We start from the raw sequence: 288,358 nt of genomic DNA, 5'->3' as shown, positions 1-288,358 counted from the left end.
TTGTTGAACAGTGTTGAATGTCCGAAGGTTCAGGTCTCGCATTTCTGCCATCATGGTGTTGATGGCTTGGAATTGGGCCTCCGTCCCCGGTGCTTGGTCTTCCATTTGGTCTCCTGCTATCACAGGTTCTTCTTCCTCAGGTTCCTCATCCCTATGCTGTGGTGGAATTCGTGCTCTTTTCCGTCCCCCTCTGCTAGAGCTTGCTCCTTCGGTTGGGTTCCTGTTTAAGACTTCACGAAAAGTAGATCTCCCCAAAAACTTGGAGTTAAGCAAAGTAGGGTAAAAAGCAACTTCTTGAATGTCCAAATTTTTGAATTGGCTATCAAGTACATTGGTAACTAAGTGTCCAAGGCCAAGGGAACCGCGTTTTCTACTCGTTTGGCTTGAGAAGCCCTCAAAGATGGTCTTGACATTATCCACGTGTTTGTGGTTGGCCACACACCACAGTATGAGCAATTCTGTCTTTGAGACTTTATTGCTCTCGTTTTTGCCCAACAAGTTGTGAGCCATAAACTTGTGAACAAGGTTGAGGAGTGGGTCCAAGAGAGCGACTGGGCTAGCAGTCTGGGAGTCAAATTCCGATATGCCTGTTAATTGTTCCCAGGCCATATCTTTTGTCATGGGTTTCTCAAAATCTGAGATTGCCTCTGGATTGTTATAGACTCCCATCAGGGCTACTAGTGTGGTATCACTGAGACGGTAAGGTTTACCATTTAGTCTAAAAGAATGCTTACCACAGCCCAAGGGTAGCTCTTTTTTCCAAGTAGTCAAAAATTCCATAGTGAAGTTGTGATAAACTGGGGTCGGTTTTGTGGCTAGTCTAAACCAGCCGTGGAATTTAAGGATTTCATTGAAATCCTTTTTCAGGCTTATAGACACTAAATATGTTTGATCAACAACTATATGGGTGGCAAGTTCTTGCTTAGAAAATCTATCATACAATACCCCCTCACGTTCATTAACGAGCCCAAAAGGTGGGTCATACTTAGCTTGGAGTGTATCGCTGAACTCGACGTCAGACTCGGCTTCATTCTCAACTACGACCTTGGCTTTGCCCTTCTTACCCATAGTTCCTGAGGAATAGACCAAAAAAATGGACAAGTTAGGACATATTTACAATTTTGAACATAAACCCCCAAATAAGCCATTCATAGGCATAAACCATAGTTTAGGAATTTAGGGACTAAAACCATAAGTATTCGGTCCCTAAGTGTTTTACCCGTAATTCACAAATTCATGCAAAATTAGAGATGCCCAATGACTAAAACATGGTAAGAATGCAATTCATAACTCTATTGGCAAGTTTTTAACTATAAATTGAATAGTTGAACTTGAGCTAAAATGGAGATTTTACACAAATTGAGCAATTTCTCCAAATATTCACAAATTAAGAACAGAAATCACACCCAAACCACAAATTAATCATGATGTTAACATATATTGCAAGGAAATCAAGAATTAAAGGCAAACAAGAGATTTATTTGAGAAAAGAGAGAAAAACCTAAAACTTAGGGTTTTCCTTAAATCTTAAAAATTATCACCCTAAGCTAAAATCTAAGCCTAGAAACATGTTAGAAATCAAAAATGGGTAAAGATTCATACCTTATATCTTGAATTCGGGTTAGTATGGTGGATTTGGGGGGTTAGGTTTTGAAAGGGAAAGAGAGGAAGAAAGGAAGAAAGAATGAATGAAATAAGAAAAAGAAAGAAAGAGAGAAGGGAAGAAGAAGGTGGGGAAGGGGATGATGAGTCATCCCCCCCTTTTCTTATTTCTTTCTTCCTTCTTTTTTTTGGTTCGGGATTTTAAAATCCCGAACAGCCCGTGTCGGCCGAGCTGACTGGCTCGGCCGACCAGCCCGGCGAGCTGGGCAGTGCCTAACTCGTCCGGGTTGGGCGAAATTCGTTTTTTTTTAAGAGAGTATGGGGGAAGGCAAAACTTGACAATGTAAATAAAAAGGAAAAAATGAGATTAAAATTCAACAACCAAAATCAACAAAAAAATAAAAGGAAAGGAAATGCAGAAGTAAATTGTTCAAGCTTTGAATTTAAACCGAGGAGAACTCGATTTCTCTCCCTTACTCAATCCTTTCTCAGGATCTTTGGATTCTTCTCTGTTGTGCTTGGGAGAGAACCCTGTGGCCTTTCCTGCCTGTCCCTATTGATCTGAGCTACCTGATTGCTCAAATCTTTGCAGAAGACTTCATTGTTGGCAAGCCTAGCCGAGATCTCCTTCAAAAGAGTGACCACCTCGTCAGATTCCTTAGGAGGTTGCATTGGCCCTTGATTCTGCTGTTGATATGGGGGCATGCCAAGCCCCTGATCTCTATGCTCCTGAACAAAACCGCTAGGAGGTCGAAGCACATTCTGATTTGAATTCCCGTAAGATAAGTTCGGGTGCTGAGGCCTCCTGTAGTTGTTGCTGTTGTTGTAGGAGTTGTGGTTGTTGGGGTTGTAGTTGTTATAGTTCTGGTTGTACCTCGGCTGTCCCCCAACGTAATTGACCATCTCCATCCCGTCTCCAGCGAAAGGGCTACCTGCTTGACATTCCTTTCCATGGTGGTCGCCGCCATAGTGCACACAGGTGGGAGGTTGGCTGAATTGAGCCAACAGGACGTCCATCTTCCTACTTATATCCGCAACACTCGAATTTTGTTCTTGTTCTTCCACGGTAAATACCCGCTGCCTTGTGGGGCCATCGAGCTTCTGTTCTTGCCACTGCACACTCTTTCTGGCCAGCTCATTAATCATGTCATATGCCTCTGTTGCTGTCTTCCTAAATAAATCTCCACCCGCTGCGGAGTCTACAATAGCTCTGTTGGTGGGTGTCAGTCCGTGATAGAAGACGCTTACCAATTGATGCTTGGGTATGTCATGATGAGGGCACATGCGCATCATTTTTCTGAATCGGGTCCAAGATGTGTGGAGCGCTTCGTGCTAGGGTTGGTGGAAGGATGTGATCTCACCCCTGAGCATTGCTGTCTTCGAGGGAGGAAAGTAGGAGGACAAGAATTCCTTCTCCAACCCTGCCCAAGTCGTGATTGATCCGGGCTCCAGTGTTCTCAGCCATTCCAAAGCTTGCCCAGTCAGAGAAAACGAGAACAATTTCAGCCTAGCAGCATCTTGGGGAACCCCATTTGTTCTTGCGGTGTCTGCGCATATTAGGAAGCGATCCAGATGATCATTCAGGCTCTCATGTGCTTCTCCTCCAAACAGTCCGGTCTGTTGGATCAAGTGAATTATACCGGACTTGATTTCGTATGTATTAGCCGGAATATTTGGAGCGGTAATGCCGGACAAATGTTGGTGCCGGTGTGGTGCCAGGATCTCACTCATCAGACGAGTGTCATTTTCTGGCTCGGTGTTCTCAGTATTCCGTTCATTGTTCCGTTCATTGTCAGTCATCTTGATAGGCTCAATGATCTTGTCTTGCTTCAGCTTTCCGATTTGTTTGCTCCTGCGAAGAGTACGTTCAAGTTCAGGGTTAAGAGGGACACACGGTATTTTCACTGATCTCGTAGGCATACGCTGAGAAGAGATAAATACAAGAAATAAATGAAAGCGGAAGGAAAATCATACACATCATACAAGGTTGCACAGTTTTGTACAAGTATTGGTTTATATTGATATTGACAAATATGGGTTGATGTACATGGCATAGTTTATTAGAGATAAACAAGTATGCATATGAACAAATATAAATGTAAGAGTGTACTAGTATAAAAATGGTATAAACAAACACATATAGACACGTATAGATGAAGTTGTCAAGTATAAATACACATTCGTACAAACGAATATAAACAAGTGTAAGTATAAACAAGTATGACTATTATAAACAAGTATATATGAACAAGTATATGAAAATAAGTATAAACGATATAGATACGTATAAACAAGTATCATGATTATAAACAAGTATATAAACAGACAATGATATGAACAAGTATAAGTATGAATAAGTATAGTTATTATTGACAAGTATATGCTATAGGCAAGTATGAATGATATAAACAAAGATATATTCACAAAGAATGCCTAAACTAACAAATCGACCTTTGGTTCGATATTGCAGAAGAAATAAATCCCCGGCAACAGCGCCAAAAACTTGACGCGGCCTCGCGTGGTTGTGGAGCGAGGCCGATCTTAGGGATAAGTGTACCCCGTCGTTATCAAGTAATAAATTTCTGGTTTAGTCCAGGTTATCGTCCACAGGATTTATTTCTGCAAGTATCGAGTTACTTGGTTTCAGGTGTTATCTAGGCTTAGGGGGTTTTGAGTTGGTTTTTCTAAGTTAATCTACTCCTAGGTTGAATTATACTATTCCTAGCTAAGTTATCTAATTCTAACTAAGTTATTCTACGCCTAATTAAGTTACTCTACCCCTAATTAAGTTAAACTACTCCTAAGTGATCTTTTACCAATGCAATTATCCGAAGGAACATGAAGGGATACGATGATAATGAAAATAGATTGTTTAAGCAATTGAATTAAAACCTAAGTCACTTGTGTCCGAGGCGATTAACCCGACCTATCCTCCTAAAGTCCCTAGTTCGTGATTCCCTTGTAAGGCCGAAACTAGCTCTAAGGCTCAGAAATTTGGGCTTAATCTTCTATAGGGTCGTCAATCCTATAGGCACTGACTAGGTCAGATTCAGCTCGCAATATGTGCCAACTTGATTTTGGGATTATCGAATGAGTTAAACCAATCAGACAAAGTGTAAGACAAAGATTAAAGCATTAAAACAATTGAATGAACAAAAACTATAATATATATCAAAGATGAAAGTATTGTCACGAAGTTACAATGAGCCTAGGATTCATAACATGTATCAGAGGCTAGACAGAATATAAAAGAAGAAAAATCCCTTTCAGGGAACCTGTCTACCAATGCAGGCATCTTCCTAGGACTTAAGGATGGAGCTTAAGCAATCCTCGGTGAACGGAGCTTCGGAGGTGTCTTCAATGGAGGTTTGAAGGATATGGAGGAGGTGGAGAGGATTTCTCAAGATGAAAAGCTAAGAAAATTACAAAGATAAAAGATACCAATTTACATTGGACAAACTCTATTTATAGGCGTGGCTCGGCCCTCTTTTTGACCTATTTTTGTGTCCTTATGCAGGTAGGAAGTCGTGGGATCCGTCGTGGCATCGTGGGGGCGGAATTGGTCTTTTTGACCAATTCCCGCAGGTCTGCTCGCCGAGCAGGGCGAGCTGCTCGGCGAGCAGGCGCTGCTCGCGGCAAGCAACGCCCTGCTCGGCGAGCAGGCCTCTAGTGGCCTGCTCGGCAGGCCTACGGAGGCCCACTCGTCGAGCATTCTTGCCCGGTATGCCTCCGCGTGCTTGCCGACTGCCGTCGATGCCTTTTTCGTCCGAACTTATACCTGCGCATGTACAGAAACTCCAGATAACATTAGTCCAAAGGCTAAATTGACCCGCCAATCGCTTATTTTGAGCAAACGCTTCGTTTGGTGCGACTTTTGACGGACCAATTAGCTTCAAAAGATAACGGAATTATACTATGCATGCTATTTTGGCCGTAATTGCCTAAATTGTTCATAAAACGAGCCTAAACAACGAAAAATAAATAAAACGTTTCCAATTCCTAGCTAACTCACACAAAAGCATTTAAATGCGAGAAATGCTCGCTTATTAACTAAATAATGCTAAAACCCGTCCTAAAACTGTACCCAAAGATAGGGGTTTTTGACCCCTATCAGGATCCTGGATAAACTTATGGTATGCTGAAATTCCACACAAGGTCCGGTATTTTGGCTGGCAACTAACACGCAATTGTCTTCCAACGCGTGTGAATCTTCAATTACACGGGTTACATGTATGTAGTACTTGTGTGATATGTAACAAACCTTGGAAGGATGGATGACATCTTTTTTATTGAATGTGCAGGAGCTATAAGAGTGTGGCAGAAGGCGGAACTTCTGGATCGAATTAATATGGAGGCGGCGATGGCTGAGAACTTGACATCATGGTTTCATAATATGATTAGAGCAACACCGAAACAGATTGTGAAAGCATTTTCGATGCACCTCTGGAGTTTATGGCAGGCTAGAAATACCCGTCTTTGTTGGTCCCGTGTGATTAGTTCCAAGGGGGGGTTAGGAACTAATATAACTTTTTTCGTTTAATTAATGTGCTGACTTAGTTATTTGATGAGTTTGTCAACTCAGCTTTTGGTCAGCTTGGCCGGATATGTTACAAGACAACTTTGGCCAGATATTGACTAAGGCAGTTTTACTTGTAAGTTAGATATTGACACTCTTGGAGGTCAGTTTCTAACTCAGCACTTGAAATTACTCAGAGTCAACTTTAGACAATTTTATATGCTGAGTAAACTTCTCACACAACACATGCAAATATATATATTGAGAGAGGGTTAGAGATTACTCAATATCACTTATCCTGGTTCGGCCTCTCCGCCTACGTCCAGTCCCCAGAGTCCTCCGGGCTTTTAGAATTCAATACTGAGCTCTTTAAAGGTATAGCACAAACCGATTACAAGGCAGTTGAATATGCAAGAGTACATTCCTCTATCCGTCTACTCAACTCCTACTAAGTGCTACAACCCAGCACCTAGATTTTTCTACCACTGAATGTTTACAACCAAACACTCAGCACAACGCTCTCAATGTTACAATTGATAAACACTTGTTCCTTTTCAACTAAAGAACACTTTAGAAGATTACAAGTTATCACTCTAGCATTTACACAAAGAATGGAAGATGGGTGTAAGATCTCTTTTTGTATCTAAGTGATTTTGTATCTTTTCTCTCTTGTAATTTTTGTTTTTGTCAATCGGCAATGATCCAGGGATTTTGATTGTCCTTATATAAAGGAAAATCTGGAATCGGATCATTTTGAAATGATGTAGTCGTTAATGTTAAAACGGCTCTTTTAGGAGACAGCCTCTAGTCAGCTTCAGAATTCTCAGGCCAATCCTTTTCCTCTGATTTCTTCAGATGCCAGGTTTGTCATTATCTTGCAGACTTGTCTTTTTGTGCCAGTTGTCCTTTACCAGTAATCCATTGACCCATACATCTCGGAATGTGTCCTTTGCGTTATTCCAAGGTTTTAATTATTGACGCAGAGGGTCGGCAATCTTTGTCGTCTTGCAAGCAACTCTTTCATGTTGTCCTGAGGATTCACTCAGGCAACTTCCATGCTGAGTTATGTTTTAGTTCGCTCATCTTCGTAAGACAGTTGTTAAGACGGCTTCTCATGCTGAGTTCTATCTCACTAAGCTCTGTTGGATTTTAAGCCTCAATCTTTTGATGCTGGGTTCGTTTCCACTCAGCTTGATCATGAGACTTCTATACTGAGTTTTATTCCGCTTAGCTTGTTCTGTTGTCTCATGCTGACTTGTCCTGTTTTACTTTTATATCTATTTATATTTATATTTATACTCAACATTGAACAACCGGATTAGTACAATTAAAATAAAGCACTTAAATTTAATTGTCTCTTAATCATGGATGATTTTGTCAAATCAAAATCTTGTGGAAAGGTGTTTCAACAGTCTTTGCCAGTATGAGATTCGCACAATAGATCAAATAATGGCTCGAGCTTGCACAGTACTTAATGATTGGTCAGAAGCAAATGCCTTGAGGAATCAGACTGGTACGAGAGAACAACAGATTGGAAATACAGTAGCAGGAAATATTTCATCTGCTGGTTGCACGGCTTCGCACCTGCCATCAAAAGGTTTTCTCTCGTGTTGTGTTGATGCCGCATGTTTTAACGTTGATGGTCATGCAGGGATGGGAGCAACAATACGAGATGCACATGAGCAGTTTGTAATGGGGAGATGTGCGGGTCAGTTATGTTGTCCGACAACACGAGAATGTGAGGCTGAAGCTATATTACAGGCTATGCAATGGCTAGAAGCTGATGGAATATGGAATGTGGTTTTCGAATCTGATGCTAAACAAGTGATTGATGCAATAAATTATAGTTCTGTTGATGATTCTGAATTTAGGGATAGAATTATTCAGATACGATCGATTCTAACATCAAATGACTCTTACTCAGTCAAATGGATACGACAACAAGCGAATGGGATGACACATATGTTAGCACAGTCTTCTCGTTTATCCACTTGCCCTTCATTTTTTAATTTATTACCGAGTTCTGTTTCTGATTCATTGTTACAATTTTTCCATGATCTGGCTCATTAATGCATTGTTTTTTTATTCAAAAAAAAATTATATATATATATATATATATATATATTTAGGTAGGCTTATATAGGCTGGACTTGGGATTTGATTTTTGAGCCCGAGCCCACCTAAATTAGCAGCCGACAAGGCTGGGCTTGGGCTGAGCATTTTTAGACAAAAGCCCGCTGGACCCAACCCATGAACATGTCTACTTGGACCTCTAGAAGCTAAAAAATATGGCCTTGTTCAACTCAATATGGAAGTCATGAGAAATCTTAGCAAAAGCAAGCAACTCTACCCACAAGTTCGAGACATATAGGAAGGGGCAAAGCGTGAATTCCGCCAAAATATCCTCCACAATTCTCATACGGGGAAATCACAGTCCTGTCTCCACATGTTAAATATAAATACCTAAATAATCTCGGCGACCAGACCTTACTCGACAGGTTGGGAAAGGGGTACGAACGTCCATCCTTTGCATACCAGGATAGCCTTCAACAAATGACTTAATCTTCATCGCGGCCAAAGTAGATGGATGTTGTTTAGCATGTAGATAAACCTTTTTCTCCCCAGCGGACCTGTCGGCTTCATAGGCTTTCTTAGAGTTTTATTTTTTAGGAACCATAACCAGAAAAGGAAAACAGAAAAAAAGAAAAAAGACAGAATAAACACTTAGACTTAAAAGCCGAAATCACCAAAGAAAGTTCATGCAAAAAGACGAGGCAAGAAAGAGATGAAGGAGTAAAAAGAAACCCTCAACAAAACTCTACCCTTTTGATATTATTGGGAAAACAGTAGAAGCCACATGTGTTATCATTATTTATTAGTAATGATTAATGAAGCATTAAATGCCTCTGACACGCACCCTTAAAAATCGTAATACTACAACACATGGCACGCAAGGAGAAATTGTTGTCAACTCGAAAGACGTCTAGAATTGCAAGAAAATGTGTTATGGCATTTGCATTTATGAGAACAGGATGAAGGGAAAATTAACTGCCAGGAACGTCCATAACCTCCTTATCAGTCTACAATTTCTAAAAAAACTTCCAAAAAGGTGTACCAAAATTTAAACCATCTCTATCAACTTATCAGGAAATAATAAATTAGACCAGAGGACATCTCATATCAGGCAGATGTAACTTTTTCATGTAGGACTGTAGAAGCCCGAACCTATGACTGTAAATGAGTCGAGCCGCTCATGAGCGGCTCGGTGGTCGGGTCGAAAAAAGCTGGGCTCGACTCAGCTCGATTTGTAAACGAGCCGCTCGTAAGCACGACTTACTGGCTCGGTTCGTAAACGAGCCGAGGTTGAGCAGGCCAAAGCTCACGAGCAGGCTCGATTAGAACATTTATAAACAAATTTTAGTTTCGTAGAAAACTATATAGTTTTGTGTTAGTTCATAAATATCTAAACTTAATAGTATTTCATTTGCTATTAGATGAGTTCGTTCACAAACATAATAAATGAGTAATAGACGAACTATTTGTAAACATCTTGTTTATTTATTTACGAACTTTGCTTGTGAGCTTGTTTATGTACACAATTAAAGAGTTATTTACGAGCAAACTTCACAAATATAATTAACGATTTACTCACAAACAATTCATAGTTAGATAATTTTCTTAATGAACTAAGTCCAAAGAGGATTTTTGGACTCGAAGCTCGGCTCGAGCTCGTTGAGCAAGCCAAAGCTCGGTTCGGGCTCGAGCTCGTTAATTTTATAGCAAGCTCGGCTTGGCTCGGCTCGGCGCGATTACAGTCCTACCCGAACCCACTCTCAAAAGATAGAATATGTAGCGTCTTTTTAGACAAGTATAAGAAAACGATTACATACTAAAAGCTTGACTCGGAAAGCCTCTTTAGACCAAGTCAAGGATCCAGTCTTTGCCATAATCACATCCGATCCCCGGGATCATGGGCCAAGCTGCGTTGAGGAATATCAGGCCCTAATATCTAGACTCACTCCCTCATATCAATAAGAAACACATGGTCCGTCATACTCCACAATCTGTAACCGTCTTCTACAACTCAACATCGGTCTAAATAGAGTAAGCTCAACTCGAGGTAAACATATTCATTCATTTTTACATTAAGCTCACATTACAACTTTATTTAATGACCTTAATCATCCTCCAGTCCTTTTCTCAAACTGAATTAGACATTGGAACGAGTTCCCCATACAAACCCCCCTTTAACTTTGCTTTTCTGTAGTTGCAGGTTGATACTGGACTTTCATGATTCAACCACATCAACTTGTATGTAGTAGGCTTCGTTGTTAGCAATTTGATTGTTTTTTTATAACTGTGTTTGTGACATATTAAATATCTCAGACGTAATTGACGTTTGAAAGGTCCAATTTAACAATTAAATAACAGTCAAATTAGTATTTTTAAAAACTTTAGAATTAAATTTAGACCATTTCACAGCGTTTCAAAAACTTTTTAAATTGCTTCCAAAAAAAAAAAAAAAAAACTTTTTAAATTAATCCCTCCAACTTAAACAAATCTCCTTTTACCCTTTTGGACCAAGTTTAGGACAATTTCCCTATTCACGTGCTCATAGTCAGCTTGTCATGTGACCATCGTCACTCTCCCTGAGCTTCCTCTTCCTGAACTGAACCTGAAAGTACTGTTGCAGAGCAGACAATAGAAAGAACTATAGAAACCCCCAAACTAAACACACTCCTTCTCCTTCCTTCATTTCCTTCCTCCCCCCTATTTGCCGACTCTTCTTTTCCTCTATTTCCCGATTCCACAATGAGTCAACGCTGATTCCCGAGCTTCAACCATTCTCCCCTTTTCCTCCATTGAAACCGCTCACCAAAACAGCGATCATTACCTTCAAAAACGGGAGGGAATGGGCTGTTTTCAGTCCAAAACTACTCATTTAGCTTCTCCTGATCAAAACCCCCTTCCTCCTCAAGAACCTTCCTCAGATCTACCTGATAATGGAAATCATGATCATTCCCTAGATAAAGTCCCTCAGTTTACTGAGTTCACCTTCGCTGAACTTCGTTCTGCTACTAACGGATTCACTCCCGATTTTATTGTTTCCGAGAGCGGCGACAAAGCTCCCAATGTTGTTTACAGAGGGAAGCTCAGTAACAATCGTCTCGTCGCTGTCAAACGCTTTTCCAGACTCTCCTGGCCTGATCCTCACCAGTTTGTGGTAATGTAATGTAATGTTTAACCTAATTTTTTCTAAATTCATCCCAATTTCTTCACGGATTTCTCGTTTTTTCATCTAGACGGAGGCTTCTGGAGTTGGAAAAGTTCGGCATAAGAGACTGGTTAATTTAATTGGGTGTTGCGCTGAGGGAGATGAGCGGTTATTGGTTGCGGAATATATGCCTAATGATACTCTTTCAAAGCATCTATTTCACTGTAGGTTTGCTCTTCCTTTTTTTTTCTCTTCTCTTTGCTTCTGCTGATGATTGTTTAAATTGTTTGAAATTAGGGGAAAAGCAACCATTGCCCTGGGATATGCGTGTCAGAATTGCTCATTATATTGCACAAGTACTTGATCATTGCAATGCCCAAAACCGCAATATTTATCATGATTTGAATGCCTACAGAGTTCTTTTTGATGAGGTATATATATATCTATATATCTATATATATATATCATATTCTAAACATCCACTTTTGTCACTCATTTACTTTTTGTCTCTCTCATTTGGTTCACTTTTAAAGCAATACCTTTATTCTTTATGCTTTTGGTCTAAGTTTAACCCTGAATTTGAACTATTTTTTTTTTCATTTGATTAGTGTGCTGATTAAAAGCTGGATTGTATAAGATACTCGCACTGTTATTAGAATCTTACTATTCCATTCGATTCAGCTCTATTTCGAGCCAGATCTATAGGGCGAGTGTAAATTATAACAGAATCTTACTATTCGTGATTCAAATCATTCGATTCGATTAGCTATATTTTGAGCTGGATCTTCATCACCGTTCATCAAAAACTTCAACAACACTAATTAGTGAACTCACTCTCCTCTAGTAGGATTGTTATTTATCAAGTTATCAACTCAAACTAGTTCCGTTCCATCATTATGAAGTTGATAACAAGGCAACAAAACAGAGTCAGAAACTCAAACTCTCCATCTCCACTAAGTTATTAATTGCATTTGCATTAGATATGAATTTTAAGTACTTGGTTGATATGGTTTCTTTTGTGACATTAAAATTGCATTTCTAGACTAATATTTGGTAATATTTTGAGTTCAACATGGTAAATATTTTTTATTTTTTTTATAATATTATGAATTTGAAGTGATCTTTCAATTCGATTAACGAGTCACGATTCACAAAATGAGGATCTTGATTCACGAGTCGAATCTGGATTTGACAACTATGGATACTCGTATTAAGTAAAAGTTGAAGTTTATTTGGTTGTGGTTGAATTGCTATTGGAAGATTGCAGCATGAGTAGTTGAGTCACGGCAAGAAAATTAAGCAACTAGGAAAGAGCTATAATCTATGTTACACGGACACTACTCTTTAGTAGCGTTCATACGTTTTGTGTCCATGTTTGTATCTCTTTCTGTTTCCTTTTTGTGTTTATGTTTGAAGGCGGCTATGATGAAGGCTATATTTTAGAGATAAAGTTTCCTGGTCCTTGTGGTTGGCCTCAACCCCTCTTTGCGAAGTTCCGATTGTGGGGAGTTGGTTAGAAGTCTCAACATAGGCTATAGTGCCCCTACTTGCCATTGCATGCCTTGTGGCTGACATGATAATATCCAGTGCAATCTATTTGTGGTTTGTAAGAGGTTTCACCGTCAAGATTGCATACAATAAAAATCTACATAATAACTTGCCAAGCCTAGAAACTTAAGTGCCCAATTGTTTTTTTATGGGTGACTGTGAATCTGTTGTATCAACAAAGATGCCCCTTTTTCTCTGCCTATCTATTCTGTTTCATCTTTTATCAGGAGGTTCACACTGTTGAAAGAGTTGATAGAGGACTTGTTTGGTTTTTTCTTGCACTTTAATCCCTTTTAATGATAGGATGGTGATCCTCGATTATCTAGTTTTGGACTTATGAAGAATAGCCGGGATGGGAAAAGCTACAGCACAAACTTGGCTTATACTCCGCCAGAATTTTTGCGAACAGGTGAAGTTTCTTAATATTCTCTTATCTATCTATCTATCTATTAAGGCTCCAATTCAAACCAAATAACTACAGTACTAAATTCAACAACGAACTAATTTTATGCATTTACGCCACCCCATTGTCTCTTAAGAAAGCAGATTTTTTTTTTTTTTTTTATAAAGAGCATTTTTGACAAATTGACGCGTTGATCTATAACACAAATATATATTAGATGATCGTTTAGGCATTTGACATAGAAATATGATTAAGCATTCTACTAGTGCTAGCCTTTTGATAATAATATTAAAAGACTGAGATTGGGTGCTTAAATGTTGCCAGGTAGAGTCATCCCTGAGAGTGTTATCTACAGTTATGGAACTGTTCTTCTGGATCTTCTGAGTGGGAAACATATCCCTCCAAGCCATGTATGTTACGTTTTCTCATGTATTACACGTGTTTTATTATGCTTACTGTCAGCAAATTGTAATGCCAACTTTCTAGCTTAAATTAGACCATTCGCAAGTTTGTCTTTTTGTATTTCTAAGCAATTATTCTACTGCAAATGGTATTTTAATCTGGTTCTCACACTGTTTTAGCTTTCTGGTTTAGGGCTGTAATCGAGCCGAGCGAGCTTTGGCCTGCTCATTAAAATTGACAAGCTCGAGCTTACATCCTATTTGCGAGTTGCTCGCAAACTTGTTTACGAGCTTTGCTTGCAAGAGCTCGTTAATTCTGTTCATAAACTTCGCTCGCGATTGGCTCATTAATTATGTTCATTTGAAATTTCTTTAACGCAAAAACTATATAGTTTTGAAAACTACAAAAATAAAATTTACACAAAGCTACATTGTTTTACATTTCTCCCTTTATAGAAATACTATTATTAAAAAAAATCGAACCAAGCTTGCTCATGAGAGTGTGCATGTCCATGAACATTACAATTGAGCTTGTTCATGAAGTTCGAGCTTTTGAGCCTAGTTTCGCCATGCTCAAGCTCGGCTCGTTTCTAAATTGAGCCAAACATGGTCTAGCTTTTATCGAGCTGAACGAGCGGCTCGGCTCATTTACAGCCCTATTCTGGTTTAAATGGGCATGTTGACAAATATTATCTGTTAACCAGATGATATATCTTGACTCCACACATCTAAACTTATAATGCAACATAAACTTATTGACGTGTCACTTCTAGTCGTTGCTTATTTGTGGCAAGATTGTATCTTTATTGACTATATTGGTTGGCGAGTTTTAATAATCATGTTTCATAATTTTCTTCTCCAGGCATTAGACCTGATAAGGGGGAAGAATTTATTATTATTAATGGATTCATCCTTGGAAGGACAATATGCAAATGAAGATGCAACGGAATTGGTCGAACTCGCCTCAAAGTGCTTACAGTATGAGGCCAAAGATCGACCTGATATCAAGTTTCTTCTCTCAGCAGTAGCACCCCTTCAGAAGCAGAAAGAGGTTTGCAGATACCTTTTTCTTCCTGAAAGATTCGTTGTTTTGCTGTTTGTTATGGGATGCGTCGAGCCTAGTGGCATAATGACACTGCTGGTCTTAAGGTTTATTTTAAAATTGGTTTACTTAGGTTTCATCACATGTGCTAATGGGTCTATCAAAAACGCCTGTTGTGCTGCCAACCATGCTTTCCCCGCTTGGAAAGGCTTGTGCTCGGATGGATCTTACTGCGGTGCATGATATCTTGCTTAAAACAGGCTATAAAGATGAAGAAGGTGCAGAGAATGAGGTGGGTTAAAAGAGCTATTTCGTTTTTTTTATGTATTGATTCTCCTTTTGGCCAGAACCACGAAAAGAAAGAAGCAGAAAGACAACCGACCAAATGGCATAATCTTATTCACTAATTTCTGCTGTCAATACGTTTTCTCTGAAGCTGTCATTTCAAGAGTGGACTCAACAAGTGCAAGATATGCTGAATACAAAAAAATTTGGTGATATTGCTTTCAGAGACAAGGATTTCAAAAACGCTGTCGATTATTATATAAAGGTACGTGTCTTCCTACCAAATTTAAAAAATCATGAAATTTTATACTCTAATATATCTGCATGACTGTAGCAATAGGAGTCTCATGCATGGTTTTATGTTCGTCGATGAAATCTCCTGCTCTTCTTGACTTCGGGAATCTGCTCTAAACTCATATTACAACGCCTAGGAATCACAGACCAAGCTTGATTGTTCACGGAACAAGCAAAAAACGGATGTTGGATAGTTTCATCCTCAACGTTACAAAACAAACACTTCTTATCAGCAACGATCTTCGATCTAAACAGATGCTTTTGGGAAGCTAGTCTGTTATGCAAAGCCAAGCACAAAACGAAACTAAATCTAGGAACATGTTGATGACTCTAGTCTATTTTCTTCCTACTCACTTTAGGTGATCTAACTTTCAGCGCTTTTCAAGCCGAAGAAACAATGTACAAACTGGAATTATTCCTATTCCAATTGATAGATTCTGCACATTATCCCTGATACGAAATTGTCTAACCTTAGTCCAAACTCCATCAGTAAGCTAAGAATCAGCCACTTTTTCCCATTTACTAATATCAGTATCCTTAATATGAATAGAGGGAACGAACCCGCCAAACTGGCTTCATCTAACCAAAGATCATGCCAGAAAGAAAAATGCTTACCGTCCTCAAGCTTATATTCTAACAGACCTGTTCTCAACTTCAGCACATTCCTCGAACACTAACTAGCCTCCAAAGGCTTAGTTATTTCCCAAAAACTAAGTTTCTCGAGTTTGTTTTTAATAACCCAAGAAGCTAATAGAGTCTGCTTCGGTTTCGAAGACACTGCATAATCCATTTGATAAACTGGTTAGGGAATTTCATACTACAGAACTTTCTCAATCAAATCCCAGTCCATAGTGTCATAAGCCTTCCTAATATCTACTTTTGTGGCACAATTGTTGCCATTGGATAATTCATGTGCAAGGAGTATATCGTCAACAATCCTTCCGCCAGGCATAAAAGCATATTGATTGAGACTAATTAATCGAATTAAGGATCAATTTAGCCCTTCAAGTTGCCTAGTAGGACCAATTTAGTCAGTTTGGGTATCAATTTCACCTTTCAACTTGGCATCTAGGATCAAATCAGTCCAAAATGACACATGTCAGCATATATTTGTAGTTATTTGACACGTGTGACGTCATTTTGGACTAATTTGATCTCAAACGTCAAGTTCAAGGGCCAGGTTGATACCCAAACTTGATTTTGGATTAAACTGACCCTATTACACACACACTAACTCATTTCTATCAACAATCTGAGAAACAATTTTATCCTGCAAAGCAAAGCTACCTTCAATCCATCCTGATCACTCATAGCTCGTTGTTTCCTCCCTCTGTTCCTCATTTCTGGAAACGGCGCAAGTCAACACGTAACCACTTGCTATTATGTGCAGGGGCGGAGACAGGGGGGCCCCTCCGGCCGCCGGAACCACCATGGCCACGAGTAGTTTCGGCCCCCCTTGTCTCCACAAAATTTAAGGTTGTGGTGATTCCGGCGGCCCCTCTATTTCCAAGAAATTTAGCTCGGGTGCTATATTAGTACCCCAAAATTGGCCCAGGTCTCATTAAGTCCTCTCTAAATCCAAAATTTCAATTTGTTTGGGCCTGTTAGGCCCTCTAAGTCCAAATTTCTAATTTTTTTGGCCTGTTAGGCCCTTATTAAATCCAAATTTCTAATTTTTTTCACCTATTAGGTCCTCTCTAAATCCGAATTTTTTCTATTAGACACCGATTTAGCAATTTTTTTTTTACACACCACGTGTAAAATCGCCCCCCCCCCCCAACCGAGCAATTATGTATTCGCCACTGATTATGTGCCTAGAGATAAAAGAGGAAAACACTTTAATAAACTTCTAATGTTTTTTAAAATTTGTCACTATATTCAGTTAGTTTGCTTTTACGAGCTAAAAAACCGAGAAGTAATATCTTTTTATGAGATTTAAAGCTGCATAAGAAAGCTGCCTATTAAGTTGATAGGTTTTTCGGCCTGTTGCTTGACTAAAAGAAATCAATTGATCTAAGCATCTAGGCCAAAAATTATTGACATTTGCTTCTGTGCTACATATGCCTCTATTTTTGCACTGCCATCTCCTTGAAACTCATGTTATATGACATTTGCTCTTTAGAAAGAAGATCTTTGAATTTTATCTCGTATATATATCGTCATTGCGAAGGGTGTATATCCTCTGTTTCTGACTATTTTTTGTGAGACCAGCACTTGTTTACTTGATGCTATTCAGAGCATAGTTACTGATTTTGGTTCCTTAGTTTAGATAAATCTGTATTTTAAGCTTCACAATCTTTACGATTACAGTTGGGATCGATGATGCCTGTTCCGTCGAGCACTGTTTTCGTAAGGCGAGCGTTCTCATATTTGATGATTGGGCAAGCAGAACTTGCTTTGAGAGATGCAATGCAAGCTCAGGTATGCTTACCTGAATGGCCTACTGCTTTCTACATGCAAGCTCTTGCACTTTCCAAGCTCGGGATGGAAACGGATGCCCAAGACATGCTTAACGACGGAGCCTCCTTCGAGGCAAAGAAGCAAGGCAGCTGGCGTATTTGAACATGCTGTTTGGATGCAAGTATAATGTAGAAACTAGATTTGTTTATCTCCCGATAAGGAGATTGCAAAACGGGAGCAGATTTCATATGGTTGCGAGGTTTTATTTCCCCTTTCTGTTTGTTGATTGGGGAAAAAAGTCATACAGGAAATGTAAAAAAAATAAAAACTTTGATAGCTAGAATAAGTAGAGAGGCAGCAAGTTAAGTAGCTAACTAATTTCCTTAACTTATAGTCTAATGCTAGCAGTTATTTTGGCAGGACAGACTGTTGTTTAGTTTACTCTAGGAGGTCGGAGTCTGTTTGGTTCCATTGTTGTTATTTGTAGGGTTGCGAATGATGCGGAAATTATCCATCCGAGATGCGGATACGCCCCCAACCGTTAAAAGTTTGATTGACCTTGAACTTTCAAGTTGTCCCGATAGCCCCCTTAACTTGTATAAAATATTCAGTTAGCCCTCTAAACTTACATAAAATGTAATCAATTGATCATTCTGTTAGAAAAAAGTAAGTTAAATGCGGAAGATGTATTTCATTTTTAATCTATTTTTAAATTATTTAATAACATTCTAAGATGCGTGGAATACATTTTCTGCATTTAATTTATTTTTTTTGCAACTGAGTGGTCAACTCATTTTACTCAAGTTCATGGTGCTAACTAAACATTTTATACAAGTTTAGGGGGCAAATGATGTATTAAGTCTAATAAGTAGCTTAATGCATCATTTGTTTTTAAAATGTCTCGATATCCCCTTCAATTTGTATAAGATGTCGGATAGTCTTCTCAACTTGTGTAAAATTGAATCAATTAACCATCCGGTTGTAAAAAGTAAGTTAAATGCAGAAGACGTGTTGTACGCACCTCGGAAAAGTAAAGCGATCAAGGTTCGGGTATGATGTTCTAATATTAGAGAGAACAAACTTCACAGTTGAGTAATTAAGAACATTTTTAATGTGATTTAATCTATTTTATGAACTATGTAATAACATTGTAAGGTGCGTGCAACATACCTTCTGCATGTGGTTTACTTTTTTCCAACCTACGGATTGATTAATTACATTTTAAGCAAGTTGAGGGACTTTCAGAACATCTCAACCAAGTTGAAGAGACTATTAGAACACTTTGAAAGTTGAGGGAGCTAATCAAACTTTTTAGACAAGTTTAACCCTTTAGACAAGTTTAAGGGTTAAACTTGATGTATTAAGCCCAATAATAATAATAAAATTATTTTTTCTAATAAGATTTTTATATTTGTTAGAACTCTCACGTGAGAGTAAAGTATAAAAAGGTAATTGTGGTTTGCAATGATTTGTAAACGTAGTCTTGTGGTTTAAAAACTTAGAGCATCTCTAAGAGACTTTTAGTGCACTCTCTAAAAATAATGATTTAAGAGTGACTAAGACATTTCATCTCCAACAATACTCTTTATATTCACTCCTTATTTATTATTTTATCATTAAAATTATTAATTGTTGTTATATTTACCAATAGTGTGAGAAGAGAGACTCTTCAATAATAAATTATTAATAAAAAATGAATTAAGAGGTGGAGAGAAGCTCTCTATTAATAGAGATGATGGAAAAGCTCTTAATGATTTGAGGAGCCACTAAGAGGCTGTTGGAGCTGATTTTTCATTCTCCCTCCTCAAATTTTAACTTAAGAATCAACTTAAGAGGCTGTTGGAGATGCTCTTATAAACATGAGTTTGAGATTTGAAAAGTTCGGAGTTAAAGGATTTACGAGTCAATTTTTTTGTACAATAGTTCTTGTGATATAGTTAATTTGTAAAGTCGGACCTTACATATATGAGGTAATTTACAAAGTTAGTCTTTTTAATTACTTCAAATCGTTTATTTTTGGAGTAAATAGTTGTTACAACAATTTTTTGACGGAATATCTAATTTGCGAACTAAACAAATCACACTTCTTTTTGTAAACTTTTAAATTACGAGACTGTCTTTGTAAATTGGCTAAACCACAAGATTTATTTTTGTATTTTCCTATATAGTACTCATGAATGTTTTTTTTTGTTAAATATACAAATCTTTTATATATTATATTTAAGCTCATCCAAAAAAAGTGGATTACTATACTCAGTCCCAATTTCACACTTCCAGTCCCGACAAAAGACGTAACCGCCCTTTAGCCAAAAATTGAAAATTTCAAACCCTCCCAAACTCTCTCAAACTCTCCCAAATACATTTTGTTCCGAAATCAAAGACAACATGTTTGATGGAGAGCGATTCGTTATCACCGCGAAGAGACGAGAATGACGCTGTCCGTGAAGTCGAGGTATTTTTCCGATTGAACTTTCATTGATTTGTGTCAATTTTTTGAAAAAAAATCGTTGGTTCAACTCTCGGGCGTGTGAGCATCACGCCTCACCATGTGGTGGGGCGTTTGAATATTACGCCCCACCACATGGTGGGGCGTAATGCTCACACGCCCGGGCATATTTGTGGCTGTTTTTTCGGGTTTAGACACTGAAACGTTGTACAAATATCGCGTGTTGGAATGTAATGTTCGTTATTTATCATTTGCAGGAGGTTTCGTTTGAAGATTTTAGCGGAAACGACATTGGTTACAGTTCGCAGTTTTTTCCCAAACAAACGTTTCAAACATATCATGAAGCTGTTAACTGGGCAAAACAGACGGCAATTGGGATTGGCTTCGAGTTAACCACAACGTCGCACAAGACAGGGGGCAAGTCAAAATGGATATTGGTTAAATGTGCTCGTGGTATTAAGAATTATAGAAGGAAAAAGGACATGGATATGGATATGGAGGAAGTAGTACGGAGGGATACAAAAACATAGTACTGTGGTTGCAAATTCCAGATAAAGGTTCTGGAAATCGCTGAATTAGGCGGTTGGGTGGTGAATGGGATTGCTGGAGATAGAGGACAACATTGTCATCAGTTGGCTGTATATCGTCAGGGCTACAGGCAGATGAGCGGACTAAGCCCGGGTTCCAAAAAACTTTTTCGTGAAATGAGTTCAACTCAAGCTAAGCCTTGTGCTATTTTTGCTGCAATCAAAGAAAAACATCCGGGGGATTGCCCGACACAAAGACATATTTATAACTACAGGGAGAAAATCAGGACTGAGAGCTTTGAGGGTCGGGATGTAATCGGTCAGTTTTATCAGCTTGCTATAGATAAGGAATACGTACATTGGACGCAAGCGGTGCCGGACAGCAATGTTGTGACTCACTTATTTATGGCACATCCTACATTGATCACACTGTTCCGATCTTATTACTTGTTTGTTGGTATGGACTCAACATATAAAACAAACAAGTATAAGATGTCATTCTTTGAGATCATTGGAATGACGCCTTCAAACAAAAACTTCTTGATCGCCTATGCAATCATGAAGGATGAAACTGAGGGAAGTTATATGTGGGTGTTACAAAAATTGAAGCTTTTGCTCCAACCTGATGTGCATCCGACAACCATTGCTACGGACCGAGAGTTAGGACTGCTGAGACCGGTTCATGAGGTATTTCCTCATAGTCATCATTTATTGTGCACATGGCATATTAATAAAGATGTGGAGGATGGAGTAGGCAAGTTGTGTGGAATGAAGAGTTTTGGTGAAATTTTTAAGAATTCCAAATGGAACGTATAATTGAAGCCCCGATAGTAGCCGAATATGAGGCGGCAGTGGTAGCCATGAAGAATACTACTGCCAACTGGCCTCGTGTGATAGAGTACGTGGAGACCACATGGCTAGTGCATAAAGAGAAGTTTTATCGAGCATGGACGAACAAGGTGTTGCACTTAGGAAACACCACAACCTGTCGAGTGGAGAGTTCATATGCACAGTTGAAACAGTGGTTGAATTCATCTACTGGTGCACTCGATACAGTGTGGGCGAAGGTGCACAAGGACATTGAGGCTCAGATCGAGGCGATCAAGTAAGACATTTATTATGTTATTTAATTTAATCTTTTAAATTGTAATACATTAGTTTTGTAATCCTTTACTATATATAATCAGATACTCACTCGAGGACTCGAGAAGAAGATCTGCGGTGGCTCACTGTAAAGAACCTTTCTAGTATCTCGACTTGCACGTTTCACATTACTGCTTGCGTGTACTAAATGATGAGCTCAAGCGTATGCGCGGATTGAGTATGGATGTGGTAAGTGAATGCGGATGTGTGTTGCCCATGACACATGGCATTCCGTGTGCATGTGAGCTTAAAACGTATATTGACACGGACACATCGGTCCGTGCTGACCGCATCCATCCTTTTTGGAGATCTCATGCATTTGAAGGTTTGAGTGACATACCAGTTACTGCTCCTGAATATGCTGACGGTTCTGAGGATCACCGATTTTTTCACTCTATTGTGGAAAAGGTTGAAAAATTAGATCCTTCAATGGTGCATAGCATATCGATGATGATTCATGATCAGATAAACCTGGAACAAAGTGGCTTCAAAGAACCCGAGGTCAAAGACACTGTTAGGGGTAGACCAAAGGGGAATTCATCAACGAAACGAAATTCGAGTGCATGGAAGTACAGTTAGGCACCATGAGGTCGAGCACGGTCCTCAGGTTCGAGGAGTAGTCGTAGTCGAGCCCGATCCTCATCCTCATCTGTGCATAACAACGAGATGTCGGGTATATTTTATTTTAGTGATATATATGTTGAAGTTAAAGTAAATATATTTTTTTTGATGAATTTCATATATTAATATTTTCAGCCGGATTTGATGCGGATATCGCCGGTTACCACCATTTACATCGGGTTCAAGGTCTCATCGTACCATTTATTACTGGATACCATGATGTTGTAGCAGATGGTAACTGTGGATAGTGCTCATAGAGAATGAGATGCGGGCAAACCGTGATCTATATGCGCCAGTGTTCGGGAATGGATTCGATGCTGCCGGATGACTTATATGCTGCTGCATCTGTTTTGAATGCAGTAATATTCCTTTTTACTACATCACAGTTAGGATGTTGCACTATACTGCCGATACGTTCGGACGATGGAAGACCACCAGAGCGAGAGATTGTGATTTGTCATTTGGGGAGTTATCAACACTACATACGTCTTTATTTAAGACCTGAATTTCCAGTGCCTCCCATTACCACCCAATGGCGTATATTTCCTGATCCGAGTGTTCGTCATTTGTGTTGGTCCCGTGTAACGTAGTAGGATTAGTTCCAAGGGGGGGTTAGGAACTAATGTAACTTTTTCGCTTAATAATGCTGACTTAATTAAATGTTTGACGATTTAACTCAGCTTTAGGTCAGCAAGGCTGAGTGAGGTGTGAGACAGCTTTAATCAGATACTGACTAGAGCTGTTTCAATTGTGAGTTGGGAATTAACACTTTAGGTCAGCTTCCAACTCAGCACTCTGATTACTCAGTATCGGCTTGTACAAATTATTTACTGAGCAATTTAAGCAAGCAACACATACATATACATATATATATTAAGAAAAAGGGTTAGAGATTACTCAATAGACTTATCCTGGTTCGGCCTCACCGCCTACGTCCAGTCCCCAGAATCCCTCCGGGCTTTTTCAATCCACTACTGAGCTCTTTAAAGGTAGAGCACAAACCGTTTACAATAGCAACTGAGTATGCAAGAGTATCGTCCTCTATTCGTCTACTCAATCCTATCTACCACTGAACACTATAACCGAGTATTCAGGTTTTCTCTACCACTGAGTACTATAACCGAGTACTCAGCTTCACTCTGTTAGTCCCGTGTAATGTAATAGGATTAGTTCCAAGGGGGGTTAGGAACTAATATAATTTTTTCGCTTAATAAGGTTGACTTAATTTAATTGTCTTAATCATGGGATTAACTTAAATAATTTTGTCAAATCAAAATCATGTGAAAAGGTGTTTCAACACACTCTTCTAACCTTTACAATCGATACAAGATTGTTCTCACAGAACGAAGAACACTTTAGATGAATAAAATTCACTCTAGACTTTTACACAATGATTGGAATTGGGTGTAAGAACTTGCTTTTTCTATTCAGACAGCTTCTCTTTTGGATTTTTGACTTAGTGAAGATTTTGCTTGTTTGTATCTCTCTTGTATGTGTTCGGCAATGATCCAAGTGATGAACTTGTCCATTTATAGTGAATTCTGAAGCTTCAATGATTTGAATTCAGACATATCCGTTGAGAGTAAACGGTCTTCTTTCGTCATTGATTGATCAGCTTCCAGAATTGCAGGCCAATCCTGTCGTCTGTTTTTAGTAGGAGCCAGATTGCCAGTTTCGTCTTCTTGCGCCAGGTTCGTCTTCTAGCGCCAGATTTGTCTTCTTGCCAAACGTCAGATGGTCCATGCGTCTCGAAAAGGTCCTTGAAACGGATTTCCGAGGCTTCTGAAATGTGTCAGACTTTGTCTCACAAGTTGACGGATAATTGGACACTGACTTGATTATCACTCAGCTTGACTTAGCGGTGACTTGAATATTGCTCAGCTTGAGTCTGCAGCTTCGCCTTCAAGCTTTTCTGAAGAAGACGTTTCTTTCGTAAAGCTGAGTTGCATTCTACTCAGCTCTGCTATGTGACTTGCTCATGCTGACTTTGCTCTGTCTTTCTTTTATAGACTTTACTGTTCTAGTTAGTTAACTTACTCAACATTGAACAAACACATTAGTACAATTAAATCAAAGCACTTAAATTTAATTGTTTTAATCATGGTATTAACTTAAATAATTTTGTCAAATCAAAATCATGTGGAAAGGTGTTTCAACAATTTGGACAATCTATACGCTGAAAGGAGAGCGGCTTGGACTAGATTATATTAGTTTTATGTGTTGTAATTAATAATATTTATTCATGAACTTATATTATTGTTACTGATTTTAGTTAAAATTGTATGGTATTTTTAGGTTTTAAGTACAATTATGTAGGTACGGGTTTAACGGCCTATTTACGGGTTTAATGGCCTATTTTTTTTCCCTTTCCTTCACGCGGGCGTGTGGCTATCACGCCTCACCGCATGGTTGGGCGTGTGGCTATCACGCCTCACCGTGTGGTCGGGCGTGATAGCCACACGCCCGACCATGTGGCTATCACGCCCGACCATACGGTGAGGCGTGTGGCTATCACGCCCGACCACGCGGTGAGGCGTGATAGCCACACGCCCGCGTGACGGAAAGGTAAAAAAAAAAACTTTTTCACCCTATAACCTATGAAAGGGCATTAATTCCCCTATGTGTTTGGATATGTTTAGGAAACAGAATGGGGTAAAGGGAATCCAATTCCCTACAGGGCATGGGGTAATGGGCTTAATCTAAAGTGTAGTAAACCCATAATCTAAAATGGGTAAAGGGAATGAGTTTTTTTTAAACAAATAAGAACAAAGGGAATGAAACCCTCCCATTCCCATTCCTAAAGACCTCGAATCAAACGTCCCCTAAAAAGTAGAAATATACGGTTACAAGTATATCCTATAATAGCGCTCCCTTATATATCAGTTTCAAGAAAAAAGGTTGTCTAGATGTTTAAAATTGAGAATTCGTTTTGATTTTTTCCATCTAGTTTGCTTTGGCATTTGTTGGCCTTTTGGGCCCTGAATTTAATACCTCCCCAGCTTCTCGACTTGTTCTCTTTTATCACTTAGTTTCTTATACTTTGCGGCTAATTTAGCATCCTAAACTCAACAATTGTTATATGTTTAGTTTTTTTTTACCTACATGGCGGTGGAGGCATGTATGTGCCATTTCAATGTATGCAAAAAAAAAAAAAAAAAGGTTAAATGTGTTACAGGGGTTACGTTATAAAAATGGACAAGTTTAGGGGTTGAAACATTTGCCACTAAGTACATGGGTTAAGTGATAAGATAAATTTAGGGGACTCGAGAAGTATTAAGTCAAAAAACATTTATTTTTTAATATTATTACATTGTTTTTATTATTTTCAGATATTTTGGTTTATTTGCGTTTTCTATTTATTTCTATGATATAATTTAAGACTTAGTGATATTGTTTTATAGTTTTTGATGAATTCAATTATTCACGAACGTCAATAATATTGTTATTGAAATATTATTTTTGGCACATGTTTAAGGATATGTGTTACCAGCATCAGGGCCGTCTTAAACTTTTTGGGGCCCCTGTGCTAAATTTTTCTTAAACCCTTAATAATTAATAGAATTTTGTATTAAGATTGTAAATTTTAAATGGTTGAATATCTAAATCACATACGTACTCAATGTAATGAAAAAGTGTCAATAAATCTTATTACATTATGTTATTTTTTTTATTTAAGTTAATATCTAACTTCTTAAATTTTGGGGTCCTTATAATTTTGAGGTCCTATGCATAAGCACTCATTGCACACCCTCATCTACTCCCCTGACCAGCATTTATATTTTTCAATACTAAATTAATTTATATTATTATTTTTAAATGGCATAATACATCCCTAGCTTTTCCAAGTTGTCCACAATTTACAAATTGACTTCTTAAACTTTAAAATATTATAAATAATCCCCTTAACTTGCTTATTTGGAACAAATAAGTCCTTAAATATCATGTGGCAGCGCGTGAACTTCAAAACGTTACAACTAACTCTCTACTATCACGTGCTGCCACATAGCATTTGAGGGGTTATTTGTTTCAAATAAGCAAGTTGAAGGAATTAGCTGTAACGTTTTGAAGTTCAGGGGTCCGTTGCAATTTTTGAACGAACTTGAAGGGAATGTGGATGTATTAGACCTTTTTAAATAGTATAATATATATTTTAATTGCCTTTATATGTATAATAATTTATTTATTTAGAAAAATAAGTTCAATTAATCTCCGATTATTTTTCGATATACAATAGTATGATCATATATATATATATTCTTTCAAAGCTTAAATAAATTCATAAGATAAACAATAAAAAAGGGTTAATTAAAAAAACTTTGGTGGTTTTACGTTTTCGTAAATCGGTATATGTGATTTTTGTTTTACCTTGAAACAAACTCTGTGGTTTTCATCGTTAGTAAAATCAAGGCAAATAGTTTGACACCGTTAGATTACTGATGTGGTAGAGGTATTTTTGAGAAAAAAAATTTAATCTCTTCGTTTTATTTTATTCCATTTTTTGGAATGTCAGAAATCTGGAATTCTAAAAACGGAATTTCAGTTCTAAAAAAGAGAGAAGTCAATTAAAAAATGAAAGAAAAAAATTTGAAAATATATTTGCAGTTTAACGGTGTTAAGGAATTTGTCTACATTTTACTAATGGTGTAAATAACAAGATTTGTTTTGGGTCAAAAAAAAATAAAAACCGCAAATATCTATCTGCAAAAACGTAAGACCGTAATTTTTTTTTAAAAATTAACCCTAATAAAAATCTATCTAGATTATTAAATTAAAAAATAAGCAAAAATATTCTTTCTCCGAAACTCAAAATAGACAAGGTTTTTTTTTTTCTCTAGAACTCAAGATAGACAAGGTCGATTTGCTCTTTGTCTAGAGATCTCTAAAAGGGTAAATTACACAATGATTATAATTAACAAATTATTTATAACTGTGTCAGACTCTTAAACAAATTTATTTAAATGTCAAACAAATTTATTTAAATGTCATATTTGGTGGTTTTTTTAAAACTGTTTTTATTTCCTGCAACTGAATAACTGAAAATTTGACAAAAATAGAAATAAAATTATGATATTCTGATATTTTAAAATTTAAAATCATATAATGATAAAATACATAAAAGCGATTTTCATAATTGTAAATAGTTTTTAAAATATGAATTTCTGTGTAATTTTCCCTCTCTAAAATTCATTTCTAAATGTAATTTCCCTCAAAATCTTTTTTTTTTTTATTGTTGGAAAATTTTGAATAAACATATTAATCTAAATACCAACAAACAACTTTTTTTATGAACAGTTGTATCCGTCGTGAATAGTCGTGTTTGTATATGAACAGTCGTGTTTGTCCGTGTACAGTCGTGTTCGTTCATGAAAAGACATATCTAGAGCCGTCTTTAATATTTTTGGGACCCTATTCTAAATAAAAAAATTGAGCCTATTTATTCAAAAATCAATAATTTCATATAATAATAATGTTTCTACAAAATAAAACACCAAAATACTTTTAACTTAATTTTTAACATAATAAAAATAGCTCTCCGTTCTCTGGAAAAAAACTTCCATCTCCCTCTTTTTTTTTTCTTTTTTTCTCTTTTCCTCCTAGTGTTAAAGTCTCCTATTTTGTTGATCTACTATAAGGAGGACGAAGGAAGTTTGTCTTCCTTCTTCCTCCTTCCACCGGGTTAGATTTCTATGTTTTTTATTCTTGTTTTTTTCTCATTGTTCATATATTTTATCGGATCTTCTTTATCTATTTGAATTGTATATGTTCTCTATTATTCTGTCGTTTATACCTTTCTCGGATTTAACAAGAGCGGAAACGGTTTATCTTATCCGTGGATCAATAAATTTGCGTGGTTGTAACAATAAAAAAGACTCAGATCCGAATATTCGGGATGGCCTAAAGGATGAAATTTGGATTGCAGATGCTTTTCTACAGATTTGGATTTACGAGAAGTATATGTTACATTATTGTTTGATGTTTTTTTATACTTTTATGGTTTTCTTTGCTCTTTATAGTCGTTTTCATCCCTTCGTGGATCTTGTATTGGCTTTAGCCTTTACTTGTTTGAACTTTTATTTCTATATTTTGCTTGTTGTAATCCTTCTTTTTTCATCTAATAAAAACACAAGCATATTTCTTAAAAAAAACATAATAAAAATAATTAAATTAGATATTGTATAATAATAGAAAATTTGGCGCAATTTGGACTCTTAAAGACTCTTAGAACGTTAATTTTTTAGATAACACATAATAATTAATAACAATAATTTATTTAAATTTATATAATAAAAACAATTAGGCTCTTTTAAATTTGGGACCTGTATGGAAGAGCTCCTTGTACACCCTTCTCATACTCCCCTGGACATATCCTTTCGAGTTATTTATATAGAATGGATTGTCAAATTCATAAGTGGTTGAAGTTTGGTTGAAAAAAAAACTCTTTGTTTTCTTACTCCGGTGATAACGAGCCTACACACGATTTGAGTTCGCTTGCGTAATCTGTTGTATCTTGGGAGACGATCGTCAATAACGACGACATCTGTCTTAAGGAAACTGCTAATACAGGCCTCAGATTTGTTAACTCTTTCCTTTTAATTTCTAGTTTTATGGTTCATATATTTTTCTGTGTTCGTTTTGTTTTTCGGTTAATCACATCTAACATTTTTAAGACAAAAATGTTGTTTTTTTAAGAATCTAACATTCTTAAAACAGAGATGTTGTTTTCTTAAGAATCTAACATTTATTACAAACAAGATATGAATATATTGGTAATGTATGCAACCATTATTTGAGAATTATCCTCCTCTAGGATTGTTTGATAAGGCCCCTCCTTCTATTGGGCTAGAGGGAGGAAACTGGACATTTACCTTTGAAGAAGTGTGTAGAGCTCTTTCAATTTGTTCAAGAACTTCATCAATGTGTCCTGTGTTACCAGGGACAACCAGGGGTGAATCTAGGATTTCTCTTCGATGAGGGCAAACAATATAAAATAATTTTTATCTAAAAAATAATAATTATAGAAAACCAGAGATCAAAGCTCAAGTTCAAGTAAAATAGTAGCAGAAATATAAAATTAAAATTCAAGTAGGAGCAAAAAAAAACCAAAACAGAGATGCAAAGATCGGAGATGGAGTGCCGGACTAACGATCAACGATCCGACTACGGAGGGATTGGCTACCGATTTTGATTTAATCTTAGTTAGGATTAAGGATTTCGATTTAGGCTTAAGAAGAAAGAGGAATTGTGGAAGAAGAACTATAGAGATTAAATAGGGTAAGAGAGACCGATGATTTGTTTTAGAACCTATTTAGTTTTACATTTAAATATTTACATTTTTTTGTCGTAAACAAAACGACGTAGTTCTAATTAAATAAAACGATACCGTTTTGCTTTAAAACAGAATTAAAAAAATATTAAATTTAAAACTATTCTTCATTACCTTAAACTTCCATTGATGAAGGGGGGCAAAGCTCTAAAACTTCAAAATTAATATTTGGATTTTTAAAAATACAAATGTCAGTACCCCATACTGGATTTCTCCCGGGGGACAACATCATCTGATGCAGCAACAGTCTGATCTTTCAAAATTTTCTATAGTGGCGGCGTTGTGGCCCCACCGAACATATCAAAAATATTGTTTCAGATTTTTTATTTCTGAAAAATGACCGTACTATAAGTTTTGCAAGAAAACCTTAAAAAGTTTTTTAAATTTGACTTCTATACTAGATGATTGTGTTAAAACCGAAATGATGCAAAAGCTTCAAATTCGCGATCATAAATCGAAGATTTTTGAATTGAAATGAAAAAATTTAGGGCATGTTTGGTTCAGTTGTTAGCTATTAGCTGTTTAATTACTAGTGTTTGGTAAAATTATATTAAACTGTTGTTGTTCGGATTTAAAATGTCTAAAATGGACATGTTTTAAATTAATCAATGATGAAATTATAAAAGGAAAAATATAAAAAAAAATACCCATATAATTGCACCATTTTAGATGTTAAAAGTAAAATTCCTCATAACTACAAATATTAGAGGTATTTTTACACCTTATCCTATATAAAATAAAAAAATGTGTTACACAAATCAATAAAAACAATCTATATAAAAAATAAAAAATTTATTTTAAGATAATAAAACCTTGTTCTTCCGGTAATTATATTGTAGAAATATAAATAATGTTAAAGAATAAACATATTTCATGGAAATAAGAAGGATAATTTTGTCAATAACATATAACTGCAAACAACTGTTTATGAAAAGCTCCAAATAGGAGCTTTTCTTGAAACGCTCCAGAACGCTGCAGTTTCCAGAGAAAATGCTAAACGCTGCGGTTATATAAACCTAACCAAACGCTATATTTCCTGCGGTTTGGAGTGAAACGCTAAACGCTCCTCCGAACAGCGGAAACAAACACCATGTTAATTGAAAGCAAGAGAATTCTTGAATGCTCATGTGACAAGGAAAACCTTCAACTGCATCTCCACATTTACCAACTTCCAATTTAAATTTCATCCCATGACAAACCAACTTAATTAAATTAACGAGATAATGTGTAAAAATACGTCTAACGTTTACAGTCAGAAGCAATTTTATATTTACGTCTAAAATGGTGCAATTTTATCCCTAACATTGGTAGCTAAGAGCAATTGTACTCCTAACATTGATTTGTTTGGTCAATTTCAAACATTATTATAAAACATAGATATTTTGTTCTTTATTCTACATTAATTGCATATTAGTTTGTGTAAAAAAAATCATATTTTCTGTGATTTAATAATAGGATTGGAGATTAATATATTTATAAATTCGGTGAAAAAATTTCGAATTTTTTTATCCAACTCATACAAAAGTCAGTATATTTTTAATTTTTTTTCACGTGTAATCATAAGCAGTACTCGGTTGGGGGGGCGATTTTACACATATGTTTGCAATTTTTTTTTTCTAAATCGAACTTGTTCAATTTTTTTTTTGTATATACGAATGTTATAATTTGAGTGATCAAGAACCAATTTTTAAGTATTAATGCACAATTTCTAGATTTTGTTTAAGATTCCTAACATGTAAAAAATTTGGATTTAAGGAGGGTCGAGCAGGTAAAAAAATTAAAAAATTTCATTTGAGGGGCTTACCATGCCAAAAAATTAATAATTTGAATTTAAGGAGGCCTAACAGGCAAAAAAAAAAAGAAATTTAGATTTAGAGATGCTTAACAGGCTCAAAAAACTAGAAATTTTGAATTAGGGAGTACCTAATAGGCCCAAAGCATTAAAATTTTGAATTTTGGACAAACCTAACACGTCATAGACCATCTTGGGAGGGCTAATTCAACATCCCATTAATATATATTTTTTGAAACAGGGGGCCAAAACTACCCGAGGTCAAGGTGGTTTCGGCGGCTGGAGGGAGCCGGACCCCCCTGTCTGCGCCCCTGATCATATGTTTATGATCTGTTACTAATGAGTGATAAAATGATTCATATGTGAAATGTAGATGGAAAGATTTATGACCGAGAAGACAGTTTGATGAATTATTTCTCAAATTGATCCAACTTGACAACGTGGGGAGTAAAATTAGCTGCCAATAAAATTACACAATTTTAAATAGGGTAAATTACAAAAATGGGTCAAATAGGAAGCCCATTTACATATTTAAATCATTTACTCAACTTACTACATATCTAGACTGATTTTATGTGACTTTCCCATAATACCCTCAATATTTACGCGCGTCTCGCTCCCTCCCGTCTGACTTCGCAGATTCGATATTATGCGAAGCCTGCGAAGCTAATGTTTGAGTTTACTTGATGAATTTAATTAGCATATGCGAAGCCTGCGAAGCTAATGTTTGGATTTACTTGATGAATTTAATTAGCATATGCGAAGCCTTGATGTGTTTTGAAGCTAATTCGCGAAGTGATATATAACAAAAAAATGTCAAACAACAACGGATTCTAAGATTAAAATCATAATATTATCAAAATTTACAATAAGATTGTCACAATAACAACATTAAAATCATAACATTATCAAAATTTACAACAAGATTGCCACAATAAACTCCTAACAAATCACTTCAAAGTGAATCTGACTAATCCGGTACCAATTTTGAAGCGGATGAGTAATTTCTCTCTCTACAGGAAGTCCAGACCTTTTGGGATGAGAAATGGAAGTCCAGACTTTTTGGGATGGACGTGTCACATGGTGCACACCAAGATTGGCACAATCTCTCCTAACCAACCATTTTAAAGTGAATATGTCAATCTTGAGGGAAATTTTTCCCTATACAGGAAGGAAAGTTATCTCTCCTGTATCCGAGGACGCCGCCTTCTAGAAAGGGATGTTATGTAATCAACCACCTTCAGAAAAAATTAATCGTGTTAGGCAGGGAAAAAGAGGATTTTGGCTTCGCGAAATGAGGATTAGGGAAGCATGCGAATGTAAATGTGCAGGGAAAGATGTGATTTTACTTCGCTAATCGATGTTTTCGTGAGGTATGCGAGGTCTGAAACGTGACGATCTACGTCGCATATCGATGCTTTCACGAAGTCTGCGAGGGAAATCATGAACTTTTCTACTCGCAGACTTCTCGAACTAATCGATTCACGAAGTAGATCGTCACGTTTCATGCTCTTTCTCTTCGCAGATCTTCGCGAAATCATCGACTACGCGAAGTGTATTCATGAAAAAACGTAGAAAAAATAGCAGATACTTACATTTTTCGCGCCTTTCACCCTTAAAAGCGACAATAACAATATGATAAACTAGGAAAAACGATAGAAATAACGTAGAATAATCATTTCTTTGATGGTAACAAGAAGAAAGAAACCAAGTAACGAGCAGGAACAGGAAGATGAAGAACCATGACTTCGTTTTCTAGGATTAGGAAGTTGTTGAATCAAGAGATGAAGAGAGGAAAAAGAGAAATTCATTGTGATTTGGCGAAATGGTGCTGATTTCGTGCAATTTAAAGGAAGATAGGAAGATCAAAAGTCTTGAAATCATTAATGGATGAGCCAACTTTTTGCGTAACCAAGGAGAAAGGGGGGAGCGGCCGTTCGCGTTGGGGGAAGTGGGAAAGTTAGGGGTATTATGGGAAAGTCACACAAAATCAGTCTAGATATATAGTAGATTGAGTAAATGGGTTAAATATATAAATGAGCCTTCTATTTGACCCATTTTTATAATTTTCCCTTTTAAATATTGGGATAAAATTACTCCTAACTATAAACATTATAGTTATTATTTTTTTTTTCACCTTATCCTAAATTAACTAATTCACATAACTAATCAATTGATACAGTTAATAAAAAAAGCAATCAATTAATTAATTTAACAAAATTATTTAACTTCTCTCAAAACAAAATTATTTAATTAGGCCTGAAATTCAATAATTTATCAATTCGGCTAAATTACCCAAATACCAAAATTAGGTCAGAAAATAATTAATTACAGAATCCAATTAAAATAGGGTGTTGTTAAATTCAGCCCCATTTTCCCACCCCTAGCCCCGTGAAAGGACGAAATTACTCTTTCATAGGTTTTGGGGTGGAAAAATCACTTTTTTTTCCTCTCTCGATGCAAGGGCGTATGGACATCATGCCTCACCACATGGTGAGGCGTGTGAAGATCACGCCTTCCCGTGTGGCCGGGCGTGATAGCCCTACGCTTCACCGAGTGGTCGGACGTATGAGTATCACGCCCGACCACTCGGTGAGGCGTAGGGCTATCACGCCCGGCCACACGGGAAGGCGTGATCTTCACACGCCCGTGTATCGAGAGAGCAAAAAAAATGTGTTATGTATCCCGTATATAGGCCGTTAAACCCGTAAATAGTCCGTTAAATGTACTTAACAAAAAAAATTTAAAAACATAAAAATTAAAATAAACATTAATAAACATAAACATTTATAAACGTAATATATACAACAAAAAGTGTTCAAATGTATGAAGTTATAAAAAAAAAAATAATCTAGTTCGCCCGACGCCACGCATCCATAAACTCATCCATCTCCCTCTTAATGCGTGGAACATCCTCGTCAGATCGGTGGGTAGCCGCAAGTTGGGTGACACGCCACAACCAGCTAACCCACTGCAAAAAAAATCAATAAATAAATATTTAAAATTAAACACATATAAACCAATACAAAATAATAATATTAAAAAATAATAAACTTACCAATTCGCTGTTGGCGCGAGAATGCTGTACCGGTCCAGCCTGTGGTGCATGAAGGAGATGGGGATGCGAATACTGCATATACCAATCCATATAAGCAGGATCACAGGCAGTGGGATCGTATCCGACTGGTCGGCATCTCCTCCGATCGATGCCCCGAGCCGATGGAAATCTCCGTCAGGTGTCCTCAACTGTGACTAAGGAATGCGTGTGCTTGTACGATAACGACTTCCATGGTCGTACTGCTTTATCAGGTCTAATACGCTCAGCTGGGATAGGCTGAGTATATCCGACCTGTCGCAGCGCTCGGTCGGGCATATACGGCTCGACGATGTCTCTACACCGTATCCAACCGGCGTAGGACACCCGAAGCCGATCATCATCAGCGACAGGACCATAAGGCAACCACGTCACCTGGAAAAAAGTAATACTCAATTATACAAATAATATACTATAAATAATAATTAAATAAATTCTAGAATTTTATAAAATACCTCTGCCGCCGTCATACGATCCAGCTACCCCCGAAAGATATCTAGTCGGGCGGTCGTCTTGCCTGGGACCCCGACCTCCCATCTCAGTGCACGGGCATGGTCAGCTGGGATCAGGTGAGCTCCTCTATGCGACCGGAAAACCGGAAAATACTCATATATCCATGCATGCAGTAGGGTCAAACATCCGTATATACCGGAGCAATCTCCTCTGCTCGCTATCCCCAGCTGCCGGTACAACATGGCTAATGTCGCAGACCCCCATGATAGTCCAGCTGCCCCGCTGACACCGCTGTAAACCTCATGAAGATGGGCCGGCCTAATCCTATCTCCACTCTTCCAAGCATAAGCCACATCCACGCCGCTGTCCGAGTAGCGTCATCCCTATCCTCACCCAGTAGCCTCTGTACAGCCGCAATAAATACACCTCCACCTGACCATAAACGACTAGTCGGCAATAGAAGCTCAGCCTGACTCACCCCAAACATCATCATGCACATGGCATGAAGCGAGTCAACAGGGGGAGACTGACACCATCTGACCGTCGATCGGGATCCGAAGAATGTGCCACACATCATGCAGCTGGATAGTCATCTCACCGAACGGCATGTGGAAGGAGTTCGTATCGGGCTGCCACCGCTCCACGAACGCAGTCAATAGCGGAGTGTCGAGGTTCCTGAACATGGCACGTGGAAGGTGGGACAAACCAGTCCTCTCGATCATCTCCCTTAGCTGTAAAATGACACATAAAATTATAAAATTACAGAATGTTTTGTATGTTTATAGTTAAAAATACGAATTACAATAAATGTTGACACACTATATTAATCTTACCTCGGGTGACGCACCTAAAAACCACTGACACAAATCTCGGCATGCTGCTGATCTGTTGTAGCATGTCAGAAACGACCGAATCTCTCCTCCCAACATCCGTGAGGCAACATGTCCTAGAAAACTAGGAATCACGGAACCATCAACGGGACCACCAGCAACCGGTCCAGTAACTACCCAGCTCTCGTCCTCACTAGCTTTGGAACGTTTGCTTGTCCCTGATAATTATAAAATTATACAAAATTATACTAGATTATACTAAATTACACTAAAAAATACTAAATTATACTAAAAAATATTAAAAAATACTCAATTATACTAAATTATACTCAATTATACTAGATTATACAAAATTATACTAAAAATACTAAATTATACTAAATTATACTAAAAATACTAAATTATACTCAAAAATACTAAAAAAATACTAGATTATACTATAAATACTAAATTATACTAAAAAATACTAAATTATACTAAAAAATACTCAATTATACTAGATTATACTAAATTATACTCAAAAATACTAAAAAATACTAGATTATACTATAAATACTAAATTATACTAAAAAATACTAAATTATACTAAAAAATACTCAATTATACTCAATTATACTAAATTATACTCAATTATACTAGATTATACTAAATTATACTAAAAAATACTAAATTATACTAAATTATACTATAAATACTAAAAAATACTAAAAAATACTAAAAAATACTACGCGCTGGGTCGGCTGTCTCCCCGGGGGCGGCTGCTCATCGCTCTCCTCAACCTCGCGATCATGTGCAACAGTGGACTGTCGCACTGCCCGGGCTGCCACATCGAGGTAGTCCTGCAAAGAATCGCTACCGGACTCTCTGTCATCAAAATCAGTCGCCCCCTCTGCGTCATGAATATCGGCCTGATCCGCAATCGGCCCCCTCCTCAACTGCTCCGTCGCAGCCCCTCTCAGCCTACGACTAGATACATCTACACCACGCAATCTCGTTTGGCGTGGTGTATCATCATCGTCGTCCATATCTAGACGACGAGCAGATGACGGGATGCATTTTCCACCCCTAGTAGGCCGCTCCGTCTACATAAAAAAATTATACTAAATTAATAAAATTGTAAATATACTATAATTATAAAATTAAAATAAATTATACTAAAGTTTTAATCAATTTATACCAAAATTATAAAATTACCCTAAATTAATTAAATTGTAAAAATCATGCTAATACTATACTAAAATTAATAAAATTTTAAATAATATAAATTAAACTAAAATTAATAAAATTTTAAATAATATAAATTTTAAAAACCCACGTGGGCGTAAGGGAATCACGCCCGAACCATTGTTCGGGCGTATGAGCATCACGCCCTGCCAATGGTTCGGGCGTGATATCACCACGCCCTCCCTGCGGTTCGGGCGTATGAGTATCACGCCCTCCCTGCGGTTCGGGCGTATGGCTATCACGCCCTCACCATTAGTAGGGCGTGATGCTCATACGCCCGAACCGCAGGGAGGGCGTGATACTTATATGCCCGACCTACGATTCCGGCGAATTCCAAAAAAAACAACACAGATTCGTTACGAGCTCGAATTCAACGAAATAAAGCGGTGAATCTTACCGCTTTATCTTTTCCTTTACGTCTTCTGTCGCCATCCATGATTCGGCTCAATGTGTTGTCCGGATTTGATAAAAAAACGTTTAGGGTTCTTGAGAGGTTTTGGATTTTTTGAAATTTAGTCCAAAGGGTATTTCGGTCAATTCTAGGGGCTAGAGGTGGGAATTAGTGGCTAGGTTTAGTAACCCACTTAAAATATGAGTGTAATAGAAATATTTTTCATTCTCATTTTCATTTACATGCATAGGCTAGGAATAGTTATTTTTAAGGTACCATTTGGTTCATTATTTTACCATGAGGAATAATAAAGATTTCTAAATTAAATCTAGGAATACATATTCCATCATTTATATTTTCTTTGATTCCAAAATTAACACTCTCCCGGTCTTGATCACATGCACCTTAATGACCATGTAGAATTTGGTCATTCACCATTAGATTTAGGGTTATTAGAATTCTAAGGTGGAGATTCACTTAGTCATTAAAGTGTATGTGATCATTCCTGAACCCTCTCATATCTATTGATAATTTATTTCACATTTCACACAAAAAATATAAAAATGCAAAAATTAAAAAAAACGTGAAAAACGATAAAATGTGAAAATGAACAAACGTGAAAAACGAAAAAAAATGAAAACGGGTAAAACATGAAAAATGATAAAAATGTGAAATGAGAAACGTGAAAAACATAAAAACTTAAGAAAATGAAATGGGAAAACGTGAATACCTATAGTAAAAATTATGTTAACTGATTTTTTTTTTCGTTTTTCACGTTTTAATTATTTTTTGTATTTTTCACGTTTGTACCGTTTTTCACATTTTTTCTTATTTTTTTGTTTTATCGTTTTTCACTTTTTTTCTTAAATAATATATAATTAAATATTTGAATAATTTATGGTAATAATTAAAATTTGAAAATAAATAGAAAATTACACTTAGAGGGTAAAGTTGTCTTTTGAAGAACAACATTAGCTATTTCATATAGGCCCTGTTTTGTAAAGAGCTTTTTGGAGGTAAAATTAGAGGTTTGAGCTATTTTAGAGATTTTTACTGGTCAAATCTCTAATAGTGGTGTTTGGTGAATAGATGATTGCAAGAGTTTATTGGATCTAAAAAGTTAATTTCGAAAAAGCTTGTGTTATTAGCTTTTTCAATTAGCTTATTGATCCATCTCTTTTGAATGATATTTTTACTTCTAATTACTACCTTTTAACTCCAAATAAAGGCTTTACAATATCCTTATTTATCATTTTACACAAACAGCTATTAACAATCAACTAAGTTTAACTAAACAAGTTTACACAATCAGCTAAATAAAAAGTAACCATCTAACAGTTAATTGATAAACAGGGTCACAATCTTATTTTATCAATAGCTTCCAGATTGTTGAATCTGACAATCTGGAAGCTATTAGAATGATCTCCAATATGAATACTACTTATCTAAGTAGCAATAACTTAATTAAAGGGATTAGAAGGTTTTGTTCTTTCTTCGAGACCATCAGTTTCGGTCTTATCTATAGAGAGCAGAACAAGGTGGCAGACCGTCTTGCAGAAGAAGGTCACATGAGGAGTCTGGGAATTTCTTCCTTTTCTTATCCTCCTATTTTTCTTTCTTCTCTTCTTAGGGATGACATGGTGGGGATCGGGTTTCCTAGACTGATCCCGGGCTAAGTCTTTGTATTTTTTTGTTATTTGTTTTTTTTTTCCTTTCCTACCGAAAAAAATTAAACATAAAATTAATTATTTCTAACGAATAAGAGCTCTCGAAAAATAAGTTGCTTTTCACAATATAAGAATTTTTTTTATTCTTAAAAGGTTTTGTTGACTAGAAAATTATTTTTATTGACGAAATTTCCTTTTGTGTTACAAACAGTAAAAAAATGATAAATAAATAAATAAATATATATATATATATATATATATATATATATATATATATATATATATTGTGTAAAAACTGAATTTATAATTATTGAACTAAAATGAAAATCTTTATTCATGCATGTTATCATTAAAAAAAATAAAAATAAAAAGTTATATATAGTATATAAATTACTTTCCATAGAATAAACATGGCCAAAATCTTAGTACATATCTGTATTTAAGTTTAAATATAGTAAGTTCATTTGTTTTGGTAACTCAGCAAAACATTAGGATGGTATTGCCATATTTATCATCAGACTTTTATTGAGTAAGTTACACCATGACCGCTAAACTTTATCAATTTAACATTCTGGCCACTGAACTTCAATTCTTAACTGTATGGTCACTAAACTTTACACTTTTTAATACCGGTGGCCACTCAACGCCTCAAAATGACCGTTGACGGCCTAAAAATAAAAAAATCCTAAATGTTAATGATATTCTAAGGAACTTTAATTCTTGAAAATTTTCGTTTTGAGGTCATTTAAGTGTTGTTTGGTTAGGAGAGAGAAAGTGAATTTTTAGAGAGAGAAAGCTCCAAAAAATGCGATTTTGGAAAATAAAAAATGTGGTTTCATGGTAAATGTCGTTCTGAATAACTTTAATTCTTGAAAATTTTCATTTTAAGGTCGTTAATGGTCATTTTGAGGAATTAGTTAAAATTGAATGGCCACCGGTGTTAAAAAATATAAAGTTTAGTGGTTATACCATTAAGAATTGAAGTTCGGTGACCACAATGTTAAAATGGGTAAATTTCAGTGGCCATTGGTGTAATTTACCCGACTTTTATTTAATTATAGGCTTAATACATCATTTGCCCCTGCACTTGTCCAAAAAGTTTGATTGGTCCTCTAAACTTTCAAAGTGTCCCGATAGCCCCCTCAACTTGCATAAAATGTTCAGCTAGCCCCTGCGTAAAATATAATCAATTGATCACTCAATCGCAAAAAAAAAAAAGTAAATTAAATGTGGGAGATGTATTCCACGCATCATAGAATTTTATTACATAATTAAAAAATAGATTAAAAATGAAATTATTATTTGCTCAACTATAAAACTTGCTTTCTCTAATATTTGAACCACATATCCCGATTTTGGTCGATTTTGCAACTGAGTGATCAATTTATTATATTTTGTGCAAGTTCAGGGGGCTAACTGAACCTTTTATGCAAGTTGAAAGGGTTATCGGGATATTTTAAAAGTTTAGGAACCAATCAAACTTTTTGGACAAGTTCATGAGGCAAATGATGTATTAAGCCTTAATTATAACAACAACAACAACAACAACAAAGCCTTAGTCCCGAAATGATTCGGGGTCGGCTAACATGAACCATCATATAAAACCGTGAAAATCAAGTCGTGTCAGCGACACAGATTCGCTCCCTCCACTCCGTCCTATCCACTACCATATTTTCCTCAATTCCCAATAAACTCATATCACTCTCGATCACCCTCCTCCAAGTTTGCTTAGGTCTTCCCCTACCCCTCACCACTACATCCCTTTGCCACTCTTCGGTTCTCCTAACCGGCGCATCAAGCGCTCTACGTCTCACATGGCCAAACCACCTTAGTCGGTTTTCTCTCATTTTATTCTCAATAGATGTGACCCCTACTTTTGTCCTAATTATTTCATTACGCACCCGGTCCTTTCTCGTGTGACCACACATCCATCTCAACATACGCATCTCCGCCACCGACATCTTATGGATGTGGCAGTGTTTCACTGCCCAACACTCCGTACCATATAACAATGCTGGTCTAATTGCCGTCCGGTAGAATTTTCCCTTCAATTATAATAAAAAAAATACATGTTTAAAATATTAAAAGTAAATAATGTATTAATTTCTGATTTTTTTCCCAATTACACTAGTAGTCCTCTTCTACTATAAAAAAATATCTTATAAGACCTCTAAATTTTATTTTTATCAATAGTTTAATCTATTTATTCATTTTGATGGTTTCCACTATTAAATGCGTAATAAAATACTAATTTAACATCACTTATTAGTCATAAATTTCTCTTTTTTCCGTCCCCTAATATGTTATTGAGAAAAAACAGGAGTGTTCACGTAGACCTTAATGGCCGAATGAATTTGGTCATTTACTGTTAGATCCAGGATAAAATAAAATAAGAAAAAAAAAGTAAATTTATGATTTTATTTTTGGATGATTTTAATAGTATCTACTATTAAATGTATAGTAATATTCATCTGGACACTGAATGACCAAACGAATTTGGTTATTGATTTAGATTTGAATCAAATTTATTTAATCATTCATGTACTAAATTATCTTTATTTATTAGTCATCAATTTCTCTCTATAGTCAATTAAAAAATTACAGTGTATTATATCATCGTGTAGGAATATCGTATAGGAAGAAGATAAGAAGTTCATAAAAAAAAAAAAAAACAATGATAAAATAAAGTAAAATAAAATAAAATAAAAATGTAAATGTAGCCGTCAAGAAATTATTTATCCAGGTTTTGGGGTGTTCTTTCGACTTTTAACTGATAGATAAGTTCTTTATTTTTCTTTATTTTGTATTTTTTTACTGAATAAATTTCTTCGGGACAAGCTCTTCTGAAGGTGTAAAATCTATATCTGGCACCCTTTGGCGATTCCCAATAAGTTTGGGGTTTTCAGCGATAGGTACTCAGATTCGTTGGAGGCACCGAAGTCGGGATATAAGATCCTATTTGCTCAATTATTCCAGCTTCATCCATTAGGCTCTTGTAGAAACATCAGAATTCAAATAACTAGATTCCTAACTAACTGGAAAAAATGGGATGAAGCAAACTGATTTGTCTGGTGAAATCAGGGAAGTTGTCGGGAACATATGGCTTGGTTTTCAGCAAAAGCCTGTATAGCATTGTCAGCTTCGGGTGATGAAGGTATCGAAATCAATGAATGAGTTTGTTGTTGTCCCTCTTCATGAAGAAAAGGAGTATCAACAAACAAATCAAGGGATGGAAGGGCTTCTTTGTTCGCCCCGGTAGGTTCATTCGGCAGAGGCAAAAGTGGAGTAGTGACAACAAGGGTTAGAGGAGTCTCAATCCCAGCTTCAGTTTTTATTACGCCAGCGGAGGAGGTAGGAAGAGCTTCGGCCTTAGTTCCAGCCTGCATTTTGACAATAATAGTTTGATCAACCTGAACTTTGGGATGAGTCACCGTCCAATTATCAACATTCATTTCAGCCTCAGGTATGTCATTCGTTCCTTCGGCAGCAGCAGGAAAAGCTGAAGTGTTAGAAGGATTTTGAGTAGCGCTCAAGGCCTTGATTTGGGCTGTGAATTGGGCATGAATCACTGTTCGAAACGAAGGCCGCCTAGGCGTTCGAAATTGAGAATCTGCCGTGATTTTTCCAATTAGTCCCTCTAGGCGTTTTATTGACTCCTAAGTGATTTTTAGTCATCTTGCCTCCGCCTAGGCCACCTCGACCGCATAGGTACCGCTTTAGCGAGAATGAACAAAAGCATTTTTTATTGTGAATTTACTTTTTTTGGTTTATTATAATTCAATTTTAAGTTGTTTCAATGATATTGTTGTTGAAATGTTGAGGTTTGCACATTTTTAAAAATATATGTTACAAATACACATGTTTTTCTATATTAAATAATTTTATATTATTATTTTTAGATAGTATAATACATATTTTAGTTGAATTTATATAATAATTTGTTAATTAACAAATAAAAAATACAAATCCGATTAATCTCCTATTAATTCTGACTAATCCCTGAGGGCCCTGTCCGTCCGACTAGCGCCTAGCGTTTTTTACAACCTTGGCATGAATATATATTAAGTCAGAATTACCTGCATCAAGCAAAAAATCACAAATTAAAACAAGGAAAAAAAAATCACCTTCTACCCTTTTGAATTTTCTTGAGCCTCGATACACAATTTTTCCTTTCTTGTTCATAAAATCGAAGTAGCCATCACTGCATATTAAATTCAGCATAGCCATCATTGCAAGTGATCGGTTTTGAGCTCTCCTTTCTGGCTTTGTTGTCGTTGTACTCAGCTTTGTACTTGTCATACTTCCGGTATGGCTTCTTTCCATATTTATCATTCTTCCGGAACAACCTTTTCATTTTCCTGGTGAACATGACCATTTCCTCATCATCTAACGAGCTGTTGTCAGTGGAGTTTGCCTTCATGACAAGAGACTTTTGCTTTTTATCTTCTGATTTTTCTTTGACCTCGAAGTTCTTCATTGAGATCTCGTGCGTTAGTAGAGATCCAATAAGCTCATCATACTTGTAGCTGGTCAGATCTTGAGCTTCCTCAACAACAGTCTTCTTGGCTTGTCAGCTCTTCGGTAGGCTCCTCAGTATCTTCTTGACTTGCTCCTCTTCACAGAAGTTCTTTCCAAGTCTCTTGAGCTCGTTTATAATGTTGGTGAATCTCGAGTTCATCTTAGAGATGCCTTCATATGTTGGTTCACCTTTGATTCTTTGACCTTGCTGGTTCCTTCGTATTACCTCGAGCTTCTTCCAGGTTTCTTGTGCTGACTCACAACCTGAAATATTATTGTACTCTGCAGCATCTAGCGCATAGTGAAGCATGTTTATAGCCGAGGCGTGGTTTTGCAGTTTCTTGAGGTCATCCTCAGTCCACTTTGCCTCATCCTTGAAAACTCTTACGTTGTCCACAGTTTCAGAGGGAACAAACGGGCCTTGAACTATTGCTAGCCATGCACTCATGTTTGTTGCCTGACTGAAATTTTTCATCATGTTCTTCCAAAAGGTATAGTTTGACTCGAAGAACAGTGGAGGCCTAGTGATAGATAAACCCTCAGGTAGTATCTGAGTTGTTTCATTTCCAGGAAGGAAACGAGTGTTGTTTGCAGCCATAACAGGGATCAGCTCAAGATAGTTTTATCTTGTGCGTTGAGCTACTAGCTCTGATACCACTTGTTGGTCCCTTGTAGTGTGAGAATTAGTTCCAGGGGGGGTTAAGGAACTATTTAAAATTTTCTCGTTTAAAAGCTGACTTTATTTTTATACTTAAGATTTTTCACTTAGTCGTTTAGCACAGTGATGCTGAGTAGGGTTAGAGGCAGCTTTAGTTAATCCAAGCCTAAGGCTGCTTCTAACGTTGAGTCAGGAAATGGCACTAGAGTCTATTCCTGAACTTAGTACTCAAAACACACAACTCAGTATATATATATATATATATATATATATATATATATATATATATATATATATATATCAGTTTTAGTGTTTTACTAGGCACAGTACAAAGGAAGCAGATAAGAAGTTAAGAGTTAGAGAATGTTACTTAGTAGATTTATCCTGGTTCGGCCTCCTGCCTATGTCCAGTCCCCGGAATCCTTCCGAGCTTTAATCCACTACTGAGCTCTTTCAGGTAGAGCACAAACCTCTTACAATAGTCAGTGAGTATACAGAGTACCTTCCTCTATATCCTATACTCAACACTATTCTACCACTAAGTGCTATAACCGAGCAACTCAGTATCTCCTTACAATCTTTAGAAATGATAAAGGTTTTGTTCTAAATACACAGTACACTTTAGATGATCTACAATCTAGTCTTTTACACAATATGAGAGTGAGTGTAAGATTTCTTTGCTTTGCTTTGGCACAGAACTTCAGATAGCAATTTGGTAAGCATTTCGACTTGATAAAGGTCTACATCGAATGAAGCAAATAAGAGGCCTATTTATAGTGACATCTGAACCTCCGGTGATTTCGAATTTCAAAATAACAGTTGGAGGGAAACGGCTTCACTATCGCTTTCGCTCCTCAATGCTCAGTGTCTTCGGCCAATAAGAACGTCACATTTTCTATGTTGATCAGGAATTAGGTGCTTTTGGTCAGTAAGCATCAGATTGTCTCTTCATTTATGGTAAGGTCTTCTCGATAACTTTCTAGGGCGTCTGACCTTTTCCCAAAATGGATTGGCTTTGTCTCCAAGTTGTTGAGGTCAACTTCTGCCTTATTTTCTATCTGTTCGACCCAGCAGCTTCATCATGAAGCAATTAGCAAGGCTTCCGGATCCTTCTTTTTACTGAGCTGAGTTGATCCATAAGCTTGGATCTGTTGACTTGGGCTTTGACACTTTCTCATGGGCTTTGGGCCTTGTTCATAATGTCTCTTAATACTTATGAAATAAATACTCAACATTTGAACAAACACATTAGTAACACATAAATCAAAGCATTTAAATTTAATGTGTTGGAATATTATATCATGGGATATTTAATTCTAATTTGAATAATTTTGTCAAATCAAAATCATTGTGGAAATGTGTTTCAACAAACTCCCCCATTTTGCTGTTGGCAAAAATATTAAATTAGGAACTCAGTGTGAAGCTCCCCCATGATTTTTGACCTTACTTTTGCTTCTGAGTTCTCTCCCATAAGGGTTGGCCTACTGACTTAGCTTTGCTTTAAACATTTTAAGGTTTATTTTAAGCAAGGCTGAGTCCAAGGTCAGAAGCAGGTCAAGATTAAGAACATGTTCATTTCACTCAGTTTCGATACTTGTTTTAAAAAGTTCTATTAAACATGAGTGCTCAGATATCATAGTTGAAAGTGATATTGAGTTATCAAGGTTACTGAGTAAGAAATACTCAGTGGCTTATACTTGAATAAATTTTATGTTCTTAAGTTGAGTCATTTGTTTAGTATGTTTTAAGTGATGGACATTGTAAGTAAGTCAAGATAAGTTCAACATGGTAGTAAAAATGTTGGGCTTATGGAGACTAAAATATATAGGCCCAACTGCAGCGATCCAACTGGGTAATCCGTGTCTCATTCATTATAGTGAAATATCCTGGCTTGGTAGTGCCCCCAGACGTAGTCATTCTAATCGAGTGGCGAACTGGGTAAACAATTCTTGTGTGTTTGCTTATTTTTCGTTTATCGTAATTTCAATTATTCCCAACAAATGGTATCAGAGCCAGGTTAATTACGATGGGAGACGGAAAAACCCCTGTGGAGAAATTCGATGGTTCGGGTTTCGGTTTCTGGAAGATGCAGATCGAGGATTACCTGTACGGTAAAGATCTGTACCAACCTCTGGGTGAGCAGCCGGAGGATATGTATGATGAAGAGTGGAAGCTGTTGGATAGAAAAGCGATGAGCGTGATTCGCCTGTCGCTGTCTAGGAACGTGGCGCATCACACGGTGAAGGCGAAGACCACGAAGGAGATGTTGGAGATTTTGAGTTCGTTATACGAGAAGCCTTCCGCGGCCAATAAAGTTCATCTGATGCGATGACTGTTTAATCTACAGATGACGGAGAATATAGCAGTGGCGACGCATCTGAATGATTTTAATATGACGATCACTCAATTAAGTTCTGTGGATATTGATTTCGACGAAGAGGTATTAGCCCTAATTCTATTATCTTCTTTACCAGAAAGTTGGAGTGGCACGGTTACTGCCCTGAGTGCTTCAGCAGGGAAAGAAAAACTTAGGTTTGATGATGTCAGAGACCTGATTATAAGCGAGGAGATTCACAGGAAAGAGTCAGGTTCCACATCTGGATCAGCCTTGAATGCAGAGAATCAGGGCAGGTCAGATCGCAGATCAAAGCAGAATCGTGGCAGGTCTAAGTCCAAAGGGAGAGGGAAACCTGTGAAGGACAAGAGCCACATCAAGTGCTGGAACTATAATGAGAATGGTCATTACAAGAGTGAATGCAAGGCACCGCATAAGGAGAAGTCAGTGAATTCAGCCAGCGAGGATTTTGGTGATGCGTTGATTCTGAGTAATTCAACTGCAGAAACAGCAGTAGAAGCCCTGGTATTGAGTGTAAGAAGTCCTTTGGAGTCTTGGGTATTAGACTCAGGAGCTTCGTTTCATTCATGTAGTAGTGCAGATTTGATGGAAAACTATACCCCTGGGAAATTCGGAAAGGTTTATCTTGCTGATGATGAGCCTTTGGAGATTGTAGGGAAGGGAGATGTTTCGATCAAATCTCTGAATGGATCTGTGATAAAGCTGTCTGGAGTAAAGCATGTTCCTGGCCTAAAGAGAAATCTGTTGTCAATTGGGCAAATGGATGATGAAGGTTATTGTGTAATCTTTGCAGGTGGTGCTTGGAAAATGACCAAAGGATCCATGGTGGTTGCCCGTGGTGAGAAGGTTGGATCGTTGTACTTAACAGACAACGTTTTCAATAGCATTGATGTCGTGAGGGAGAATGTCAATGCAGATTTGTGGCACTATCGTCTTGGTCACATGAGTGAAAAGGGGATGAAAGTGCTGTATTCAAAGGGTCTGTTGCCGGGTTTGAAATCTGCTGATCTTGGGCTGTGTGAGGATTGCATCTTTGGGAAGCAGAAAAGAGTCAGTTTTTCTAAAGGTGGCAGAACTTTGAAGAAAGAAAAGTTGGAGTTAGTTCACAGCGATCTATGGGGTCCTGCACCTGTGAAATCTCTTGGTGGAGCTTTGTATTACATGACCCTTATTGACGACTCCACTAGGAAAGTGTGGATCTATTTTCTGAGAAAGAAATCTGATGCTTTTGATTCCTTTCGAAAATGGAAGGCCCTGGTTGAGAATGAGACAGGTTTGAAAGTAAAGTGTTTGAGGTCTGACAATGGTGGGGAGTATGAGCTTAGGGAATTCAAGGAATTCTGTGCTGAGAATGGAATTCGCATGGAGAAGACTTTGAAAGGAACTCCTCAGGAGAACGGAGTTGCAGAATGAATGAACAGAACTCTGTGTGAGCGTGCTAGAAGCATGAGGCTGAAGTGTGGACTTCCGAAGATGTTCTGGGCAGAAGCAGTTAACACTGCAGCATTCTTGATCAACAGAGGGCCATCGGCTCCCTTACAGAGCGGCATTCCAGAAGAGGCTTGGAGTGGCAAGTAGGTAAATTTGTCTTTTCTGCGAGTATTTGGATGTGATTCATATGTTCATATTGCTCCCCTTGAGAGAAGTAAGTTAGATGTGAAGTTTGTTAAATGTACGTTCATTGGATACGGTGGTGATGATTTCGGATATCGGTTTTGGGATAGTCAGAATAGGAAGATTATCCGCAGTCGAGATGTTGTTTTTAATGAGCAGATGATGTACAAGGATAGTCTGGGAGCATCTGATACTGCTGATTTAGAACCAGAGGTCGTGGACCTAGACATCACGAATTCTGGTGGGAGCAAGGAGGTAGTTGTGGAGGAGGTAGGAGAACCCCAAACTCCACCGGTTACACTACGTAGATCCACCAGAGAGCGTAGAGCACCTGACAGGTACACGCCTACAAGCAACTACATGCTGCTGACAGATAGTGGTGAACCAGAAAGCTACTTGGAGGCATCTCGTGGAGAGGATGCGAGCAAGTGGAGGCTTGCAATAGATGATGAGATGGATTCCTTGATGACCAATGGCACCTGGGAACTTGTTGAGCTTCCAAAGGGTAAGAAGGCTCTACAAAACAGGTGGATCTTCAGAATCAAAGAAGAGGTTGATGGTAGCAAGCGCTATAAGGCAAGGCTGGTCGTGAAAGGCTTTCAGCAGAGGTATGGTATAGATTATACTGAAGTTTTTACTCCAGTGGTGAAGCTTACTACTATTCGTTTAGTGTTGAGTATGGTAGCTGCAGAAGATTTGGACCTGCAGCAAATGGATGTAAAAACAACATTTCTTCATGGGGACTTAGATGAAGACATCTATATGAAGCAACCTCAGGGCTATGAGTATGATAACGCTGAAATGGTGTGCAAGTTGAACACGAGCTTGTATGGTTTGAAACAAGCTCCAAGACAGTGGTACAAGAAATTTGACGGATTCATGCACGAAATTGAGTTCGTGAGGAGTGAAGCTGATCATTGTTGTTACTTCAGGAAATTGAATGAAGGCTACATAATTTTACTGTTATATATTGATGATATGCTGATTGCAGGGTCGAGTGCTCGAGAAGTGAGAAAACTGAAGAAGCAGTTATCTGAGCGATTTGCTATGAAAGATCTCGGAGAAGCTAAGCAGATTCTGGGCATGAGGATTGAAAGAGATAGGAAGGCTGGAAAGTTGTATCTCTCACAAGCTGAGTCTATCAAGAAGGTCTTGATTAGATTCGGCATGCAAGATGCCAAGCCAGCTACGGTTCCTTTGGGTAGCCATTCAAAGCTATCTAAACATGACTCACCCAAGAGCAGAGAAGAGCGAGTCCAGATGGAGAGAACTCTGTATGCCTCAGCAATTGGCAACTTGATGTATGCAATGGTGTGCACAAGGCCGGATATTGCACATGCTGTGGGAGTTGTTAGTCGTTTCATGGGAGACCCTGGTAAGAAGCATTGGGAAGCAGTAAAGTGGATTTTGAGATACCTGAAGGGAACCACTGAACATGCCTTATGTTTTGAGGGCAAGGAAGTTATGTTGACAGGATATGTGGATGCAGATTTGGCATCTAGTGACCTTGACAAGAGAAGAAGTACAACCGGATATGTCTTCACATTGGGTGGTACTGCTGTCTCTTGGGCTTCAAAGCTGCAGAAGGTGGTGGCTTTGTCTACTGCAGAAGCTGAGTATGTTGCAGTGACTGAGGCTAGTAAGGAGATGGTATGGTTGCAGAATTTCTTGCGTGAGTTGGGAAAGAAGCAGAAGGATCTTGTTCTGTACAGCGACAGTTAGAGTGCCATACATTTGGCAAAGAATCCCGCCTTTCACTCAAGAACAAAGCACATAGAGTTGAAGTATCACTACATACGGCATCTCCTGGACAGGAAGATATTGCAGTTGATGAAGATTGCAGGCACAGAGAATCATGCAGACATGTTGACTAAGGTTGTAACCTTAGAGAAGCTGAAGCTATGTATGGCTTCAGCTGGCCTTGGTAATTAAGTTAAAGGCATGGCACTACCATCAGATGACGGATTTAGTCTCCAAGTGGGAGATTGTTGGGCTTATGGAGACTAAAATATATAGGCCCAACTGAAGCGATGGGCCCAACTGCAGCGATCCAACTCGCTGCTGAGTTGGACGGGGGTACGGGGGCGGTAGCCCCTGTTGGGCCATCGGGTTTTGGGACTTTTTGGGCGATTGAGGTTTCAGACGGTTAGGGTTTCAGACGGTTAGGGTTTCAGGAGTATAAATGTAACCTCTTTCTCTGTAATCCGTATCTCATTCACTATAGTGAAATATCCTGGCTTAGTAGTGCCCCCCAGATGTAGTCATTCTAATCGAGTGGCGAACTGGGTAAACAATTCTTGTGTGTTTGCTTATTTTTCGTTTACCGTAATTTCAATTATTCCCAACAAAAAAGACTTAAACAATTAGGATATGAACACAGTATATAGTCAACACATGATATATGAAAGATACGTTCTTATAACATAGCAAGCAAGTAACACAACAGAAAAGTACATAACACAAACAAGTTTTAGAAGATCTAAGATGCTAGAAAAGCTATCTAAGGGAATCTATCTATTTTGTGTTATATTGGACATTTTTAGATTTTCGTTGCTCTGAAGTTCCTTGTTGCAGAGTTTGTTGTGGTCTTTGGCCAGCAGAAGAGGAGTGAGTTTGTTGTTGGGTTCCTTGCTCAGTGGAATGACTCCTTTGTTCTTCCTTAGCCTTTTCCTTTTCTTTCTCCCTTTTTTTGCTAGCATCAGAACTGGGTGCTGAAGAGGAAGGGAGAAACTGACCAGCGGCAACAGCACGAGTGAGTCTGGAAGAGTACATTTGTAATGCACTCGTACTGTCCTTGAGACCATTGAAAACTAATAGTCCAGCGTCCATATTAGCTTCGGGCACGTTGCCGGATGCACTCAAGTTGTTGAGAAGGAATTGAAGTGCTTTTGCGTGCCAGGACAGCGTGTCAGTGAGCTTAGCATAGGATTGCTAATGCAGACTTAGCATTAGCTATCATAATTGTGGCGCTGCTGGGTGTGGTGTTTGACATGCCCAAATGTGTCTTTGGAAAAGTTAAAGATGGCAGAGGTCTTCTTTTGTTCAGTCTCCATCGCTGCACGATTTATAGTGAGAAGCCGGATGGCCTCAACAACTTGCTCTATGGTGCATTTGGATGAAGACGTGATAGAATGATGAGCTTTAGCGAGCTCAGTGGCCATCTGCTGGAAGTGTTGAGTTACTTCAGCAGATGTGGCAGCATTGGAGTTGGTAGCTGAGATGGCTGAAATTTTACCTTCAAGGGTATTCATATGATGGCCCATCAGCAGTTGCAGTTCTGCCATTCTATCAGTGAACACCTTGTAGTTTTGCTGAGAGACTAAAGCAGTCAGTGCATGCATCAATCCTTCGAGACTTTTCAGTTTATTCAGTAGATGCATGACTTCGCTAAGTTGAGTGGGCTCAGCGGAAGGTGTGGCAGTGTTGGTGGCTTGAGACTTGGCCATGTCATTTACTAAGCCAAAAGCAGAGTGGAGAATCTTTTGCCCAGACTTAGTGGCGTTGAGAAAGATGAGTGGTTCTGGGATAACATTGTCTTTCCCAAGAGAAGTCTTAGTGGCCGGTTCCTTGTCCATTCCAGATGATTGATTTTGAGTTGAAGGATTTTGGACAGGAGGTTGAGAGTCAGTGCGAGCTTGCTCATTTGTGCAAGTATCAGAGCAGCGGCAGAGGACTCAGGAATTGTCTGCTCAAGATTTGAGGAAGAGAGAGCATCAATTAATTTGGACACTTGCTTAGTTGTGAATTTGTTCAGAGCAGTTGTTGCTTCAATCACCTGCTTAGCGGAGGAGTTGATTTGAACAGTAGTTGTGTCAGGCACTGGCTTAGTAGAGGAGATAGTGGGAGCAGCAGTGTTGGATTGTTGGGGGCCCAAGTTGGGTTCAGATAAGGGTTGTTCCTGATGTCCAAAAATAGAGGCTTGCTTTTGCTGAGCTGAGGGCTCAGTAAGCAGAGTTTTAGGTGTGAAGATGGGAAAGGTAATCTCAATGTTATCAGGAGTGAGAGTAGGTGCATCAATGGGCTCATCTTCATTAATAACAAGAACCTTGGGTTTCTTGCTTGTCTTCTTATACCTCTTTTCTTTGTGGGAGCGATGATGATGTTTATGTTTAGGAGAGGTAGTAGAAATAGGAGCTGGTGAATGAGAGGGATCAGTGTTTGGTTGCTGAGTGTGTTCCTCCTCGGAAGTTCGTATTCCTTCACCTTTAACCCGCTCTCCAGCAGTTGTAGGTTTCTCAAAAGTTCTTATTTCTTCACCTTGACCTTCAATCCGCTCCTTAGTGTGGATTGGTTCATTAATCTGTTCAGTGGTGGATGGAATAGAGGAGACAATAGGGGCTGGTTGTCCCGGAGCAAAGGTTGTAACTGGAGTTTCCTCAGCAGCCTTACCTTGTGCTTTGAGGAAATGCAAATCCTCAGGTACAGCAATAGCCAGCGGCAGAGCTCTTAACCTGAAGGTTGTCTTCTTCTTCAGAGGTTGGTCATCCCTAGTGAGGTCATCAGTGGCAGCTCTTTTCTGAGGCGTCTCAGCAGGTGTTGGCTCAGAGTCATTTATTGAGACCCTGACCTTTTTGGTTGTTGCCTTGGGAGACTTAGGCAGAGGTGATTTAGGCATATCGACCTTATGTTTCTTGCCCTTACTGGGTTTGGCAGCTTCAGTGCCCTGAGCAGTCTCAGCTTTCTTACCCTTAGGCACTTGTGGTCTGCTGTGTGTGAGACCGTGGAGAATCTCAACAGTGATTTCTGATCCAACTTCACTGTCTTCTTTTTCAAAATTTACCTTGTGGTCCGTAAGGATGGTTGTGATCAGTGAGCCCATCCTAAGCTGTCTAGAGCTACATTGAAGCGTTCCAATTAAGAAGACAGGCATGTTTAGAGGTTTCTTCTCCAGCATATGCCATATGAAACACTGCTCAAAGTTTGAGGCAGATGTTGTTGCATTGACCTTTGGGAAGAGAAAGTTGGTCAGCATGTAGTGAGCTTGACGTTGAGGCTGAGAAAGAGAAGTTGTTGCGACTTCACCGATAAAGCCCTTAGGCTTACAGTATTCCTTGTCATAGTCAAGGTCTTTCTCATCTCCCACTCGACAAAGCTCAGTGCCCTCAGTTTTCAGATTCTGTAGACCAACTAGGTACTTCGGGGTAATTGTGATCTCAGTACCCTTTACTGAGCTGACCATGTAGTCAATATCATCCTCATCAATCTTAAGGTTTCAGTAGAATTTTGTGACCAGCGCTGGGTAGGTAGTTCCAGGCAGGCCAAACAGGGTTTCCCATCCAAGTTCAGCAATCCACTTACAAAAGGGTTGAGCTGACTTGATGAAGTCAATGGAGAAGTACCGAGAAATATAGACTTTTGGATCCTCCAGTGACTTATATGCGGTGCAGAACTTCCGTTCTTTAGGAGCTTTGCCTTTCTTGGCCTTTTTTTGTCTTAGGCTGAGATGACTCAGCAGGTTGCTCAGCGTTGTGCTGAGTTTGTTCAGTATGCTTAACTTTTGAGTCAGGCATATACTCAGCATCAGTATTGTGCTGAGTTTCTGGTTGTTCTAGGATACTTGCTTCAGTCATGACTTGATCGTTTTGACTATGAATTGACTGATGTTCAGGGGTATTATTGTAGTCCAGTTCTTGTACATCATCCTGTGAGGATGGGTCAATTTCAGAGGATCTATCCTCGTAGGATTCAGTTTTACTGGATGAAGTTTGTTCAGAATATGAACACATTATGTTCTTCATGTTCTTGAGTTTTTCCAGAAAGAGTATGAGGTTTGAGAGAGAGAGAGAGGAATAGTGCGAATATTCAAGCGTAAGAGGAAATGAGGTAAACAACCTCACTATTTATAGCCGAAAAAGGAAGGAGGTGATAGGTCAGAGTTGACGGTGGGAATTTGAATCATTTAGGGCAATTAATCTGACATTAATGTTAATTACGGCGTATGGTTCCCTAATCAATAATTAATTACGTCATCCTAGTCACTAGCTTGGTACGCATGCAAACCCTAAAAGATAGGTTGTCCACTCAGTGTTATCACATAGCATACAAAGCAATTTATCACTCAGCAAATTTTTACACTTAAGAGTTATTAAAGAGGATTGAACATACCTATGTTTTCTCTCAATACGCAGAACTGCTCACAAGCCAGTGGCTTCGTGAAGATATCGACGAGCTGCTCATCAATTGGAACATAGGTCGGTTTGATCTCACCCTTGAGTATATGATCTCTGATGAAGTGATGCCTTATGCTGACATGCTTCATCCTGCTGTGCTGGATTGGATTCTTAGATAGGTCAATGGCACTCTTGTTGTCACATTTGACTTCAATTGTTGTCGTTTTTACTCCATAGTCATCCAGTTGTTGCTTGATCCAAAGGACTTGGGCAACACAGCTTCCTGCAGCAATGTACTCAGCCTCAATGGTCGACAGGGCTACTGATGATTGCTTCTTACTGAACCAAGATACAAGACTATTTTTGAGAAAGTGACATCCTCCTGAGGTACTTTTTCGTTCCAGCTTGTCTCGTCCATAGTCAGCATCAGTGTATCCAAGGAGTGTGAACTCAGCAGTGTTGGGATACCATAGACATGCATTTATTGAGCCTTGCAAATATCTAAGGATTCTTTTTATAGCTATGTAATAAGATTCCTTAGGGTTAGATTGATATCTAGCACAGTAACATACTGAGAACTGAATATCTGGCCTACTTGTCGTAAGATAGAGTAGAGAGCCAATCATACCTCGGTATAACTTACTATCTACTGACTTACCATTTTCATCGGCAGAGAGGACAGTGTCAGTGCCTATAGGAGTGGATATTGACTTACAATTTTCCATCTCATACTTCTTCAATATTTCCTTTGCATATTTAGTTTGGCTGATAAAGATTCCATTCTTGCCTTGCTTGATTTGAACTCCAAGGAAGAAGTTGAGTTCTCCTATAATAGACATTTCAAACTCAGTTTGCATCTGTTTACTAAATTCCTTGCAAAGAGACTCATTAGTAGCACCAAATATAATGTCATCAATGTAAATTTGTGCCAGTAGGGTATCCTTACCCTTTTTCTTTATAAATAAGGTTGTATCAGCTTTTCCCCTGACGTAATTTCTGGTCAGTAGAAAGCTTGTTAAACGTTCATACCAAGCATGTGGTGCTTGTTTTAAACCATACAGAGCCTTCTTGAGCTTATAAACATGGTTTGAGAACTTTGGATCCTCAAACCCTGGAGGTTGATTAACATATACCTCCTCATTTATAACTCCATTTAGAAATGCACTTTTGACATCCATTTGAAATAATTTAAAATTCATGAAGCTTGCATAAGCATATAGTATTCTTATAGTCTCTAACCTTGCCACTGGGGCAAAGGTCTCACCGTAGTCAATACCTTCCTGATGAATGTACCCTTGAGCAACGAGTCTTGCTTTGTTCCTGACAACATTTCCTTACTCATCGAGTTTGTTATGGAAGACCCATCTGGTTCTTATTGTCTTCTGACTTTGAGGATGTGGCACTAGATCCCAAACTTCATTCCTTCTGAATTGGTTAAGCTCCTCTTGCAGTGCACCCATCCTGAGTTGATTTCTTATCATGAGGTGATTCTCAGCAGCATCGAGAATGTTGCTTTCAGAATGTCCTCTAGGGATTCTGGTTTCTCTCGGCAATGTAATGTCCTCAGCGTTTTGTGTTTCAACAAGGTATGCAGTTGTAGATTGGTCAGTAAAGATGATTTCGGTTTCGTTTTTACCTTTAGTGAGTCCGTGAGGGAACGACTCAGTAGTAGCGCTCAACTCAACAGGTGCTGGACTGGGATCATCTTCTGTTGTCTGATTGACCTTCTCTGCAGGGTTAGTTTCATCGAACTCAATATGAATAGACTCTTCTAAAACCTGAGTTCGTTTGTTGAAAATTCTATATGTTTTGCTGTTTGTTGAGTAGCCTAAAAAGATGGCTTCATCAGCCTTTGAATCAAACTTTGCAAGATCGTCTTTAGTATTTAAAATAACGTATTTACAACCAAAGACACGAAAATAACTTATGTTAGGTTTTCGTCATTTCCAAAGTTCATATGGGGTTTTCCTCAGTATAGGTCTGACTAGAGCCCTATGAGTATATATCATGCTATGTTAACAGCTTCTCCCCAAAAGTACTTTGGAAGCCTATTTTCACTCAGCATTGTCCTGGCCATTTCAACCAAAGTTCTGTTCTTCCTTTCAACTACCCCATTTTGTTGAGGAGTCATAGGAGCAGAAAAATTATGGTCAATGCCACAGGCTTCACAGAATTCATCAAACAGTTGGTTCTTGACTTCTCTACCATTATCACTTCGGATATGAGCGATTTTTAGGTCCTTATCGTTTTCAATTTTTCTACACAGTGTTGAAAACATCTCAAATGTTTCATCCTTGCTATTGAGCAAGATGACCCATGTATAATGAGAGAAGTCATCTACAATAACTAAGGAAAAGCTTCTACCACCCAAGCTCAGCGGCTGGACTGGCCCGAAGAGATCCAAGTGTAGTAACTCCAACGAATGCTTGGTTGACACAATGTTTTTACTTTGAAAAGATTTTCTAGTTTGTTTTTCATACTGACAAGCGTTGCATAATTGATCCTTTTCAAACTTAAGTTTGGGCAGTCCTTCAACTAATTACTTTCTTGCTAATTTGGCCAGGAGGTCCATAATTACATGACCAAGTCTCCTGTGCCATATCCAGGAATTTTCTTCCTTTGAGACTAAGCATATTTCTTTTGAAAACTTCTTTTCCAAATTCAGCATAAAGACATTATCAATTTGAGGAGCAGTTAAAATTAACTCATCGATCTTGCTCTCGATTATTTGACATCCAGAGGCATCGAATATAACTTTCCTACCGCTGTCACACAGTTGAGCTACGCTCAGTAGGTTATACTCAAACCCTCTGACTAGGGAGACAGACTCAATAGTAGGGTTTCCACCAATGGTTCCTGATCCAACTCTTTTACCTTTCTTGTTGTCTCCGAAACTTACGCTTCCTCCACGTTTGTGCACAAGTGTGATGAACTGAGTTTCATCACCCGTCATATGCCTTGAGCATGCGCGATCAATGTATCACAGTTTGACTTCTCAGCACACCTCAGGCCTACCTGCAATATAACTAGTTACTTTTAGGTACCCAAATCTTTTTGGGTCCTCTTTTGTTAGCCTCAGCACGTAATACATTGTACTTTACTCGGTGGCGACACACTTTTGTTGTGTGGCCTTTCTTCCCACAAAAGTCACATTGGCCATTTTGCTAGGGATTCCATCTCCGCTGACTAGTACCTTGGTACTGAGTGTTCTGATGGGAGTTTCTTTTATTCAAAACCTTGAGTTGGTTCTGAATAGATGTGATGTCCTTTTTCAGTTTCTTAGAATCTGATTGGACTTCCGTGACAAATCTATATATGATTTTGAGATTCTCATCTTACCTAGTATTGTCTTGGAGGAGATGTCGAAGGTCACTGAGTTTGACCTCTTTGATCTCATCACACCTCCTACTGAGTGCATTTACTTTCTTGTTACACTTTTTAACCAGTGAGTAAAGATCACTCAGTGCATTTATCATTTCACTCCTAAGCACATGAAGAGATATTACCTCAGCGGCTTGTTCATCGTTGTCTGATGCATAGGAGGGTTCAGCATGCTCAGAAGCACAGGGTTCAGCAAGCTCATCAGCCATGAAGCAGATGTTAGCTAACTCAGTGGCACCAGCTTCAGAGGATGATGACTCGTCACTGTCACTCCAGGTAGCCACCATTGCCTTCTTGCCATTCTTTTTATCTTTCTTGAGAGTAGGGCAGTTTGACTTGATATGGCCAGGTTGATGACATTCAAAGCAAGTGATCGGTTTTGAGTTCTCCTTTCTGACTTTGTTGTCGTTGTACTCAGCTTTGTACTTGTCATACTTCTAGCATGGCTTCTTTCCATATTTATCATTCTTCCGGAACAAACTTTTCATTTTCCTGGTGAACATGGCCATTTCCTCATCATCTGACGAGCTGTTGTCAGTGGAGTCTGCCTTCATGACAAGAGACTTTTGCTTCTTGTCTTCTGATTTTTCTTTGACCTCGAAGTTCTTCATTGAGATCTCGTGAGTCAGTAGAGATCCAATAAGCTCATCATACTTGTAGGTGGTCATATCTTGAGCTTCCTCAACAGCAGTCTTCTTGGCTTGCCAGCTCTTCGATAGGCTCCTCAGTATCTTCTTGACTTGCTCCTCTTCAGAGAAGTTCTTTCCAAGTCTCTTGAGCTCGCTTATAATTTGGTGAATCTTGAGTTCATCTCAGAGATGCCTTCATCGACATTCATCTCGAACAGCTCATACAGCTTCATATGTTGGTTCACCTTTGATTCTTTGACCTTGCTGGTTCCTTCGTAGGTGACCTCGAGTTTCTTCCAGATTTCTTGTGCTAACTCATAACCTGAAATCTTATTATACTTTGTAACATCTAGCGCACAATGAAGCATGTTTATAGCCGATGCGTGGTTTTGCAGTTTCTTGAGGTCATCCTCAGTCCATTTTGCCTCATCCTTGACAACTCTTACGTTGTCCGCAGTTTCAGAGGGAATAAACGGGCCTTGAACTATTGCTAGCCATGCACTAATGTTTATTGCCTGAATGAAATTTTTCATCCTGTTCTTCCAAAAGGTATAGTTTGACCCGAAGAACAGTGGAGGCCTAGTGATAGATAAACCCTCAGATAGTATCTGAGTTGTTTCATTTCCAGAAAGGAAACGAGTGCTGTTTGCAGCCATAATAGGGATCAGCTCAAGATAGTTTTATCTTGTGCGTTGAGCTACTAGCTCTGATACCACTTGTTGGTCCCTTGTAGTGTGAGAATTAGTTCCAGGGGGGTTAAGGAACTATTTAAAATTTTCTCGTTTAAAAGCCGACTTTATTTTTATACTTAAGATTTTTCACTTAGTCGTTTAGCACAATAATGCTGAGTAGGGTTAGAGGCAGCTTTAGTTAATCCAAGACTAAGGTTGCTTCTAACGTTGAGTCAGGAAATGGCACTAGAGTCTATTCCTGAACCCAGTACTCAAAACACACAAAACAGTATATATATATATATATATATATATATATATATATATCTATCAGTTTTAGCGTTTTACTAGGCACTGTACAAAGCAAGCAGATAAGGAGTTAAGAGTTAGAGAATGTTACTTAGTAGATTTATCCTGGTTCGGCCTCCTGCCTATGTCCAGCCCCTGGAATCCTTTCGAGCTTTAATCCACTACTGAGCTCTTTCAAGTAGAGCACACACCTCTTACAATAGTCAGTGAGTATACAGAGTACCTTCCTCTATATCCTGTACTCAACACTATTCTACCACTAAGTGCTATAACCGAGCAACTCAGTATCTCCTTACAATCTTTAGAAATGATAAAGGTTTTGTTCTAAATACACAGTACACTTAGATGATCTACAATCTAGTCTTTTACACAACATAAGAGTGAGTGTAAGATTTCTTTGCTTTGCTTTGGCACAGAACTTCAGATAGCAATTTGGTCAGCGTTTCGACTTGATGAAGATTTGCATCGAATGAAGCAAATGAGAGGTCTATTTATAGTGACATCTAAACCTTCGGTGATTTCGAATTTCGAAATAACCGTTGGAGGGAAACAGTTCACTATCGCTTTCGCTCCTTAGTGCTCAGTGTCTTCGGCCAATAAGAATGTCGTATTTTCTGTGTTGATCAGGGATCAGGTGCTTTTGGTCAGTAAGTATAAGATTGTCTCTCCATTTATGGTAAGGTCTTCTCGACAGCTTTCTGGGGCATCTGACCTTTTCCCAAAATGGATTGGCTTTGTCTCCAAGTTGTTGAGGTCAACTTCTGCCTTGTTTTCTATCCGTTCGACTCAGCAGCTTCATCGTGAAGCAATTAGCAAGGCTTCTGGATCCTTCTTCTTACTGAGCTGAGTTGATCCATAAGCTTGGATCTGTTGACTTGGGCTTTGGACATTGGTCATAATGTCTCTTAATACTTGTGAATTAAATACTCAACATTTGAACAAACACATTAGTAACACATAAATCAAAGCATTTAAATTTAATGTGTTGGAATATTATATCATGGATATTTAATTCTAATTTGAATAATTTTATCAAATCAAAATCATTGTGGAAATGTGTTTCAACAAAAATGACTTGGCCTAGACAAAGGCTTGACCGAATCAACGTTATGGGCCCGAACCAAAGGAGTTGGGTTTTACGGCTAATTAAAAGCTTCAACAGGAAGTTATCCGGCTTAACACGTGGACCAATGGGTGTTTCAGACCTCAAAGGTACGCTCCTATTTCATCGATCACACCATACATTACGGAATGAAAAGCGAATGGAGTTTGAAGCTAACCAGAAGTGTACACGTGGAAAAGCACATTACCGAACCTACTCAGGAGTTGATACATGTAAAGTGCATTACACTTTAGGTATGTAATTATCTATAAATAACTTTTGAAATAAAGCTGTACTTTTACTATTCATACTCTCGCATTAACGACTTTGTACTTTCCCCCAAGTATCTTACTAACTTAAGCATAGGAGAGGAGACGTCGGATTTCGGCCCCTCCCTAACTGTTTGCTGTTGATTCAATTTACCAGAAGACATATGGGAAGTGTTATTTATAATTGAAGATATCACGGGATAAAATTGTCTTTTGAACAACAACATTAGCTATTTCATGTAATCTCATTCCATCAACCAATACTAAGAATAATTATTTCTAAAGAATATATATTTTATTCTTATCTATTTTATCCCTGATAATACATATTTTATTTCATTATATTTCATTCCGTGAACCAAGAGTTCTTGAAAAATAAGTTGCTTTTCATAAAATAAGAATTTTTTTAAACCTTTCAAAAGAAAATTATTCTTTTTTTTAAAGAAAAAACACCTTTATACAACTACGAACTGAAAATAGTAAATAAATTAGCATTGAACAAAGCATGCCTTACAGTGATATAGGTCGCTTCATTCGCTAATCTTGAAACAAAAAACACTTTATAGAAAATGACTAGACAATTATTCTTAAAAAGTTTTATTGACTAGAAAATTATTTTTATTGACAAAATTTACTTTCAAGTTACAAACAGCAAAAAAAAAAAAAAAAAAATATTTTTTGTGTAAAAAACTGAATTAATAATTCTTCAACTAAAATGAAAATGTTTATTCATGCATGTTATCATTAAAAAAAATAAAAATAAAAAGTTATATATAGTATATATAAATTACTTTCCATAAAATAAACCTGGCCAAAATCTTAGTATATATCTATTTATACAGTAAGTTCATTTATTTTGGTAACTCAGCAAAATATTAAGATAGTATTGCCATATTTACAATCAGACTTTTTTTTTTTTTTTTTGACAACACAATCAGACTTTTATTAACCGGCCAAGATGCGTGTGGTATAAACTCGTCTCCTTGGAAATGGAAATTTTTTTTGGCTTAATGCATATATACACACTTAAACTTAACAAGTTTTGCCTAATGACACCCTGAACTTTTAAAACAATCTATCACACTCCTATAGTTGTCTTTAAAAACCCATCACACACCTATAGCCGGCTCTAAAAACCTATCACACACCTATAGTTGGCTCATTCGGACCTCTTACACACAAAATCGTTGATTTTTCGTCTTTGACGGATGAGGTGGCATACCGAACGAACTCCCGCGCTTTTATTTTTTTTTCTATAACACGCATACCACCTCGTTCGTTAAAGACGAAAGATCAACGATTTTGTGTGTAGGAGGTCCGAATGAGCCAACTATAGGTGTGCAATAGGTTTTTAAAGCCAACTATAGGTGTGCAATAGGTTTTTAAAGCCAATTATAGGTGTGTGATAGGTTATTTTAAAAGTTCAGGGTGCCAATATACAAAATGTGCCAAGTTCAAGGGTGTAAATATGTATTAAGCCGAAATATTTCTTTTATATTAATTATAATAAGGCCTAATACTCCTTCAGTCCCCTTAACTTGTCCAAATTGGTCATTTTATCCCCCAACTCATCGGATGTTTTATTTACATCATTAACTACATAAAAGTGGTATTTCTCACCCCCTCAACTTGTCTATTTAACCCCCCCCCCCCCAACTGATAGAATGTTCTACTTACTCTCTTAACTCTATAAAAGTGGTATTTCTCACCCCTTATAATCCATTATCGAGACCTAAATCGACACCATTTTTTAAACGTTAAACCTATATTGGTGCTATTTTATATATAGAATCTAAATTGATATTTGGTACCTTATCCATACATATAATGTCTTTAACTTATTTATATTAATGTTCTTGTTATTTATATCTTTTATTCATTTTTTCTCATTTCAACTTTTTTTTGCTAGTTAAATTTTGATTATCTAATTATTCTAATACAATATTATTGTAATAAACACATGAAGGATCAATATAATTATCAAATTAAAACAAAATAAAAATTTGATATTAAAAATATATATTTTCAAACTCATTTGAATAAGTCATATTAATTTTGCACTATAAAGGAATAAGAAATACCACTTTTATAAAGTTAAGGAAGTAAATAGGATTATAAGGGGTGAGAAATACCACTTTTGTGGAGCTAATGAGGTAAATAGGACATTCGATAAGTTAGAGAGGGGTAAAATGATTGATTTGGATAAATTAAGGGGGTAAGAAATATAATTTTTATGGAGTTAAAGGGTTAAATAAGACATTCGATGAGTTGGAGGGTAAAATGATAAAGGGGTTGGAGGAACATTAGACCTAATTATAATAAAACATACATGTTTAAAATATTAGACGTAAATAATTTATTAATTTCTGTTTTTTTCCAATTACACTAGCAGTTCTCTTATATTATAAAAATATTTTATAAATCCCTATAAATTTTATTTCTATCAACAGTTTAATCTATTTTGATAGTTTTCACTATTAAATGCACAGTAAAATTACTAATTTGACATTAATTTTTGGTCATAAATTTCTTTTTTTTTCGTCTATATTAAAAGCATCTTAATAAAAGGTACTTAGATTGAATGTTTGATGAAGGTTTGAGGATGTTTCAAATATTAAACTGAATTAACAATAATAAAATTTAAAAACCTTATATATTTTAAGGGTATATTTGATTCAGCTGTTAACTGATAACAACATCAAATATATATAAACAATTTTTCATAAAACGCTTTTATTTGGACAAAATATTATAGTTTCTGTAGAAAATACTATACGCCATTGTTATTGTTATATAAACCTAACTAAACGTTACATTTCTTACGGTTTGAAATGAAACGCTAGCCGCTCATCCAAAAAGCGAAGCAAACACTCCTTAATAATACAAGAGATAAGATACCAAAATAGGTCTATGATTTTTGAGAAAGTATCAATTTAGGCTTCACGTACAAAATAGCACCAATATAGGCTTAACGTTTTAAAAACTGTATCAATTTAGGTATCGATAACGAATTGGACACGTCATTCTTATTACTCCGTTAAGTTCTGATTTAGTTTTTCATTTCTGTAAAAAGCAAACTTGATGTACACAAGTTGTTCATTAGTTTAGATACAAACACAGTTTCATTAGTTTAAGTTCGAGAATTGTTCAAAGATAAGTTTACATTCTGTAGTGGATCCAGCGATCTCTATTTTAAGGATTCAGCGAGAAGAACCAGCGGCTGAAGCGCCCCAGGGTATGACAAGCCTACGAAGTTTGAGGAAAGGATTGACTATCCGGAACTCAAATTAGTTAAAATGCTATCCAAGCTTCTTCTTCTCTGTTAACTTGTGACGATTCATAGTTCATTAATAAATTATCTTTTCAATTCAATATATTCTCTGTTGTTGTTATTTTCAAGTTTCATCTAGCGATATTCTTTAAAGTAATAAACCGGTGTTTTCGATTAAAACCCATTTTACACAAAATATATTTCAAAGGAAACTTTGTTAAACACTTAAAAGAATTAGGATTTATGGATGATATGATCGATAGCTCGGCCTATCAAACATAGAACACCAATTTGATTAAGGTAGCAATCTGTTCCGACCGTAGAAACATTGTCTGCAGTTCGAAGCCCGTTAATTGTATTAAATGAGAAGTTATTACATATTCATAATCTAATCAAAGTTATAAGTTGCTTTCTTGCTTTATGCAAACGAGTTTTGAATTCTTCTCATTCTTAAACTTAAGTTCCTGTAATTGTAATCGAAACTATTGACAGAATTGAATTCTAAGTCACAACAATATATTCCATTCAAACCAAACAAAAACGATTTTCTAACTAAACCTAAGAAAGTGAATTTAATCTGAATTAAATAAGTTTTTACAAAATAAGCGTTCCCTGTGGGTTCGATATCTTTTATTACTACAAGCGTATACCGTGCACTTGCGAAAATCGCTCAACAATAACCACTTCAGTTTAAAGTTTTTTACACTCTGTATCTTCTTCTCTATAAAAAGGATGACGAAACATATAGATGAACCAATAGACCATGTCTTCGTCCCTCTTACTCATATGGTGCTAGAAATTCCAAAACAAAGGTCAGATCAATCAACATCCAGATCTTCGCTAACTTTGTTGAACATGAGAAGTTCAAGTCAGGAATTAGGTGAAATTTGGCATAGACAAAGGTTGAATTCATTTAAAACAACCACAACGCCTCTAGGCAAGGGAAACCTCATTTCCCATTTCAGGTATTGGGTAAAGATACCCAGTTTCCCCGATGGTGGTTGATTTTATCGTTCATTTTCCTAGGGAATTGTGATAGTCATATGTTTTAACTAGGAAAATTGATCTTCGGCGGATAAGGCCACCATAGAAAGGTTGGAAAAAGAAGCTGCGGTTGTGAAGGCGAATGCCGAATCAGCTCTTGCTCTTAAAGTTGCTGAATCCGCCCGTAAGGATGCTGAGATCCGACAGTTGAAGGAGAAGATTGAAGTGGATGCTAAGGAGCATGAAGAAGCCTTAGCGGATGCCGAATTTATGGCTGGAGAGCAAGCCTTCTTTTATGGTGAATGGCTTATGGCGTACTTCCAATTGGAATATCCTGAGATCGATTTTACGGATCCGAAATTCGCCGTTCCCGATCCGAATGTAGTTGTTAAATATCGCAAAACTCCAAATGTCAAGGACTACATTCGGGATCGTGTTCGGGAATGGATGAAGGGACCTGTTGAAAAAAGCAAACCCGCCACCAACGTCCAGCTAGTGGATCTCGAGGAAGTGCCTCCGAAGTCTGGTGAGGAGATGATAACCGATGGCCCCTCTCTTCTAGGGGAAACATCTTCTGTGAAAACGGAAGTCCCCTTGGTGGACGTATCCGGGGCTGTCGAGAAGGAAGCTTCTCAAGCAGGTGCTTCTGGCGAGAAGAATGTGAAGGAGGATGCTCCTGTGGTTACTTGATGTTTTATTTTGTTTGTAAAACTTTTCAAGTAGAATTTGTTTAATCCTTATGGTAGCTATTTATTTTACCTTTACGTTTGCGTAAGTAAACATATAAGCGCCTAGGGATTATTTTGGAGTAGGTGGCCAGCCATACTCCTATTGCGTGAACCTTTGTGAAGGTTAGAAGCTGTTCTATTCCTTTAGAGGAAGTAAAGCTGCCTTAGGGATCAACTTGCTACCTATCTTTGAGGTGAAGTGATCCGCCTTTAGGACTTGTGAATCCTTCTTTGGTAAGGGTGTAAGAGAGTGTAAAGACCTTGCGTCTAAGGATCGTTTTAACTCTATCTCGAATGGGGATCCTCTAGAGATGGATCCGCCCATGAGATTTGTTCTCCTATCTTTGTGGAGAAAAAGTAGCTATGAGATAGCAGTACTTTTTTTAATGTGGAGAGCGTTGGATGCCCCCCTTCTTTTTAAGACTGGAATATTGATATTGCTACAAAAAACTTTAAAAAGAACATAGATAATAGAACAATTGATGTTTATTGATAGGAGAAATGCTTTATTACAGCAAGCAGGTCTTACATGTGAGCCTCGTTAAAACCTTTAATAAGAAAAACCACATGGGAAAAAGCTTACTAAAGGAAAAAGAGTACTCAAGACCGTATGTACACTTTATTTTCTGACAAAATATTTGCGGAGATTTTGGAGGTTCCACGTGCGTGGTAATGTGTTCCCCTCCATGTCTTGAATCTTAAATGTGGCGAACCCAATCTTGTCCACTATTTGATATGGACCCATCCAGGTGAGCCCTAACTTGCCCTTCCCTTCTCGAGACTGGATTTTGTCGGCTTTGTGGAGCACGAGGTCTCCCACATTCAGGTCTACAATTTTGGCATTTTTGTCATGGTAAGCGGCGATCCGCTGCTTATATGCTGCCATACGTACATATGCCTTGTCTCTTCGATCTTCCACTTGATCAAGACTCTCTTTTAATCTGTGGCTGTTGTCCTTCTCGCAATAGAATGCAACTCTATCACTTGGGACCAGTATTTCAACTGGGATTACAGCTTCTACACCATGAGAGAGGGCGAATGGTGTTTCTCCTGTGGCCGTTCTAGGAGTAGTGCGATACGCCCATAAGACGCTTGTCAACTGATCCGTCCACTTCTTATCATGCTCCCCCAATCTCTTCTTTATTCCTTTTACGATCGTCCGATTCGTAACTTCAGTCATACCATTGGATTTAGGATAATAAACGGAGGCGAATCTGTTCAAAATGCCCAATTTCTCACAGAAAGTTTTGAACTCGCCGCAGTTGAACTGCGTTCCATCTACGAGTATGTCAATACATGGCAAAGGATAGTTGTCTTTGGGACAAGCCTTGTTGAGATCCGTAAAGTCAATACACATGCGGTAGGATCCGCTTGCCTTCTTCACCAGAACGACGTTCGCCAACCATTGTGTATAAAGTACCTCTTCAATGGCGTCCGCCCGTTGGAGCTTGGTGATCTCTTCCTCTATCACCTTCTGCCTTTCAAGGCCATGGTTTCTCCGTTTCTGAGCTACGGGAACTGCATCTTTGTCGATGTTAAGTTTGTGAGTGATCACGTCTGGACTGATCCCTGGGAGGATCTCATCTCTCCATGCAAAGACGTCCTCCGCTTCATGGAGAACCTTGGTGATTGCTTCTTTAACTTCACATTTGATCCCTTTAGCCATTCGCACCTGCTTTTCATCCGCCATGAGGTACATTTATGTCTCGCCCAAGGCCATTGTGATGACTTCCTCTTCATCTTCGTCTTTAGATTGGGGGCGAATCATTAGTGATGCGGAATACGTCTCCTGAGCCACCTTTTGGCTCCCTCTGATCATTACACCTCCCTTGGCCGTGGGGATGTAAAGAGTTAAGTGGCGTATGGAGATAAGGGCTGTTGCGTCAGAAATAAATTGCCGTCCGAGGATAATATTGTAAGCCAACTGACCATCCAAGATAGAAAATTCTAGATCGCCTTTCTAGACCTGATCCTCATCTGCTAACTCACAATCCAATGTTACCTGGCCCTTTGTCTGGATGGTATGTCATGTCACTCCTAGGATATCCACTACGGTTGGTTCTACTTGGATTGGATCAACCATGAGTTTGGCGAAAGCTCCTCTTGTGATGACATTGCACGAGCTCCCAGTATCGATCATCACTCTTTTCATCTCCCAGCCTTCCACCATCATAGTAATGACCAAAGCATCTGCATGAGGAGAGATCTCTGGACCTACGTCCGCAAAGGGGCGATTCAACGATGCCCTGTCAAGAGCAGTGGTCTTTGCCTTTTTCAGTACTGGTTGGTACCCAGGTCCGCCTGCTATGACATTGATGGTCCCCTTTCCTTTCTTCTTTGGGTCATCTCTGGATCTATCGCCATCCTTTTTGCCATCATTTTGGATGAACCGATCCAATTTGCCCCTCTCAATGAGACGCTCTATTTCCCGAGCTAACTCCCAGCATGCATATGTGTCATGGCCATTTTTCCTGTGATACTTACAATAATTTTTAGGATTTTTACCAGTATTGGTGTACTCCCCCCCTTTTGGTTCGGGGTATGAAATGCTCCGTTTGTGTTGACTATTCTCGATCCACATAAGCACTTCACTTTTAGAAGCATTGAGAGGTGTGAAGGAGGTGACAAATGCCGATTTGTTCTTAGAACCTCTACGTCGGCTTCTAGAAGAGGAATCCTGGTGCGTGTCCTTTTCTCTATCCCGATGGCGAGATTCGCTTTTGTCTCTTCTAGGCGGAGATGATGATTCACGGCGAATGTCATCTACCTCCATAAAGTCTTTGCAGCGCTCCATCAATTCTGCCATGCTGCTGGGCTTCTTTCGAATTAGATCCTCCTGTAAACTCTTACAAGTGGTGTTTTTTACCAGAGATTCCACTGCCATGAAGATATCCACATCAACAATTTGTATACACAATTTGTTGAAAGAGTTTACATACTCTCGAAGGGATTCGTTCGCCTTCTGCTTTAATTCAAAAAGCTTCATTGACTTAACCACTGGAGGGATACAACCGGCGAATTTAGCACAAAATTCTCTGCTTAGTTGGTCCCAACTGTCTATCGAGCCAGGAGGTAGAGATTGGAACCAGCCATAAGCGGGACCTCCTAACGTGGTGACAAACATTTTGCATAGCACTGGTTCAATTGCACGGTTGAGGCGAAGCAGTATTCGGTATTTTCTGACGTGGGCCTCTGGGTTGTCAGCACCCGTGTATATAGGGAGATTACGTATTTTAAAATGCCTATCCATTTCCTCTGCCTCGATCCAAGCCGTGAAGGGCGAATCTCTATTGGCGAATGGGTTATGCCTGGCATTCTCCTCATTCATGCGGAGCACCGCAGCTCGAACTCTGTCATCAAAATTCTCCGAACCCGCTCTTGGGCGGCCCCTCCGTGGAGATCTTCTTGGAGAAGATGAAGAGCTGGATCCCGAAGACGGATCCGAGGGTGATCGTCCGCTTCCGCTTCTGCTTCCGCCTCCGTTTCCACCTCCACCTCCACCACCCTGTCCGCCCGGGGGAGCTTGACCGTTACCCCCTCCAGAGCCTCCTAAAGAAATGTGCCCTTCATTTCCTTGGTGTGGTGGTGGCGGTGGCCCATTCGAACGGGGTGTCCCTACTGGCCTTTTGCTCTGTCTACGTCCAGTAGACGGGGGTGATCTGCCTTTGCGGGAGGATCTCGGTCTTCGGGGCAAAGGTGATTCGGACCGCCTACTTTTCTCTTTTCTACGCTTTTTGTGTTTTCGCCCTTCTGATCCACCCAAGGAGAGATTCGACCGTGGTCGCCTTGGGATATCTGATCCGCCTAGATTGATCCCATGGCTTGCAGATCCGCCATGAAGAGTTTGATCGTTCCTTTGACTTCCTCCTGCGCCAGCAGGGAATAATTCCCGATTGATCGGTCGTTCTCCAAACGCCGCCGTGGTAGTTACCATGGATTCCGTATTGTGGGCTTGGAGAAATGAAGAATTGTGGGCGTTTGGTCCTAGAGTCATCTGGGGCCAAGAAGATGTCGTAGATGTAGGCGCCAAGCTCCAAAACGGAGGAATGGTCATGAACGACCGTAGGCGATCACCTGTTTCAGGGCCAAACTTTTCCCCTATTTCTTCTGCACACATGGTGATGAATGCATCCGGGGTCATACTACTTTCAGCTTGTGTTGTGGGAGCATTTGGATCAGTGCGCCCAGCACTAGTTATTGGTTGACTCGATGGTGTTATTAGTGGCGTTTCAACCCCTGAGGAGGGGTTCTGCTCTCCATTTGTCATATTCCTTCTAACGTGAATGGAAACCCTTTATTTGTTTGAGGCTTCCACGATCACCGCACCAATTGATGACACGCGGAGAAATTCTGATTAACTTCCGTCCCTGTGGGGGCGTCGTTGGGTTCGACGGGGGGAAGCTTCGATGCCAAAGTCAGTAAGGAAGAACAAGAGAGCAAACTGAATTGACAAAGGGTAAGTGAATGTGTACCTTGATAGCCTGAGACGTAGGCTATATATAGCTAGAAAGTGGTAACTTACAGTAACTAGAAAGTCTCCATTAATGTTCCATTAATGGCGGTTACAAGTTACCTTTAAGCCGGCGGTTAGCTAATTGATAGCTCATTAATGGTCTTTATGGCCAAGTCGGCCCAACCGCTCTAATGGCGAATGAGTGTTCAAGGAGATTCGCCTCATAGGTTCTCTGGCGGGTCTCTTTTGATGGGTCCTTGGTGATCCGCCTGTCGGATCTCTTTGAAGGATCAATACGCGACGTTTCTTTAGGTGAATATCCCTTTTAGTCCTCGGGATAATATCCCAATGTTATCAAGATTCATGGTGGAACGTTGTGCAGGAACCTTTAAATTCACATTGCGAATTTTTACTAGAGCTTCTTCTGGATTCTGGGAGGAAGAAGCTTGAGTCTTCTTCGAAATGTAATTTTTTTAAAAGGGGCTTTTCATGATTTCGAAGACATGGAAGGAAAAATTAAAGAAAAATAAAGGAAGGGCATGATGAAGAAACTTACAAGATTAATGGCAGAGGATAAGACGAAAGCAAAAGGTGAATTATGGAAGATGTTTTTTCATTATATATAGGAGGAGAATTTCGAACAGTTTGTCATCATTACTCCTTAAGCTTTTCTTTTGTCTCAAAGCCTAAAGTAATAATGGCAGACTAAGAAACGACGGCTTACGTGAGGTATCAGTGAAGTGTCAACATTGATCAACGTTTTGAGTAGAACATCATCTTTTCATACAATGAAGCTTTAAAGAGTACCTACAGAGGACAACGTTGCAGATCCGTTGACAAAGCCATTAACCCAGAAAGTACATGATCGTCATTTAAGTTCTACTGGGATAAGTTGTAGAAACAATTGGCTTTAGTCCAAGTGGAAGTATGTTGGGGTTTAGTGTCCTATAGACAATTGTTCCAGGATATAAACCTAATGTAAATGAATTGTTCTTTATGTCATTTGTTTTAATAAGATATGGTTTCATAACTGTATAAAGGCAACCTCTTTTAAAGAACTAAATAAGTCTAATAAAAGGAAATCCCTGAGTTTATTTAAAGTGATTATAAAGTGTTCATACAGGCATGAAGTGAGACGAAACATTATAATAAACTAATAAACTTAAATTCACCCCAATTCAAGTGATATGTTTTGAATAGGGATTGACATAACACTGTTGAGTCTTACATGTAACAATATTTTCTGTCGAGACAGAAAGCTGATCTCACAAGCTTCAGATATACAGATATCTGGACAGTTACATGGATCCAATGAAAGGAGTTCACTAAGATTGGGGACCCGACTTGAGATAACAGGATTGGTAGATTTATCCTTGTCACCTGTTCATCTCATTGGTATTAATAGGTATAAGTAATTCTAAGACTCAAAGGAATGTTAATTAATGATTCTGGATTATGGAATGTGATGCTTTGATCCTGTTGTAACACGATCCATAACAGGGATGGCTCTGGGGTGTGTACGGCAGACGTTGGGTATCACAGACGTTTTTAAAGCTTAAGGGGGGAGAGAGGACATCTGATATAGGATAAAATGACTAGACCTAGACAAAGGCCTGATCAAATCAACAATATGAGCTTGAACCAAAGGCCCATATTAAAACAAGTTAAAGGAATTGGGTTGTACGACTAATTAGAAGCTTCAACAAGAAGTTATGTGGCTTAATACGTGGACCAATGGGTGTTTCAGACCTCAAAGGTACCTATTTCATCGATCGCACCATACATTACGAAATGAAAAAGGAAAGGAGTTTGAAGCTAACCAGAACTCTACACGTGGAAAGACATATTACCAACCCACTCAGGAGTTGACACATGGAAAGTGCATTACACTTTAGGTATCTAATCATCTATAAATGGCCTTTGAAACACTGCTCAAGTTACTTTTACTATTCATACTCTCTCATTAACTGCTTTCAAGTTTATACTTTCCCCTGAGTATCTTACTAACTTAAGTATCAGAGAGGGATACCGGATTCCAACCCCTCCCTAACTGTTTGTTGTTTATTCAGGTCACCAGAAGATAGATCAGAAAGTGTTATTTATAATTGAAAACATCACGGGGTAAAGTTATATTTTGAACAATAACATTAACTATTTCATGTAATCTCATTCCATCAATTAATATTAAAAATAATTATTTCTAAAAATATATATTTTAATTTCACCTATTCTATTCCTTGATAATGTTTATTTTTATTTTATTATATTCAATTTCGTGAATCAAAGGGCAAGAGCTCTTGGAAAATAAGTTGTATTTCGTAAAATAAGAATTCTTTTAACCTTTCAAATAAAAAATATTCTTAAAAAAATTTATTGACTAGAAAATTATTTTTATTGACAAAATTTCCTTTTGAGTTACAAACAGTAAAAAATACTAATAACAATAAAATTATTTTTCGTGTAAAAAACTGAACTTATAATTCTTGAACTAAAATGAAAATCTTTATTCATGCATGGTATCATTAAAAAAATAAAAAAAAAAGTTATATATATAGTATATATAAATTACTTTCCATAAAATAAAACTGGCCAAAATCTTAGTATATATCCATTATATAGTAAGTTCATTTATTTTGGTAACTGAGCAAAATATTAAGATGGTATTGCCATATTTACAATCAGATTTTTATTTAATTATAATAAAAAATACATGTTTAAAATATTAAAAGTAAATAATTTATTAATTTCTGATATTTTTTCCCAATTACACTAGCAGTCCTCTTGTATTATAAAAATATTTTATAAATCCCTATAAATTTTATTTCTATCAACAATTTAATCTATAGTAAAACCTCTATAAATTAGTAATGTTAGGACCATGAAATTTTATTAATTTATAAAAATATTAATTTATTGAGTATTAATTTAGTGAACTGACCCAAATTGGGACCAGAAAAAATTATTATTTTAAAAAAATTATTAATTTATCAAGTATTAATTTAGAAAGATTTTATTATATTTATCTAATTTGATAGTTTTCACTATTAAATACATGGTAAAATACTAATTTGACGTTACTTTTTGGTCATAAATTTTTATTTTTTCTGTTTATATTAAGAGCATCTCTATCAGAGGATGCTTGATTAAATGTTTGATAATGTGTCAATGGTTTGATGATTTGATGATGTTTCAAATATTAAACTGAACCGACAACAATAAAATTTAAAAACCTTATTTATTTTAAGGGTATATTTTATTCAACTTAAATAATAACAACATTAAATATATAAACACTTTTTCACATAAAAAGCTTTTATTTGGACAAAATATTGCAGTTTCGGTAGAAAATACTAAATGCAATTGTTGTATAAACCTATTTCTTGCGGTTTGAAATGTCACGCTAACCGCTTATCCAAAAAGTTCAAATAAACACTCTTTAATAATATAAGGGATAAGGTACGAAAATATGTTTATGGTTTTTGGGGAAGTATCAATTTAGACTCCACGTACAAAATAACACCAATATATGCTTAACATTTAAAAAATGTATCAATTTAGACATCGATAATGGATTGGACACGTCATTCCTATTACTTCGTTAAGTTTTGATTTCTTCCTCTACATACAATTGACAGAAGTTAACAGAGTAATATCAATGGCGTGTCTCGTTCCGTTACCGAAGCCTAAATTGGTTATTTTTTTTAACCTTAAACCTATATTGGTGTTATTTTGTACGTGAAGCTTAAATTGATACTTTTTCAAAAACTATAGACCTATTTTGGTACCTTAACCAATAATACAATGAATAACTAATTGGGATAAGGTACCAAAATATGCTTATGGTTTTTGGGGAAGTATCGATTTAGGCTCCACGTACAAAATAGCACTAATATAGACTTAACGTTTAAAAAAAAGATACCAATTTAGGCATCGATAAAAAAAAACAAGACACGTCATTGATATTACTTCGTTAAGTTCTGTCAATTGTAAGTGGAGGGAGAAATCAGAACTTAACAAAGTAATAGAAATGATATGTCTAATCCGTTATCGAGACCTAAATTGATACAATTTTTTAAATGTTGAGCACATATTGGTGTTATTTTATATGTGAAACCTAAATTGATACCCACTCAAAAATCATATGTCTATTCTGATACCTTATCCCTAACTAATTTGATAAGTAAAAACTAACACAAAAAAATAAAAATAAAATTATTTATCCAAAATTTTATTATAATTTAAAAATTAGCCTAATTAATCTCTATTATTTTAATTATTTTCCTATTTTATTTTCATATGTTTTTTTTTAAATAATATTTTATATGTTCTCTGTACCTATCTCCATTATTTGTCACCCAATTTCCATATACTCTATTCATCCATAGCCTCTACTCTAGTAAAAAACTATTCAATAAAATAAAATATTTCTCTACCGATTATACCCTTACTATGAAAATTACCATTATACCCTCATATTCCTTCCTTCCCTTCCATTCCCAATATAAATACAGGCCTGTTTGGCTCTTACAGAGCGCCTGAGAATTCTCTCTGCAACTCTCATTGAAATTCAAAATCTCTCTCACTTTTCGCTCTTCTAAGATCATCAATGGAGGCGAGTTCTATTTGGGCGGCGGTCGCTGTAACCGTATGCATAATCGGTTTCGAAGCTCTGAAATGGTTTCTGAAGAGCGTTAATGGCTGGCTCTACGAGTCTAAACTCGGTGAAATCAGATATGCGCTGCCTCCTGGTGATTTAGGTTGGCCTTTCATTGGTAACATGTGGACTTTTCTCAGAGCTTTCAAGTCGAGCGATCCTGATTCTTTTATCCGCAACGTTGTTAACAGGTTAGTGGTTTTTCTTTTGTTATCGAATCGTCGTCTTGTTAATCGTATATATGCAGAGATTTATTGACTTCGTTGCTTGATTGTTTGATTTTGGATGTTGATCTTGCGATTTTGAATCTGTTAGTTTATGCTTACAGAAACAATTGAATTTTGTTTAAAAAAAGAGAGGTTGAGTTGATGAAAAAACAAAAAAATGTTTGAGGAGTGTGCTATGATCTACTGTGTACGTTAGCGAGTAGGGATGATGAGGAATCAGAACACGTCATGGTCTGTAAATGGGGTCAGGGGGTAAGGTTGTGGAGCTGGCCCCTTTTGGATTTTTCCAAAATGTTATGATTTTTCTTTTTATTTTTGTCGGAGTTTACTTATTTTTTCTTTCAAAATAGATTTAACAATAAATATTGTCAATTAATCAATTTATTTTACGATTTGAAGTTAAAAAGTAAAAAAGAATTATAAAAAGGATAAACAAACATTGAACCTAGTATTTTTTTTCGAAAGCTTTTTTTTTTTTGAAACATTTTTTGAAAGCATTGAACCTAGTAATTTTTTTTTGAAGAAGCATTGAATTGAACCTAGTGTTTAAAACACTTGCAATTCAATTATCGGATTCAACACAAATATAAGATGTAACCGATATCAGATTGTCATTTTTGAAATCTAACGTTTTTTTAACAGGAAATCTAACGTTTAATTAATTTATTTTTTTTAAAGGAAATCTAACGTTTATTAAAATACGGTATATGACCATTTGAAAACTTTATCTTAAACACTAAATTCATACAATCTTTGATATAGTTAAAAATGGTGACAGAGTTCAAATTTGATGCTATTCATTCTCTTTGTGTTAAGTAGAGATAAAATTAATGTTGCTTTACAACTATTAGAATTATGGATAAAATTTTATCATGGGAAATTAGCACTTCCAAAAAAGCTAAAGACAAATGTCTCTAATAGACATTGTTTAAGTTTTATCAATTTGTCTTTTTATATTGTTAATGTAGTTTTGATATTTAAATTTTTTTTATCTTTATTTATAGTAAGAGATGACTAGTCTTAATGTAAATAATTTAATTAAAATATAATATTCAAGAAAAAAATACTTTTTTTACATAAAAAACAGAGTTTCAAGAGATAAAAATTAAAATAAATTAGTAATTTTAATAATTTAACTAATAGTTTATTGCTTTTTTCCTAAAAAAAATAGTTTATTGCTTTTGATGTGAGTATGTCTTAAAAATAAAATTATGGAGTAATTTTTTTAACTCCGGTTTAAATATTATCTATCCTAATAATAAGCACTATTTTATAAAAAATAAAATAAAGCATTATTGAGAACCCGCCACTTTTGTCATTTTCGTTTGCTATATTATTAAAAGCTTTTGCTCTTTAATTTGCTCCTTTGATGTGGACTATAGTATTTTCTAATGCAACCGTCCAACACCTACCGTTTCTTCTATATGTCATTGTCTGTCTCTCTGTTTTGCTTCATTTGACTCTCACTCATGATGTGACACCTTTTTTTTTTAATTCTTTTTTATCCCTTTCTCTGTTTTTATAAATATCGAATAAAAGAAAAACAGCTGAATTAGTAAAAGTGGGATTACGCATTTTAATGTAAGTTGGATTCACTGACATTGTGATATGAATTTAAGAAAGAGACACATTCACATGGTAAACAACAAATCTATACCTCTTGTTTTTTGGTGGAAGCCCACTTCACATATATTCTCTATATTCCATTATATTTGGATAAATTACAAAAAAGCCTCCCGTACTCTTTTCTCTCTTCTTCTTCTTCATTCTAGAAATTTCAGAATCGATAGAATTCTGGAAATTCAAGAAGAAGAGAGAGAAAGAGAATTTTTTTTGGACAAGCGCATCTCTAAACGAAATTGAGCTGTCAAGTGCCAAATAATAGATCACGTACAAAAACCAATATTTTTGAGATGTCAAGTGCCAAATAATGCTATAAGGATAAAGATGTCTGATTGATTGGAAGTAAGATATGAAACGAATGGTTCTTATGTCAAAACTGACTGTATGACCTCCGAGGGATGGGATCGTTCATTGAATCCAAAGATTTGGTTGTCCCTCCCCCCCTCCCTCCATAGTGGGGCGACTTACTGTGCAAATTGTTCTTTTAATTTAAGAAAAAAAAGGCCAATTAGAATTGTTGAAACCCAAAACGAAAATAGGCTTTTTGTTTTACTTTTTTTGATAAAGGGTAAATTACATTTACGGTCCTTCAACTTTGATCTTATATTTACCCTTTATTTCATCAAAACAAATAAGCACTGAAAAAATTGTTAGGTTAGGAGAGAGGGTGATTCTATTGATAGAGAAAACTCAGGAATTTGTGATTTTGGAAAATTGAACATGTGATTCTATACAAAATATGGTTGTAAGCAACTTTAATTCTTAGACTTTTTCATTTTTATATCATCAATAGTCATTTTGAGGGCATTTAATGTCATAAGGGGCTTTTATGTTAGTATAAGGCAAATTTCAATAACTTTTATATGCCCTTTTGAAGTTAAAGGGCCATAAGTAACGTTAGACTAAAGTTGATGAAGGTCTAATTAACCCATGAAATGAATCTGACAGACAATACCATTTAGAGAAATATTTTATTTGAAACTACTTGTTTAACACAATTATCATTTTTGTCATTATATTATGTATAATCATATTAAATATATAGCTGATATAATATTATTATGATCGTGATAACCCTAGATATGGAGATACTGGGATGTACAAGGCGTTCATGTTTGGGAATCCAAGTGTGGTGGTGACAACTGCAGAAGCGTCCAAGAGAGTATTGACAGATGATGATGCATTTCAGCCAGGATGGCCTAAAGCCACAGTTGATCTAATCGGAGACAAGTCATTCATTGGTATTTCTTACGAAGAACACAAGCGTCTCCGGCGACTTACTGCTGCTCCGGTCAACGGCCATGAAGCTCTTTCTGTGTATTTGAAGTTCATAGAAGAGAATGTTATTTCTGCTTTGGAAAAATGGGAGAAAATGGGAGAATTCGAGTTTCTCACTCATGTAAGGAAACTTACTTTCAGGATCATCATGCATATCTTCCTTAGCTCTGAGAGTGAGCCTGTGATGGAGGCTTTGGAGAACGAATACACTACTCTTAATCATGGGGTTCGAGCTATGGCAATCAATCTTCCTGGCTTTGCTTACCATAAAGCACTCAAGGTCAGCTCCTCTCCCCTATGTATATATATATATATGCCCTATGGTTAGTGAGACCAAACAAATTTAGATTAAGACTATAAAACCGTGCAATGGTAACATTAACGTTTGTATGTATATAGGGTAATTTCAGACTTCATTAACAGTAGATTAGATAGAAGTTCATTTTCCTTTAATGTGATTTCATATAGCCATCTAAGCTCCACCCACCGGTAGTGGTTAGCAAAGTTGACCAATAACCAAATCGAATCGAAAAGGAACCAATATTATAATTTGGTTTGGTTCAATTTTGAAAATGGACTTGTTTGGTTATCGGTTATCAGTTCGGTTATTCCAAAATAAAAATAGGTGTAATAAAAAACCTATATAATATAATAATATCTAAATGACCTCAAAACTAAAAAGTTTATTATATTATTAAATTCAGGCCCGTAAGAAGCTAGTGAATGTATTACAATCTGTTGTGGATGAGCGGAGAAATCAAAAGAAGAGCTCTGGTTCATCAACGTCGAAGAAAGATATGATGGATGCTCTGCTGGAAAGTGCAGATGAAAATGGCAGAAAATTGAGCGACCAAGAAATCATTGATGTTCTGTTGATGTATCTCAATGCTGGACATGAATCTTCAGGCCACATCACTATGTGGGCTGCTGTTTTACTTCAAGACCACCCAGAAATTCTCCAAAAAGCTAAGGTACAATAGCAATTCTATATCTTTCATATGATTATATATAAGAGAAATGATAATCATGTTGTATCAGTCGAGCTATCTCTATAAATCGTTCTATAATGTCAGATATTATTTCTCCTTTAATTCTTGGTATTCTTGTATACATTAAATTATTTTTAGGAAGAGCAAGAGGAGATCATAAAAAAGAGGCCACCCGGTCAAAATCGTTTGACCCTCAAAGAAGTTCGAGAAATGGATTATCTGTCTAAGGTACGTTACAAACTTTATCATTAGTGGAGCATAGTTATTAAAGACGCACCTCAGGCGCAAAAAGCTCTAAGCTTCAGACATGTCATCTAAGAATCCAAAGAGCGGGTTCTGTTCAAAAAGCGCTCGAATGAGTGTTAAAGTAGAATAAAAAAAAGAATAACGGCAAAAACTATTGTAAAGAGCAACATAAAAAGATGTTGCTCCATTATGAAGAGTTCAAAAATATCACAAATAGACTATTAGTTAATTAACTTATGACTTTATATATATATTTCTTTCAGTACCTCCTTATGTCGCTGACGTGTGTCTGCATCTTGTGCCTAGGCTTTAGAATCCCTTGCGTTGTGCTTAACATATACTATATTTCCCATTTAGCTGAGCAATTTTTTGATATTTTATTTGCAGGTGATTGATGAAACACTTCGTCTGATAACATTCTCACTCACAGTTTTCAGAGAGGCTAAAAAAAATGTTAACATAAATGGTTAGTACATCATTCTCTGCATACCACTCTTCTGAATGAATTTTTTTGGCTTAATACATTAGTAGTCTCCCGAACTTGGCCAAATAAGTTAAGCGGCTAACTTGAACTAAGTTCAGGGTCTAATGAGACACTTTGTAAGTTCAGTAAGCCAATCGACTTTTTGAGTCAAGTTTAGAAGGTTACTGATGTATTAAGTCAAAAAGTTTCAATCCTAACTCATTTCTCTAATTGGTGATTTATTGAAATGGGTTTCTTCTTGTTCACAGGATATGTCATCCCCAAGGGTTGGAAAGTTCTGGTCTGGTTCAGAAGTGTTCACTTCAGTCCAGACATCTATCCCAACCCAAAGGAATTTAATCCTTCCAGATGGGATGTAAGTTTACGGATTTTTCTTCAGAATAATGCTTTTCGGAAGATATTTGTAAAGATAATGTTTAGTTAAACATCAGTTCTAGTTGTAAAGATTCTGGTAAATCACCGAGTTTAGTACAAATGTTAGATATCAAATCCGACGCCTGACATTGGAAACTTGTACTGAATCGGCTGGGCTCTTTACAATTGAAACTGTGTAATTATCTCTGGCTTGTTATCTAATTATATGCTTTAATTTGAATGTAGAATTATACACCGAAAGCAGGAACTTTCCTTCCCTTTGGAGCAGGAAGTAGATTGTGCCCTGGAAATGATCTAGCTAAGCTTGAAATTGCTGTTTTTCTGCATCATTTTCTCCTTAATTACAAGTAAGTTATAGTTAGACAAGGAGTTCTTGAATGCTCTCTGGTGATCTATGGATGAGCAATTGACAATTTTTGAGTGATTTTGCATAAAACAATTAAATACTCATACACAGTTCGCGTGGAATTTTCCGGTGATTAGTGCTCGCTCAAGCCTCCCTCGCGTCCATATCCATCCTCCAAAGGGGTTTAGGGGGGCGTGAGCACCCATTGGGTCGCTGGAAAACGCCAAAAATTCTATGGAAAATGGAAAGTTTTATTTTCTTATGTAACGTAGCACCTATAAATCACTATAAGCACCCCCTCGCAGTCTCAATCCGTCATTTTCCGTCCCTCTTAGACATTAATCATTAATTTTTTGTCACATTAAAGTATTGTTTGTCAAATTAGTTAGTTATAAACATCTAATTCAGTTAAAAGAGCATTACGTGTTTCATCTACCTTCGAAATAAGGTTTTTTACAGATTCACTGTAAGCACATTGTATAAAAAAAACTGTTAAACATGTAAATGAGTTTTCTAATCATGAATGTTTTTCTGCCATTAGATTATAATGCAACAATTCCCTGTGCTAACCACTCTTTTTTGGCTCATTTTTCTCTTGTTACAGGCTTGAGCGCACCAACCCAGGATGTTTTCTGAGGTTCTTACCGCATACAAGACCAAATGACAACTGCTTGGCAAGAATCAAGAAAGTTTCAACTCAAGCATAAGGAAATAGCTATCTATAGGAAGAAAAACCATACAGTTGTTGCTGGTCCTTATTGAATAAGACTAATGAATAAGCTGTTATGATTTATATTATAGTTAATTTGCCTTCTCTATCTCTTATCGTATGAATCATATTTTGTTGTTCAATTTAAATCATAAATGTTGCTAAGAATATGAAACAAATTCTAGAATGGTCCAGGACTGTTCAGATCATATCATTCCAACACCACTACTGATGCGACATGATTTGAACATCCTGGATCAGTTTGATTTGGGAATGCGGTAGAAAGTTGCCAAAGAATACAATTGGCAACACATTATAGGCAATCAACTACAGGTACCAATTTGACAACAGTTGTAAGATTGGTTGATAGACTATAGTAAGAGTCGGATTTAGGGGAGTTGGCTTAGACACTCGTCTAGGGCGTCCTATTTAGAGGTATTCAATAGGAAACCTTCTCCGAATAATTATGAGATCTCTTGTCTCTTAATGGTGTGAATGAGAGGGGGTTAGGAAAGATTAAATAATGGAGGGTGAGATAAGATAAAAAAAAAAAATTTACAATAAGGGGGCGTTTGGTTTGGGGTCTTTAGGAATAGGAATGAGAATGGGAGGGTTTCATTCCCTTTGTTCTTGTTTGTTTACTAAAGAATTGGATTCCCTTTACCTCATTCTCTTTCCTAAACATATCCAAACACATAGGGGAATTAATGGTTATTCCTTTCCTTTCCTTTAATTTCCATTTCTTGATTCCTTTTCCCTTGCCCCTTGTGAACCAAACACCCCCTAAGTTGGGAATCTTGGAAAAGGAAAGGAGAATGAAGATTGGGGCTTAGAAGTAGATTGGTTGAGAATAACATTCTTATGTTTAATATGAAAATTTTGATTCCATTCAATCTTGATTAGCCTCTTTGATACTCTACAAACAATTTGGAGTCAAGTTCTTTTTTATAGGAAAGTGTATGATGAAAACATTAAGTTAATGGAAAATGATAAACCAGAGGATTAAAAGGAATCGAGTCCAGTGGACTCAAACAGATGCAATGGGGAAGTATATAAGTCATCCGAATGAGTTTTTATATTAAGTACTTGGTCTTCCATGTTACACATCAAGGGTAAAAAATGTAGCGAACGGACAAATTGAGCCCTTGAGTCCGGGGCCTAAACTTTGGATCATTGTTTCAAGGACCAGCTAGATCCTTTGGATCGTGCAACCCAAATATGGGTCAACGACCCAATGTGATTTTGTAGGCATATTCACGCCTAACCAAACTTTCTCCCCCTTTAGATTTTATTCTTCCAATTAGATACGTGGTGGAATGCCCTTCTTATTTTATTTTAGTTTTTTACAATATTTCCATCAATTAAATTGCAAATATACCATTATATCTATTTGGCAAAAAGCATCATTTTACGTCTGATTTTTCATTTTTTGGTTCATTAAGCTTTTGATCTTTTATTTGAATATATTAAGTCCCTGATCATTTATTTTTTGTCTCATTAAACCATTGATGACTAAATTAGTAAGTTTTGAACATAAAATTCGGTTAACAGATTGTTATTCATTGTACCTGTATTCAAAATTTGTACTTTTTTAACTATTTGAAAGCAGTTTCGGATGTGTAATGTGTCTATAGGAAAACTGTACAAATTTTAATTCAAACTGTAAAATTTTTTTTTTTAAATAATTTCAAATATAGATGAAGTTAATAACGTATTTTTAACAGAATTAAATGTTCACAACTTACTAATTTGGTCATCAAGGACTTAATACCTTCTTAGTCCTTCAAGTTGTCTCAATACTATAACTGACTCCGAACTTAGAGCATCTCCAATGAGGTATAATAAACCACTCAATATACTCCATTGTATCATACTCTCCCATTGGAGAGAGTATGATAAAAAGTAATCATTATCAACCACTCAATGTTTATTGAGCTTTTGCTTATTTTTATATATATATATTTTTATTTTTAAAATAATATGATTGGTTTAATTAATTGGTGGATCAATTATGATTGGTTTAATTAATTGGTGGATCCTTAGTGATTGGTGAGTCTATTATGATTGAGTGGTTATAGAGTTTAACCATTGGAGTTGTGATGTGACAACTAACCTCATGAACTTACTTATTTGGAACAAATAACCCTTAAAGTTACTCAATTAAAACAAATAGCTCATCCAATTGCGTTTCTGGAACAAATAACCCCTGAACAAAAAAAAAAACATTCATCACGATTTTACATCAGAAATAAAAGATATCCAAAATATCGATTGTTACATCTTACTAATCTGCTTATACATTAACTAAAGGGCAAAAAAAAAAAAAAAACTTTCGAAATCACAAATATTAACTTATGTAGCCAAATTTTATCAAATATATCCATGAAACTTCAGAGCTCCTTTCTCTTTATAAGAAATTAGGATTTATACCCAAGATTTGGGGATTTTATCAATTCTTATAAGTTGTGAATTTCTTTATTGATTTAACCATTCTTCCTCCCAAACCTTTTTTGCGTTAATAAGCATCTCTTCATCAATGTTCCATGCAAATAAGCATTATTCACATCATATTAATATGATGTATATGCCACTTATGAGTTACTCGAATAGCTAAAAGGTGCTTTATTGCATCTATTTTACCAAGTAGACTAAAACTCTCAAAATAATCAACCCCAAACATCTAGTTGTACCCTTTTTCCTCTAGTGGCTTTGTGCCTATCAATTTCGCTTATAGGTTTATATTGTATATGATAAATTCACTTTGAAGATAATATTTTTTTTGTTCGGAGATATAGTTAACTTGAACCATAGTACTTGGAAAAGGCAAAGGATATGAAGACAAATTCTAACATGATTCCCCAAAAAAAATTTCTCAATATTATCATAGTGAACATTAGTAATTGACTCCTTAAACGGAAACAAACTCTTCATGAAATGTAGCATCCATGTACAATATTCTCGGTAGCTAGATCAAAAATCTTATATCCTTTCTGACTATTAAAAAACCCTATAAATATACTAGGAAATGTCGTGACAAATTTGCCTTTGGAAGGAAATAAATTTGTATAGTATCGCTTGTAGCCATACACATGAAACATATCATAGTGTGGCTTCTTACTAAATTATCTTTCATATGGACTGACCAAATGATATAATCATGTGGGAAATACATTAATGATATGTTGAACCATCATAATGGGATCTCCCCAAAATTAAAATAATAAGGATCTGACCATAATGGAATGTGTTTTTGCTTTTTCTCTAAAACTCGATTCTGTTGTGAAGTATAAACACAAGTTTTGGAAATAACTATAAGCAAGTTTGATTCACAAACTCATTTCCGTTACAAGTCTTGATGACTTTAACATTTGCGTCAAACTTTGCATGTACCATATTCAAGTACACCTGTAAAGCATAAGCTACTTGTGTTTTCTACTTTAACAAAATCACCCATATACCCCTAGAGAAGCAATCCTTATTAAAGAAGCAACTTTATATAGTTGGAATCAAATTTGAGTTTTTTTTTTCAGAAACTCAATTTGCCTTGCTAACCGAACTACAACCTGCATGTATTTCTTTTATAATATATATTAATTGATTTCATTTTATATTAAAGCAAGTGCTAAGACATTTCTATAAAAGTATGTATAAGAAGCAAAGAATTGAGGGTGATGGTACCGATGCTAGGAAATCTATACTTGAATTTATATTAATAATTGCAAAATGACTCCACAAACTTTGATATTTTGCTATGGTGGAAGGTGTTATAGTATTAATTCATTTGGGCTCATAACAAGTGGGCCCACTATGAATTATAATATTCAGATGAGCCTTGGCCCAATATAAAGAGCCTTTAGGAGGAGTTCGGACGCTGACCGGAACCATCCTTCGGTCATCTCAGTACGACCGAAGGTAATCAGTCAAAAGGTATATCTAAGGACACGTGGACCAATAAGAATGATGGACTCCAAGTGTTATCAACTGACTTTACCATCGAAGAGGATTCGTCGGTCTCCGGTCCCTTTTCTAACGATTCTTGTGTTTACAAGTGACCAGAATCTTGATCGTGGAAACAAGTTACGAAACGACGGTAACATTTTAGTGCGGTGATCATGGAACTTTCACGTAAATAATTGTTTTTGTTCAGTCATCAGTGGTCCAGCCCACAATTGAGCCTCTTTTCCAGCAAATTACCCCACCCATTGTTCAGCTAATGGTTCAATCTCCAACTTTACCCACTTAGGGAGGAGGTGGTGTTCCTAGTTCTTCAGCTACAATAAATCATGACCTATTGGATTCTCGGAATCAACCCATTCCCCCTCTCTTTATCACCCCAGGCCTTGATCGCCAAATTGAGGCTTATCTAGGATTGTTGGAGCCTTAGCAGTGATACTTCATGGGTAATTTGACAAAGCAACTCATTTACAACATGGGTTCTGTCCAAGAATCCATGAATTTGTTGAGGGCGGAGCACGCTTCTCAGATGGAGGCCATGTGTTTGGAGTTGTTGGAGGCCATGAAGGGGGGTAGGAATAAGGATGAAGGAAGTTCTGTTGTGTGTCCCACAAGGCATCATACAGTGAAGACGTGTCCTAGGAGGAAGGATCGTACCGCAGAGTCTCAGCCGGAAATGAGGAGAGGAAGATCAAAGGAAAGATATGATAGTCCTCAGTATAGGAGATATTCACCCTCACCTGTCAGACCACGACCTTCGGCTAGGGGGAGAGCAAGATCTCCGAAGAAAAGAAGATACGATCGGTATGATTCTCTGGAGGAATCGAAATCTTCTGAACCTCGTAATGGGGAGCTAGCGAAGCAAAAAGATCTTTCTTTAAAGGAAGAAATGCAGAATCTTATCATGAGTGAGCTTCGACAGGCTATGAAGAAGGAGGGTTTCCAGTCTAAGGGGTCTGCGGCTATAGAAACTGAAACTCCTTTGAGTTTGGAAATCATGAGCAAGAAGACGCCAAGAGGATTTAAGTATCCAGTGTTGAAAGATTAATGGGATGATTGATCCTACTCTTCACGTCAAGAATTTTCAGATAGCCTTGCAGACTACTACGGCCACCGATGCAGTCATGTGCAGATTATTCGCAACAACCTTGAGAGATTCGACGATGTATTGGTATGATCAGTTGTTGCCGGGATCTATTCGGTCGTTCAGGAAAATGTCCCAAGAATTCTGTGATCATTTTATAACCTCTATTCCAGAAAGTAAAACTATGCAGGATCTGAACTACTTGGTTCAAGATCCAAGTGACTATTTGAAGGAATGGGTGGAAAGATTCCAAAGGGTGGCAATCCAGATAAAGAATTTGAATGTGGAAGCAGCCGTTGAAGCTATGGCAGACAATTGTTGGAGCAAGGATCTTTCTAAAGAGCTGACAACCAGGAGGCCTCATACGTTTCCAAATTTAATGAGGAGAGACATAGACTTTGTGAAATTGGGTAGCCATCGCCTGAATCTTTTGTTGAAGGAGAGATTGACTTCGGTTTATCAACCTAAGAAGGGGAAGAGTGACTGAGGTAAGGAGGAGCAGAAGAAGTTTAAGAAAAATGTAGATCGCAATTGCATACCTTTGAATGCCTCTAGAAATGAGGTTAAAACTAATAAACAACACATTCAGTACCCTCCGAAGTTAAAATCTTCAGGTCGAAGGCACAATGGCCTGCATGGTGAATTTCATAAGAGCGAGGGCACTACCGAAGATTGCAGACAATTGGCAGCTGAGCTCAATAAAATGCCCGAAGCTGGAAAGTTAGACATGTTTTTGAAGAAGGCCATCAAGGTCAAGAAGCCGAAGGATAAGCATCGTGAGGAGAGGACCCTGAGGGGCGTTATCAATGTAATCGCTGGAAGGCCAAGAGAGCATCGTTCGGCCAAGCGAAGGAGGTTGGAAAAATGTAGGGAGAGAATTGCTAGTTTATCGGGATAACTAATTTTTTTTATTAAAATACGGACCAAAACTATTTTTTTTAATATAAAAAGATAAATAAGAAAAGAAAATGTTATTTTCAATATAAAAAAGACAAATAAAAAAAATGCACGTAAGGAGGAGCAGAAGAAGTTTAAGAAAAATGTAGATCGCAATTGCATACCTTTGAATGCCTCTAGAAATGAGGTTAAAACCAATAAACAACACATTCAGTACCCTCCGAAGTTAAAATCTTCAGGTCGAAGGCACAATGGCCTGCATGGTGAATTTCATAAGAGCGAGGGCACTACCGAAGATTGCAGACAATTGGCAGCTGAGCTCAATAAAATGCCCGAAGCTGGAAAGTTAGACATGTTTTTGAAGAAGGCCATCAAGGTCAAGAAGCCGAAGGATAAGCATCGTGAGGAGAGGACCCTGAGGGGCATTATCAATGTAATCGCTGGAAGGCCAAGAGAGCATCGTTCGGCCAAGCGAAGGAGGTTGGAAAAATGTAGGGAGAGAATTGCTAGTTTATCGGGATAACTAATTTTTTTTATTAAAATACGGACCAAAACTATTATTTTTAATATAAAAAGATAAATAAGAAAAGAAAATGTTATTTTCAATATAAAAAAGACAAATAAAAAAAATGCACGTAAGGAGGAGCAGAAGAAGTTTAAGAAAAATGTAGATCGCAATTGCATACCTTTGAATGCCTCTAGAAATGAGGTTAAAACCAATAAACAACACATTCAGTACCCTCCGAAGTTAAAATCTTCAGGTCGAAGGCACAATGGCCTGCATGGTGAATTTCATAAAAGCGAGGGCACTACCGAAGATTGCAGACAATTGGCAGCTGAGCTCAATAAAATGCCCGAAGCTGGAAAGTTAGACATGTTTTTGAAGAAGGCCATCAAGGTCAAGAAGCCGAAGGATAAGCATCGTGAGGAGAGGACCCTGAGGGGCGTTATCAATGTAATCGCTGGAAGGCCAAGAGAGCATCGTTCGGCCAAGCGAAGGAGGTTGGAAAAATGTAGGGAGAGAATTGCTAGTTTATCGGGATAACTAATTTTTTTTATTAAAATACGGACCAAAACTATTTTTTTTAATATAAAAAGATAAATAAGAAAAGAAAATGTTATTTTCAATATAAAAAAGACAAATAAAAAAAATGCACGTAAGGAGGAGCAGAAGAAGTTTAAGAAAAATGTAGATCGCAATTGCATACCTTTGAATGCCTCTAGAAATGAGGTTAAAACCAATAAACAACACATTCAGTACCCTCCGAAGTTAAAATCTTCAGGTCGAAGGCACAATGGCCTGCATGGTGAATTTCATAAGAGCGAGGGCACTACCGAAGATTGCAGACAATTGGCAGCTGAGCTCAATAAAATGCCCGAAGCTGGAAAGTTAGACATGTTTTTGAAGAAGGCCATCAAGGTCAAGAAGCCGAAGGATAAGCATCGTGAGGAGAGGACCCTGAGGGGCATTATCAATGTAATCGCTGGAAGGCCAAGAGAGCATCGTTCGGCCAAGCGAAGGAGGTTGGAAAAATGTAGGGAGAGAATTGCTAGTTTATCGGGATAACTAATTTTTTTTATTAAAATACGGACCAAAACTATTATTTTTAATATAAAAAGATAAATAAGAAAAGAAAATGTTATTTTCAATATAAAAAAGACAAATAAAAAAAATGCACGTAAGGAGGAGCAGAAGAAGTTTAAGAAAAATGTAGATCGCAATTGCATACCTTTGAATGCCTCTAGAAATGAGGTTAAAACCAATAAACAACACATTCAGTACCCTCCGAAGTTAAAATCTTCAGGTCGAAGGCACAATGGCCTGCATGGTGAATTTCATAAGAGCGAGGGCACTACCGAAGATTGCAGACAATTGGCAGCTGAGCTCAATAAAATGCCCGAAGCTGGAAAGTTAGACATGTTTTTGAAGAAGGCCATCAAGGTCAAGAAGCCGAAGGATAAGCATCGTGAGGAGAGGACCCTGAGGGGCGTTATCAATGTAATCGCTGGAAGGCCAAGAGAGCATCGTTCGGCCAAGCGAAGGAGGTTGGAAAAATGTAGGGAGAGAATTGCTAGTTTATCGGGATAACTAATTTTTTTTATTAAAATACGGACCAAAACTATTATTTTTAATATAAAAAGATAAATAAGAAAAGAAAATGTTATTTTCAATATAAAAAAGACAAATAAAAAAAATGCACGTAAGGAGGAGCAGAAGAAGTTTAAGAAAAATGTAGATCGCAATTGCATACCTTTGAATGCCTCTAGAAATGAGGTTAAAACCAATAAACAACACATTCAGTACCCTCCGAAGTTAAAATCTTCAGGTCGAAGGCACAATGGCCTGCATGGTGAATTTCATAAGAGCGAGGGCACTACCGAAGATTGCAGACAATTGGCAGCTGAGCTCAATAAAATGCCCGAAGCTGGAAAGTTAGACATGTTTTTGAAGAAGGCCATCAAGGTCAAGAAGCCGAAGGATAAGCATCGTGAGGAGAGGACCCTGAGGGGCGTTATCAATGTAATCGCTGGAAGGCCAAGAGAGCATCGTTCGGCCAAGCGAAGGAGGTTGGAAAAATGTAGGGAGAGAATTGCTAGTTTATCGGGATAACTAATTTTTTTTATTAAAATACGGACCAAAACTATTATTTTTAATATAAAAAGATAAATAAGAAAAGAAAATGTTATTTTCAATATAAAAAAGACAAATAAAAAAAATGCACATAAGGAGGAGCAGAAGAAGTTTAAGAAAAATGTAGATCGCAATTGCATACCTTTGAATGCCTCTAGAAATGAGGTTAAAACCAATAAACAACACATTCAGTACCCTCCGAAGTTAAAATCTTCAGGTCGAAGGCACAATGGCCTGCATGGTGAATTTCATAAGAGCGAGGGCACTACCGAAGATTGCAGACAATTGGCAGCTGAGCTCAATAAAATGCCCGAAGCTGGAAAGTTAGACATGTTTTTGAAGAAGGCCATCAAGGTCAAGAAGCCGAAGAATAAGCATCGTGAGGAGAGGACCCTGAGGGGCGTTATCAATGTAATCGCTGGAAGGTTAAGAGAGCATCGTTCGACCAAGCGAAGGAGGTTGGAAAAATGTAGGGAGAGAATTGCTAGTTTATCGGGATAACTAATTTTTTTTATTAAAATACGGAACAAAACTATTATTTTTAATATAAAAAGATAAATAAGAAAAAAAATGTTATTTTCAATATAAAAAAGACAAATAAAAAAAAAATGCACGTAAAACAACCAATCACAGTTAAGAGTGTATTTAGTTAACCGCACGGTCCATACCTCACTCGCAAAAATAAAAAGAAAAAAACAATAATTACAAAGAAGAAGACGACGACGACAATTACTGTAAGCATTTTCGTGGAAAGAGAGAAAAAAAAGTGGAAGAAACAATGGTGAGAACCTCAATAGAGGATTCTCGTAAATGTTCATGAAGTCCATTCTCTCTTTTTCACTCTCATAGATTTACTCGAAAGTCGAATCCAATCAAATACAACAGATATACACTTCAATAAATCCCAATCTCTTGTAGGATCAAAGGAATTAAGGAGAAATGGCGGAATTCCTCGACCTGGAAGCACAAGATGGAGTGAGAATGCCGTGGAACGTGCTTCCGGGAACGAAGCTAGAGGCCGGCAACTGCGTGGTTCCGGTTTCAGCAATCTACACTCCGATCAAGACCTTCCCTAGCATGCCGGTTCTTCCGTACTCTCCTCTCCGTTGCCGCACTTGCCGTTCCGTGCTCAATCCATTTTCAATCGTCGATTTTGCTGCCAAGATCTGGATCTGCCCCTTCTGCTTTCAACGCAATCACTTCCCGACTCACTACGCGTCTATAAGCGATGACAATCTCCCTGCGGAACTCTTCCCGCAGTACACCACAATCGAGTATGAAACTCCGGGAGAGAAGAATTCTTACTCTGCTGTGTTCATGTTTGTGATAGATACTTGCATAATTGAGGAGGAAATGGCGTTCCTCAAGTCGGCTTTGTCTCAGGCTATCGATCTTCTTCCAGATAATTCTCTTGTTGGCCTCATCACTTTTGGGACGTTAGTTCATGTTCACGAGCTAGGCTTTGGCCAGATCCCTAAAACCTACGTATTCAAGGGCTCCAAGGATGTCTCCAAGGATCAGCTTCTCGATCAGATGGGTTTCTTTCTCAAGAAGCCTAAGCCTCCGACTGGTGTCATTGCCGGTGCCAGGGACGGTCTCTCGTCCGACAGTATTTCCCGTTTCCTCTTGCCTGCTGCTGACTGTGAATTTACTCTCAATTCGGTATTAACAAACATTTCATTTCAATGTGTTATTCTTTTTCTCGTTTATTGTTTGTGATTTTAGTTATTTTATTGTTCTGACCAAAAATAAATAAATAAATATTTAAGGTTTTAGAGGAGCTACAGAAAGATCCTTGGCCTGTTCCACAAGATCAGCGGTCTACCAGGTGCACCAGCACCGCTCTCAGTGTGGCTGCCAGCTTGTTAGGAGCTTGTGTTCCTGGGTGCGGAGCTCGGATTATGGCATTCATTGGCGGTCCATCCACTGAAGGACTTGGTGCTGTAAGACAGCTTGTTCTTCTTAACACGCTATACAATTGTTTAATTCTATGCTTAGCTCACTTATATTCTACATATGTGTCAGTAATTTAATCTGGGCACTCATCACTGATTGATTATCTGAAGCCTTATACTGTTTCCGCATCCAAATTTTTGTGCATGGTGCTTGCCCTGTCTTATTTACACCCGTAGTCAAATCTGCTGGATGGTTTTATCATGTTGTTCTACTGGTCGGAACATTTCTTTGCTCTTTGGCACATTATCTTTTATCCTTCTTATTCCCTTACATTATTGGCCTTTCAACTGGTATTTAATTATTCAAACTCATTTTCCTATATACGAGAGAGGCCTTGTCTATTTAGTCTTTCTGTTCTTATGTTCATTTCTACAGCTACGCTATTGGACTTCGTCTTTTATTTAAATGAGTTGTGGTTTTTTAATATCTTTTGTAGATTGTCTCAAAGAATCTTTCAGACCCAATTCGCTCTCACAAGGACCTGGACAAAGATTCTGCTCCTCATTATCATAGAGCTGTGAGATTCTATGAAGGACTTGCGAAGCAGCTTGTGCATCAGGGCCATGTACTTGATCTTTTTGCATGTGCCCTTGACCAGGTAATGTTCAACTTATAAATGAGCATATAGCTTATTGCAGCTGTTTCTCAATGATCATTTGGTGACATTTTCTGGGGACATGTGGAGGATTCTAGTTTTGAGAATGTTATGGATTCTGAGGCTGGAAAGTACTTCTGGATGATGGATTGTAGTTCATGTAAATCCAAACTGATAGTATCAGTGCCATGATCTAGCGGCCTTTTTGTGTTTAAAGCATAAATTGGTCAGGAATATCCTATCCTCTCTTACATCTTACCTCGCATTCTTTTAATATTGTTGCTTTTTGGATTTGTTATCTACGACATTGACTACTAGGCTTCTCCTCCCTATCCCTTTTTTTTATGGATGGCCCATTTTAGTGACTGCCTTTTACTTTATTTCATTTCTAGGTGGGAAGGTATTTCATTCTTTTATATGCCATTTTTTTTTATCTAGTTGTCTGCTTCCCACTCTGCTATTTAGTTAATTTGTCAGTTCGGTTTTGAAGGACTATTAAGGCTGATAAACATAAACCTATAAGTTCATCACATTCCCATGATCAATGTGTTGCCTTCTCTCTTTCAAGCATATGTTCAGTGCAGTTTCAGTTGCATATTCTTACTTCATTGAATACTTCCTATGGCTTCTAAACCAATTGTTTCTCCTTCATAGGTGGGGGTTGCTGAAATTAAAGTTGCAGTTGAAAAAACTGGTGGGCTTGTTGTACTTGCAGAAAGCTTTGGCCATCCAGTATTTAAGGACTCACTTAGACGTGTTTTCCAATCGGGTGATTCTGACCTTGGATTATCATCGAAGTAAGACTTCATCAATCTCTGTAACTGTTGTAAATTTGTAACTGAAGTTGCATCTTTGATTCTGAGTCCCCCATTGCATTTAAACTTTCAGTTTTACTTAATACCTTTCGGCTTTTTGAGGCTATATGATTTTCAGTTTTGTTTATTTTGATATTGCAATATTTTCCTTGAGTAATCTTTGTAAAATCGTAATGGAAAATGATGCATATGCTTCATTTCTTTTGTGGAAACTGACTGGTCTTCTGTTGAAAAAAGTCTTCCATGCTAGCAAATACTGAAAAGTCAATTGGCAATCATTTTTAGTTAGTTGATCTTACATTGGCCCTGTTTGGTAAAGAGCTTTTTGGGGTAAAATTAGAGGTTTGAGCCACTTTAGAGGTTTTGACTAGTCAAACCCTAAATAGTGGTGTTTGGTGACGAGAGGTTTGAAAGAGTTTATTGGGTCCAAAAAGCTAATTTTGAAAAAGCTGGTTTTAGGAGCTTTTTCAATTAGCTTATTGCTCCATCTCTTCAGAAGGACATTTTTACCCCTAATTACTACCCTTTAGCCCCAAATGAAGGCTTTACCATGTCCTTATTTGTCAATTTACACAAATAGCTAACCAACAAGGTAATCAGCTAATGTAATCAGCTAACTGCTATTTGCCAAACAGGGCCATTGAAAATATCTTATTTTAATGAGCAATTCTGTGGAACTTTTTAGACCTGACAGTACCTCATGCACTATTTCTAGTTAGTTAGAGTAATGCAGAAAAAGATGTGGTTCTAGTAGAAATCAGTAATGATGGTAGTGGTAAGACTTGTGGGTTTACTAATTCCGATGGCTCTGTGTGGTTACTGTATGGAGATCTTCCATCTTTATGAGTTTGTGGAAAATGACTTGCTTTTTGCGAAGATATTGTTCATGTCTTCTTAAAAATGGTTTTGGTTTCTCAAATTTTGACATTCTATGCTTCCAAGTACCCTTAACACTGGAAACTGTTTTGTGAGAATATTTACCATGGAAAAAACTTTAACTATAGGGTTGTTTCCACATTTACTCTTGCATTCCTTCAATTTTTGATCATTTATGTTTCTGATAATCAAGATGAAGCATTATCTTATTTATTTTTCCTGCTATTATCCATACAGTGGTATATTTGAGATAAATTGCTCAAAGGATATCAAAGTTCAAGGCATAATTGGCCCTTGTGCATCACTTGAGAAGGTATATACATATTAAAGCACCACAATGCCCTCTCTTCCTACTCTTTTTACTGTATACTTCTGAATGATTTTATGCAGAAAAGTCCTTTGTGCTCTGATACTGTGATTGGCCAAGGGAATACCAGTGCATGGAAGATGTGTGGCCTCGACAAAGCTACGACTGTATGTATAATGTTCGAAATAGTGAAGAAGGATGCTGTAGAGGCTACTGTTCAACCAGCAAGCAATCAATTTTACTTCCAGTTCTTGACTTAGTATGGAATCCAAACTTCTGCTTTCTCTAATCATCATTTACATGCTAAATGCTTGATTAAGATGGAAAATAATTTGACATTTTGCTACAGTTACCAGCATAGTAGTGGTCAAATGAGACTTCGTGTTACAACTCTATCCAGGAGATGGGTCGCTGGACCTGGAAGCATACAGGCAAGTTTTTGTATTACATTACTGTTTTAAATTTCCATTATATCTATTCTGTAAAAGTGATAGGGAAAAAGTACATTATACTCTAAATGATAAATGAGGTGAAAGTTTTTAGAGAGGACTAGCTGGTTGTCCTTGGTTCAGTAAGAAGCTAATAGCTTGTGGTTTATGGATGATAATTACAACAGTTTTTTCATTAAACAATACAGCTACTACTGCTGTTGATATGTGTATTAATAATTGATGATGTAATTAACTTTATAATATTGTTGGTAACTTTTCCTTTTGTTTATTTTTCTTTTTTTACTTGAGTAATTTATATGGCATGGAACTAGAGCATGGATGAGGGTATACATCTGGCTTTCTTTCTGTTTTTTCTAATGTTTACTCCAAAGCACACCCTTATCTATAATTTTCATACATATTGTAAACTAAATGTTTTCATCTCCCATACTTATCTAAGGAGGTAAAAAACTATTGGTGATAATATTTGTAGGTTGAGTTGGGCTGCTATAAGCTAGTTCACTTGGACTGATAGATTGTTCAAAGTATATGCATCTTTCTCAATCTTCATGTGATAACAGTGATAGATTGTTTTGTTGCTATTCAATCTGTTTGTAGGATTTGATAGCTGGATTTGATCAAGAAGCAGCTGCTGTAGCCATGGCACGCCTAGTTTCATTTAAGATGGAAATTGAGGTAACAAACAATATGCTGCACCATGCTTCAAATTTTATGTTTATAGCTGAAATCTTTTGTATAGGCATGATCAATTATCCCCCCCTCTCTACTTCACACGCACGCACATGTGGACACATGTATGACTATAAGCAAAAATTACGAGTAAATTTTACCTTGCACTAGGCACAACCGACATAAGGACCCTTGTAAATTAAAGCATCCATAACTTGATGCAGGCTGAATTTGACCCAATAAGATGGCTTGATAAAGCTCTTATACATCTATGTTCACGATTTGGAGATTACCAAAAAGACAATCCATCTTCTTTCAGCTTATCTCCACGTCTCTCAATATTCCCTCAGTTTATGTTTCATCTGCGGCGTTCCCAATTTGTCCAGGTATATCGTTATTATCTATTAAGAACAATAGCTTAATATTCTGCAGTTCTATTGAAATCCGTGTGAATTCTGATTTCTAAAATTCACAGGTCTTCAATAACAGCCCTGATGAGACGGCATACTTCAGAGTCATACTAAACCGAGAGAATGTTGCCAATTCTGTTGTGATGATACAACCTTCATTGATTTCTTATTCATTTCATTCAGGACCTGAGCCAGCTCTTCTTGATGTCGCTGCCATTGCAGCTGACAGGATCCTGCTTTTGGATTCTTATTTCACTGTTGTTATTTTTCATGGTGCAACAATTGCACAGTGGCGAAAAGCTGGCTACCATCATCAACCGGAACATCAGGTAATATGCCTTTTGACTTCAAAATAGAAGGGTGAATTACTGTATATATGCTGAAGTTGGATCATAATAATTAGTGGTTCCTAACTCCTGTATCCTCGGACTTGAATATGATTATAAAGCATAAAAATAGCAAGTGTTCAAATTAGTTAGCTTGGGGGCTAAAAGTTCAGTCCTTAAGTTATTCTTTTCTTGTTTTACTTGATTTTTACATTAGGAACTTGGTCTTTGCATGTCAACCTGATGACAAAGACTTTATTTTCCTACTAGAATGACTAAACAGTAAAAGGAGTAAAATCCAAGTACATCATAATTCAGTTTCATAATAGGAATGTATAAATATTAAACAGATTTAGGGGTTATGTAGCAATCACACCAAATAGAAGGTGAAATAACTCTTTGTTTAAGTTTTTGTTGAAGATTGAGGTATGACATGCTTCTGTTAATCATGAAATTGTTAGTCTATCAGGACTTGGGCCTTGAAGGGATAGGGGTTATGAAGCAATCAGCTGTGATACCATTCAGTTTTTGAAAAAAGAGTTTCCTATTACATATTCAATAACTTAATGCCCTATTCTATTTATATTGGCATTTTGTTTGGTGATAATTTATATTCACATCAATTAGCTTCTAGGCTAAAAGTTAGCTAAAATATAGCTGATCTCCCAATTTTAGTGGTGTTCCATCTTTTAGCTGAAAAGTACCAACAGGATATCTACATATATGTAGAGGGGCGGAGTCAGAAACAAATATTTGGGTGGTCAATGGATGAAAATTTGTTAAAACTCGCAGATTTTTGTTAGTACGAAGCATCAGTGAAGGAAATTTCTGTCACAGAACCCGTCTAATACCAAATCCGTTACAGATGTTGAACATAACGAAATTACTGACAAATATTATACATTTGGTGACGAAACATTATGTTGGTAATTCTAATTTTTCTTTATTTCTCCCCAGGGTGGGGGGTTGATGGACCCTCTATGACTCCCTGTCCCTCTGCCCCTGGATATGTATCTCATTTATTCTACTATTCTGTAACAATTTTCCCTTAGGTCTAGTCTATGTTACATGCACACTTCTCTTTAGTAGCGTTTCGTATCCGTTTTTATTTGAAGGCTATTTTATGAAGTTTATGTTTTAGAAATAACGTTTCCCGTGTCTGTTTCCATGCCCGTGTCCGTGCAACATAGGGTCTAGTGAAATTTACTAGATGGTATACTAATCAATCCCCGCAGTGTACATTGTCTAATTGAGCTCTTATGTTTTTATAAAGCATAGTTGGAAGTTTAACTGGGATTCCATATTAAATTTAGTGTTAGAATGCAAAAGTTGTTGAAGGGACCGAAATTATCCTCTAATATGAAGTCTTACCAGCTTTTTGAACAAGAATCTTTGTGATATAGGCTTAGGATCTAGTAATGGGAAGATATGATTTTCTGGTTAATTTAAGGGGGGGTTTGTTGTTTATAGAGAGAACCCTTCAATCTCTTGATTAAGGGCTTGTTTAGAGAGAACTCTTCAATCTCTTTTAACCTTTTTTCGATGAAATTGTCTTGATTAATTTGTTCTTAGCTACTAATATGAAAAAAAGCGTTCTCTTATACTTGGTTTTTGCTTGCTGTGTTCTTTTGCAGGCTTTTGCCCAATTGCTGCAAGCTCCTCACGACGATGGAGAAGCAATAATCAAGGAAAGGTTTCCCGTCCCTCGTTTGGTCATTTGCGATCAACACGGTTCACAGGTGATTAACTTTCAAACTTGCTATCTGCAGTGGTTAAACAATGAATTAATTTAGCTCTGTTGACTTATTCTATAATTCTTGCTTGCATAATAATTTGATTTATGTTTGACCAACATGTTGAGGATGCTTGACATAACACGGTTCCCTCATTCTCGTTATTCCTTGAAAACATAAATTTGATCCATAATTAAAAAAAGGGCGGCCCGGTCGCATTACGCGTCCCCGCTGAGCGAGGGTCCGGGGAGGGGTCCCACCACAAGGGTGTATTGGGGGCAAGCCTTCCCTTGCCAATTTAATTAGCAAGAGGCCGCTCCTAAGACTCGAACCCGTGACCTCTGGTCACACGGCAACAACGTTTTTACCGTTGCGCCAAGGCTCGCCCTCAAATTTGATCCATAATTAATCTTATTATATTTATAATTAGGGATAAGGTCCAAATTTTCCCTAATGGTTTTGGGAGTGTAGATATACCCCTAAAAATAGTAAAATTTTGTCAATGTTTTAACATGGCGCAATTTGAACCTAAGCAGTGGGGAGTCAACCTTTGACTGTTTGGAGCGCAAAAAATAAACTCGGCTTAATTTTCTTTTTTTATTTGCTTCTACCTGGGCCAAAATAACCCAATTTTGGCTTGGGTTGGGGCAAAAAAAGAAAATAAGATGCACACCCTTAATCTGCTGGGGTGCAATCAGCATCGTATGGAGGGTTTGGCAAGGGCAGAACCACCCCTATAGGGGATGGTTCCTGACGGTCAGGTTGCAATGCACCCCATGCCTAGGGCTCTAAATGAGCCAAGCCGTTCATGAGAGGCTCGATAAAAGCTCAACTGTGTTCGGTTCGATTTATAAACGAGCCGAGCTTGAATACGGTGAAACTCGGCTCGAAAGCTCGCGAGCAGGTTCAGTTACAGGTTCATGAACAAGCTCGTGAGCAAGGTTGGTTTAGTTTCTTTTTTAAATAATAATAGTATTTCTATAACGTTGTTGCCGTGTGACCAGAGGTCACGGGTTCGAGTCTTAGGAGCGGCCTCTTGCCAATTAAATTGGCAAGGGAAGGCTTGCCCCCAATACACCCTTGTGGTGGGACCCCTCCCCGGACCCTCGCTCAGCGGGGACGCGTAATGCGACCGGGCCGCCCTTTTTTTTTTTAATAGTATTTCTATAAAGGGGGAAATGTAAAATCACTGTAGTTTAGGTTTCAAAACTATATAGTTTTGTGTGAAAGACTATTCGTGAGCTAAGTTCATGAACAGAATTAACAAACTGTTCACGAGCAAGGATGTTGAGCTCGAGCTCGTCAATTTTCAGACGAGCCGAGCATGAGGCCAAAGCTGGGCTTGCTTGATTACAGCCCTACCCATGCCTCCGGGTCTAGGTGAGACTCATGTTCTATGAGTTCTGTTACCTAAGCCCAAAATTGGGCCAAGTTGAAAACGTTAAGGACAAAATTTCACAATTTCTTATATTACGAGTATATCTGTACTTCCGCAAAAAAAACATTAAGTATTTGGACCTTATCTTTAGCTATCTTATCGACAGTTTTCTGGATTGTAGTTCTGCAAATGGCAGTCTCTTTTTCAAAATGCAACTAAAATCGTAGTGGTTATTGCAGGCACGTTTTCTTCTAGCAAAATTAAACCCTTCATCTACGTACAACAGCGATGTCCCGGCTGCAGGTGGAGGAGATGTTATATTTACAGATGACGTAAGCTTTGAGGTGTTTTTGGATCATCTCCAAAGACTAACAGTTCAATGAATTCAGATATGATAATATTATGGGCAGCAATTTTGAGTAGATTTAAATGATCTTCTGTACAGCTTATTTTAGGCTTTCTTTTTTATATGGTTATAGTTTAAATTTATGAAAAAGCAAAATAGGAAATTTGACATGATATATTAATGAGAGTCATAGCATAGCAGTTATTATATATGGAAATGATGAGGCATTTCAAGGTCATGCTTTGTGTGTGGACATTAGGTTGGGAAATTAAAATAATCTTTTGGATTATATATGTCAATGTGATGTAACCTCGGTTTTGGGCTCATTTTCATAGATAGTGTGATAATATTGTTTTGTATTTAGGCTTAAATCGTTTGGCCCTCAATATATCTGCAATTTTGTCATTTGACCCATAACCTATTAGTAGGTCACATTTGACCGCTGATCTATCCTAATAGTAAAATTTCACTGAATTTGGATGGACATTTAATTGTTATCCTATTGATATATATAGATTTTAGTTTAGGGATTTGTTATTTCTTTTTTTTTTAATTTAATTAATTATTTTTTTCATAAGAGAAAATTTATGTGGTAAATAAAATTTTAAGACTGCGACGTGTCAAGTCAATTCTATGTTAAAATATCAGTAATGGTTTTGTTAAGTTTTAAGGGTTCGTTTGTTTTGCATGTTTCTGTTTCCTGATACGTAGCAGATATTAGTTGCTTTTTGTGTAAAAAGCAGTTGTTTCGATTTTTTACCAAACGTCTTTTGTCTCCTGTTTAGATTTAGAAGACAAAAAAGCAGTTCCGAAAATTAAAAACAAACAGGACTAAATCAAGTTTTTATCTAAATGTTGAAATTTCACCAATTTTCAGGGGTTAAATGTGATTGAATAAAATGTCATGGCTATTAAATAGATTAAAGGCTAAATCCTTGTATTTACTTTAGTTAGAGTAGGTTAATCATTAGCCGTCCTTTTAGATTCTCCTTCTAGCCTCTTTTTGCATTATAAATAAAAAGGCAAAATGTGTATGCTCTTTTTTGGATAAATTATATTGGACATTTTAACATGTTTTACATTTTAGTGTACTGTCAACTATAGTCAATCTAATATATCACTAATTTTTGTATGGATTTTTTAATGAAAGTGGGATTCACCTATCTTCTTTAACCATGTATTTCCATCTTTATTTTTTCTTTTCTTCATTTTTTAAGCATCGTTTCTCTAACTCTCATCTCTTTCTCTAATTCTTCCTTTCTCTCTATACTATTACTGCTTAAGGCTCTTTTACGTGGTTTATGAATTGAAACTGAAATAAATCAGAACTAAATGCATTCCACATGCTTTCCGCACTAAATTAACAAAACTAATATGAATATCTTAACAAAACAAAATCACAACCCATGATAAAAATTACCAAAACCAATATGAACATCTTAACAAAACAAAATCACAACCCATGGTAAAAATTACCAAAACCAATATGAAAAAGCATAAAAATCTCAACTCTAAGAAATTGAAGTAGAATTAGTTGAAATTGAAGTAGAATTAGTTGAAGAAATTAAGTTAATCTCAATTTTAATCTATATTGCAAACAAATTTAACACATAAAACACAAATTTTTTGCATTAATCAGTAAAGCACAACCCTAGAGTGAATAATGCAGAACCCATATGGAAGATCTCAAATTTTTTTATTTCCAACAAAGATATCAATAGAAAGAATTAAACCAACTGAATTTAGATATGCCTAAAAGAATTTCGAACCATATGAACCTACTAAAACGCATCAATTTTGCATTAAATCTTACACAATTTACCATGGAAAAAACGAGTTGCACGAAACAAAAACAAAGTCATTTCAGAAATTTAGGAAGGAATCCAAGATAAGTTAATGATTAGTGATGTGGCAGGTTGATGGGTCATTTTATCTATTGTACACTTAAGTGAAAAGTTACTATAAGGATGTAAAGTTTTCTTTACAAAAATTAAAATTGTATACCAAAGTGTGAAAATATGATAAATATTGTAAATCACGTTTCTAATTTACCCCCTTTTTTTTTGGTAGATCGAATCTTTAATCTTTGGAGACTCCTAAATTTGGTTCAAAAAGCTAATTGATTTTTTGAAGTTACAGAATGTTCGTTAGCTCTCTAAACTTATTTAAAGTATCTATTGACTATATAAATTTATTTAAATTAATCTATTCACCTACAATGGTCACATTATTCTTTGAGATTAATGTAAATGCAGTCGGTTACCGTTACTGCTCTTTGCTGGTTCGACTCTACTGTTTTGGCTGCGAAAACTAATGAGCTCATATGTTCAAGTGATGTGCTTTTGGTTGAGGCCTTTACTTACAACATGTGGCTTGCACAATGTGTTGTCTGAATCGGATTTACAACTACAGTAGAACCTCTATATAGGAATACTCTATATTAGAATAACCTCCTAATTGTTATACAAAAGTTTGGTCCCAAGTGCTGAGAGTCTTTGTTATACCAACCTCTATATAGAAATAACCTCCCAATTGTTATACAAATAGTCCGGTCCCAAGTGTATTCCTATATAGAGGTTTTACTGTAGTTTATCAAGCAATACCTGGTGCTTTGGTATCTAGTTTGCCTTTTGGTTTAGTTATAAATGATTGTAAATCCATATTAAATGATTTAAGGAATTGTTTTCTCAATTTTGTCAAATGTTCAACGAATATTACTATTCATATCCTTACTAGAACGATGGCTTCTATGGACGTCTATCCCTCGTGCTTTCCTTTTTTAATGCTTTGAGTTGCCCTTCTCAATATATTCTTTTTTCTTAAAAAAATAAAATACAAATAAATATGGTTTTGCCGAGATGTATCTATACTTTTTTTTTTTTTTTTTTACAAAAACAACTCTATAGTTTGTAAAATTTTACAGTTTTTTACTTTGTCAAATTTGACCGATAACAACCTCAAAATGAAATTTTTTAAGAATTAAAATTATTTAGTATCATATTTACTATGGAACCATATTTCTAATTTTTCAAAATCATCAATTTTGAAATTCTCTATCTAAACATTAACTTTCTCTATCATAAAAAAAACACCTAAATGACCTCAAATCTAAAAAGTTAAAGAATGAAAATTGAATAAAATATTATGCAACTCTTGAAAATTTTCATTTTGAGGTCATTATCGACCAAATTATGATAACGTAAACCCAAATGCAAAACACATGATTGCGTTTGCAAAAAGAAATACCACAGATACCCATCTGTAAATCGACGAAACACAAAACATCTGCTTATAATTAACCCAAAAAAATCCAACAATATTAATGAAAACATTCTTAAAAAAAGAGAATTTTACATAAAAAAAAAGTTTTAGAAAGAAGTATTAACATAAATTAATCATTTTAATAATTTTTCTAAATATTTATTAATTTGGTGAAAAACCTTAAACATATAATAAAAAGGGTAAATAATTTATTAGTCCCCATATTTTTACCTAACACACTGTTTAGTCCCCCTGTTTTGAAAAGCACATTACAAGGTCCCCACCTTTTGTCAATTGTATTAACCATTTCATCCTTTTATCTATTTTTTTAAAAAAATTTTAACTGTTAAATTTGGCATAAACAGAGAGACAGAAAATAACAGAGTAACATGATCATTTTGTATCGTACCATGGCTATCCTGAAACCTAAGAAATATTCTGTTAAAAATCTAAAAAAATAGAAAGAAAGATCAGAGTTAATATTGACAAAAGATAAGGATCTTATAATGTGTTTTTTAAAATAGGGAGACCAAACAGTGTGTTAAGTAAAAATGAAGAGACTAATAAATTATTTACCCTAATAAAAAAGAAGGGAAAATTAGTAGCTTATCAGACTCAGGACTGTTCAGTTTTATAATTCAGACAAGTACCAATTAAATATTTAAAATTTTAGAGGTAAACAATCAATATTACATTCCATAAACATGAAATAACTATCAACAATTACTACCAATAATAGCAACTCTAACCTAAAATTGGAGTGGGTTAAAGATGATCCTTAGAGATAAGGATCAACAACTGTTTCTCAATTCTAGTAGAACAAATAAAAAAGAAAATCAAACGGACACTAACTACGGCCGATGCTTATATTTTCGGAACTGACAAGGCTAAGCCGGTAATGACTGGAGAATGGGAGAATTAAAATCCATCATGTAGACAGTGGCAATACATAATTTTATGATGATTTTAATTTTTTTATTGGCAGCATCTAATGATTAAAACCATTCAGTAAGATGTATTTTATTTAACAAAATGATTAATTTAACATGTAAAATACAACATTATTATCTAAACATTCTTATTAAACCTTGTTGACCCTCAATTTTAAAGCTTTGCTATGGGATATCCAGGCAGATCTAACCGAGCAGGAAGTCTTAAATCTTCCCATTCTTCATCATCCACTTTTGAAAAGTATTGCTCAACCATATCATCACTTATCAGCTCCAATTTTGAAGGTTCCCACTAAATTTATAATGGACAAAAAATACCAAATGAATTAGAGAAATGATTTTTAAAAAAATGTGTACCACTAAAGCCTTGTACTGTTATGCAAAAGAAAACTATGGCTATAATATATAATAGTGAAAAGTACGAAAAACAAAAAATGCACCTGGTTTGCATAATATGCGAATAGAGGTATGTGGTTTAAAAGTTTGCAAATAGAAATGTGTGGTATGTTTTATTTACAAAACAAAGTATTACAAATTACACCGATCACAACTAAAGGGTATTTTTAATTTAAAAAAATTATTTTGACATCTCGGCAAAGTATAGCCCCCTCAAAACACATCTCCCTAAATCGAAACCATAATTCATATGGTATACATTTTATGTTTTTTTTACTAATTTAATAGTTTATGAACTAAATTGATATTTAAATTCATTTTACACGGATGCAATTCGATTTTGAGGGTTTGTGTTTTGTCAATATAAATGTAATTTAAAAAAAAATAAAAATGCTTTTAATTGTCATGAAAACTTGTAATTTCAAATAATTTGTTTTGTAAAAAGAACATACCAGGTAGCTCTATTTGCAAATAGGGCAATCCACCGGTTTCTTTTTTTTTTTTTACTTTACCCTATATTTTATATATATATATTTATATAAAAGGATAAAGGTACAAAAATTTCCCTAATATTAACATACCAAGATTATGTCATGTCCAAATTGGAACAATTTTTAAGCCTGAAAAATGGTACATGGAGCAATTTTGGACTCATCATAAATTTAACAACCTGGCTCAATACTATATGGATATTGTCCACCTTGGTCCAAACCCAACCCCTTGGGTTTCATGGCTTTAAAACGTGTCTACATATATTAGATTCCCACTTTACTAATAAGCCCCGGACACTCCCTCTCCATTTCCGATGTGGGATTCAGTTCATTCCTATCCCGTCACCATCTCTTAGGGCCGCTCTTTGCTCAGACTTTTTACCCAAGTGCCATCCACTCCGGACCGGGTTATTACAGACCCATACTCTTAACTGGGTCCAAAAGCGGAGGCAAGGGAGCACAGCGGGGTTTCGGTGCACTTCTGCCCACATGATCAACTACTTATAGAGGTAGTTATGGGGTGGTTAAGCCCCTGCACACCCCTCAATCTTCTTCTCTGAGGGTGCTGATTGATTGCATCCCGACAGATGATAAGTTATACATCGTTTTATTTTTGGCTCCTGCTTAGGCCAGAACATCGTCGTTTTGACCTGGGTATGGGCAAAAAATTTTTAAGCCCAACACATATATGCTAGGTTTATCTTTCGAAGCAGTCAAAAGCTGACTCCGCCATTGTTTGGCTCAAAATTGCTCCACATTATAAACGTTGAGAATAAAAGTTCATAATTTCTCATATTAGGAGTATATTTGCACTTTCTAAAACGTTAGGCAAATTTAGACTTTACCCCAATTTTTATTTTTTTTAAAGGTGGAGGGATAAAGAAAGTACCTTTGGGTTCTTATCCTTGTCCAAAAGTATAGCTCTGCAACCCTGCATTAGAGCCTTGGTTGTCAGATTGATTAGCGAAAAAAATGGAGATGATAAATGTTTTTGTGTTTACTCAGTTTAACCTCAAAGAAATCCTTGCTAAGTTTTCCCTGCATGACGTGGCAAACCATTCTGTACTCACGAACAAGGCATTGACCTACACCTTGAAGCCTTCCTTCCCTAATCTGAAACACCATTAGCTTAATCAAACTTTATATTTCAATATCCCAGCAGATCCAGTTGAGTTCTTCCATGATGTAAACATTTGACTACTCTTTCCCACCATAAAAATTGGATAAATTACACACATAGTCATTAAACTTCAAAATCAAATATAAAAGTCCCTGATGAAAGTAAACGACCTTAAAATAACCGTTGACGACCTCAAAATGGAAAAATCCGGGAACTAAAGTTGTTTAGAACCACAAAATCGATTTTCCAAATCACCATTTCTCTTACCTAACCAAACAACATCTAAATGAAGAGGTGGACAGTGGCACCCCTATGCCCTCTTGCCTCTGCATATGGGCCCAAATAAGAATCACGTTTTATGGGTTTTATTAGCTAGGCCCAAAATTGATTTGTGTACTATTATTTGGATCCAAAATTGCTCCAAATTTGAAACGTTAAAAACAAAAATTTATCAATTTTTACTATAGGAGTATATATGCACTTTCCCAAAATGTTAAGACAAATTTGGACCTGATTCCTATGAAAAATGATTGCTCAACTTCAAAATTTTCAGGTCCATCAAGCCTAGGAGACTAAAGGCAATTACTATAGAAAGTTTATTAGCAATACTACACTCCCATTTGGAAACATAAGTAATAATGAAAAGATTTAGACTGGAAGATTCAGTACTTAGGAAGCATCGACACTTCTAGAAGGTTAACATACGAGTGTCGGACACCCGGGACACTCCGGGACACGCACCCAACACTCCAAACAAGCGTCCCCTCTTTTTTTTCAAATGGAGACACTTCGGGAACACTTCTTGGACACTTTGGGATATGAATTCTAAGTTAATTAAGTAGAATATAGGGGTACATTTTAATAATTTTACAAAAAAGAGGTATTGACATATACAAAAAAAAACTCTAATAAAAAAAAAAAGAAATCAAAATTTAAAGAAAAGAACATAGCAACCGTCTTTGTTTTGGTAGTTTAAATAGTTTGAAGTATTAAATGTTTCTTTTTGAAGAATTAATGACTTATTAGGGATGTTATTTATGATAATATAATGACTAATGGATGTTATTTATCATATATATACATATAAATTTGGCATCGCAACCGTACTGAGTACTCGTGTCGGTGCTTCCTAGTTCAGTACTAATAATGCAGCACAAATTTAGAAGGATGACAAATTAATGGTTCACTGTGTGAATTGAAAATGATTAAAGTCCCCGTAATTCTTTTATATTTTCATTTTCTTTTTGACAAAGAGGTAAAGAATAAATAAGTAAAAGAAAGTGTTCAAAAGCAGTAAAAAGAATCCCTTACAGATCTAAGAGAAATCTTAAGACTTGTTGGAGAAGCCTTCTTAAGTGACTGAATTGTAGTAGCGACCCAAGCATCATCTTTCTTCTTGCGTTCTTTCTCCTGCACAAATGTGGGAGGTTAATTCATAGTAATAATTTAGATCATGGCAGGAAAATTTCACTGATCATCCTTAAATTGTTGTTAGTGCTCATCAATATCCTTAGTCATATATTTGTTAAAGGCGCACACTTGAGGAACACGAGGCATAGAAAATAATAAAAAATATATATACTCTTTTACTAGTTAAAGTATAAACCAAAAAACACACTTGTGACCACACAAACAAAACAAAACCACGTAAAAACATAATACTAAATCATAAATGTTAAAAGCACCAAGTTAAGTTCATACTTCATAGAGACATTAACAATATACTTAATGTCTTAACCTAAGTACCTCACTAATGCTGCTAAACTAATAACCTTCACCGTCACTTGATATTCTTCTGTTTGTTCTTCTGCGTCTGTCACAGTTTCTGTTTGAGTGGAGTGGAGGAGACTCTTCTTTACGTGACTGCTCTTAATCTCTCTCTCGTCTTTCTATATTTAGTTATGTCTCTTGATATTCTTATTCAGACCGCGCCTTGATTCAGGCTCCAAGGCGCACAAGGCGAGAGCCTTTTAAACAGGATCTTGCTTTCTACAATCAAGGCTCACTACCTTGAGCCTTTAACAACTATGCTTAGAGTCTTTATATTCTCTTAGTACTAATTGTATTGTACTTTCACATCTTATGAACAAAATGCTCAGATTAAAATCAAATATAGAAAAGGCAATTTTTCCATTAACAATGTAAGAAAACATTTATATAAGCCTCATTTACAAAGTGATGATTAAATATCTATTGTTGTATAGTACTATATGCTGATAGGAAAGATATCAAAGATAACGAAATCCACATCAGGAACTTACAAGAGCAGATAAAATATGTTCAACTGATCTCTGGGAGAAACATTTATCAATTACATCCAACCTGAAACGAAGTAATATTAAAAATGAAGAGCAAAGAAACATAAAGCAATGCTAGGCTGCAACTCAACAAAAAAATGATTAGAATTAAGAAATTAAAACAGAAAAAGCATTTTCAAAGTGAATTTCGTAAGAGTGTGCACAGAATGATCAACAACAACAACAACAACAACAACAAAGCCTTAGTCCCGAAATGATTCGGGGTCAGCTAACATGAACCATCATATAAAACCGTGAAAATCAAGTTGTGTCAGCGACACAGATTCGCTCCCTCCACTCCGTCCTATCCACTACCATATTTTCCTCAATTCCCAATAAACTCATATCACTCTCGATCACCCTCCTCCAAGTTTGCTTAGGTCTTCCCCTACCCCTCACCACTACATCCCTTTGCCACTCTTCGGTTCTCCTAGCCGGCGCATCAAGCGCTCTACGTCTCACATGGCCAAACCACCTTAGTCGGTTTTCTCTCATTTTATTCTCAATAGATGTGACCCCTACTTTTGTCCTAATTATTTCATTACGCACCCGGTCCTTTCTCGTGTGACCACACATCCATCTCAACATACGCATCTCCGCCACCGACATCTTATGGATGTGGCAGTGTTTCACTGCCCAACACTCCGTACCATATAACAATGCTGGTCTAATTGCCGTCCGGTAGAATTTTCCCTTCAATCTATTAGGCATGCCGGGATCACAAAGGAAACCCGTAGCACTCTTCCACTTCGACCAACCAGCTTTAATCCTATGAGCAACATCTCCATCTACTTCTCCATCCGTTTGGATAATAGATCCTAAATACCGGAAGCAATCCGAGGCCTGAACAACTCTCCCATCTAGGGTGATTGTCCCTGCCTCCCTACTCCTACGGCCGCTAAACTTACACTCCAAATATTCTGTCTTACTTCGACTCAACTTAAAGCCTCTAGATTCTAGAGTTTGCCTCCATAGTTCCAACTTCATCTCCACTCCTTTCGTCTCATCAACCAACACAATATCATCTATACCATCTTGAAGTGAACTTGTTAGTTCATCCATAACGATGGCAAAAAGAAATGGGCTTAGTGCGGAACCTTGATGCACTCCAATCGTAATAGGAAACTCTTCAGTGCACAAAATGATCGATGAACAATAATGACAGTTACTGTTTAGTAGTACAAGTCTACAGCCCTCTTCTTTCAGAGGCATACTGATTTATTATTCAACAAGCGTGATGAAAATTGCATACTTTTATGGACTGTCACAATACATAAACAATATAGAGAGTCTCTACAACAACAATTTCTTACCTACAATTCCTTTCATGGATTTAAAAGGAATATTATAATTTATCAATAAATAACGAACTATACTTGCAGCTGGCTATCCAATACATACATTATTGACCACATAGGGAAAAATAATGGGATCTTTTACAATCCATGTGAACAATCAAAGAGTGCCCCATAAAGTGAACACAATCAGGAAAAATAATGCTTAAAAAAAAAAATTAACCTGTGATAGGCACTTTGATCTTTCAAATTTGGCTGCTGAGAGTATTCATTAATTACATTTGAAATGGTAGCGGAATTACTCGAATCTACTTTCTGCAATGCTTCTTCTAGGAGAGGCAACTTCTGTAAAACAGAAAAAAAAAACAATTTCAAGAGGGAAAATAAACACAAAACAAACACCTAGAAGTTAAAGTATTTGTTTGTACTTCAGCATACTGTACAAGTCCATGAAATTGAATGTCTACTTAAAACTTATCAAGTGTAAACTATAGCATAACCTCAAGTTCAATATTTTTAAGTTTACTAGCTTATGGCGTTTTAGTACACATTCTAAAGATGTTAACAATGTTTAACATAAAGATTGAACCAAAAAGGAAAATTTCCCATGAGCAACTTATTTTAAGCTCATAAAGAAATGTCAGAACCTCATATGATCTTAAATTAGCCAGCAGCATGACATGTCAATATGAAAAGAATGACGTTTTACTCCACAACGTACAGACCATCAGAACATGTTGACCAATGTTCTTGAAGAAAAGTTATTTCAACATTCTTCTATGAACAGGCAAGAATTAGTATTGAAAAATCCAATAGATGAATGATATACCACTGACGGGACAAAATGAGTTGCAAGGCCACATGCAAGCATTTCAGCACCATCCAACCTTGCACCAGTAAGACCAATGTATTCACCTATATATAACCAAAAGAATGCACGAGATCAAATTTTACACTTTTGAATTCATAAGGAAATGAAAACTAACAAGTACAGGAATTGTAGTTATTAGCTTAAGAGTCATGCAAGTTAACATACATTTGCATTCAACATCTTAAAAACCATTTTGATTTCAATTGACAATAGGAAAACATGAGAAAATAAATATGGTAAAAAAAAAAAAGGCGGCCTGGTTGCACTACGCGTCCCCGCTGAGCGAGGGTCCGGGGAGGGGTCCCACAACAAGGGTGTACTGGGGCCAATTTATTTGGCAAGAGGCCGCTCCTAAGACTCGAACCCGTGACCTCTTGGTCACACGACAACAACGTTTACCGTTTCGCCAAGGCTAGAATAAAGCATGCTAAAGTGTAATCAGGTTTAGTTTCAACCATTTATCTCTCTATTTCTGTTGTTTTTAAAATACTAGCCACTTATTGTTGTTTGATAATATTCACAAACTTAAATCTTTCTACTCTCTATGTGTATGCATTCACTTAGATATACAAGGGTTGTAGCCAACATGTTGTGGATGCCGCTCGTGGGAAGGCAGAACCATCAACACCGTTAAGGAGATATTCGACTTCTGCTAGCTGCCCAAACTTGACTTTCTTAATTACTTTCTTTGTTTACTTTTCTGTATGTCCAACAGTGTGATATTTGTAAACACTTTAAGTCGTCCAGTTCAGCCTCTGGCAGTTTGCTACAACTTCTCAAGATGCCAGAACTGGTTTGCAAAGAACAATCAATGGACTTTATCAACTGGGTTACCCAAATCCAAGGGCTTTGAAGCGATTATGAAGTGGTGGACAGGCTGAGCAAATATGGCCATTTCATTGCCCTGAAGAATCTTTACAGGGGTAAGAGCATCGCTTAAGTATTTGTTTCTATGGCCTTCTAAGTCTACAGATGATAACAGGGATCCAATATTTGCTCGCAAGTTCCGGCAGGAGTTGTTCAAGGTACAAGGAACTCGACTTCAGCTTAGCTCTGCTTATCATCCTAAACTTGCTGGGTGAACGTATATAATGTGATGTGTACAGTTGTAGTCATTAATATCGGTAGTAGTTAGCATTTATTTCCTTTTCCTAGTTAGACACCGATTCTCTGTATAAATACCCAGACCTTTTTCATAATCAACATTGAGAATTCTTCTTACCACCAACCTCCTGCTGTTCTCACCACCTTCCAATCAACTGCCCGTGCTCCGATCGGCCGATTTCATTCCGACCGAAGAGTGAAGCACACGCGCTGACCATCTCCGATTGACATCTTTTGCTTCGTCTCGTTATCCCGGCCTGCATGTCCACTTTATTTCTGCTTATGGAAACTTTTTTCCGATGGAGGTCAATCTCTTTTTGGTTCCTTTTTGCTTTTGTTACTGGTGATCGGATTTATGTTTTGAGTTGTTGCACATCACATCATTATATTGTATTCTTTTGCTTGCTGTGTTTATGTTTATTATTTGCCAATATGACTGACGAAAAGAAGAATGAAGCTACCAAAACCATAGTTAGTAGCATTGTGACCATATCTCCTAAGATCACCGATCATAAACTGACTGGTCCAACTATATTGATTGGTCCAAAACCATTAAAATATATATGCGTAGTATAAAAAAAGACTCATCACTTGACTGATGATCCGAATACAAATGATGTTTGTCTGTTTCTCGAAATCAAGAACTCTATTGATACGACAATTGTTAGAATGTCAAACAACTTATGGACTACTTGCAATATTTATATGCTTGAAAGGGTACCACTTGCTTATTTGATACTTATAGTCGTTCTACACCACTGATCGCCAAAGTCAATCTGCTCAGGATTACTATATGCAGGTGAAGGAATTTTCGAGCAGCTGAATGAATTGCTACCTTTGAGCATTTATATCAAAGTGCTGCAAGCACAACGAGAACAAATGTTTGTTCTTCGCTTTTTATGTGGACTTGACTCTAATTTTAAGGGGTTACTTTTCCATTCCTTTCTAGCGCCACCATTCCTGATGCTGAAGAGACTCTTACTTGTGTTTTGCGAAGTGGATCGGTTCTTTCCCACTCCTGTTGTTCCTGGAGTAAGAGTGCAAGTCGGGCCCGAGGATGTAGCATCATTAGTGGCAACTTGAGCAGACCGATTCCTCAAAGCCTTTGCTTTGAGTATCAGACAAATACGCTTGGTAAAACCTGACTCATGACAATAATAACACTCAATTATTCTGCTTCCTTCGGTCGGACCTTTGGTGAGTAGTACCCTTAGCCGGACTTCTATAAGAGTGGCCAGATGTATTCTTGTCACTGAAGAGAGCACTAGAAGCAGGAACAATAGGGTGGCTAAAAGAACCAGCCCAATTCGCAAAACACAAGTAAGAGCTTCTTCAGCATTAGGAATGGTGGCACGAGAAAGGATCTGAAAAGTAACACCCTAAAAATCAAAGCCAAGTCCACATAAAAAGCAGAGAACAAACATTTGTTTCCATTGAGCTTGTAGCACTTTGATATCAGTGTTCAAAGTAGCAATTCATTCGGCTGCAGAATTGACTTTGGTGATTAGTGGTATAAAATAATTTATAAGTATCACATAAGTGAGAGACATTACCCTTTCTAGCATATAAATATCGCAAATAGTCCATAAATTGTTTGACATACTCACAATGACGAACCGTACCAACAATTGACGTATCAATACAGTTCTTCATTCCGAACAAGCATCATCTGCCATCCAATCCTCATTATCTGTCTTCGGATCATCAGTTAAGTGATGAGTCTTCATGGTACTATGCAGATATATCTTATTGGTTTTGGACCAATCAATATAGTTGGACACGGTCAGTTTATGATCGGTGATCTTAGGAGATACCGTCATAATGCTACTAACAACAGTTTTGCTAGCTTCATTTTTCTTTACGCCAGTCATATTGCCAAATAATAACCACAAACACAGCAAGCAAACGATAATTCAATATATTGATGTGCAACAACGAACAGTAGTTTGTAGAATTTGTCCAAAGATGCCCTTTGGGGTTGGGGATTGGATGTTTTTCAAGCTTTGATCCCATAAGCAACATCTAGTAGTTTGTAGAATTTGTCCAAAGATGCTCGCTCACTCCTACGGTTATATTAGGTTTTGACAAATGTTGGTATTGTTGCTTGTCGCCTTCAATTGCTCATTTCATCCATCCAAGATCCACCCGGTCTTCCATGTTGTTGCCAATCATGTGATTACAAAGAGCTCCCACGCAAGCTTGAGATTGATGGAGTAGAGTCCTTCCTGAATGCATCCTAGCTACTCGTGTGATCCAAAAGCACATAGATTCCATTGTTTGGTGGTTGGTTAAGTGGAGTTTGAAGGATGCTGCTGAAACCTCTTGGGGGATGAGTTCACCATCAGCAGCGAATTTCCACATTTCAGTCTTGAGGACGAGACTCCTTCGGGAGGGTGTGGTAATGATAAGGAATCTGAAAATGGGCCTCGCGATGCTATACTTCACCCCATGAATGATTGCCACAGGCTTGGAAAGTCTACACTAAGAGAAAGAAATTTGATCCATGACAGTTTGCTAAGTTGTCACAATATGAGCTGGCACATAAAGTTGGGTAGTTAGTGAGGTGGGGCAGGAAAAACTATTTTGGCAGTTATGTTCTGCTCTAGCATAGGCTCTACTCTTTTGGGGAAGAGACCGAATGCATCATTCCCAAAGGGGTTGAGGGTATATTCTATGTCCATTTACAATTCTTGTCTTCATAAGCTAATCATTTCCTTCAGCAATAAAGCCCATAATTCCTTATGGTGTGCCATAATTGTTTCACTATTGCTTTCTCGTGTATTATTTTACTTTCCTGTTTTATTATTGTATTGTCTCCTGCCAGACAATGTATTGAACGACATAAATATTTCGTGAACTTTTTACCTAAAATCACAAAGTTCAAATCCTGGCATAGATTCATGAACTTTTTACCTAAAATCGCAGAGTTCAAATCCTGGCATAAAAGCTCTTAAGAGACATAGGCCCAGATGGATGGTTAAGGTAAGACATATCAAATGAAAACTGAAACTCCACATATAAAAAGGGCTAACAGCAACAACATCCAAATTGACATATAAGAACAAATTGGATTGAACCTATAAGGGCCATATCACAAACTACTTGAAGAAATTGGTCTTTCACTTTTATCTCCAGATATCAAATAACCAGCATATATGGGGTAAGTCAAGGTTAAAGATGGTATTACCAAAAAATCCAGGAAGTCTTGATAAGAAATATGAGGCGCCTATATCTGGGAAAAGTCCAAGAGCTGTTTCAGGCATGGCAAAAACCTGAAAAATTCCCCCAAAAAAAGACAATTACTAAGTTACTAAACAAGTTCTCTTGGACTTACATTGAATGTGATCACATAAATACGCACAACAATACAAAACTTTCATTGCAAATCCACTGTTAGGAAAAAGAAAATTAGACTATTAAAATGTTAGTCGCATAAATGCCCATTTCTAAGAGACGTAAGAAGAACTCCCTATTGCAGCAAACCTAGATCAAAATGAAAAGACTACCGAATTCTCTGTTGCAACACGAAAGCTTCCATGCATTGAAACTCCAGCACCACCTCCCATGACAATTCCATTCAGGATTGAAACCTTCACAATAATCAGATAATAAATTAAAGAAGCTAATTGCAAAAATTTCTTGAATGAAATAATTAGCCACCTGGGGTTTGGTGTAAGTCGCCATCACATAGTTCAAAATAAACTCCTTCCCAAAGTACCTGGCACCTGATCTCCAACTACCTGATGCATTAAACATTAAGTACTTTGTATCAGCTAAGTTTCTCTAAGTCTATGAAACCATAATACAAAGAAGGTTCCTTAAGGTTTTGGACTATTAGTCTTCGGTGTTATGAATAACATTGATAAACTAAAACAGTTAAAATGTAATGAAAGAAAAACACCCATACCTTCTTCACCAATATCACGAACCACGGCAGAAACATCACCACCTGCACAAAATGCTCTTCCGTTACCCTGTTTGGGAAAAGACACTAATGACTAAAAGATAAGTCACAAAATATGCAAGTATGGTAGGATTCCATTTTTATTTGGCATATAAATCATCAAATTTTGAAATGGGGTCATAAATTAAAACCTTGAGAACAATCAACTTGATATTATGATCCTTCTCATAAGCAAGGAAAAGCTCCAACAGCCGAGAAACCTACAATTTGACAAAATAACTGATGTGATTAGGTTTGAAAATCAATAAGAATAATAACAAAAAGGCTTAAACTAGAATTAAAAGTTTGGGAGCGAAAACCATATGACTGGAAAGGGCATTCAACTGTTTAGGTCTGTTTAGTGTCAAGATTCTTGCAAACAAGTTTTCCTCTACCAGAATCTGCAAGAGAGAAAGAAAGAAAATATAAATAGATTAATAGAAAGAGCATGGAGATTTTCCAATATTCTCAACTAATAGATAAAACATTAATTTTCGAAATCAATCCCCATTGAATATATGACTATACTTCAATTTCACTGTTAAAATGGATGAAGAAGCTTCAATTCAAATTATCATTCATAAATTAAGAGCATCAACCTAACACCTCAAAGTTTTCTCACTTCCGTACCTCAATAAAAAAAACAGAGATAATCAGAAGGGAATGGAGATATATAGACCTGATCTTGCTGGCCTTTGGCTGAGTTGAAGGAAGCCATGGATTTCGTATAAGATTCTTCTAGGGAAGAGTGTACAATTTCGATTCAACTCTGGCAGTCCTGCACCAGAAAAGGCATACACCACTTGTGTATGCTGGAAATAGAGATGATAGCTTAGCTAGGGTGCTTAAGTTCAGCAGATGGCGGTAAAATTGACCAGAAATGGAGAAGGGCGGAGAGAGAGTCGGCGTCGCGGCGGTGAAATCCCGGAGCACAGCCACACAGGGACAGAGCGGAAGAGCAATTTTATCTCTAAGATGATAAAACACAAAATTCAATTATTTTATTTTATTTCAATAAAATCATTTAATTCCGTTTTATTTCAAAAGGTTTTTTTTTTATGAAAATTATTTCAATAGGTTAACAAATTATTAATGCCTTTAATTGCATCATTTAAAAAACATTGAAATTATATGCTTTTGTTAAGGGTGGCAACAGGACAATAGCAAGGATGCATTCCGCATTCCACCCCAATATTTTTAACGGTAGTTTTAGGAAATTCCTAAAAAAGTTTATATATATTCTTTAAAATAGTTGGAATCACTTTATTTAAGTTAAAAACAAAACTTCAATGACTTTATATTGGAATAATATTAATTTGGCTCTCTAAACTAAAGTTTGAAAGTCAATTAGAATTTTAAACTATTAAAATTATTAATCAGATCTTTAAATTAAATAAAAATTATCAATTGAATCTTTATCCTAAGTAAAAAATATCATTGAATCTTCATTAACAATCATTCAACTGAATAGTTTTAAATTAGCTTCTCCATACTCTTAGACAATATATAGATCATTACAGTCAATATCAACTGGTTACAACTTTTGATTTTAGGATAAAGTTAGGGCTCAATTGATAATTTTTACTTGAATCTGACTAATAATTTTAATAGTTTGGAAGTTTTAATTTAAAAAGTCAAATAAATATTATGCATTTTATATTTTATTGAAACAAAATAAATTTTAATTACATTTTTGAAACTCGGTCAAAATTTGAATTATCATCGATATAATTTACTTGTAACGTCTAATGTTGACTAACTAGATTACTTTTAGATATTATTAGAAAACATAGTAGTTATTTTCTTACCATGTTTGCAATTGCATATGATTAAGGGATATTCAAATTCACCCTAATATTTTTTAGAAAATGCAAATTTACATTTGACGTTTGAAATAGTACGATTTTACTCCTAATTGTAATACCCAAATTATATATATTTAAGTTAATTGCTAAAATAAATTAGTTAGAAAGAGTTAAAGTTAAAGTATAATTACTTTTGGGTAATTTTTAAAAGATATTATAAATATAGGACTAATATGGAAATAAGTTTCATTTTCATTCCTCACCCTTCATATACCTCATTCTTCCTCATTTCTTCACCATTTTTGGCGTTCTTTATACCGAAACGAAGCTCTCAACTCCAGCTACAAGTGCATGTAAGTTTTATGATGAGATTTTGAGTTTTTAAAAATCATTTAGAGAGAGAAAATTCGTCACTTTTGCTATTCTCTCTATTTCTCGGTCCTATGTTCATTATTTTGAAATTCTAACACCAAAAATGGACTCAGGGGGTCGATTTACCTATGGATACACTAGCTTTTGATGCATGTAAGGAGTTTTGAGGTGTAATCGGAGCTACACCGGAAAAAGTAAGAAATCTAACCAAAGTTTAATCTTCCGGTTGATTTTGGGTGTTTTGAGAGTGATTCTAGACTCCTGGAATCATAAGAAACAAAATGGTATAATTAGTTTCTCAAAACAACCAACTTTAATTTTTCCGATGGTGGATCCCGACCACCGGTGATATTTTCCGGTGACATACGAAATAAGGGCAAAAAAAATATTTGGTTAACTTCAGAATGTTTTAAATATTATTTGGAGCAACATTAATTCTTGAACTTTGGCCAAATTCCTTACCGTTTAATCTCTATAAATTACAAAAGTATATAGTTTGGTGAAATTAAGGAAAATAATTAAGTTGGGTTAAAAATAATTTTTGGATCCTCATTTAAATAAAAATTCAGAATATATAATTTTAAAAATAAGGGTTGAAGGAAGATTGGACTAAGCATAATTAATTAATTATGCTCTTAAGATTATTGGTTAGTTAATTTGATTGATATAGATATTATGAAAATGGATTATAAATATATATGTTTATATGTTGTTTGATGATGAGTAATTTTGGAAGTAAAGTATTAGAATTACTGACAGTTATAGAACTGTCGGATGATTGATGTCCAACCGGGTTGATAAATTGCAGTCTATAGAGTCCTGGTTTGGACTTTGAATATTTTTTAATATAGAAGTGTATTTTATTGCAGGGTTGACCCTAGTCATTACTAGGAGGATGTCCGTTTTATAGGGGAGACTCTGCCGAATTTTCGGTAGAAAGTCTATAAAAATGTGACGAAATAAATTTCAATATTTTCCTAAACCAATATAGATTCTAAAAATAATATTATCTCTTTTAGATATTTAACCGGTAGGAGGAGCAGCAGTACCTAAAAACTAGGACAGTCAGCTATGAGCAATTTGTGAGTTAATTGTATGTTATGCATTTTTAATTTAGCATTTGCATTCATAACAAACTATTTCATGAGATTTCAAGTAAAGTATTATTTTCACTTATAAAAGTGTCTTATTATTTATAATAATTCATATGTAATTGTTTGTGACTAAATACGTGTTATGGACATGCTTCCCGATGAGCGGCATCAGGACCTTGTGCGCACGGGTACTATCGGGTTATTGGATATTGATGATACTAATATTGTGAATGTTATGATATATGGATAAGCTCGGTTGAGATATTCTCGGGCTATATGATATGTGAATTTTGGATTTAAGTGAGGCTGGGAACGGAATCGGTTGAGTTATTCTCGGTCCTTTAGCTACTGGGCGTGTGGTCGGTTGAGTTATTCTCGGTCCCCCAGTTATTGGATATAAGTGAAATATGATTATTGGTGGATTATTAGACTGGGTATTGAGGTTTAGGGTCCAACACGTATTAAACCACCTATCTATTTATTTATAAGACAATTTTGTGAAAAGCATATTGTGTGCCTACTCATATTATATATATATAATTATTAGGGTAAATTTCAAATAAAACCCATGTGGTTTTACTAATTTTCAGATAAAGGACTATGGTTTACTTTTTGTCAAAACGATGACTAAAGTTTTCAACTTTAGCAAAATAAGGACTTTTTTTATTGATACTATTAAAATCACCCTTGACGACTTCAAAAATGACATATTTTAAGAACTACTAATACTCTGAGCAACTTTAATTCTTCAACTTTTTTATTTTGAGATTATCTAGATAATGTTTGGTAAAGAGAGATAAAGTTAATGTTTAGAGAGAGAAAGTTCCAAAAAAGATGATTTTCGAAAATCGAAAATATAGTTCCATAGTAAATATAATATTGAACAACTTTAATTCTTAAAATTTTTTATTTTCAGATCGTTAAATATGGCTTTAATAACATTAATTCAAAAGGTCTTTATTTTATTAAAATTGCGCAACCTCAATCATCGTTTTGATAAAAAGTAAATCATAGTCCTTTATCTGAAAATTAGTAAAACCACAACGTTTTATTTGAAATTTATCATAATTATTATTGTGTGTGACATAAATGTTAAATTACTCATGCATTGCATATAATTAATTCACTATGGGAGGTTTGACTCCTTTAATTTTTCAGGTGACTAGAAGTTTGTTGCAGCCCACAACCTTTCTCCGGGCAGCACATCTATTTTGTTATGTATGGATATTTAAAGAATTATGTTAAAGTTGATACTCTAGACCGCAGTAGACCTGTCCATGGGCCGGGCTGGGCCGGACTCGGACCGGACCAGTCGGGTTTTTAAGTAAAAATGCTCAGCCCAAGCCCAGCCCAGCCCACAATTAATTTAGGCGGGCTCGGGCTTAAAAATCAAATCCCGAGCCCAACCCATATAAGCCCACCTAAATATATATATATATAATTGTTAATTATAAAAAAAAATATTATACTTAAAAATAAATATTTAATATATAAATATATATTTATTAATTAATATTAATAAGCGGGCCGGGCTGGGCCGGCCTGTGTTATTTTTATTAATCCCAAGCCCGCCCAAAAAATAGGCGGGCTTTGACGGGCCTGGGCCGGGCTGGACCGATGAACAATTTTTATTGTCCAAGCCCGGTCCAAGGGACACGGGCCGGGCGGGTACCCGGGCCCGTGGACAGGTCTAGACCGCAGTACTAGTTTGAGGATTATGTTGTGTTTTTTTTTTTGAAGATTTTAATATTAAATTATGTTAAGACTATTGATAAGGTTGATCGTATATTATATTAAGGCTTGCTACGGGTTCCGGTAGCTTGACCTTACCCGTTTTCTAGTGCCGGTCACGGTCCGTGGGATGGGTCGTGACACTAATATTATCAAGAAAGTTCAATTTTACCCCTACACAATAGAAAATTTGAACTAACTTAACAATTATTCGACTATCACATCGAATCTTCCAAACAAATTTATCAATAAAATAAAACAGTTGTGTGTATTTTGACGGGTTGTTTATACATGTTTTAATAACATGGTAAACATTTTATGCAATTTTTTTTATGATTAACTTGTATCTTATAGACTTAAATATTATCATTTCAACAAGTTATTTGTAACTGTGTTAGTAACAGAATAAATATTTTAGATATAATTGATGTTTGAAAGGTCTGGTATAATAGTTAAATAACGAATTAAATAGTAGTATAAGAGTCGGTTTAAATTTTCTATTATATAAGGGTAAAATTGAATTTGTTTGGCAACATTAAAGGTAAAATTGCACAATTTCAAACATTAAGGTAAATCTGCACTTCTCTCAAAAACATTACAGACAAATTAAACCTTATCCCTATCATTTAAAAATAAAGGATTTTGTATTTTGTACCAATTTAAATTATATTTTGGACATCAAATGTTGTTACATTTTATGAAATATTTAACTTTTTTTTTTCAACACATATACAACACGAGATACTTGTCAGTGTTTTTATTTTGCCCAAATGGGAACTTAGGTTTTCTTTTGTGACTAGAGGTTTATTGGTCCCTTATAAAGTTAGATTAGTTCCAAAAGGGTGAATGGAACCATTAGTAATTTCAACCTTTTATAAATTTCTCACTTGGCGTTTAATGGCTTAGCACAGAGACAAGCTTCAGAGTCAGAGGCAAGTTCAGTTTACTGAGTTAATTAGTCTATTGAGCTTGATTTCGCTTCTAATAAATGCGCTCAGATGACAACTCGTTTTAGTAGAGCTTCTGACTTCTCAAGATTAGTAGTTTAAATGACGCACAATGTTCGGAGCTTATGAGTAAGATAAATAAGTTAGAGCAAACAATATAATCAGAAGTGATAAAGGCAGAGTTAAAAATATGTTACTCGGGAGATTTATACTGGTTCGGCCTCTCGCCTACGTCCACTCCTCAAAGTACATTCTTCTGAGCTTTAATCCACTAAGCACAAATCTTTATACAATAGACATAACTTCTGTAAAGTACCTTCCTTTACACTCGCATTCAGCTATTAATATCCTGCTGATTATCTCTGACTGGAGATCTTCTTGTGGGACGCCGTTGGGATCGGCCGGGACACTCCGATGCTAAAGTTAGTAACAATCTTTAGAATAAAACAATAATCACAATGTAGGGTTAGCATAATCTGTGTACCTCAATACCTTGGGGCATGGCTTATTTATACTAGGATTTAGTAACCATCGATTAGTAACTAGAAAGCCTTTTGTTTAATGCTCTCTTAAGGTAAGATTGTTACATTATCTATGACTGGCTGTTAGCTCATTTATTGAGCTGTTTCTAGTTATTAATGATGTCCGTTTTCTCCTAAAAGTCGGCGCCAACACCCCTGAGCTAGTCAAAGCTGAATAGCGGACCTCCTCTCTTTGGCGAAGGCGGACCTCGGGAAGACTCTTGGCCTTCACATGACATATCTACATGTTGTGGCCCTCTTAGGGCATATATCTTTTCTTTGTACGCCATCTAGCTGGCGTATCTTGGCCGCTTGATTACGTTTTAAATGCTATTTAGTCCTTTGATTATGTGGATCCTCAGGGATTTTTCCCCATATAATATTCAGATGTTATCAGCTATCTATCTCTCTAGTTATTTGCCTATAACCGAAGCAAACAACAGAGCTTCTAATTTACAAATAGAAAATTGGTTCTAATATAGAACACAGTTGAAGTACTATCACTCTATTGGATTTACATAAATATGAAAATGAATATGTATTATGATGCACCCCGAGCTGACGTTCAAGGGCTCACTAAGGGATAAGTATACCCCGTCATTATCAAGTAATAATCTAGACAAGTTCAAGTATCGAATCCACAAGATTTATACCGCAAGTACCAAACTACTAGGCTTCTAATGCTATCTAGGCGGTGGAAAATTGGATTGAGGGTTTGTAATTAAGTTAATCTACTCCTAAAGTGATCTTAAGCTAGGTAATTAATCAAGCAGTGAATGGAATGATACGATAATATACAGGGCCGTCTCTGTGCATGGGCAGGAGGGGCGCCTGCCCAGAGCCCAAGGAATGTAGGGGCCCAAAAATAATATTTTTTCAAAAAAATAACAATATAGAAATTAAATCTTAAAATGTGAAACAGTTAAAGAAATAATACTAGGCCTAAATAAATCGCAGAACACATCTAGACACAAGGGGGGAGAGGGGTCGAAAAATAAAATTTTATAAAAAAATACAGAATTGTTGCAAATGATTTTGCCAAAATTGTTGATGTCAGTATTTACAATTCTTGAGTTTGTCAAAATAGCAGATTGTGAAAACTTTACATAATTGATTTTTTTACTTTATTTTTTACTTGAGGACCCTCATTTGCTACTTCGCCCCTGGGCCTCTATAATCTCAGGATCGGCCCTGATAATATAAGATTCAATCTAATTAAACAATTACCTATTCTTAGTTGCTTAAGCCTAAGGCGATTAAACCTACTTATCCTTCTAGGATCCCTAGCACGCAATTCCTTTGTTACAGGCTGAGCTAGCTCTAAGGTTCAAGAATTTGGGTCTTATCAACTATAAAGTTGTCAATTTCACAGGTTCTTTGATTACAGACAATCAAATTCGACTCGCTGTTTGGACTTTTGAATGATTTAAACCAATTAAGCTAAGCATAAACAGATAGAATGAGAAATTAATTGAGAAATCAAATATAAAACTTATATTAAAGATGGAATAATGATTGTCATAGATACAACCAACCCAGAATACATAGGAAGGATCTAAAGTAAACAGATAAACTAAAGAGAATAGGAAATCCCTTTTGGAAACTTATCGACTAAGAAATCATCTTTCTGGGACTGGAGGATGGAACATTGGGAACCCCTTGAAGATGGAGATGGAACCTTGGTGCTTCAATGGCAGATGGAGGAATTTGGGATGAATTTTCAAGGTAGGGGAAGACTAAATTAGAAGGCAAAAGATAAAAAAAACTAATTACAGAATGATAAAAACTATTGATGGATTTTTACATGGTGCCTTGGGAAGGAACACCTAGGGTCTTTAAATAGGCAAAAGAAAACCTAAAAATACTCAAGTTTATGTTACATAATTCAAATAGGATTTAATAGACTCAATCCCACTTAAAATTGGGTTTGAATCTGTCACTTAGAGCAACTCTAATGGTATGGTTGGGGTACCAATTTACAATTTGGCAGAGACTCCGGGTAAACTACACCAATGGTACCTCAACTTTACATAGTTTACATTTTGGTACCTAGATTATATTTTGTCACAAAAATATACCTGAACTAACGATGACCGGACAATTTAGTATATTTTTACCGGTTATGACCGGTGAACGCGAGTTTCATGAGTTAATTGCATTAATGGTACCCGAACTTTACCATAATTCACACTTCGGTACCTGAATTTTATTTTATCCTAAAAACATAACACAAGTAAAGGTGACTGAAAGGTTTAGTTCATTTGATCGGTTAGTGACCGGGTAACATGAACTAAACATTGGGACTCACCATACACTCAATTAACATAAAATTATAATATTGTCATTTATGAGCTAAATGACAGTATTATAATTTTTATGTTAATTGAGTGTATGATTGGTCTCAATTTTTAATTTAAAATGGTCAAACTCGGATTGATCAATCACTGATTGGTCAAATATACTAAAATATTGAGTCATCTTTACTTGAAGTGTATTTTTTGGACAAAATAAAATCTAGGTACCAAAATGTGAATTCGGGTAAAGTTCAGGTACCATCAGCGTAATTTATTTCTCAAAATCGCATTGACCGGCCATTAACCGGTAAAATATACTTAATTGTCTGGTCATCGTTACTTTGGATATATTTTTGAGATAAAATGTAATCTAAGTACCAAAGTGTAAATTAAAGTAAAGTTCAGATACCATTGGTGTAATTTACTCCAGAGACCCCAACCATTAGAGAAGCACAAAAACGATTCGCTTGGATTGGGCGACTCTCCAGGACCAAACAAGAAAATAGCAAGGGAAGCAAGGAAATTGAAGGTGAAGCAACGCGCCTTGCATGTGAAGAGGATGAATGGTTCCGTGGAGTTCAAACGCGCGTTCCATCAAATTTCAATTGTCTGCAATGTGGGTCCTGTATATTCTTTTCGCACAAATGCCATCAATAGCTTTTTGGGAACAAAATAAACATTTTAAATTAATATAGTATATCTTATGGTTATAATTTGTAGAAGAGAATAATTTTGTTAATTCTTTTATTTTTGTTGAAAAAGATTTATTATAAAATAAAAATATACAGTGGTTATGTTTTGTAAATTGTGTAAAAGTAATTTTTTTTAAACCCCACAAAATATCTCATTTAATTCACAATAAACTATATTTTTTTATTCTTAATATTTATTTTCAAATGGAGTTTCACAATGGATATAATCAATATTACTCTTATTTCTCAAAATACAACAAATCCAAACTTTCCATAACAAATACAGTCAATATTAGTCAATATTACTTTTACGTTGTAATTTTCAGTTTTTAATATATTTTGTACTTTCATTAATTATTAATATCAATTAAAATTGAAATAAAAAATTTATATTACGCTTTTAATTTTAATTGAAATATTTTTTATTCAATTAATATTAATTTATTATTATTATAAAAGATATAAAATATTATATAACATGTGGGACCCATTGAATATTGTGATAGTGACTAACCATTATATAAGATTTTTTGTGGAGTTGTTTTGTGGAGAGAGTTGTTAGAAATGGGTGAGGTAGAATGGTTGGAGGGTGTGCAACCCTCCAACCATTAAAGTTGCGCTTATGACTGATTCGGAGGTCCAGCTCGCCGAGCTGGCTCCCAAGGGTCCCCAAACACGAATTTCTTTTCCTTTATGTGTTTGATGGTCTCGCCCCTTTCGTATTTGACCTGCAACATCACATTAAAACTCCAAAAACATTAGTTCTAAGGCTAAATTGATTCACCAAACTTAGGCCTGAAGTACCAAATTGATTCATACTGACATTTGGTGAATCAATTAGCCCAAAAGATTAAAGAAAAATTTAGGTGAGTGCTTAACTTGACATTATTTTATTAAAAATGACATAAAAACTAGGGTAAATTTCAAATAAAACCTTTGTGGTTTTACTAATTTTCAGATAAAGGATTGTGGTTTACTTTTTGTCAAAACGAGAATTGATGTTTCACACTTTTAAGAAAACAAGGACCGTTTGGATTAATGCTATTAAAATCATTTTTAACGACCTGAAAATAAAAATTTTCAAGAATTAAAGTTGTTCAATGTCATATTTGCTATGGAACTACATTTTCGATTTTTGAAAATAATCTTTTCTGAAACTTTCTCTTTCTAAACATTAACTTTCTCTCTCTTTACCAAACATCATCTAAATAATCTCAAAATAAAAAAGTTGAAGAATTAAAGTTACTTAGAATATTAGTAGTTCTTAAAATATGCCATTTTTGAAGTCGTCAAGGGTGATTTTAATAGTATCAATCGAAAAAATCCTTATTTTGCTAAAGTTGAAAACATCAGTCCTTACCTTGAAAAAAAGTAAATCACAATCTTTTATCTGAAAATTAGTGAAACCACATGGGTTTTATTTGAAATTTACCCTAAAAACTACATAAAAGTGCTAAAAAATAGCTAGAAACTAAATAATTGACATAAGTGAAATAAAGCACGAGAAATTGCTATTTATTTACTCACTACAAAAAAAAAAAAAGGTTTCAATGACCAAAATTTAATATGGGTTTACTATCCACTCATTAAAAATATGGTTTTAATACATTTAATGAGCAACCCTACTATTATTGACTAAAATATTGATTTTTTCTTAACTTCATTAACATTCCACTCGTTATTTGTACTGTAAGAAAAAAAAATCACTCACTAGATGTAACCACTCATGCATAATCTACCATTTTCATTTTTGCCCCCAATTCACATAACTTTTTTTTTGAATGAATAAATGAATTGTATAAATCTAAGAATCAATAGCCAAAAGGCTTACAATCGAACTCGGGGGAAAATTGGTTACAATCGTAGCTGAACTTGATAATCCTAGCCTAGCCATTTCGTGCGCAACCCGATTGGCCTCTCTTCGCACAAAACGGAAAGAGCTAAAGGGAATTGAACCTACTAACTCTCGACAGTCAGTAAGAACCAAACCAAGATGAGAATTGTCGTCTTCAGCTTCTAGATTTAACGCTTGGATGATTATTTGCGCATCCCCCTCCACACAAACCTCTGAATCCCCTCTGTCTTTGATCCAACCCAATGCCTCTCGACATGCGATGGCTTCTGCGACTGCTGGTGTAAACAAACCCAGAATTTGCCTATATCTTCCAGCCACAAAATGGCCATCGCTGTTGCGAATGCATGCTCCAACGCCGATAAACCCGACCCGACAAATAGCAGCATCAAAGTTCACTTTTACTCCTGCACCAGGTCTGATCCAACGCTCAACATTATTTCGACATTGCGGAACCGTACGGGGCAGATCAGAAGTGGTAGCAGCTTTCCACGCTTGCCAGTATTCAGCAGCCCGATTAAGTATCTGTTCGGGAGGTACACGTTTCTTTTCCCACAGCCAACGGTTTCTGCAGAACCAGACGTACCACAGTACGACTGCCCATCGACCTGCACTTTCTGAACTTCGGTTATCAATCTCTTCTATCCACCAGTTTGTACTGGGTACAAGCTGAGAATTTCTGACAGTAAGCATACTTGGAGATTGCCAGACACGATCCAGATACAGACATTGATAGAGGGTGTGAAGTAGAGTTTCATCCTGATTCTGGCAAAGGGGACACCGTACATCAATATCAACATGGTGATTATAGAGAGTTACCTTTGTTGGAATAACATTCCATGCAGCACGCCACAAGAAGTTTTTTACTTTCGGAGGACAGTCCATCTACCAAAGCTTACTCCATGGGGCATTACACACCGAGTCCGGTGGTTCCCCAATTCACATAAATATTCCCTCCACTTATTTCATTTTCCTCAAATTAGACAAAATTGTTTCCCTCCGATTATCTTGAGGATTCAGACAAAAAAAAAAAAACCTTTGAAATGGGATTAACCTAGATCTGGGCTTCTCACTCGGTCTTCTCTTCTCACTGCTTCTTCGACCTAACATTGAGCTTCCTGTTCGACCTAGGGCTAGGTCTGGGTTTCCATCATGATCAATCGCCTTGCCTCCTTCTCTCCGACGGCACTGTAAGTAATCCATCTTCTTCTTCTCATGTTTTTTTTTGCACTGTCTCAACTCTCACTTGCAGTCCAACTCATCATCTAGAAGCAGACAGACAGCAGTCCAGCTCTCTAGAGTATCGACAATCTCACCGCTCAGTCTCTCGATTGGGACTTGATAGTAGGTGCGCTGAAAAATCATAGATCTAATTGAGGTTAATTAATTGTTTGTTGTGTTAATTATAGTTTTAGGGATTTCTTGTTAAGGATTCTGTTTTCTCTTGGCTCCTCATTTCTTTTCTTTGCAATTTTGAATGTAAGATTTGACTGGTTCAAATTTGAGAATAGGAATTGCTAGTTGAATGGTTTTGATAATGTTTGTGGTTGAGAATAGCTTGTTGAATGAAATAATCTAGTATGAAGTAGTTGGCTTATCTTATTGAAATACATGTTTGATTGGGGTAAAAGGTGATTGCTTTAGGTTACATTTTACGTTGCTCGTTTTGCAGCCCAAGTGTTCGATAAAAGTCCTATTTGTTCTTAAGTATGATATGGTCGACTTATTGTAAATTATATGTTTCCCTTTAAGTATGATATGAATCAAGAAAGGCAAGTGCTTGTAGTATTATAGATTAATTGTATCATAGTATTGTTTTCAAACCAATGATTATAGTTGTGATCTAAAGTTTAACTAAAAAGAAGAATTTTCTTTGGCATGGGCTATGCAGCACGTAAACACCGAAATCAACACCAGTAAATAACTATTTCTCTGTACTCATTCGAGATACTGATATGTACCTTCCTCGAATTTCCCTTTGAAACACTGATCTCTTTAACTTGGACAACATTGCTGCTACCTTCCTTAACAATTTCAAGCATTCATTATGTATAGGAGATGGTTCATAGAATCAATTCCTCTTTCAAATGGCTTTTACATTTCAAGCATTCAATATGTATGCTACATTTTGGGTGTTATTTATGAGATTAGTTGGTTCATAGACATGATGTTATAGCCTCTTAAATCAATCAAGAGTTCAAATCTGTAACTTCATTTATTAATAGAACTTCAACATAAGTTATATGATGGAACCTTTTAGACCAAGTGATTGAGCGCGCAAATCCTAATAACTTTATTTATTAATAGAATTTATATAGGAGATGCAAGTGGAGATCTTTCTAAACTTGAATCATTGTAGCTCTCTTTGTATTTGCAGAGTGGCACCAAAAAGTTGTGTTGTGCTCTATGGTATATTTTTCTAGATTTCCAAGCTCTTCTATGTTCTGTCCTGCAGTATTACAAACTCAAAAACAAGGGTAAACTCTATCCTTCTTAGTGTAAATATTTATATTGAAGACGTGGAGAGGATGATTGCTCTACCATTTTAATATACATGCTAAAAAGAGAAATACAAGCTTATGTGGAAGCTATCATTGTTTAACTGGTTAGAATTTTAGTTTTCTTGAGGTAAGTCCCTTTTTGTGGAAGCAATTTAACTCCTATTGCTCAAAAACAGGGTAAATTCCACTCATGGTTTGGGCCAGGTAGAATTGAGCTGTACAATTTTAGTTTTCTTGAGGTAAGTCCCTTTTTGAGGAAGCAATTTAACTCCTATTGCTCAAAAACAGGGCAAATTCCACTCATGGTTTGGGGCAGGTAGAATTGAGCTGTACAAGTGGAAGTCTTGAGTTAACAGACATTGTTTCACTCTATTGGAGGCGCTCAAAGGTTTGCTGGAGCACCTCCGATGACAGAGCAATTCTTGCTCTGCCTGTAATAAAGACCCCGAGATCAGAATCAATAGAGGCTTCGTCCTTATCAAGCAATACCACAGCAACATCAGGCATGCAAAGTCACTCTGTGACTAAAGGAATGCAAATGTACCGATTTGAGCACCGGGAGAAAGTTAGTATGAGTAAGTTGTACACCTAACGTAACTCAGGCTTAGGTTACCTAAGGCATCAAGATAGATTCAGAGGATTATTTTGCTCCTTTTCATGGTTAGAGTTGGCTTACATAGAGATGCATTATTCTCTTCTTGTGTATCTTTACTTGCTTGATTTTAGTGGATCTTTGTGTTCCTGTTCAGCTTGTGTTAGAGGGTGTTCCTGTTCAGCCTTGCCTCCTAGCCAGCGAGGGGAGCTCTGGTTGCAAGGACCAACCACCATGAAAGGTAACAATTGGCTGCTCTTTTCACTACTTCTCTTTTCGTATTTTGATCATATAATCACACTATGTTAGAATACATGAGGCCTTACAATATTTTTCTACAACAAGTTAAAAGATCGAAGTAGTTATTTTGTTTTAATGAGGTCCTAATGGTGTTCGTGCAAGTTATGTAGGAGACGAGAAGGCAATTGCTGAAACCTTGGATTTAGAGACTTGGTTAAAAAAAAGGGGATATTTGTTATTTTGATTAAAGGAACGGATAAAATACAAGGCATAACAGGTAATCTCTCTCTGCTACAGTACTAATCCTTCAATTCTTACTCTGATAACTGAGTTTTTTTTTCATGGATCATAGATGGCGTTATTGATCATTTTGTTAGCTTTCAATCTCGGTAGAGTAATGGAACAATTGTCTTTTTGTTTTATGTAGCCTATATGGAAGGCCTCAACTGACTTCGATCCCCAAATTTTCATTTGGTTGGGTGATAACGTTTATGGAGATATTAGACGCCCTTACAAAGTATTTGGAAAGGAAAGGACTATTGGGCCATGGAAGAATGCTCCTAGGTTTGTTCCTTCCTCTCAGCAGGAATTGGAGTCCAGATACCACAAAGCTAAGCCTAATCCTGCTTATTCTCGTCTCTGCCAGACTACTAAGGTGCTTTCGTCTTATTATTTTTCTAATTCCATTTTTGCTAAGGGATTAGACTTCTTGATTTATTTCCAATCATTGAATTCTTTAGATTCTGGCAATTCTTGTTATGGTATCAAAACTGTATTATGTTATATATGCATATATATATATATATAAATGTAATAAAAATGATAATAATGTCAATAGTGTCTAACAATGTGTCCTGTTAATCGGCTGTGGTCAGTAGATTGCCTTGTTGTGTTAGAAATTGCCTTTTTCTTTTTGTCTTTTTCCGTATTTTATTCGCTTCTGAGTGATAATAAGTGGAGTTTGCAGCTAATTGGCGGGTAAATTTCATGAATGGTGTACAACCTTTACCTCATTTCACACTTTGGTGTACAAACTTCAATTTGTCTCACTAATATGTACGAACTTATAGGTGACCTCCCACTATGGTGTATGGCCGGTTGTAGACACCGGGGTCGGAGGATCGATGAAGAAAAATCATGAAAAGGGATCCAAATCAGTCGATTGAAATAAATGATGAGTCAATAAAAAAAAAAAAAAAAAACGTTGTTCGAAGGAACCGTGAAGACCGGTTTGATCGAATTCGGAAATCGAATCGAGATGACGGGCGAATCGGTTCCGCGAGTGAAATCTTAAATCGTCTCGCCGAGTTCGGGGTATTTCACGCCCTTTTCCTATTAATTTTATTATTAATAAAATCTCGGGACGATAGAGGGTTTTATTTTGGTATTCGAGCAATCCAAAAAATATATATCCAAAAAATATATACATGGTTTTGTAAAAAGATCGATTTTATAAAAAGCTAATTTTATAAAATTGGTTTTGACAAAAATCATTTTCGCTGAAAATCGTTATGGATTTTGGTTAATTTTAGGTGTATTTTATTTGTTTAACTATTTATTTTTATTTTTTTATTATTATATATATAAACGCGGCCCCTGGCCGCTATTTTCGTCACGGGCCGTTGGACGGCCCGTGACGGGGCTGGGCCGCCAGGCCCAGCCCAATAGCACTTGGCTTTTGGCCAAGTGCAATTTCGCTGCACTTGGCCAAAGCCAAGTGCTTTTATTTTTCTTTTTTTAAAAAATAAAATAAAATAATAAAAATAAAATAAAATAATAATCATAATAATAACAATAATAATCATAACAATAAAGATAATGATGAATAAGCTCATCTAGCTTGCCATTGGCTCCAAGTTGGTTTGGAGTCAAAAATAAATGAAGTTTGGGGCTCTATTTGCCTATAAATAGGATGAAGTCCAAGGCAAAATGGAGAGAAAAAAAATCCGAACCTCTGGAAAAATTCCCCGAGACCCGAACAAAGCAAAAACACAAAAAAATCCGACTCAAAACACTATCAATCGACTTGATTTGGCATTCCTATTACCGATTGAGAGGTAATAATCCGAGGAACTAGACCCGTTTATTTATTCATCTCCTTTTGTTGTTTAGATCTATTTATTTATTTGTTTTTGCACTTTTATTGTTTAGATTTGTTGAATTAATTTCATGTTTTCATTAAATAAATCTTTGGTTTTGATTTGAAACGGAAAACCTCGTTTTAAGTCCCAATACGAACCGTGATCCGATTTAAGGGTAGTTCGGGACTAAAACGTTGTAGATCTAAAATTTAAAAATATTTTTGATTAACGTTTTGAAATAAAACATCGTTTTGGAATGCTCCGTTATAGACTATGACCCGATTTGGATAGTTCGGTGGCCAAAATGATAGATTAGATCAGATCTAAAGCTTTTTAATAAATTTGGAAAATATAGGAGCTGTTTCTGTAATTCTTCCGTTTCTGTCGGTAAAGGCAGTTTAGTGACGGAATTTTCGTCGTAAAGCTGCTGGAACTTAAAAAAACCCCATTTTCAACATTTTTCTCATCTTTTTTGACATTTATTCTTGTATATGTATATGTATAATTATGCAATATGTTTTTTAAAATTATTTTTGAGGTATATAACTAATAATTACTTATTATGTATTTATTTATTTTGTACATTTGGGTATCCTTTTCATTAATTTGATTTTGCAAAACTATATGTATATATTTTCTTTTAACTCATTTAAACTATATTGGGTATTATTTTAGAGGGTTATTTACTTGGGCATTTTGGGGTAATTAATTAGTAGACGTTTTGGGGATAATTAGATGTTATTTTGATGTTTAATGTATATTTGGGGAGGGTTATTTTCTATATATTTATTATAATAGTTATTTTGGGATATAAGGTTTATTTTCTTATTCTTAATGAACTTTGTTCATTGCTTTACATGTTTTTAATTAGGATAAAAGTGTATTATACTTAGTATTTTTCATTATCATTATTATACATATATTTAGTATCTTTTATTTATTTTTTTTAATCTATAGATATATCCTTATTTTTAGATAAAAATGTATATATATATATGTATATATGTATATTCACTTCACTTTTTGACCTTTATATGTATATATTTCAAATTTGTTTTATTTGGTGAATTTTGGGGATTTAAATGGTTCATTCTTGTAAATATATTCAAGTAAAGGTTAATTGAGTGAAAAGGGGAAAATAAAAGACAAAAAGAGATTTCAAGTTGTTTGTCTAAATTAAAAGTTTTTCTAGATATTCCTAAAGTGTAAATAACTTTTTTTGTCATTTTTAAACCGTTTCCAAAACATCACGTGTTGAAACCTTAATCCGTTCCAACGACGGATTAAGCGAACATTGTAAATTGTTTCGTTGTAAATAATGAAGTTTTGAATTGCTTTCCTAACTAAATGGTTTTGTACAAAATAAATTGACTTGTATGCTTAATCACGTTTTTAGACTAAAACTGTTTGCTCAACGTTTTCAAATGCTCAAGTCGTTCCAACGGCGATTCGAGTAATCATCATTAACAGGGCTTTGAAACGTACCTAAATCGTTCCAACGGCGATTAAGGTACGAACCATGTAAATAAACTCGTTTTTGGGAGTGAGATTAGCATAGATGTAATATAGTCTAAAACATAAAATCACACTTTGAATAAATCAATTCTTTCTTCTCCTCCTCTCTCTCCTATATACTTTAAATTTATGCAAAATGGGTGATTCTTTACTAAAATGGCTTTCAAATAACATGCTCAAAACGGTTTTCAAAGCGAGAAAGAAAAGGTTTTAAATGAATTTTAAACTTAAAGAAATATGCGATTAGTCCGTTATCGCCTAACACGCTGAGTAGGAGGCCGGTGGTTCATAACCGGGCGATGTCGGGGTGCCTAGTAGCCTTTCTCCGGAAAGGAGCTAGCCTTCTCGGCTCGTACCTAAGTTTCCCGAACCCTCACCGGTCTCCCGCAAGGGATCGGTGTTCATTTTCCCATTCGTGGGTGGCGACTCTTCCATATCTCCGGTCCTGTCGAGCAGCTTGATTCCACGATTGGTTGCTTTCGGCGCCAATCACTGCTTACGTCGTCATGAGGTGTCCACCCCCCGGTCCGCCCGGGCGAGGCCGTTCGGCACCTTGTCTAACAAGTGGCGACTCTGCTGGGGAAGCGAGAAATTTGATTCCGGAAGGCGTGTATTAAGCCCTTAACGGGGATGAATCGTATTATTTCTTTTCGTATGCATTCATACACATTATTGCAAACCTTTTGGGTAATTTCCGCGAAACCTCTAGCGAGAGTCCATTCGTCGCTCGAAAGAAGCTAGTGTAAGTTTCCCCTTACAGTAAGGCGCCAAAGGGTCCCCATCCATTCGTTAGGGGCGAATTTATGCGGTCCTGTGAGGTCCCGCGATCAGCCGTGTCAGTATATAGTAGCCTTAGAAGTTGCCATAGGATTACCCGTTACTATTTTTGATGTGATAAATGAATCAGTTTGTGTTTTCAAATTGCCATGATACGTGTCTAATCCTAAAATATGTAAAGAAAATGAAACGATACGTTAATATATACTCTTAAACCGATATACAAACTACCCCAAAACATCGAAACGATTCGAACTAAAGATGACTTAGTCATCTCGTATGAATGAACTTGTGCGACCCGCCTGGTCCCTTTCCGTGTCCCAAAGAAGGCACATGTTCAGGAAATGCGTTATGACGTAAGCACGTATTAGTATGAATTGGTTTGGTATTAAGGATAGTTATACCTCGATTCAAAAGACTATATTAACAGTAGCCGTTATTCACATTCTTTAAATAGGTTGGGATAAAACGAGATTATGACGAAACGAAAACGAAGAACATTTCTGTTTTGAATGACCCCGTTGTAACGTAAAGAGTTTTGCAAACATGGCCCGTCCCTTCCGAATAAAAGACGAGCTCTTACGTTATGCCTTGCGTTGTTCTAAAGAGAAATGGACGTATCCGCAAAAAGTGACTAAGAAAATAAAATAAAAGAAAATAAACAAACGACCAAAGTCATTCTGTATCTACGATGTATATCCATCCCGAGGGTAGTTAAAGAAAATGAACCAATGCCGTTAAATACGTGCCTCAAGCCGGTATATACGCCGTTTAAAATCATAAAGTCGAATTAAGCTAAGCTGCATAATTGCGCCATATGGACGAGACTGTGGGTTTGACTAATGGCTCGATCATTTCGACCGTTACCAAAACCACAAGAAATATGGCCCGATTGGCGTGTTTGCCCAATTCGTGTCTAAATGAGGAGAGCGGTAATATCCCTGCTTCGAATAAGCATGCGATTCAACGAAACGTTGATTTTCTATAACCACGCTAGGATAGTATATCCCGTAAATTAGAAGAAATAAAGAGTTGTTAATAGCCGAAGGATTATCGTGCGCTCGAATAAGACTCGCCGTCTTTTTCACGTAGCCAAAACGAGCGAGCGGATCCTTGACGCTAAAAACAAACGCGTTACGCGATGAGTCCGTTCCCTAAGGAAAAAATCCGAAAAGTGATTTCATCACTAAACAAACACGTGGTTGTGTCTCTCGATAGATCCAAAAGATCCCGTCGTAATCCAAAAATCGAGACACGAACCCACGCGAATAAAAGGGAACGAGTCATTGTCAATAACGAATGATTGAACCAGAAGAATAACTTGTACCACGTCTAAAATCCGAGATGCGCTCAAAGGGAGTCAAAACCCAAACTAATGCGTCTCGCAAAATGACAAAAGACGAGTTATTCCGAAAGGATAATCCAACTTGGTCGATATCTTAGTCACTAAACGTTGATATGTCAAAACGAACTGTATTGTCTGATGAATGATTTACTTTTCCGCAATAATCGACGGCATCACGCGTCCCCTGGATCGCAAGGTGGGCCCCAAACCAAAGTCCTAGGAAAGAGACTTGGACCAACGAGTGTGTGGAGGAATAAGGGTGGAAGAGAGATGTTGTGATACGTGTAATTAGACTAACGTTTGTTCTTCTTATCTTATATATCCGTAAATAATAAACGCACACACCACGAATCATGCATACATACTAATGGATACCGTTCGCGCAGACTTCATCATTAAGCGGTTGTGGTTTCGCGAGAGAAACCGGCTAGTCAGGCAGTTTGATCAGCTACAAATTGACAATTCCGAATCGGCAGTTGTGGCTTCTGAATCATCTTCGTCCGAGTATACTCAGTGTTCTGCTAGTATGTCTGCGACCGACGAAAAGGTGGCCGAATTGGAAAACTCTGTGAACAACATTAATGATCAGTTGGCCACAATCTTGGCCCAGCTCGCTGAGCTAGCATTGAAGGATAACAAGAGTGGTAGCAAATGCGCTGAGAATGAAGTGAACACCGGTCCCCGCTTCGGGAACGAGGATGACTATCAGGATTATATCCAGAAACAGCTTGAGAAAGAGAAGGCTAAGGAAGAGGAGTGGAAGCAGCACATCACTCAGGAAGTGCAGGATCTGCGTGGGGGAAGTTCCGGGAGTCAAGACTTTTATAATTTGAAGAACTGCTTGTCGGCAACGGCTTTGCCCTTGAAATTCCGGCTCCCGGACATGAAGAAATTCGATGGAACCGGGGATCCCACGGCTCACATGAATCAGTATGTCGCAGTAATGAAGCACACGATCCTAACTGAGGATCAAGTCCTGGGACTATTCAATACCTATCTGGAGGGAGCGGCCCTCGTATGGTTTCATGCGTTGCCGCTGGTGACGAAGAGAGATTGGAAGGAGTTGGCAAAGTCATTCATCGCCCAATATAGTTTCAACACTATGCTTGAGGTTACTCTGAAGGAGCTGGAGAGTACTAAGCAACAAACTGGTGAGTCTTTTTCCGATTTTGTGAGGAGATGGAGGGCCAAGGCCGCAATCATGAAGCAGAAACCGCTTGAGCAGGATCAGATCCGAATGGTAGTTGGTAACACGTTGCCGTATATTAAGAATGAGTTGCGGTATATGCCTTTTACCGATTTCAATCAGATGTATAGTTGTGCCTTGACAGTTGAAGGGGATGGAGAGCCGAAGAAAGCTTACACTAAGTGGACAAAGTCTGGATATAGTGCCGGAGGGCCAAGTGCGAGTACAGAATCAGCCGTAGTGAAAATGCTTGAACTTAACGCTATCGAGAAGAGGCAGTTCGCCAAGTTTGATCAAAGCTACGCAAAAGTTTTCGAACGATTGCGGAAAAGGGGATTATTGAAAGCCCTCACTCCTTATGGCAAAGCACCGTCTACTCCTCAGATGCAAGCTAGGGGGTACTGTGAGTTCCATAGCAACTACGGACACACTATTGAGAACTGTGAGAGGTTGAAGCATGAGATTCAAAATTTGATTGAGGAGAAAAGATAGCTGATCCATCATCAGCAAACCCTTCCACTAAGCGTAATCCATTTCCTAATCATAGGGTAAGTATGATCGAATCCGGGATTGAGGAGAGTACGGTGGTAGAATCCTTTGAGGAGGATGAAGAGGAGCTGTTGGACTCCGATGAGAAAATGACGATAGGAAGCGGATTGTATGTGTCTTTTCTGGGAGAGGAAACAGCGGGCAAGATGATAGATGAGGAATTGGGCGATGGAGCGCCATATGACGAAGATGACACCGAAGAGACCGGGCAGGGGTCATCTCGGAGAATTATTCCTGAGTTAAAGATATTCAGTGGGGTGGAGGACCCTGAGGCCCACTTGTATGAGTATATGTGTGCTATGTTTGTTGAACCGTTTGGGATTAATGAGATCGCTCAGTGGTTCCACCATTCGTTGATGGGCGAGCCTTTGGAGTGGTTCCGATCCTTGCCTGATTCCATCAAGGGTGATTGGTCACAATTGGCAAGTTTATTCTTGGAAAGTATAAGAAGGCTAAAGAGAGAGCGGCAGAAAGTAGCGCAATGCAGGTTGGGCCCATCAAGCGCCCGTTGCCAGCAGTTAGTAAGTATAACGGCAACAAAGTCCCTATGGAGCATTTGCAATTCTACTTGTCAGTGATGGGGCTGTTGGGCTTCAAAGAGGAGGAAATCACGAGTTTGTTTTGCAACTCGTTGGCAGGAGAATTGCTGGTGTGGTATATGTCTCTTCCGATGAATGTTAAGGTGGACTGGGCTGAAATGACTAAGAGATTCATCAAGAAATGCACCGCATGGGGACATCTAGAGGAAATGCCTGAGTCACCCGATGAGGAGACACCTGAGGCAGTATTAACCATGGCTAAGTACAAGGGAGATGAGAACCCCATCGATCATGTAAACCGTTTCCACACTCACATGTATGATGCAGGACTCCATCGAAGTGAGTTGATTCAGCATTTCCCAAAGACACTCACGGGGGAAGCTTTGATGTGGCACCGAATGCTCTCGGGGAAGACAAAAGGGGATTGGGGATCCCTCATGGAAGCCTTTGTGCGGAGATATGAGACATACATTCCGTGGACGGGGTCGTCGGAAGATTTAGAAAGGATCAAGCAGTTTCCCGAAGAAGCATTTGTGGATTACGCAAGAAGGTGGAGGTTCAAGTATGCTTCATGTCAGGTCACCTTGAGCGATCAGGAGCAACTCATGTGCATCCGAAAGGGTGCTATTCCACTTGTGGCAAAGAGGTTGAGCAGGGTGTTCTTGAAGGATTATGATGAGCTTATAGGATGGGCTCGGTATGGATCGTCGGACCCTTCCTACGTAAATCCGAACGTCCCTCACATGATGGATCTGATTGTTGTGGATATCTGGGGAAGTTCCTCGGAAGAGGAAGGTATCAATTAGAAAGCTCCAATCCATATCTGGGATGAGTCTGATGACGAGCCGGAAATTGCCGTAATGGTAGAGTCGGGCCGAGGCACCGAGGGAAAGAATCTGCCCGGATTTAAGATCTTCAACGATGTTACTGACTGGGGCAAAGGAAAGGCAAGCTGCTTCATAGAGGGGATCATGATGCTTGACCTGAATGCTGAGGAGCAAGTTATCACTGCATAGACAACCGTGGGGGCGGTGGATGAACCAAACACCTCCAAGGCCCATGAAAACCCCGAGAACCCCGATGATGACAACTATGTTACTGCTTTGTTTGAATCCGATGATGTACTCGCCAAAACTATCAATGAAATGAATTCTGATTTTGCTTACTTGCTTGATGTTGATTCTGATCATTCCATGCATTCTCATTCATATAACATGCCTACATTTTAAATCAATGCAATAGAAATGTCAACTTTAAATCTTGGCATGGATGAAAATCCTGAACTTATACAAATTGCTCAAGAATTAATTATTGAAGAGAGAAAAGAATTTGAGAGAATAATAAAAAAATACGAAATAGTGTTTGCTTGGACGTACGAAGACATGCCAGGAATCGATCAATCAATCGTAACTCACCGTATTCCAACATACCCCGAGGCTAAGCCCGTGAAATAGAAACTCTGACGCATGAGGCCGGAATGGGCAGATAAGATCCGAGAGGAAGTGAAGAAACAGTTAGAAGCAGGGTTCATCGAAGTAATCGACTATCCCCCTTGGGTCACAAATGTAGTGCCAATCACGAAGAAGGACGGCAAAGTGAGAATGTGCGTCGACTATAGAGATCTTAACAAGGCGTGCCCCAAAGATGAATTCGCATTGCCTCACATCGACGTATTAATCGACAGTGCAACATCAAGCATCTTGCACACGAATGTTGACGGCTTCATGGGCTACATGCAAGTTCAAATGGCAGAAAAGCACAAGGCAAAGACCTCGTTCACAACTGAGTGGGGGACGTACTGCTATAGGGTAATGCCGTTCGGTTTGAAAAATGCCGGGGCAACTTATCAACGAATGGCTACGGCACTGTTCCATGATATGATACACAAAGAGGTGGAAGTCTATGTGGACGACATGATGGTCAAGTCGGAGACGAGAGAGGGGCATTTCGCTGCACTTGAGAAGTTTTTGGCCCGAATCGCAGAATTCAAGCTAAGGTTGAACCCGAAGAAGTGCTTCTTCGGCATTTCATCGGGGAAGATCTTAGGCTATGTGATCAGTAACAAGGGGATTGAGGTGGATCCCGACAAAGTAAAGGCCATACAGGAAATGCCAGCACCCAAGAATGAGAAAGAAGTGAGAGGATTCCTGGGGCAAGTTCAGTATATCAGTCGGTTCATAGCACGACTCACTGCGATCTACGAGCCGATCTTTAAGCTGCTACGGAAAGATCAACCCATGATTTGGAATGATAAATGATAAATGTCAGCAAGCCTTGGAGAGCATCTGGACCTATTTGATTAATCCGCCAGTTTTGAGACCACCCAAACTCAGAAAACCACTTCTCCTATATGTAGCGATCGAGGAGCGATCCATTGGAGCAATGTTGGCCCAGGAAGGGGACACTAGTGTAGAGCATGCAGTGTATTATCTGAGTAAGAAGTTCCTGGAATACGAGCTTAAGTATAATATGATCGAAAAGATGTGCGTGGCAGTAGTATGGCTAACGAAGAAGCTGCGGCACTATTTTCAGTCTTACAAAGTGATCATTATTTCCCGGATGGATCCCGTGAAGTATCTGTACTGAACTCCATCCATAATCGGGAAGCTGGCCCGATGGTTGTTGCTTCTGTCAGAATTCGACATCGAATATGTAACGAAGAAGGTTATCAAGGGGAGAGCCGTAGCAGAATTTCTGGCCAATCAGCCCCTAAGTGCGGAAGAAGAGGAGACGAACTATGATTTCCCCGACGAGCATTTGAGCGCCATAGAGGTTATACCGTGGAAAATGTTCTTCGACGTCGCAGTTAATTTAAGTGGAGCAAGGGTAGGAGTGTTACTTATCTCGCCAGAAGGAGAAAGGATCCCAATGGCAAAGAAGTTATCGTTCCCTCTCACTAATAATACGGCCGAGTATGAAGCGTGCGTCTACGGGTTAGAGTCTTTAGCAGCATTGGGAGCATCGTACGTTGAAATCTGGGGCGACTTAAAGCTGATTATCAAACAAGCACAAGGAAACTGGGAAGTAAGGGAAGAAAGGTTGCGCCCATACCTAGACCAGCTGGAGGGGTTGGCACAGAGATTCAGCGAGTGCCGCTTTTATCACATTCCCCGAGCACAGAACCAAGCAGCGGATGCTTTGGCCACCTTGGTGTCGGTGTGGGATAATCCATAGAATCTTGCCTCAAAGCCTTTGGTGCTAAAAAGGTCCCACAAACCGTGCTATGAAGATGTAATATTGTTAGGAGTAGACGAGAAGCCTTGGTACTTCGACATTGTGAATTTCATGAAAAACGGGACTTATCCAGCAGAATCAGAACTTAGGGATCAGGCTGTGATCAGGAGGCTAGCTCATCAGTTCGTCATCCATAATGATTTGCTTTACAAAAGGCACACCGATGGATTACAATTGAGATGCTTGGACGAGGGAGAAGCCCGTGAGGCAATGGAGTCGGTACACTCAGGAATTTGTGGAGCCAATATGGGAGGAGCAGTATTAGCAAAGAAAATCGTAAGGCAATGCTTCTATTGGCTCACCATGGAAAGAGATTGAAACGAATATATGAAGAAATGCCATGGTTGTCAAATCAACGGGGATTATAACCACCTACCAGCTATGGAACTACACATGTTGGCACCCGTTTGACCGTTTGCAGCTTGGGGCATTGATATCATCGGAGAAGTGAGGCCTAATGCATCCAATGGGCACAAATTCATCGCGGTTGCCATTGATTACTTCACCAAGTGGGTAGAGGCAGAATCGTTTAGTAAGTTGGGATCTAAGCAGATGAGGAAGTTCATTGAAAAGCACCCAATCACCAGGTTTGGAGTGCCTCACCACGTGATTACGGATAATGGGGTCCAGTTTCAGGGGGAAGTGAGAAGTCTCCTCCAAGAATACGGTATCGAGCATCATAGGTCTTCTCCATATCGCCCGCAAGCTAACGGTGCGGTGGAGGCCACCAATAAGAACCTTAAGAGGATTCTCGTAAAGACAGTAGCATCACATTGGAATTGGCACGAGCAGCTTCCGCTCGCTTTATGGGCTTATCGCACGACGGTTAGAGCGTCAACTGGGGCAACGCCGTTCTCCTTAGTATATGGGGCAGAAGCGGTTCTGCCTATTGAGGTTGAGAAGCGATCGCTGAGAATTGCGGTAGAAGTAGAGATTCCTAAAGCGGAATGGGTGAAGAAGCGTTATGAACAGCTGGCATTGGTAGACGAGAAGAGGATGGAGGCCCTTTACCACATACAGCTATATCAAAGGAGGATGGCCCGGGCTTTCAACGAAAGGGTTAAGGTCAGTCCTATCAAAGAATGAGACATGGTGCTGAAACAGATCCGAATGACGCGCACCGACCCTAGGGGCAAGTTTAGGCCAAACTGGGAAGGACCGTTCTTCGTGAAGAAGATCCTAAGCAAAGGGGCGGTGAAGCTAACCACGATGAGTGGCATTGAGTTCTCCGAAACCTACCAATCTGGATAGGCTTAAGAAATATTTTTCGTAAATAAAAAAAAAGAAAAGAAAAAATAAAAATTCCCGATAGGTTGAAAACCCGCAAAGGGCGACCTATGCAACAATAAGGGACATCCCAGTGGGTGAAAACCCGAAAGGGCACTCATTTGAAAATTCCGGGATAATAAAAGGAGAGTTGAAAAATCGCTGGGATCTGAAAACCGAAAAAAGGCGGATCCTGGTAACAGTAGTTATATCTTGAGCAATTATAAAAATAATGTATAAGCGGCTAAGTATTTCTGTTGTTTGTAAATAAATAAAGGCATGAATATATTTGAAGAGGATGATTGGAATCATTATAATCTACGGAATGCATTGTATTATGAATCATGAGTTATACATTTCTTTTCTCCACCACCGAATAAAAAGCCTACACAAATATCCACTCCTTTCCATATACAAGTTATACATCGGGGTGATACTAATAAAAGAAAGCTACGAGGCAAAACAATGACAGTCATACCAATGCGGAGGAAATCCGAGATCCCAAAAGTGCCCTAACGGATCAAAATCTCTGAAGTAAGTAACCCACTTCTCAGCTAAGGCCTCCTAGGCAGCTCGACAGGCATCCATGGCCGCCTGCCAACCCTCATCCGAAACTCGGCGGTTCTCCACCGCAATCTGCAAACTCTTCTCAGCAGCTCGTCAGGCCTCTATATCCACACGGCTCCTCTTCTCGGCTGCTTGGCCTCGCTCCTCCCAGCTGGAGCGCTCATCTTCCATATCCCGATAACGACGTATGATCTAAGCATCATCATCCCGCAGTGACTCCTCTCGTGCGACCACCACGCTCTCCTGTACTCTCCGGTCAATAGAATGGAGGTCTCCCTGTAAAGAAAAATAGGAGGGAAGCAATGTAAAAATAAAAAGAGAAAAATATATATACATTCATTCATAATCATGTGCATACATATCACTACACTAGGTTATACAATAAAAATACTCACCAGGTGGTGGTTGTGGCTCAAGTCAAGCCACATGCAGAAATACTCGGATAGCTCCACGAAATCCGTGCAAGTCTAGGTAGGCTTCGATAGGCAAATTAGGATTCAATCTGTGGGCACGGGCCCCGCTATGGACTACGGTCTATGGCATTATCAATGGGCACAGGCCCCGCTACAGACTCCGGTCTATGGCATCATCAATGGACACAGGTCCCGCTACGGACTGCGGTCTACGACATTATCAATAGACACATGCCCCGCTATGGACTGCGGTCTACGACATCATCAATGGGCACATGCCCGGCTACGGACTGTGGTCTATGGAATTATCAATGGGCACAGGCCCCGCTACGGACTGCGGGCTATGGCATTATCAATGGGCACAGGCCCCGCTACGGACTACGGTCTACGACATTATCCATGGGCATAGGCCTCGCTACGGACTCCAGTCTACGGCATGAAGCAACTGCGGTCACAAACTCTCGGACGAGTGATATAACCCAAATATCAAAGCGACTGCGGTCAAAACCTCTTGGACGAGGTCTCAATTCCAACTCTCGGACGAGTGATAAAGCCCAGCTATCATCAACGAAGAGCGTCTGCGATCGATGTAGAGATTAGGGTCGAACGATGGATTTGGAGATATGCAAACGAAAGGACGCCTGCGATCGATGTATAGATTAGGGTCGGATGTTCGATTTGGAGGCCTGCAATACATGAAAACGCCTGCGATCGATGTAGAGATTAGGGTCGAACGATGGATGTGGAGATACGCAAACGAAAGGACGCCTGCGATCGATGTGGAGATTAGGGTTGAATGATTAATTTCAAAACGAAAGAGTACCTGCGGTCGAGATAAAGACTAGGGTCGTTAGAAAAAGCAACTTTACCTGCGGTCGAGATAAAGACTAGGGTCGCTAGAAAAAGCAACTTTACCTGCGGTCGAGATAAAGACTAGGGTCGCTAGAAAAAGCAACTTTACCTGCGGTCGAGATAAAGACTAGGGTCGCTAGAAAAAGCAACTTTACCTGCGGTCGAGATAAAGACTAGGGTCGCTAGAAAAAGCAACTTTACCTGCGGTCGATGTGAAGACTAGGGTCGCTAGAAAAAGCCATTTACCTGCGGTCGATTTAGACTAGGGTCGCTAGAAAAAGCTATTTACCCGCGGTCGATTTAGACTAGGGTCGCTAGAAAAAGCCATTTACCTGCGGTCGATTTAGACTAGGGTTGCTAGAAAGAGCCATTTTACCTGCGGTCGATTTAGAGACTAGGGGCCCCAGAAGGAGCGTTCGCCGACAGCCGATTCAGAGGCAAGGACGGGACAACCAAAGTGAAGATTGAAGACAAGATAGGAACTTGCGACATGGAGATCAGGTATTTCTCCTCCCACTCTATATGTGTCTTTTACTTTAATATATTTCCATTGCATGTGTTGCGTTCACGAAAAATGTTTTCAAAAACACACACATCACTGTCAAAATAGAAAAGTAGGGGCAACTGTAGACACCGGGGTCGGAGGACCGATGAAGAAAAATCATGAAAAGGGATCCAAATCAGTCGATTGAAATAAATGATGAGTCAATAAAAAATAAAAAAAAACGTTGTTCGAGGGAACCGTGAAGACCAGTTTGATCGAATTCGGAAATCGAATCGAGATGACGGGCGAATCGGTTCCGCGAGTGAAATCTTAAATCGTCTCGCCGAGTTCGGGGTATTTCACGCCCTTTTCCTATTAATTTTATTATTAATAAAATCTCGGGACGATAGAGGATTTTATTTTGGTATTCGAGCAATCCAAAATATATATACATGGTTTTGTAAAAAGATCGATTTTATAAAAAGCTAATTTTATAAAATCGGTTTTGACAAAAATCATTTTCGATGAAAATCGTTATGGATTTTGGTTAATTTTAGGTGTATTTTATTTGTTTAACTATTTATTTTTATTTTTTTATTATTATATATATAAACGCGGCCCCGTCGGGGGCCGCTATTTTCGTCACGGGCCGTTGGACGGCCCGTGACGGGGCTGGGCCGCCAGGCCCAGCCCAATAGCACTTGGCTTTTGGCCAAGTGCAATTTCGCTGCACTTGCCCAAAGCCAAGTGCTTTTATTTGTCTTTTTAAAAAAAAAAATAAAATAATAAAAATAAAATAATAAAATAAAATAATAATCATAATAATAATAATAATAATAACAATAAAGATAATGATGAATAAGCTCATCTAGCTTGCCTTTGGCTCCAAGTTGGCTTGGAGCCAAAAATAAATGAAGTTTGGGGCTCCATTTGCCTATAAATAGGATGGAGCCCAAGGCAAAATGGAGAGAAAAAAAAAACTCGAACCCCTGAAAAAATTCCCCGAGACCCGGACAAAGCAAAAACACAAAAAAATCCGACTCAAAACACTATCAATCGACTTGATTTGGCATTCCTATTACCGATTGAGAGGTAATAATCCGAGGAACTAGACCCGTTTATTTATTCATCTCTTTTTCTTGTTTAGATCTATTTATTTATTTGTTTTTGCACTTTTATTGTTTAGATTTGTTGAATTAATTTCATGTTTTCATTAAATAAATCTTTGGTTTTGATTTGAAACGGAAAACCTCGTTTTAAGTCCCAATACGAACCGTGACCCGATTTAAGGGTAGTTCGGGACTAAAACGTTGTAGATCTAAAATTTAAAAATATTTTTGATTAACGTTTTGAAATAAAACATCGTTTTGGGATGCTCCGTTATAGACTATGACCCGATTTGGGTAGTTCGGTGGCCAAAATGATAGATTAGATCAGATCTAAAACTTCTTAATAAATCTGGAAAATATAGGAGCTGTTTCTGTAATTCTTCCGTTTCTGTCGGTAAAGGCAGTTTAGTGACGGAATTTCCGTCGTAAAGCTGCTGGAACTTAAAAAAACCCCTTTTCAACATTTTTCTCATCTTTTTTGACATTTATTCTTGTATATGTATATGTATAATTATGCAATATGTTTTTTAAAATTATTTTTGAGGTATATAACTGTTAGCGATATTTTGCGAATATGCTAATTTCAACCTTGTCACGTGTGGTTAGGGTGCGGGCGTGCCAGAGAAATTATTTCTCAAAATATTAAAGACGGTTAAGTTTATGTAATTGCGCGTCAAAACTTGAAATCTTAAACGAAGCGATTGGCGAGGGACGCGAGGATTGAAAAAGTCTCTCTTGGGTCTCTAGCGCCGTTATAGAAACTTTGCTAGATAAATTGTTTTATTTAAGCTAATGCGGGTAAATTGAAGACGAGAAAATAAAGGAATTTAAAGTGCGAAATTGACACAAGATTTGGTGAAAAATGGTATTTTATTGATTGAATAAGTGTTTGAAACATGAAATTGGAAATGAATTACAATTGAAAAACTTCTATACTAAACATATAGCTGATTCAATTGAAATGGAATAACAAATCAAATACAAGGAATTGAAATGCAATTAAAATAAATTGGAATTCAACAACAAACTCGGAGCCACAATAGCTATCTCGGATTGATGTTGAATTTTGGCGTCGGCGTGAGGTCCTTGGAGAGCTGCAATCGGTCGGGCCCGTACAGTATGTGCTTGGTGCAATGGCAAAACGTTGGTAGGCAAATGGGGCAGATTTAGACCTTAACTTCAGGAGGTTCGTTTGGGTGTTTGAGAACGCGGAATTGGACGAGTAAATAGTGTAAATTGAACTTCAGAATGTCAGGAACAACTTTGTATAAGAGATCGAAGGCTAAAACGGACTTTAAATAGACGTAATTGAGGATTGAAAATGACTGGACGAATCTGGAAAAATCTGGGCAGAATAGCTAAAAGAATTTGGTGTGCAAAGATCAGCGTGTAACTATAGCTTCTGGGCACGGAATTGGGAAATTAAAAAGGCTAGATTGAGATTCAAAACGTCAGGAACAATTTTGTCGAAGGGATCGAAGGCAAAAAATAACGTTAAATGGACGGAATCTGGCTTTGAAAACGATTGGACGAATCTGGAAAATTAATTTGGAAATAAAACTCTAATTGGAAATTGAGCAGAGTAACAGCTTTAGAAATGCTAAATTGAATTGAAAAAACTTGAAAAGAGGCTATTGGAACTTGAATTAGAGCTAAAGAAAGCTTAAAAGAGAATCGAAGCTAAGAAAAAACAAAGAACGAAAAAGAAAAACTTGAAGAACTTGAAGAACTTGAAGAACTAGAAGCTAAGAACTTGAAAACTAAGAACTAGAAAAGAGAGAGCATTGAAAGGGACCTTTAGGAAGGGGATTGCGTTTGTGTTGAGTGTGAAAAATAAGGAAGGGGAGGGGTCTATTTATAGTTTTTTAGAGTGGCATTTTGATAAATAATGAGTGGTATTTTGGTAAATAATGAGTGGTATTTTGGTAAATAATGAGTGGTATTTTGGTAAATAATCACCAACTAACTTAACCAAACCCACCTAACTCTAATTAACTAACTTAACCTCCTCAAACTGCCGTTAACTGCTTCTGGACGAGACGACACGCCCCGCGTATACTCTGCTACGCCCTGCGTGTTGGCGGACATTAGGCCTAGTGCGTTTCATTGATGGTTTTCACGCATGGCGTCTCTGGTGTCGCGTCCCGCGTGAAGGATTATGCCCCGCGTCTTGTAGATACGCCCCGCGTCTTCAAGCCTCTGATCCTGGCATGCTCCGTGAATGCGTCTTACGACGGCGTATTGGCAAATACGTCCCGCGTGAGAAATTACGTCCCGCGTAAGGTGAAGGGCGCGCTGCGTGTTTGCGTTTTGACGTTGATTTCTCCGAACGCCTTGTTTACGCGCTGCGTATTGAGGACACGCCCCGCGTGGTGCCGGATTTTCCCACGGGTTGAAGCTTAGCTTATAGGTGTATTATTTCTAGAAAATATAAACTATATCCTAAAAATATAACCTAAGCATTTATATACATAAAAATAATTATTTTATTTTTCTGGGCTAACAATTGACCCCCTCTTTTGTGCATAAATGAATTAGTGATAATAAAATTTATGTACAAAAGAATTTTTATTAAATATTTTTCTTTTCAAAGATAATAGATAAAAGAATCCTGCAGGATTTTAGAATTTTGAATTCCTTAGAACTCTCTATCTTAAACCATCTACAACTCTTCTTTTTCTTTTTTTTTGCTATCTTTGTTTCTGTCATTTTCTTTTCTCCAAGCTCAAGGACACTCAGAATCAAGCCCTCAGTCTCTCAAGCATGGGTATGCAATCTATATTTTTTTTCTTTTTGATTTTTTTTTGCTTTTTTATTAGAAAATAGATTGAATTGGAATAAAGACATAAGAATTTTAGAATTGTTACATGGAGATGGAATTGTATTGCTGAAATTTGCATCTGTCTGTCACAGCTGCGAACTCGTATTCTGACACCATTCGCGCTGATTCTCGCCTAGGCATAACCCTTGGCTTGCAGGAGGTAATTTTCATAATTTCATGATCATGTATTTGAAGGTAGCATCCTTAGGTTTTGACTGATTGTGTCTGCACTTTGTTTTCAGGACAGTGTCCTTACCATCAGCCCTGTTGCTATGAATAGCTCACCTTTGCCCCCTTATCCCATGAGTAGCGTTATCGAATTGGCCCTCCATAGGGAGACCTATCAATTCCCTGTGAATAGGAAAGGTCTGGTATTCCCTCGTTGCTACACTGGGTGGAATGACCTTGTAGATCGCTTAGAACTGAGGTATGCAAGTGTTTGGGATCAGGTTGGCATTAGGAATTTCGTTCGTTTAACTCGTCATGAAATTACTCCTTATGTGAATGTGCTTGAAGGAGTTTTGAATTATTGGTCACCGTCATGCAACTCATTGATTCTCCCGCTGGGTCCGATGTCTATCACTTTACGTGATGTGGTTGCTTTGACGGGGTTGCCTATCATTGGAGAGGAAGTCCCAAGTTGTGTAGATACCCATGCATTCCCTGGAGTGCAAGCCATCTTATCTAAAGAGGCTGGGACGTATGCCAAGATAATTAAGAAGAAATTGGATAAGGCGGAGTTGGATGATGAGGATCATGTGCATTTCCTGTGGATGATGCTTAGCAATTACATCTTTGAGCCGTTGGGTCTTAGGCCTACCGCTGAAATATTGATTATTGCTAAGGCTTTGGCTTCAGGCCATCGTTTAGCTCTTGGCACCATGTTGCTAGCTTCAACCTTTCACCGTCTGGCTCTTACGGTTGAGGGTAGACCATTTGTAAAACGTCGGGGTGGCTTGTGGTTATTACAACTGTGGGTCTTCATCTACTTCCCTCATTTGGCTACCGTTTCATCAGTGGGGGTTTCCGATCATCTTGGTGTAGACCTTTGCTACAGCTCTTCGAGTTTGGCTGTTGGTGTGGTCGTGAGATTTCTTCGTACTTTAGTGCCATCCCCTCACAATGAGCTGTTTCTCTTTTGGAATAAGAGTAATTCATGTCTACCATCCTGGGCACTTTCTTACTTGTCTGCTACCCCCCATGAAGGTACTGAGTGGTGGATGACGGTGTGTGTAACACGTCGGTTACACCATGGGGTGAACCGAACTAGAACCTCAAGGTCATCGAATCCTGGTCTGACTTTGTATGCGCCTTGCCTTTGGGCACGTCAATTAGGCTTTTTTCAATCTATTCCAGGGTCACTCCCATTTCCTACCTCCTCTCAGCGATATGGAGCTAGTGATGAAGATATAGCCGCTGCGGTTTTGTACGCTGGATATGATCAGGGACCACTTTTGCTTGGGTCGGATCGACCTTCATTTTATGCTTGGTGGGATACCGTTTTTCAGCAGTGTGTTCCACCCGTTGGTAAGCTCTTTTTATTTTGTTTGTATATTTTATATACATATACATTTATTCATTTTTTTTTTTAGATTCGAGTGGTAGCTCGGGGAAGGATAACAATCTGACTCTTCTGGTTCCGAATGCTCTTGAGACAAACGAAAAAGGCAAAGGCAAAGCAATCATGTTGGATGGGGAAGGGCCGGTACCTACCGCAGCAGACCCTTCGGTGAGACCAGGAGAGAGAGTTGATTCTGACGAAGACCTGTACTTTGGTTTTGAGGATGGAGCGCTGGATCAACTGGATCAATTAGGGGCACGTTGGAACGTGACTTCCTCGATTAGAACCCTATCTCTTGATGATAGCTCAGCTGAGGTGGACATAACTCCATTGCAACTTCCAGCACGAACACATCTTCCTTCTGCCTCTTCTTTAAACCGATTGATTGCTGCACCATTGTCTCAGGTTTGTATGATTTGTGAATTATGTTTGGGATGCTTGAGTCATATTGATTGATTGAAATGTCCTTTGTGAAAATGATAGGAATCAGCTCTAGTGCGCCCTCCATTAGTTCCTGTTGGCCTTAAGGCTGATAATCCTTTTGCTGGTTTGGATTTTTCGTTTCTAAAAGGACCGTCTAACACCGTAGCTGAGTCATCCCTGCCTATCGACGATTCTTTGAGTGATGCTCGTGCCAATCTCAGTAAGCTTGTCGCCTCTCCTCTTGACTCTTGGACTCCGACCCGTGTTGAAAGGGCTATGATTGATTTTGACCTCATGATGGGTGTGTGTGCTCATCCCTTCAAAACTGAGCCGTTAAAATCCGCCAAGAACCACGTATTATTTTGCTATCAGTCCTATGTCACTGAGAAAAACGTGGCAGCAGGTCTCGCAGCTCGAGTTAGATCGAATATGGCAGAGTTAGAGGCCTACAGCAAGAAGTTTAATGCTTTGGTTGATGCTGAAGAAGCGGATCGGTAACGGTTAGTCAAAATTTCAGCTGTAGAGGAGCGGCTTGCGGTATTGGAGAAGGAGGTGGATGAGGCTCGAGCATTTAAGGAGGATATGGTTAGAGCTAGCTCCGGGTTTAGGGCTTGTTTCCCGCGGATGGAGGAAGAGCTGGGACGTGAGAAAGATTGATTGGCCAATCATTACGATGAAATGTTGGCATGGCACCGGCAGAGTGAGCAACACAAAGAGGCTGCCTCCAAACTTTGCGAATCTTGTGCGAAATACCCGAAACCTGACTTTTGTTTGTTTCCGTGAGGCATGTTCATGGGTTGCCCGTACTTTCCCTCTTTGTTTTGATTCTTTCATTTATTTGTGTAGAACGAATGGGCATTGTTTTGTGAGTTGATTGCCATTTGAACATTTGCTAAGTCCTCTATATATTCTTTTTGGTTATGGCATATTTATTCTTTTATTGATGACCCTTTATAGTACTTGAAAAGACAATATACAAATGACTAGAAAAATTGTAAATGCCCAGAAAAAGAGTACTTACGCCCCGCGTATACCTGGTCACGCCCCGCGTATTTGTGTTCCTGACCCTGAAGCGTATAGTCGTCGATGACTACGCATGGCGTCTTTGGTGTTACGCCCCGCGTAGTCAAGCCTCTGGAGCGTATCTTCTATGTATGTCTTGGTACACGTCCTGCGTATTGGGTGAAGCGTCCTGCGTGTTTGGCATACGCTCCGCGTAATAGAATACACGCCTCGCGTGTTCGTGTTCCTGGGGTCTGTCTTTTACACACGTCTAGTACACGCCCCGCGTATGAGAATATACGCTCCGCGTGTTCATGCTCCTGGAGCGTTTCTTTTTGTGCATGATTGGTTTACGCCGCGCGTGAAGTAAGGATGCCCCGCGTATTTGTGTTCCTGATCCCGAGGCGTCTTGTTGATGCGTTTCACGCGTGGTGTCTTTGGAATTACGCTTTGCGCAGAGAGGTACGCCCCGCGTATTCACGAATACGCCCTGCGTGTTGGTGCTTCTGAACCTGAAATGCTTTATCGGTGTATTTCACGCGTGGCGTGTTTGGTGTCACGCCCCGCGTAGTCGAGCCTCTTCTATGTCTCGCGGACTGGTTGCTACATCAATTGCGTCCCACATATTTTGGAAATATTTCTTCAAGTATTTACCGTTGATGTATCTCCTGTGTGGTTCCCCACCCAGGCTCTTTAACCAATACGCGTTCCCGGGAAGCACTTTGTGGATTTGAAATGGTCCTTCCCAGTTAGGCGACCACTTTCCAAACTCACGGTCTTTCGTCCCAATTGGTAGGATTAACTTCCACACTAGTTCGCCTTCTCTGAAGCTTTTCTTTTTGACTTTCCTGTTGTACACGTCTTCCACTTTCTTCTTTTGGATCATCATACAATCGAGCGCTTTCTGCCTTTCGTAGTCCAAATCTTCTAGTTCCATGGTCATGGCTTGTACGTAATTGTCCGACTCTAAGTCATTCTGACGCATTACTCGTAATGAAGGCACGATGACTTCTAATGGTATTACTGCATCATGACCAAATGTTAGAAAAAATGGACTAACTCCGGTCGCTCGTGTCTTAGACGTTCGCATGGCCCACAGTGTTCTTGAGAGAACTTTGTGCCATTATCTAGGATTGTCTTCTAGCATCTTTTCCAAGATTTGGATCAAGATCTTGTTGGACGCCTCCGCTTGACCATTCGCTTGTGCATAAAATGGGGTAGAGTGAATCAACTTAATCCCGTACTCTTCAACGAACTCGTTCATATCTTTTCCTGTGAACATGGTCCCCTGATCCGTGGTGATGGATTATGGGATTCCGAATCTATGAATCAAGTTCTCTTTGATGAACCGTATCACTTGAAACAATGGCCCTTTGATGAAGCTGGGAATATTTTCCCTATTAGATCAATAGCCCACCCTCTAAATGGCCATGACTTTACTACTGAGTGTAATTCTTCTGCCGGGACTCGTTGGATTTGGCCATACAGTTGACACTTCTTGCAACCCTTCGCATATGTGATGCAATCGCGCAGGATCGTTGGCCAGAAGTGTCCATGGCGATTGATAAGCCATCGCATTCTCCTTCCGGATTGGTGAGCTCCACATATGCCTTCATGGACTTGCTTCATGACTTCCATTGCTTTTGGGAAGCCGAGACATTTGAGTAGCATTCCGTCGTAGCTCTTGCGGTATAAATCACCTGCCATCAACATGTAATTTCGAGATTGAATGCTCAATGAATATTTTACTTTTTTGGATGGGTGATTGAGGTAGTCGGTAAAGGGTTTCCTCCAATCCTGGGCTAAGTTGATGTCGATGTCGAACGATTCAAACTGGACACCTCTATCTGCCACAGATGGATGACCTTGTCTTCTAATGATGACGACCTTGTACGCCGTTTCTTTGGAGATCTTCATTCCAGAAGCGATTTGGGCTAACTCGTCAGCTTCCCAATTGTCATTTCTTGGAATATGCTCCAAACTAACCTCATCAAACATTTCCAGAAGTTGAATTGCAAACGCGAAATAAGGTAGCAAGGATAAACTTGAGCATTTATATTCTCCTGTTAGGTGTCGTATGACCAACTGTGAATCGCCGAAAATCTCGACCTCTTTCGCTCCTAGGTCTCTCAAGATCTCTAAGCCGATGATTAGAGCTTCATATTCAGCCTGGTTGTTTGTGCACTCAAAATCCAAGTTTACCGCTAATATTGTCTTAGTTCCGGATGGGGCTGTGATGATTACTCCTGCTCCGTTGGAACTGTCTGTGCTTGAACCATCGAACTTCAACTGCCATGGTTCTTTGTGCGTCAGATAAATTGGAAGTTCTGCTTCCTCGGGATATTGAAAGTTGATTGGGTGGTCGGCCACAAAATCTGCGATTGCTTTTCCTTTTATCGAAGATTGCGGGAGATACACCAAAGTGAACTCGGCCAATGCTAGTGACCATTTTCCTATTCTTCCTGAGAGGATAGGCTGGTTTAGCATGTATTTGACCAAGTCGGTGCTAGCGATCACGTAAACTCTTGCTTTGAGTAAATAATGCCTCAACTTTGTGCAAGCGAAGTAAAGGGCCAAACATGTCTTCTCGACTGGGCTGTATCTTGTCTCCGCCGATAGCAAGGTTCGACTTAGATAGTAGATGGCTTGTTCATGACGGTTTGCGTTGTCTTGGGCGAGCAAGCATCCAATTGACTCGTCGGTCGCTGATATATAGAGCTTGAGTGGAGTATCCTCCCTTGGTGGCATCAACACAGGTGGATTACTCAAGTAGGTTTTGATCTCTTCGAATGCCGTTTGATGCTTGTCGTCCCACTTGAAGCTTTCTTCGTCTTTGAGTCTTAACAGATCTGAGAATGCTCTGGACTTTCCAGCCAAGTTTGATATGAATCGTCTCAAGTAGTTTACTTGGCCCAAGAACCGTTGCAACTCCTTCTTGTTCTTCGGAGGTTGAGCTTCTTTGATTGCTTTCGCCTTATTGTCGTCAATCTCGATCCCTCTTTGGTGGACCAAGAATCTGAGAAAGTCCCTGCTTTGACCCCGAAAGCGCACTTCAGAGGGTTGAGTTTTAAATTGTACTTACGCATCCGCTCGAAACTCTTCCTCAAATGGCCGACGTGTTCTGCCTCTCGCTTGGATTTGATAATGATGTCGTCCACGTATACCTCCATAGAGGTGCCGAGTAAATCGTGAAATATGGCATTCATTGCTCTTTGGTATGTGGCGCCGGCATTCTTTAAACCGAACGGCATGACGACCCATTCGAACGTGCCGATCGACCCTGGGCATCGAAATGCAGTTTTTGCAATGTCTTCTTCGGCGATGGGGATTTGGTTATACCCCGCATAGCAATCGCAAAGAGATATTAATTCATTTTTGGACACAGCGTCTACTAGCATATCGGCGATAGGCATCACATAGATGTCTTTTGGCGTAGCTAGATTTAGATCGTGGAAATCTACGCATACGCGTAATTTACCGTTCTTTTTTACTACGGGCACGACGTTCGATAGCCACTCCGCGTATTTTGCCGGTCTGATGAACTTGGCTTTGAACAACTTTTCTATTTCTTCCTTCACATTGCCTTCAACCTCTTTGCTCATCCTTCTTGTTGGTTGCTTGAAGGGTTTGAACTCCGGTTTGATTGGCAACCTATGTTCCACCACGTCTTTGCTTAATCCGGGCATTTCATCGTAATTCCACGCGAAACAATCTTTGAACTCTCGTAGCAAAACGATGATAGCTTCCTTTAACGTTGGGCGTAGCAGGTTGCTGATAAATGTAACCCGTGGTTTCTCTTCTGTCCCTAGGTTCACTTCGTCCAGAGGATCGACTGCCATGGAACCTTCATCTTCTAACTTCGGGTTCGCCCTTTTCAGATCTTGTAACTGGATTTCTTCTCCTTGAGGATCTAGTTCTGCTACTCCTTTGGGTACTTTGATTTCTGAGACCTTCATGTCGTTCTCCTGGTATAGTTTCTCCGCTAGTTGTTGTGCATTCAGTTTTGATATAGCGGCTGAAGCCACCGCTTCTTTTCCGAATGTTGTCTTGATCATGGAATTTCTTCAATTATTGGTTCATCACGGAATGGCCTTCGGTAGGGCATGATTGCCGTTGGCCTTAGGATGTTCTTGATTTCTTCGCCACATGATTGCTCTTTGTACTTGGATCCTACTCGGATTGGGCCTACAGATTCCTCGTATAGTCTCGCCTCGACCACATCTGAGTAGGTTTCGAATGGTTTCTCGTTTGCCCGGATGACTTCCACCTTGTCACCCTTCCAAAACAGAAGAAGTTGGTGCAAAGACGACGGGATGCATGAGTTAGAGTGAATCCAATCTCTCCTAATAGTGCCTGATAACTCGCGGTTGAATTTACCACGAAGAAAGCGGCCATGGCGGTATGAGAGCCAACAGTGAGTTCCAATGGTAGGATGCCGTATGTCTTTGCAATTTCTCCCGTGAAGGCTGAAACTGACACCTCTGATGAGATTATATCTTCCTCTGATTTCCCTAAGGCTAAGACCATCTTCATTGGCATGATGTTAACGGCTGATCCATTATCGATGAGCACCCTAGAAATTGGTTTGCCATCTACATGAGCCTTGATGTATAGAGGTTTGATATGGCGAGTCATCCTCGGAGTGGGTTTGTCAAAGTAAATCCTCTTCATGCCCTCTTCACCTGATTCCTTTGGTGTTGCGTCTTCTTGTTCCTTGTACTTAGGCTTGGGGATTTCCTTCTTAATGTCGTCGCTTCTAAAGTCTGAAGGTAAGATTAAAGAGGTAGCTGCACAATCTACCCGTATGATGAAATCTCCAACCCGGATCTGGAGGTTCTTCTCTTGGTTTTTTCCTCCTCTTTTTGCATCGTTGGAGTTGACGCTGGATGACTCCTTTTGACTATTTCTTTTTTCTGCCTCTCTTTTCCTTAATCTTCTCTTTGCATTCCTAGAGAGAGGCCTTGGGAATTTCTTGTGGCAATTTAATTGCCATTGATTTAGGGGTGACGTGCTTGAGGGTGTCACGAAACGTGGCCGTTGTTGTTGCACGTCTCTTTTCTTTGCGTTTCGCGACTGATTTGAGCTGTCCTCCGACTTAGATGGCGTCGCTTTTGGTACCCATATTTGTCGAATTTTCACGTCGCCTTGTTGCTTTCCTTTGCCCCCCCACACTAGTGAAGTGGAATTGACCATGTTGGCTATTGGGAATGGGTCCTCGTCGATTAGCATGCTTTCCTTCTTTTTCGGGAATTGGAGTATCCCGCGGTTAATCCTATCCTGCACGGCATTTCTAAAACCAAAACATGCTTGAGTGTTGTGGCTCCAGTTGTCATGATACTTACAGTAGTCTCGTCCGCGTATTTCCTCTTTGGATGGGATCACATGTCTAGGAGGCAACGTGATGAATTGTTCCTTTAGCAGGTAGTCGAAGATCTCTTCTGTCTTCGAGACGTCAAACGTATATTGGGTGGTTGGGATCCTCTTCACTACTTCCGGTGCTTTGGGATTTTTTAACAACACGGGACATGTTCGAGATCCGGTGTTCGTTAAGTCGGCGATGGCTACCTCATGCGTTTGTACCTCCCCTTGGTAGCTTCCCACAGAGTTCTTCTTGCGTCGATGATCTTCCCTCATCAACTCCTCGTACTCGGAAACCTTGGCCACCAACTCGTAGTAATCGCGGAAATCTATCCCCTGAAACTTCTTCCGGTTTTCGAATTCCAACCCACGTTGGGCAATCTTCACGAACTCGACCTCGGGGATGTTGATTCGACATCGATGTCGCATCTTTTTGAATCGGTTGATGAAATTTTCAACCGGTTCTCCATGCCGTTGCGTCATTCGGGACAGCTCCGCAACACAGACCTCGGGCTCTGTCCGATAAAACTGGTTGTGGAACAGTCTTTCCATTTGCTCCCACCCAAGAATGGATCCGGATGGTAAGGTGGTGTACCAAGAGAAAGCTGGTCCCGTTAGTGAACCTGGGAATAACCGCAAGCGTAACATGTCGAAGTTCGTGTCCATGCTTAAACCACTGCACTGAAAGGTGAAGCGTGCCACATGCTCCATGGTGGATTGCCCTTCTTCCCCTGAAAATAAAGTGAAATCAGGCACTCTAAAATTGTGGGGAAACGGGTATAACTGATCATAGTGTCGTGGATAGGGTTTCTGGAATTCAGGTCGGTGTACTTCCCTCACGGCTGGCCCATAGATCTCTTGGATGATGTTTCTTATGCGTTGGGCCTCTCCCAAGTTGTTGGCGGTGGTGGGCTCCATGCGTGTGTTCGTCGTCCGTTGTGGGTGAAAGTTGGCTTGTCTCGCATTGCCCCCCACATTACGAGCATAGCTTTCCTCGTAATGTTCGGCATGGTTGCTAGGTCCTGTATGAGACCTAAATTGTTGTTGAGGTGGCGGGACTTGAGTAGGTTCTGGGCTGATCCTGTCACCGCGCTCATTGAACCTGAGATTCTCTTCTCGAGCTGGTGGCGGGGTATACCTTTCCCCAGCCCCTGATGTCAGTGTTTTCTTCCCGCAATCTCCCGGTCCTTGAGATGTCGACCTTTGTGTGAACAACTCGGCGCACTTTTCCGGGATTTTACTGATCTCTCCGGTTAAATCAACGATCCTTTCCTCGAGAGCCGATCCCTTATTGGAATTGTTTGCCACCTCGTTGTTGGCTTGCATTGCCTTGCATATGTCCTCATGACTTTCCTTCATGGATTGTGAAAACCCGCGTAGGAATTGGTCGATTTGGTTTTCTAATTTCGTAAAAAAAGGTGTTAGGTCGAATGAGGGTGAGCCTTGAGGTGGTTGTTGGTTTGCACCTCCGCTATTGTTCATGGTCTCAGCCGCACTGCCTTCGGGCATACCAGGTTCATTGCTCTGGTCCCGGTTCTGATTTTGACTCTCTTCGGAGTCCGATGAGATGGGATCTTTCCCCGTGTTCTTTCTAGGAGGCATTCTTCGTGAATACTTATAGGTAAAAATGATGAAATCAAGTTAGTAAACTAATATTGAACAAAGAAAGAACAGGAAAATAAATGAAATAAAAGCAAAGCATAAAGGATAAGTGGAAAATAAATAAATAAATAAAATAAATGTGAATCGGGTTATAAGAAAAATGTATTGAAATTTTTGGCGAAAGCCTAAAACAAAGTCTCACTGGGCGTGCCAAAAATTGTTAGCTTTAGCTAATAAATTTTGGTAAAGTGGAAGTGGGATAATGAAAAATAAATGTGATATAAAAAAAATTACGGAAGAAAATAGGCACAAAAACGGGTTCTAAATTTTTGGCAAAACTTAAAAACAGGTCCCACTGGGCGTGCCAAAAATTGTTAGCGTGAGCTAATAAATTTTGGTAAAGTGGAAGTGGGATAATGAGTGTGGAAAAATTGTGTGTGATGGGTATTGAAATTTTTGGCAAAGCCTAAGAAAAAAGGCCCCACTTTACCATACCAAATTGTTAGCGATATTTTGCGAATATGCTAATTTCAACCTTGTCACGTGTGGTTAGGGTGCGGGCGTGCCAGAGAAATTATTTCTCAAAATATTAAAGACGGTTAAGTTTATGTAATTGCGCGCCAAAACTTGAAATCTTAAACGAAGCGATTGGCGAGGGACGTAAGGATTGAAAAAGTCCCTCTTGGGTCTCTAGCGCCATTATAGAAACTTTGCTAGATAAATTGTTTTATTTAAGCTAATGCGGGTAAATTGAAGACGAGAAAATAAAGGAATTTAAAGTGCGAAATTGACACAAGATTTGGTGAAAAATGGTATTTTATTGATTGAATAAGTGTTTGAAACATGAAATTGGAAATGAATTACAATTGAAAAACTTCTATACTAAACATATAGCTGATTCAATTGAAATGGAATAACAAATCAAATACAAGGAATTGAAATGCAATTAAAATAAATTGGAATTCAACAACAAACTCGGAGCCACAATAGCTATCTCGGATTGATGTTGAATTTTGGCATCGGCGTGAGGTCCTTGGAGAGCTGCAATCGGTCGGGCCCGTACAGTATGTGCTTGGTGCAATGGCAAAACGTTGGTAGGCAAATGGGGCAGATTTAGACCTTAACTTCAGGAGGTTCGTTTGGGTGTTTGAGAACGCGGAATTGGACGAGTAAATAGTGTAAATTGAACTTCAGAATGTCAGGAACAACTTTGTATAAGAGATCGAAGGCTAAAACGGACTTTAAATAGACGTAATTGAGGATTGAAAATGACTGGACGAATCTGGAAAAATCTGGGCAGAATAGCTAAAAGAATTTGGTGTGCAAAGATCAGCATGTAACTATAGCTTCTGGGCACGGAATTGGGAAATTAAAAAGGCTAGATTGAGATTCAAAACGTCAGGAACAATTTTTTCGAAGGGATCGAAGGCAAAAAATAACGTTAAATGGACGGAATCTGGCTTTGAAAACGATTGGACGAATCTGGAAAATTAATTTGGAAATAAAACTCTAATTGGAAATTGAGCAGAGTAACAGCTTTAGAAATGCTAAATTGAATTGAAAAAACTTGAAAAGAGGCTATTGGAACTTGAATTAGAGCTAAAGAAAGCTTAAAAGAGAATCGAAGCTAAGAAAAAACGAAGAACGAAAAAGAAAAACTTGAAGAACTTGAAGAACTAGAAGCTAAGAACTTGAAAACTAAGAACTAGAAAAGAGAGAGCATTGAAAGGGACCTTTAGGAAGGGGATTGCGTTTGTGTTGAGTGTGAAAAATAAGGAAGGGGAGGGGGTTTATTTATAGTTTTTTAGAGTGGCATTTTGGTAAATAATGAGTGGTATTTTGGTAAATAATGAGTGGTATTTTGGTAAATAATCACCAACTAACTTAACCAAACCCACCTAACTCTAATTAACTAACTTAACCTCCTCAAACTGCCGTTAACTGCTTCTGGACGAGACGACACGCCCCGCGTATACTCTGCTACGCCCTGCGTGTTGGCGGACATTAGGCCTAGTGCGTTTCATTAATGGTTTTCACGCATGGCGTCTCTGGTGTCGCGTCCCGCGTGAAGGATTACGCCCCGCGTCTTGTAGATACGCCCCGCGTCTTCAAGCCTCTGATCCTGGCATGCTCCGCGAATGCGTCTTACGCACGGCGTATTGGCAAATACGTCCCGCGTGAGAAATTACGCCCCGCGTAAGGTGAAGGGCGCGCTGCGTGTTTGCGTTTTGACGTTGATTTCTCCGGACGCCTTGTTTACGCGCTGCGTATTGAGGACACGCCCCGCGTGGTGCCGGATTTTTCCACGGGTTGAAGCTTAGCTTATAGGTGTATTATTTCTAGAAAATATAAACTATATCCTAAAAATATAACCTAAGCATTTATATACATAAAAATAATTATTTTATTTTTCTGGGCTAACAATAACTAATAATTACTTATTATGTATTTATTTATTTTGTACATTTGGGTATCCTTTTCATTAATTTGATTTTGCAAAACTATATGTATATATTTTCTTTTAACTCATTTAAACTATATTGGGTATTATTTTAGAGGGTTATTTACTTGGGCATTTTGGGGTAATTAATTAGTAGACGTTTTGGGGATAATTAGATGTTATTTTGATGTTTAATGTATATTTGGGGAGGGTTATTTTCTATATATTTATTATAATAGTTATTTTGGGATATAAGGTTTATTTTCTTATTCTTAATGAACTTTGTTCATTGCTTTACATGTTTTTAATTAGGATAAAAGTGTATTATACTTAGTATTTTTCATTATCATTATTATACATATATTTAGTATCTTTTACTTATTTTTTTAATCTATAGATATATCCTTATTTTTAGATAAAAATGTATATATATATATATATGTATATATGTATATTCACTTCACTTTTTGACCTTTATATGTATATATTTCAAATTTGTTTTATTTGGTGAATTTTGAGGATTTAAATGGTTCATTCTTGTAAATATATTCAAGTAAAGGTTAATTGAGTGAAAAGGGGGAAATAAAAGACAAAAAGAGATTTCAAGTTGTTTGTCTAAATTAAAAGTTTTTCTAGATATTCCTAAAGTGTAAATAACTTTTTTTGTCATTTTTAAACCGTTTCCAAAACATCACGTGTTGAAACCTTAATCCGTTCCAACGACGGATTAAGCGAACATTGTAAATTGTTTCGTTGTAAATAATGAGGTTTTGAATTGCTTTCCTAACTAAATGGTTTTGTACAAAATAAATTGACTTGTATGCTTAATCACGTTTTTAGACTAAAACTGTTTGCTCAACGTTTTCAAATGCTCAAGTCGTTCCAACGGCGATTCGAGTAATCATCATTAACAGGGCTTTGAAACGTACCTAAATCGTTCCAACGACGATTAAGGTACGAACCATGTAAATAAACTCGTTTTTGGGAGTGAGATTAGCATAGATGTAATATAGTCTAAAACATAAAATCACACTGTGAATAAATCAATTCTTTCTTCTCTCCCTCTCTCTCCTATATACTTTAAATTTATGCAAAATGGGTGATTCTTTACTAAAATGGCTTTCAAATAACATGCTCAAAACGGTTTTCAAAGCGAGAAAGAAAAGATTTCAAATGAATTTTAAACTTAAAGAAATATGCGATTAGTCCGTTATCGCCTAACACGCTGAGTAGGAGGCCGGTGGTTCATAATCGGGCGATGTCGGGGTGCCTAGTAGCATTTCTCCGGAAAGGAGCTAGCCTTCTCGGCTCGTACCTAAGTTTCCCGAACCCTCACCGGTCTCCCGCAAGGGATCGGTGTTCATTTTCCCATTCGTGGGTGGCGACTCTTCCATATCTCCGAGCTCCGGTCCTGCCGAGCAGCTTGATTCCACGATTGGTTGCTTTCGGCGCCAATCACCGCTTACGTCGTCATGAGGTGTCCACCCCCCGGTCCGCCCGGGCGAGGCCGTTCGGCACCTTGTCTAACACCGGTAAAAATGACCGATCAACCCAAAGTCAACGTGCCAACTCATCAATTTTTACTTTATTTATTTATAAAATGGGACCCACATATAATGCAATTACAAAAATATCATCTTTCTAAATAAAAAAACAATATGTCTCCATCTTTTAATTTCGGGTAAATTTCATTAATGGTGTACAACCTTTGACCCATTTCACACTTTGGTATACAACCTTCAATTTGTCTCACTAATATGTACGACCTTATAGGTAACCTCCCACTATGGTGTATAGCAGGTAAAAATGACCGGTCAACGTCCGGTCAACGCGCCATGTCAGTATTTTTTAACTTTTTAAAAAATTGAATTGTGGGACCACCAATTAAAATTACTTTTATACCCATTTCTTTTCCCTTAATTAAAAACCTACTTTCTTCCTCTTTCAAGATCTATCTCTTGCACTCTCTCTCTAACTCCTATTTCTCTCTCATCTATTTCGACTCATTCCTCTTCTCTCTCTTCCATTCTCTCTCTAGTCTATTCTGCCATAACCAATAAATTTGTAACATACAAAAATCACAAAATTGTATTCTCACTAACTCAATTCATATTGAAACCTTTTTCTTTTGTAATTTTGACAGAATAAAAGAGAGAGAAAAAAGAGTTAGAGAGAGAAAGTTTTATTTCATTAGATCAAGATCGCTGGCTTATTTCATTTTAATCATTGTTTAACACCTCCACCAAGCACCACCACAAGTGGTTTTGTCCCGTCAGTCCCGGTGTTATCACCGTTGACGTTGGTGGCTCCAGCGAGTTCCAGTCGGTGCAGGAGTTCCAGTCGGTCCAGGCTGCTGTTGATTCTATCCCTGAAAATAATACAAAAAACGTGCTCCTCCTAACAGTTGCTGGATATTACATGTAATGCTTCAATTTAGGTTAGGATTGAATTATGCATATCATAAAAACAACAATTGAATTTATTGATATCAGTTCCAAAATTTTATCCTATCACCATTCAATAATTAAATTAATCCTAAACTTCTTAATTAAAATTTGAAAATGGTCCATGAGATCCATTGAATTGTAAATATGTTGGATATAAGTAAAAGTAATGATAGGCAAGGAACAATGGTGGTGCCGACGACGTACATGACGTTTGAAGGAGTAGGAATGGACTTGACTTTTACATGGAATGGATATTACAGCATATGTTTTAAAGCATATTTTTATATTAATTCATTTGTTTTATTTTTATAAATGCATAAGCACAGTAATAAATTCATCATGGTTAACAAACATCATTTCTATTTTTGACAGAGAAATAAGGAAGAGAGAAAAGGGGTTAGAGAGAGAAAGGAAAGGGGAAGGAGGAAGAAGAGGGTATATAAGTAATTTTATTTAGGTGGTCAAATTTTTGACTTTTGACCGGTCAAAATGCTGATGTGGCTCGTTGACTTCGCATTGATCGGTCATTTTTACCTGCTATACACCGAAGTGGGAGGTTACCTATAAGTTCGTACATATTAATGAGACAAATTGAAGGTTGTACACCAAAGTGTGAAATGAGGTAAAGTTGTACACCATTGGTGAAATTTACCCTTTAATTTCTCTATCCATCTTTCATTTTTTTTCCTGCAAATCCTTCTTCCTTCTCCATTTCCTTCTCTCTCTACCTTATTTCTTCATTTAATGCTCTTCTTCATTTCCTTATACTGACTTTCGAATAATCTCTTTGGAAGGAAGCTCCAGTGTGGTCTTGCCCAACCTTCATCTTTGCATAAATCAACATCCCCATTGACAATCAGCTTCTTATATATGCTCTACTCAGTAATCAGTACTTACCTAAAAGAGCCGAACCCTATACTAACAGATTTTGTAAATTATATATCAAGCCTAGTCAATAGAACTATTAAATTCACACCTCTATATACTCCAATCAATTTGATTTATAAAATTGCTCCTGGAAATTTTGAATTAGGTTTGGTTTATGGGTGATGGACTCTTGGATTTGTTTTTTATTTAGAAAATTAAAAGTAGACAATACTGGCAATTTAATAAACATATAAACATGTGGTATGCATTATAAGACAATAAACAACAAAGGAGAAAGAAAAGAAGTGCGTTGAAAATGATAATACCAAAACCGCCGCTGTCGGTTCGCTTAGCTTGAACAATATTGGAAGAGATGAATTCAGAGGTTTCGCGTGCTTATTTAAAAAACAGTGCTAGTCATGGAAGAACAGGGGGGCGATGATTGTGTTAATTTTCCAGAGTTTAAACAAATGATGGCTGCTAAGAATGGCAAAAATTGAAATCGGGATCGGTATTTTACCTCTTTCAATTTTAACTTGGATAAGTTTTTAAATTGTGATTTGATTGTAGATCTTTTAGATTTGGGATTTAGCAAAATTAAATCAAAAAATAAGGTAGAGAGAGGGGTTAGAGAGAGAAGGAAATGGAGAAGCAAATGAGCATTTGGTGGAAAAAATATGAAAGATGGGGGAAATTAAAAGATGGAGACATATTGTTTTTTTATTTAGAAAAAAGGTATTTTTGTAATTACATTATATGTGGGTCCCATTTTATAAATGAAGGGTTAATACATTATTTGCCCTCTGAACTTGTCCAAAAAGGTTGGATGGCCTCCTGAACTTTAACAGGGTTTAAGTAGCCCCTGAACTTACAAATAGTGTAACCAACTGCTCCCTCCATCCTATGTGGCAGTGCACGTACATATCAGGAAAAGAGAAGCGCGTGAACAGCCAAAAGAAGAGGATTTCCTCCTATTTTATACCGTTTGACAATGGTAAAATCCATGATTCTTTTGAATCTTTCTTCAAAGTAACGGACTTCGTTCTTCGATTTTCAATCAAGATGGTAATTTTTTCTTTTTCGTTTCTTATTTTATTCAGCTGATGGTTTAGTTCTTCTGGCGATCCTCATTTTTGTTCAATTATATTTTAATCTGGTGGAAATATTAGGTTTGATCTGGTTTCCTCAATATTAGGTTTTATGAATTTGGTTTTATGAATTTTTAGTTTTTGTAAAGTAGGTTATTTGTTCATCCTTCTTATTGAAGGAATTGGTTCTTCTTATTTTTTCCCCCTTCTTTGATTTTGGTTTCTGAATTTACTTTTGTTAGATTGATTATGGAGGTGATGGTATACCCAATTGTTATTGTGGTCAAATTACAACTTTAATGGCTTCATGGAAAACACCAAATCCAGGAAGAAAGTTATTTGGTTGCAGAAAATATGATGTAAATAGCAATTATAATTAGAAAACTCTGATTTGATTTTTGTTAATTTGATTAATTAAATAGAAGGTATGTAATGCAGGGGAATGAAAAATGTGGTATGATCCTCCTTTGAATGATCATTATAGGCAAGTTATGTGGGGGTTGCTGGTGAAGAAAAATATAAGAGAAAATTCAATTCAAGAAGACATTGTGCATGAAGTTGGCTTTGGAATGCAGCAATGCAAGAGAGCTAATTGGAAGAAATTCTTAGCATTTTCATTTTAAGTGTAACATGTGGTACTTTAATTTGGCTGGTGTAATTAGGAGACATGTAATTTGGTTAAGTGTGTTTGCTGTAATTTGGTTAGGTGTATTTGCTGTAATTTGACAATACGTATTTGCTGTATATTTAAGGTATAAATTGCTGTGTATTTTTACCTTAATTTGTCTACAATATTGCTATTACAAATTATACCAGCATTGTTGGCACATATTAATATACCTGTATTATAAATTCACACGAATAACTTGTAATATAAATTCAACAGAAATGGATTAAACACAAAATGATAATTTGTTCATTACAAAATCATTCCCAAAATAACGAATTACAAACTTCAAGTTAACAGTCTTGTGTCCAAAAAAGTACACAATTTATAAGTTTAGCTACTACTTATTAAACCACCTAACAACTGTAGGTTGTGAGTTTGTTTTATCAGTTGAATGAGTTGCTGGTCTTCTTTCACTAACTTCGGGTTGACTGGAAGTAACACGTTGTCTGTTTGCTAATTCTTGCTGCAATTGTTGTGGAGTCATAGATTTCTTTCCAAAAAACTTAAGCTTTTGTGGCTGGAATCCATTATCTCCTGTTACATCAGCAGAATTTTTGATGTTCCTTGCACCAGTTGTAACAACTCTTCCACCCAGTGTACCAGACTATTAAAACACATCAAACAGTGAACGGTGTTAAAACTGGTCTCTGATGTGTATTAAATGCATTACTATGGATAGAAATAACCATATTTGCAACCTCTTCCAGGGTTGCCCTATTTTCTTCCACATCAGCCTGGTGGGACCCATCTATATAATCCACATAGACATCAACACTCTCCCCATTATTTACACCATCTAACATATCCATAACCACCCCATCATGTATTATCTCAATAAATTCTCTTGTACCTCTATGTTGGTAGTATAAAGGGCCACATACAACATATTTAAACACCCCACGTACTGTCCAAAGAAGGTCTAACCTGCTGATTTTATCCATGTCTATAATTTTTTCCACTTCCTGAATACCCCCAACGTATTTTTTTGACCCTCCTTCATCCTTTAATTTCCCTCCATGATGCCATTTAATATGGACTGACATTTCACCACTAGTTTGACTGAAAATAAAACAATTTGAGCAAAACAACTTGGTCAATAACTATAGAATTGAATAAAGAAAAGCAATCCAACAAATCACAGCTTTTTTAGTCTTTTAACAATGAAAATAACTGCATATTTAGACAGGAATGGAGGAATCCACAAAAAAAAAAAAACAAAATGGCTACAACAAAAGCAATTAAATATGACTACATAAGACTTTTTCAACAGCAAAAAAAATGATAAACAAATGAAAGAGAATCTCAAGACAAAAATTAACCCCAAATGCTCAACATTATGCCAAAGAACAAAAATACCCTTACTTTCCATGTATAATATCCATTTTACACATTCAGTAAAAGATTCAGTCAAATGCCTATATAAACTCAATGAAATAAGCCATAAGAAGAAAACACCTAACCTCAAGCAACCAAGATGATAATGGAATATGCTTACTTTAATGGAAACAACTAACCTCAACGCCAGGATAAATCACTTCATTGAATCGCCTTTCAACTATGGAGGAATGTAAATCTCAGTTGACTGTTCATGGAAATTAGGGAGAAAGATTTGTGATGAAAAGGAAGAACTTTGTGTTTATGGAAATTAGGGATTGCAAATGTGTGATCAAAACGATTTGTGATGATGGAAATTTGGGAAACTGATGTTGAAGATTAGGGATTTTTGACTGTTCAGTTTTCTGTCACGTTTTGAGAGGGAAACGTAAGAGAATCATTTTTCTTCTGATTAAAATGACATGGCACTCATTAATCCTATGTGGCGACAGCTCTCACTCTATTTTGAAAAGTCAATGGCGCGTGGGTCCCAGTTCCCATCTATATTCTGGAATTGAGAATTGAGGGAGCAGTTGGTTACACTATTTGCAAGTTCAGGGGCTACTTAAACCCTGTTAAAGTTCAGGGGGCCATCCAAGCTTTTTGGACAAGTTCAGGGAGCAAATAATGTATTAAGCCATGAAGGCTTAATACATTATTTGCCCCCTGTGAATAAAGTAAAAATTAATGAGTTGGCACGTTGACTTTGGGTTGACCGGTCATTTTTACCGGCCATACACCATAGTGGGAGGTCACCCATAAGTTCGTACATATTAGTGAGACAAATTGAAGGTTGTACACCAAAGTGTGAAATGAGGTAAAAGTTGTACATCATTCATGAAATTTACCCGCTAATTGGCACTTGGGATGACCATGATTATGGCTTAAATGATGCTGGAAAAGAATTTGAAGGGAAACTCACCAACCAGAGGCTTCTTCTAGATTTCTTGGATGAACCTCAAGACAGTCCTCGGTGAGATATACTCTTCAACAACTCATTTTTTCCTTTATCTTTTTAATTCAGAAGATTTACAGAATTACATATGATCAGATCTATCTGATTGACATATTGTTTAATTCTCATTTGTATTGAGTAAAAGTCAAATAAAGAAAGTGGTGTATTGCTCTGCTGGCCAACTTAATCGTTGGGATTTAAATATTGTAGGTGGAAACAGGAAGGTGTATATACTTCTTATACTTTTGGCCCTGTGAACAGACAAATTAAGGTATAAAAGAGTTAACGTGCTATTCTTTTTCATGTAGTGAGTGGTCTCTATGAGGGTCATTGGCATAACATTATTGGCGTGGCTTATTTTTATGTAGAGGAACCTTCTGCGCCTACTGAACTTTGGTGATTAAAATTTATGTAGATTATTCTCTTGGATACGAGATACCACAGGGATCCATTGCATAGTGATGGAACTATATTGGGGGTTTCTCAATGGACATGGCTAGAAAAAGAGTTGAATGGACCCAAAACAGCCATTACAATAATTGGATCTTCTATTCAGGTAATATTCAAATTGTCATCTACCTCTAATAACGTTTATGAATGAGTGATTGTATTGTATACACAAGCACTAGTTATATTCCAGCAGTTTCTAATAATGTAGAATCCTTGCCTTTCCATTCATTGATAATGTGATATATATACACAAGATATATGTGTGAACATGATAATTACAAATCAATTATATTCCTAAATTACAGCAGAAATATCCATATCTAATACACCCCCGTAGTCGAAACGGGAGGTGGTCGAACGTTGAGACTAGAGCGGAAGTCGTCGAAAAGAATTTGTGGTAGACCTTTGGTGAAAATATCTGCAATTTGATGACGAGAAGGAACATGAAGTACCCTAACCTCTCCTTTAGCAACCTTTTCTCGAACAAAATGTATATCCATCTCAATATGCTTGGTACGTTGGTGTTGTACAGGATTACCAGTGAGGTAAACTGCACTCACATTGTCACAATATACCAAGGTGGATTTACTAATAGGGCAATGAAGTTCAAGAAGAAGATTTCTAATCCAGCAAGTTTCAGATACGACATTAGCAACACCACGATACTCTGCTTCAGCACTAGAACGAGATAAAGTGGGTTGCCGCTTAGCAGACCAAGACAGAAGATTGTCACCAAGGAAAACACAATATCCTGAAGTAGAACGTCGAGTGTCAGGACATCCCCCCCAATCTGCATCTGTATAGGAGACCAAGGAATCTAGTGAAGAGGTTGTGAATGTAAGTCCGAACTCCAGGGTTCCTTTAACATATCGAAGAATCCGCTTGATAGCTGCCATATGAGACGTTTTGGGATCGTGCATGAATAAACAGACTTGCTGAACAGCATAACTGATGTCTGGGCGAGTGAGAGTCAAATACTGTAATGCACCAGCTAAACTTCGATACTCAGATGGATCATGATAAGCAGAACCAGATGAAGCACTCAGTTTTTGCTTAGTGTCAACAGGTGTTGTACAGGAATTTGCTGAAGAAAGACCGGCTTTAGAAATGATCTCAGTAGCATACTTCTTTTGAGACAGAAAAAGAGAGCCGGCGCTCCGAGTGACAGATATCCCTAAAAAATAACTCAATGGGCCAAGATCTTTCATAGCAAATTCGGAACTCAATTTGTTGATAATTGACTCTCGTAGAGCAGTGGAAGAAGTAGCTAGAACGATGTCATCCACATATAAGAGTAGATATGCCATCTCTGCTCCCCGACGAAAGACAAACAGTGAATGATCAGATTTACTGTGAGAAAAACCCATGGTAGATAAGAAAGAGGCAAACCGTTGGTACCACGCCCGTGGTGCCTGTTTGAGACCATAAAGAGACTTTTGAAGAAGGCATACATGATCTGGATAGTTGGGATCCCGAAATCCCAGTGGTTGATGCATATAAACAGTCTCATGAAGAAAAGCATTTTTTACATCCAGCTGATGTAGTGGCCAACCTTTAGAAAGTGCAATACTTAATACAGCTCGAATTGTTGCTGGCTTAACAACTGGACTGAAAGTATCACCACAGTCTACCCCAACAAGTTGATTCGCCCCATTTCCAACAAGTCTTGCTTTGTATCTTTCAAAAGATCCATCTGCATTAAATTTGTGCCTGAGAATCCACCAACTACGAAGAACATTAGCATTAGAAGGACGGGGTACGAGGACCCACGTCTTATTTTCAATAAGAGCCTTATATTCTTCAGTCATGGCTTGTTTCCAATTAGGGTCTTGTAAAGCAAGTGAGGGATTAGAAGGAATAGGAGAAATAGTGGTGGTGTGTAAGTTGAGCTTTCTTTGGGGTTTGAAAATTCCAAGTTTAGCTCGGGTTGTCATAGGGTGAGTCGGTTGGGTTGGGTTGGCGTGTATAGGATCGGGAGAAGGCGGGGAAGTGGGCTGTTGTGGGGAGGTGAGCTGTTGTGGGGAATTTGTGTTTGGGCCGTGTTGAATTGGAGAAGGAAAGGGACTGTCGAGAGGAGAAGGGGGAAGTGCTGGGCTGTTTTGGGAAGATGGGTTGGGACTGTTGGGCCGTGGTGAAACTGGGCTTTGGTTAGGAGTGGACGCATTAGTGGGGAAGGGAATAATGGGTTGGGTTGTTTGTGTAGGTGAGTTGGAAATAGAAGAAATGGGAGGGGAGGCCGAGACATGTTGAGTGGAAAATGGAAATTTGCTTTCATTGAAAATAACGTGACGAGATATAATTATTTTCCGCGCGGAGATGTCGTAACACTTATAGCCTCGATGATTGGATGGATATCCAAGAAACACACATGGAGAGGACCTAGGTTGAAGTTTATTTCTAGAGGAAGAAGGGACAAGTGGGTAACAAAGACAACCGAAAGTGCGTAAGTGAGTATAAGAAGGAGTACGATTGTAGAGAATTTGAGTCGGTGAAAGAAGACTAAGATTTTTGTGAGGGAGAATATTTAAAAGATAGGTCGCATGAGCAAGAGCATGAGGCCAGAAAGAATGAGAGCAAGAAGCATGTGTTAGAAGAGTGCGAATTATATTATTGATTGTTCGAATCGTTCGTTCAGATTTACCGTTTTGGGAGGAAGTATGTGGACATGAAAAACGGAATTGCATACCATTATTGTTAAAAAAATCATGAAAATGACTATTGTTATACTCACCACCATTATCACACTGAAAAGTTTTGATATCTTTTTCAAATTGAGTACGTACGTAATTTCGGAATGTGAGGAACACAGAAAAAACTTGAGATTTATTTGCTAAGGGAAAAGTCCACAGAAAATTAGAATAATCATCTAGGAAAAGAACATAATATCTATAGCCACTAGAACTTAGAACAGGAGATGTCCATATATCACTATGAATAATATCAAACGGTATTGATGACATATTTTTAGAAGCATAAAAAGGCAATTTAATATGTTTCCCAAGCACACAAGAATTGCAAATAGAAAAATCAACATTTTTAGGACAAGAAATAAAATTATTAGTTCGAAGATTGTCTAAAATTTGAGGACCAGGATGGCCCAATCTATTGTGCCAAACTGAAGGAGATAAAACAGAAGCATTTAAAGCATAAGAAGACTCTGAAGAGGAGGATGTGACTGGATATAAATCACCGGTGCTATTACATCTCATAATAGGGATCCCCGTGCGCAAGTCCTTCACAGAGAAACCAACAGGATCAAATTCAACGGACACATTATTATCAATAGCAAATTTCCGCACAGATATAAGGTTTTTGATTAATCTAGGGGCATGTAAAACATTGTTCAATTCTAGGGTTTTGTTGTTTGTTTTTAAGGATGCATTACCAAGACCGATAACAGGAATACAAGTGCCATTACCTACTACGATACTCGTGTTAGGACTCTTATTTAAATAAGATGTGAGTTTACCTCCATCCCCGCTCATGTGAGAAGTGGCGCCGGTGTCCATATGCCAAGGTTCTGCAGGTGGTGTGATTGTCAAGGTGTGCATAGCCGCCTCAATGTTTGTTGGAGTGTAATACTGGGCCAGATGGGCCTGCGGATGGGCTCCCAATATGCCTGGCTGGACTGCAGAAGAATTGTTATTAAAAACAGGCCCGCGAGTTGCACCATGAGTTGCACCATGTGAAGAATTGGGCCAAGAAGGATAAGGACATGGGGGATAGGCCCATTGGGGCGCCTGTCCAGTCCATGGCCCGTACCCCCATGGCTGTTGTAAAGAAACAGCCCCTGACCAGCGAGGACCGCTATTTTGCTGCCATCGTCCGCCTCTGCCCCGTCCGCCTCTGCCACGGCGATAATAACCCCGGCCACCGCGAGCAGCGCCAGAATTTTGAGGGAAAGAAGGCCGAACGTGATTTGAATATGGAGGAGCTTGATTCGACGGGGACTGTTGGGCGATAGTAACGGCGGCAATTTCAGATCCGACGGTGGCGGCTGTGCGTTTTTTACGGGCAGATTCTTCCAATAATAACATGGACCTTGCCTTTGTGAAATTGGGCAGAATGTCATTGTGGCGAATTTGTGTTCCGATTGTCTCGTAGGCGTCAGTGAGCCCCGAAATTAATTGAAGAACGAGACGATCGTTGGATACGGCAGCCCCGACGTTGCTTAATTGGTCCGAGAGGGACTTCAAATGTTGGCAGTAGGCAGAGATATCATCAAAATTTTCAAGTCTAGCATTGGACAGTTCTTGTTGTAAATAAAGGGCTCTTGAATTTTTATTATCGGAGAATTGTTGTTCTAGGAGTTTCCAAGCGTCGGCGGCTGTTAAATTTGGTCCGATGATACTGTTGAGAAGGTCTGAAGATATGGTTCCATAAATCCATTGCAACACGATGGCATCAACACGAGACCATAAACCTGGATTCTTTGCTTTCATAACCGAAGAAGAGGTTTCCGATTTATCGTCGGTTTCAGGAAGGATATGATCAAGAACTTGAAAAGCACGGGCATGTGTTTTAAAAAGTTCAGCCCAAGTGGTATAGAGGCCTTTGCCGGATTCGAGAGGATCACGAATAAAGGAGGTAATGTTGATAATGGAGAGGGCCGGATGAGTTGGTGCGGCGGCGGCACCATTGTTTTGTTCATTGTTTGGCATGGTGGCAGTAGAGTTTTTAGGGATGAAGAACGGCAGAATGAGGAAGAGAGAAAGAAGAGATTTGGGTGGGATTAGGGAGAGAAATTTTAGGAGAGAGTTTTTAGGAAAGAAATTAGGCTCATGATACCATAATAATGTAGAATCCTTGCCTTTCCATTCATTGATAATGTGATATATATACACAAGATATATGTGTGAACATGATAATTACAAATCAATTATATTCCTAAATTACAGCAGAAATATCCATATCTAATAGTTTCATTGTGTTGTGGCTATCTGTCTAAGGTGAGCAAGCATTGCGATGAGGTTGTGATCATTGGCTAGTGTGCTTTCTAGTGGATTTTTTCTCAAATTAATGCTTTTTCGGAGGAAAATTCCTTAAGTAAGGCCTGGTTAAAAAAAATTCCGGACCTAATGCTCCTATATAGGTCTTCAGAAGACATAAGAAACCGGTGTTTAATACACTGGGTTCAAATGCAAAGAACCCGGTGAAACAATCTTTGGGTTCAGTGTTAAATGTTGCTGCCATTGAGAAAGTTGCAGAAGCTGTTCTAACACTGGTGTTTGAAACACCAGATGTTAGATTTCAGGTGATTGAATCACGGGTTCTTTGCATTTGATGCCGGTTTCATACATTGTTAAAATTAGCATTACAATGGAATTATTTTTTTAACCAAGGTTTATCCTTGATAATTATTAAGAGTAAATTTTCTAGTGACCATAATTCTTTTATTTTTTTATACAGTTTGAATGGAGTGTCATATTGGATTAATTCTGCAGTATCCCCTCAAATTTCAGGTTATATCAAATCTTTCAGCAGCCACTGGTCCCCTGTTCTAGTTGGAATCTTGGGGACGTTTCCCAAAGGAGAGGAACCGCCTATTCAAATTGATAGCAGATAGTAAGGTGAGAATCTCCATTTACTCCTCTTAAATTGCTTTAGAATCTGAAGTTTTACATTGCAAAATGTACGACAATCTTATAAACTTTTGTCTGAGATGTATTCTTGTAATGGTCCTTGTTTAACATTCATATTTGCTTGTGCAGAGAGAGGGAGTGTTCTTCATAAGTGGAGATGTTCATTTTGGAGAAATCTCACGATATGACTGTGCAACAGGATATCCACTCTATATGATGTAACCTCAAGTGGACTTACTCAAGCTGTTGAAAAAGCAATACACTCGCTGCTGAAATTCATAGTGAGATTTGTAGCTTGGTTGACACCAACTACAATGAGAGTAATGAACCAAAATTGCAGATTCAAGTCATGTACATATGGTGAGTGAGGATTTTCATCAACCGTAGTTTTATCTTGAAAAGTATATTTTTGGGGCATGATTCTAAAATGTAGATTCCTTATAGGCCAACCGAACTTCGGATCGATTGAAATAGACTGCTCCCTTGAAGTCCACGGAATCCATCAAAGTAGGAAAACATCGAAGATACTGCTCCCTTGAAGTGAATTTGCCATGGATAGACAGATATCGCCTAGCAATTTTATTCTATGTTGCTGTTTCAGGTATGCCTTTTTGATAAATGCAGCAGCATTATTTTAAACTGAATCCTGCATGAACGCCGTTTTTTTGTAGTGATGGCGATCTGCTGACTTGGTCCGGCGTCTCTTGTTGATTTAGAGTTGTCATTGAATTGTAAATTACTTGCATTAGATTCTTCGAATTTGTAATTTTTTTTCCTTAAACTGGAAATGAAAATGGGATTTAATGTTAACTGCTTGCAGGGAAGTGATCTGTTGGGTCTTACTAAATTGTATGAGTTTTGTTTCGATTTATGATTGGGTTTGTGATTTCATTTGGTTTATGTTTGCTTTTAGTTAAGTTAAAGGAAATGTTTTCACGTAACAGGGATCGTATTAACAACAAATTGACAGCGCTATTCTTCCTCAAATTGAGAGCTTGAATTGTCTTAAGATATTGCATTGTTCCCTTGCTTCTTCTCGTATTTAAATTACAGTGCACTTCCAATTTTTAAGCTTTAGATTATTTGGTCTTGTTGCACAGTTTGATGAGACAATTTAGAGAAGCTTCCTTCAATCCAAATCTTTATAAATATTTTTAATGAGATAATTTTTTAATCATTATAAATATTTTTAATGAGTGTATTTTTAATTATTATAAATACTCCTAATGAGTGTATTTTGAATCATTATAAATACTTTTAATGAGCATATTTTTAATCATTATACATTATACATAGTTTCTAATTAATGTCCACTCATTGTAAGTTAATAATGAGCGGAATAATTCCACTCATTAATACTTTTAGTAAGAAGGGTTTTCTCAAGGGTAAAATTCTGCTCATTAAAAACCTTTAATGAGTGGAATTAGACTTTTAATGATGGGTTTTCCTATCATTAATTCGCCATTTTCTTGTAGTGACTAGAATTAGTGTAAAACTATCCTAAAAACCGTATCAAAAGATAAGAGTTTTTTTACTCTATCATATTACAGTATTGCTCTAGCTTTTCATTTGAAGGTTTTTTTTTTTTTTTATCTCTTTTCAGCGTTAATGATTAGTTGTGAAATGAGCTTGGCCTTGGCTTTTATAGTAGAAGGTTTAGGAAAAGATCTGTTTGAATTCAAACTAGTCGTTTAAAGGAAAACGACTTCTGTCGTTGTCTACTTCTAACTTATGTGCATGTTATCCAAAAGGTTCCCATTGTCACAGTCTGGACTCTGTCTCTTGAGTCGCGCGTTCTTCTGACTTTGGTGTTGCAGGTTTACAGTCTGCATTCTTCCCATTTTTGGATAATAAATAGAGATATTAGGGTGGACATGACTTCTGTCATCTATCCTTTTTACCAATTTGGGAATGGCGATATTTGACTCAATGTCAACGCCTTCTTTGTTTCGGTTATGACTTCTGGCTTATGGATTCTGGGCCAGAAATAGGCTTGAGCCTTTAATCATTCTAAGGCCTATTTGGTTTGTCTTTGATTTAATGCTTAAGATATAATCAACATTCAACAAACTCATTAGCATAAATCAAGCTTAATTTAGTTCTGAAATTAAATACTTTGGGATCTAATTTCCTTAGTAATTATTTTTGTCATAATAAAAAACTCATGGAAATTATGTTTCAACAAGGTTTGCTAAAAAAGGATTTTGCTTTTAAAATGACCGTTAACGATTTTGGAATTCAAAAATTCCAAGAATCGACGATATTCTAAATAATTTTAATTCTTCAACTTTTTTAGTTTTGAGGTCATTTAGGTGTTGTTTGGTTAGGAGAGAGAAAGTGAATGTTTAGGAAGAGAAAGCTCCGAAAATCATGATTTTGAAAAATAAAAAATTTAGTTGTATAGTAAATGTGATACTAAACAACTTTAATTCTTGAAATTTTCTATTTGAGACTGTTAATGGTTATTTTTATACAAATTAAAATATCATTGTTTTAGCAACCAAAAGGCATAACAAGAAATTCAAATGCCCATACCTAGTTAAACATGCCATTTTCGGCACATCCTCATCTTTCACTCAGACCTGATAGTACCCAAATCACAAATCCAACTTAGTGAAGTATTTAGCTCCACTTAATTGGTCAAATAAGTCAACCACCAAGGGAATGAGATATTTGTTCCTCACAGTGATTTTGTTGAGGGCCCGATAGTCCACACACAACCTCAAACTTCCATCGACTTTCTTTTGAAATAACATAGGTGCTCTGAAAGGAGCTTTAGAAGGCCTAATAAACCTACCTCAAACAACTCTTCTAACTGCTTCCGTAATATTAGGAAGAAATTTTTCGCATTTCAAAACTTCGAAATTTTTTCTTGTGCTATTATCACGGTTAGGGGTGTTAACGAGCCGAGCTGAGACCGAACCCTGCCAGGCTCGACTCGGCTCGATTAAATTTTTACTCGAGCTCGGCTCGGCTCGAAACTCGACGAGCCTTGAAATTTCAGGCTCGGCTCGAGCTCGAGTCAGATTCGGCTCGAGCTCGAAAAGCTCGCGAGCCTGAAATTTTTAGGCTCAAATCGAGCTTTACACATTACGGGTGAGTTTTTGGATTGGGTTGGGTATTATGTATTTGGGCCCAAAAACTATTATTAGGTACTACTTAAAAAAAAAAAGGTTATTTATTACAATTTTTCATATTTATTAATAATAAAATATATAACATATTATAAATTAAATATTAATAAAATATATTAATTAAAATATTCGAGCCGGCTTGCGAGCTTTCGAGCCGAACCTCTCTAAGCTTGGTATTGGCTCGTTAATGTCTCGAGCCGGTCGCGAGCTCGAGTCGAGCCCTGTCGAGTCGAGTTTTGACCGAGCTTTGACCGAGCCGAGCTCGAATAGTTCGCGAGCCACCCTAGCTCATTAACACCCCTAATCACGGTGGATGAATCTTTTGGGTGCAACGGGAAAATTTTGTTGTAAGTTAAAGATTGGAAACCAGCGCAATGCTGGTTGAAATCGAATCAATTTTTTCAGTTATTTCAAGCAGGGTTCAGAGTGAGCAGAGATCAATTTGTGAATCAAGGGGGCAGGCGACTTGAACCTCAATTGTCGTTCGGAGGAAGCCAACTCGATCAATGAGGATGTTGATCATCTAAGTGGCGGAGAATGTCACGGGGATAGAATTTGGCCGTAGGCAAAGTCGTTTGGCCATAGGCAAATCTCAGCCCTAGGCATGGCCAAGTCACCCCAAGTATCGACATGAACATTGGCTAGGGCAGTGGCAAGGCATCGAGTAGGATCGGACTCGTCGGTAAGGCAGATTGGGGCAATTCGTAGGAGAGTGGTGAATAAGACATATGCATGTCCATTGCTGGCGGTCTCAAGTCGGCATAAGGAATACTATAGGGGGACAGGGTCACCTGGGGTCGGATCTCCACCAACCCCTAGGCCAGTTGTCGGGGCCGGTTTAAGCGATTCACCCTAGTCCTCTAGGAACTAGGAGAGTTGAACATCCAGCCTTTGGGAAGGGAGGCAGATGTCTCCGTAGGGTGGAACCCCTATGGACACTTTGGTCCCATGAGATGACCCATAGTACGGATCCTTTATAAAGTGAGGTTTAAGATAGACTCTTTTGGTAGAAATTGGCGAGACCAAGGGAAATCTCGGCGCCACATAGGGCTTTCGATTTTGGAGATTTTTTTTTTTAATTTGGTCCGGTTGAATTTTTGTAGCTGTAAATCAAACCACACTTATTAATTTTTTTTTTTTTTTTTTTTTTTTTCCTTTTACCTTTTACTTTGCCTTTTCTTTTTTCCAGTTTTCAGTAACCCAAGCCTATTCCGGTGTCCTGTCCCAATTCTTTGATTCGCCGCTCCTCCGCCGTTCATCGTCGTTCCTTTCATTGCTTCGCCATTCTCCGTTCATCTCCTTGCTCAGATCACTGCCGATCATCACCTCCAACAGTCCCGATCACCTGTATGTCATCAACTCCTCTTATTTCTATTTCTCCCAAATCCTAATTTCAGTTTCCAGATTTGTTATAATTTGCAAATCTATGAATGTTTTGTTTTGGGATTTACATACATATACATGTGCACAATTTCTATATTTTATTCTTTAAATTGATGAACATGTTGGATTATTATTATTCTTTTGATTACTCCCCTTTCCATTATTAGTTTCAGTTTTCCTGTTTGGATATTTTATGCCTAACTAGGTTTTAAATGAATTGAAATCGTGTATGGGATGGATCTTTGGTATTTATTATAGAACTTGCTCTATATTATAGTAGAAAAACGGTGAATTTATTTTGAATTGAGCCTTATTGGTATTAAGCATCAACAATTAATTAAGTCTAATTGATCTTTTTTTGGTTTTATGACTCTCTAAATTGTGACATTGTTTGAAAATCTCCATGAATGTTGGGACACTTCATCAACTGAAATGAAATGCAACAGTAGTTTCAAAGCCAAGGAATTGTTAGCAGAGGTTGAGCCGTGTTCAGTGTCATGCCAAACCTTTCAGTCATGTCCAATTCATTTGGCTGACTGAATGTCATGTGTTAACTTAGCTTTCAATCAAATGAGTGGATGAGAGAAGCCAAGATTAGATGCAACATTCTATGCGCTAATGGCAACCCCGGGCAAATCCTTCTCCCTGCTCTCAATGGAATTAGATCAGAATCTCTTCCATTCATGTCAGCTTTGTTCTCCACAAACCTTTCTGGCTCGAACGTATCTGGGTGGTTGCTCACACAGTTTTGTAACACTATCCTAACACTTCAAATCTATATCTCTACACGATTTTAGGTTCTTAGTATGTATTAAACTCATGAAATCTTTAATAAATTCTCATACATAAACAAAAACACCCAACGTATCTGTTCTACACTTCATACGCTTTGAATAATAAATCTAACAAGAAGTCCAAAACTCTAACAAGAAGTCCAGAACTCCAATAACCCATATAAACATGAACTATTTGCAGAGAAATATTCTTACCTATGCCATTGCTTAAAGAAATAACTCAAGATTAAGGAATCTAATGAGTTTACTTATATATCCTTGTAATGTCTGCTCTATACAACATGCAGTCCATTTTTTTAACTTGTTTCCAGAACGAAGAGTTTTTAAAGAAATAACTCAAGATTAAGGCATCTAATGAGTATACTTATATATATCTTGCAAACTATTAGCCCCTATTGGGATTAAGCATTAATTTTATTGTTTGAAATTCTCCATGCCTGTGGGGAAGCTTCATCAATTTTCAAAGATAAGGAATAGCTAGCAGAGGTTGAGCCTTGGACATTACCAAGCCAAAACTTTCAGTCATGTCTAGTTTTTCTGGTTGAATGCTATGTGCTAACTTCCAATTAAATGAGTGGACGAGAGAAGCCAATATTAGATGCAACATTCTATGCACTAATATCAAACCTGGGCAAATCCTTCTCCCAGCTCCAAATGGAATTAGCTCAAAATCTCTTCCCTTCACGTCTATTTTACTTGCCATGAACCTTTCTGGCTCGAACTTATCTGGGTTTTCCCATATCTTTCCGTCCCTTCCCATAGCCCATAGGTTGATAAGTATCTGCGCATTTTCTGGTATCTTGAAACCACCAATCTCTACGTCGGATTCAGCTTTACGGGGCGCCAAGAATGGGACTGGCGGATGCAATCTAAAGATTTCCTTAACTGTTGCTTGTAGATAAGGCAACTTGTTAATATCGGACTCTTGAATTTCTCCTTCAACTTCTTCAAGCTCCTTCTTGAGTTTCAAAAGCTTCTCGGGGTTCCGAAGTAACTCTGCCATTCCCCATTCCAATGTTTTTGAAGTTGTGTCGGTGCCACCAAGGAAAAGATCCTACAAATTAATCCATGACAAAACACAAACAATTAATTGTGTTTAATAAACATATGAAGATACATATAAACTACCAGTAGCTTTCACCTAGACCTGAATGACCAAATGAACTTGGTCATTCACCGTTAGATCTAGGCTCATTAAATCTACACCTTAGGATGTATCCAGGTGATCGTTACCCTATAAACTACATAGGGAACCCCACGGAGTGAGGAGACAGGTCCCATCTCCTTTCCATCCCCGTGCCTCTAGGGATTTTTGTTTCCTCAACTCCACTCAATGAGAAAAATGAAAATGGGAATTCTCCGTCCCGGTCGAGCGAATAACCATCGGAGACGGATAATCTGTGTCCGGGTTGCAACCCTATATGTTTAATCTTGTTGATTGGATATTAGAGATAAATTAAAATTAAGTACTCACCAAGAACAAATGCTTTATGTCAACAAGGCTCAATTCAGAATTATTATTGAGAAGGAAATCAAGTAGATCCTCCTTGTCCTTAACTATTATGGATGAAGATTTTAGCTCCAATCGTTGTGTGATAATTCCGTCGAATATCTCAAACAATCTGTCGGAATAGAGTTTCGTTCGTCGACGAATCCCTTGCGGATCTATCATCTGAAGTAATGGAAAATAGTCTGCAAAATTTGGCTTTCCTAATTCTTTCACTATATCTACAATTGCATCATGAAAACGTAGAGATACATTAGAATTATAGCTAGCTATATCAATAGAGAAGAAGGTGTTTGATAATTGGTTCATGACAGTAGTGAAAGTAGCTTGACCAATATCAATAGCTTCACCAATCTTACAATTCTCTCCCACAAACACTAACAACTCCCGCACTTTCTTTTGACGAAGATTCTGGCTTGCTTCCAACTTCCGTGAGGTGAATAATTCTGTAGCCATAACTTTTCGGAGGCGCCTCCATCGATCTAATGTTGGCATCCATAGGATTGAGAACTTGTCATGTGGACGAGCAGCATCTGGGATAGTTCGGCTAGATAAGACTTGGTCATGTTTCTGTAATGCTTCTTTTGTAAATTCGGGGGATGATATGACTATGGTTGTTCTGCTTCCTAACTTGAGGGTCATTAGAGGTCCAAATGTTTTAGAGAGATTAGCCAGTGATTGGTGAGGATTAATGCCCATTTCTAATATGTTTCCGATGATCGGAAAAGGCCTCGGACCCGGGGGAAGAGAAAGGGAGTTCCGGGGAAGGGTTTTGGGTTTGAAAATATGGATGAATATTGCCAATGCCATGAGAAGTGATAGCAGGATTAAACTTAGATAATCCATCTTAATTGTTAAGGAACAACCTTGTTGCTAGCTATTTATTTTTAAACTTCTGTTGCTTTTCATTTCAATTCATGAATTTCCCCACATGCAGAATTTGGGAGCTGAAAAATCTTTTTCTGTGGCAATCTTACTTTTTGTTTAATTTTAATTAAAAATTAAATTTATATAAAATCAAACATTAAATTAGTAAAAATAACTATAATTTTTTATTAATTTAGTTAAATATAATTTCATAGTTGTCCACTCTTGATTGCAGAAAGGCCCTGTTTAAAAGGCTTTCGCCTTGTGCACCTCGCCTGGGCATTGGAGTCTAAATCAAGGCGCGTCTCTGTGTTTTCACTAGGGTTTTTTCTTTTTCCTTTTTACTGTTTTGTGTTAATTAAATGTTTGACTAATCTCAACCACTAATCTAATTGAAATAAGATTAATCTTTAACCCTTTATTTAAATAAGAATATCAAAACACAACTAAATATAAAAAGACTAGAGAGAGATTAAAAGCAGTCACGTAAAGAAGAGTCTCTTCCACTCCACTCAAACAGAATCTGCGATGGACACAGAAGAATATAAAGTGACAATGAATAGTTATCAGTTTAGTAGCATTAGTTAGGTACTTAGGTTAAGACGTTGAGTACATGTTAATGTCTCTATGAAGTATGAACTTAAATTGGTGTTTTTGACATTTATGATTTAGTATTATGTTTTTATGTGGTTTTGTTTTGTTTGTGTGGTCATAAGTGTGTTTTTTTAGTTTATGTTTTAACTAGTAAAAGAGTTTTTTTGTGAGGTCACGAGGGCGAGCCTTGGCGCAACGGTAAACGTTGTTGTCGTATGACCAAGAGGTCACGGGTTCGAGTCTTAGGAGCGGCCTCTTGCCAAATAAATTGGCTGGGGAAGGCTTGCCCCCAGTACACCCTTGTGGTGGGACCCCTCTCCCCGGACCCTCGCTCAGCGGGGACGCGTAGTGCGACCGGGCCACCCTTTTTTTTTTCTCTAAATTTTCTGCGCCTCGTGTTCCTCAGGCGCGCACCTTGAGCCTAGGCTCGAGGACTCCTTAGCACCTTAGTGCGCCTTGTGTCTTTAACAACTATGTATAATTTTTTTTTTTTTGTGTCAAGAGAATTTTGATGTATTAACCCATAATTATTTAAAAAGAGTTTGGAGATGCAACACAAAACTTATAGATAGAATCTTAATAAATATTGTTAATTATGCATGTGGGGAAATTAATGAAACGAAATGAAAGACAAAAAAAAAAAAGTTTTATGAATGTAGGATTAAAGATAACGGGTAGCTTATAGAGGCTGTTCCATTGGTCATAGGGTTGTTCCTTTTCAATTTATTCAACCATAGATAAGAGAGAAGCTAGGAATTAGTCATCTTATAGACATTGCAATTAAAATCTTCATCCACACAAGTTAAAGGAAAGGTAGGATGTACTTTATTTTTTTTGAGGTACTTTGATTAATTTTAACTTATCTCTAATGATTTATTTAATTTATCACTAGACTGTCCTCACAATGTAATAGGAGCTTCCAAAGCTCGAACAAACGGATGGTAGGAAGGTACTAGACTTGCATTGAACTTATCAAATAGACCCTTGACTTTCTGAATCATTACCACACTAAAAAGAGCGGCCCGGTGCACTACTTGTCCCCGCTAAGCGAGGGTCTGGGGAGGGGTCCCACCATAAGGGTGTACTGGGAGCAAGTCTTCCCCTGCCAATTTTTTTGGCAAGAGGCCGCTCCTTAGACTCAAACCCGTGACCTCTCGGTCACACGACAACAACGTTTACCATTGCGCCAAAAAACCCTACACCAACAGTTTTATATATGCATTTACAAAAAGCGTATACCAATAGCCCTATACCAATAATAGCCCTATACCAATAGTTCTATATATGCATTTATAAAAAGCGTCGCTATAAAATACATTAAATAGTTTGAAAATTTAACAATTGTTAAATGAACTTATATAGTTATATCGCTTACACGCGTGTAAAATAAATATCCTTATGCCTTAATCCCATTTTTACCCCTGACATTTTCCCCTTTCACCTGTTTGCTCTTTGATCTGATTATCCACAGATCTAATATGGTTTTTGAGCTAATCCAATTTCAGTTCCAATAAGAAGAGGCAGCTAGTAATCCATCTATCAGCGGTTCATGGTGAACGTCTATGGAGCATCTCTTGGAACAAGTCTCAAACAGTACTCTCTCTCTATCTCTGCCCCATCACTACCGAAGATAGGTCTAACAATGGAGGGCATGGATTCGTATTGATTTATTTATTCAATTAGTGTGTGTCTGTGCTCTTTTTTCAATTATGTTATTTCTGATTATTCTCAGATCTTGTGTTGCAATTGCTGCCGCCAGTTACTGTGCTATTTGATAATCGTGCAGAACTAGGTGAAATTGATGGATAGTGTGTTGAAGAGCTTAATTATTTTCCTTACGTGCAGGTTAGCAGTTTGCTGAATAGAATCTAGGATTTCAATTTGATATAGAAGAGCTTAATTATATTTGTGTTTCTTTTAAACTAGTGTTCAATTTGTTGGAATTGATACATCATACATGATAGTTTAGAATGAATCAAAGGTCTTACTTGATCCTAATGCGCTTAGTGAGGATGGAACTGTTTCACTTAACATGATTTCTATTAGCCAGGATGCCAAGTGCTTGACTTACGGGCCTAGCTCAAGCGGGAGTGATGGGTGACGCTAAAAGTCATGCGTGTTGAGGATAAGAGAGTTGAGGCTGAAACTCTATCTTGGGTAAGAGTTTGCTGCATTTTTATTATCATAGAGATACTTGATAGTTTTGATGGTTTTAAGCTGGCTTAGTACATAATTACACATCGTTTGACACAGTGAACTTGTATTTGGACCTATCACACATTTAAACTTGCATGTTTTTGAAATATGTTTAGTGGAAGTTTGACTCGGCATCTACAAGTTTGCCAAATAAACACATAAGATGCCAGAGATCTAAAATTGATAAGTTTAGGTGTCTTATTGGTCCAAGCAGTGGCGGAACCAGGATCTAGAGAATTGAACATAGGACCTCTCAAATAGAAATAAGCATCCTTAACCATCTCATCTACCTTTAAACATTGAAATAATACTACATAGAGTCAATATAATTCTCTCCAGAATATTACCAGACACTATTACTAATTTTTTTTTTTTCTCTCAATACTCTGGCGGCCTGCCGGGGCTTGAACCCACCCCAACCCCCCCATTGGTTCCGCCCCTGGGTCCAAGTATAAGTTCACAAACCTCGAAAAGATGCTTAATTATGTATTAAGCCTTTTAAGCTCCTTCTTATACTATATATTTTTGTGACAAGTTTTCGGATATAAGCTGGACACATGACAGTAAAGGGTTTTTCTCCTGCTCCAAGTTCATGTTTTCTTGACTATAACTCATGGAATTTGTATACTTTCAGAGTTTATATCATATGTACATCCATTAAAATGTGAAGGAGATATCTGGCTGAAAATCTCAATGAATTAGAAAAAGTCAAATGGGAATATTCATTAAAATATGGTTAAAGTCTAAAAAAAAGCCTATGTGCTTTTACGTATTCAAACTGGTACCTGAGCTTTTTGGTTTTGCTAAAAACAAGGATATTTTAGTTGGACATTATAAAAATGATCGTTAACAACTTCAAAATGGAAATTTTCAAGAATTAAAGTTGTTTAGTATCACATTTATTATGGACCCAAATTTTTTATTTTTCAAAATCATAATTTTTGTAGATTTTTCTCTCTAAACATTCATTTTCTCTCACCAAAAAACACCTAGATAACCTCAAAATTAAAAAGTTAAAGAATTAGAGGTGTTTAGAATATCATTAAGCTATGAAACATGGAAACGTTCTTGGACCAACGTTTCAACGTTTCCATAAGATGTGGGAAATGGAAACGCCCGGAAACGGAAACGAAACGTTTCCAGGCACGTTTTTCTAATTAGAGAAAAATTGGAAAGCGTTTCCAGATTTCAGCATCTAAATTCGAACAGATTTTACCTATTGCGATACTTAATAGAAACCCATATTTCTTCTTCTTCTTCTTCGAGTCTGGTCTGGGTTGTTTTCTCTGTTGTCTTCTTCTTCCGGGGTGTTTGTTAGAAGGGATATAGGAGGTGGGATAGGGATAAAAAACACGAGATAAGTTATCCCGTGTTTGTTTGTGAGATGGAAGAGTGAGACAGATGAGGGATAAGTCTCTTATCCCTCAAATCCTATACCCAGGAGGGGGTGGTATAAGGAGGTGGGATAAGCTCCTGCGATTTTAATAGGATGGAAAAGTCCATTTTATCCCTCAAATTAATGTTATGTAGTTTAAATAAGGTTAAAATAGTAAAATGTATTATTTTATCCCTATCCCTACCCCACCTACCAAACATTGAATAATAATTATCGAATTATATTTTTATCCTTATCCCAACCATTTATCCTTGTGTCTATCCTAACCTTTATCCTTATCCCTATCCCAATAGAATAACAAATGCCCCGTTCGAGTATGGTTTTCTCTGTTTATTGCAACAGAAGAGCAAGGCTCTTTTTTTTTTATTTCTTCTCTGAATGTGTGGTGGGGGATTCTTCTGGAATGTATTGTTAGGCTCTATTTATTTATTATTATTATTTTTTTTTATGAATGTAAGGTTTTGGACTTTTTTTTCCTTTTAACATAAAGAATATAATTTTAAAGATATGAATGTCAAACTTTTTTATTGTTTTATCAATAATTATTTTATTATTTATAATTTATTATTATTTTTATGTGTATTTTATTTTTAATATTTATAAATATGTCCTTATATTTTTAATATTTACACGTTTCCTCCGCATTTCCGTTTCCTATGCTTTTTAGAAATTCCGTTTCCCCATTTTCATTTTCGTTTCCGTTTCCGTGCATCATAGTCATTAAGTTTTCGAATTTTCCAATTTTGAGGTCGTCAACGCTCATTTTAATTTTAAGAGTCTTGATTTTAGTAAAACAAAAAACTTCAATCATTTTCTTGACAAAGCGAAAAAGCTCAATCACAGTTTGGACATTTTTTTAGTTAGTAGTTTGACAATATGTGAAAGCACATAGTTGTTTTTTTTAGACTTTACCCATAAAATATTAACAGGATGTTTAGTTTTTTTTTTTATTTTTTTTTTTTTTATTATGGGAATGAATTATTAAGAGCTATGATGTTGAGGCCATCTATGAATTTTGGTTTATTGATGTAAAGTTAGATGATTAATTGCGTATGAATTGTTTGATTTTTTTTTTTGAAGAACTACGACTTTATTAATTGCTACTAGAAGCATCACGAATCAGAATGCTTCGAATGAATATAGAGATAAAATAATGAATAAAAGAATTAGCATAAGAACGAACATGTCTTGCTAGAGCATGAATTGTTTCATTCGCTAACATTGAAACCAAAACCACTGAAAACCTAGGGTGATTATACCGTAAATTTCTCACTTCATGAATCACACTACCAAATTCCGTGAGATCTCTACTGGCTGATGGGATATTACTTAATGAGTGAAGATATTACTTCTTAAATTTTTTAATTTCTTAATGAGTCAAGAAATTACTGCTTAATTTTTTTTGTTTACCTTTATCTTGAAATCATCAATAAAATATTCACCAGAAATTGATGCCACATGGACAACAACATCAAATTTTTGGCATGAAAATTTTGCTATCCATAAACCCGACCGTTTTATATATTTTGAAATGAAAATTATGTTATCCATAAATCCGATCGGTTTATATTAGCCGTTCAGAGCGAGTGATTGAGGTTTTAGTTTTATGACATATTTATAGCTTACTCTGATCATTCCCAGATTCTACTACATGTGTATGGACGTCGAACAGGTAAAAGGAAGCGAAGATTTCGGTTTGACAGGGCTCGGCTCTGGGAAGAAGAATTTGATGGTTTGGTTTCAGGTGTTTAGAGGCAGACTAGGCGAGCTGATATTTCTACAAGACTCTCCAAATGCTGTGAGGCAATGGAAAACTGGGGGCGGCACTTCAAAACGCGATTTACTCGGAAAATCGCAAAAAGCAAACTTCTGATGGAACAATTGTGGGACTGCACGGATCCAGTGTCAGTCGAGGAGTTTTTTTAAGGCCAAGCATAGTCTAAATGTGTTACTTGAACAGGAGGAGAGCTATTGGTACCAGCGGGCGAAAGAGTTCTAGCTTAAAGATGGGGAGCTTAATTCAAAATTCTTTCATGATTGTGTTAAAGCGAGAAGGTAGATCAATATGATTCCGAGTTTGATTGATGAAGGGGGGGGGGGGGGGGGGGGAAATTGAAGTTTCTGATCAGGCTGGGATGTGTGACATTGTTATAAAGTACTTTGAGCAGTTGTTCAGAAGCAGTGAGAGGTCTACATATGAAGTTGCTGATGTTCTTTCAGAAAAAGTCAAGCCTGCTATGAATGATGAATTGAAGAAAGCCTTCACCTTTAAGGAATTCACTTCAACCATCAACCAAATGCATCCTGATAAATCTCTTGGGCCTGATGGCCTAAACCCAGGTTTCTTTCAACACTATTGGTCTTTAATTGGAAGGGATGTCTTTGTTGTTTGTTCTGACTGGCTTAGTAAAAATGAATTTCCTACAAATTTGAATGATACTATTGTCACCTTAATACCTAAGGGTGACAACTGTTGGTCCCGTGTAATTTAATATGATTAGTTCCAAAGGGGAGGGGGGGGGGGGTTAGGAACTAATGTAACGATTTCGCTTAATTATGCTGACTTAATTTAATTCTTTAAATAACTTCACTCAGTTTTGGTCAGCAAGGCTGAGCGTGAGGTAAGACAGCTTTAGTCAGAGGCTGACTAGAACTGTTTCACATGTGAGTTGAGAAATAACACTTAAGATCAGCTTCCAACTCAACACTCTGATTACTCAGCGTCGACTTATACAAATTATATACTGAGTAATTTAAGTAAGCAACACATACATATTATCAAGAGAAGGGTTAGAGATTACTCAGCAGTCTTATCCTAGTTCGGCCTCACCGCCTACGTCCAGTCACCAGAATCCTTCTGGGCTTTTTCAATCCACTACTGAGCTCTTTAAAGGTAGAGCACAACGAAGCAATTGAGTATGTAAGAGTACCGTCCTCTATTCGTCTACTCAATCCCACTGAGCGCTATAACCGAACACTCAGATTTTCTCTACCACTGAGTACTAAAACGAGTACTCAGCTTCACTCTCTCAACCTTTACAATTGATACAAGATTTGTTCTCTCTAAACGGAATATACTTTAGATGAATACAAATTCACTCTAGACTTTTACACAGAGATTGGATTTGGGTGTAAGAACTTGCTTTTTCTATTTAGACAGTTTCTCTTTTGGATTTTCACTCTTGTGAAGATTTTCTTTTCTGTCTGTGCTTTCTTGTATTTCAGCAAAGGATCCAAGTGATGAACTTGTCATTTTATAGCAATTTTTGAAGCTCCAATGATTTGAATTCGGACATATCCGTTGAATTCAAACGGTCTTCTTTCATCATTGATAGGTCAGCGTTCAGTAATTGCAGGCCAATCCTGTCGTCTGAATTTAGCAGGCGCCAGGCTTTCCAGTTTCGTCTTCTTGCACCACGTTTCGTCTTCTAGCACCAGGTTTGTCTTCTTGCACAACGCCAGTTGATCTATGCGTCTCGAAAAGGTCTCATAGCGTAATTCCGAGGCTTCTGAATTGGTGCAGACCTTTGTCGGACTTTGTCTTTTAGTCAACGGATCATTGATGCTGTCCTGACGAGCACTAAGTTTGACTAATTGACGTTGCCTTCGACCTTTATCTTTATCGGAGACTGAGTAACATTCTACTCAGCGTCTTCGATTAGCTTCGTCTTCAAGCGTTTGTTCTGAAGAAGACATTTCTTTTATGATGCTGAGTTGTGTTCTACTCAGCTTCTGTGGCTCATGCTGACTTCGTTCTGTCTTACTTTTTATTTCTGTTCTCATTTAATATACTCACATTGAACAAACACATTAGTACAATTAAATCAAAGCACTTAAATTTGATTGTCTTAATCATGGGATTAACTTAAATAATTTTGTCAAATCAAAATCATGTGGAAAGGTGTTTCAACAAATTCCCCCATTTTGATGTTGGCAAAAGTATTTAATTATGGAACTCAGCATTGAGGTTTCCCATGATTGATTTACCTTTTATTCTTCTGAAGTTACTCCCCCGTAAGGGTTGCATCTACTGTCTTAATCCAACTCTAAACCTTCTAAGATCTAATCGAGAGAAATTCAGACGTGCCTTTACTGACTTAGTTCAATTCTAGACCTTCCAAGATCTAATTCAGATGAGCCTAGGTCAGTTTTCAGAAGTTGGTCAATTTCTTGGAACATATATTTGTTACTCAGTGTTGCATATAGGTATCAGAGTTGTGTGCTGAGTATGTTTTACTTGTATATTTCTTATGTTCACAAGTTTTAATTTATTGTTCAATGAACAGTTAAATATGACAGATCAGAATATAAGCACAACAAGTAAGCATCGCATATATAAAGGCAATTTGGATAAAAGATGCTTATAAATTATATTACTCAGCTTAATAAGAACATGCCATACAATATAAGTTACAAGCAAAGACTATATAGACTATTGCTAGCACTATTTCTTGGGTTTGGTTTGGGCAGTTCGTTGTTGTTGAGTGTGGGTGCTCGGGTCAGCAGAAGTTGAACCAGGCTTTTGCTGAGTTCTGGCATCTGGCTTAGATATTTCCCCGTTTTCTGCTGAGTTCCAGCAGCTTGCTTTGTTCGTTCTTTCTCCCCCGTTTTGCTAGCATCATGAGATGGAGGAGAAGGAGTATAGAAGATCCCCTATTGAACAACACGAGTCAGTTTCGAGGACTACAGTTGGAGTTGACTCGTACTTTTTCTTAGACCTTGGAAGACCTGCATGCCATCAGCCATACTTGAAGCGGGGATTTTAATGTTGGCACTGAGCATGCTGAGTAAATACTCTTGAGATTTTCCGATCCAAGTGATCGATTCTGTTATCCGAGCATAGGATTGATGATACATCCTGAGTAGCGCATTATCGTATGTCTGACGCTGAGCATTTGTGTGCCGGACTTGCGCAAGTGTGGATTGCGTGCATTGCATAATCTCATTGGTCTTGACCTGGTCAGTTTCCATTTCCTCTTTGTTCAAGTTGAGTAGGCGAATGGCTTCACCAATCTGTTCGATGGAGCACTGAGAAGAGGAGATAAGGTCACGAGCTCCAGTCAACTCAGAGGTCAGCTGGGAGAAGTGTTGATTGACCTCAGCAGAGGTTGTATAGGTTGAGTTCACAGCTGATAAGGTATGGAGTTGACCTTGGATGGAGTTCATATGGTTCACCATCATCAGCTGGAGTTCAGCCAGCTTCACTATTGACTCTTGCTTGGGCTGTTGAGATACAAAAGATGTCATGACACTCATCAAATCTTTGAGACCCTTGATTTCGGTCTGGAGTTGAGTGACAGAGGATATTTGGGTTGGCTCAGCAGGAACAGGCCCAGCAGTATCGGCGTGAGTTTGATGAATGTCCTGAAATAGAGCTTGAGCTGAGTCGATGATTTTTCTTCCAGACTCAGAAGCATTCAGATAAGCATAGGAATCATCTATGTTTTGCTCAGGGGCCGGAATTTTGTTAGCACCGGATGGAGGAGGTCTTTGGTGCTGTCCAGATACGGAGGTGCCAGCTTGGTCAGCAGCTGCACTTTTATTCAGGTCAGCAGCTGGTGCTGACTGATTTTCATTCTGCTTAGTAGGAGTGGGAAGAGGTGGATCAACAGAGTTATTAACCTGCTCAGTGTCAGTCTAAAGTTGAGTAGAATTGGGAGGTTGTGGCAACTCAGAACTGTCTTGAGCAAGAGTTTCCTTTGCTAACTCGTTGGGTTGAGCAGCATGGACTTCGAGCACTTGCTCACTAGAAGGTTAAGCAGAAGTGTCGGCAAAAATTGGACCCTTAGGAGCTTTCAGGTCGGCTTGTTCCTCAGCTTGAGAAACAGAGGCTTGTTTTTCCTTCACTTGGTCAGGAGAGGGTTCAACAATGGTGGTGAAGAACTGGAACTGAAGCCCGATTAAGTCAGTGATTGGATCTCTTAGCGGGGAGTCATCCAACAAATCGATGAGGTTGGGTTTTTGGGCTTTGCGTTTGAAACGCTTTTCTGCACTGTCCTTAGGAGTTTTGGCTGGTGGAGAGGGGTCAGCAGCAATGGAGTCGTGGGACTCGGAAGAAGAATTGAGTCCAAAGTCAGCATCAAGGCCTTCCACAACCTTGACCTTCACTGGTGACGCAACGGGGTGCTCAGCTTGCTCAGCATCAACTGGTTTACTTTGCTCAGCATGACCCATCTTGTCAGCATAAGGCTGTCCCTCAGTATCACCCAGTTCTTCCTCCTGATCACATGGAGTTTTCTCCAGATCAATTTCTTGACTCCGCACGAAGTGTGATTCCTTTGTAATCACGAAGTCAAGTGGGTCAGCTTCAATCGGCTTCAACCCAGAGGTTTTCTTCCTCTTCAGGGGCTGATCAGGTGTCTCCTCACTTTCTTCCTCAGGCTCAACTTGCCTTTTCTGTTTCTCCGCTGACTTAGGTTCCCCTTGAGCTTGCTCAGCAGCAGCTTTCTTTGCACTAGAGATTATCCGAAGCTTCCTCGGAGCTGTGTTAATGTCTTTTGAGGAGGATTGGTCAGCTTTCCTCGTTTTATCCTGCCTAGTGCGCTCAGCAGGTTCCCTTTCAACCACAACTTTCTTCCCTTTCTTGGTCAGCGCATCCTGTGCTGCTTCAACCATATTATCCCCTTCTATGTCTTTCTCAGCGGGTTCTTCTTCAACCGTAGTCCCCTTTCCTTTCTTAGGTTTTATCGGTTGGTTGTAGGCTAAGCCGAACAGTACTGCTGCGGTGATTTCCGTACCCGAAATCTCAATCTCCTCTACCATGCTGACCTTGTGATCCTGCAATATCTTTTTGATGAGAGAACCCATCTTCAGTGTCCCGGTACTGCGTTGGAAGGCGCCGATGAGAAAAACGGGCATGTTGAGTGGCTTGTAGTTCAGCATGTGCCAGATGAAGCACTGCTCAAAATTGGAAGCTGAGGAGGAGGCGTTGATCTTTGGGAACAAGAAGTTGGTCAGAATGTAATAGGCCATTTTCTAAGGCTGACCCATGCAAGTACTGGCGATTTCGCCTTTATGGTTCTTTGGTTTACAGAACTCAACAGGGTAATCAATGCGGGTGTAGTCGTTCGTGCACCTGAGTTCTGATCCTTTTGCCGTCAGCTTTAATAGTTTAGCGAGATGGGCCGGAGTGATGGTGATGTCCTTGTTTTTGACCTGGGTCACTAAGTGATCAACATCATCTTCAGCAACCCTGAGGTTCGTGTAGAATTCTCTTACCAACTGCGGGTAAGTGGTACCAGGGAGTTTGAAGAGTTCGGTCCAACCATTTTTGGAGATCCACTCACAGAAGGGTTTCTCAGCTTCTACGAATCCTTTGGAGAACCAACGAGAACGAAAGACTTTGCAATTCTTTACGCTTTTGTAGACTGGGAGGAACACCTTTTCCTTGGTTTTCTCCTTCTTCTTTTTCGACGGAGTTGCCCGGTCAGCTTTAGGGTTCATGCTGACCTTGGTGACAGATTGGTCATGCTGACCTTGTTCTTGAGACTCAGTGGAAGTCTCTTCATAGTCCTGCTCGGCAGGAGACGGAGGGTTCAGATCGGAGCGATTGTCGTCGTATTCTTGGCCGGAATGGTTCTGGGAATCGCTAGACATGATTTTCTTGAGATTTAGAGAAGTACAGAAGTTTTGGGATTTTTAGAGAGAAAGAAATCGAATGCCAAAGATTTCAAGTGTAAAAAGAAGTTAGTGGGAAATCGTCCACTACTTATAGTCGTTTCGAGTTAATCTGATAGGTCGGAATGACGGTTTCACCTCGAGTTGATCAATCGACCGTTATCTCTGGCATTAATGACATATTCGGCGCATGGTTCTCTAATTATTGAGCTTACGTCATCCTAGGTGGCTACTTAAATGCGCGTGCTAGCATTAATTGTGCAAGTGGATTCACTCAGTATCTGGAATGTTAAACGTTTGAAGTTCTGAATGCTCAGTTTTACGTAGAAGGGATTTTAGCATGCTTAGTAACTCAGCTCATAGTAATCACTCAGTATGTATGTCTACTCAGCATAGGGTGATTTTATATCATTCATATTAGCTCAGCATCTTAATCACTCAGCATGTTATAATCACTCAACATTCATTTACGCGCAGAAATCTATTGTAGAGGATTGGACATACCGATAGCTTCTCTTAGTATGTTAAATTGCTCACGAGCCAAAGGCTTCGTAAAGATATCTGTAAGCTGTTCATCTGTTGGAACATAGGTCAACTTGATCTCACCATTGAGTACATGGTCTCTGATGAAGTGATGCCTAATGCTGACATGCTTCATCCTGCTGTGGATTGGATTTTTGGATATGTCAATGGCACTCTTGTTGTCGCATTTGACTTCGATTGTTTCTGTTTGTACTCCATAATCCTCCAGCTGTTGCTTAATCCATAGGACTTGTGCCACATAGCTTCCAGCAGCAATGTACTCAGCTTCAGTTGTTGACAGGGCCACTGACGATTGCTTCTTACTGAACCAAGACACTAGACAGCTTCCAAGGAAGTGACATCCTCCTGAGGTGCTTTTACGCTCCAGCTTGTCTCGTCCATAGTCAGCGTCAGTGTATCCAATGAGTGTGAAGTCATTTGTATTTGGATACCATAGACCTGCATTAACTGAGCTCTGCAAATATCTAAAAATTCTTTTTACAGCTATATAGTGAGATTCCCTAGGGTCAGCTTGATATCTCGCACAGTAACATACCGAGTACTGAATGTCTGGCCTACTAGCAGTTAGATAAAGCAGAGAGCCAATCATAACTCGATATAACTTGCTGTCTAGTGACTTACCTTTCTCGTCAGCGCAAAGCACAGTGTCAGTACCCATTGGGGTAGATATGGGCTTACATTCTTCCATATTGAATTTCTTCAATATTTCTTTGGCATACTTAGACTGACTAATGAAGATGACATTCTTCCCTTGCTTAATTTAAAGTCCAAGGAAGAAGTTGAGTTCGCCCATCATTGACATCTCGAACTCAGTTTGCATCTGTTTACTAAATTTCTTGCACATAGATTCATTAGTAGCACCAAAGATTATATCATCTACATATATTTGTGCCAGCAGGGTATCTTTACCCTTTTTCTTAATAAATAAAGTTGTGTCAGCTTTACCTCTGACATAGTTCTTGGTCAGCAGGAAACTAGTCAACCTTTTGTACCAAGCACGTGGTGCTTGTTTCAGGCCGTATAATGCCTTTTTGAGTTTATAAATGTGGTTTGGAAATTTTGGATCTTCAAACCCTAGAGGCTGATTAACATAGACCTCTTCGTTTATAACTCCATTAAGAAATGCATTATTGACATTCATTTGGAATAGTTTAAAGTTCATGAAGCTAGCATATGCACACAATATTCTTATAGCCTCTAACCTAGCTACAGGTGCAAATGTCTCACCATAGTCAATGCCTTCTTGCTGACTGTAGCCCTGAGCTACGAGTCTGGCTTTGTTCCTGACTACATTACCTTGTTCATCTAGCTTATTTCGAAAAACCCATTTTGTTCCTATGGTCTTTTGATTTCTAGTTTTTGGCACTAAATCCCTTACCTCATTTCTCTTGAATTGATCAAGCTCTTCTTGCATCGCATTGATCCAGAATTCGTCGTGCTCAGCTTCGGTGAAGTTCTTTGGTTCATGAACTGAGACGAACGCAACATTGCTGAGATATCTCCTGAGTTGATTTCTGGTCATCAGGGTGTTCTCAGCAGCATCAAGAATGGACTTCTCCGAGTGTCCTCTTGGAATTTTGATCTCTTTGGGCAGTGTTGAGCTTTCAGGAACATGTGTTTCAACAATCTCTGCAGTTTTAGATTGGTCAGTAAAGGTAATCTCAGGTTCGTTTTTACCTTTGGTCAACTCTTGTGGTAATGACTCAGCGGCTCCAGATTGGTCAGCGGAAGCTGAGCATGGGTCATCTTCTGACCACTCAGTCTCACTTTTAACAACTTTCTCGTTGTTTACAATTTTGTAAGGAACAAACGGGCCTTGGACTATTGCAAGCCATGCACTTATGTTTGTTGCCTAAATAAAATTTTTTCATCATGTTCTTCCAAAATGTATAATTTGACCCAAAGAACAAGGGAGGCCGACTAATAGATAATCCCTCAGGGAGTATCTGTGTTGTTTGATTTCCTGGAAGGAAACGAGTGCTGTTCTCAGCCATTTACATGGATCGGCTCAAGATAGTTTTATCTTTGAGTAGTGAGCTACTGAGCTCTGATACCACTTGTTGGTCCCGTGTAATGTAATAGGATTAGTTCCAAAAGGGGGGGTAGGAACTAATGTAACGTTTTCGTTTAATTATGCTGACTTAATTTAATTCTTTAAATAACTTCACTCAGTTTTGGTCAGCAAGGCTGAGCGTGAGGTAAGACAGCTTTAGTCAGAGGCTGACTAGAACTGTTTCACATGTGAGTTGGGAAATAACACTTAAGGTCAGCTTCCAACTCAGCACTCTGATTACTCAACGTCGGCTTATACAAATTATATACTGAGTAATTTAAGCAAGCAACACATACATATATATCAAGAGAAGGGTTAGAGATTACTCAGCAGTCTTATCTTGGTTCGGCCTCACCGCTTACGTCCAGTCCCTAGAATCCTTTCGGGCTTTTTCAATCCACTACTGAGCTCTTTAAAGGTAAAGCACAAACCATTTACGAAGCAATTGAGTATGCAAGAATACTGTTCTCTATTCGTCTACTCAATCTCACTGAGCGCTATAGCCGAACACTCAGATTTTCTCTACCACTGAGTACTAAAATCGAGTACTCAACTTCACTCTCTCAACCTTTACAATTGATACAAGATTTGTTCTCTCTAAACGAAGAACACTTTAGATGAATACAAATTCACTCTAGACTTTTACACAGAGATTGGATTTGGGTGTAAGAACTTGCTTTTTCTATTTAGACAGTTTCTCTTTTGGATTTTCACTCTTGTGAAGATTTTCTTTTCTGTCTGTGCTTTCTTGTATTTCAGCAAAGGATCCAAGTGATGAACTTGTCCTTTTATAGCAATTTTTGAAGCTCCAATGATTTGAATTCGGACATATCCATTGAATTCAAACGGTCTTCTTTCGTCATTGATAGGTCAGCGTTCAGTAATTGCAGACCAATCCTGTCGTCTGAATTTAGCAGGCACCAGGCTTGCCAGTTTCGTCTTCTTGTGCCAGGTTTCGTCTTCTAGCGCCCGGTTTGTCTTATTGCACAACGCCAGTTGATCCATGCGTCTCGAAAAGGTCTCTTGGCGTAATTCCGAGGCTTCTGAATTGGTGCAGACCTTTGTCGGACTTTGTCTTTTAGTCAACAGATCATTGATGCTGTCCTGACGAACACTCAGCTTGACTTAATTGACGTTGCCTTCGACCTTTATCTTTATCGGAGACTGAGTAACATTCTACTCGGCGTCTTCGATCAGTTTCGTCTTCAAGCGTTTGTTCTGAAGAAGACATTTCTTTTATGATGCTGAGTTGTGTTCTACTCAGCTTCTGTGGCTCATGCTGACTTCGTTCTGTCTTACTTTTTATTTCTGTTCTCATTTAATATACTCAACATTGAACAAACACATTAGTACAATTAAATCAAAGCACTTAAATTTAATTGTCTTAATCATGAGATTAACTTAAATAATTTTGTCAAATCAAAATCATGTGGAAAGGTGTTTCAACAACAACCCTCGTCAGATGACCGATCTGAGGCCTATCTCTTTATGCAATGTGCTGTATAAGATTATTGCTAAGGTCTTGGCAAATAGGCTGAAGGTAATTTTGCCGGAAGTGATCTTTGAAAGTCAATCGACCTTTGTGCCTGGAAGGTCCCTAATTGATAGTTTGCAGATAGCTTTTGAGCTTATTCACTACATGAAGAGGAAGAATAGGGGAGCCAAGGGTGAAGTGGCCTTAAAAATTGATATAAGCAAAGCCTATGATAGGGTGGATTGGGGATTCTTGAAGGAAGTCATGGGGAAAATGGGCTTTTATGCTAAATGGATTGACTGGACTATGCTACGTGTAAGCATTGTTTCATACTCCTTCGGGATTAACTCAAATGTTGTTGGCCCTCTTACTTCTGGGAGAGGTCTTCGACAAGGTGACCCGCTATCACCATACCTTCTTCTATTGTGTGCAGAGGTCTTGTCCCAATTAATTGCAAGAGCTGAGCGAATGGAATTGATTAAGGGATGTCGTATTTGCTCGGGAGCGCCTAGTATGACACACCTCTTCTTTGCAGATGACAGTTTCATGTTTTTTCAGGCTACGGAAGCAGAATGCACTAGTATAAGGGAATTGCTTGTAGAATATGAAGCAGTGTTGGGCCAGACCGTGAATCTAAGCAAATCATGGATATTTTTCAGCTCAAATGTCAGAAGTGATTTAAGACTAGCACTTAGTGGTATTCTTCATGTGCGAAACCCTCTGGATACGGGTAGATATCTAGGACTACCTTCTCTAATAGAGAGATCTAAGAGGTCAATTTTTGGCTTCTGAAAGGAGAAGTTGTCTAAAAGGCTAAATAACTGGATTGTTCGCTTCCTTTCATCAGCTGGGAAGGAAGTACTCCTTAAATCTGTAGCTCAGACCCTTCCCACTTTTTGTATGAGTACCTTTTTGTTACCTAGGTCTACTTGTGATGAGCTGCAAAGGATGATGAACTCCTTCTGGTGGGGTACGAAGGAGAATGGGAGTAAATGTATTCACTGGTTCGAATGGAGTAGACTTTGCGAGTAGAAGCGTAGAGGCGGATTGGGGTTTCGGGACCTATGAGATTTCAATTTGGTACTACTTGGTAAGCAGACATGGAAATTGATTGATGAGCCTCATACAATAGTTAGTCGAATGTTCAAAGCAAAATATTACCCTAGAGGGGCTTTCCTTTCTTCCAAATTAGACAATAATCCTAGTTTTGTTTGGAGGAGTGTATAGAGTTCTATTGCATTGATGAAATCAGTCCTGAGATGGAATATTGGGAAAGCAGAGCAAGTGCTTGCTCACCTTGATACTTGGATTTGGGATAAAGATAGAATGTGTGTTGGCCCAATTGAGAATGTCAGCAATCAGGAGGTGACGGTAAATGAGTTGTTTATCCCAGGCACAAGATTATGGGATCGCGGTAAGCTCAATTCGATCTTTGCTGCAAATATTGCTAATGCAATTAGCAGAATGGTCCTCCCATTATCTCATAGAGCTGACAGAATGATATGGCATTACACGACCAATGGGATGTATTCGTCAAAATCAGGATATCATTTACATGCAATGGGCAGAGAGAGACCCCAGAGGAACAATTGCTCGATTTGTTTGTGCAAGATTAATGATGCCATTGGTTACATTGGTTACATTTTTCTATTTGGACATCATGTGACTATACTAAGTATCTTTTTTACTTTACATCATCTTATGATAGATATTGTTTTATAGGCCATGCACGGTCTTCTGATTATGGCTGTTCGGACAAGGAGGAGGGGTTCGGTTGGCTAATTAAGTGAGCAAGTAAAACATTTTGCATAATTTAATTAATTATTCACCGAATGTAATTCCATTAATTTATTACATTCTGCAAACCAATTAATTGATTAAATATTTTTTTGAATCAAATTAATTAAATACTTAACTCCTAAATTTATTAATTGGATTATCTTGATACAAAGTAATAATTAATCAATCAATTAATAATTAATTAATTATCATGACATTATACTGTCAATTAATTAATTAATTTCATCTCTCTAGTGTATTATTCTATAAGTTCCAATTCAGAAGTTCTATGTACATGATCCTATGGGAATGTCCTTAGTTAGCAGTGGGCTCACGATCCACAGACAGTAAGTGAGTTTTAGCAAATCATTACTGCCTTAACGTCTTTTACCATTTGCTATCTATATTATAAACTAGAGGCATGATGACTGTCATCTTATATGTTGTTTATGATATTTTTTAATCTTAAGTAGATTGATGAATCAGATAAGTAAACTACTTATCAGGGTGTGGCCACATCCTTAGCAATCTCACTTATCAAGTGGTCTGTGATATCATCTCACTGTTACATGAGTGGTAATTCCATCACTTCACTATCAATGCCAATGTGTTCACCTGTTCACCTAATCATACTCGTATGTGGAATCCTGTTATAGACCTGTTAACGGTATATCATAGTGAATCGAATTCCATATTGATATTATAATAAAATCTGGTCCGAAGACACTTAGAGACTTATTTAAGAAAACTTATGACACAACCACTATGTAGTTTTCTCAGGCGGATTGATTCAGTCACATGTATGCAACATGTACATATATTCACAATTGACTTAAAAAGTGTTATGACTAGTATTAATTACTACCATACAGTTATCGAATAGACAAGTCTGTGGCCTTAATCATTCACATGATAGAACCAATACCTATGAACTAGGGCATGAACTAGGACACACCAACATGTTTGACCCTTATGCGTAGTTGTTTACTTAGACTCTTTTCAAATGTTAGAATAACTTGTTTGCTGCACGAAAAAGATACGAACTTCTTCTTTTTCTACTTTTTTCCGTGAATGCTCAATCCATAAAATCTTGTAAGATATGCTCATGTCATACATGCATTGGGAGTATTCTAAAATTTCACATAAATTATTGACATAAGCATCTTAACTATAGAGATAATAATTAAAGAGGTGAATGATTAAAAAGGATAATTAATTATCTCATAATTCATTTCTTTATTTTCCAACATGTGTACCCCAATATTATTTTCAAATTGAAAGAAATATGATTTGTTTTAAGAATTTGTTCCTCGTAAATTATTTAAGTAGAGAGAAGAGAGTAGCTAGGAAACTAAGGGAAGCTAGAGAGAAATTGAATGGATTATCTAAGTTTACTTCTGGTGCTATTCTTGACATGTGCAATATTAATCCATGTTTTCAAATCCAAAACCTTTTGCCAAAACTCCCTTTCTCTTCCGCCAGGTCCAAAACCTTTTCCGATCATCGGAAACATATTAGAAATGGGCATAAATCCTCACCGATCACTTGCTAATCTCTCTAAAAAGTTTGGACCTCTAATGACCCTCAAGTTAGGAAGTATAACCACCATAGTCATATCCTCCCCTGAATTTGCCAAAGCAGCATTACAAAAGCATGACCTAGCCTTATCTAGTCGAACCATCCCAGATTCTAATCGTGCACATGACTACCACAAGTTCTCTGTAGCGTGGCTTCCGGTTTCAGATCAATGGAGGAGCCTTAAAAAAATTATGGTCACAGAATTGTTCACCACACAGAAGTTGGAAGCAAGCCAGAATCTTCGTCAAAAAAAAGTGCAGGAGTTATTAGTGTTTGTGCGAGAGAAGTGCAAGATTGGTGAAGCTATTGATATAGGTGAAGTTGCCTTCACTACTGCCCTAAATCTAATGTCAACCACCTGCTTCTCTATTGATTTAGCTAGCTATAGTTCTAATACCTCGCTAGAGTTTTATGATGTAATAACATCTATACCAGAAGATGCAGCAAAGCCAAACCTTGCAGACTATTTTCCGCTTCTTCGGATGATAGATCTGCAAGGAATTCGCCGACGAACGAAGCACAATTTTGATAGATTGTTTGCGATATTCGACAAAATTATCATGGAGAGGTTACAACGAAAATCTTCATCCACAACAATTGAGCACAGTCAGGATGTACTTGATTTCCTTCTCAATATTAGTCAAGAGGAAAATAATTCTGAATTGAGCCTTGTTCAAATAAAGCATTTGCTTTTGGTAAGTATACTTAATTTTATGGTCTCTAGTCCACAAGATTAAACACATAATTACTTGTCTGATGTGAATTGATTTGTAGGATCTCTTTATAGCTGGAACCGGCACAACTACTAAAACATTCGAATGGGGAATGACAGAATTACTTCGGAACCCTGAGAAGCTTTCAAAACTCAAGAATGAGCTCAAAGATGTTGATGGAGAAATTCAAGAGTATGATATTCACACGTTGCCTTATCTTAAAGCAACAGTTAAAGAAATATTTAGATTGCATCCGGCAGCTCCATTCTTGGTGCCCCGCAAAGCTGAATATGACGTAGAGATTAGTGGGTTCAAGATACCAAAAAATGCGCAGATACTTATCAACGTATGGGCTTTGGGAAGAGATGGAAGCATATGGGAGAAGCCTGATAGTTTTGAGCCAGAAAGGTTTTTAGAGAGTGAAATAGACGTGAAGGGAAGTGATTTCGAGCTAATTCCATTTGGAGCGGGAAGAAGGATTTGTCCCGGTTTGCCATTGGCGAATAGAATGTTGCATCTAATGTTGGCTTCTCTCATCCACTCATTTGATTGGAAGTTAGCAGGTAATATTCAGCCAAATGAACTAGATATGACTGAAAGGTTTGGCTTGGCACTAGCCAAGGATCAACCTCTCTTAGTTATTCCTTATCTTTGAGACTATTGTTGTTGGAAAGAGTGAGTGAAATCTTAGTGAAATATGTGTACTAATGATAAAGAAATAAAAAAATGTTTAATTTTAATTTTAATATAAAAAAAATCTCTAATGTTGACAACGATAGTAATTTTCCCCTAATGTCATAAATGGTCCAATTTGAATCAATTAAAAATAAAAATATTTATATTATGCACGAGTTTCTATCAGTTGGGTCATAAATAAAAGATTTTTCCTTGTGATTTAAAATAGATTTATAGATGGTATATATTAATAATCGATAAAATAATTTCTATCTAAAAAATGGCTTAATACACATATTTGCTCTTGTATTATCACGGATAAATAGATATGTCCTTACATCAAATAAATCCACAAAAGTATCCTGAAATTTTTCAAAAACAAGCAATTATACCTTAATCTAACAGTTAATCTATGATGCATAAACTACGTTTAATCTTATCATTAGGTGGCCAATTAGCTATTGACATATCATTAATGTAAAATTAAACATATAAATTACATGGAAATTAAGGACTTATCATCATCCAACCAATCCGTGCATCAAATGCGATGAAAAATCATCAACCTAATCTGGAAATGCAAAGACGGAGTCTACTCGATAGAAAGGAATGTTCAAGAAAGGACGAAAATGAGCCAACTCGACAGAGAGTGCGAATCAGAAACTAGGTGAAGAAGGTAAGAAAATGATGAACTTACCAGATCTAATGATGAGAATAGCAGCTCCAATTTCTTTATGTGAGTATCTATCTCTTTGTAACAATATATCAGCTGAGAGTAGACCTGTCCATGGGCCGGGTTCGGGCCGGGCCTGGCGGGCTTTTGTGTAAAAGTGCTCGTCCCAAGCCCAGCCCAGCCCAGTATTAATTTAGGCGGGCTCGGGCCGGGCCGGGCTCGGGCCGGGCCGGGCTCGGGCCTAAAAATCAAATCCCAAGCCCAACCCATATAAGCCCACCTAAAAAAATATACGTAATTTCCAATTATAAAAAATCAAATTTATACTTAAAATAAATATTTAATTATAAATATATAAATTTTTTAATTAATCTTAATAAGGCGGGCCGGGCTGGGCTGGCCCGTGATATTTTTATATGTCCCAAGCCCGCCCAAAAAATAGGCGGGCTTTGGCGGGCCTGGGCCGGGCTGGGTCTAAAAGTAAATTTCATTGTCCAAGCCCGGCCCAAGGGACACGGGCCTGGGCGGGCCGGACGGGTACCCGGGCCCGTGGACAGGTCTAGCTGAGAGTGATGAAATTCTCCTCCTTCTACAGATCAAAAACTGTAACATCCCTAAAACCCTAACATATGAGTCTTCCCACATTCATATATGTTTTCATAATTGAATACATACATTTTAGATTCATCTCATTGTCAGTAGAAGTTTCGTATGCATAATGCGATTACCGTGCGATTAGTAGGCGATTAATGTGTCGTTAAGATGTAACTATTGGTTAATTGAGTTAGGACTTAAATGAATGAACGAATAAATTCATATGTCCTAAATTGATTAACTTACACTTTAGGAGGGCTGAATTTGAGGTTTATGAGCAAGCACGAGGTGTCACCCCCATATTAAGACAAAATACACCTCTTTGATTTAAAAAGATGTATATGTCTCAATTCTTATCCTTTGCTTCCCAAATTTCGACCAAAGCTTCAGCAAAACCTTCCTTGTTCATACCCTAAACCTCTCCAAAGAAAACTCTTCCATTTTCTTCCATTTTCAAACCAAACAAGTTAAGTTAGGAAGCATACTAGGTGATAGACACAACTTGAAGGTTAGTATGCTGTTTTAGCTTGTTTTCTATGAGTTTGAGATTCTGAAATACCTAGGTATGATCATAGGATTTGTTATGGATGAGTTGTGATTGAGTTTGTTGAGCTTTGGTGTTGTTTAAAGTGATTATAGACTGTCCAAATGAAAGATATGTATCAAGTGCCCTAAACAGAAATATAGGGTACTGCTTTCAGTCATCTTGGAGCATGTTTTTCATATTGATATTTGTTCGAATTTGAAGATACATAAAGAATAAACTATGTTCCTATATATCGTATGAAACCCTCTGTAAAATATGGGACTTTAATTCCATATATAGATGAAGAAAACCTAGATGCAACACGACTTCCTCGAAATTGAATGTCATGTGAGGCAGCCATGTTGATGTAGCATTTTGAGGACCTTAGATTACGAATTTGAGAAAGTTTCTTTATACAAAAGTGTTCCTAACTACTTGAAGTATATGTCTGTAAAAGGATTTGGCAATCCATTGTGTTTAGTGTGAGCTAGGTTGAGTGAATTATGGTAGATGCAAATCTGGGTAGTCTGTTTCTTGGCTGGAAATAGGACAGAATTATTTTGCATGCCATATATTGTGTAGAAGTGAATTTTGGATATGTTATACCCATATATGTTTAGTTTCAGTAGGTTCAAGAAACAGGGAATTTGGATTCATATAGAGAAAGTTATGGCAGAATGTGTGCAAGTAGGTCATGTGATGATCTAAGACAAAAGGATTAGATTGCATGAACTTTGTGGAGTTAGTGTCTTGTAAATCATATAACATTCATTAGTTTATATTTTCATTAAGTTTATGTTAAGGCTAATTGTATCAATGTTATGTGACATTAGGAGGGCAAGGTGCAATTGAACGCACACCCGATCGTGTTGAATAGATCGAACCAAGTGCGACGGTAAGCATATTGCTTATATATGTGTATGAATGTATTATTCCTTGTGACTTGTTGAGTGTGAGATGTGGTTGAATTTGATGTGAATGATGTGAATAATGTTTGAGTGTTTGTGATACGTTATGATTGATAAGAAAGTGATATGATTAAGTATGTTGCAGTGTTATGAGTAAATATGGCATGTTGAGCCTCGTGCACATACTGGAACTGAATAATGGTTGGATAAGATATGAATATGAGCTTGCTTAGATGGATATGTGAAATGGTCCAAGTTGAGAGTTCTATCCGAATATTGTGAGCCGGAAGCACATGTGTTGAGATATATGAGTACGTGAGTTGAGTGTAACTCCTCCGTAGCACAGATGATTGTATTCCGAATTTAGTGAGCCGGAATAAAGATTAGGCCCAAGGACCATTTTATATATATTGTCTAAGTATAGCAAGACCTTTCTAAAATAAGTATTACTATACTAAGTGAAACAAGTGAATATCTTTCTATTGAAAATTCTAACTTGGTACTGATGATATATTTTGATTTGTGCTCTTTACATTACTTTTGTATATACATATATGCGTAATATGTTTATTGAATAGGCAGCTCACCCCTTGCCAACAGATTTTACAGGTTAGGTGGAGTTCTTCTTGCTTAAGGTCGCACCGACAGTGTCAGTCCATTCTTATCTAGGCATTTTGGAGTCTTGTGATGTACTTTTGTTTTGTAAATCCTCTATGTAGGATAATGACTTAAACCTGTATTGTAAATTGTAAATGCTTTCTCTTATGTATAATATGTAAAGTTTATATGAGATTGAAGTTTATATGATTGAGAATTGAAAGCATGTTTATAACTGATATTGTGTGAGATATCATGTGATCCTAGTGAGGGGGTTACAAAAACGGCTGAAGCCGCTGAAGTATACCTAAATCAGAGAATTGGAAAAATGTGGTTATTTATAATATTCAACCAAAGGAATACAAAATCGTAATCGAAGAAAGAAAAAAGAGCAGTTGAGAGACAATCCAATTAATCGAGTTGATCTAAATATCAAAGCTCTATAATCTATGTTAATGGAGGGAGGGAAAGAAAGAGATTTTATGTTTTATAATGGAGGGATTTTCGGTGGAGGTGGATGAGGAGGTGAATGAAGAAATAGAAAGAGTTGAATGAAGGTGATGAAATAGAAAGGGTTGAACAGAGGTGAAGGATGAGATATAAAGAGTTGAAAGGAGACGAAGGCGGTGGAGGTGGATGAGGAGGTACGGTTTGGAAAAACGGTATCATTTGGTGATGATGATGAAGATGTTGACGCTAAAGGTGAGGCTGACGTGTTGAACTGTTACTGCCATATGCTTATTCTGTTAGATTGGAGTATTTTTGGAGTTATTTGAAAAATATAAGGATATATTTGTGTGTTTATTTGATATAGGGACATATGTGTAAAAACGGATAAATATATGGACAAATATGTGTATTAACCCTTAAAAAATGTCCATACATATAGAGCACGAGATATTGTTTTCAAATTATTTTTAAAGAGTATGTATCTTTTAATTTATTACTTATGTATGATAATAAGACACACATGTACATTAAAGATAATACCGAAGAGAGAGTTTCGTTAATAATATCTTAAATTGGCTCAATTTACCAAACAGTATACATTAATTACACCATTTATTACACTAAGATTTAGTTGTCAATGTTAATTGGGTCAAATTTTATAGCTTATCCCTTTTATTTTCCATAGGAATAAAGATATATTTGGCCTCCATGTTATCTAAAATCTTGTAATTTTTCTCATGTGGTATCATTTGGTAGGAGTAAATTTCATCAATGGTGTACAACTTTTGTCCCGTTTTACACTTTGGTGTACAACATTCATTTTGTCTCACTAATATGTACGACCTTATATGTGACCTCCTACTTTGGTATACAACATGTAAAAATGACCGGTCAACGCATGGTCAACACGCCACCTCATCATTTCCATTCAAATAATTAATAAAAGTGGGACCCAAAGTTATAAAAAAAAATATTTTTACCTTTCTCTCTTTTACCCTTATCCCTCCATCTCTGGGTAAGTTTCATCAATGGTGTACAACCTTTACCACATTTCACATTTTGGTGTACAACCTTCAATTTGTCTCACTAATATGTACGAATTTATAGGTGACCTCTCACTTTAGTGTACGACAAGTAAAAATGGCCGGTCAACACGAAGTCAACGCGCCACATCAGCTTTGACCGGTCAAAAAGTAAAAAATTGATCCATCACATACATTTTTACTAAAATACCCTTATTTATTTGAGTCTTCTTCCTAAAACCACCATTAAAGTACCTTATCTTTCTCTCTCTTGCTTTTCTCTCTCTTAAACATCACTAATGTCTCTTCATCTGGCTTCATACCTTAGTGCCAAGATTCTCTACTTCAATATTTTGCAGTTTGTCTGAAGATACAATTCCCAAATCGAAGAACGGCTCAACTCCCTTCCGTGACAGGGAAAGAAGGTGTTGTGATGTATAATTATCAAAAACCATCTGCCATTCCAGACAATTGCAAAGGAAAGCTTGGAAGAATGTTCTCTGTTGCTCTACCATCAAAAACCTGGGAGCCACTTTTTTCGCTGACATCAATTAATGATCCATTTTTCTCACCACCAACAATCAACGGTTCGCCATTCTCACCACCAACAATTAGTGATAGCAAATCGCTGGACCTGTTAGATGAGAGATCATCAATTGATTTAGTGGTCCTGAAAAAGGAGGGCTCGTCAACTTGTTTATTCGGCCTGCCGGAAAAGAAATCATCAGCTGGTTCGTTGGGCCAGCTAGATGAAAGATCATCAATTGGTTTCTTCTCTGCAATAACATGATATGGACAATAAATAAAGATTAGAAATTAAGCTTAAGTTCAGCAAACGCTATTAATTAATTGTGAACACTAAAAAATCAATTTGATCTAATGTATGAAGCCAGATGAAGAGACATTGGTGATGTTTAAGAGAGAGAAAAGCAAGAGAGAGAAATATAAGGTACTTTAATGGTGGTTTTAGGAAGAAGACTCAAATAAATAAGGGCATTTTAGTAAAAACGTATGTAATGAATCAATTTTTTACTTTTTGACCAATCAAAGCTGATGTGGTGTGTTGACTTCGCGTTGACCGGTCATTTTTACCTGCTGTACACTAAAGTGGGAGATCACCTATAAGTTCATACATATTAGTGAGACAAATTGAAGATTGTACACCAAAATGTGAAATGTGGTAAAGGTTGTACACCATTAATAAAAGGGATAATTACTAATTTGACCCAATCAAGGACCCCAATTTACATATCTAACCCACCTTGCCTCAAAGTTACCAAATTAGACATTTTCACCCATTTTGGACAAAACTAACCTTAGTTCTATTTGATGAATCGATCTTCTTCTTCTTCTTCTTCTTCTTCTTCTTCTTCTTCTTCTTCCTCCTCCTCCTTCTCCTCCGCTTCATCCGCTTCTTCTTCTTCTTCTTCTTCTTCTTCTTGTTCTTGTTCTTCTTCTCTGTTTCAACTTCTTCTTCAGTTCATCTTCTTCAATTTCTGATACCAATCGTTAGCGATTTTTGAGATTTTTGACATATTATGTTCAATTTCCCGTACAAATGGTATATTTTTTGCTTATACGCTTGCTTTTCTCGTTGGTTTTCCCTCTTTCATCATCTGTAATGGTATCGTTTCAATTTCCTCTATTTTCCATAATTTTTTCCATTTTCCTCCATTGCTGTCGCATTTGTGACGAAATTGTCGCATTTCGTCACAAATGTGACAAGAACTGTCCCATTTCGTCGCAAATGCGACAAGAACTGTCGCATTTCGTCGCAAATGCGACAAGAGTTGTCGCATTAACAAATGCGACAAGAGTTGTCGCATTAACAACGAAATGCGACAGTTCTTGTCGCATTTGCGACGAAATACGATAATTTCGTCACAAATACGACAACAATGGACGAAAATGAAAATAAAATTATGTAAAATAGAGGAAATTGAAACGATACCATTAAAGATGAAGAAAGAGGCAAAACCAACGAGAAAAGCAATCGTATAAGCAAAAAATATACCATTTGTACGGGAAATTGAACATAATATGTCAAAAATCTCAAAAATCGCTAACGATTGGTATAAGAAATTGAAGAAGATGAAGAAGTTGAAACGAAGAAGAAGAAGAACAAGAAGCGGATGAAGCGGAGGAGGAGGAGGAGGAAGAAGAAGAAGAAGAAGAAGAAGAAGAAGAAGATCGATTCATCAAATAGAACTAAGGTTAGTTTTGTCCAAAATGGGTGAAAGTGTCTAATTTGGTAACTTTGAGTAAGGTGTGTTAGATATGTAAATTGGGGTCCTTGATTGGATCAGATTAGTAATTATCCCTTAGTAAAATTCGCCCCTCCATCTCTTCATCTTCTCCCCTACATTTCTTTCTCTCTCTAACCTCTATCTTTTCAAATTTATTTCTCTCTCTAACTTATCTCTCTCTAAAAAAAATTCTTCACTTTGTTTACATACAACTAAATTAAAATAATAAAACAATTAATGAAACAATCAAAACAAAACCAGTTGCGTTCTTAACAATCAAAACAAAACCCATTATTTATTGCATTGAGTACGCTAAACAGCCCAGTCATAATCATTCATCCCACCCCCAAGCTCATACATATAATGCTATTGTTATGGAAGATAAAAGAGAAATAAACACTCTCCAATTATCTTTAATTATTTATTTTCTAATTTCCTATTTTTCTTTGAAATCTACCTCTAACGGCGGAGAAACAAACATCATAGCTGTTCTTAGATGATGCTGATGACGATGACATGGAAGGAAATAATGTTGAGATTCAGGGTAGAACCAGCAGTAGTAGCCAGGGGCGCAGCCAGCCCATTTAAAAAAAAGCAAACATATTTAATTTTCTATTAGTTGAATGCTAGTTTCTAAAAAATTATAATATTTTTACAATTTTAACGCGTTGGAGGTTAAAAATTTTTTGCCCAGCCCTGATGGGCTGAACTTTAAAAAATTTACCTTTAACTGCATGACTAAAATTAGTCCCCAAATTTAAATTTGTGACTCCGCCTAGGGATGGCAATGAGTAGTGTACCCGCGGGTACCCGACACTACCCTACCCTAATGGGACTACCCGTACCCTGGATAAAAGGGTATGGGAAGGGTATGAGATCAAAATAATTACCCGTTAGGGTAATGGGACGGGTATGGGAATACCCCCAGGGTACCCGGTACCCATTACCCGTCATAATCTTTTTATATATTAAAAAAATTATTGTTTTTTAGATGTAATATTTGAGATTTTAAACTCCAATCTTTTGTTTTTCAACCATTGAGTGATACCACTAAGCTATTTATTCTTATTGATTAAGGTTCAATTTGTTCAATTTTTAGATAAATGATTTATTAAATTTATACTTTATTAAATTTGTAATATTTTTTATTTTATTTATTGATTTTTAATGGGTAAGAGTACCCGTGGGTACCCGCGAATTAAATGAAAAGGGTATGGGATGCAAAAATATATCCGTTAGGGTAATGGGACGGGTACGGGTAATTAAAAAAATAAACGGGTAAGAGTTTGGGATTGGCACTACCCGCGGGTACCCTACCCGTTGCCATCCCTAACTCCGCCACTGATTGTAGTGAAGAGATGTTGCTGATGAAAAGGGTGAGGCGTGTAGGACGTTTTCTTCTCAGCATTTTTTTTTTATAAGAACAAGTTTGTTTGGGTTATAAGAATTAAGTTTTTTATAAGAACTTTTTTATATAAAAATAGGATTCTATAAAAATTGAAGTCTCCAAATCTTATATTTTATATTGTTTGCGCCCATTAAAGATTCAATTTTATAACCATTGAAGATTCAAATATATATTTTATCGATAAAAATCCGATAAAAAAATGTATATAATTACTCATTTTATCGATAAATTTGTTTAGAAAGTTATTAACGTAACAGTTTAATGAAAAAGATTATATCCAAGGATCCGTGTACAAGTACAAGTACAACTTCTCATTTGCCTATCCAAAATTCCAAATTCCAAAACGGCAACACTTTGGAACAAAAAGAAAGATCACCACTGCGACGTTAATAAACAGCAATGCTAGCCACGGCAAAGCAAACGGCGGCAACCGCAAAGCGTCGCACTCGCACATAATCATCGTCATTGAATCCACATCCACTATTAGACGGCGTCTCCGATTCCGATTCCGATCCAACAGGAATAGTAATCGGCGGCGACTGAGGACCTGGAGGCGATTTATACGGAGGCGGCGGCGGTTGGTTGAGGCTAGGAGGCAAACCGAGTCCGTGATTAACTTGGATCTCAAATGCTAGACCATGTTCACACTGAAAACCGTCATCGGCATCGGAGAAGAAGTAATTTGAACCTTCAATAACCAACGGTACAGCGATGGTTAACGGTTCACCAAACGCCGTACTACCACCGCCGTACTGGATCGTATCATCATTATCGGAGTCATCATCTGTTGAGCAGCTCTTGAATGTGGTGTCGTTGAAGGTATGAATTACAGACTGATTTGAATTCGTATTGAAAACTGCACATTTCAGGATAGAAATTAATTAATTTATATTAGGATGAACTGAATGAACAGCTTCAAAAGAAAGAAAATGAAACTTACTGAGGAAATCTCCGAGATTGAAGGTCTGAGAAGCCGCCCAAGATGAATAGTTGAAGGCGGAGGTGTTTGTGGCGGAATCGAAGAACCAGCCAGCTTTGTCTCCGACGGTGTGGTTACTGTAGGAAGTAGGAGGAGAAGCGGCGGAGGCGATCGTGAGAATAGCTAGGGTTAGATGAAGAAAGGTAGGCATTGTTTTCGATCTGATTGAGTTTTTTTTTTTCTTCGAACGGATTTTGAATTGATAAAGGCCACGATGTCGACGGTGGAGAAAGGAATATTTGGAAGACGATGACTCCACGAAGTCCACGTGGATGTGGGGTCCACAAACGGCACTTTTTCAACTCTCTGTTGCTCATTTTTGGAATTGTTTTAAAAGAGGTCATGGATAAAGATGTCGGCTTCAGATTGAATGGAGGAGAAGTCCCATAAAAATCAATTTTATAATAACCAGATCGGATATAAAATCCGATTTATTAGATTATTAATTACTTGACGGCTAATGTTTATTTAACCTCCTTAACTTATCTAAATTTGTTATTTTATCCCTCCAATTCAGAATGTTTTATTTACTTTTAATACTATAAGAATTGTATTACCTTTTTAACTTGTTCAAATTAATTTTTCTTTGAACGAGTCTTTTAATTGCTCTATTCGTTTTGTCTGTCATTCTGCAAACTCTGTTGCTCATTTGTTAGCTAGAAGTAGTATTTTACCTTTACATCGAGGTGAGTGGTTTTCTGTACCTCCTGATATATTTTATTTGTAATATGCTTCTTCTTGATTTTTAATATATGCTATTTGGTTGTCAAAAAAAAAAAAAAAAAACTTGTCCAAATTAATTATTTTACTCATTCTCAACTCATTGAATGTCTTTTTTACTCCCTTAAGTCTATAAAAGTGATATTTTTCACCCTTTATAATCTTATTTACTCTCTTACCTCCATAAAAATAGTATTTCTTATCTATTTATAGTGCAAAATTAATAAAACTTATTCAAATGAGTTTGAAAATATATATTTTTGATATCAAATTTTTTTATTTTGTTTTAATTTGATAATTATATTGATCCTCATGTGTTTATTACAATAATATTGTATTATAATAATTAGATAATCAAAATTTAACCAGCCAAAAAATTTGAAAAGAGAATGAATGAATAAATAAAAGATACAAATAACAAGAACAATAATATAAGGCTTAATACATCATTTGCTCTATGAACTTGTCCAAAAGTTTGATTAGCCCCTAAACTTTCAAAGTGTCTCGATAGCCCTATGAACTTGCATAAAATGTTCAGTTAGCTCCATGAGCTTGTGTAAAATGTAATCAATTGATCACTCGATTGTAAAAAAAACTAAGTTAAATGTGGAATATGTATTCCACGTGTCTTAGAATGTTATTACACAATTCAAAAATATATTAAAAAAAAATTATTACTTGTTCAACTATAAACCTTGTATTTTCTAATATTACAACGGCATACCCCCCGATCTTGATTGTTTTACTTTTTTTTAAGACGCGTGCAATACATTTTCCATATTTAACTTACTTTTTTTTGCAACCAAGTGATCAATTGATTACATTTTATGCAAGTTCAGAGAGCTAACTGAACATCTTATGCAAGTTCAGGGACCTATCGAGACACTTTGAAAGTTTAGGGGGCCAATCGAGACACTTTAAAAGTTCAGGGGGCCAATCAATCTTTCTAGACAAGTTCAGAGGGCAAATGATGTATTAATTAGCCTTAATATAAGCAAGTTAAAGACATTATATGTAAGAATAAGGTACCAAAATATGCCTATGGTTTTTGGGGAAATATCAATTTAGATTCCACCTACAAAATAGCACCAATATAGGTTTAACATTTAAAAAAGGTATCAATTTAGGCATCGATAATGGATTGTAAGGGATGAGAAATACTACTTTTATAGAGTTAATGGGTTAAATATGACATTCTATGAGTGGGGGGTAAATGAACAAGTTGAGGGGGTGAGAAATACCACTTTTATGGAGTTAAGGGGGTAAATAGCACATTTGATGAGTTGAGGGGGTCAAATGACCAATTTGGACAAGTTAAGGGGGCTGGAGGAGCATTAGGCCATTACTTGACTATCGGGTTCCAGGTTGATCTCGGTTCTTATTAAATTATTATATTTAAAAAACGGGTTAAGGTGTAAAAATACCTCTAACGTTTTGATTCGGGAGTAATTTTACCTCTAACGTTTAAAATGGTGCAATTTTACCCATAACGTTGGAAGCCAAAAGCAATTTTACCTCTAACATTGATAAATTGAGTCAATTTGAAAAATAATTCATCAAAATATCTTATCGGTCATGAATCTTGTCATCTACACTTTACATGTGCATCATTTTTTTTTTGAATGAAAGAATGATTTTAATAAATCAATGAAGATCCGATGCCAATAGGCTTACAATCGAATGAGGGATAATATTAGTTACAATCAAAGAAGAAGAAAATAAACCAAGCCTAGCCAATTCATCCGCCACTTTATTAGCTGACCGATGAACAAACCGAAAGGAGCAGATCGGGATTGCTTCTGCAATAGCACGACAATCCGCAATGATAAGTCTCAGGCTCGAGAAATCCTCATCTTCCTCCATACATAACTTTTGGATAACAACTTGAGCATCTCCCTCGACACATACTTCTTCGACCCATCTCTCCTTTAACCAACTAAGAGCTTCTCTACATGAAATGGCCTCAGCCACAGCCGGGGACAGCTGACCTTGATACTGTTGAGAACGGGCAGCCACAAAAGCACCTGAACCGTCGTGAATAACAGCCCCTAAACCCGTAAAATCTTCGTCTCTTCGAACTACCGCATCAAAATTCAGTTTGACCCCAGAAATTGGAGGGACCCAACGATCTATATTTGATACTGAAGTATTGCGGAACTGCTGTTCGCCTAGCTGAGCAGATTTCCATGAATTTAAAAACGCATTTGCGTTGGCAGCCAGCTGTTCAGGGCCGATCAGTCTATGATTCCACACCCATTGGTTCCGACCATACCACACATACCACATAATAGTCGCCCATTGCCCCACCACATGTGCGTTGTTGTTTATTATGGCGCGATTCCACCATTCGGAAAAATCAACATCTTGTGCCAGATCAAAAACAACAAATGTTGAAGAATTCCAAGCCCGGAGTTTATTAGTAACAAATGACAAACATATGGTGATATGTGGAATATATATATATATATATATATATATATATATATATATATATATATATATATATATATATATATATATATATAGAAGAGATCAGGTGTGACACATTTCTTATGGTGTGACAATTACCAATTTTGTAATTAACCAAAAGGAGGTGGCAAATTTGTAAATAAAAGGAAAGAGAAAATTGTTTTATTTTTTTTCTTTAAAATGCATTTTCCAAACTTTTCCAACCTCGTTTTTCAAAAAAATTTATACCGTTGGACTCGTCTTAATTAAACGGTCATTTTAAGATCCATGAAGCTCAAGTTCCGGTGAACGGAATCCGGGTGAGTGTTTTCCGACGAGCAAAAAGGTGTCCAGAAAATTTTTAAAAAATTTCAAAAATTGTAAAATATTATTCTAAGAAACTTTAATTCTTGGGTCGAAGCAAGATTTCTTACGGTTTAGTTCCAATATAACTTTTTCCTTAATTTTATCCATTTTACATGTTTCAACAATTTGTTGGGTAAAAACTGTAAGGAATCTCGCCTTGAGCCAAGAATTAAAGTTTCTTAAAATAATGTTTTACATGTTTTAGAATTTTTTAATAATTTTCTGGACACGTTTTTTGTCCTACTTACGTTGTTCCAAATCAGTGTACCATTTGTTCCAACATAATACTTATATTGTTCCAACAGAAAATTGTTTTATTTCTTTTCTTTAAAATACATTTTTCTGACATTTCTAACCTCGTTTTTCGAAAATTTTTATACTATTAGACTCGTCTAAATTAGACAGTCATTTTAAGATCCCTGAAGTTCAAGTAAAAAAAATTCCGGTGTACGGAATCCGGGTGGACGTTTTCTGGCGAGACAAAAAGTGCCCAGAAAATTCTCAAAAAATTCAAAAAACTAAGAAACTTTAATTCTTGGGTCAAAGCGGGATTTCTTACGGTTTAGTCCCAATAAAACTTGTTCCTTAATTTTATCCATTTTACACGATTCAACAATTTATTAGGTCAAAACTGTAAGGAATTTCGCTTTGAGCCAAGAATTAAAGTTTCTTAAAATGATGTTTTACATGTTTTCAAATTTTTTGATAATTTTCTGGACATGTTTTTTGTCCTACTTACATTGTTCCAAATCAGTGTACCATTTGTTCCAAATCAGTGTATCATTTGTTCTAACATAATACTTGTATTGTTCCAATAGAAATTTTTTTATTTCTTTTCTTTAAAATACATTTTTCCGATATTTCTAACATTGTTTTTTGAAAAATTTGATACTATCAGACTCGTCTAAATTAGACGGTCATTTTAAGATCCCTGAAGCTCAAGTAAAAAAAATTCCGGTGAACGGAATCCGGGTGGGCGTTTTCTGGCGAGAAATAAACTGCCCAGAAAATTCTCAAAAAATTTCAGAAAATGTAAAACATTATTCTAAGAAACTTTAATTTTTGGGTCGAAGTGAGATTTCTTACGGTATAGTCCCAACAAATTGTTGAAGCATGTAAAATGGATAAAATTAAGGAAAAAGTTTTATTGGGACTAAATCGTAAGAAATCTCACTCGACCGAAGAATTAAAGTTTATTAGCATAATATTTTATATTTTCTGGAATTTTTTGAGAATTTTCTGAATACCTTTTTGCTCGCCGGAAAACGCCCACCCGGATTCCGTTCACCGGAACTTGAGCTTCATGGATCTTAAAATGATCGTTTAATTAAGACGAGTCCAACGGTAATTTTTTTTTTGAAAAAAGAGGTTGGAAAAGTTGGGAAAATGCATTTTAAAGAAAAAAAATAAATCAATTTTCTCTATCATCTCTTTCATTTTATTTACCAATTTGCCACATTCCCTTTTTAATTATTATCAAAACTACGTAGTTTTGTTATGTCACACAATATGCTTCTTCTCACAACTTAAACCATTGTCACGCTGGATCTCATCCCTATATATATATATATATATATAGGAGAGATCAGGTGTGACACATCTCTTATGGTGTGACAAGCTTTATTGTTTGACAATGACCAATTTTGTAATTAACCAAAAGGAGGTGGCAAATTTGTAGATAAAAGGAAAGAGAAAATTGTTTTATTTTTTATTTAAAATGCATTTTCCCGACTTTTCCAACATCGTTTTTCAAAAAATTTTATACGGTTGGACTCGTCTTAATTAAACGGTCATTTTAAGATCCATGAAGCTCAAGTAAAAAAAATTCCGGTGAACGGAATCCGGATGGGCGTTTTCCGGCAGGAAAACAAGTGTCCAGAAACTTTTCAAAAATTTTCAGAAAATGTAAAATATTATTCTAAAAAACTTTAATTCTTGGGTCGAAGCGAGATTTCTTACGGTTTAGTTCCAATAAAACTTTTTCCTTAATTTTATCCATTTTACATGCTTCAACAATTTGTTGGGTAAAAACTCTAAGGAATCTCGCTTTGAGCCAAGAATTAAAGTTTTTTAAAATAATGTTTTACATGTTTTGAATTTTTTTGATAATTTTCTGGACGCGTTTTTTTGTCATACTTACGTTGTTCCAAATTAATGTATTATTTGTTCCAACATAATACTTGTATTGTTCCAACAGAAAATTGTTTTATTTCATTTCTTTAAAATACATTTTTCTGACATTTCTAACCTCGTTTTTCGAATTTTTTTATACTATTAGACTCGTCTAAATTAGACAGTCATTTTAAGATCCCTGGAACTCAAGTAAAAAAAATTCCGGTGAACGGAATCCGAGTAGGCGTTTTCTGGCAAGAAAAAAAGTGCCCAGAAAATTCTAAAAACATTCCAAAAAATGTAAAACATTATTCTAAGAAACTTTAATTCTTGGATCGAAGCGGGATTTCTTACGGTTTAGTCCCAATAAAACTTGTTCATTAATTTTATCCATTTTACATGCTTCAACAATTTATTGGGTCAAAACTGTAAGGAATTTCGCTTTGAGCCAAGAATTAAAGTTTTTTAAAATGATGTTTTACATGTTTTCGAATTTTTTGATAATTTTCTGGGCATGTTTTTTGTCCTACTTACATTGTTCCAAATAAGTGTACCATTTGTTCCAAATCAGTGTACCATTTGTTCCAACATAATACTTGTATTGTTCCAACAGAAAAATGTTTTATTTCTTTTCTTTAAAATACATTTTTTTCGATATTTCTGACCTTGTTTTTTAAAAAATTTTATACTATTAGACTCGTCTAAATTAGACGGTCATTTTAAGATCCCTGAAGCTCAAGTAAAAAAAATTCCGGTGAACGGAATCCGGGTAGGCGTTTTCTGGCGAGAAACAAAGTGTCCAAAAAATTTCCAAAAAATTCCAGAAAATGTAAAACATTATTCTAAGAAACTTTAATTCTTGGGTCGAAGCGAGATTTCTTACGGTATAGTCCCAACAAATTGTTTAAGCATGTAAAAATGGATAAAATTAAGGAAAAAGCTTTATTGGGACAAAAACGTAAGAAATCCTGTTTCGACCCAAGAATTAAAGTTTCTTAGAATAATGTTTTACATTTTCTGGAATTTGTTGAGAATTTTTGGGGCAATTTGTTTCTCGCCAGAAAACGCCCACCCAGATTCCGTTCACCGGAAATTTTTTTACTTGAGCTTCAGGGATCTTAAAATGACCGTCTAATTTAGACGAGTCTAATAGTATAAAAATTTTCGAAAAACGATGTTAAAGATGTCGAGAAAATATATTTTAAAGAAAAGAAATAAAACAATTTTCTCTATCATCTCTTTCATTTTATTTACCAATTTGCCACCTTGCCCTTTTTAATTATCATCAAAACTACGTAGTTTTGTTATGTTACACAATAAGCTCATTGTCACAACTTAAGCCATTGTCACGCTGGATCTCACCCCTATATATATATATATATATATATATATATATATGGGAAAAGTATAAAAATAAACTTTGTGGTTACATCTGTTTTCGAACAACACCCGTGTGGTTTAAAAGTTTGTAAAATGGTACATTGAGGTTCATTCCGTTAGCAAACGCATACCAAATTGACTAACGGTGTTAACAGTCAAAAGGAAAAGAGTTAGTTTGGTCTTTATATTTATTTATTTTATAAATTAAACTCTACTTATTATCTAATTATCACAAACAAACCTCAAAATAAAAAATAAAATCAATTATACCATTTTCTCCATCTTTTTTATTTCTTTTTTTCTTCTTTCTCTCTCTTCTCTCTTAATTTTTCTCTCTCTAAAATTAATTGAACCACCACTAAACACCCCACCTCATTATCCTCTCTAATAAAGCTTCAGTTACCATCCCAAGATCTGATCTATCTATTTATCTCTTAAAGAAAAGAGAGGTGGTTATGTCTAAAATCGATGATCGGATGATTTTTCAGTGGAATCAGTATTGTTGTGTTAGGATAAACAGTAGGATAAGGGTCAAAATGATTAGCAGTCCATATATCCATAGGAGATATACCAAATTTCTTGCTTAATAGATTGAATCCATCTCCTTCTACTAGAGGGTAAGTAATTAAGCACATAATCATTTGTATCAGGACAGGCACATTTCAAAGGCAAATGAATTTCAGTACCATTTTCTTGAGATGCTAGCAGAGTACTGAATTTCACTAATCCTTCGAAAATATCACAAGCGATGTCCGAAAGAGTGGTGTTTTCAGGAACAATGTAGCTAAAATTTGCCTGAAAGAACTTGTCTATACAAGAACATATGACAGGAAGAAGAACTTCTCTACCTGATATAAGGATGTCTGACGAAGGTGAGAGATTGTTTAGGCGAAGCCGTTAATGAAAATCGGATTGGAACAAACCAGAGACAGTTGAGATAGAGTTGAAGTTTTGATTTGCTCTGTAGACTAAAAATGTAGAGCATGATTTGTGGTGAGATTTGCAAGTGTATCTTGAACCTGGATAGTTTGAATCTGATGAACAATCGGATGAGTCATAAAACTGTGGATCAGATCGAGTTAGATTGAAACATGTGAGCATTAGAATTAGAAACCAAGGAAACAACATGTTAAAGGGGATAATGAGGTGTTTGTTTGGTGTTCAATTGATTTAGAGAGAGAAAAATTAAGAGAGAAGAGAGGGAAAGAGAAAAAAAAGAAATTAAAGAGACAGAGAAGATGGTATAATTGTTTTTTATTTTTTATTTTGAGGTTTGTTTGTGATAATTAGATAATAAGAGGGTTTAATTTATAAAATAAATAAATATAAGGACCAAACTAACTCTTTTCTCTTTGACTTTTAACATCGTTAGTCAATTTGGTATGTGTTTGCTAACGGAATGAACCTCAATGTACCATTTTGCAAACTTTTAAACCACATGAGTGTTGTTCGAAAACAGGTGTAACCACATGGTTTATTTTTGTACTTTTCCCTATATATATATATATAGTCTTTTGTATGAATTGGATAAAAAAAATTCAAAAAATTCACCGAATTTATAAATATTAATCTTCAATTGTATTATTAAATTATAAAAAATATTTGAAATCTTTTTTAAAACTAATTAATATGCAATTGTTGCAGAATAAGCAACAAAATATTTGAGTTTAATCATAGTATTTGAAATTGATCCAAATTATCAATGTTAGAAGTAAAATTGTTCTTGACTAGCAACGTTAGGGGTAAAATTATATCATTTTAGACGTTAGATATAAAATTACTCATGACCCAAAATGTTAGGAATATTTTTACACCTTAACCCTTTAAAAATCCAATATGATTATCTGATATTTGGTGCAACCTGTTTGATCCGAGTCTGGAATGCCATTGTGCTATGTTGGTACCTAATAAAGTATTGACTAGTGTGGTTGAATTACAAAAACTGGTTACAAGTATGTAGGGTTGGTTACTAACCGAATCGAAATATGTCCTATTTTCATAACCGGATAATATTGGTAATTGAATATTATCAAATCGAACCTATATTCAAAAAATCAATTGGGCTCTTTTGAAGTCTAAAATGTCAATTATTTAGACCGTTTAAAACCTAAATAGTATTAATATATGTATACAAAAAAAATAAAATACTCCACATATTTATAGACCTAAATTTTTTTTGCCCCCTATAACCCCGGCCCTAGATCGCCACACATCCGGCCTAGATCCAGGGTCGACCCTGGTTGGGTCAATGGTGATCTTCTAGATAAAGATTATGAGATTGGATCATTCAAAGAATTGATTTTCTGTGATGATTTCACATGAGCTCTGATTCCAAATGGTGGCTCGGACTTCATAATGTAGACATATTTATATTAGTCTCGTATCACATATTAATAAAAAAATAACATAAATATTTTGAAAATATTACTAATCATCTTATTAATTTTTTTTTAAAAAAATCACCAAATACTTGTAAGTCACGAATCACGGAAACCATACAAACCCAATCAGATTAAGTGAACAATTTTTTTTAGGGGTAAGAGTATCTCCAACCCAATTCTCCTTAATTCCCTTCCCTATTCCTAATTTTCCATTTTTTCTTCTCCTATCCCTATTTTTTCTCCAACCCAAATTTCTTTCCCAATTTCATTTAACATACAATATTTATTAATATTATAATACCTTTTACATTTAAAACATGTCTTTAATAAATAAAAACTAATAAAAACATATTAAATTAATGTTTCCCATAAAATGGGGAATCATTTTGCTTCCCTTCTTTTAGGGAAGAATTCTGAATTTCCCTAAAAGAAGGGAAGGATATAGGGAGGGTTGGACTTCAACACTCCTTATATTAGCATCTCCAATGCTCCTTATGGGGAGCGTTGGATTGCTCTAAGGTGCAAAAATACCTTTAACTTTTGGGCCATGAGCAATTTTATCTCTAATATCTAAAATTGTGCAATTTTATCCCTAACGTTTGTAGTCAAAAGCAATTTTATCCCTTAACATTGATAATTTGGGCAATTTGAGAAATAATTCATCAAACTGTCTTGTCGGTCATGAATCTTGTCATATACACTTCACACGTGCGTTATTTTATCAGTAACAAATCACAAACATATGCTGAGATGTGAAAAAAAAATATAATAAAAATACACTGTCTTTTGTACAAATTAATTAGATAAAAAAAATCAAAAAATTCACCAAATTTATAAATATTAAACTCCAATTCTATTATTAAATTATAAAAAAAACATGAAATCCATTTTTTAGAACGAATTGATATGCAATTGGTGCAGAATAAGGAACAAAAATATTTGTGTTTTTTTAATAGGGGTAAAATTGACCCAAATTATCAACGTCAGGGGGTAAAATTGCTATTGGCTACCAACGTTTGAGGTAAAATTACACCATTTTAGACGTTAGGGATAAAATTGCTCTTGATTCAAAATGTTATGGGTAGTTTTGTACCTAAACCCAGAAAAAAATACTATAGAGATTGGAGATAATGCAGATTCGAATTAAAATATCTAATTCCTTCCTTTTCCGGTCTGGTTGTTGGATATTTCAAACGGGTCGATCTATTTAGTTTGTTATAAATAAAAATAAATTGAAGGATAAAAGATAATTTTTATTTTTGGTTTAATACATTTCTGAACTTTTCTAAAAAGTTTGATTGACCTCTTGAATTTTTAAAGTTTTATAATAGCTTCTTCAACTTGCATAAAATGTTCAGTTGGTTCCATGAACTTATGTAAAATTTAATCAATTGATCACTCGTTTGCAAAAAAGTAAGTTAAATGCGAAAGATATATTGCATGTATTTTAGAATGTTATTACATAATTCAAAGAATATATTAAAAATGAAGTTCTTACTTGCTCGACTATAAAACTTATCTTCTCTAGTATTAGTATTAGAACCGCATATCCGATCTTGGTTTTACTTTTGTTAAAACACGTGCAATACATTTTACGTATTTAACTTCTTTTTTTTGTAACTAAGATTGATCTTTGAAAAAAAAAAAACAAAACAAAAAGTATCGTGAGAGGCTCTTAATCTTTCAATTTTTGGTTCGTTTAATCTTTAATTTTTTATTTAAATAAATTAAGCCAGTGATCTTTATTTTTTGTTACATTAATCCGTTGACAAAAAAAATCAGTTTAAACATAAAATTTGGTTACCATAGTGTTATTCATTTCATTTGGATTCGAAATTTATACGTTTAACGATTTAAAATCAATATTTGATATGTGTAATGTAGTTATAGAGAAACTGTAAAACCATTAATTCAAACTGTAAAAAATAAAATTTTAAGCACATACAAAATGAGTAACGACTTTTTAATTGAATTAGATGTTAATAATAAACTTTTTTTTGGTAGGAAAGGAAAGGAAAAAAAAAACACCACAAAAACAAAAACCTAGCCCGGGATCAGTCTAGGAAAACCGACCCCAACCATATCATCCCTCAGAACAGAAGAAAGGAAGTTAGGAGGATAAGAGAAGGTAGAAACTCTCAGACTCCTCATGTGGCCTTCTTCTGCAAGACGGTCTGCCACCATATTTTGCTCTATGAAGATGTGACAGAAATTGATGGTCTCGAAGGATGAAATATCAGGTGTCTAAAGATGCCTTTTTAAAGAAAAAAAAACTTGAATAGGATTAAGTTAATTGGACGTAATATATCCAATTAATGTCCATATCTTAAATTTAATGTCCATAGCTTAAATAATGAGTTGTGGGCATGAATATTTGATAACTTAAATATCTAAAAAAAAAAAAAATACTCTTAACGTTTACAATCATGAGCAATTTTATTCTAAATATTTAAAATGGTGTAATTTTATCCCTAATATTATCAGCAACGAGCAATTTTACCCTTAATATTGACAAGTTTGATCGATTCTAAACATTATTATAAAACATAGATATTTTGTTCCTTATTCTGCACCAATTACATATCAGTTGATTCTAAAAAAGTTTCACATTTTTTTATAATTTAATAATAGAGTTGGAGATTAAATGAGTTGTGGACGTACAGAAGCCAACATTTTTTTATAATTCATATATTTTGCCGAATTTATAAATATAGAAGACATAAGCCAACATTAAATGTAGCATTCTTTGCGCTAATGGCAAACCCCGAACAAATCTTTCTCCTTGCTTCAACTGGAATCAACTCAAAATCTCTTCCCTTCACGTCTATTTTGCTGGCCAAAAATCTTTCCGACTCAAACTCATTTGGGTTTTTCCATATCTTTTCATCTCTTCCTATAACCCATACATTCAGATATTTGTGCATTTTTTGGTATTATAGTCGTATTCAGCTTTATGGGGAACCAAGAATGGAGTTGGTGGATGCAATCTAAAGATTTCTTTAACCGTTACTTGTAGATAAGGCACCTTGTGAATATCAAATTCTTGAATTTCTCCTGCTATTTCTTTGAGGATCTGATACTATGTTAAGAAACGAATTAAATTAAAAATTTAAGCTAATATTTAAGGCCTAAAAATAGTTTTTGTTATTATCCCTGACGATGTCTCTAAAATTTTTTGCTTCCCCATTCCCATTCCATCAGAAAGATAAATGGGAATTTTTTGTCCCAGTTGAATGAATCACCATCGGAGACGAATAATCCCTATCCGGTTTACAACCCTATATGTTTAATCTTAAGGTAAATAATTCATTACTCTCGATATTTTTAATTAACACGCTGGTTAGTACTTATATTGTAATAATGTATTGTCTAGTCTTTAACTTTTGTTTTATTCAATAGTTTAGTCCTTTTATAAAAGACTAAACAGTTTAATAATTTAAATATTTGAGGAACTAAACTATTGAATATAAACAATTTATTGTTAAAATAGGTTGACTAAACATTATGTTAGGTTAAAATGTAACAATTAATAAAGGGTAAATAATTAATTAGCCCCTATAATTTTACCTACACTGTTTAGTCCTCGTAATTTGAATCTACACTATTTAGTCTTTAACCATTGTTCTATTCAACAACTTAGTCCTTCAAATTTTTGAATTATTAAACAGTTTAGTCCATCTTTAAGGGACTAAATGGTTAAATAGAATAAAAGTTAAAATCACAAAATATATTATTAAAATACAAGAACTAAACAGTGTATTAAGTAAAAATAGAAAGACTAATAAATTATTTATGCACTAATAAATTAGTTACCCTTAATCTTATAAACTCGACACCATATTAGTTATCCTTCTGATGATGGGAGATCAGAAGGATCTCCTCGGGGTAGACGGCGGAGTAACGAAAGACCGAGGGATCGGTCCAGGGATCGTAGTAGATCGGAGTGGGCTGATGGTGGGGAGGCGGATCTGGTTAATTCGGTGCCTGTTTCGGTGGTTGGGGTGGCCGATCTGGATCAAGGAAGGGAGGGTTCTACGGCTGCCACGTCTGGCGTTGGGGAAGGAGAAGGTCCGATGTTTTCGGCTGTGGACCGTGGGGTTGAGCAGAACGTTGTGATGGGGGGGACGCGTCCTGCGCTTGGTGCTCTGGGAGTGCCGGCCGCGCAAGCAGGGTATTCTTTGCGGCTTGCGCAGGCCGCGCTGGCCGCGCAGGCCACGCAAGCCGCGCAGGCATTTGTGCCGGGGGACTTAAGTCTTTTACTTCCGGGACAAACTATGGAAGGTGTTTCATCCCCAGGCACTCGGGTTACTCAGGGCCAGCATGCCCAAGGTTATCAAAAGGATGGGGGAGCTCCCTCCTGGAGGGATAAGTTGTTAGGGGTGGTGGAGGAGGAACCCATGATGGAGGAGGATACTTTTGAGAACGATGATGGGGATTTTCTCTCCGATTCCGATTCTGAGGATGGTCAGCCTGAGAACCCTTTGTGTCCTAGGATCCGTCTTTCCTCAGAAGACAAGCGGGTCATGAGATCCAAGTGGAAATTGGCATTAATTGTCACTGTTTTGGGGAAAAGAATCAGTTTCAACTACTTTGCCCAGAGGATTCAGGCTCAATGGGCTAAGAAAGGGAAGGTTACCATCACTGACCTTGATAATGACTATTATGTCATTAGATTCACAAGGGCTGAGGATTACAATGCGGTGATCAATGGTGGACCGTATATTATCTCCAATCATGTTTTGGCTCTGAGACCTTGGGTCCCAAATTTTGACCCCCATGACTGCTCTGTTAACAGAATCCTTACTTGGGTTAGGTTCCCAGGCATTCCTCTTGAATACTATAGTGATAGATTCCTGAACAAGATTGGTAGCCTGGTTGGTAAGGTCCACCATGTCGATAAGACTACCATTGGGGCAGTAAGAGGCAAGTTTGCCAGGGTCTGTATTGATATTGATCTTGCTAAGCCTCTTCTTTCTCAATTCTGTATTCAGAATAAGGTTTTTCATATTGAATATGAAGGTATACATAATATCTGTTTTGAATGTGGTATGTTTGGCCATACATTTGAGGGATGTCCTAAGAAGAGGAAGGAGGCAGAGGAGTTGATGCAACCTATCATAGGTGGAGTTGAGAAAAGTCAGGGGGAAGAAAGGAGTTTTGGGCCATGGATGCTGGCCAAGAGGTCAGTGAGAAGGAAGCCAAGTGCTAATGTTAGTTCTATTCATCCGCCAGATATTAGTCGGAAGATGACTACGCTCCAGATTGCCCCTGAGATCAAGGTCAGACCCCCGGATATCAAGAAGAGGAGTGAGGCTGGTGTGGTCTCAGCTTCTGGCTCGGGGTCTAGGTTCGGTGTCTTGTCCCTGGAGGAAGGTCGGGAATCGGACCCTTCCAATGAACAGATTGATTTGAGCATGCCTGGTCTGGAATCGGTCGAGCCTGTTTCTAGTCGGGGTAAATCTATTAATCCCCTCTTTGTCTCTGATGCTAAGGATAAAGGGAGCTCCCAGTCTCACCTTTCTACAGGGGAAGGGTCGAGTAGTAAGGCTGTTTCTCTGAATCCTCCTGTGGATGCTCCTATTGGAAAAGCTATAGGAGTGAGTAAGATGAACATGAAGAAACTTAAAGTGAAACCTAAGAAGAACCTTAATGGGTTAGACTCTTGGGCTAAAAAGGGACCTTCTGGGACTTCCTCTAGGCTCTCAGGAGCCCCGAATAAATACCTGATCTAGGGTTTGGGCTTGTGTTAGTAGTCTTCCTTTCTGATGGATTTCTTTGTTTGGAATGTTAGAGGTGCGGCGAGCAAGGCAACCCGCATTCATGTTAATGATCTTATTAAACAGTTTAACCCCTCCTGTTTTGTTCTTCTAGAGACCAAGGTCAGTGGAGCCAAAGCAGACGAGGTGGTTAGAAAGTTTAAGAATTGGAATTGTGTCAGATCGGAGGCTACTGGCCGGGCTGGGGGGATTTGGCTCTTTTGGAAGCCAGGTCTTGTTAATATTGATATTGTTAGTATGGACTGTCAGTTCATTCATAGTAAGGTGTGCTACCCTGGTAATAAACATTTCTTTGTTACCTTTGTTTATGCCGATCCTGTTCTTTCTAATCGTACAAGGTTGTGGGAGATCCTTCATTCTATTAGCTCTAACATGGTGGAGGCTTGGTTGGTGGCCGGGGATTTTAATGATATTGCCCTTTTAAGTGATCAGAGAGGAGGGGGTAATCATTATGTGAACCGGTGCCTTAACCACAAGCGTAGTATGGATCTGTGTGGGCTTTCAGACCTGGGTGCTGCTGGCCACAAATTTACCTGGAAAAGAAATAGCTTGTTTGTGAGGTTGGATAAGGTGTATGCTAATGTTGCGGCTATCTGTAGGTTTCCTGAGGTCAAGGTGCTGAATCTCCCATTCCGTCATTCTGACCATTGCCCTATCCTCATTAATTTGGTCAAAGGTAACCGGCTGAAAGGTAACAGACCCTTTAGATATCTTGTGGCTTGGGATTCTCATCCCGACTTTAGGAATTTCGTGAAAACCAATTGGCATCCCCACTCTAATGTTCTCCTCGCTGCTGAGGAATTCAGAAGGAAGGTGGTTGTTTGGAATAAAGACATCTTTGGCCATATTATCAGGAGGAAGAATAAACTCTTGAGGAGGATGGAAGGCGTTCAGCGTTGCTTGGAGGCTCGTTTCGACCATAGCTTAAATGGTCACCTTAGAGCTCTCCAGAACGAGTTGGAAGCTGTGCTTAGACAGGAAGAGCTTCTTTGGTTCCAGAAGTCTAGGAAGGCCTGGATTCAAGATAGGGATCGGAATACCAGGTTTTTTCATCTCTCTACGATCATTAGGAGACAGAGGAATAGGATTGATGCTATCAAGGACGCTAGTGGCGAGTGGATTTTTGAGGAGGAAGACATTCGTCGCTCAGCCCTTGATTTCTACAAGGACCTGTTTAGAGAGGAAGCTGTGGACTTGGAGAGTGCCCACTCTGGTATTTCCTTTCCTCGTTTGGGGGAGGAGGCTATTAAAGATGCTTTCCATCCTATTGACCTTAAAGAGATTGATCTGGCCTTCTCTAGCATAGGGTCCACTAAGGCTCCTGGGATTGATGGTATCCCCGCTAGTTTCTATCATAAACACTGGGATACTGTTAAGGAGGGCATATACAGTTTTGTGTTAGGTGTTTTTGGTGGCTCTAACGATATCAGGTCTATTAATAAAACCCTCATTGTCTTGATTCCTAAGGTTGTTAAGCCTTCCTCCTTCCTCCAGATGAGACCCATCAGTCTTTGTAATGTTTTGTATAAAGCTATTACTAAAATTGTGGCTAATAGAATCCGGAAGATCCTTCCGGATATAATTAGCCAGAACCAAGGGAGCTTTGTTCCTGGTAGACAATTGATGGATAACGTTGTTATTGCCCAGGAGGTTGTCCATTCTATGAAGATTAAGAAAGGTAAGAAAGGGATTGTGGCCCTCAAACTGGATCTGGAGAAAGCCTATGATAGATTGAACTGGAGCTTTCTTCTGGATAGTTTAGCCAAAGCTGGCATCCCGGAGAACTGGAGGATTTTGATTGAGAAGTGTATCTCCTCTCCTGTTTTCCAGGTCATGATCAATGGGGACATGTCGGATGAGTTTTCTCCCTCCAGAGGAATTCGTCAAGGAGATCCTATGAGTCCCTTCCTCTTTGTTATTGCCATGGAAAGACTGTCTCACCTGATCCAAGAGGCGGTGTGCAAAGGTACTCTCCACCCTGTTTCTATCAACAGACATTGCCCCCCTATTACCCATTTACTCTTTGCTGATGACGTCATGCTTTTCGTTGAGGGTAATGAGGAGCAAATTAAAACAATTATGGATATCCTTGATTGTTTTTGCGAGGCTTCTGGCCAGAAGGTTAACATCCAAAAGTCCCGTATGCTTTGTTCCAAAAATATGGACAATAGCTTGTGCAGAAGACTGAGTGAGCTCTCTGGCATACCTCTGACGAACTCTTTGGGGAAGTATCTTGGGGTTCCTCTTCACAGTGACAGGGTTTCCAAAGCCTCTTTCAAGGATATTTTGGACAAAACTAATGGTTTGTGTGCTAGCTGGAAAGCTAATTCTCTTTCCCTTGCAGGTCGCCTTACCTTGATCCAGTCAGTTAACTGCGCTGCTCCGAACCACATCATGCAGGCCTGTAAGCTTCCTGAGCCTGTCCTTAGTGACCTGGATAAGATAAATCGGCGTTTCCTATGGGGTGAGTCTGGAGATGGGAGAAAGGTTCACCTGGTCCCGTGGAAGGAAGCTTGCCAGCCTAAAAACAGGGGGGGTCTTGGTATTAGGCAGGCAAAGGACAATAATAAAGTCCTGTTAATGAAACTTCTTTGGAGAATGTGGCAATGCCCCTCCTCTCTTTGGGTCCGTCTCTTGTGCGGGAAGTATCGGAAAGATAGAATCTTTGGTGGCCCGAAGGAGAGGGTTGTTAGCTGTTCCTTCCTCTGGAAAGGGCTCAGTGCCGTGTTTGCTGAATTCTGTACGGGGATTGGCCTGGAGGTGGGTAATGGTAGATCTATTAGCTTCTGGTATGACACCTGGATTGGTGATAAACCGCTGATTGATGTGTGTAATGCCCCTCCGTCGGCTGATCTCCTTTCCTGGAAAATTGCTGATGTGGTGGACTCGGAGGGAGACTGGATCTGGTCAAAGTTCGACTCTTTCTTTAGTCTGGAGACCCTTCTTAACATTAGAGGAGTGAAGATTAGCAATCAAGAGGAGGATAAGGATAGACATTGTTGGGCCTTGACGAATAATGGTACTTATTCTTGTAAATCGGCCTATGAAGCTTTTACCCCTAATAGGGCTGATCCTCCCTTGGAGATTTGGAAGTCCATATGGTCCCTCAAGATCCCTTACCGTATCAGGAGCTTCCTTTGGCTGGGTATCAAAGACAGGCTCCTTACGAATGCGGATAGGCACAGAAGGCACTTGACTGAGTCTAGTGCCTGTAGTAGATGCAGAGGCAATGTGGAAACCTTGTGCCATGCCTTGAGGGATTGCCCAAATAGTAAGAAGATCTGGGAAGGGATCCTCCCTCATCACATCCTCCCTTCCTTCATGGCCTTTTCTGAAGGGGACTGGTTCTCTCAAGGAGCCAAGGGGAACTTGCTGGCCAACATGGAGCACGGTGCCATCCTCTTTGCTATTACTTGTCACCAAATCTGGAAGTGGAGGAATGAAGAATTATTTGCGGGTAAGGCTGTCCTTATTCCTGATTTACTGTTTTTCTTCTCGAAGAAGCTCTTTGTTATTACTAAAAGCTTTGAAAGAGATTCTCTTGTTCGCCCCTCCCCGGACAAAGAGATCCTGCTAGTTGGCTGGAGTAAGCCTAGAGAAGGGTTTGCTAAGTTGAATACTGATGGCTCCTGCCTTAGCAATGGCAGAATTGCTGCTGGAGGAGTTCTTCGGGATGCTGGTGGCAATTGGATGGCGGGGTTTACCCATAACTTGGGGACGGGCTCCTCCTTTTCTGCGGAGCTCTGGGGTATCTTGTCAGGTATTAAACTCGCCATTCGCATGGGTGTTAAAAAGCTCTCGGTGGAATCTGATAATCTGGAGGCTATTAACAGGATTTCAGATAGCCAGGCTGTTTGTCTGAAGAGCCAGAATCTCATCAAAGCTATTTTGAGGCTTCGTCCTGCCTTTGAGTATCTTAATTTCTCCCATATTTTTAGGGAGCAAAACCGCGTGGCGGATCGCTTAGCAGCTGCTGGGCATGGGAGAATGTTAGGTGTTTCTACCCTATCTGTTCCTCCTTCTTTTCTTTTGCCTTCTCTCCTAGAGGATAGGATTGGAGTCAGCCTTCCTAGACTGATCCCGGTGTAGGTTTTTTGTTGGTTTTGTTTTTTTTCCTTTCCTTTCTTACCAAAAAAAAAAAAAGTTACCCTTATATCATATCGACTCGACATCATTGAGATAAATTAAAATTAAGTACTCACTAAAAGCAAATGATTTATGCCAACAAAGCTCAAATCAGAATTATTGAGAAGAAAATCAAATTATATTTGTTGGGTTTTATTGAATTAATTAATTAAAATTTTAATTTCTTATATTCTTATTGTTTATATTTATAGTTTAATATTATTTTTAATTAATATTTTTTAATATAAATCGGAGGAATGAGTGAGCTTGAAAATCTTATTTTGGTCCAACCCACTCCGAACTCTATGTAAATATAAGAATTGAGTTAGAACAATATAATTTAGTGTAAAATCCGATTACGCTCGGTATAAACTCATCTCACCGAGTCCATGAATAGGTCTAATGAAATTCAATACATAGTAAAATTAAAGAATATAAATATGGGTTATACAAACTTCAAACTCAACCTACATATACATAGCAAAATTAAAGAATATAAATATGGGTTATACAAACTTCAAACTCAACCTACATTCACTAAGATGATGATGTGATAATAATTGTTGGATTTTTCTGAAGACAATATATTGTTAATTGTTACATCATCCAATATTTGATAAGGATGTAAGCTATCTAATTAATGTCCATATCTTAAATAATAGACTTGTGGACATAAATATTTGACAACTTAAATGTCTCAAATAAAATAATATAAAATAAGAATAGACTTATATAACACATTTTTATTAGTTATTATGTTTTTATCTAATATATTTTTTTTTAGTTTTCATAATTTTAATAATATATTGTTTAATCACAACTTTTTTTCTATTCAATAATTTTATCCCTAATAAGGGATTAAACTGTTTAATAATTTAAATATTTGAGAAACTAAATTATTAAATAAAATAAAGGTTTTTTTTTAAAAAAAAATTTGCGCAATGCGCTTACATTAAAGAAGAAAGAAAAATCCCCACCAGACCCGGATGTGATTCGAACCCATGACCTCCCAAGGCATAGGTAAACTCTCAACCACTAGACTAAGAGCTTCACCACTGAATAAAATAAAGGTTACACTACAAAAAAAAAACGGATATTAATATGCAAAATTTTATAAGGATGTAAAACACACTTATTAAAAGTATATTCTTCATACATAATAAGGTTAAATTATATTACTATACTATTAATATTAATAAGTAAAACACTTTCTTTTTTGTTTAAATTTTACTAAAATTTTCCCTTATTAATTCACTCTAAATTAAAACCTCTTAATAATCATATTAGAAAAAAGTAAATATATATTAATTGTAATAGTAACGAATAAATCACTATTAAAACGTTTTGATAGCAAAATTAAAACCCTTAATAACTATATTAGAAAAAGTAAATAATTATAAATTGTAATGGTAAGAAATAAACCCATTATTAAATTTCTTTTTTGATAGCAACAGAAAAACCCTTTATTTTTGGAATAGTAACAAACAAACTACTTACTAAAAGGTTTTGGCTTTACCGCAAAACACTAGTTAGGTTTCCCTCCTCAAATTTCATTTCCTACTCCTCCTTTCCCATCAAAAATTTCAGATCAAAGCCCTAATAGAAATCACCAAACACTAATTAGGTTTCACTTGAATGCTCTAAAATTTTAGACCAAAATTCTAATTGAAATTATTTCCTCTCAGAATTTCTCTACCGCTAACACTCAACGCAGACCACCACATCAGCTCCGGTGGCCATCGCTTGAAACTAGAGAAGTAGGTACTTCTTGAAACACTTTCACTAGCTGGAGTTCGTTTGTTAGTCATTATAATTAGTTTGCAATAAGAGACTTTTTAATCATCCATTTTTAATAAATGTTTTTTTTTGTGTTATTATAAACTAATATTAATCATGGTACATTTTCTATTATTGTAAGTTTAATAATAAGCAGACTCATTTTCGTTACTAAAAACAATTAGTAAAGTAACATTTAACAAAGATCTATAAGAGACTTTTCCACTTATTAAAAGTTTTTACTAAGGGTATTTGAACTTTTAGTGTTAAGGACCAAATATTATATTATTAAAAACAAAAACTCAATAATGTGTTAAGTAAAAATGTAGGGATTAATAAATTATTTATCCAAAAAAAAAGTTATAAATAGAAAATCAATAAATATTATTAAAATGAAAGGCAACACAAGTCTCAGAAATAAGGAATAACTAGTAGAGGTTGTGCTTTGGCAAGTGACAGGCCAAACTTTTCAGTCATATCCAATTCATTTGGTTGAACGGTGTGTGATAACTTCCAATTAAATGAGTGGACGAGAGAAGCCAGCATTAGATGCAACATTCTATGCGCTAATGGTAAACCTGGACAAATCCTTCTCCCTGCTCCAAATGGGATCAACTCGAAATCTCTTCCTTTCACGTCAATTTTGCTTGCTAAAAATCTTTCTGGCTCGAATCTATCCGGGTTCTCCCATATCTTTCCATCTCTTCCCATAGCCCATACATTGACAAGTATCTGTGCATTTTTTGGTATTTTGAACCCACCAATCTCTACATCACATCCAGCTTTATAGGGTACCAAGAATTGGGCTGGCGGATGCAATCTAAAGATTTCTTTAACTGTTGCTTGTAGATAAGGCAACTTGTTAATATCAGATTCTTGAATATCTCCTTCTACTTCTTTGAGCTCTTTTTTGAGTTTCAAAAGCTTCTCGGGATTACGAAGTAGCTCTGCCATTCCCCATTCTAATGTTTTTGAAGTTGTATCCATACCCGCTATGAAAAGATCCTATAGATGAATTCAACAGAGACCATCAATTTGTGTTTAAATAGGGTGACAAATGAAGCAAGATGAAGATAATATAGTTAGATAATATAGTCTATAAAATATTAGTATATTTAATAAAAATGCATTAATCACACAATTCATAAGTAACACATCAATCTACAAAATATAAAAAGAAAAAAAATGCATTAATCACACAATTCATAAGTAACACATCAATCTACAAAATATAAAAAGAAAAAATGCATATTTAAGTTCCTGCTCAATTTCATTTTTATTGAACATATTAAGCCCAATCTTTTAAATGGAGACATTAAACTCCTTATCATTATTTTTTTAAAACATATTAAGCTCCTTTTGGATGATCCACTTATGTGTGTGATTCAAATTTTATTTAACGCAAATGGAACACCAACATGTGTTAACACGTCAAAATTGTTTTAGTGAACAAGAAGGCTAGAAGCTCTTTTAACACGTCAATTAACATATATATTACCACACCAAATAAATTTTTAACTATTTTACTTTAGAGAAACATTAATGTTTTGACATGTCTAATAAAGACTTAGGCCTTGTTTGATAAAACACTTAATTACTTAAATTAAAATGTTAAGCACTTATTTAATTTAAGTGTGTTTGATAACGATTGTTTCTCCACCACTTAAATTGGTTAATTAAGTTAAAAATCACTTATTTTGATAAGTCAAAATATTTAACTTAACCTTTTAAGTTAAACATTATCTACTAATATTTTTATAAAAGCTATATCATTCAATATTTTCAGCACTTATAATATTCATCACTTAAAATTCAGTACTTATTTTTTCAGCACTTAATTTTCAGTTTTATCAAACAACACCTTAATGTGTTAAAAATTAATTGATCAGGAATTTAATATATTTATTTAAAAGATCAGAGGCTTAATATGTTAACAAATAATTGATAAAAAAAAAACTTAACATACCAATTTGAAAGATTTAATCAATAAAATAAATTAATTAATCAACACTTCAAATAGGTATTTTAGCATATAAAAACAAATATCTAAAAATCCATATAAATTATACGAGGCCCCTAGAGTAGGGAGAGAGGACCTCTCTCCTTCACTCCGTCCTATAAGAATAGTTATTATTATTATTATTATTATTATTATTATTATTATTATTATTATTATCTCTAACATGTTATCGAGATAATTTTGTTTCCCCAATCCCATTCTATGGAAAAATAAACGGGGATTCTCCGTCCCGGTTGAATGAATCACCCACAGAGACAAATAATTTCTATTCGGTTTGAAAATTTCTACAATGGACCTTAACTAGTACTAGTGTCGTCCACTTAGATAATGCCACATCATTCCAACTGCTGATGCAAAATCATTTGAGACCAATACTAGTTCTGGTTCATAGTATCGTCCAGTTTAAAACAGTAGATGTTTAATATTATAGACTCAAGACCATTAGAGATAAATAAAAATTAAGTACTCACCCAGAGCAGATGCTTTATCCCAACAAGGCTCAATTCAGAATCATTTTCTTCTTGGTTCATATTAAGAAGGAAATCAAGTAGATCTTGCGTCTCCTCAACTATTCTAGATGAAGATTGCAATCTCTTTCTGATAATTCCATCAAATTTCTCAAACAAAACATCCAAACAAATCTTGGTCCGCCTCCGAATTCCTTGAGGATCCATCATCTGAAGCAACGGAAAATAATCTGCAACATTCGGCTTTCCTGCTTCTTCCGTTATATCAACAACTGCCTCATAAAACTGCAGGCATAAATCAGATTCATAACTCCCTAAATCAATAGAAAAGAAGGTGTTTGAGATGGTTCGGCTCATGTTTTTGTAATGCTTCTTTGGCATATTCAGGGGAAGATATGACTATGGTTGTTATTGTTCCTAATTTGAGTGTCACACCCGACCCTATACCACCTCAATTGACATCGGACGTAGAAAGATCATAATCAATACTTAGAAGTCTCCATAGAAATTTAGACACGGACGTAACATTGAGTGTCATTAAAGGTCCGAATTTTTTAGAGAGATTAGTGAGGGAGGGGTGTGGATTTATGCCCATTTCTAATATGTTTCCGATGATCGGAAACGGAGTCGGACCGGGTGGAAGGGAGAGGGGTTTGGATTTGAAAACATAGATAATCCATTGAGTTTTATAAAATACCCTCTTTGTGTATGCTTAAATAATGGAAAATGGAGAAATACTCCGGATCAATGAATTCACTGACACATGCATATATAGTTTTTCTTTCCACCAATCATGTCCATGTAGTAGGATTTAAAACGATTTTAATTAGTCGGGAGTATTACTCCAGGAGTACTGTAAAATTTCTCATGGTACCCTAATGTTTACAGAAACCTCTCCAAAAGTTGCAGAAACAAAAAAAAAAAAAACTGCCAATATTTCTTCTTCCTTTCTCTTCTCTTTTTCTATTTTGTTGATCTACTTTGAGGAGGATGAAGGATCTTCCTTCTTCCTCCTCACATGGGGTTAGATTTTTATATTTCTTTTTATTGTTTTTTTAGTCTGTGTTCATATATTTCATCGGAACTCTTTATCCGTCTAATTATATCTGCTCTCTATTATTCTATCGTTTATGCTTTTTTCAGATTTAGCAAGAACGAAAATGGTTTATCTTGTCCGTAAATCAATAAATCTACATGGTTGCAACAAAAAAGGACTCAGAAATATTCGGAATGGTCTAAAGGATGAAGTTTGGATTGCAGATGTCTCTCTACAGATTTGGATTTACGAGAAATATATTGTTGTTTTGTATTTTTTATGTCTTTTATGGTTTCTTTTTGCTCTTTGTAGTCATTTTCATCCCTTTGTAGATATTGTTTTTGTTTTAGCATGTAATTCGTGTAAGGTTTTTACATTTTGCTTATTGTATTTGTTCTTCTATTTTCATCTAATGAAATTACAAGCATTTTCTCAAAAAAAAAATAAAATAAATAAAATAAATAAAACTCTTACATTTAATTTTATCATTTATATATGTCATTAATTGGTTATTGCTAACAACTCAATAACTTGATAAGGCAAGATTAGCTTTTTAACATTACTTGTCATTAATGCTTTGTCCATAAATATCAAAATTGTTTGTAGGACTTTTATAGAAAAAACACACTTGTATTAAAATGAAATTCAACTATCATCACTCTGAAAATAAGAGGCAAATGTATATACAAACCTAAAACTCAACTTTAAATGCTTTTCAGGGTTCATATCTACTTATTATTGTATTTTCTAAAAATATATATATATATATATATATATTTTTTTCTTCCCCACAAAAAAAAATTGTTTTCTTGTAGTGATTGTGAATTGTTACATCACCCAATATTTGATAAGGACGTAAGATATCTAATTAATGTCCATATATTAAAAATAATAGATTTTTTTTTTGAAAAGTATATTAAATAATAGATTTGTGGACATTAATATTTAACAACTTAAATATCTAAAATAAAATAAAATAAGAATTTTATATACATATTTATTAGTTACTATAGTTTTTTACCTAACATTTTATTTAGTTTTCATATTTTTTATAATATATTGTTTAGTTCATAATTTTTGTTCTATTTAACAGTTTAGTCTCTTACAGAGGGACTAATCTATTCAATAATTTAAATATTTGAGGAACTAAACTGTTGAATAGAACAAAAATTACACTACAAAAAAAAACGAGTACTAATATGCAAAATTTAGTAAGGATGTAAAATGCACTTATTAAAAGTATGTTTCTTCATACATATAATAATGTTAAATTCTATTAATATACTACTAATTAGCAAAACACTTTTTTTTTTTTTTTGTTAAATTTTGCTAAAATTTTCCCTTATTAGTTCACTATAAATTAGAATATTTTTATTTTTATTTCTTTAGTAAAATTAAAACCGTTTAATAATTATATGAAAAAAAGGTAAATACTTATTAATCGTAATAATAACAAATAAATCATTTATTAAAACGTTTTAATAGCAAAAGTAAAACTCTTAGAAAAAATGTAAATAATTATAAATTGTAATGGTAACAAATAAACCCATTATTAAATTTTTTTGATAGCAAAAAGTAAAACCCCTTATTTGGAACAGTAACAAACAAACCACTTAATAAAAGGTTTTGGCTTTACCGCGAAACACTAATTAGGTTTCCATCCTCAAATTTCATTTCTAGCTCCCCGTTTCCCTTCCAAAATGTCAAATCAAAACCATAAGGGAAATCGTTTTCTCCTCAAATTTGGTTTTCGTTAAATGCTCCAAAATTTCAGACCAAAATCCTAGTTGAAACTGTTTCCTCTCAGAATTTCTCAACCGTTGCTCATTTTGCACGAGCTACTCACAATCCCTAATTCAACTGTGTGACTACCACTCAACGTAGACCACCATATCAGCTCCGATGGCCATCACTTGAAGTTGTAGAAGCGCGTACTTTTTGAAACACTTTCACCTATTAGAGCTCGTTTGATCATCCAAATTTATTGTTTATCTTAGAAATTAGAAAGAGTATCTCCTTTACTTCCTCTCACTTTGATATTCAATTACTTTTAGTTTGCATATATTACATGAGCCATGTAATTTAGGAGTCATGGAATGGTTGATGAAAAACAAATATAAGGTTTTAATTGTCAAGAAAACTAATTAATTATATTATAATAAATAAGAAAATAGAACTAAATAAAAAGATAACATATAAAGTTAATAGGAAAAGAATATAATATAGTTAATTTAATTGTGACGTTTAGCTTAAATTGGATATATTTTGTAAACGTTAAGCTTAAATTCGTATTATTTTGTAAACGTTAAACTTATATTGGTGCTATTTTGTACGTGAGGCCTAAATTGATGCTATATTATAAACGTTAAGCCTAAATTGATATTATGTTGTATACGTTAAGCCTATATGGTGCTATTTTGAACGTTGAGCCTAAATTGGTACTTCTCCAAAAACCTTAGACCTATTTTGGTACCTTATCTCTATTTTTAATAAGGGATTTGTTTATTATTAATAATATATTTTAATAAGAGTTTTTAATCACTATAATTAGTTTGTAATAAGGGGCTTTTTAATCATCTAAATTCGTTCTTAATAAGTTTTTTTTATATTATTCTAATTAATTTTAATAAGCGAATAATTAATTATTTTACACATTTATTAATAATGGTGCATTTTCCATTATTATAAGTTTGATAATAAGCAGACTCATTTTCGTTACTAAAAACAATTAGTAAGGTAACGTTTAACAACGATTTATAAGAGACTTTTCCACTTATTAAAAGTTTTTACTAAGGGTATTTGGACTGTTAAATAACAATTTTTTTTTCATTACTAAAAGCTCTTTTTTTAGTGTTAAGGACCAAATATTGTATTATTAAAAACAAAAACTAAACAATGTGTTAAGTAAAAATGTAGGGATTAACAAATTATTTATCCAAAAAAAAGTTATAAATAGAACATCAATAAATATTATTAAAATGAAAGGTAATACAAGTCTCATAAATAAGGAATAGCTAGTAGAGGTTGTGCTTTGGCGAGTGACAGGCCAAACTTTTCAGTCATATCCAATTCATTTGGTTGAACGCTATGTGATAACTTCCAATTAAATGAGTGGACGAGAGAAGCCAACATTAGATGCAACATTCTATGCGCTAATGGCAAACCTGGACAAATCCTTCTCCCTGCTCCAAATGGGATCAACTCGAAATCTCTTCCCTTCACGTCAATTTTGCTTGCTAAAAATCTTTCTGGCTCGAACCTATCCGGGTTCTCCCATATCTTTTCATCTCTTCCCATAGCCCATACATTGACAAGTATCTGTGCATTTTTTGGTATCTTGAACCCACCAATCTCTACATCGGATTCAGCTTTATGGGGTACCAAGAATGGAGCTGGCGGATGCAATCTAAAGATTTCTTTAACTATTGCTTGTAGATAAGGCAACTTGTTAATATCAGATTCTTGAATTTCTCCTTCTACTTCTTTAAGCTCTTTTTTGAGGTTCAAAAGCTTCTCGGGATTACGAAGTAGCTCTGCCATTCCCCATTCTAATGTTTTTGCAGTTGTATCGGTGCCCGCTACGAAAAGATCCTACAGATAATTAGAGACCATCAATTTTTGTTTAAATAGGTGACAAATGGGGCAAGATGAAGACACTTCTTTCCCCATTCCCTTCTAAAAGGGGAATCTAAAAATAATAAACAGCTGATCGAAAGGATAGGTGGTGGCTGTCACCTAGCTAACACGTGTCGTTTCAGTCAGCTAGATGGCAGTCTCGTGTCATCTAGATGACAAAAATTAGAGAGAAAGTACTCACCAAAAGCAAATGCTTTATCTCAACAAGACTCAAATCAGAATCATTTTCCTCTTGGCTCATATTAAGAAGGAAATCAAGTAGATCTTGCCTCTCCTCAACTATTCTGGATGAAGATTGCAATCTCTTTCTGAAAATTCCATCAAATTTCTCAAACAAAACATCCAAACAAATCTTCGTCCGCCTCCGAATTCCTTGAGGATCCATCATCTGAAGCAACGGAAAATAATCTGCAACATTAGGCTTTCCTGCTTCTTCCATTATATCAACAACTGCCTCATAAAACTGCAGACATAAATCAGAATCATAACTCCCTAAATCAATAGAAAAGAAGGTGTTGGATATCAGATTCAGCACAGTAGTAAAAGCAGCTTGACCAATATCAACAGCTTCCCCAATCTTACACTTCTCTCCCACAAACCCTAACAACTCCTGCACTTTTTTCTGCCGAAGATTCTGGCTTAATTCCAACTTTTTCAATGTGAATAATTCTATGGTCATGACTTTTCTGAGGCTCCTCCATTGATCTGAAACAGGTAGCCATGCCACTGAGAACTTGTAGTGGTCATGTGCAAGAGCAGCATTTGGGATGGTTCGGCTAGATAGGGCTTGGTCATGTTTCTGTAATGCTTCTTTGGCAAATTCAGGGGAAGATATGACTATGGTTGTTATTGTTCCTAATTTGAGTGTCATTAAAGGTCCGAATTTTTTAGAGAGATTAGTGAGAGAGTGGTGTGGATTTATTCCCATTTCTAATATGTTTCCGATGATCGGAAACGGTGTCGGACCGGGTGGAAGGGAGAAGGGTTTGGATTTGAAAACATAGATGAATATTGCTGATGTGAAGGAAAATACTAACAGGATACTCAGATAATCCATTGAGTTGAGTTTTATAAAATACTCTCTGTGTATGCTTAAATAATGGAAAGAGGAAACTCAATCAAAACATACAGTATGGGGTTTGGATATGTCCCAATCAAAACATTTATTTTTATTTTTGTCATTATTGCTAACAACTCAATAACTTGATAAGGCAAGATTAGCTTTTAACATTACTTGTCATTAATGCTTTGTCCATAAATATCAAAATTGTTTGTAACATTTTATAGAAAAAACACACGTGTATTGAAATGGAATTCAACTAACATCACTCTATATATATATAATCGAGTCGAGCCGAGCGTAATCTTAGTATTTTCACGCTCGACTTGTTAGAAATTTGACGAGCTCAAGCTCGAAATCTTGTTATAATGAGCTACTCGCGAGCTAGCCACAAGCTTGTTCACGAGATTTGCTCGAGTAGCTCATGAATTCTATTCATAAACTTCACTCACGAACAACTCATTTATTATGTTCATTAATTATGTTTATTTGAAATTGGATTTAACATAAAACTACATAATTTTGAAACCTACAAAATCAAAGTACACACAAAACTATATTGTTTTACATTTCATCCATTATAGTGATAAGATTACTGTTGTAAATATACAATTAGTTAGAGATAAGCTTTGATACAGTCTTGTATATTTGAATTAAACATAGGTTTTGCCGATTTTGAGAGGGCAACGGTTGGCACATCGTGTTGATGCAATATTTCAATATAAAAGAATGCGTCTTTGCCAACACTTTTTTTAATAACACTTTTTGAAAGTGTCTCATAGACTGTAGCTAAAAAAACCCAAAAGTCAATATATAGAATGTCAACCGTCCAAATATATCATTCACCCTAGATATGAGACTAAACATTCTTCAACACGACGAAATAGCCGCTTTCCTCTTCAACGCGATGAAATAGCCGTTTTCCTCTTTCAATCTACCTATCGAATCCACTAAACTTCAACACCATGAAATAGCCTCAACCAATCCACCTTAGAAACCAAATCTAATCTTGCGATCGAGCCGTAGACATGAAGGAGGAACGCAGGGTGAGTTAGCAGACAAGAAGGGGGAAGGTTGTCCGTTTGGATAGATCCACCAGTTTGAGTTCACTTCTCACTTTCAGTCCTAACTATGAACACTGAATAACTGTGTTGATATAAATAATCGTACTACTACTAATCCTTTTATTATTATTCTTAAAATGTCACCATTAATTACTCGTAAGTCGTGAACATGACCACGAAAATCGTACAAACCCTATCGGAATAACATGAACATTTTATTTATTTGCGGGTTAATAAATGTATTATACGAAAATGAATAAAGTAAAATATATCCTTTTTGATAAAAGATGGAGCAATGGATTAAGAAAAAAAAATTACTATAGAGATTGAAGATAACCAAGATTTGAGTTAAAATATCCACTTTTAAAGTTGTTTGTATTGGAGATGTTCTAATGTGATAACATACAGAATGTTATCGTCTCCATTAACTAATGAATTGGTTAGAATTTTGACCCTAAACTATTTTTTAGGTCAAATGGTTTCTTAACATATTCCGACCTTAAGTACTTGACAACTATATTTGTTAATGAAATTTAGACATGTGTTTATGAGCATGCTCGTTCACCCACGCTCCGTCTCTCATGAATTGGACTTGGACATGTACATTTGAGAATTCATCTGATCCAGCCCGAACCCGCTCAAGTACACATAGAATGGGTTAGGCTTAAGGATTTGCCTTAAAAGCCGAAATTCAAGGCAAGATAAGCTTTTAACGTTACTTCTCATTAATGCTTTGTCCAAAAATATCAAAATTGTTTGTAGGCTTTTATAGAAAAAACACACGTGTATTAAAATGGAATTCAACTAACATCACTCTATATATATATATATATAATCGAGTCGAGCGGAGCGTAATCTTAGTATTTTCACGATCGATTTGTTAGAAATTTGACGAGCTCAAGCTCGAAATCTTGTTAATGAGCTACTCGCGAGCTAGCCACAAGCTTGTTCACGAGTTTACTCACGAGATTTGCTCGCGAGTAGCTCGTGAATTCTGTTCATAAACTTCACTCACGAACAACTCATTTATTATGTTCATTAATTATGTTTATTTGAAATTGATTTTTTTTTTGGTAGGAAAGGAAAGAAAAAACAAACTAACCCGGGATCAGCCTGGGAAAGCTGACTCCCACCATGTCATCCAAAAGAAGAGACGAGATGAACTCAGGAGGAGAAGAGAAGATTGAGAGACCCAACATCCTGACATGACCCTCAGCCGCAAGACGGTCCGCCACCCGATTTTGCTCCCTATAAATATGGCAGAAACTAAGGGAATCAAATGAAGAACAAATCCTTCTAATCCCTTTGATTAAATTCTTGCTATTCAAACAAATAGCATTATTCTCTGAGATCATTCTGACAGCTTCGAGGTTGTCAGATTCAACAAGAAGATTTTTCAAACCCAGACTTTTAGCTAGCCTAAGGCCAGAAAAAATCCCCCAAAGCTCTGCATAAAAGGAATAGCCCATGTCCAAATTCTGAGAGAAACCAGAAATCCAACCACCACCATCATCTCTCAAAATCCCTCCAGCAGCAATTCCCCCGTCCTTAAGACAAGAGCCATCAGTGTTAACCTTCACCACGCCTTCCCTCGGCCTACACCAGCCTAAGAGATGGACATCCTTCCTCTGGATAGCCCTAGCTAAGGAGTCCTCTTTGAAACTCTCCACAAAAGTCCAAATCTTTTTAGAGAAGAAATAAAAAACATTAGGAATAACAAACGATTCTCCTCTAAAAATCTCCTCATTCCTCCATTTCCAAATCTGATGACATACAACCACAAATAAGATAACACCATGCTTTAGATCAGCCAGAAGCTTTCCACTAACCCCATCAACAAACCAGTCATGATCAGAATGGGAAAGGAAAGAAGGAAGCACACTTATAGGGAGAACTTTTCTCCACACCTCTATACTCTTAGCACAGTCTCTAAGAGCACGGCACAAGGTTTCTTCATGCCCTCTACATCTACTACACGCTCCAGACTCCACCAAATGCCTTCTTTTTCTGTCAGAATTAGTAAGCAGCCTATTTTTAACGCCAAGCCACAGGAAGCTTCTAATACGGTAAGACACTTTCAAGGCCCAAATAGTCTTCCACACCTCAGGGTGCGTAGTTTCCAATCCTGGATTAAAAGCCTCAAAAGCAGATTTATAAGAATAAGCCCCGTTGTTTGTCAAAGACCAACGATAACTATCATTGTCTTCATCCTTGCTACTAATTTTAATACCTCTGATTTGCAGGAGCGATTCCAGACTGAGGTAAGATTCGAACCTCGTCCAAATCCAATCACCCTCAACATCCACCACATCCGCAATCCTCCAGTTCCGAATATCTAAAGGCGGCATGGAAACACAAACCTCTAATAAGGGCTTTTTACCAATCCAGATGTCATTCCAGAAACTGATAGATTTACCATTACCCACATCCCACCCAATCCCAGAGCAAAACTCTGAAAACACAGCACTAAGGTCTTTCCAAAGAAATGAACAGTTAGCCACTCTCTCCTTAGGACCCCCAAAAATCCTATCATTTCTATACTTCCCGCACAATAATTGAACCCAAAGAGAAGAAGGAAGTTGCCACATTCTCCACAGAAGTTTCATTAATAACACTTTATTATTGTCTCTGGCTTTCCTAATCCCCAGACCTCCCATATTTTTAGGTTGACAAACCTCATCCCAAGGAACAAGGTGAATTTTCCTCCCCTCCTCAGCTTCCCCCCACAGGAACTGACGATTGATTTTATCAAGGTCTTTAAGAACAGGCTCAGGCAAACGATAAGCCTGCATAATATGATTAGGGACCGCACAATTGACTGATTGAATCAAGGTAAGGCGGCCCGCAAGAGAAAGAGTTTTGGCTTTCCAATTGGCACACTTCCTATTAGTTTTATCAAACGTTTCCTTAAAGGAAGCTTTCGAAACTCTATCACTATGGAGGGGAATCCCCAGATATTTACCCAGTGAATTAGTCAGAGGAATACCAGATAACTCACTCAACCTTTTACATACTCTTGGGTTCATATTTTTAGAACACAACATCTGGGATTTTGGATATTAAGCTTCTGACCAGAGGCAGAGCAGAAACAGTTAAGGATATCCATAATCACTCTAATCTGCTCCTCATTGCCTTCCACGAAGATCAAAACATCATCTGCAAAGAATAAATGAGTAACCTGGGGACAGAATTTATTGATGGACACCGGATGGAACTTCCCATTACCAACAACATCTTGGATAAGGTGAGTCAGTCTTTCCATTACCATAACAAATAAGAAAGGACTCATAGGGTCCCCTTGACGGATGCCCCGGGAAGGAGTAAACTCCTCAGACATATCCCATTAATCAAAACTTGAAAAACAGGCGAAGAGATGCAAGCTTCAATTAAACTCCTCCAATTATCTGGAATCCCCGCTCTCTTTAGACTATCAAGAAGGAAACTCCAGTTGAGGCGATTATAAGCTTTCTCCAGATCCAACTTCAGAGCCACAATACCCCTCTTACCCTTTTTAATTTTCATGGAGTGGACCATTTCCTGGGCAATGACCACATTATCCATCAATTGTCTTCCAGGAACAAAACTTCCTTGATTTTGGCTAATAATATCAGGAAGAATACACCGGAGTCTATTGGCCACAATTTTAGTAATAGTCTTATAAAGCACATTACAAAGACTAATAGGCCTCATTTGTAAGAAAGAAGACGGCTTCTCCACTTTAGGGATAAGAACTAAAAGAGTTTTGTTCACCAGCCTAATATCCTTGGAACCATTAAAAACTCCAATGATAAAACTATAAATGCCCTCTTTGACAACCTTCCAATGTTTATGATAAAAACCAGCATGCATACCATCAATTCCAGGAGCTTTAGTAGCCCCAATACTAAAGATTGCCTGATCAATCTCTTTCTGGGTAATAGGATGGAAAGCTTCCAGGATTTTATCATCTCCCAAAACGGGAAAAGAAGAAACAGACAAAGCTTTATCCAGAACCACAAGGTCCTCTTTAAATAGCTCTTTATAGAATTTAAGGGCCAAGTGACGAATGTCCTCATCCTCATAAACTCAACCTCCATTCGGATCTTTAATAGCATCAATCCTATTATTCTGTCTTCTAATAACAGTAGATAGATGAAAATACCTGGTATTGCGATCTCCATCTTTAATCCAGGCTTTCCTAGATTTTTGAAACCAAAGTAACTCTTCTTGTCTAAGCACAGCTTCCAACTCCTTCTGAAGAGTTCTAAACATTAAAAGTATATTCTTTTTTTAAACATTAAAAGTATATTCTTCATAATATACTATTTATTAGCAAAACACTTCCTTTTTGTTAAATTTTACTAAAATTTTCCCCTATTAATTCATTCTAAATTAAAATATTTTTATTTTTATTTCTTTAGTAAAATTAAAACCCCTTAATAATTATATTAAAAAATAAATACTTATTAATTGTAATAGTAAAAATAAATCACGTATTAAAAAGTTTTGATAGCAAAAGTAAAACTCTTAATAATTAGGCCTAATACACAAATAACCCCTGAACTTGTCTAAATGTTGCAACTAGCCCCCTCAACTTTCAATTGTAACAAATTACCCCTCAAACTTGTCAAAACGTAAGGCATAACCCCAAATTGCTGATATGGACAAACAAGTGAAACACAAACCCTACAAGGCGCGTGAAGCGTGATAATAAGATGTTTGGAACAAAAAAAATCAATATTTAAATAAACAAATCCCTAATTCTTCAATCTATCTTCAAACCATAAAAAAAATCCCAAATCCTCCGTCCTCCATTCTCTTCCATCTTATTCCTCTGGTTTCTATGTGGAAAATAATTGTTTTCATAAATGGAATCTGAAGCAAAGAATAGGCAGCCATTGATTCCTTCACATTAACATTATAGCATTTTCTCTTCCAGGCAGGTATGGCAGGTGAATAGGATAGGAAGCACTGGTCTTTTTCTTCTTCTTCTTTTTGTTCTTCCTGTTCTTTTTCGAGTGATTTCTCAATTCCAAGTTTTGTGACACTATGGCAGTGAAAAGGTGTTTATATGGAGAAATAGCTCCATTGAAGATTTCGTGGCATGATACGAATCCGGGGAGACGTTTCTACGGTTGCTTCAATTACGGGGTAAAAAAATTTCCAATTCTTAAATATGATGCATTTACATGATGATTACTGTTTTTGTTGAATAAAACAAAGTAAATGCATTCATGATGAATTATGTTTATTTTTTTTCAAGGGAAAGAGCCAAGTTGTGGATATTTTAAGTGGTATGATGGAGAGCTAGAACCCCATTTTAAGTGGTATGCATCCTCCTGCTTTCATACATAGCCCTTCTCAGCAGGGCCGTCTTAAACATTTTTGGGGCCTGTGCTAAATGGAAAATTGGACAATGTTCATTAAAAAAATTAATGTTTTCATATAATGTTTCTACAAAATGAAACACCAAAATACGTTTAACTTGAATTTTAACATAATAAATATAATAAAAATAATTAAATTAGATATTTTATAATAATAATAATAAAATTGGGCCTCTTAAGACTCTTAGAGCGTTAATTTTCTAGATAAATTAACATTCATTTAATTTTTCAAATAATAATTAATAACAATAATTTGTTTAGATTTGTATAATAAAAAAAATTAGGCCCTCTTAAATTTGAGGCCATGTGCGGGAGAACTCCTTGTACACCCTTCTCCTACTCCCCTGCTTCTCAGCACTCTCTCTTCTTGGAGCTCATTAGGTAACATATGGCCTTTTCCCTTGGATTTAACCTTATTAGGTAACATATGGCCTTTTCCCTTGGATTTAACCTTAGGTAACATATGGACTTTTCATTATTATACCTGTTGAACTGTATATCCAGTTTTCTCTGATATAAAAACTCCATATCCATATTTTGAATTCTTTTTCTTAGAGGTTCTTGGTACCTAGTAATAATTTAGGCATAACATCCATTTCAGCTCCCAACCCAAAAAAATCAATTTGAAAGTAGTCTAAAGAACAAACAATGTAAATCAAATAAATAAATCAATCAATATCAATCAGGAAATGGGATAATTAGGAAATGAGATAATTATGGAAATGGGATGATTAGGAAAGGGGATATTATGGAAAGAGGATATTATGGAAATGGGATAAACAGATCAAGGTTTATACTTTCTATACCACAACATCAGTATCATCAATATCAATATAGACTTTCTTTCTTTCCTTTTTCACATGTTAAAATTGGTATCATCATCATCAATATAGACTTTCTTTCTTTCTTTTTTCACATGTTTGGAACAGCATCAGTATCATCAATATCAATATAGACTTTCTTTAAACGAAATGAATGGATGCATCAGTATCATTAATTTATTGAGAACAGCATCAGCAGGGCCGGCCCTGGGCATAGGCCCGGGGTGCGATGGCCTAGGGCCCAGGGCCGGAGGGGGCCCAAAAAAAATTTCTAACCTTATATGTATGTGTTGGCCCAAAATAAAGAAAATTTATTTTATATATATATATATATAATGCTTGTTGTTAAATTTAGGATATAGTTTATATTTTGTCTAGGAAATAATAATAATAAATAAAAATCAGAAAAACAATTCGTAAGCTCACCTCAAATACGCGGGGCGTGTATTTTCACACGCGGGGCGTATTCCACACACCCGAAGACGTTCCGCTTCAGAGACTGCTTTACGCGGGGCGTGTCTTCCTATACGCCACGCGTAAAGCGCATCAACAAGGCGTTCCAAGTTCAGGAGCACAAACACGCGGGGCGTCCTTCTCTTACGCAGCGCGTACTTTCCTACGCGGGACGTAACACCAGAGGCGCCACGCGCAGATACCATTAACAAAACGCACAAGCTTCAGGACCTCCAATACGCAGGGCGTAACCAACAATACGCGGGGCGTATTGCCTCTTCCGGCAACAGTTGGAAGCAGTCAATGGAAGTTGATGGTAGTTAGTAGAAGTTGAGGTAGTGGGGTGATGTGGCATGGAGGTAGTTGTGTTAGTTGGTGAATAATTACCAAAACGCCACTGAATAATTACCAAAATGCCACTCCAAAATACTATAAATAGACCCCCTCCCTTTCATTAAAGGACACACTCAACACACATACAAACCCCTCTCTAAAGGTTACTCTCAATGCTCTCTTTTTAGTTTTTAGTTCTTAGCTTCTAGTTCTTCAAGTTCTTCAAAGTTCTTCCTTTCGTTCTTCGTTTTTCTTAGTTTTAATCCCTCATTTAGCTTCCTTTAGCTTCAATTCAAGTTTCCAAAGCCTTTTTTCAAGTTTCTCAAATCAAATTAGTGTTTCAAAGTCGTTACTCTGCTCAAGTTTTCAATTAGAATTTCCTTTCTAAAATAATTTTCCAGATTCGTCCATCCTTTTTCAAAGCCCAATTCTGTCCATTTAGCGTTATTTTTTGCCTTCGATCCCTTAGACAAAGTTGTTCCTAACGTCCTGAATTTCGATCTAGCCTTTTGATTCACTCAATTCCGTGTCCAGAAACTCCGTTTACAAGCTGATCTTTGTACCCCAAATTCTTTTAGCTATTCTGCCCAGAATTTCCCAGATTCGACTAGTTGTTTTCAAAGCCAGATTCCGTCCATTTAGAATCCGTTTTAGCCTTCGATCCCTTATAGAAAGTTGTTCCTAACCTCCCGAAGTTCAATTTACACTATTTACTTGTCCAATTCCGTGTTCTTAAATACTCCAACCAAGCTCCCCAAAGTCAAGGTTTAAATCTGCCCCATTTGCCCACCAACGTTTAGTCATTGCACAAAGCACATACCGTACGGGCCCGACCGGTTGCAGCTCTCCGAGGACCTCGCACCTACACCAAAATTTAACTTCAATCCGAGATAGCTATTGTGGCTCCGAGTTTGTTGTTGAATTTCAATTTATTTTATCGCATTTCAATTCTTTGTATTGATTTGTTTGTTCCAATTCAATTGATTACCTATATGTTTAATATAGAGATTTCTCAATTGTAATTTAATTCATTTCCAATTTCATGTTTCAAACATTTATTCATCAATAAAATACCAATTTTCACCAAATCTTGTGTCAATTTCGCATCTTTCAATTTCTTTATTTTTCACATCTTCAATTTATTCGCATTAGCTTAAATAAAACAATTTATCTAGCAAAGTTTCTATAACGGCGCTGGAGACCCAATAGGCACTTTTCAATCCTTGCGTCCCTCGCCAATCGTTTCGTTTAGAATTCAAGTTTTGGCGCGCAAATCCATAAACTTAACCCACTTTAATAATTGAGAAATAATTTCTCTGGCACGCCCGCACCCTAACCACACGTGACAAGGTTGAAATTAGCATATTTCGAAAATATCGCTAACAGTATGTATGAAAATTAATTTTTTTATAATATAAATAGTGATAAAATTATATAGGAGGGTCTATTTATTTCTGAAAGCCCGTTGATAATTTTTTTTAAAAGACATGTCCAACTTTTAAACTTTAAGAAGTCCTTATTGCTTATTTTGCCTAGGGCCCCTAAATTGTCAGGACCGGCCCTGAGCATCAGTATCATTAATTTATTGAGAAATAGTATAAAAATCTCTCCATTGCACAACTTAAACTTAAAATTACCTCTTGTGGTTGTGATGCATTTTGCTTTCTCCCATGAATTGAATTGTTGTTACTGGCCTGTGATGCACTATACTTTCTTTTTCTTGCTGGCTCTTCTTGATGTTGAGGTTCAGTTTCAGGTATTCTTTCCCTTGAAATACCCTGCACAGAAAATAAAAATCCCATTTACATAACATCCATAAATGCTATTACCAGCAATAATAAAAATACAAAATGAGTACAAAAAACCCGTCTTAAATCATTCTTCCTTGCTAAGCAGCCTTTCTTGTTGTGATTTGAACCTTTACAATATGAACAGGTCATGTGCACACCTCTTTTTGACAACTTTCCAATTTTTTTTACTTCATCTCTAGACTTCCTCCTGTTCTTCTTTGGCCTTCCTGGCAATGGTTTTACTTCTGGTGGTTGGATTGCGGGATGTGAACTAGGAGGCCACATCTTCATATTGAGTACAGGCTGTATGAAGCTTCCATATGCTTGTAGGTAAGTCTGCTTATGATACCAATGGCTCACATAATTGATATGCTCGTAGTTAACTTTAGTCATAGCTGCAATTGCATGTAGGCAGCGGATTCCTTTGAGAGCCCAAGCTCTACATGAACAGGTCAACAACTTCAAATCCATCACATGTCTGTACTGACCTTCTGTCACCTCAAAACCAGCATCTCCATTCCATACTATTTGGCAGTTCATTGCTGTGTTGGCATTAGTTTGTAGAATTGACAATGCCATAGGTGAAATATCAGATGTCCACTTCTCAGCAAACTTAACCATTGCCATTCTCCTTTCTATGACCTGAACCCTAATCTCCTCAAGCATTGTTATGATCATCTTGTGCCTTGCCCCCAATATCCATCCATTAAATGTTTCTGAGATATTATTGTCAATAGAATCACACTTGGTGCTTGTGGGAAAGTATGTCCTCATCCATCTTTCCTTCTCATAATTAATAAGATCATTTACAATCCCTGTTCCCAATTGGCTCATCTCTTGCAATCTGTCTTTAAGCTCTGCTTCAAATGTAGCCTTACTCACTCTCCAAAATACATTCCTAGCTTCTACCCCTCTCCATTTCTTTGCCCAATTGGCAAGAATATGCTTTGCACACATTATATGCTCAGCTTGTGGCAATAATTCCTTTATTGTTGCCTCTAAACCCTACATTAATACAATAACATATCAATCATAAACAACTAACATGTAATAACATACTACAATCGAAAAATCATTTTAACATATCACATTAATACCATAACATACTACTAGGCATCCTAAATGCTAACAAACAACATAATAACATACCTTCTGCATGTCTGAAATGATAGTGTACTCTGCACCATTTTGAAGCTCCAAGTCTGATAACAACTGTTCCAGAAACCAACGCCATGTATGCTTGCTTTCAGCATCATCTATAACAGCCCATGCCACAGGATACATCTGGTGATTGCCATCCCTTGCCACAGCTACCAACAATTTCCCCTTGCAAATTCCCTTCAAGAAACATCCATCCAATCCAATACATCTTCTGCATCCCCTTTTAAACCCTTCCCTAACAGCACTAAAACATACATAAAACCCCCTCAAAATTAGTCTCTCAGGTTCCAATCTCCTATCAACATTAATAACCACAGTGCTGCCTGGATTGGATCTCAACAGTTCATCTCTATAGTTATACAACCTAGCATATTCTTCTTTGTAATCACCAATGAATTGGTTAAGTACTATCATCTTTGCTCTTCTACAACTGTGTTTACCAACATGAACCTTCAATTTGGTTCTAACCAAATCCTACAACTTCCACAACTTGATATTTTACTGATCCAGAATTCTCTCCTTAAAATAGTTAGCTATAAACTGAGAATTGCAGTGCATTTATGGACTGGATAATATGTCTTCACAACAAAATTCTTTGTCTTCTTCTCCAAACTCCCATAGATATGCCATGGGCATTTCTCACAGCAAATCACCCTTACTCTATGGAAATCATTCTTTTCTTAATCCAATTCTACGCCCCTCTTCACTGCATACTTTCCCGCTGCTTCTCTAAATTCATAAACATTCTTAAATACCATACCCAGTTCCCATAAAGGTTCTTCACATTCTGGATCATAATGCACTTTTTTCAAAGTCCTTCTCACACGTCTATGTTCGAACTCATCCTCCTGATCATCACTTGAAGCAAAACTATCCAGATATGAGCTTCCTATATAGTCTTCATCACCTCCAAGTAAACCAGCATACTTATTTCCCTCTTTGATATAAATCTCTCATCCATTGTCTATACCAACCTCCCCTAACTCAATTACACTTGTATGTGCAGGTCTGTTCCGTCTTGACCTCTCTTTCCTATAGCTTGATACGTTTTTCCTTATTTCTAAAGCCTCTGCATCATTATCACTTCCATTGTCATCATCTATCTCCACATCATACAGTTCATCATCAGTAGGTTTAGACTCATTATCACTTTCTGACCCAGCCTCCTCTACATCACCCTCATTCCCACCATAAAGATATGCTGCTTCAAATGAATGCTGGATATTTTTGTTTGGAGTAAAGTCAGCAACAGCATACAATAGAGTCCTTTTTATAACCATGTTAGCTACCACTTCCATGTCGGCCCTAGATTCCACCTCAGCATCTCTAACAAAGTCATCAGGCAAACAATCCACATAAACATCCAACCAAGCACTTTTGTCTTTATCCTTTAACATATTTAATATACTAACTTCATCTCTTAATTCTATATAATTATATGTATCTTTAGGACAGTAGTAAATAGGGCCACAATTTGTATATCCTAAATCCCTAAGACTCCACAGTATATCCAATCTCCCAAACTTATCAGCATCTATCTTTGACTTGAAATATACCAACCCATCAACATAATGCCAAGTTCCAGAATTGCCTATCACTAATTTACCTCTATGGTGAATTTTAATGCTCAAATCACGCTCTCCCATCTGCCACAGTGAGAGGACAATAAGGAATCTAATCTAAAAATATATACTATACTATACTCAACAAAGTAATGCAAACATTGACAATGACTTTCAGATACTCAACCAAAAGCATAAAGTTAAAAACCCTAATATACTATACTCTAACTTTTGCCCTGTCTTTTAACCAAAATTCACAAAAATGCCAAATGCTTAAAATAATCTAACTTTTTGCCTTGTCATTGTACCATTAAAGCATTAAAATAAGCTTACCTCTTGATTATATGTTGCAGTTTCTTCATTCACCTCAATCTCATCTGGTGATCTCCTCCTTCGAATTGTTAATTTCTCTCTATTTCGATTCATTAAATCAATTAAGGTTTTGGCTTAGGGATTAAGAGAAGAACAGAGAATTGAAGCAGTCACAAGGGATTAAGAGATTAAGGGTTGGGGATTACGGTTTTGGATTTTCCATTGAGAAGAACGGAGAATCGAATGGTCTCATTAGGGATTGGGGATCAAAAAGGCATTATTTTTACATTATATAAATAATTACATCAATTTCCACGTGTGTCTCCACATGTATTGTCTGACTTTTCAACCTAATCCACGTGGCAGCACGTGGTCATCAACTGCGTTTTCATTTCGAAAGTTGGGGTTATGTCTTACGTTTTGATAAGTTTGAGGGGTAATTTGTTACAATTGAAAGTTGGGGGGGGGGGGGGGGGGGCTAGTTGCAACATTTGGACAAGTTCAGGGGGTTATTTGTGTATTAGGCCTGATAATTATATTAGAAAAATGTTAATAATTATAAGTTGTAATGGTAACAAATAAACCCATCATTAAATTTTTTGATAGCAAAAAGTAAAACCCCTTATTTGGAATAGTAACAAACAAGCCACTTAATAAAAGGTTTTGGCTTTATCGCCAAACACTAATTAGGTTTCCCTCCTCAAATTTCATTTCCAGCTGCTCGTTTCCTTTCCAAAATATCAGATCAAAACCCTAATGGAAATTTTCGTTAAATGCTCCAAAATTTCAGACCAAAATCCTAGTTGAAACTGTTTCCTCTCAGAATTTCTAAACTGTTGCTTAATTTGCGTGAGCTGCTCATAATCCCTAATTCAACTGTGCAACTACATCTCAATGCAAACCGCCATATCAGCTCCAATAGCCATTACTTGAAGCTGTAGAAGCATGTACTTCTTGAAACACTTTCACCCGCTAGAGCTCGTTTGAACATCCAAATTTATTGTTTATCTTAGAAATTAGAAAGAATATTTCATTTACTTCCTCTCACTTTGATTCCTCTAGGGTTTCTTGCTCCTAGTTTGCTTGATGAATTTAGGATTTCAGTTATCATTATAAATATGTTTTAATAAGGGATTTGTTTAATATTAATAATATATTTTTAGTAAAGCTTTCTAATCATTATAATTAGTTTGTAATAAGCAGATTTTTAATCATTGAAACTCGTTGTTAATAAGTGTTTTTTTTGTATTATTCTAATTACTTTCAATAAACGGATATTTAATTATTATAAACATTTATTAATAATGGTAGATTTTCCATTATTATAAGGTTAATAATAAATGGATTCATTTTCATTATTAAAAACAATTAACAAGACAACGTTTAACAAGGAGTTTATATGGGACTTTTCCACTTATTAAAAGTTTTTAATAAGGGTATTTGGACTTTTAATAACAAATTTTCTCATTACTAAAAGCACTTTTGTTAGTGTTAAGGACCAAATATTGTATTATTAAAATACAAAGATTAAATAATGTGTTAAGTAAAAATGCAGGGATTAATAAATTATTTATCCAAAACAAAGTTATAATTAGAAAATCAATAAATATTATTAAATTGAACAGAACACAAGTCTTAGAAATAAGGAATAGCTAGTAGAGGCTGTGCTTTGGCAAGTGACATGCCAAACTTTTGAGTCATATCCAATTCATTTGGTTGAATGCTATGTGATAACTTCCAATTAAATGTGGACGAGAGAAGCCAACATTAGATGCAACATTCTATGCGCTAATGGTAAACCTGGACAAATCCTTCTTCCCGCTCCAAATGGGATCAACTCAAAATCTCTTCCCTTCACATCAATTTTGCTTGCTAAAAATCTTTCTGGCTCGAACCTATCCGGGTTCTCCCATATCTTTCCATCTCTTCCCATAGCCCATACATTGACAAGTATCTGTGCATTTTTTGGTATCTTAAACCCACCAATCTCTACGTCGGATTCAGCTTTATGGGGTACCAAGAATGGAGCTGGCGGATGCAATCTAAAGATTTCTTTAACCGTTGCTTGTAGATAAGGCAACTTGTTAATATCAGATTCTTGAATATCTCCTTCTACTTCTTTAAGCTCTTTTTTGAGTTTCAAAAGTTTCTCGAGATTACGAAGTAACTCTTCCATTCCCCATTCTAATGTTTTTGAAGTTGTATCCGTGCCCGCTATGAATAGATCCTACAGAGACCATCAATTTATGTTTAAATAGGTGACAAATGGGACAAGATGAAGACACTTCTTTCCCCATTCCATTCTAAACCGGGAATCTAAATATATATAATAGTTGATCGAAACATAAGTGGTATCTGTCACCTAGCTAACACGTGTGGTTTCAGTCAGCTAGATGACAGTCAAGTATCATCTAGATAGCAGCAATAAGAGATAAATTAAAATTAAGTACTCACCAAAAGCAAGTGCTTTATCTCAACAAGGCTCAATTCAGAATCATTTTCTTGGCTTATATTAAGAAGAAAATCAAGTAGATCTTGCCTCTCCTCAACTACTGTGGATGAAGATTGCAATCTCTTTCTGATAATTCCATCAAATTTCTCAAACAAAACATCAAAACAAAGCTTCGTCCGCCGCCAAATTCCTTGAGGATCCATCATCTGAAGCAACGGAAAATAATCTGCAACATTGGGCTTTCCTGCTTCTTCCATTATATCAACAACTGCCTCATAAAACTGCAGACATAAATCAGAATCATAACTCCCTAAATCAATAGAAAAGAAGGTGTTCGATATCAGATTCAACACAGTAGTGAAAGCAGCTTGACCAATATCAATAGCTTCACCAATCTTGCAATTCTCTCCCACAAACCCTAACAACTCCTGCACTTTTTTCTGCCGAAGATTCTGGCTTGATTCCAGCTTTTTCAATGTGAATAATTCTATGGCCATGACTTTTCTGAGGCTCTTCCATTGATCTGAAACAGGTAGTGGTCATGTGCAAGAGAAGAATTTGGGATGGTTCGGCTAGATAGGGCTTGGTCATGTTTCTGTAATGCTTCTTTGGCAAATTCAGTGGAAGATATGACTATGGTTGTTATGGTTCCTAATTTGAGTGTCATTAAAGGTCCGAATTTTTTAGAGAGATTAGTGAGGGAGTGGTGTGGATTTATGCCCATTTCTAATATGTTTCCGATGATCGGAATGTTGGATGATTCGGTGTTTAGAGAGAGAGAGGCCGAATCTTAGAGAGAGAGAGAGAGGGAGAGAGAGAGAGAGAGATAAATTGAATGAATAATGATTCCCTTGATTAGGGTTCGTATTGATCACAGGTATATATATGACAGACATATGAATGTATACTAATTAGGTTTTCTGAACCCTAATTAGTTGTATAGTTTAGATACAACTCTAAGACTTAATCCTAGATATAATGGAATCTTATCTCTGCACACTAAATACCTGTGCACTCAAGGTCGAAGATAATAGAACAGCAAAAGGTTATTTTAAGTGCCCAAGTGCCCAGAAAGTTTGATTAAAGAGGAATATCGAAAAAACTGTGTGTTCAAGAAACTGGAAACTCATGTATTTATAGCCTTCTGAAATAAGAACGTTGGAACGTTCACTTACACGTTAGAAGGTGGAGTAAGACCAGGAGAAAAATAAGGTTCCGTTTTTGACTGATTAAAACGTTGAAGAAAAATTCAAACAAGTTAAAACGGATAGAAATAAAAATAAAATTCGGGTCCAGTCCAGTCGGGACGGGCGGGCGTCGCGCGAACGAGCGAGCGCGCGCGTGTGGTATATTTGCTAAAACCTTCTTAACACAATTTAAAGGCTTCTAAAGCCCAATTCTATATATACCCACTCAAAGGGTTGTTTGTTTCCCATGTGGGATTGTAAATGTGCTCTTGAGAGCAAAGAGGTTAATGACAAATATACCCACACTTTTAAAGCTATTTCTTATTCAACACTAAAGCCATTTTATCTAACAATCCCCCACAAATGGCTTTATAAAAACATTTAAAATAGTACAAAGGAAATAATTTTCTGGGCAAATAAAACGAGTAGGACAAGGTTATGAAAACTTAAGTATCAATGTCTTTCGATTGAATTGATACGTAGTGAGATGAGGCAACAGAGTGACGTTTTGGAAGTGAATTGCTCTTGAACTTCTGAAACTTCATCTGAGACCCCCACAACACGTAAATAACCTTAAAAAAACTTTTGTTGTTCCGCGATAAAACTTTATAACGCTTTTGAAGGCCATACGTACACCTTGGATCTTATGAGTGCTCTAGAAAGACTGCCTAAGTCTTTCATAGAAGGCGGCCCACCTCCACACTCAAGTAGGTGATCTCCAAAATGAGATCATTAAGAGTTTCTCGTAACTCAACCTTCAAAACACATCCATCAAGTCCATGAACATGAACCACCACTTAATCGGGCTATGGATTACACAATCACTATTATTTGCCATAGGAATGGGAGAGATATAGTGCATATCGAGGACAATATGGCTTCGTTTGACCACGAATGGTGTCCACCATATTTCCTTTATTCAACAGGCTTTAGTCCCATTCCCCTCGACGACTCAAGTACAACTCTTCTAGGTAATCCTTTGGTAAAGGGATCTGCTAGATTCTTTTCCGACCTCACATAGTCTAGGGCAATTACCCCATTCTTCAAGAGTTGTTTCAAAATTCCATGTCTAATGCGAATAGGTCTTCTCCTTCCATTGTAGACACTATTCTTTGCAGTACCGATAGCTGCCTGTGAATCACAATGCATTGAAATGGGTGCAGAAGAATTCCCCCACAATGGAACATCTGCTACTAGTGCCCTCAACCATTCTGCTTCTTGACTAGCTAGTTCAAGAGCTATAAATTCAGATTCCATGGTTGATCGAGCAATACAAGTTTGCTTGGATGATTTCCAAGACACTGCACCACCACCTAGAACAAAAACATAGCCACTGGTGGAACTCACCTTATCATTGTTAGATACCCAATTTGCATCAGTATATCCTTCTAAAACAGCAGGAAATTTAGTAAAGTGCAAACAATAATTCATGGTACCTCTTAAGTATTTCAATAAGCGATAAAGTGCACTCCAGTGTTCATTATTTGGACAGTGAGTATATCTACTCAATCTACTAACAGCATAAGCTATGTCCGGTCTAGTATGATTCATTAGGAACATTACACTGCCTATGATCTTAGCATATTCCTCTTGGGAGACACTATTTCCTCCCTTATTGCTTGTTAAATTTACACTAGGATCATAAGGAGTTCTAGCTGGAACTACATCAAAACTGTTAAACTTTTTCAACAGTTTTTCAACATAATGTGATTGTCCTAATGAGTACCCATTTTCTGTCTTAGTAATTTTGATGCCAAGAATTACATCCGCTTCTCCCATGTCTTTCATGTCAAAGTGAGAAGAAAGAAAGGATTTTGTGTCATTAACCACATCTAAGCTTGTCCCTAAGATAAGCATATCATCTACATATAGGCATATAATCACATAGTTCGAATCACAAGATTTAGAATAGACACATGTATCCGATCCATTAACCACATACCCATTGGAAAGTAAAACACTGTTAAATTTTTCATACCATTGTTTGGGTGCTTGTTTCAACCCATAGAGTGATTTTTTCAATTTGCACACTTTGTCCTCGTGTCCATGTATGACGTGTCCTTCTGGTTGCTGTATATAGATCTCCTCTTCTAAATCCCCATTTAGAAATGCCGTCTTTACATCCATTTGATGTATCACCAAGTTATGAATTGCTGCAATTGCAATAAGAACTCTAATAGTAGAGATTTTAGTAACAGGAGAATATGTGTCAAAATAGTCAATTCCTTTCTTTTGACTATAGCCCACTACAACTAATCTAGCCTTAAATTTTTCAATGGATCCATCAGGCCTCAATTTTCGTTTAAATATCCATTTACACCTTATAGGTCTAGAGCCTTTTGGCAGATCAACTAATTCCCATGTATGGTTGGCCATAATGGAATCTATTTCACTCTTAATAGCTTCTTTCCAAAAATCAGCATCTATAGAGGTAACAGCTTCTTTATATGTTTTTGGATCTTCTTCTATTAGATAGGCAGACATAATCTCATCAGTAATGTTATCTGGATTTTCTAATAGAAAGGCTGAAATGAAGCCTGGTCCAAAGCTATTTTCTATTCTTCTCCTTTTGCTTCTCCTAGGTTCAAAAGCAACATCATTTTCATTCTCATCCTGAGGTAGAGATGAAGCAGACACAATTGGAGTAGGAAAATGTAATGGAGTAGAAGCACTAGTTGCCTCGCACTGTTTGTCTTTCTTTAGGGGAAAGGTGTTTTCAAAAAACACTACATCTCTAGATTCACATATGCTATAGTCGTTCAGATTCATGAACCTATAAGCGGCACTATTTGAGGCATAACCAATGAAAACACAATCAAAGGTCTTGGGTCCTATGTTAGGCTTTCTAAATGATGGAAATGCAACTTTAGCAAGACAACCCCAAACTCTCAAAAAATTCAAATTTGGTGCAAACCCCTTCCACAGTTCATAAGGAGTTTTATCTAATTTTTTATGAGGAACCCTATTCAGAATATAGCATGCAGATAGGACAGCTTCCCCCTACATGTTATCAGATAACCCAGAACTAATTAACATGGCATTCATCATTTCTTTAAGAGTTCTATTTTTCCTTTCAGCTATACCGTTTTGTTGAGGTGTATACGGTGCACTAGTCTCATGTACAATGCCATTATTTTCACAAAAGGACTTAAGGAAAAAAGTTCCATATTCTCCTCCCCTATCGGACCTAAGCCTTTTTATTTTCTTATCTAATTGATTTTCTACCTCTGATTTAAACTTAATGAACATATGCTCAACCTCATCTTTTGATTTCAATAAATACACTTTGGTATATCTAGAGAAGTCATCAACAAAAGTAATGTAATATCTTTTGCCACCTTTGCTAACAGAATTTTTAAAATCAGCTAAATCAGAGTGAATTAAACCAAGCAGTTCTGTGCTTCTATTCTCAACAGGTAAGAAAGGTTTCTTTGCAAATTTTGCTTCCACACATATAGAGCATTTGGAGTTAATTTCAGAATTAGTAACATTTATAACATGCATATTTCCCAATTTTTTAATGGAAGCAAAATTTACGTGTCCTAATCTACCATGCCACAAATCAATGGATTCACTCAAGTAAACAGAAGCAGATGTAGTTGCATTAATTCCAACAGAATTCACATGGACAGTGTTCAAAATAAAGAGGCCATCAGCTAGGTACCCTTTTCCCACAAAAGTCCCATTCCTAGTGAGAATAATCTTATCAGCCTCAAAGATAATTTTTAAACCAGCCTTGTTTAGCAAGCTACCAGAAATAAGATTCCTACGAAGAGCAGGCATATACAACACATTATTTAAAGACAAGCTTTTTCCAGAAGTTAACTTAATTAAAACTGTTCCTTTACCAACAACACCAGCAGTAGTGGTGTTTCCCATGTAGACGCATTCCCCATCGGCAGCGTCCTCAAAGTCATTAAACAGGTCCTTGTTTGAGCATAAGTGCCTTGTAGCTCCAGTATCTAGAACCCAGTCCGTTTTGTTTTCCACCAGATTAGCTTCAACCACAACAGCAGCAATAATTTCTTCATTTTCTACTAGATTGGATTGTGGAGCAGCTCTGTTGTTTGGATTATGATTGGTGTTCTGTTGGTTCTTCCTTTGGTAGCACTGAAATGCCTTGTGGCCAGGTTTACCACACACAAAGCATTCCACTACTTTCTTCTTCAGAATTCTTCCATTCTTCTTGAAAGGCTTGTTTTGGTTTGAGCCTTTTTGGAATTTGGTTGAAGGTCCTTTGTTCCTGTCTTTTGGCACCACAGCAGATTCAACAATATTAGCATTAATTGAAACAGACTTAGAGGAAAGTTGCTTATCTTTCATTCGATTTGCTTCTTCAGTTCTCATGTGGCTGACAAGCTCCTGAAGACTGAAGTCCTTTTTCTTATGCTTCAGATGGTTTCTGAAATCACTCCAGGAGGGTGGAAATTTTTCCAGGAGGACATTTGCTTGCAGCAAATCAGACATTGTCATGCCTTCACCCAGAACTTCAGCAACAAGATTCTCATATTCATGAATCTGATCAATGATGGGTTTTTCATCAACCATTTGATAATTGAGCCATCTTCCAACCACATACTTACGTTTTCCAGCATCATCAGACCCGTATTTTTCTTTGAGGGTATCCCAGATTTCTTTGGCAGATTTCTTATTGACAAAAATATCGAACAGTGGGTTCGACATATGATTCAGCAGATGACCCCTAACAGTTTTGTTGTCTTTTTCGTATTTTGCAGAACGGGTGTCGTACTGCTGAACAATCAGAGACATGGCAGGAGCGTTTGGGTCAGTGGGTGGTTCCTGGACAACAACATAGTCCAGTTCGAGCTGTTCAAAGAAAATCAGAATTTTCTGCGACCATCTCTTATAGTTAAGACCGTCCAGAGGTTCAAGTTTGGAAAGGTCGGGAAGGGATTTCGCAATTAAAGCAGACATGATTGCGAAATAGAAACTCGCTTTCAAATTGAGAGAAAATAGATAAGGGTTACAGAAAATACGATTGGAATGAACAAAAATCGAGCTGTGCTGTGGCAGTTGCCACTGCCTTGAAAGCGATTTCGGCAGACCGAGGTGCAATCTGTAATTCCGGTCGCTCCCCAAGGTTAACACAGAAGCCTTCGAACCTGTGCACTCAAGGTCGAAGATAATAGAACAGCAAAAGGTTATTTTAAGTGCCCAAGTGCCCAGAAAGTTTGATTAAAGAGGAATATCGAAAAAACTGTGTGTTCAAGAAACTGGAAACTCATGTATTTATAGCCTTCTGAAATAAGAACGTTGGAACGTTCACTTACACGTTAGAAGGTGGAGTAAGACCAGGAGAAAAATAAGGTTCCGTTTTTGACTGATTAAAACGTTGAAGAAAAATTCAAACAAGTTAAAACGGATAGAAATAAAAATAAAATTCGGGCCCAGTCCAGTCGGGACGGGCGGGCGTCGCGCGAACGAACGAGCGAGCGCGCGCGTGTGGTATATTTGCTAAAACCTTCTTAACACAATTTAAAGGCTTCTAAAGCCCAATTCTATATATACCCACTCAAAGGGTTGTTTGTTTCCCATGTGGGATTGTAAATGTGCTCTTGAGAGCAAAGAGGTTAATGACAAATATACCCACACTTTTAAAGCTATTTCTTATTCAACACTAAAGCCATTTTATCTAACAGCAAAGACTGGGTAGCGGCTTGGTTAAAATGTCTGCTACTTGATCATCAGTAGGAATGAATCTGACATTGAGAAAACCATTTGTGACTTGTTCACAGACAAAGTCATAATCCAGCTCAATGTGTTTTGTGCGAGCATGGAACACGGGATTTGAGGTGAGATAAATCGCACCTACATTGTCACACCATAATTGTACAGGGGGTGGTATGTTAAATCCCAAATCTTTCAACAATGATTTGAGCCAGAGTAATTCCGCTGTTGCATTTGCAACTGCTTTGTACTCACTTTCAGTGGACGATCTTGCAATGGTGGGTTGTTTTCGCGTTTGCCTGGAAACAATGCTATTCCCAATGTATACACAGAAAGCTCCAGTTGATCGTCTGTCATCCGGGCACCCCCCCCAATCACTGTCCGAGTAGCAATGCATATGCGAAATGTGTTTAGGTGACATAAGGATGCCAAACTCAAGAGTTCCCTGAAGATACCGAAGCACCCTCTTTACACTCTTCCAGTGTTCATCCGTGGGACAGTGAAGGAACTGACATAGCTTGTTGACCGAGAAGGCAATGTTAGGTCGAGTGAGAAGAAGATATTGAAGAGCACCGACAACACTCCGATATTCATCCCCTGATGCAAGCGGAGTGCCAAGACTTTTTGACAACGTGGGAGTGGTACTCATAGGTGTCGTGATTGGTTTGGCATCTGCCATGTTTACACGATCAAGGATGTCGGCTGCATATTTTGCTTGACACAGGTGAATACCATCTTTTGAATACTGAATCTCAATGCCCAAGAAATATTCTGATGTGATATCAAAAGCACAAGAGCATGGAACAAAGGAGCTTGGAGTTAAGGAGCCTAGTAGAAGCATGAGGGATCCATTGGAGCTGTCAATTGGACCTATGACGAAGAATCGTGCAAAGAAAGACCAACAAATGCTTAATGGACTCATCTTGAGCTTCTTTAAACAAGGAATGAATTCTAGCGAAGTCATTAAAGATGGTGTGTTTTTGTGTTGTATCCAAGCCCAAGCCCATAATAGTGATATGTAAAAAGGTTGATCATATTTTAAGAGAAGCTTTGGACTTGCATGTGTTTGGCATGTGCAAAACCCATTGGGACTCATTAAAATTAATGCTATAACCTTATAGGTTTGATTGGGCTTATTTCTAGCTAATTAAAAGGCCCAAATAATGTTAATTAGTGGGCTGAAATTGGGCTCTAAAGGACAAAAACGAATTTAATGTTTTTTCTTGTCTAATTAGGATTTCTTTTACCTTGGTGCACTAGGATTCAACTTCCTTTTTAGTTTAGGTTTAGGTTTATTTTGTAGCCTATATAAAGGCTTGTATTCTTCATTACTTTTATCAATCAGAAATCAATATTTTTATGAACAAAAGTTCTTCTTTTCCTTTGGGAATTATTTTCAATCCGGGATTGAATTCTTTATTGTGAGCTTGAGAGACCGGGTCATCATTCTTGCAATATTATCTTGATCGTGAACAAGTATTTTGGTAAGGTACTTGTGAATCGCCAAACACTCAGGTTCCAATTTAATTATTCGAAGGTGTAAGGTCAGATCTCCTTTCATTGTCTTTAATTCTTTGGGATTGGTTTGTTATCACCAATTTATGTTTGTTATTTGATTCTATTAATTCCTTAAGATAGATCGGGAAAACTTGTTGATTTGGTTATTATCTCTTTTTCATAACCAATATCACATCAATTGGTATCAGAGCTTTGGCTCTTAAGGAATTTGTTGTTTTTGTTTTATTTGTCGAAATTAAAAAAAAAAAAAAAATTACCCCAATCTAGAGTCTTTAATTATTGATCGAGTTCCTCATATCTTTGCATCTAGTTATTTAGGTTCTTAGTTGTAGCGAACTGATTATTTTTGGATTCTATTCTTACTAGCCAAACCCATTTATGTGTGTGAATTTCTTCAATTTTTTTTTGCATGCTAAATCATTAGTGCAAGTTTAATTTTTTAATCAATTCCAATCTAGTTTAAAAAAAAAGAAAAAAAAAAGAAAAAAAAAAGGAAAAAAAAGGAAAAAAAAAGAGGAAAAAAAAAGGAAAAAAAAAAGGAAAAAATAAAAAAATCGGCTCATTGTTTGTACTAAAGTTACAAGTTTTCTAGAATTTGCATGCTAAACACACATTCTTAAAATTTCTTTCAAACATTTGTCTCTTCTTCGAAAATCGTCTTTTATTCTATTCTTAGTGTGCTAAACTTTGGTTATCGTTACAATATTAGTCTTCTTTGCTTCTAGTTTCTGCTCTACTTTATTTTGTCATTCTTTTGCTTCATTGGCATTTATATTACCCGAGATAATCCTTGTGATCTATCAAGATAATATAAAAGAGTGATTGAACCGGTTGTGAGGTACTTCTTTTACTTTCTTTTTCTTCTTTTCTTGCTTTAGACTAGATTTCACTTTTCTTTCATTCTTTATATATTTTGTCATGTCTAACGAACCTAAAAAGGACAACGTTAACGATGTTGATTCTAAAGAATGGCAACAAGCTATTGTAGGTGAGATGAAGAGGTTAGGGGCTATTGTGGCTGATTTGGTTTCAAACCAAAAGAAATCAAGCCAAAAGAAAGGAGGACGCGGGAGATTGAATTTTGATGATGAACTATCCGAGTCTGAAGAGGAGGAGCAGTTTGGATACCGAAAAAGGGGTAACGATCGAAAAGATAGTAATCTTAATGCTATCAAACTTAAAATGCCTACTTTTCGAGGAGCTAGTGACCCAGAGGCGTATCTTGATTGGGTACGAAAGGTTGAAACAATCTTTGACATACATGAGTATTCCGAGGAGAATAAGGTGAAACTTGTAGTATCCGAACTAACTGAATATGCGGCTGTTTGGTGGGACCAATTAAAGCGCACAAGAAAAAGAGATGGTGATGAACCCATAAGAACATGGGGTGAATTGAAGAAGGTCATGAAAAAGAGATTTGTGCCGGCTCACTATTATAAGGAGTTGTTGAAAGAACTCCAATCCATGTCTCAAGGTAACCAATCTGTTGAAGATTATCACAAACAATTGGAGATGGCACTAATCCGAGCTGATATACAAGAAGATGAGGAAGCTACCATGGTTAGATTTCTCATGGGAATGAAGAGGGAGATTCGCAACCCTCTTGAGCTACAAACTTATTTCCACATGGACGAGATGCTCCATAAAGCGATAAAAATTGAGAGACAACTTCAAGAGGTTGAGAAAGGGAGATCAAAGTTCAAAGGCACTACTTCCACTCCATGGAAGTCAGATCCAAGAGGTAATTTCAAAACTAAATCTGAATTTAGCTCTAAAAGTGACCAAACGCCTCAGGTTGATTCAAAAGCATTTGGGAAATTGCAAATTGGTGGAACTACTCCAAAATACAAAACTACTGAAAAACCCACAAGAACTCGTGAAATTGTGTGTTTTAAGTGCCAAGGGAGAGGGCACTATGCAAGAGAGTGTTCGAATCAAAAGGCGATGGTTATGAAGCATGGTGAGTTAATATCCGAAAGTGAGTCCGAACATGAATCAGATGATATGCCCACCTTAGAAGATTGTAGTGATATAGAAGAGGTGGATAGTAAAGGAGGACATGGAGTTAACTTAGTCACTCGTAGAACATTGAAGATGGGAGTGAGTGGTGACATTGAGCAACGAGAGCACATCTTTCATGCTCATTGCAACATACTTGGAAAAACATGCTTACTAATTATTGATGGAGGAAGTTGTTGCAACGTGGTAAGCAATGTGTTAGCAAGCCGATTAGGGATATCAACAATTCCACATCCCAATCCTTATCGGTTACAATGGTTGAATGATAGTAACGAACTCAAAGTTACTAAACAGGTGCTTCTGAACTTTTCTATTGGTTCTTTTTCTGATGAGGTATTATGTGATGTAGTACCTATGCAAGCATGTCATGTGTTATTGGGGAGGCCTTGGCAATTCGATCGATCAGCACTACATCATGGTCGAACAAATAAATTTACTATTGCTAAGGATGGGAAGAAGTATATTTTGCCACCTTTATCACCTGCTGAAGTGTTTGAAGATCAGCTCTACATGCAAAGAATGTTACAAGAACAATCTGTGAGAAGGGAAAAGGTTAAGGCGAGAGAAAATAAGAGTGATAAAATCAGTGAGGGTGTGAAGAGAGAAGAGGTGAGTGAAAAGGCATTAGTGAGGTCGAGAAATGAGGGTGAGAGGAGAGAAAAAGAGAGGAGCATTAACAAAAGCCAAAATCTATCTTTATATGCTAAATTGAGGGATGTAAAGCAAGCTGATTTTGAAAACAAAAATTTATTATTATTTTATTGTAAGAGTTTTTGTTTATCTTCTGTAAGTCAGTCTAACCTTCCTTCTAGTATTTCCCCTCTTTTGCAGGAATTCAAGGATTTATTCCCCGAAGAGATGCCTAATAAGTTACCCCCGATTCGAGGAATTGAGCATCAAATTGACTTTGTTCCCGGAGCACAAATTCCAAATCGACCAGCCTATAGAAGTAACCCTGAGGAGACAAAAGAACTACAAAGGCAAGTCGAGGAACTAATGGCAAAAGGGTTGATTCGTGAATCTATGAGTCCGTGTGCTGTACCAGTCATCCTAGTACCAAAGAAAGATGGAACTTGGCGGATGTGCATCGATTGTAGAGCCGTCAATAAAATCACGGTAAAGTATCGTCATCCTATCCCTAGGTTAGATGATATGTTGGATGAATTAAATGGGGCTGTTATTTTCACTAAAATAGATCTTAAGAGTGGGTACCATCAGATTCGCATGTCATTAGGAGATGAATGGAAAACGGCTTTTAAGACTAAGCATGGTTTATATGAGTGGTTAGTTATGCCTTTCGGTTTAACAAATGCACCTAGTACTTTCATGAGATTAATGAATCATGTTTTGAGAGAGTTTATAGGTAAATTTGTTGTTGTTTATTTTGATGACATTCTTATCTATTCTAAATCTGAGGCAGAACACATAGAACATGTTAAGGTTGTATTAGATGTTTTGAGAGAACAGAAATTATACGCTAACCTTTCTAAGTGCTCATTTTGCATGGAGAAAGTTGTGTTTTTGGGTTTTATTGTTTCAGCACAAGGAGTTTCTGTTGATATTGAAAAGGTGAAAGCCATTCAAGAGTGGCCAACGCCAAATTCAGTTACCGAGGTGAGGAGCTTTCATGGCTTGGCGAGTTTCTATAGGAGGTTTGTGAAGAACTTCAGTACCATTGCCGCACCACTAACCGAGGTAATAAAAAAGAATGTTGGCTTTAAGTGGGGCAAAGCACAAGAGGATGCTTTTGAGATGCTTAAGGCAAGACTAACTTCTGCCCCCGTTTTAGCACTTCCAAACTTTGATAAATCGTTTGAAATTGAGTGTGATGCGTCAGGAGTAGGGATTGGTGCTGTTTTAATGCAAGAGGGTCGACCTATAGCCTTCTTTAGTGAAAAACTTAGTGGTGCAACCTTAAACTATCCCACTTATGATAAAGAACTCTATGCATTAGTTAGGGCTTTGCAAATGTGGCAACATTATTTATGGCCTAAAGAGTTTGTGATCCACACCGATCATGAATCCTTGAAACATCTTAAGGGTCAACAAAAATTGAACCGAAGACATGCCAAGTGGGTGGAATTTATAGAGACGTTTCCTTATGTGATTAAGTATAAGCAAGGGAAGGAAAACGTAGTTGCTGATGCATTAAGTAGGAGAGTTAGCTTATTGAATGTGATGCATGCTAAGTGTTTAGGATTTGAGTATATCAAAGAATTATATGTTGATGATCTAGACTTTGCATCTATTTATAAAGCTTGTGAACTTACTGCTTTTGGAAAATTTTATAGACATGAGGGCTACTTATTTAGAGATAATCGATTATGCATGCCTAAATGTTCACATAGAGAATTTCTTGTGAGGGAAGCCCACGGTGGAGGCTTGATGGGGCATTTTGGGGTTGCTAAGACTTTGGACATGATTTCTGAACATTTCTTTTGGCCTCATATGAAACGTGATGTGGAAAGAATATGTGCTAGTTGTATTAATTGTAAGAAAGCTAAGTCTAGAGTTATGCCTCATGGTTTATACACTCCATTACCTGTGCCGAATGAACCTTGGACTGCTATATCCATGGATTTTGTGATGGCTTTACCTAGGTCTAAGAGAGGTAATGATTCCATATTTGTGGTTGTAGATCGCTTTTCTAAGATGGCACATTTCATACCATGCCATAAAACTGATGATGCTATTAATATTGCTAACTTGTTCTTTAGAGAGGTTGTTCGTCTGCATGGGATGCCAAAGAGTATAGTTAGTGATAGAGATCCTAAGTTTTTAAGCTATTTTTGGAAGACTTTGTGGAATAAATTGGGGACTAAACTGTTGTTTTCTACTTCTTGTCACCCTCAAACTGATGGTCAAACCGAAGTAGTAAATAGAACTTTAGGACAACTTCTTAGGGCAGTTATTCAAAAGAATCTTAAGTCATGGGAAGAATGCCTACCATTTATTGAGTTCGCTTATAATAGGGCTATACATTCATCTACTAACTTCTCACCATTTGAAATTGTTTATGGTTTTAATCCTTTGACACCATTAGACTTGATCCCTTTGCCTGTTGATGAAAGGAAAAGTTTAGATGGAAAGAAAAAGGCAGAAATGGTGCTTAAGTTACATGAACAAGTGAAACAACAACTGGAGAAGAAGAATGAGCATTATGCAAAGCAAGCTAACAAGGGTCGACAATGTGTTCTATTTGAACCCGGTGATTGGGTGTGGTTGCATATGCGCAAGGAAAGGTTCCCCGCTCAGAGAAAATCAAAGCTACATCCTAGAGGCGATGGTCCATTTCAAGTAGTCGCACGAATTGGGGATAATGCCTACAAGCTCGACTTGCCAGGTGAGTATAGTGTGCATGCAACTTTTAATGTGGCTGATTTATCTTTGTTTGATGTAGGAGATGAAGATTTGAGGACAAATCCTTTTCAAGAGAGAGGGAATGATGTGATATCAAAAGCACAAGAGCATGGAACAAAGGAGCTTGGAGTTAAGGAGCCTAGTAGAAGCATGAGGGATCCATTGGAGCTGTCAATTGGACCTATGACGAAGAATCGTGCAAAGAAAGACCAACAAATGCTTAATGGACTCATCTTGAGCTTCTTTAAACAAGGAATGAATTCTAGCGAAGTCATTAAAGATGGTGTGTTTTTGTGTTGTATCCAAGCCCAAGCCCATAATAGTGATATGTAAAAAGGTTGATCATATTTTAAGAGAAGCTTTGGACTTGCATGTGTTTGGCATGTGCAAAACCCATTGGGACTCATTAAAATTAATGCTATAACCTTATAGGTTTGATTGGGCTTATTTCTAGCTAATTAAAAGGCCCAAATAATGTTAATTAGTGGGCTGAAATTGGGCTCTAAAGGACAAAAACGAATTTAATGTTTTTTCTTGTCTAATTAGGATTTCTTTTACCTTGGTGCACTAGGATTCAACTTCCTTTTTAGTTTAGGTTTAGGTTTATTTTGTAGCCTATATAAAGGCTTGTATTCTTCATTACTTTTATCAATCAGAAATCAATATTTTTATGAACAAAAGTTCTTCTTTTCCTTTGGGAATTATTTTTAATCCGGGATTGAATTCTTTATTGTGAGCTTGAGAGACCGGGTCATCATTCTTGCAATATTATCTTGATCGTGAACAAGTATTTTGGTAAGGTACTTGTGAATCGCCAAACACTCAGGTTCCAATTTAATTATTCGAAGGTGTAAGGTCAGATCTCCTTTCATTGTCTTTAATTCTTTGGGATTGGTTTGTTATCACCAATTTATGTTTGTTATTTGATTCTATTAATTCCTTAAGATAGATCGGGAAAACTTGTTGATTTGGTTATTATCTCTTTTTCATAACCAATATCACATCATATTCCGCACGTCCCAAATTGCGAATGGGAAATTCAGTTTCAATTGAAGAGATTACACTAACAATGTGAGCCGATGAGTTACCTATGATAAGGATGTCATCCACATAACATAAGATGTATGTCTGAAGTCTTCCATTTGTGTGAACAAATAGGGAGTTATCAGCCAGTGACATGCGGAATCCAAGAGAAATTAGAAAATTTCGTAGGCGAGTGAACCATTCCCGCGGAGCCTGCTTTAGCCCATACAGACTCTTCTGGAGTAGACACACATGATCAGCTTTATCTGGATCACGAAACCCTTGTGGTTGTTCCATGTAAATTGTTTCAGTGAGGTTTCCATGGAGAAATGCATTCGAGACGTCAAGCTGATTGATGAACCACCTGTTTGCTGCAGCAATAGCCATAACTGTTCGTATAGTGGTTGCTTTTACCACTGGACTGAACATTTCTTTGTAATCAATGCCCGATTTTTGAGTGAATCCACGTGCCACAAGCCGAGCTTTGTATCGATCAATTGATCCATCCGACTTTCGTTTTATGCGAAAGAGCCAATGAGAAGTAATAACATGTCTTCCTTGGGGTCGTTGAACAAATTTCCAAGTTCCGTTGTCAAGAAGGGCTTTGATTTCCTCTGACATGGCTTGCCGCCATTCTGGTAATTTGTGTGCTTTGCTAAAACACGTAGGATCAATCACCCCATTTTCATGTGACACTAGAAGTGCTTCAAATCTGCCACGTGAGTGCAGTGTTGAGTGACGTAATTGCATTGTATGACGTCTAGATGTATCTGGTTCGATTTCCAATGTGGGTATCGTTGCCGTAGTGGTGCGTAGCTTTTGTGCCGCACCATGCCGATTGTCGGCTGTCGCCATTATCGCTGTACCGGACAGGGGGGCTGGCGAGCTGTGGTGATTATGATCAACAAGAGGAACCCGCAATGTGATGTCACGAACTTGCGCGTCACTGTAGGCACAGTTTAGATTGTCACTTGTCTCGCTAATTGCTGCAGCCTCATCGCTATTTGTGGCTTGCGGTTCCAACAACGCAGACTGATGTGTTTGGTGAGTCGCGTTGGTCGGATTCGCGGATGACTGAACATGTAGCACAGGTGGAGGAGAAGAGGATGGAAGAGAGACAGGGATGAAAGTTTGAGGATTACCTGGATACGGTCCAAGAATGGAAGGTAGTTCTAATGTCGTCGCATCCAACCCTGCGCTAGTGGAGAGAGGCGTGATGACCGGTTGAGCTGCCGGGAAGACTCCTTCATCATGTTTGACAAATTTACAGATGTAAATTCTGCATGTGGATATGTCTAAACATAACTCGCCAGAATGATTGGACGAAGGTCCAAGATAAACACAAAGTTTGGAACGAAAACCAAACTTGTTTTTGTTATAAGGCCGTAGTAACGGATAAATGCCACTACCAAATATTCGAAGGAACGAGTAAGCAGGTTGTCTTTGATAAAACATAAAAAAGGGAGAGCGATTCCTAAGTGTTTTGGTAGGAAGGATATTGATCATGCGTACACTGTGAATCATAGCATAATTCCAGAATTTTAGAGGTAAATGGGCATTAGCAAGCATTGTTAAACACGTTTCTACAACATGTCTAATTTTTCGTTCGGCTATGCCATTTTGAGCATGTGTGTGTGGACAAGCAATTTTGTGCACAATTCCATTTTCATGGAGAAAAGGCTGAAGTTTTTGAAATTCTCCCCCAAAATCAGAGTAGACGTTTTTAACTTTAGCATCATATTGATTTCTAATCGTGGCAAAAAAATTTTGGAATGTTAAAGCTACTTCACTTTTATTCTTGAGAAAAAATAACTAGCTAAAACGAGTGAATTCATCAATGATAATAAAAAAATAACGATGTCCATTAAAAGAAAGAGTAGGGGCAGGACCCCAAACATCCAAATGCAAATTTTCAAAGCGAAAAGTACTAGAACGAACAATTGAAGGTAAAGAAGACTGAGATAATTTCCCTAAGGGACAAAAGGAACAAGTACTAGCAGGTGCGGATGATAGTAAATTATTGTCTTTTAAAATTCTACTAACTGTCTGATTCTGACAGTGACCAAGTCATGCATGCCACCGCTCAAAGGAAACCTTCTCTCCGACTAGCGCCTCTTTCAAGTTGGGTGGAAGCACATAGAGCCCATCCTTACTCGGACTGCGTAACAGGATTTCCCCAGTAGTTTGGTCCTTCACAAGAAAATGGTTAGGCCAAAATTCAAAGAAACAAGCATTATCACGAGTAAATTTCTGAACAGACAATAATGACTTTGTAAGTTTTGGTACTAGCAAGATATCAGAAATTTTGAGATTATTGATATGAGATTGACCAAGATGAGAGATTTTCAAACCTTGCCCATTGCCAAAGTGGACCGTATCATTCCCAAGGTAGGGATGCATTTGTTGTAACTAGTTTGAATTAGCTGTCATGTGATTTGTGGCTCCCGTGTCCGGGTACCAGGGTTGCGGCGGCCCACTGAATGGATCCATAGGAGTGTGCCATGCGACATTTGCCTGTGCACTAGGTCGCGATTGCTGTGTTGCAAACTCCTTGGGCCTCTTGCATTTGTCCGCCCAATGGTCAAGATCACCGCAGTTAAAGCATTTACCGCTTCTCCTCTTTTTTGTTTTGGATTTTGCATTTGTAGAAGAAGAGACTGTGGACACATTTGCTTCATGAGAGCTTAATTGTGGTACCAAAAGTGTGAAAGTGGGTTTCTTTGTGGATTGAATCATCCCTTCAACAGTTTTCAGCTTGCTCAACAATTGATAATAATCAATATGAATACCCTTCTGAGTTACTAAATTTTGAATGCATGACTTGAAAGGATCCCCAACATTCTTGTAAAGTAATGACGGTAGAAGGTGCATGGGATATGGATTGCCAGATGCAGCCAGATCATCAAGAATAGCCTTGAGTTTTTTCATATATTCACCAATGGGTAACTCATTTTGTTCAAACTCATGTAACTGAATGCTTAGGTGAAACTGTTCATCATCAGTAATAACGCCATACGCGTTTTCAAGTGCAACCCAGATATCATGTGAATAGTGAAAGCAAGTGATAATTTCATAAACTTCCTCTGTAATAGAATGTAATAACAAGGACATCACATCATTTTCTAACTCATCCCACACAGTGTAGGCTGGGTTAAGAGTAACATTATCATTATTGGACAGAAAACCTCCCCTAGATAGAAATTTGGGTGGTGGTGGTATATTGCTTGTGATGTGATCAAAGTAATGATGAAATTTGAGGGTAGACACAATGGCCATCCTCCATGCTTTATAATTGTGTGGTGTTAATTTAATATGAGTCTGAGTATGCGTAGGATGAGAGCGAGGCTGATTAACAGATTCACTACTAGGTGTGGGTAAGCTTGATAATTGGACGAGCCAATGTGGTTATGATGTTGATTGGAGGGACGAACTTGAGGTGGATTTGCATACAACGAGTCATTGGACTGTGTGTAAAAAGTAGAAGGTAATTGCGAACTATGATAGGACGGGGCAGGTCCAAAGCCAGGTTTGATAGGCGGTTGCGAAAAATTACCTGGAGGATGAAATAGTGGCGGGTGTTGTTGCTGAACCGCTGTCCATTGCGGCTGTTCTTGCTGTCGCGGTCGAGGAAAGAGTCCTCCATCATGTTGTTCGAACAGATATGAGGAGGTGACCGATGACATTGGCGCCGTCATGAAAGGAGACTCGAATCTCCAGCCAGACGACGGCTGAAGCGATGAGGCAGACGCCATATCCACGGTGTATTCCGTGTTGAAAACTTCTGATTCCGTTGTTCGACCGAGCGGCCGCGGCAACAGGTGGTGGAGTCGCGAAGCTAGTTGCTTCGCCTGTTTCTACAATTGACATAATCGCAGACGGAGACGTGTTTCCTGCGTTCGGATTGTGAGCTGCGATCGGCATTGATTCGGACATCTGTTGTTCTTGAGACAGAGGTGCGGATTGATTGAGGGAATTGGGAGGGATTGATGCGGAAGCGGAGCCAGACGGATTTGAACCGTTTTCTGCTCGTGATACCATGTTGGATGATTCGGTGTTTAGAGAGAGAGAGGCCGAATCTTAGAGAGAGAGAGAGATAAATTGAATGAATAATGATTCCCTTTATTAGGGTTCGTATTGATCACAGGTATATATATGACAGACATATGAATGTATACTAATTAGGTTTTCTAAACCCTAATTAGTTGTATAGTTTAGATACAACTCTAAGACTTAATCCTAGATATAATGGAATCTTATCTCTGCACACTAAATAGACTTGTGTACAGACTACAATTCTATTTAGTGTGAGGATAATTATCTGTAGAGATAATACAGAGATTATCTCTAACACGGAAACGGTGTCGGACCTGGTGGAAGGGAGAGGGGTTTGGATTTGAAAACATAGATGAATATTGCTGATGTGAAGGAAAATATTAACAGCAAACTCAGATAATCCATTGAGTTTTATAAAATACCCTCTTTGTGTATGCTTAAATAATGGAAAATGAATAGAATACGTACAATATTATCAAGAGCCCAACCACAGAAACCTCTCCAAAAGTTGCAGAAACAAAAAAAAAAAACTGCCAATATTTCTTCTTCCTTTCTCTTCTCTTTTTCTATTTTGTTGATCTACTTTGAGGAGGATGAAGGATCTTCCTTCTTCCTCCTCACATGGGGTTAGATTTTTATATTTCTTTTTAAGTCTGTGTTTATATATTTCATCGAAACTCTTTATCCGTCTGATTATATCTACTCTCTATTATTCTATCGTTTATACTCAGATCCGAATGTTCGGAATGGTCTAAAGGATGAAGTTTGGATTGCAGATGTCTCTCTACAGATTTGGATTTACGAGAAATATATTGTTCTTTTGTATTTTTTATGTCTTTTATGGTTTCTTTTTACTCTTTGTAGTCATTTTCATCCCTTTGTGGATGTTGTTTTTGTTTTAGTGTGTAATCGTGTAAGGTTTTTACATTTTGTTTGTTGTATTTGTTCTTCTATTTTCATATAATGAAATTACAAGCATTTTTTCAAAAAAAAATAAAATAATAATAATGGAAAATGAAACTCTTACATTCAATTTTATAATTTATATATGTTATTGCTAACAACTCAATAACTTGATGAGGCAAGATTAGATTTTTAACATTACTTGTCATTAATGCTTTGTCCATAAATATCAAAATTGTTTGTAGGACTTTTATAGAAAAAACAAGAGGGCAAATGTGTTAGGATTCGGAAATCACAAAGGGTGAAGTTAGACGAGGTGCCGCGGCCTAATCTCCCGGGCGGACCGGGAGGTGGACAACCTCATGGCGACGTAAGCGGTGATTGGCGCCGAAAGCAACCAATCGTGGAATCAAGCTGCTCGGCAGGACCGGAGCTCGGAGATATGGAAGAGTCGCCACCCACGAATGGGAAAATGAACACCGATCCCTTGCGGGAGACCGGTGTGGGTTCGGGAAACTTAGGTACGAGCCGAGAAGACTAGCTCCTTTCCGGAGAAAGGCTACTAGGCACCCCGACATCGCCCGGTTATGAACCACCGGCCTCCTACTCAGCATGTTAGGCGATAACGGACTAATCGTATACTTCTTTAAGTTTAAAATTCATTTGAAACCCTTTTCTTTCTCTTTTTGGAAACCGTTTTGAGCATATATTATTGAAAAGCCACATTAGTAAAGAATCACCCATTTATGTTATACATACACAGAGAGGGGAGAAGAAAGAAGTGATTTATTTACAACCGTATTTAAATGTTATGTTGTGTGTTTATTCTACGCTAACTTATTTCTCCAAAACGAGTTTTATTTACTTGGTTCGCACCTTAATCGCCGTTGGAACGATTTAGGTGCGTTTTAAAATCCTGTTTGATGAAGTTTACCCGAATCGCCGTTGGAACGACTCGAGTATTTGAAAACGTTTGAGATAAAAACTTTTTGATGAGAAAACGTGGTTAAACATACAAGTCAATTTTATCTTGTACAAATTCTTTAAGAAAACGATTCAAAATCTCTATTATTAACAAAGAAAACGATTTTGATTACAATGTTCGCTTAATCCGTCGTTGGAACGGACTAAGGTTTTAAAACGTGATATTTTGAGAAATGATTTGAAATGCTAACGAAAGCGACTCTATTTATTCACATTAGGAAACTCTAAAAAATTCATTAATTTAAATAATTAGGTTGAAAACTCTCTTTTTGTGATTTATTTTCCCCACTTATTTAATGGACTCTCTACCTATTATAATTACATTAATAAACCCATTTAAACCTCCCTCCATACTCAAACAAAGCCCACTTGAAATATGGACATAAGATTAAGCCCAAAAGAATAAAGAAAGTAATTTATACATACATATATACATTTAAATCAAAAATAGAATATGAAAATAAAAGCTAATACAAAATGAACTATATGTATATAAAAATAATAAGTACAATATATATATATATATACTTTTAAAAATATGAAAATAGTAAATAAATCCTATAACTAATGAAATAATTCTTAACCAAAAATAGTTTTATTCAATAATCACCAAAATAACTCAAATGTTTCAAAGCTATACATATACATAACTAATATAGTTTTAAATACCACAAATACCATAGGCCAATATATATTAATTATTTCCCCCAAAATGCCAAATAACTAACATTTAAAACATAATCCAAATTGATAAAAAGAATACATATATACACTTATATTTATATTGTAAAAAGGGATAAATAATAATATACACCTATTCTAAAGTAATTATGTATGCTAAAATTCTAAAATAATTTGAAAAGAATATATTACATAATTATATATATATATACTAAGGATTAGAAGTCTAAAAGTTAAGAAAAATGGACCGAAATGGCATTTTTTACATTTTGGCAGATTTACCGACGGAAAATCCGTCGGTAAACAGCATTTAGAGACAGAATTGGCAAATTACAGCAGCACTCCAATATTTTCCAGATTTATTCAAAAGCTTTAAATTAAATCTAATTCAATCGTTTTGGACTTCCGAACTACCAAAAATGGATCATAGTCGAAAACGGAAGTTCCTAAAACGATGTTTTATTTTGAAATGTTATTTGAAAATTTCTTTTAAATTAAAATTTATAATTACAACGTTTTTCGACACCCGAACTACCCTTTTTATCGGGTCACGGTTCGTATTGGGATATCAAAAACAAGGTTTTTTATTTTAAAACAAAACCGAATTTATTCAACACGAAACGAAAATTAAATAAATACGCTAATTAAATAAAACGTGATAGAATAAATGAATAACTAAATAAATAAAAACTATACTATCAAAATAAATAAAAGAAGAAAATAAATAAAATAAAAGAGTCTAGTCCTCGGATAATACCTTAATTCGGTATCTGACTGTCGAAGACGATTGATTCTGCGAACCGCGATCTTCCGTTTTTTATGAAAATTTAGTAAAAATTGAACTTTGGGAAATTTGGAATTTTTGAGAAAAAAAAATATTTTTCTCAAAAAAATTCACTCTCTCTCTCTAAAAATGTTTAGAGTGAGAAAGCTCTCCAAAAATCCTCCCCCCTCTCTTTTTTTTCTCCTCTTTTGCATTGGGATCCGTGCCTTATATAGGCCCACGGATCCCGAAACAATGGGCGACGCCCAAAAAAATTTGGGCGTCGCCCATTGAGGTTGGGCGACCGCCCAACCATGTGTTGGGCTACCGCCCAACCTTGTTGGGCGGCCGCCCAACAATGTTGGGCGGCCGCCCAACTTTCGTTGGGCGATCGCCCAACAATCGTAGGGCGATCGCCCAACGGCGTTGGGCGAGCGCCCAACGCGAAGTTGGGCGCCCGCGCCCAACCCTCGTCGGGCGTTCGCCCGACGCGTTGGGGGTTTGCCCGACGCGGTTGGGCGCCCGCCTGACGACCCTCGGAGCGTGCCCCGCACCGTCAGACGCGTGCACTCCGTGGCCACCGAACGCGCGTTCCGCGCCGCCGGACGCTCGCACGTCGCGGCCGCCGAACGCGCGCCTCGCGCTACCCGGCACGTGCGCCCAATGGCCCATGAGGGCGCGCACCGCCATCGGTCCCAGGCATCGCTCGGACGTCGAGAGCGTGCCACTCGCGGTGCGTCCGAGGACACCGCACGCACGTCTCGTGCTATCGAGCGGGCGTTCGACCATCGTCGTCCGCGTGCGGGATGCCGTTACGCGCCCGCGTCGTGCCGCTATTGTTCCTTCACTTATTATTCCTTATATATTTTTCAAAACTTCCGGAATCAATCGCTTCAACTGTCTCGTTTTCAGGTTTTCATCACAGGTCCTCCGACTCGGTGTCTACAGTTGCCCCTACTTTTCTATTTTGACAGTGATGTGTGTGTTTTGAAAACGTTTTTTGCTAACGCAACACATGCAATGTAAAACATATAAAAGTAAAAGACACGTAAAGAATAGAAGGGAGCATACCTGACCTTTGCGCTGCGCGCTCCGGCGTTGTTCTCTGACTTCTTCAGACTCTGCTTTGGGTTGCACCGTGCTGCCTCTGAACCGGCTGCTAGCGAACATCCCTCTTTTCGATTCCGGCCTACACTGGCTGGCTGCGATGAGAATGGTTCTAACGCGTTTTGGTCTACGGCTGTGGGGATGATGGCTTAATAGCTACCCTAGTCTATAACTGCGGGGATAATGGCTAAGTAGCTACCCTAGTTTACGACTGCGGGGATGATGGCTAAATAGCTACCCTAGTTTACGACTGTGGGGATAATGGCTAAATAGCTACCCTGGTTTACGACCGCGGGGATAATGGCTAAATAGCTACCCTAGTTTGTGATTGCGGGGATAATGGCTAAATAGCTACCCTATTTTAAGATTGCGGGGATAATGGCTAAATAGCTACCCTAGTTTGTGATTGCGGGGATAATGGCTAAATAGCTACCCTATTTTAAGATTGCGGGGATAATGGCTAAATAGCTACCCTGATTTACGAGTGCGGGGATAATGGCTAAATAGCTACCCTAGTTTTGTGATTGCGGGGATAATGGCTAAATAGCTACCCTATTTTGAGATTGCGGGGATAATGGCTAAATAGCTACCCTGATTTACGACTGCGGGGATAATGGCTAAATAGCTACCCTAGTTTGTGATTGCGGGGATAATGGCTAAATAGCTACCCTATTTTAAGATTGCGGGGATAATGGCTAAATAGCTACCCTGATTTACGACTGCGGTAAATATGGCTAAAAAGCAACTCCGGTCAGCGACCACGAGTCAGATGGCTAAAAAGCAACTCCGGTATGCGACCGTGAGTCAAATGGCTAAAAAGCAACTTCGGTCTGCGACCGTGAGTCAAATGGCTAAAAAGCAACTCCGGTCCGCGACCGTGAGTCAAATGGCTAAAAAGCGACCCCGTTCTGCGACCGTAAGTCAAATGGCTAAAAAGCAACTCCGGTCCGCGACCGTGAGTCAGATGGCTCAAAATCAACTCCGGTCTGCGATCAGGAGTCAGATGGCTCAAAAGCAACTCCGGTCTGCGACCAGGAGTCAGATGGCTCAAAAGCAACTCCGGTTTGCGACCAGGAGTCAAATGGCTCAAAAGCAACTCCGGTCTGCGACCAGGAGTCAGATGGCTCAAAAGCAACTCCGGTCTGCGACCAGGAGTCAAATGGCTCAAAAGCGACTCCAGTCTGCGACCAGGAGTCAAATGGCTCAAAAGCGGGGGCTGTTTCGGGATTTTCTTACAACACTGTTGTCTGTATTTTCTTACTGGAACTATCATCTCGGAGGTACGATGGGAAGATGTTTTAGTCTAGAATGATATAGACTAACGATTGTTTTTCTGTTGACTGTCGTCTGTACTTTGACTGGTGTCACTGTTCCGTAAAAATTAACTGTTGTCTGAAGTTCATATCTTGACACTGTTGGTCGCTGTCTGGGAGAAATGCAGGCTGAAACAGACTGCAAATCGGGGGTCTGTGCACCTAGTAATTAATTATTTACTTTTTACCTTTATGTCAAATCGTACCTTTTTCACTATTTACGGGAATGTCATTCCCTCTTCCTATATAAGGTGGTGGGGTTTCATTTCAACCCCACACCTTCTCTCTCTTCTTTCTCTCTCTAGACTTTGATTTTGGATTATTCTCGGGATGGATTTAGATGAATGGGATGGCACTAGAGGCATGGACGAGGTTTACGTAAACCTGGATAGAGTGGATACCTTCCACGACCCTACGACGCATTTGAGCAGGACACGCTGCAACGAGGTAAGTAATTTCTCACTTTTATTTGGTTCGAACTCTAGGCTTTAGCATTCCTATACGAACATGATTTGCATGCTAACCCTTAGACTGCCTTAGAGGACTTTAGCTAGAAAACGTGAATTCCTTTATTTACAAGTAACACCTGTTTATTTTTGTAAGGATGCGCGCTATATGCATGTGAATAGTGACACTATGAATTTATGCATGCTAACAGTAAAAACGACGTGAATAGTGAAGACGTGAATAGTGAAAACGTGAATAGTGCAAATGAATAGTAAAAACGTGAATAGTAAAGACTTAGCTAATGCACGTGAATAGTAAGAAACGTGAATAGTGCACGTGAATAGTAAAAACGTGGATATTGGATGTGAATAGTAAAAATGTGAATAGTAAAACTTAGCTAATGCACGTGAATAGTAAAAACATGAATAGTAAAAACGTGAATAGTGAGCACGTGAATAGTGAAACGTGAATAGTAAAAACTTAACTAATGCACGTGAATAGTAAAGCCTAATCTATGCTCCTCGTCACCGCAGACGAGGGTGGATCAAAGAATTGACTAAACCTTACGTGAATGACCCTACAGGAGAGATTTTTACAGAAAATTGGTCCTAACTGACCGGATGTCTCTAGGTTAGAAAATGAAAGAATACCTAGTATTAACGCGTTCTTATCAATTGCATGCTTTAGGAGCTGTATTTAATTTCCTTATCTTGTTCCTTTTTAGTTCATTGAGATTTCGGGGACCACCGCCGAGGTTCATTCGTGGTATGATAGGCTAGGCGCCGCGGCGAGAGCCCGCGTGCGTGAGTTGGGCTTCGAGCCCTTTATTGGAGCACTGCCCCGTACCAACGGGGTATGCGATCCTTTTGGCCTATGGGCCTTGTGTGAGCGGTGGGTTGATTCGACCCACACCTTCCACCTTTCCTTTGGGGAGATGACTATCTCGTCTCGAGATTTTTCGCTATTGACCGGATTGCGAGGGAGCAACACTCCCGTCCCTTTTCATTTTGGTATGATGCGACCGCGGGTCGACCCTGCTAGGCTCGCTGCCTTGATTGGACCGGGAGTTCGCCTATGTGCGAAGTCTACTCCGGCGAAGTTTGTTTCCACCGCGAGCCTCTTGAGTAGACGAGATTTTTGCGAGACTGACGATACTGACTTGCCGGTTCGTAGCTTCTTGGTATACGCTCTCAGTGAGACGATTTTTCGCACGAAAGGCGGGAAGGTACATGCGGGCCTCATTCAGGCGCCCAGCGATTTGGATGCAGCGGCTTCCTATGATTGGGCGGGGGCAGGCTTAGCCTTTCTTTACAAGTTTTTGGATCTGACTTGCCGGAAGCGCAAGGACTTCGGTGGTTATACCTTTGCTTTGCTGGTACGTGACGCCTTCTTGACTTATCTGTCTTATCTTCTTCGCATTTTTCACACTCCTAATCCTCGTTTTTACCGCAGGTGTGGGCGTATGAGAGACACATCCTTCCCAGCCGGTCTCGATCTCGACCGAGAGTACTGAGGCCGCCTTTCATGACTCAGTGGAGGGATTTTGACTTGAGCGCCGAGAGGAGTCGGACAGTGTCGCGGCTTCTAGATCGGATCGACTCGCTGACCCTCACACAGGTAGATTTTGCCTAATCATGCTTGGTTTTTTTGTTTGAATCTTTCTGACTTTCTCTTTGTGCATTTTTTAGATTAAGTTCCGATGGGATGACCTCGACTTCGGCCCTGGTTATACATATGTATCGATGATCCAGGAGCAGCAATGTGTGCTCACCGGCCCCTGCGTGCGGGCGTGGTATTTAGGGGATCGAGGCATCACCGGAGTTAGGGACGCTCACTGGACGCCGGGCGAGATCCCCGTCTCTATGTTCGCGGTGCGAACCCTGCCACTATCGGTCATTCGTCGGGACCTGACCCGTCGGTATGTTGGTAGAGCGGTGTGGATTCACGCCGGGGGCCGTGAGCCTTACTTGTCTACTTTGCTGAGCGCGAGGGATGTCCCGGCGGCGGCGATGGAGGTGGATCCGGTGGCGGATGTATTTTCGAGGGAGGCTGTCGCGGCAGTCTTTGGTCAAGAGGAGGTCCCGGTAAGTGATTCCATTCCCTTTTTATTTTACCCCTTTTATTCATGAGATGTTCAGTGGTTTTATGGTGTGTTTTGTTTGCAGGAGGGATCCTGGAGGAGTGCCCACTTATCTGATTTCTTCGACGGCACTCGGGCTCAGACGCCAGTGTGCGAGCAGCCCTACTATGTTGGCGAGTCCTCCAGCGCTGCCCGACCGGAGAGGTCTTCCCTAGGCGTGCCTATACCCGACTATGGGAGAGATTATGCTACGATCTGCTATGACGAGTCCGGGGCACCTTACGCGGGATTTGAGGTGGCCCCTCCTATCTTCTCCTCGAGGGTCCCGTTTGATCCCTCAGACGCTTCTCTGACCACGAGAGAGACTTGTACGGATTACGTGGGGCTGTCTGGTTATCTCCGAGACCGCCTCAGCTTGCGCTACACCGATCATATGGTATGTATCATTACTGTACTTTAGTGTAGTGAAATGTATGCATGTATGTATGATTTATGTTTTTGCCTATGCTGCCTTTTATCTGTTCTTTTTTTTCTTTTTTCTGTAGAGTGATCTGCATGCCCACGAGCGGAGACAGAGCGAGCTAGTGCGGGAAGCTGATGCCCGAGTTAGTCATGTGTATCAAGAGAGGAACGACCACTGGTCTGGGATGATGCGACGGGAGACTGAGGGTCGCCTTGCCGTCGAGGAGAGGGCGCGCGACGAGTCGATCAGATGCCTTGCTGCAGAGGAGAGAGCACGAGCTGCTGATGAGAAAGCACGAGTTGCCGATGAGCGAGCGCGAGCTGCCGAGGAGGCATTATCTGCAAAGCGGGCATCACACCTGAGAGATTTTGAGAACTATTGGGACATCCCTCCGTATTAGGCTCGTTATGTATTGCTTTGTAGCTTTCATTATTGCTTTGTAGTTTTCATTGTTGCTTTGTAGCTTTTATTAGGGTTTCTCCGATGTATAGCTGATGTATAGGGAGTGGGGTGGATAGTAGGTAGGCTTTTTGTGAAAAGTAGGATAGGAAATGTATAACTCATGATTCATATTACCATGCATTCAGTAGATTATGATGATTCCAATCATTCTCGTCAAATATATTCATGCCTTTATTTATTTACAAACAACAGAAATACTTAGCCTCTTATACATTGTTTTTGTAATTGCTCAAGTTATAACTATTGTTACCAGGACCCGCCTTTCGGTTTTCGGATCCCGGTGATTTTTCTCCTCTCCTTTTACTATCCCGGAATTTTTAAATGAGTGCCCTTTCGGGTTTTCACCCATTGGGATTTCCCTTATTGTTGCATAGGTCGCCCTTTGCGGGTTTTCAACCTATCGGGAATTTTTCTTTCTTTTTCTTTTTTTTTTACGAAAAGTATTTCTTAAGCCTATCCAGATTGGTAGGTTCGGAGAATTCCATGCCGTCCATGGTAGTTAACCTTACCGCTCCTTTACTTGGTATCTTTTTCACGACGAATGGCCCTTCCCAGTTAGGTTTAAACTTGCCCCTAGGGTCGGTGTGCGTCACACGAATCTGTTTCAGCACCAAATCTCCTTCTTTGATAGGACTGGTCTTGACCTTTTTATTGAAAGCCCGAGCCATCCTTCTTTGATACAACTGCACATGGTAAAGGGCTTCCATCCTTTTCTCGTCAACTAAAGCCAACTGCTCACATCGCCTCTTCACCCATTCCGTCTCGGGGATTTCTGCTTCCACTGCGATTCTCAACGATCGCTTTTCAATCTCAATCGGCAGGACTGCTTCTGTTCCGTATACCAAGGAGAATGGTGTTGCCCCAGTTGAGGTTCTAATTGTCGTGCGATAAGCCCACAATGCGAGTGGGAGCTGCTCATGCCAATTCCGATGTGATTCCACCGTTTTTACGAGAATCCTCTTAAGATTCTTATTAGCTGCTTCTACAGCTCCATTAGCTTGTGGACGGTACGGAGAAGATCTGTGATGTTCAATGCCATATTCTCGGAAAAGATTCCTTACTTCCCCCTGAAACTGGACCCCGTTATCCGTTATCATGTGATGAGGCACTCCAAACCTGGTGATCAAGTGTTTTTCAATGAACTTTCTCATCTGCTTGGATCCCAGTTTGCTAAACGACTCTGCTTCTACCCACTTGGTGAAATAATCGATGGCGACAGCAATAAACTTATGTCCATTTGAAGCGTTAGGCCTTACTTCACCGATGATGTCAATGCCCTAAGCAGCGAATGGCCAAACAGGTGCTAACACATGTAGTTCCATTGCCGGAAGATGATTGCAATCGCCGTGGATTTGACAATCGTGACATTTCTTCACATACTCGTTACAATCTCTTTCCATGGTGAGCCAATAGAAGCCTTGCCTAATAATTTTCTTAGCTAGTACTGCTCCTCCCATATGGGCTCCACAAATTCCTGAATGTACTGATTCCATTGCCTCGCGGGCTTCTCCCGCATCCAAGCATCTTAGTTGTAACCCATCAATGTGCCTTTTGTAAAGCAAGTCGTTATGGATGACGAACTGACGAGCTAACCTTCTAATCACAGCTTGATCCCTAGGTTCTGACTCTGCCGGATATGTTCCATGCTTCATGAAGTTCACGATATCGAAATACCACGGTTTTTCATCTGCTCCTAACAGCATTACGTCCTCGTAGCATGGTTTGTGAGATCTCCTCAATATCAACGGTTTCGAGGCAAGGTTCCGGGGGTTGTCCCAAACTGACACCAAAGTGGCCAAGGCATCCGCCGCCTGGTTCTGTGCTCGAGTAATATGACAGAAACGGCATTCTTTGAATCTTTGTTCCAACCCTTCTAGCTGATCGAGATACGGACGTAGTCTTTCTTCTCTTACCTCCCAGTTTCCTTGTGCCTGTTCGATGATCAACTTTGAGTCACCCCAAATTTCGACATATGATGCTCCCAATGCCGCTAATGACTCTAAACCATAAATGCACGCTTCATACTCGGCCATATTATTGGTGAGAGGGAAGGATAACTTCTTGGCCATCGGGATTCTTTCTCCTTTCGGTGAGATAAGTAGTACTCCTACTCCGGCTCCACTCGAATTAACTGCTCCGTCGAAGAACATTTTCCACGGTATAACTTCGATTGCGTTCAAGTGTTCATCGGGGAAATCATAGCTTATCTCTTCTTCTTCTGCGCTCAGGGGTTGGTTAGCTAGAAACTCTGCCACGGCCCTTCCTTTGATAACCTTCTTCGTCACATATTCGATGTCAAACTCGGACAGAAGCAACAACCATCGGGCTAACTTCCCCGTCAAGGATGGAGTTCGGTACAAATACTTCACGGGGTCCATCCGAGAAATAATGATCACTTTATACGATTGAAAATAGTGCCGCAGTTTCTTTGTCAACCATACTACTGCCACACATGTCTTTTCGATCATGTTGTACTTGAGCTCGTACTCCAGGAATTTCTTACTCAAATAATACACTGCGTGCTCCACACCGGTGTCTCCCTCTTGAGCCAACATTGCCCCAATAGATCGCTCCTCAATTGCTACATAGAGGAGAAGCAGCTTTCCCAGTTTAGGCGGTCTCAAAACTGGTGGATTAGACAAGTAGTCCCAGACCTTCTCTAGGGCTTGTTGACACTTATCATTCCAAATCGTGGGTTGATCTTTCCGTAGCAGCTTAAAGATCGGCTCGCAGATCGCAGTGAGTCTTGCTATGAACCGACTGATATACTAAACCTGCCCCAGGAACCCTCTCGTCTCCTTCTCATTCTTTGGTGCCGGTATTTCCCGTATGGCCTTCACTTCATCAGGATCCACCTCGATTCCCTTATTTCCGATTACATAGCCTAAGATTTTCCCCGACGAAACGCTGAAAAAGCACTTCTTCGGGTTTAACCTTAGCTTGAATTCTGCAATTCGGGCCAAAAACTTCTCGAGCACGGCAAAATGCCCTTCTCTAGTCTCTGATTTGACCATCATATCGTCCACGTAGACTTCTACCTCCTTGTGTATCATATCATGGAACAGTGTTGTGGCCATTCGCTGGTAAGTTGCCCCGACATTTTTCAAACCGAACGGCATTACTCTGTAACAGTATGTCCCCCACTCGGTTGTGAACGAGGTTTTTGCTTTGTGCTTTTCAGCCATCTGAACTTGCATGTAGCCCATGAAACCATCCACATTCGTGTGTAAGACGCTTGACGCTGCACTGTCGATCAATACGTCGATATGAGGCAATGCGAACTCATCCTTGGGGCATGCCTTGTTAAGATCTCTGTAATCAACGCACATCCTTACTTTGCCGTCCTTTTTTGCGATTGGCACCACATTCGCGACCCAAGGGGGATAATCGATCACTTCGATGAATCCTGCTTCTAACTGCTTCTT

The 288,358-nt window shown here is 37.5% G+C and overlaps 10 protein-coding genes, 1 long non-coding RNA gene and 2 pseudogenes across 27 annotated transcripts; 7 read left to right on the top strand and 6 right to left on the bottom strand.

Annotated features, from left to right (window-relative positions):
- The first annotated feature begins 10,702 nt into the window (after positions 1-10,702).
- Positions 10,703-18,067, top strand: LOC136220939 (serine/threonine-protein kinase BSK2). The gene is made up of 9 exons (XM_066008795.1): positions 10,703-11,342; positions 11,422-11,557; positions 11,631-11,764; positions 13,185-13,290; positions 13,609-13,694; positions 14,548-14,736; positions 14,861-15,019; positions 15,164-15,277; positions 17,617-18,067. Exons 1-9 carry the CDS (start codon positions 11,031-11,033, stop codon positions 17,866-17,868), a joined length of 1,488 nt encoding a protein of 495 aa, XP_065864867.1. The 5' UTR covers positions 10,703-11,030; the 3' UTR covers positions 17,869-18,067.
- A 56,724-nt stretch (positions 18,068-74,791) lies between these two features.
- LOC136220938 (ent-kaurenoic acid oxidase 2-like) lies at positions 74,792-81,307 on the top strand. Its single transcript, XM_066008794.1, has 8 exons — positions 74,792-75,116; positions 77,856-78,333; positions 78,758-79,024; positions 79,181-79,270; positions 79,676-79,754; positions 80,021-80,127; positions 80,373-80,494; positions 81,098-81,307. Exons 1-8 carry the CDS (start codon positions 74,878-74,880, stop codon positions 81,198-81,200), a joined length of 1,485 nt encoding a protein of 494 aa, XP_065864866.1. The 5' UTR covers positions 74,792-74,877; the 3' UTR covers positions 81,201-81,307.
- A 9,158-nt stretch (positions 81,308-90,465) lies between these two features.
- On the top strand, positions 90,466-99,964 carry LOC136220937 (protein transport protein SEC23 C). The gene is made up of 12 exons (XM_066008793.1): positions 90,466-91,431; positions 91,539-91,712; positions 92,162-92,323; positions 92,975-93,117; positions 94,249-94,324; positions 94,402-94,577; positions 94,668-94,749; positions 95,368-95,445; positions 95,664-95,825; positions 95,915-96,178; positions 97,810-97,914; positions 99,526-99,964. The coding sequence occupies exons 1-12, from the start codon at positions 90,709-90,711 to the stop codon at positions 99,667-99,669; spliced, it is 2,289 nt and encodes a 762-aa protein (XP_065864865.1). The 5' UTR covers positions 90,466-90,708; the 3' UTR covers positions 99,670-99,964.
- Positions 99,965-103,885: 3,921 nt separating this feature from the next.
- Positions 103,886-116,364, bottom strand: LOC136220936 (3-hydroxyisobutyryl-CoA hydrolase 1-like). Its single transcript, XM_066008792.1, has 14 exons — positions 116,040-116,364; positions 115,681-115,761; positions 115,513-115,581; positions 115,325-115,391; positions 115,078-115,157; positions 114,924-115,007; positions 114,605-114,689; positions 110,272-110,357; positions 109,666-109,787; positions 108,112-108,172; positions 107,162-107,260; positions 105,742-105,843; positions 105,620-105,661; positions 103,886-104,135 (listed from the first exon to the last, which is right to left on the bottom strand). Exons 1-14 carry the CDS (start codon positions 116,076-116,078, stop codon positions 103,998-104,000), a joined length of 1,155 nt encoding a protein of 384 aa, XP_065864864.1. The 5' UTR covers positions 116,079-116,364; the 3' UTR covers positions 103,886-103,997.
- Positions 116,365-127,566: 11,202 nt separating this feature from the next.
- Positions 127,567-130,915, top strand: LOC136220933 (uncharacterized). Of its 17 annotated transcripts, XM_066008790.1 has the most exons (8): positions 127,577-128,016; positions 129,046-129,145; positions 129,346-129,373; positions 129,458-129,475; positions 129,509-129,744; positions 129,919-130,002; positions 130,172-130,278; positions 130,429-130,915. In XM_066008790.1, the coding sequence occupies exons 3-7, from the start codon at positions 129,360-129,362 to the stop codon at positions 130,243-130,245; spliced, it is 426 nt and encodes a 141-aa protein (XP_065864862.1). In that variant the 5' UTR covers positions 127,577-128,016; positions 129,046-129,145; positions 129,346-129,359; the 3' UTR covers positions 130,246-130,278; positions 130,429-130,915. The 17 variants fall into 17 exon arrangements, with proteins under 17 accessions (XP_065864846.1, XP_065864845.1, XP_065864853.1 ...); XM_066008774.1 differs by lacking the exons at positions 129,046-129,145; positions 129,346-129,373 and having other exon boundaries at positions 127,567-127,858; positions 127,921-128,016; XM_066008781.1 differs by lacking the exon at positions 129,346-129,373 and having other exon boundaries at positions 127,572-127,858; positions 127,944-128,016; positions 129,028-129,145; positions 129,458-129,744.
- Positions 130,354-175,386, top strand: LOC136216635 (uncharacterized; annotated as a pseudogene).
- A 3,490-nt stretch (positions 175,387-178,876) lies between these two features.
- On the top strand, positions 178,877-188,937 carry LOC136220927 (uncharacterized). The gene is made up of 4 exons (XR_010684764.1): positions 178,877-179,039; positions 182,479-184,682; positions 184,888-184,994; positions 188,102-188,937. It is a non-coding gene; the product is annotated as an uncharacterized lncRNA (long non-coding RNA).
- Positions 180,145-182,468, bottom strand: LOC136220926 (cytochrome P450 76T24-like). Its single transcript, XM_066008768.1, has 2 exons — positions 181,344-182,468; positions 180,145-180,923 (listed from the first exon to the last, which is right to left on the bottom strand). The coding sequence occupies exons 1-2, from the start codon at positions 182,220-182,222 to the stop codon at positions 180,330-180,332; spliced, it is 1,473 nt and encodes a 490-aa protein (XP_065864840.1). The 5' UTR covers positions 182,223-182,468; the 3' UTR covers positions 180,145-180,329.
- Positions 188,938-201,180: 12,243 nt separating the features above from the next.
- Positions 201,181-202,964, top strand: LOC136220925 (cytochrome P450 76AD1-like). Its single transcript, XM_066008767.1, has 2 exons — positions 201,181-202,168; positions 202,248-202,964. The coding sequence occupies exons 1-2, from the start codon at positions 201,272-201,274 to the stop codon at positions 202,839-202,841; spliced, it is 1,491 nt and encodes a 496-aa protein (XP_065864839.1). The 5' UTR covers positions 201,181-201,271; the 3' UTR covers positions 202,842-202,964.
- Positions 202,965-211,501: 8,537 nt separating this feature from the next.
- LOC136220261 (early nodulin-like protein 18) lies at positions 211,502-212,482 on the bottom strand. Its single transcript, XM_066008066.1, has 2 exons — positions 212,226-212,482; positions 211,502-212,141 (listed from the first exon to the last, which is right to left on the bottom strand). The coding sequence occupies exons 1-2, from the start codon at positions 212,413-212,415 to the stop codon at positions 211,672-211,674; spliced, it is 660 nt and encodes a 219-aa protein (XP_065864138.1). The 5' UTR covers positions 212,416-212,482; the 3' UTR covers positions 211,502-211,671.
- A 21,278-nt stretch (positions 212,483-233,760) lies between these two features.
- Positions 233,761-236,217, bottom strand: LOC136216633 (cytochrome P450 76T24-like). The gene is made up of 2 exons (XM_066003183.1): positions 235,840-236,217; positions 233,761-234,354 (listed from the first exon to the last, which is right to left on the bottom strand). Exons 1-2 carry the CDS (start codon positions 236,215-236,217, stop codon positions 233,761-233,763), a joined length of 972 nt encoding a protein of 323 aa, XP_065859255.1.
- A 3,574-nt stretch (positions 236,218-239,791) lies between these two features.
- Positions 239,792-241,574, bottom strand: LOC136217663 (cytochrome P450 76T24-like). Its single transcript, XM_066004278.1, has 2 exons — positions 240,690-241,574; positions 239,792-240,463 (listed from the first exon to the last, which is right to left on the bottom strand). Exons 1-2 carry the CDS (start codon positions 241,563-241,565, stop codon positions 239,870-239,872), a joined length of 1,470 nt encoding a protein of 489 aa, XP_065860350.1. The 5' UTR covers positions 241,566-241,574; the 3' UTR covers positions 239,792-239,869.
- A 14,491-nt stretch (positions 241,575-256,065) lies between these two features.
- On the bottom strand, positions 256,066-258,977 carry LOC136216632 (cytochrome P450 76T24-like; annotated as a pseudogene).
- Between the last annotated feature and the right edge of the window lie 29,381 nt (positions 258,978-288,358).

Source organism: Euphorbia lathyris, chromosome 2 (assembly GCF_963576675.1).
Source record: "Euphorbia lathyris chromosome 2, ddEupLath1.1, whole genome shotgun sequence".
Classification (NCBI taxonomy): Eukaryota; Viridiplantae; Streptophyta; class Magnoliopsida; order Malpighiales; family Euphorbiaceae; genus Euphorbia; species Euphorbia lathyris.
This window is presented reverse-complemented; position numbering and strand designations above follow the sequence as displayed.

Coding starts and splice junctions, on each gene's coding strand:
- LOC136220939 (XM_066008795.1), top strand. CDS start 11,031: ATGGGCTGTTTTCAGTCCAAAACTACTCATTTAGCTTCTCCTGATCAA. Junction 11,343..11,421: donor CTGATCCTCACCAGTTTGTG/GTAATGTAATGT, acceptor TTTTTCATCTAG/ACGGAGGCTTCTGGAGTTGG. Junction 13,695..14,547: donor AACATATCCCTCCAAGCCAT/GTATGTTACGTT, acceptor TTTCTTCTCCAG/GCATTAGACCTGATAAGGGG.
- LOC136220938 (XM_066008794.1), top strand. CDS start 74,878: ATGGAGGCGAGTTCTATTTGGGCGGCGGTCGCTGTAACCGTATGCATA. Junction 80,128..80,372: donor TTAATCCTTCCAGATGGGAT/GTAAGTTTACGG, acceptor ATTTGAATGTAG/AATTATACACCGAAAGCAGG. Junction 80,495..81,097: donor CATTTTCTCCTTAATTACAA/GTAAGTTATAGT, acceptor CTCTTGTTACAG/GCTTGAGCGCACCAACCCAG.
- LOC136220937 (XM_066008793.1), top strand. CDS start 90,709: ATGGCGGAATTCCTCGACCTGGAAGCACAAGATGGAGTGAGAATGCCG. Junction 93,118..94,248: donor GACCTTGGATTATCATCGAA/GTAAGACTTCAT, acceptor TTATCCATACAG/TGGTATATTTGAGATAAATT. Junction 95,446..95,663: donor CATTTAAGATGGAAATTGAG/GTAACAAACAAT, acceptor AACTTGATGCAG/GCTGAATTTGACCCAATAAG.
- LOC136220936 (XM_066008792.1), bottom strand. CDS start 116,078: ATGGCTTCCTTCAACTCAGCCAAAGGCCAGCAAGATCAG. Junction 115,582..115,680: donor ATGCCCTTTCCAGTCATATG/GTTTTCGCTCCC, acceptor GTCAAATTGTAG/GTTTCTCGGCTGTTGGAGCT. Junction 115,392..115,512: donor TCAAGTTGATTGTTCTCAAG/GTTTTAATTTAT, acceptor TTTCCCAAACAG/GGTAACGGAAGAGCATTTTG.
- LOC136220933 (XM_066008773.1), top strand. CDS start 127,821: ATGATCAATCGCCTTGCCTCCTTCTCTCCGACGGCACT. Junction 129,745..129,918: donor CCGGGAGAAAGTTAGTATGA/GTAAGTTGTACA, acceptor GTTCCTGTTCAG/CTTGTGTTAGAGGGTGTTCC. Junction 130,003..130,171: donor AGGACCAACCACCATGAAAG/GTAACAATTGGC, acceptor CAAGTTATGTAG/GAGACGAGAAGGCAATTGCT.
- LOC136220926 (XM_066008768.1), bottom strand. CDS start 182,222: ATGGATTATCTAAGTTTAATCCTGCTATCACTTCTCATGGCATTGGCA. Junction 180,924..181,343: donor ACATAAAGCATTTGTTCTTG/GTGAGTACTTAA, acceptor ATTAATTTGTAG/GATCTTTTCCTTGGTGGCAC.
- LOC136220925 (XM_066008767.1), top strand. CDS start 201,272: ATGGATTATCTAAGTTTACTTCTGGTGCTATTCTTGACATGTGCAATA. Junction 202,169..202,247: donor AAATAAAGCATTTGCTTTTG/GTAAGTATACTT, acceptor ATTGATTTGTAG/GATCTCTTTATAGCTGGAAC.
- LOC136220261 (XM_066008066.1), bottom strand. CDS start 212,415: ATGCCTACCTTTCTTCATCTAACCCTAGCTATTCTCACGATCGCCTCC. Junction 212,142..212,225: donor CAATCTCGGAGATTTCCTCA/GTAAGTTTCATT, acceptor TGAAATGTGCAG/TTTTCAATACGAATTCAAAT.
- LOC136216633 (XM_066003183.1), bottom strand. CDS start 236,217: ATGCCAAAGAAGCATTACAAAAACATGAGCCGAACCATCTCAAACACC. Junction 234,355..235,839: donor GGATAAAGCATCTGCTCTGG/GTGAGTACTTAA, acceptor ATTCATCTATAG/GATCTTTTCATAGCGGGTAT.
- LOC136217663 (XM_066004278.1), bottom strand. CDS start 241,565: ATGGATTATCTGAGTATCCTGTTAGTATTTTCCTTCACATCAGCAATA. Junction 240,464..240,689: donor AGATAAAGCATTTGCTTTTG/GTGAGTACTTTC, acceptor AATTATCTGTAG/GATCTTTTCGTAGCGGGCAC.